A 222,203-nucleotide genomic window follows, 5' to 3' on the forward strand; every position below is an offset into this window, starting at 1 on the left:
ATTGCTGTCTCTCAGGTGAAAGCAACAAAAGCAGAACATTTTGCAAATTTGACTTTGTCTGTCACTTGGGCATCTCCAGCTGCCCTTTTTCCCAGGTGAACCCCCCCAAAATTGCCCACCCGCTTGCCCCTGTGCCAGCAACCTTCCTGGCAGCCCTGCCTCAGGAGGCTTGCACTGGCTCAGGGTGGGGAGTGGGATGCCCTCATCCACTGCAGCCAAGAGAAGGCAGTGTCAGGATGCAGAGCTGTGCCTCCCAGGAGACACTGCTGCAGTACAAGCACAATTAGATTTTTCCAGTTTTAATCAAAAGCAGGCATTTAAGGAAGGTAAAGAAAAACCAAGAGAGCAGAAAAGAATATACAAGCAATTTCCAAACTCCCCAACATTTTGACGGGAAATATTTACTTATTAATATTTTTATCTAATTCCGTGTGCTGTGGCGGTCAGAGACAGGATGAAAGATCTCCATAACACATCAAGTGTGACATAGAGGCTTTTTCAGGCACACACAAGGTGAAGCACGTGGAAGGTCAGATTCTGGCTGAGGCTGCATCATGGGAACTGTGAAATGAGGCTGGGGATGAGGGGAGAAGCTTCATGCCTCTCCTGGTCTCAGACATCCCTGACGCAGTCTGCCGGTGTGATGCTCCCAGCTCACTGGGTGGAAGCTGCTGGCCAAAGCTGTTGGCCAGGACACTGCTGTGAGAGCTGCTTTCAGATGGGTGCCACCAACAAGCAGAGGGAGGTGGTAAAAATAACCCCCACATGGAGAACCACGATGTACTTACAAGCTGCTAAGAAGGAGGCTGAACCTGATGTGCTGTCCCACTTGAGCAGGCATCAGGCCGAGAGAGAGAGATAGCAAAATGGAAAAAGTGAATCTGCTGGGGTACAGAGACAAGCAGTCTCTGGGCTGTAAATCAGAGCTGAGAGCACAGGGAAGACAGGGGAGAAGCAGGCAGGCAGTGCAAACCCTAAACAGAGTTACAGCTTCCCGTGAAGTCTGTTCGTTTTGGGATGATAGCAAAAAAGAACAGAACGTTGTGCGATGGATGGGGCATACGGCTGCGGGAAGAGGTGCTCAGCTCTCCAGTCTCAGCGCTGCATCTCAGGGCAGGTTATACTCAGCCAGGAACATTAACAAACCAGAGCTTTACAAAACAAAGGGTACTTGGGAAAAGCTGTGCTAAGAATTGTGTCAACCGTATTTGTATTTTGAGGAACACGCAGCTGAAAGAGGTAGTTTTCTGTGGGCTGGACAGAACATACTCCTTTAACAACCCCAGACTGGTGTTTCACAGGGACAGAATTGCAGAAGGTGCAAGAAAATCGTCCCCAAAGATCCTGAGTCTTGTCCTGCTTTCCACACAGCCCTGCCAACGTGCAGGGAATGAACTGGGACAGCCCAGGAGAAGCTTGGCTCACAGATCCCGGTCTGCAGCGAGCCCAGTGAAGCCCAGAGGAGCCAGCTTGCTGCAGTCTGGCCTGGTGGATTTTCCTTACAGACCTCGGGCCCAGCATTGTCTTAAGAGGTTCGCAGAGAACAAGGCAGCATGTTGAAGGCTTCAGGTCACAGAAGCCTGAGTTGGATTCAGTGATCTTGGAGTGTCCCTTCGAGATCAGCATATTCTATTATTCTATGATTCTATAAGCCCTAAGGATGGGCAGGATCCAGAGGACTCCCGAGAGCCTGTGGATGGGCAAGGGAGCTCTGACACATCCTTGCTTTAACAGCATCTGGTGTGTTTAAAACCCAAACAGTATTTTTTTTTAAAAAAAGAAAAGCCTGAAGGCCCTGTCAGAGAAGTGCAAACAGTTCCTGCAGGAAGCCAACAAGACCTCCCAGCTCCAGGGGTTTCCATAAGGAATTCTCCTCCTGCCCCTGGTGCACCAGAGACTGCCGCAAACAGCAGCAGCCTTCCTCTTCAGCCTGCCTCCCACTCAGATGGTCCTGACCCTCTGAGACTGTAAATCTATTCTAAAACGCAAGGAAACCACAGGCACAGGTCTCCTGGGCAAGCTGAGCAAGGACAGGACTTGGAAAGCTCTGAGCAGCAGGGCCCAACAGGTTCAGCAGCACAAGGACCTTCTCCAGATTTTCACTAGCCTGGTTAAGCCTAGCAGATAAGAAGCAGGAAATGCGTCAAGCCAAGCTACAGAGATGAGCCAAGACCTTCACACGTGTATGAGTTTGTTTGTGTAGGAAGCAGGGGCATCACACAGTGATAAGGGCTTTCAGCCCATAGCACATGAGCTAAGAATGCACGTGATAAAAATAGGCACTGCACATTTGGTAACAGCAGGGAAAAGCGTAATCCTGCCTTTTCACGTACAATCCCAGTCTACCTGCTAATATTGTCTAGGCTCCAGCACAAACCCTGAGCCAGATTCTGGGAGGATTTATTCCTCGCTCAGTACCATTCCATTTACTGAGTGGAGTTACTCAGCCATCGCAAAATTTGGCCCAATTATTTTATTTGGACATCTATTTTATTTTTTTAATCTTGCCCCTGAAATGTGAACCCTGCAGCTTATGAAAATAACCATTTTCTCTAGCAGGACCAACATGGCACTTGGAAAAGAACCATATGCTAGCACTCCAATTCTGCTTTATTTAGACACGTTCTGGAGGTGGTGCTGATGCGCACTTGAAGATCAGTCTCCAAGTGCCTACGCAGGAATTAAACACAGGATAGGAGATAAAGCTCATGTCCATAGGGACACAGACATGGCAGAACAAGAACACAAATCTTGGCTTTCCTCTCATAAATCTGAATTTCCAATCACTTGAAAATCTACAAACCTGTCAGCACAAACAGTCAGAAACGCAGGCACTGGGAGCAGAGAGGGGCAGCGCAGGGACGGGCAGCCTCTCACTTCAGCCCACCCATGACTGTGCCCTGCCAGCTGGGGCGTCAGTGAAACCAGTCTTGGAGGGCTCCTAACAAAACCTTTCCCTCAGTTTTGGGTGTAACACAGCATTTGTGCAGCAAACACCAAAGCTGTGAACGCTTCCTTCCATGGCAGGTACCTATAATGCTCCTGGAGGGACCCTGCTGGATCCCTGGAGCCGTGTGGGCAAGGAGCTGCTGCTTCACCACAGCCACGCAAAGTTCCTCAGCCAAGAGTTTTCCAGCGCCCCTGGGGGAGCACTGGCAGGGGATCAGCACCCCTCACCTGCCCTTGCTGTGCCCAGACACACGGCTGCGGTACCACACAGGATGGGCCAGGCAGATGGACATCCCCTGGGGAAGTGCCGGCAGCCAGCACAGCTGGGCAGCAGCTCAGGGGTGTGCAGAGGCTGCTGCCATTTGGGTAAAAGTCCCTCATCCCAGCTGTAGCTGTGGTCACGTGCAGAGGCTGCAGGGAAGCACTAGAACATCACTTAGGAGTATCCACCTGGCTTTTGGACACCAGTGGTTTGGAGAGCCTCTGTCCCCCATCCCATATGATCACTACTAGCTCTGCAGAAACCTAGGAACCTGCCTAATTGCAGTTTCAGAGGGTTGGTCCTTCTGGCATCTTTGACAGTGAGTTTTGGGATTCTGTTACTCATAGTTCAAAAGAAGTATTTCCTTCTGTTTGTCCTGTTATTTGTTACACACACTCAAAAAAAAATTCCTTTTAATTGTCCTAAACCTACCGTCCAATAATTTATACACTACTCCGGCTTTTGTACTGTCAGAAATTATTAAGAAGCTCCTCACTGATCTTCAAAAATTATTCCTGCATCTCCCTCCTTTCTTCACATTTGTTTTTATTTTGTTTTGTTTCTAAACTAAAAAGTTCTACTGTTAAATTTCTGCTCAACACCAGGAAAGATATATTTTTTTAATTTATTTTTTCTTTTTTAATTACTAGGCCTAAACAGAATATTCACCGTACCACGCCAATGTTATTTTAGATGGTTGCCAGATGAGGATTTTTGCTTTGCTCTTGATTTCCTTCTGTCATGGTTTAACCCCTAAAAGCCACCAAGACCCACATACACACTCACTCACTCCCCACCAGCAGGCTTGCAGAGAGAACTGAAAGGGTAAAAGCTGGAAAACTCGTGAGTTGAGACAAAGACAGTTGAATAGAGAGAGCAAAATCCATAGACACAAACAAAGCAAGGACTTAATTCACTGTTTCCTGTGGACAAATGGTGTTCAGCCATCTCCAGGAGAGTGGGGCCTTATCATGTGTAATTGTTAACTTAGGAAGACAAATACCATTGCTCCAAACATCCCCCTCTTCCTCCTTCTTCCCCCCTTTATATACTCAGCCATATGGTCTGGAATATCCCTTTGGTCAGCTGGGATCACCTGTCTTGGCTGTGTCTCCTCCCACCCTCCCAGGCACCCCCAGCTTCCTCACCACCGTGGCAGCATGGAAAGCAGAAAAAGCCTTGGCTCTGTGTGAGCCCTGCTCAGCAGTGACAAAAACATCTCTATTATCAGCCCTGTGCTCAGCACAAACCCAAACCACAGCCCCATACCAGCCTCTGTGAAGAAAGTCACCTCTACCCCAGCCAAAAGCAGCACACTTTCCTCGCACTTGTCAACGTTCTTATCACTCGGTCGTTGCTGAGCAGCAAGTTGACTTCAGACTACCCACAATGACTCCAGCTTTTTTTTTTTTTTTTTTTGCCATCAATAATTGCTCTTTTAGATTACTTTGTATTGAATATATAGTTAAATGTGCCTAATTTACAGTGTTCCAGGGAACAGAGCTAGATTTTATGATATGGTCTTATTCTCCTTGAGTGTTCACTTTAGTCTCCGTTCAGCCAGGGGTCCAAAGACTTTCTAATGAGCATAGAATATATCTCCTTCAATATGTTTGCAAAAGTTTATAGCAGAAAATTCTAGCCTTTTACAAGCAATCCTTCAAAATCTTTTTTTAAGCACGTCTCTTTATGAATTCACATTTAACATCCCAGTATATAGGATCCTTTCTGTTTTCCCCCTTTGGACATGACTTACGCTTTTTGTAGGATATATTTTTACTTCTAATAATATTCTTTCATCTACTCTTTAACTATGCTAGCTAATTTTATTCTTTTTGAAAAGTAGTTTATCCATTTATCATGGACTCCTAATATCCAGAGCCTGGATATCCTCAAGCTTTTTTTACTCTTTTGGGTTCTTTTAATTTTCATCCTTGAAGCTAAAGGTTTCATGTAGAGGATGGGGGGGAGGAAGTTTCACCCTACAGAGTTAAAAATTTGAATGCTTGATTATCTCTATTGCAAAGTGCCTCTTCATTGCATCTGTACATTCACTGAGCAAAATCAAGAGCTCACTGCAGCTCAGGCTCGTAGCTCTGGGAAGCACTGCTTAAAACAGTACAAAACCAGCACCACTATCATGCCCTTTTTGTATATTTACTCAGTCTGTGTCAAGTTAAGTGAAACCTCGTGTTACTGCTTTGTTGGCTACCTTTGCACACTGTCTTTCTGTCAGAATAGCTCATTCACTGCAGCATCCCCACTGGGGGCTCACTTTTGGAGTCTGGCCCTATACAGATACTATGGAGGCAGGACATCTCTGCCTGTAAGGGTCTGTGTTACTTGCTGGCACTGTGAACTCAGGTTTTCCTTCACTGGTTGATCTGGTCAGCCACCATGCATTTTTGGTGTCCAGCTGGTCAGTTCAGTTCCTTTAAGCCCCTGCAGCAACCACATTTCAGCTCAGGCACGATGCTGCTCTCTTCCCTCAGATGTTCACAGGAAGCCCTCCTTCCTCCCTGATTCAGACTCACATCCACACTGTCAGGTGCTTTCCCCGAGATTCAGGTGGTTTTAGAGTCTTTTGCCCTCTGCAAAGCTCTGAGCCAAATGCAAAAAAAAGAGACAGAGTTGCATGCTTTGTTTATTTTTTCTTATCTTACAATTTTCTCTGTGCCCCACAAAGGTCTGTGCAGCTGCTCGGGCATCTGGTGACTCCTCGACTCCGACTCCTCCTGAGCTGGGCAGTCGTTATCTTTTATACTAATTGTTATGTATTCTTTATTTATCATTACTTGCCAATATCTATCATTTATACTAAACAGGTCACCCCTACTTTGACCCAATCTCTTTAAACTACTTTGTGCCACCGTCACTGCTGAAAATGGAGTGAGGGAAGAAGAAAGAAGAAGCAGGAGACAACGCCCCAAATCCTCCATCTTGCCCCCATTCACTTCAATGCTAAAAACCCAAACCTACTGTTTTCTCACCCTGTGATAAGCTAAACTACAATCTTTCACACTCTTGTGGCTTGCAATCCCTCCTGCAGTGCAGGAAGCCTTTCCCATGGACTGAAATCAAAGCCAGTGTCCCTCTGAGCTCTGGGCCGGGGTCCCAGACCCCCCTGTCCAGGTTTCTGACCCTCCAGGGCAGCCAAAGGAATGCCCTGGACTCCAACACCACACCAACAAAACAGGCCCTTTTCTAGTGTAGAGACGCCAAGGGATCCCTGCATGGCAGAAGGAGGAAAGGCACCGACCTCGGGTTCCTGAGCAAGGGACACCTGAGAAGGCCACGTGCAATCCCAGTAACGTGTAAATACCATTCACCGGCTTCCTCAGCCCGAAATCCAGCTCACCAGCAGTGGCAGAACACTGCTTTCTCCCAGTTCCTCTAAATACCTGCTGAGCAGCCAAAAGTATGTTTGTGTCCCCAGTGAGCAAGTGCCTTTGGCCAGCAAGGGGCTGCACACAGCCTCTGACAGGTGACACGGGAAATGGTTTTAAATCGAAAAGCTCAGGTTTAGGTTGGATATTAGAAAGAAATTATTTACTGTGAGGGTGGGGGAAGCCTGGAACTGGTTGCCCAGAGGAGTTGTGGATCCCCCACACCTGAAAGTGTTGAAGGCCAAGTGGAATGGGGCAGGCTGGGCTAGTGGAAGATGTCCCTGTCCAAGGCAGAGCAGCTGGAACTGATGATCTTGAAGGTCTCTTCCAAACCAAGCTATTCCTTGACTCTAAGCCTGCTTCCTTGGCACAGGTGATCTCCCCAAATAGCTGGGGCTTTATAAACCCTGACATCACATTGCTGGGCATTTGTCTTCTGAATAAATCCACGTCCTTCCCATTTGCCAACCAAACATATCTGCCATGGCTGTAAACCGAAAGATCTCCATCTGCATGGGTTAATGAACCAAGCCTCATAAATTTCCAGCTCTCCTGCAGGAAAACTGAGGTCCAGAGAGAAGCAGTTTTCTCAGGGTCAGGCAGTGCATCACTAGCAAGATCAGGAACAGCACTCTCATCCCTGACCCATCTCCCTTTATCTGTCCCTGCAAGCACAGGACCATATTCTGTCCCTGAACAAGAAGTAAGCCCCGGGAGGCCCAGCTGTCAGCACCCTTGCTCCGAGACATGGAGCACCTTGGCATCTAAAACTAAGCAGGAATCCCTGCAATCCTGCCACCTTCCCTGTTTTGCCTACTTGCTTCATCTGTATGGTAAAAATATATAGGGACGTGATATCTGTGAGTAAACACAGAGATACAGTCACAAAATTCATGACTAAACTCATAAAACTAACGGATTTGTTGTTTTGGCTTGATTTTCTGGGAAAAGGAGGAGTTGGTAGATAACTCCATCATTCCTGCATTTATTTCAGGAAAAAGAACCAAAAATATCACGGGAAAATATCAACATGCTTCAGAACTTGTAAAAGCAGGCAAAACTTCATTCTTCAGTTCATTTCATTGGATACCAAGGGTGCATAAACTGTGGGGTACTGCTAACAGGAGCTGATTAAAAACAGGCTCTTCTTCGCTGTCCTAGGCAGGCAGGCCACATAAAATTTTGCTCTGAGTTTGAGTGGTTTTGTCTTCACTCCTCTCCTCAAATGACAGAGCTGGGTCCTTCCAGTTTTCTGTGCCAGAGCATCTTTCTGCCCCTTCGAAACCCAGCCACCAATCTGCCTCTAAAGCACAGAGAACCTCACAGCATTCTTTGCTGGCCAATAAATGCCAGCCACTTACAGCTGAAACACATCCAGCTTCTCTTAACAGCAAATGTTTAACAGTAAGCACGAGTGATAACCTATGTGTCCAACGCTGCTTTCCTTCTGTTTGCTTTTACATACTGAACAGTGAAAAAACCATCTTACCTTGCTGAATTTCCCCTGAGACATTTGAGTCATCAGATTGCAGACTCCCTCAGACATTAGAGAAATGTTGTGTAAAGAGCCTGAAATGTATCTTTAACCATCACGGTCAGGACCTCCAAATATTTCTCCAAGGGAAAACTCACTTGCAAGAATCCAAGATTAAAAGTAACAAGCACATAAACATCCTTCACATGGTTCTGTATTAGCCAAGAGCTGTTTCACAAGCAAGCTATGCTGCCTCTCTCCCTTCTCACCCGTCCCCTTCCCTCTTGCCCAAGAAAGGTCATTTTCTTCACAAAGAAGGGAAAAAAAAAAAACAAAAACACTTCTACAACAGTGTTTTAAATCACATTAAAGAAGAAAACTTCCCTTTCAGCAGTTCCTAATAAATAACTTCAACCTCTTCAATGCAAGTATTTCCAAACAAAGAGTCTCTGTTTAGGACAGAGTAATAAATTACTGAGGTAGATCTTGTTTTATTGGAAATCGGATCCAGGTGAACCTCAGCTTGGTTACAAAATGAGTCTTCTGCAGTCTCATACTAGTATGGATGGACAGAGGAGACAAAGGAAAGCCTCCCTTCCCCTCTTGCTCCAGCTCCCCCAGCTTTTCACCATTGCTGCTGTTGGCTCCCACTCCCTGTGGGTGAAGGGAACAGAGTCCCAGCCAAGTGCACATACATCATTCACACTGCTTCCAAAACACAAGGATGGTTAAAGTTGTGCAAGGTTGTCTGAAACCTCAGAAGATCCTGGGCATGATGGAGCAGGGGAGAAGTGTATTGGACATTTCAAGCCGGTCCAGAAACATGATCAGAAACATCAGCAAATGCTATGAATGCAACAAGGAGCAAATCCAGATTGACTCCTGAGTACAGCTGAACCACAACCAATCTGACACCTGTGCAGCCCAAATCAGGATCTGTCCCTAAGCTATTTGTAACATACCATGACATTTACTAACACAGGAGTCACAAATGCATAATTACCAAGTGTACACCTTTAATAGCCTTAAAGCTAATGCTTTGGAACGAGAAACCATTACATGACTGATTTCACAGCTCTTGGTTTTCCAGGAAGTATTTCCTTCTCCCCTGCTCCCAGTTAAGTAATTGCACTGCCAATTAAATATCTGGAAGTGCTTTGTTGTACAGTCAAAGGTTGGTCTGCTCTGCTACGAGCAGCACTCACTCCAGACTACACAGACCAGGCACAGGGACACACACACAGACATACATGTGGCAAGATACTGCTTGAGAATTAATTCATTTCCACAGTTAATTAATTCTTCTAAAGTCAGTCACCTGACTTCAGGCTACGCAAGGGGAAGACCACGTACTACTTGATAAAGCCCTCAGGGCTGACCTGGTGACCTCCCTGTACACTGGCCTCCTGCTTCAGGAGAAGGGAAATTCTCTTGCTGTGTTGTTACTGGACACCTGATTATTTTCTGCTCAGCATGAAATCTTGCATCTTTGCAGCTTAAAAAAGTGCCCTGAAATTAGGAGCCAGCCTTGCTGAAACGCTGCTAGCAGCTTGCACACTCTATTTAAAACTGCTGTGAAAAGACAAACTGTAAATCCAGGGCACCATCACTGCACAAACTGTCTGAGCTCTGCTCAGGGATTTTGAGTTTATCTGCACCTCCCCAGGGTTTTTTCCCCTGAAATGCAAGCCCAATGTACAAAAGACAGCCCAGGCTGAGCCGTGCCATGGGAGCTGAGGCTCAGACAAGGTTTGATTCAGCCTGGAGGACCGTGCTGGTCTCTCTGGTGATGGCTCAAAAGCCTAAGACCAGGGGCCTTGAAGGCTGAGGTCCACACACGCTGCCAGGGAGCCAAACCTCATGGAAGGCAGCCAGCAAACTGCTGGCACTGCTGACATTTGAGAAACCACAGCAACCAGATTTGCTAGAGCCCACTCATCGGCCTCTCGTGCACTGCAATTTATTTGCTGTCAGCCTGACAATTAAATAAATGCCTCGGTTTGTTCTCTGTCCCATAGCCCTGCTGTCACTTTGGAGATTAGAAAACAACAGTGTGGTGCTTCTTACCAACAGCAGTGTCCCAGTCTGTCCACTGTGCTCCTGCAGGGTCAGGTCCCCAGCACTTGTAAGGTTCATCGTTAACCAGGTCCTAAAGAAAATTCATTTTCAGGATCCCAGCACAAAAACCTGCAGGAATTGCAAGCACCTTTTCATACATGTTCCTGATAACAGCTCCACTCTGAAGTGCTGCCAGTGGATTATTGGAAACCCAAGGGTGAGAGAAGTTATACAAGAGCAGAACTGGGACATACACAGCTAGGAGAGGAGATTGTCCTCAGCACCTTAAGGTGGACACTAAATTGCACCCAGAAATGCTCCATTAACTACTGAGCAAACTTAGCTAAAGCATTTGCAAAAAGAACAGAAAAACCTTTCTCATAAGATGAACAGAGAGGATTTTTTTTCCTGATTCCAGTAGAGCAATGGCACTGCACTGTTCACAGATCCCCTCTACACTGATCAGGCCAAAATAAGGCGTGGAGGGGCAGATCCACCACACCAACCTGATGAGCTTTACAATAACACAGCATTTAAAAACAAGCACAGGGGAGAAATGCTGACAGGCATGGACATGAAACAGAAAGAGAATAAAAGATTTGCTTTCAAGTTCAAGTTTTTACTGACCAGATGAACCTCTTGACACAAGGACAGAGTGATTTACACATAAAGTGATATGAGAATAACAGGCAATCCCATTAAAGACAATTTCCTGTCCCGTGCAATTTCCTGTAATTTGGAAAAACAGTGTAGAAGACACTCCTGGGGTGCTCAGTCTCACCTCTGCCCCGAGCCACGTCCTGCTGCACCATGAGCATTTGACTTCCATCTCCTTCCTGCGCAGGCATGGAATGCTCATGCCTACTCACTGCCGCGCCAAGCATCATTGTAAGTGGCATCTGTTGGAAGCTTTTAAGCTGTGAATTACTGAAAGGAAATGTACAACCCACAGCTCAAGCCTAGGGAGCAGATGACAGACTCAATCCGCTTTGGTACAGCCATTACCCTCACTAAAGTGAATATGATTAGACTTCCTGCAATCCTTACAGGACAGATAGACACGACAGTCATGATGCTAAAAAGTACTGCACAAGAAACCTTCAAAATTAGCAGCACAGGAAGACTGGGAGGGAGGTTTATTTTTCCAGCTGCATTCAGGAAGGCCTCTCCAGGACATAGCTAGATCACCCTGGCTTTTCACCCTTTTGCCTTGATTGCAACTGTTTGGAAGATAAACACTAGCCTATCTTTAGCATTGGCATCTCCCATGTTATTCACCCTGAAATGGAACAGAAAAATGTCAACAAAGAACAGCGAAGTGAAACTCATTTATTCAGCCTAACCACTGGAATATGACATTTTCCTCAAACACACTAGCACGGATTTTCAAATACTCTTTGTAGATGCGTTAACATTTACATTTCTCTCTTGAAACAGAGAAGGGAACACAGCTGTTCTCACCCTTCCAGAAAGTGAGTGTCCAATGCTGCGCTGCTGGCTGGTGCAGCCCAGCCTCCTGCATGCTGGCAGCACAGCTGCACGCTGAAGGAGGGATGGCAACAGCCACGGTAAAGGGCCCGCTAGCAACCCCAGCTGCTAAATGAAAATTAGGAGTGGGGACAAAGATAATGCACTCACAGTCTCTTGGAGCTACCCCACACTTTGTGTACCACAGGGATTTGCACCAGACCTGAAAGCAAAGGGAAACTGAAAAGTATCCTAAAACCTGCAGTATGGGAAGGATGCTTGTACCATCTCTGGGAATCTTATGGAGCTTATCAGCTTTATGCTAATAAACTATGCATACTTACATTATGCGACATACAGGCATGTGGCTACAGAATTCCCACAGGATGTTTGGGAAAGGGCTTGCAGATGTTGCAAACCCTTTCCCAAACCCAGAACTCCTAGAATTGAAGCACTGATAGGAATTTGTAGAGGAAAATTAGCCCTGCTGCTGGTAGCTGATTATGTCTTACTGATTCCAGTTTGCCTGCCAGACTGAAAGTTGTTCTGGAGGTCGAGTTGCTCTGCTTGGTGCATAGATGTTACGTATGTGTGTAGCATGCAGAGAAAGCAGCCATGAGGGTCTAACTGCAAAGAGAGAAAAGCTGTTTCACAGGCTGCATGCAGGGAGACACACGGGATCATTTAACTGCTTTTTTATGAGGAGGCTGGGTCAGAGTGCAGATGCGTTTCCTTACCTGCTGAATCACTTGCACAACCTTCCCCTGGTGCTGGAGGTCAGCTGGAGGTGCTGGTGCTGCAAGGGAGTTGTGAAGGTTCTGTCCCAAAACAAGCTGCAGCCCATGCCCCCCGGATTTTCCTCAGCTTTAAGCTAGAAAGAGACAAGTTTCAGTTTTGCTGTAGGCGAGAGCCACGGGTCATCTGCTGAACTTCAGTGCCCTGAGGGTAGAAGTCTGGTTCCCAGTCCTATCAAGACATCCTGTTCACCAGCACCATGTCTGCCCTCTTCCTCTGCCCCAGCCCTTACTTCTCCATACTGATCGGTATGATTGCACCTCAAACCACGGCATCAGAAACAGGGTAAGTCCCCTGAAAATTATACCAGAGAAATATTAGCTACAGCTCAGTATCAGCTAATACCTTCTGATTGGGAAGTTTTAATTGCCAGAGGCTTGCCTTGAAGGATGGCCCTACCGCAGGATTACACTGTTAGCACAGGAATGCTTCAAGAAAATGGAGAAAACACAAGCAGAACATTCCCAGTCCAGGAATTTGGTTTCCACTCTGCAGAGAGCTTCAGATGCTCCTCAGCATATGCTCCACAGACAGAGAAAATCTTACATGCACCTGCACACACACACATGCAGCAGCGCAACAGAAGCCTCACTCTTACAAATCTACCATCATGAAAATCCCCTTATTTCAAACTCTAAGAGAAGCACGTCCACATAGCACCAATTGCTCTAGTACATAAAACTGCTTTCTAACCAATTACCAAAACTATCTGCAGCACTAAACAATTTACGGGGCAGGAGAGAAAAGACAAAACCTTGGATGAAAATAGAAATGATATTTGTATTTTTGTGAATGCAAGAGGCTTGCCCAGTTGCATTAAAGTTCTTGGGCACCAGTCACAAAGGTTCTTTTAACCTCAATTCAGGTTAATACAAAAATCTCAAAGAAGTAAATAAAGTAGTTTAAAATCGATCTAACTCGACTTTTGTCTCATTAGTTTATACTTGACAGTACAGCCTGCAAAACCTCTCTGAGCAGCATCCCCGGGAAAAAGCATTGCTGGCTCTGCACTTGCTACTGACAGCTTTTAAATCCCTGAACAAGAGCTGAACAAGGACAGGTAGATCCCTGAAATAAGGACAGCCCAGTAAGTACTGTGCAAATATATCAGATTTATTACTCTTTTATGGAAACAATAACAGACATCCAGGTAGAAACATATTAAATTAATGCAGTCAACAGTTTAAATGCAAAAATAAATATAAAGTCCAGCAGCTCAATGCATCTAAAACAGCTCATATCTTCTAACGAATAGAAAAGATTTTTTTTTTTTTTTTCTTTTAAATGGTGAGTTTCATACAATCAAATAGAAACGAAGGTACAAGCGCTTTCTTAGAAAACATCCCGACCCGGCTGCCCGTCCGGGCGCTCCTGCGCCGGCGGCGGCGCGGCTCCCCGCGGCTCAGTCCGTGCCGCCGCTGCCGGGCCGGGTCCGGCCGGGTCCCGCCGCCCTCAGAGGGCCGAGTCCGAGTCGCTGGAGTCGAGGCTGTTGCGGAGGCGGCAGCTGCCCAGGCGGTCCCGCTGGAGGCAGAGGTTCTGGGTGCTCCGCCGCAGGCACTCCAGCGACTGCAGGAAGGACTTCTTGGCCTTCTCTTCCTCCATGGGGGACACCCCCTCCTCCTCCACCTCCTGGATCTCGTCGAAAGTCACCGGCTGCGTCTTGAAGCGCGACTGCCGCGGCCGCCGCAGCTTGCCCTTGGGGGTCTTGGCGGGGCGGGCGGGCGGCGGGAACTCCTCGGCCACGCAGACGAAGTGCGGCATCACCGCCTGGTAGCTGGAGCAGATGCCCATCAGCTCGGCCGGCTTCGCGGCCATCCTGCCGCCCGCGGGAGAGCCCTCCGCGGGGGCCGGGGCCGGCGGAGCGGGGCGCGCTGCCTCGGCCGTGCCGGGTGCCGAGGCTCCGGCGGGCGGCGGGGCAGGGACGGGCCCCGCGGGGCGCTGCGGTACCGCGGGGAGCAGTGCGGACCGCCGCCGGCCGGAGAGACGAGCGGTGCGGAGCGGAGCGCGGTGCGGAGCGGAGCGCGGTGCGGTTCGCGATGCGGCTCGGAGCGCGGTGCGGTACCGTGCGGAGCGGAGCGGTGCAGAGAGGCGCAGTACGGCGAAGAGCGGAGCGCGGTGCGCACGGCGCTCCCCCGCCGCCTCAGCAGAGCCGCTGCCCCGGCGCCCCGGCCCCGTTATATATGCCGGCGGAGCCCCGCGGGAGCATGCTCAGACGGCAGCGCACTCGGGCCGCAGCGGAGCCCACTCGCGGCCGGCCGGGCTCTCCTTTCGCATGACGTGTCCCCGCACCGCCGCCCCCGCCCCCCTCGGAGCGGGGGGGTCGGGCAGAGCCCGGGCCGGGGGAGCCATCGCGCTCGGTCCCGTCGCCCCCTCCCTCCTCCTCTCCCCTTACTCTCCAGGGCATCCCTCTCCCGCCCCGCGGCACCCAGCGGAGCTTCAGGCGGGTCCCGGACTGCCACAGCGGTGCTTCAGCTTCCCGCGACTCACCGCGCTGCTTTATTTCCCGATACCCTGATTTCCATAGCTATGAGAGAGTACCGACAGACCCTCGCATCAGCTTTCAGCTGATCGCTACCCGTCAGAGTAACAAAGCCGCGGTTAAAGGAAGCTCCAGGGCAAGCCCCAATCCGCATACCCTAATGTTACAGTGACCCAGACCTAAACTGCAGCGATCACACGGAATGGACCCAGGCAAGAGCCATCAGCAACAGAGAGCTAAGCAGGACTCTGGGATCTTGTTCCCAAGTCTGCCACCTCTAACGAAGCTTAAATACCTCCTTCAGTGTGACTCCATTTTTTTCCTTTCAGAAGGGTTCCTAAAATTTTCCATTCCCCTGTGGGCTCTGTAGTGCTTCTTCAATACGATGCAGAATCAGATCCTTGGTATACAAGTATCACTGAGCTGAAACAAAAGCCTGCAAATTAGTGACGGCTGGAACCACGCTGTAAAGCTCTGCGTGACAAGCACTCTCACTGATGGAAAAACCCAACAGCATAAGAAAAACTTACGATAGGAATAGGAAAGGAGCTAGAGGGAGGAGGACTGGAAAAGCATGAGGGAGGAAGGGCCTGAAATGGTTAGTCTGGCCCCTCTTCAGGGCTATTGCTAGATGATTCCCATAAAGACACTCTCTAGTACAGCTTCACCCACTCGAGGATATTTCGGAAGCTTGGTTAGGACCCAGGAAGGAAGCAAAAGCTTAGCAACAGTGCCAGGAATTCTGCTCTGTGATGCTAAGGGGACAAGGACAATGCACTCAGTACCCCCGTGCTCAGCACAGCAAGGCAGAGGCGCCCAGGGCACTGCCAGCACAGACTGTCAGTTCCACAGTGCAATCTACACTCACCCCAGCAGCCCTGGGTCTGTGCCCGAGCTGGAGCACCTGCAGCCAGTGCGAGTTTATTGTGCTTTGCCATAAAACACGTTATTTGTGCAGAAGACGACAAATGCTCAGGGGGACAAACCCCAGAAGCTTACATACACAATATGCATCTTGTGCCATAGTCCAGCACACAGAAATGGCCTTGTTTCTGTGAGTCCACCACCACAAACTCTCAACTTTGTCTTTGGGTAAGTCTTAGGACTGCTCCCTCTCACTTTCAAATTGTCTTAGCAGCGGCAAGGTTTCAGGACCTGCACTGGAAACAAACCATTTTAATTACAGCCCTGTCTCAAAGAGGATAAAATTGAACAAGAACACAGTTTTAGGAGAGAGGGGACCAGGGGCACTTGCTTGTGTCTTTCCAGAGGGCTGGCTGTTTTGCTCCTTGCCAGTGTAAAAACAACATCAAGGGCCTTGGCTTTATGGAACACCTGGCTGCAATCTCTTGGCTTCTTGGCTCCCTAAGGTGTCTTTAGGGCCAGAGTCAGTTTGAAGCCTTTTTGTTGGGAGATACTATTAGCTAATAAGGGAACAATTTTATATTTGGTCAAATTGAATCATTCCAGCTTGCAGAAGGCTGTGTTTTTTACTGTTTATTTTACTGGCTAAATTTAGCCCATACATCCCTGCTGCAGTGCAACAACTTTCTCTCCAAAAGCTCCGTTTACAACCACTTAAATTCCTGACAACTTCATTCTACAGCACAGCAAAAGCTGAACTCTGTTTCCTCAGTACAGCCCTCTAAGAAGACAAGCCTGACAACCAGCTTGGATTTCTGGGGCTGAGCTTGTCCCTCATGCAGAAACGAAATGACACAGGAGCCCTGTTCTGGAAGTGCAGAAAAGCACAGCACATTTATTCGAAGCAAGGTAATTTTAATCTGCTCTAGCCCAAAACTATCCAAGGTCCTGTCAAAAAAAGTTTGGCTGACTTAATACCTGAACTTCAACACACATTCCAGTACAAACTGCCTGTCTGGTTTCCTACAGAAAGTTCAGTATGAAGGCAAACTCAGGTATATTTAATACCCTCACAAATAAGATTATAAAATGCTTTGGGAAATTTCAATGCCGAGTTGGAGCAAGATCACCATGGTAATAACTGAGAGGCCTTGAAGATATTATTTGAGAAAATTTAGAAAATATATCCTGTGACATAATCTCCAGAGCTAGATCTCCAAGGTGCTAACATAAAAAAAATATTTACTCACGTAGTTTAAATAATGGCCCTAATTTCACTTGCTCCCAGCATTATTTAATGAAAGGAAATGAAATCTTGTGATTTCAATGAGTAACATTTTAGCAGGTTTCAGTCCATTTCACTGCACTTCGTGTCAACCCACTCAATTTAATTCTTTTCATTTAATTTCAGACATTTCTCTCTTTTTTTTTTTTTTTGATTGCACTTCATTTTATCATAATTCCTCTCCTGTGTGTTTGGCTCACTTTGCTCCCTGATATGGAAAATTCAATGGGTATCATTTAGAAAAGCTTTGGAAAACACACACACAGCTTTTTGCTGGCTATCAGATCTCATGCCGTAGAAGGGAAAGGTTAAGAAGAGGATGTAGAGAGATACCCACATCTTCCTGCAGGAAAAGAAACTTTTGAAGGGCCAGGGCCTGTAGCTGGGCAGTCACAGTGAACACCACAGTTCATGCCCCAAAACAAAGCGGTTACAGCGCTGTCTGTCAGAGCTGATGGGGTCCCCTGAGAGCCAGCAGGATAAGCTACTTCCCAGCAAGACGCCTTCATCCATACCCAGCACGTAAGTATCAAATATCCTCCCAAAACACACTCAGGAGGAAAAGCTGCCTCTTGCTGTCCTGGCAGGTGGCATTTCCAGCCACCCCACAGTGCCTCACTGTGTACATCTCCACTCAGCATCCTGGCCTGAGTTACACATTTTTATCAGGAAAGAGGAAGGAGATGCCGTTCCAAGAATTCGTATCTTGAAACAACCATTTTCAAAATCGCAATAAAAACATTCAACCGACTGCAACCTTACAGCTACTGCTTACAAACTGGAGATGACACTCCAATAAACAGGCAGCAAATAGAAACTACCTCCAAAAGCAGAAGTCTCTGTGTCTCTTTCTCTGCACGCACATCTGATTTCAATTTGAAAGTGTGTCTTTGTGATGGGGGAACTCAAGTTACCCAACAAGACCCAGCTGAAACTCACTGCCTGGAGAAAAACAAGCTGTTGTTTCTTTCTAGCTATCAGAACAAAACTGCAGGACACAGAATGCAGCTTACCTGGGCAGCCAGGCCTCTCTCCAGCACATGTGAATGCATTTACACCAGGGAATTAACTGGCCAACAACTTGCAAGAGCTCTGCACTCAGGGTTCTCCTATCCCTTTCCTTATGCATTTGGTTGGCTATCCTTTACCTTCCTTTTCACTGTTTTGACTTCAGTAGCCTTTTACCATTTTTCTCCCTTTGAAGTAATTAGATTAAAGCCAAGCCAGCCCAGGAGCTGACTGCCTGAGGGTAATCCTGCAGTAAGGACCACACCCTCACGCCCACAGTCGGGCAGCCAGCATTTGAAATGCTTGATGTGTCCCTCGAAGTGTTTTTCTAAATCCCTCACATTATGCCAAGGGGCATCCTGCCTGCCATCATTTGGGGGCAGCCATGGAGAGCCCTGCAGCCAAGGGCACGGGTGAGGAAGAAGCACACCTCCCCTCTGCAGCAGGCAGGTATTGGCTGTGCCTCAGCTGCAGGACTGGAAATCTCCAGAGGCAGGAGAAGATTTGGCTTCTTCTGCAGCAAACTCTGCTTCCAGCCTCCCGCAGGCTGGGGGTCTCCTTCACACCCTGAGCACCAGGATTTCTGTTCCCCACAGCAGGAGATGAGAGAGGAACCTCAGGTAATGAAGCATGAGGAGAATTCCCTAACAGCACTTCCTACGTACTGGAGGGCAGCCACCTGCAGCAAGGCACCTGTGAGTAGCAGCAGGAGGCTCAGGCTGCTGCTGGGATCTTTGCAGGCACCTTACGAAAACTTATTTCTACTTAAGCCACTTCCATGAGAAAGCTCTTCCCAACATAGCAGGGAGTTGCTAGGATGGGCAAGTTCTCAGAGGGATGTTCCAAACTGGATCTGTCCAGTGCACAGATTACAGGAGCACAGGAGGATTTTTACATCTCACCAGGCAATCTGCCACAGAAATGGTGCCCTCTTGACACTTACTGAAGTTTCAAGGTAATTTTTAGATAAAATAGCATTTTAAGAGAAAAGGGTTGTCACATTTGTTTATGTCTCATTTTTATATATAACTTGGCGCCATTTTTGCTGAAAAATTTTCATTCCAAGTCTCCCTAAAGTAATGAGCGGGAAATTCAGCCAGGTTATTGATTCCTGACTTGTTCTTTTTTACGGAGAGCTCCATGGTACGATCCTCCTCAGCCCATCCCTGAAGCCCAGCTTCTCTTTCCCGCTATTCCCTCTTCCTCGGTCCCAGACCCGACAGTTTGACAGGCCCCATGTGAGCCCATGCCCAACAGCTCAGCAAGGTTTATTGGCCCAGGGACACCGTGGGGTTCAGCATCCCCAGGGGTGCCTCTCCCTAGCTGGGAACTGACCCGGCAGCAGACGTGGCAGCGCGACCGCTTCCCTCCAGCGCTGCGAGGACGCACCCACGGCACGGGCAGCGACGTGACAAACACTTGTCAGCACTTGTGGGGCGCTCATGATCCCACACAGTTAATACAAAATGTGTGTTCAAAGCTCCTTTGCCCTCAGATTTGGTCCTGCCTGCCTTTTTACGAGCTGCAATAAATCCCATAAACCTTCTGCCCCGTGCCATAAGTAGAAGGTACAGAGTAAAATGTTTGAATGTATGAATGCTTCTCACAGAAATGTATTATTTTATTCTCTACATGGAATTGTTTAAATTGTAAAGTGACAGCTGAAGTGAAAAGTCAGTGTTTCAGTTGCACTTCACAAGTTAACAGCATTTGGCTGTCATCACACCACTAATAATAAATGTAGTAATAAAACTCTGTTTTGAAAGAGAGCTGCAAAGTGTTTCCTGACAAAAAAAAAACCTGCTACGTAAAATTTCCCTTGTTTGGCCTCACAGGCATCAGAAGGGATGGCAGCTTTTTCCAGCACTGTTATTGATGCATCAGGACACAGTGATATGAGGACATAAGAAAAAAGTGTGGTTCCAATGACCGAAGACAAGTGACTGCAGAAAACTCAGCTCTTTAAAGAATGAAACTATAAACTAATTCAGATACTGACTGCTTTGAATATTCCTCCTGGTACAAGTTGCTGCCACATGAAGTAAAACCTCTAACCTCCCAGGGCTTTACCTGTCAAGGTATTACCATGGCCAGTTGTTACTGGGACCCTATCAAGTAAGCAGCACAGAAATTAGGATCTCGAGTTCAGTTCATTCTGTCTCAGGTTCAAAATCTGGAAGAAATATTTTGCCCCACAAGATTATTAAAAATGTCTAGGAAGAAAAAAGACTTTCAGTATGCAGGGAAGAGCTTTGCTGATGTATCCTGGGAATTTCCAACTCTCCACACTGAGCTGGTGGCTGGGAAGGTGCTGATAGCCATGCATTCTGTGCTGCCTCCTGGGACACGAGTCAGCTGAAGAGCACAAATGCAGATTCTCCTGCTCCTTGCCAGGGAAACCCAGAGTAACCCAGAGCTGTCAGCACAGAGCATTTGTCTTGGTTTCTCTTCTGTACCCAACTGCTGAGCTTCACGAGAGCTTAACTGAATTATTTCTGAGACCTCCTATCCGCTCTAATTTGGACAAAACTGACCACACACCTCAAATGTAACAAGGAAGGCCTGACCAGCAGAGAGCACGGCCACAAAGGGTCTGGCTGCTTTGGAGGTCAGACAAAAGGAAAATCTTTTCTATTTGAGTGAAGATTAAAACTCTTAAGTTGGTGCCACAAATCAGATCTTAACACTTCTGATAGATTTTTTTCTTCCATTTTCTTCTGCAGCTAAAAGCACAGAAGCAGAAGTAGAGCATCCACTTATTTCAGCAGAATAAATTTCATTTTTTCTTCTCTTTATAAGTCTATTTGTAAGCAATCAAGAAAGATATCAACTGTGGTCTAGAGATTAAACAGAAATTTCTTGACAATAGAACTATCAGGCTTCAATTAACCTAATCCTTGAGACATTTGTGTTCAATCTCTAAACATTTCTTTAGACAAAAATTGTAACAACTAAAGTAGTAAATTGTTGAGTGATGGTTCAGCAACTGAAGCCCTGCCTTGCAAAGAGGAGCCAGAGTGGTGCTAATGTGGACAAGCAGAAAGAAAAAAAGCATAACCCCATCCCCGTCAGATGAAAGCCCATAGTGCCCAAAGCTGAGGAATGATCTTTTCTAAGGTAAAATAGAGCCACTTGAACCTCTGCAAGGGAAGTAAAGCCAGGAGATAATTGGACAGGTCACCATGAAAAAATGGCCAGTGTAAAATACAGGGATGTTATAGAGAAGCAGCCAATGCTCAGGACATTTTTGCTACTTGCGGCTGCTGCAGCACCAAGATGCTCTGTCCTGTGTCTACCCTGCCCTGCCTCACTCAGTTGGTCTCCTTGCCTTGAGGCCTGGGAGGATTTCTTCAGGCTGGCTTGTCAGCTTATTGCAGGGTAACAATCTCTTCTCTGGCATGAACTGTCACGGCTCCATCAATGCTCTGAAAGTGCAGGTATTGGCAAATTTTGCACTATGTACAGTTTGTCAGACACTATCTCACTGATGTGACCACCACTTCCCCCTCCCTTTCCCTCCCACTGCTTCCCAACAGAACACACCACCAGACAAATTTTAATCCCTCTTCTGCCACTTGCCCTTGGTTCTCCCAAAAACTTGGGGAGCCTGCACCTTGTGGCCCCTCCTCTCCAAGCTTCCTCAGGTATCTCAAGCTAAAGGCATGCCATGTCAGTTGGACAGACTGCCTCCTCCCTGGCACAGATCTGCCCCCAAAAAGCAGGAGGAGGGGAAAGGAAACTGGGAACCATGTAGATTCTGCACCCTGACAAACCAGCTGGGGAGTGCGGGTTGGGTATCTAGATGAGTACACCCTCTGGCAACTCACAGCTCCGCTCACTCCTGCTTTACCTTTTGCTCTCTGCATCGGAAGCTCTTCAGGGTGAGAAGCCCTCCCTAAAGATGATGAGGACACAATGATAAGTCTGTGGTACATCACAGCCACAAATCCCATCCCATCCCATCCAATACTGAGGCTCTTTCTAGTCCATGTGTTCTCACAGCTGCATGGCAGCCTGCCTTGGCACAAGGGTGTTGCTGGAAACACATGCCTGAGGCAGAGGGCTGGCACTGGCATTTCAGAGATCAGCTGTAATGTCAACCCATCCTTCAGCACGGATCTCCCTCCGCAACAGGAGCAGAGCAACAGAACAAGTAACACCCTCTGTGACCAGCAGAGCAGCTGCACACACAAGTTTAGATGGAAACAACTTTCAGCTGAGCACCACTCTGATGCAGTGAGCACTGTCTGTCAGGATGATCCCATTGTGAAGACTTTGCTCTAAGTCTTGCTCAGCCAGCAAAATCTCCTGTGTGAATAGAACAAAGTTTTTATTTCTGCTGGGAAACCTGAATCAAACAATGGATTTAGGGCCATGGAACAGACCTCTCCTTTGCTCCTTATTCTGATTAAAGTTCTTCAACACAGCACCCACTTCCTTTACTTCAAACAAGGCCTCCCAAGCTCCCTCGAGCAGGTGCTTTCCCAACGTGAGCCACCAAGGACCTCCAGCTTCAAGGGAGCTGGCAATAACTCCACAAGGCTGTACTGAACACCACACAGAAGAAGGAGGTAAATCAAACAGGACAACAGGGGAGAAAGTGCACATCTGTCACCTTGAGGAGTCGGTGACTCTTTGGGAAGGGCCAGCGCTGTCATGGTCAACCATCACCAGTCACCCCAAGTGCGAGTCACGAGGAGATGATACCTGCAAGATCTCAGCAGAACTTAGGTGCAGACAGGACGGGCCAGGATGTGCCAATTAAAACAAATTACCCAGGTTGCTATGGAAACCTCAAGGATGGAAAAGAACCACTTTGAAAACAAACCATAGTGAGGCAGATTTCCTATCCACTCCAGAAAGGTTTATGACCAGAATAGGCAAAGTGGGTGTTAAATGCTTTTGAGCTAAAGCAATAGTAGCAGCACTTGAGGAGGAGGCCTTATGGATTCACAGCACCCATAAAACATGCATCTTTTATCCCTGTCCCCAGGAGAACCGTCCTCTGTGTTTTGCCAACACTACAGCATGAAATTCTGACTTCTTAACCCCTTCCTGGCACCCTGTCTTCTTCTCCATTACTACTACAGCTATAAATTACTATATGTAGCTATAAATTGCTACATATAGCTATATTAACACTGTAAGTGATGACAAACAGAAAAGACACAGTTAGAATCCATCTGATACAGATGAAGTAAAATAATTATCCATGGCTTTAAAGCTAATCAAAACGGAATATCCTGAAGAGTTCTTTTTCACAAAAAAAAAAAAAAAAAAAAAAAAAAAAAAAAAAAAAAAAAAAAAAGAAAGAAGAAGAAAAAAAGAAACAACCCCCCCCAAAAAACAAACAAAAAAACCAACCAACCAAAAAAACCCACAAAAATACAAACCCACACAAACAAACAAAAAATCCACAAAGAAACAAAAAAACCCACAAAAAAAAAAAAAAAAAAAAAAAAAAAAAAAAAAAAAAAAACCAGAGCAGAGAAACGACAGAACTTTGCTATTGATTTCAAGTGGTGTGTGCTCAGATCAACTCACTGTGGCACAAAAGTGCAGCATTGAATCAGATATACTCCAACCTCACCAAGAGCTTGTGCTTGAATATCCAAGTATGCTGTGACAAAATGATTACAAGTAGCATGGGGACAGAGTGATGTCTGACACCAGTGTGGTTAATTAATGTTATTGCTTATATAGCTGTTAAATAAATGAATGGTTACATATGGACCCAGTTGTGGCTTTTTTTCAGAACAGCTCCATCCTGCATGTTCCCTGAGGAAGGCAGGCTACTGCCCATCCTTACCCAACACAACTTCCATTCATCTTCTCCTTATAATCAGATCTGAGGGCCATTAAGTTTTGGAAAAGGTGATGGCTGTTTTGGAGAAGGGAATCTTACCTGGGGTTACTAGTAGACTGCACCTGTTTGAAAGCCAGAGGTGAACAGTTTGGAAGAATGCAATTTTTGAGCATTTTTTGAAACAGATACATACTCTGCTGAAATCCTCAAGGACCCTTCCAACCCAAACCATTCTGTATTTCAAAGAAAAGGAAAAAAGTAAACCCACAGTTTGTATCTTCCACATAAAAATAATGACACAGAGCTGTTCTGTAAGCAAAGCAGCTCTCAGCAGCCGGTGCAGCCCCTCAGATGGACAGAATCTGGTACCAACCACAAAAACAAAACTCTCAGGCCAGTCCCCTGCCCTCAAATCCTCTGTGAACATATAAACAGTGTATTTTACTTTACCTCAGTGTACACTCTGAGTTTAAATCATTTTTCAAAAAGCTTTTGGCTGAGAATACTACAACAGTCCTGAGAAGGATGAAAACAAGTTTTATAACTGGAAAGTAATTCTTTTGGATGACATTTTTAGAAATACTGTTTTCAAACTCATGTAACTAGGGGAAAGGTTCTTCCACCTATCTTTAAGTTAAAGAATGGAACCTAACTCCATATTTACCATTCTAAACATGCTGCCCTTTGCACCTGACTGCAACAGCAGAAGCAGCTGAACAGCAGTACCAGAAATGTGCAAGTTGCCCAGATTCTAGTGAAAAATCTTTAGGTGCCATGGGAACACCACCAGCTCAAGGACTCTCAAATCTCACTTTTGTGCACACCCATTTTGAGGACGCAGCAGGAGTGCAGTAGCATCCAGGAACAAATTTCAACCGACAGGAAAGATGTCCCTGCAGAAAGGCCTCCCGAGGAGCTCTGGGCTGGAATCTCCTCCGCTCAAAGCCATTTCCTGCTGCCTTGGCAGGCAGGAGGCTGCAATTCGCTGCTACCTGGCTAGCTGACTTTTTGGCGAGGAGGTGGGGGAAGGAAGGAAGGACCCACAAGCTCCCAGCTCACAAAGAAACTTGACCTCTGAGGCCAACTGTTCCCCCTGCAGCCAGTACACAGAGAGGCTGGGGAACGATGCCATATGCCTTCTCCTCACTGTCAGATGCGGATGCAGTGAAGCTGACACGTGAGAGAAAGCAGAATGCAGTAGTCTCCAGCAACAAAAGGAGCGCTGGAGGATAGAACATTTTTCCTATAAATCATTTCATTTCTGTGGAGGAAAACTTGGTCTTTTCCCAAATCAAAGGAAGTAAAGAAAGTAAACCAAAATTTGCTAACATTACAAACTGAAACCACGAAAAGGAAGTGAAAAACTGCTCTTCCTCTGCAGTATCAGCCTCCAGGGTCCTGCCATTAGTTATGTGCCACAGATTCACTGAATTCAAATGAGTTGCAATTTCTACAGGCTGAGGTTTTGGGGTTTAAAAGTTTCCAACTCATCCCCCATCTTCTTCTTGCAGCCTGGCTGCTCTTAACACAGTGAAAGCAAATGGAGCTTGTATGAACTGATACAGGCAAAAGTCTTGCCTTCTCAGAACAGCCTGAGAAATTAGCACTGTCCCTTGGTTAATAAAAACCACTCTCTGTCAGGACTGCCAAACCTGGACACACATACAGGGATGTGCACTAAGCTCCAATGACACAAAGAAAGTATATCTGAAAGTGTCAGCCTCCTCCGACTCTGATTCCCACGAAATACATCATAGAGCCTAGAAAAAAGATTCAAATGCAAGGAAATAACGTTAAAAATACTCCAAAAACTTTTCTGTACAAATTGGCATGAAAGTGAAGACACCATTAGATAACAAAGTTAAGTTTTCTGGAACATTCATTCATTTTAGAAGAATAATGCATGGTGGTTTAGGTAGAGAAGCTGTTGCTAGGAAATGATTCTGCCCAATTTCAGACCAGAGAGAGTGACATGGCTCAACCTTTATGTCCTTTATGTCATCAATAACATTAAAACACACGCATAACTGAGTATTAGTAACTTGACTGTTCTCACCAAGTAAGAACTTAAACCACAACAAATGCTGGCTAAGACAAGACAGATATTTTCTCCACACCAGTTTATTCTTACAGTGAAGAGGGACATTAGCTGGCTTAACAAAGCTAACATGTCACAAGGCATAGGGTATTTACCTGTGCTTAGATCCTACTGCAGGCAGACAGTGAAGACGGACCAAACCTATGATCTGATCCAGTACAGTGATGATACTTAGCTGCAGTAAAAGCTTTATCACACAGGCAGCACTCCTGACTTAACATCTGGACTGCAGCCATCAGCCCACTGTGTCTCAGCAGGCAAACTTGAAGGATTCCAGCAAGTCAGCCTGGAATCTGGTCTGAGGTGCTGACTGCTGATCTGTGACAGCAGAGGCTCAAGAGATAACCCTCTGAGTGACATTCTTTAATGCAATATGCACTGACCCAGAAGCAGGGTTGTCAGGTATCTCTGCTGCTTGCCTTTGCTTTGTCCTGTCTACATGGATAAACAGTTAGGATAAAGTCTAACCACAGAGTGCATGGCAGACAAGAGCCTTGACCCTCTGTTCCACTAGACACCAGTGTAATTCAAGTAGTTATTTAAGTTATGAAACTGATTGCTTAATTGGAAAAGACCCTGCAACCTTCAGATAAAAAGCAGTGCACCACCCTTTGGTGAAATGAGTAATACCCAGAGATCACCAAGTGCAGCTTTCTCATTTCTGTACAGACACACAGAGGTGGCTTTACATCAAAGAATCCCATCTTGTCATTACTTCCAACAGCGATCACAACTTGGGATCAACAAGATAAGGTGCAAACTATCTTCTCACAGAATCTGTCTGCTTCAGTTGGGACCTCTCAAATCTTTCATGTGTTTTGCGCTTTTTTTAAGAATAATCACTGCTCACAAACTTAAAGCCTGTGATTTGGCATCATCTAAAAATATATTAATTTCTGTTCACATAGCACAGGCAGCTTCTGATTGCCAAAGATCTTCATAATATCATGACTTTTCCCCACGACTTCAAGGAACTCTGTTCCTGTAAGGCTTCCTTTAAATCTGTAGCAATCTAAGGCTCTAGATCTGCTGTGGGTGTATATCCAACAACGTCCAAAGCAGCTCTTCATTTCCAAACTCCATCAGGTTCTGGATAAATGATCCTAAATGTCAAGTTTATCCGTTCCTCTCTGGAATGGTACTCCTTAGGCACTCGATGCTGTAAGTGACATTAGGGGCAAAAAAAAACCAGCATGAGCTTGTGCATTTAAAATACAGGTAATCAAACAAAGATTAAAACCTTTATTTCCTGTGATGGCTTTTTATTCATATTTCCAAACACTTAGGTAACATGAAAAAAATCAGGTTCTGACTAGTCAGGGCCACTGAACACAAAACATCTTCGTATATTACTGTAGAATTCTCAAGTTACAACTTTTTAATATTCCAAGTTCCTATACTGATTTTGCTCTTTTCATTGCAGGCTGCAACCTTCGTTGCTGAACTTTAATGCTGGAACATCTGAACTGATTCCTACTGCATCACTTGGCACACGAAAGCAAACCCATTGTTTCTGTGGGTGCTTTCAGATGCTGAGGCAGAAAGCCATACCAATGCCTTGGAAAAGAATTGTGCCACTGGAAGCAGAGTGTTCCATACCTTCATGGGAGTGCCTCGGTATATGTGGAAATTGCAAGTACAGCACATCAACAGTGTCAAGGAGTTCTTACCTGCCAATCCTCCTGGGTGGCTCCTTCCATCACCAACAGAGTCCCGTGATCAAGTGGGATTCTAAGTCTGTCTACGTAAGTATAGTCTCCATTCTCTTCCTAAAAAGAAACATTAGACACTGAAGAAGCAGGCATGTGCATTTGGTAGAAAGCTAGTCCTTTACAGCAGAGCTTAAAAAGCCCATGAGGGAGGAGGAGGAGGCTCTTCCAAGATCAAGAAATCTAAGTAAACCTCTCTGTATCTGTATTTCATATAAAGTCCAGGAGCTGAGCATCTGAATGATGAAAAGAAGCCATTGCATCCTGGATGCCACAGGTAAAGTTCAAAAACCAATTCCTGTATTTAGTACAAAATTCTGGAGTGAGGCTGCAAGCCTTATGGAAACATCTTACACAGTTCAGTGTGGAAACATTCTGCAATAGCTACCCTAGATTCCAAGTTAACTACTTCATCAAAAGTAACATCTTCCTGCTATTCTGAAATTCTCTTACAGCATTACATGCTGCTATGGCCCTAGCTGCTGGAAGAAGAGCTTTTCTTACGGAAAAAAAAAAAAAAATCTTCTTTTCCTATAATACCCTATAAAACAAGTCGTCTTAATCGCCACTAAGCAAAACAGAATGCTAGACTAAAAGACAAAAAAATTGCAAACTTTTGTTAAGCCTTTAGATTATGTTCAACTATTTTAAAACTCAAATATAACAACCAGACACAGTGACACATCCCAGCAGTGCTCTCACACATGCCACATGAGTGGAACAGCAACTCTCTATTGCTTGGCACTATCCTTTCCAACTTCAAATCAGATTCATACACTGCTAAGTCAAGTGTGTCGTAGTCCAACTTGAAGGAGGGTTGTCCTTTTAAAGTTCATAGCTTGCTGAAAAGCTCAAAATAATGAGGTAGAGTAACAAATACTGGGAAAATTATGTCCTAAACTAAAACAGTTTGATTTTCAAAAAACCAACTGGGAGTATATGTGTGTTTATAAATAAGATGCAAATAGAAAGATAACTGCACTTCCTAAAATGCAAAAGAGCTTAGTTGGTATCAAGTCAGTATTAAGAAACATTTTCTTATCTTCAGTTGCAACAAGGGAAAAAAATTCAAAAAATAGGTATTATAAACACGACTGCTGAGGAAAAGCAGAGAAATATCACTGCACACATACTTTCTATTTCAGAGGATTACATCATTTCACTTGGTGATGGACAACAGTGAGCTTATTTTTATCTCTTGCTCATCTTAATTAAAAAGGAATTTTGCTAAGATAAATGATTTAGGAGAAAACTCCCTTTTGGCTTAGAAAAGTCAGTATGTAAAAATAGCAAGTACTTTCTGGTTTAAATGGGACATCTCTGAACTCCATCGTACTTAGAAAAAGAGATTTCTATGTCAATTTGCTTTGCAAAGCCAGTGAAGTTAAACAAAAAGTTTTTACTTTCTTACATGCCATTACTGTTGACCAAAGTGCATTTCAGAACTTTTCTTCCTAGAGCTCACGTCAGACACACAGAAAACTAACTTGACTTTCAGAGGTCAAGAAGTTTATAAAAGGAATTTATTTTTGACATCTAAGCTGGAAAAGATTTCTGGTAGTAAACATGGAAATAAGTGTGTCAGCTGACTTCTTTATTTTCACTTTGTAACTCTGTGTGTGCACCACAAAACCACCTGCTTACAAAAACAGGTAAAGCAACTGTTCTGCTTTTTAATATATTGGAAGTTTCAAAATCTTGAATTACACACTTAATGCAATCCAAGCTTTACACTATCCAAGTATATACTGGCTAAATCTTTTTAAAAAATCCTTAATTGCAGTAACTACTGTTAATAAGTAAGGAAAGCTCAGTGTGAGTCGATGGGAAGCTGTGAATACAAAGTCTGTAAGAATTCCTGGACTCTATCAAGGTTGTTTTCTTGAAATGCTATCAAAATCAAAAAGAGAATAGATCTAGTATAAATCATCCAAGTTTGCTTCTTAAGTCTCAGGAAAGTTTTTTGCTATAGCGGTAGGAAATGGTTTCTGAACAATGTAGAGGAATCTTCTATTATAAGGAAAAGTAAATGGAAACATGCTGCAGGAGAATGCATAAATAATAATGCAGTTATACACGCAAATGATGCAAAATCATTTTCAATTGCAAAAGTCAGCATCTTTCATGGAGAATACTGTCTCTCTAGTCTTCTGCTTCACCTATTTACCTATTACCAAGAGAATTATCCAAGTTCAAATTTTGTATTTTTCAGATTTCATCTTGATTGTATCTCTCTTTTCCAGTTTACGTCTCTAGCAGCAGCTGTGCAAACACCCTCCTTCACAACAAAGTAGTCTCACCTATCAATACTTCTGCCTTTAACGTGTTTATTTTCACTGCCTCTGACAAAATCCTCACTGCAGTTCTTTTCTCTACAGATTCAGCAATGATGGAAATCAGTTCTACTGCCCTTTCCTCACTGGCCTGCCTTTAAACTCCCTCAGTCCTTCTGCAGCTGAGCACTCCCTTCTTCCTCTCTGCTTCTCTACAGCTTCTCAAGCCCTGCCAATACTGGTGGACAACACCTCCTCCCCCTCTGCAGCCACTGCTGTCTGAGTCTCTTCCATGCCAATCTAAAAGTTCAACCTGCTTCATCTTGATCTGAATCTCTGCTTCTACCTTCATTCATCTTCAATAAGGTCTGTTAATACACAAAGGGTTATTTTTCTGCTCTTTCCAGAAGTGCTAGATCTTTACCTTCTGCTAGGAAAACAGGACTGTGCTTCAGGGATTCGTTTGAAGGACACACCCATCTGAAGGCTGCTTCTTTGAACTGCACCAACGTCCCGCTATTTTATCTAACAGGTGTGGAGCTCCCTCCCTTCCCAGCAGCCAGCGGTTTCCTTGGTTATAGATGGAAGAAGAGCAAGGTGACAGCTGGCTTTCTAACTCCTTCCCCAGTTCACAGGGCCATTTGCTGGACAAACACCCAGCTGGTCCCTATGGCACCCACCCCTCTGCCACAGGACACCTCCCAGTGGAATGTGGGACCTTAGGGGGACACCAGGTGTCACCCTTCCCCCCCGTACTCACTTCCCCACTCAGCTTCCAGGAGGACACAATCGGGTAACTGGCACTGTCTCAGAGCTGGGCAGCGAACAAGCCATAGGAAAAAATGGTGGTGAGGCTGTATCAGGAACAGCCACCCCATAGAGTGAAATCAATTCCTCTCCACTAGGAGGATGAAGTCATGTCCCAGGGGGCCTTGAGGCTGTGTGGGGAATGGGAGGAGGTCACGGTGACACCCAGGCTGCAGGCAAGCACAGGAGAACTGATTGACTCAACCAATAGCTGTGTGAACTGTGTATGAATCACAGCTCAAAAGCAAAGCGTTTGTCTCCTGATTTCGGTGTAGGCAGGAGCTACAATGATGGGGGCAGGGGGAACAAGGAAGCAGGAGCAAGGTTAAAGTAATTTTCTGGAACTGGAAGAAAATAAAAGTCTACAGTGATGTGTTTCTTCTAACTCTGAAGTAGGCATCCAAAAAACCCTAGAAACCATTAAAAGCAAAGGACAAACACCAGCTGCTATCGTGTAACTGGTCCAAATAAACAGATAAGACTGTATTTAGAAAAAAGAATGCTTAAAAAGAAAAGTTCCAGCAGGCAAAATAAAACAGTTTCTGAAGTCATGTTAATTCCCATGAAGTCTCCTTATTCCAATGAGAAATTTGCATCTGAAATGTATCTGCAGCTTTTTTTTACATGCACTGACTGGGCTGAAATCCTGGTAAGAATTATTTCTACCTATTCACAAAGGATGCTTGTTTAAGAAGGTAAGAATAATCTACGCATGCCTCTACACTCCTTTACCCTCTATTATATGATAAAGACTTACCCAGTACAGTGCTCACCAAAAAGAAAAACAAGAATGAACCTTTCCTTACCCTCATCCTAGAACAATTTTCAGCGTAATAAAAAAAACCACGTAAACCTAAGTAACTTTTTCATTTTTGCCAAGTGAAAAAAGATTTCAGATTGTGTGATTCTTTCAGAGTGACTTACATAAACATTACCAAATTACTCAAGGACAATTGTCAAAATTCACATGAACGTGCACAGAAAATACAACCCATCAACACTACTGGTCATCTTTTCAGTTAGAGAAACAGGATTTTATTCACTATCAGGTTCATCCACATTTCAAGATATAACCTAGAAAATATTTGTACAGATACCAACACGAACTGAAGTCTCCGAAGGCTCTGATCTAGTACTCCTCAACTGCCCTTCAAGCTGTGATCTCACTTGTGGTACATACTTGTTTTGTACTCAGAACATGATCCCACGCAGGAAACCATATTTTTTCCTAGTACTATTTATCCACAGCGATGTTCTACCATGGTATTTTTCATCTTGTATGTTCATTATATCTTTCATCTCAAAATACTTAAAAGCATTTACAAGAAGAGAGGAAAATGAAGGCCTTTGAAGCCCTAGAATCTGAAATAGCACAATGTTGGCCTTCAAAGAGGTTTAATTTTGGGAGGAAAAGGATTTACTTTCTATTTCCCTCCTCAATGAAGACTAATTCTGGAAAATCCAGTGTACTGATACTGGCTGATACTGAAACCAGAGAGAGTCTGAATGCCCGTGATGAGGTTAATCTGAATTCTTTTTCCCTAGATTACATTCCTCTTCCTGTAACTTGCTTCTTAACAAAGGAATGATCAAACTTCAAAGATCTACAATCAGATTTAACTTTCTCTTAATGGAAGAGAGAATGCTACAGTACAATAGAGTATGAAGATTACTTCTTCAGTGGTACAGCCTGAAAGGTTGTAATTTCCATCAGAGCCTCTTGTAACTCCCACTTGGCAAAGCATTTATTGTCATAGGATGCTCTCAGGAAACTTCAGGCTTTGGGAATGTGCAAAGAATATGTAATGTGTGTCATGTAATCATTAAATATGAGTTCCCTTAGGCACAGGACACACTTAATAGCAACTGTTTCAAAGATCTGCACATGGAGATTCTACCTCAAAAAAGAAGGTATGTCACACTTGCAAAAGGAATACACTTCACAGCTAGCAAGACTCAGCTAGTCAGAAATATCATGTCAAAGGTGCTAAAAAAAATGAGGAGAGCTTGAGGATACATCTATAGAAAACCATCCATCTCTGGAAGAAAAGAGAAGAAATTGTACAGTACAGATCAAACAAGGCGGCCAAGTACGAATGGCACAGACTGAATTTCCTCTTTGCTAATAGTGGGTGTCTTTTCAGAAAATCCATAAAAAAGGCATCTTACTCAAGAACTAGGACTGATTTTTAAGGCAGAACCTGCCAAGTTTATACTGAAGTTTAAGCGTATTTTATTCTGATTCATTGATGGTAACACAGGCATTTCTAAAATTAATCCAAGCACCATTTACAGTTTTCTAGAGGAATAAACTTTCAGCTGATATTTTATTATCAACACAGCATCAGGAATACTTACTCATGCTATGCCCACTGACATAATAGACTGGTTATGTGATCTCATGCTCAGGGACCAAGATTAAATTCACTTCAGGCAACAAATTGGAGAACTGGTGAAAACTACCAATGACTTGTTTCCTGGTTCAATTTCTGACCTTTGCTGTTCAGGCACAGGTGACGCTTGATGGGCAGGTTTCACTATGTCAGCACTGAGTTTTCCTGTAGGCTGGTAATTATCACCTCTGCTTTCTGTACTACCTACTCAGAATGAACAGCAACACAAGCAGATAGCAAATTTCTTTCCAAAGTTGTCAAAGACTGCACAAGCAGAAAATTCATCTGAAACATGACACCCTAAAATATGGCCTGTATTCTCAACACCTGTGAATCCCTTACTTGGATAAATACAAACTGCAAAGGTTAAGCTGGCTTATAAACTAAGCATTCCCAAGCACAGCACTTTATCTAAAAAGAGTACTCACTACTGTATCACCAATTAACTCCCAAAAGGATATTCCACACTCCTTATTCTCCTTAGCAAAGCAGAGGATCTCTGTTTAGCCTGTGAGTATGATGTGACACCTTCCAGGGCATTTTATGGAAAAGAAATGAGCTTCTTCCCTTTGTTCACTGCCCCTCAATCTGAATACACACATGTCAAAATGCAAACACCATTAAGAGGATTGTTACTTAAAAGAGCAGTCAGAACTACTCTTCACCCCAAGTACACTCTGCATTACATAACATTGGCCTGAGTTTAAGAAAATGGTAGCAACTCTTTGATTCATTTGCACAGTTCAAGACCACTTTCAGCATCGCTGATCTCATTTTAAGTAGCAGGAAGGGCCCTTACTTGGGCAGAGGATTGCCCAGGTTCCAATTTCACTGCAGCACTACTCTAGACTGCTGCACATTATTAGGGTGCATTCCCATCCTCAGGATGTCATGGCCCATGCGAGAGATTTCTTGATCCCTGCACTTATTCCACAGGACTTCCCAAGCTGCGCTTTCATTAACTTTGAAATGTTACAGTAATTAAGTTCACTTAAATGGGGAAAACAATAAACATAGTAGTAGTAGCTGTAAGACTCTCTCAGTGTGATATGAACACTCACAGGGGAAGGTTTTTTCCTCATCTCAAAGGTCCGAGTAGCACCAAAGCTGAGTGAGGCAATGACAGGATTTTTTCCCAGTGACGCCTCATCATCACTGTGCCAGTCCACGCTGTCCTTCTCACTTCGGTAGAGGTTGCAGAGGAGAGAGTTGAAGGTGTAGCCAGTGAACTCCTCAATGCGCTCCTTCAGCATGGTCAGCAGAGGATGCCACTGCAATCAGCGCACAGGGGAATGTAAATGCCATGAACGCAGGCCGGGGCAGGTAATGGAAGACAGAAGGCAAAAACTACTAAGAAACGAAATATACTGCACTTTAATCATAATAAACTTAAAATAAAACAAATGACTCACAGCAATTCTGATGATATTTTTAGCAGAGCAGAGGAATGGGCTGGGCTTTCTACAAAATATGCGTGTTACCCATCACTAAATACTAAATCATCTCTTTAAACTCTGAAGCCAGGCTGCCTTTCACACTAATGGAGGCAATCAGTGACTAAATGACACTGCTCTCAATTGCCTGCAGCTGTTGACAGAGAACAAGAGGAAATGGTTGGCATAACACAGCCCTCTGCCCCACTCTGCTAGCACAGCTTGTTGAGCTCAACTCATCACCTCTTGGGATTTTGACTTCGACATTGTAACTCTTCTGTGGATCACAAAACCCATGTCACTGGCCCTTTACAAACAACACGCTGAGCCCACAGCCCAGGGAAGCTCTGCACATTCCATTACAACTCAGTCCAGTTATTTAATGTTAGAAACTTACATCATGACTTTCATCTGTGCTTTTAAGGATTACACAAATATATAAAGGAAAAAAAAAAAAAAAAAAAGCCGAAGCAATGTAGGCCAGAATTCTTGCCCATTATATAAACAGAAAGAGAGATCAAGAGAGGGTAAGAAACTGATTGCAATACCTTCTTTCCCCAAGTTTCCCCAAGCTTCCCCAAGTTTAACAGATATTTAACTCATTGGTTACACGGCAGGAACTTCAACGTGCCATCTTCTCTAATGGGGTATTTCTAATTAAGTCATGCCTTTAACAATTAAGCATCATGTAAATAATTAATTCTAGATAAATACACCTTGCAGCTATCGAGCATGTTGGGAAAGCAATAATACCACCCCCTCCCGCCCCCCCAAAAAAAAGTTTGCTAGCAACTGGGCTGTCTCAATGTACAGAAAAGTCCAACAAGAATTACCAGGACTAGATTTCTTCAACTCCCATCACAGATGTATTACCATAATGGTGAATTTTACAATGTAATTGAAAGCCCACTACAAACCTGCAGCAGTGGAAGTAGTTTTGTTGAAACAACTCTACCACTGCTTACAGAGTAACATTTTCTAATAGCAAAATCCATTTAGGCACAAAAACTGGATTATATCTAGAAGTACTGCAATCACATCAATTCTTACAAAAAAAAAAAGGAGGGGTCCAAAGCTAATCACTCCTACAGATCAAGTGTTTAAGGGAGTAATCAGTTTTAGCTAAGCTGTGCACTAAATTACACATTTTTGTGACAGAAACCCTATTCTACAGGTAGGGACTGTTCTCTTCACACCATCCCCTACTTCTAAGCTGCAGGTACTCCCATCTGCAAAGCGTGTGAAATGGCAGAGTGCCCATGGGCAGTGTACCCACAGATCTGCCTACGGGCAGCTTCCAGCCGGGGGAGGGCTGGCTTCCAGCTATACAACTTCTCCAGTGCACCTCACTTTCTGCTTGAGTTCCTTTCTCTCAGTAAAAAGCAGAAATATCCAGGAAAAAAAGACAGAACCGGCCTGAGGACTCATTTAGGCCTTGTACCTTTTGGATGAGAGAAAGAAGCCAGTGGCCCAATGAGTGCTAACTCAGAACTTGATGCAAATGGAAATGAAACCTTGAATTGAAGGTGTGTGGGCTCTATCCAATCTCTGATCAGCAATGGGTTTCACAACAGGCAGTTCTGAACAGGATTTAAATCATTAGTGTACAACAGAATGATTTTGTGAGGGCACTTCCAATCCCTAAAGCCATTCAGCTTTCAGAAAAAGCCCATTTAAAATAGTATTTCACAAATGAGTACCAAAGAAATGCCTGTTTTTCTACCACAAGTTCCAGAGGTCAGAGAATTTTTAACTACAATATTTTTGAAACTACAAAATCTTCACAACTCATTATGTTAAATAACGCCTTTCCAACTCTTCCCAAACATCCCACTTTGGCAGCAGTTCTGGGACTCGGGACATTTTTCTCTCATGCTATCCAGCTTTCAACAGTGACACCTAATTACTGCCATGGAAATTTTAAATAAAGCAATACCAAGAGACAGGCTGATGGGACAACAGGCTGAGAAAGAGAGAGGAAGAGAAAACATGAACAAAACATCACTGAGTCACTCAGAAGGTTTTTAACTCTTCCAAAACAGTGTGGGAAATTATATGCTACAATCTGGAGTTGCTGAGCAGATGAGCTGCACGTGTGAATTTCACAGCATCCACATAAGAATCAAAATATGCCTAAACTTTCATTTAAGCAGTATTGAACCTAAGTGTTTCTGAAAGTAACTATTTCAGTAATTGGTATTACTGTATCTTTACAACAAAAAAATCAGTAGGACTGTGTGCAGTACAATCTCCCATACAAAGACGCTTGGAGTTAAGTCACACAGAGCAACTCAGTTTTGTTCAAAGCTACAGTGACCCAAAGCAAAACTTTACACTCTAGAGTAGTAACTTCCTTTTGGCAATATTTGGCAACTAAATCACACTGCTTTCAGTCAACTCACTCATAAAGTGTATTTTATAAACCTGACCACATGCCAGTAGAATCTGCTGCTGACCACAAATGAAATGCTAACAGATTCTCTAGATAACTAGAATAGAGGATAGAGGGAATTTTTGTCTCTTGATCTGTGCAAAGGATTTCTCTGTAGACAATAATAAAACACAAGCAAACACATACATACGTTTGGATTTGGCTGCATTGTTATCCTGGAATATGTGTAAGGAAGTTCCCCATACCAGGATGTAAGCCGTGGTTCCTCAAAAGACACTTCTGAAAAAAACAGGGAGACTTTCTCAGTTTCCTTACCAAAGGATTTGAAAACAGAAAGATGATGCAATTCTGCCAAGAAACTTGACCAAAAAGAGCCTGTCCGTTCACCTAAAGCTAAAAAGCAGCCCCTTAAAAACCTCAGCTTTACATAATGAACTCAAATGAAGGAATGAAATTATTCAAAATCAGGTGTGCCTCTGCAGGAGGAATTACCTTGCCAAAATCTCAAAAACATATCCATTTTCTTACCCTAATATGCCAGACAGAGCAGGGACTGGATGAGTTAAAGATAGCAAATGAAACTGAAATTTTATCTTGTTTTACGTTCACCTGGTTCTGGTGCCCAGTATGCTGGCATAAGCTGCAACATGCAGATGGATCACTGGAAAGAGTGAAGTAGAAAGGACTGTAGCATCCTTGGGACATACAAAAACAAAACGTAGCAAGGCTGGACACAATATTTTGTCAAATAAGTGTGTGCTCTGTGGTATAACATAAACATCAGGTTAAAAATACTTTAGGCTTATGAAAAGACTATCTTGGCAACTATTTCTCATGCTTGACAGGTGCCAATTCTCCATCACACTGTCCCTTTATTGCCAGCCAAGAAACACACATGTTGAAAACATCTTCCAGCCCTGTCCAGTAACTACTCTGATACATTATCTTACATCAGTTCCTGACTGAAAGTGAAATTTCGCTAGAACAGGTGCCCCTTAGTGAACAAATCCAGAATAGCAGCCTCTTCTCCTACTGCATACTGGAACTAATAACTAAAGCTAAAGGAAAAGGAACATGCTCTGCTGGGAGCTGCATATAATTTCAGCAATTTCAGCATGCTGCTGACTTTCAGTAAAAGAGGCAAAAAATATACCTCGTGAAAGAAACCTCCAAGAACAGTTTTTGCAGCATTGCTGGGAGACTGTATGATGGTTACCAGACAATCTTAAGAAATGAGTGAAAGAAAGAACCAGAGATGACAGAAGAGAGTAAAATTCCAAGACTTTTAAGACAGGCAATTTTAATTTGGAAAGATCCCATTTAGTTGGCAATAGCAACATGGCATTAGGGGTTGAAAAGTAAGCTGCAGTAGTCTTCAGATACGCACAGAAAACCCACACGGAAACTTGAGGAAGTGGTAACGTTGAAAATGAAAACCAATTCTAAACAATGATTAGATTCTAAACAACAACTCAAAACACAGATCCTGTTATGGAATTGACCTGTGAATGACCTGAAAAAGTGGTCTACACACTCCTCACCCTGTCTGATGTGAGTTCGCTGACCCCAGGGTATGTCTTGGAGGAGTTGCTCAAACATCCAGTCCGCTTGTTCTGAGTCAATAAAGCCAGGAATCAAATGAATCCTAAGGATGAAAAAGAAAAATGGAAGGAATATACATTTCTGTACTTGCTTTGGGAAAACATTTTCATTTCCAGGATTTGCAGAGGAATTAAAAATGGCTGTAATGCATCATAACAAAAGTCAAAGCCCAGTGTCCTGTTTCTGACCGCAGCCAAAAGCAGGTGTGAAGGAAAGAACAGAAGGGCTCCTGTTGAGTCTTAACCCTCACCAAATGTATGCATATTCTTTCCAAAACTTATGAAAACATATGACAACCAACAACATACCATGAATTCCACAATCAGCCATATGCTATGAAAAAATGGCATCCTTCTGCTTGTTATCAATTTCACATCTGATAAATAAGACAGACCTGACTATAGTAATACAATCAACATTCAGTAAATAATTACCCTTTATTCACCATCTCCACATCACTTAGAATCTGACAGCCCTTTATCTCTACTGCCATTCCTACTGTCTTTTTCAGAGCATAAGGGAAAGTATTTAGCATAAGGACAGCATTTAATGTCTCCTATTTTTTCATTTCCTTATGTACATCTAGTATTTTTATTGGATTAAGAGTCATCCAAGAATTAGAGCCACTAATGGTGGTGGGCTGCAGAGTAAGCATGCTGCTAACAGCATTTACTCTCACAAGTATTCCGTGCCCCAAAGATCTCACTGTAACAGTATATAATGAAGGTGTTAAAAAAAAATGTAAATCTGATTATTAACTTTCTAGAAATGCATATGTTCCATCAGTGTATTATGAAAACAAACTCCAGAAAATGCAGGATAATCCAGCTGACTATGTATCTTGTGTCTTCCCAACTGGTCAAAGCTTTTACTTTTCAAAATGCTTTAAAAATGTATTTGCATCTTTAGAAGAAACTAAGATGAAGCCACAAAAATTAAAAAACACAATAAACCGAAGAAATTAAATAAATGCACAAAAAATTACTAGGTCCTTGGCATTTTTTCCACTATTAATAAAAATCTATCAAATTCAAAGAAGAGGATTAATATGGTATTACAGCTAAGTCAGCAAGGTAAAATGTATTTTAGTTAGTAGGAACCACAGAACAAGTAGGTATTTGCTTTGAAGTGACCTAAAGCTGAAATAATTAAGGCATGGCATATAAGCAGAAGGGACAATCCTGAGGTTACCACAATTGCCTAAAGTTAAATGCTTTTATTAGATTTATTTAAACCAACTCCAGTTTACAGCTACAAGTTTTGGGCCACTCTTAACTGTACAGCACAGACATCACACACTTGCTAATACAGGAATACTGATCTAAATTTGCACCAGCAACTTCCTGTGAATCATGACACAAATGGACACAGCCCCTTGTCTCTATTCTGGAAAGAGCACCAGATGCAGTACACACCAGGTGTCAAGAGGTTTCTTTTTCTTCTCTTCAGTGATGCTCAGAACCATCTCAGTCCCTGTTACCTGTCACTCAAAAGTATCTCCAGAAGTACTCTAAAGAGATGATGCACAGGAAGTGCAGTGTGCAGCTGCTGAAGTCAAAACCCTCTACAGAGACGGGACTTCAGAAAGCTGAGTATCACCACCCCGCGCTGCAAAAGCAAATAACATTTCATCCACTTACCTAGAAATACCAGTTGGGCCCTTGCTGAGCTCATACACACCAGGCTTGCTAAGGATGTAGAAAGGAAAGAGCCATCAGAAAGACAAACAAGAAATTATCTTAGACTGAGCAGCACAGACTAGAATAGCTGTAGGCCTGGACAAGAGAAGTTTACTTTAAAAAAGACAAGAAAGTTAGAAAAGGGAAGAAATAATGTCCTGGACATAAAGGTCAGAGTAAGGTAGCAAGGTGTGCTGCAGAACCAAATGAGTTTGCATGTACTTCCTGTCCCTCCTTCCACCAAAGGCTCAGTACGGTTTTAGGGCTTTTAGGAAAAAAAAAAAAGAGAGATGTCACAGGGAACCTAAAGGAGTCAACCACACATGACTACACTCAGATCACGATGTTTGCATCTACAGGTATACTGAGAAAGAAAATTCTACCAAGACAGCCAAACTGAACCAAGCTGGATTTTCAGTATCTCTAACTCCATCATGCACCACCACACTTTGTCACACTTCATGCCAAAGTTATCCTGAGAAGACGCCCAAGAGGTAAGTGACATACAAATACCCAGCTTCACTATGAAACTTACTATCAGCTACTTCTCTGAGCCCTGAAAGAAGCTGCCATAACAGCTGGTATATTCCAGAGTAAGTAATTTCTAGCATAGTTTACACTGGGACTGTTCCATCAAAATGAACACTGCTAACTAAAGGAGACATACTGGCAATTGTGCTGAACCAGAATGTCCAACTTATCATGATTACTGGCTTCCCAGATATACCAAAGGCATAAAAACCAGTTAACAGACTTGGGCTCTCCTGGTAATACATTCAGCTCATGATAAAAGGGTTAAAAGTCCACAATTTCTACTCTTACCAACCATGATGACAGAAAAAGCACACAGAGAAGTCAGCGGGGTACTCACTCTATCACACCTGCCTCAGGAACTCTGCGCTCCACCTGAAAGGGAACGAGACAGCACACAGTGAATATTAAAGTATCTGGCACTCTCCAGTCAAACAGAACTCACATTCATCTCTAGTGACTCTGTGTAGCCACACACTGATAAGCCAGTGAGAAAAACACACCTCAGGGCAAGGGAGAAGTAGTAACAGCTCAGCCACTCCCTCCTCGACCCAGAAACTCTCAAATGCAGCTTCCTCTGCAGGCTGGTTTTTAGCCATCAACTGCCCCCTAAAGGACACTGGTTTCTAAATTATCTGGATTTCCACAATACTTGCTATTTATCAACTGCAATCGAGAAAGTTCTTATCTTTATATTTATAAAAATATCCTTATGTAAGGAAAAATTCAGAGCAACCCTCTAAGGAGCACAAACAAACTGCAGGCCTCAGTCAAATGAGTAAAACACAAAAGATCAGACATAGCAGGAGCTTACATTGTAAAGCTGCCTACACAGCTGAGACAGCTGTATTCTGTTAAAGGACAGAGTAGTTTAATCCAGCCTTGGCTATCATTCTGGTCATCTCAGGGATTTATGCTTCTCTTCCCCAAGCTCAGTGGAGTTCTGATTTGCAAGGAGTTACTGCATTGATATAGCAATGATATAGTGCAAAATATAGCACTATATAGTTAGCAGGTCTCTGCCACAGGGGAAAGAGAATCTCCCCAGGCCATCTTCCATGCATCCAAGCCAAGATGACAGCCTTTCAAATAAGTCTAGCTTAGTGCTCATGATTATTTTTTTCCCCAAGCAAGGAAGTGCCCACACTCTGCATAGAGTACAATATCCTTCATCAGCTGATGGGACATAAAGCCCATAAAACAAATCCCACGCTCTTCCCTTGTAACAAGTTAAGACAGATACTCCACCTGAGGAAAATAAGAAGGGCTCAAACCATGCTTAGGACATTGCACACTGGATAGTCAGTATAACATATTCTTTTGGGTCTCTAAAAAAAGAGTAGTTATGAACAGGCTAAATAGAGGGAATGTAACTTTCTGTTTGCTGTATATGCAAAACTGTTACCAACTCTGCTTAATAAAAGCTCAAAGTTCAGCTCAGATTTTAAACAATGGACTATATTCTCAAATAATTTTACCTATTATTTGAAGTTTAATAACAGATGAGATTCTGCTAGCTAGCCTGCAATTTTTACCTCTGATGGCTTTTCAAAGACAAATTGCTTTTGAGTGTGAGGCTGATCTTTCTGTCTCCATGCTGGTCTGGCACCTACAAGGGCAAGGCTGCCGGCCACAGGTGCCTTAGGTGCTAAAAGAAAGAGAGAAAGAAGAAAAGATCACACGAATTGAATGTCACTATACTACACTATACTAAAAAATATAGTTAGGAAAAACTTATGGAATCATTCCTTGGAATATTCTCCTATGCTTAGCAGAGACTTCAGGAAATTGCCAAACCTAAGAGTTTAAATTGCACAGGAACTGAAATTTATATTTATATATATATAATATATTTGTTATGCATGGACAAACAAAACTGAAAACATACTTTATCAGAAAGGTTAACATCTATAACTTTTCAATTCTGCAACAAACACCTATCATGCATCAGCAGAAAATGCTTCATGCAGCTAAGCTGCTTCCCTCTGTATTCCTTTTCTTAGGGGAAAAACAAAAACAAACAAACAAAAAACCAAACCAAAACAAAACACCACCCAAACATCCCACTTATTATTAGAACAGGATTTTAAACCAGGGAGAAAGTGGAAGAGCAACTTTGACACACCACTTCAGGTGTTTTATTGCCACATGGAAACAAGATTTAAAATGGGCCTAAAATACAGATAAAGTCTCTACTCGGCATAATTCAAACAATGGGAAAGATATTTTTTTGATCCCCTTAGGATCAGGAGCAATGAAATGCACCTGTGACAGAAAATTTGGAGGCCACATGCACAACTCAAAACAGTTGGCTATTCTTTTTCATGACTAAAAAAAAAAAAAAAAATCAGCTTGCCTAGGATGCTCAGTCTAAAGAGATATGGGAGCTTTATAGAAACTGTAATCAGGTGAGTGGAACATGTTTTGAGCACGTTCACAAAAACAAACCAGTCCCTCCTGCAAGACTGGAAACCTCCTAAGTGCTCCTCTGCCTTTATACTCTTTGCTTTCAACGTTTGCCAAAAAACCCGCGACGTTAACTGCATCCCTTTCTGCCACTTGTCTTTATTCTATGATCTTTTCACTGTGAAAAGCTAAACGAAGGCACACAACGCGTTTTATGAATAAGAAGTGACTGTTCTTAGCCAAGTCAGCTCCACCAAACACTATTCGTCTCATTCGAGCTGCCCAGAGACGCGGACGACGCGCTCACCTCCAAGTGCGCGTTCAGCAACAAACACATCCGCGCCCTGCGCTCTGCACCCGGAATCGCCTCACCTGCGGCACACGCGCACATTTCACCTAAAACCGCGTTCGAACACCCGCAGCTCAGTTACCGACGGGGACGGGGCAAACGGGGCCGCGCAAGGCGGCCGGAGAGCGCGGCCCGAGACCGGTCCCGCTGCCTGGTGCTCGCCCCGTGCGCCCAGGATGGCGGCGGAGCAATCGCGGCCGTCGGGAAGGAAGGGAAAGGCAGCTGCGGGCGCTCCTTACCTGCGGGCCGCCCCGCCGCGGCCCCGGCCCAGCCGCCCTGCACCCGGGCCTGGCGCCGCCTGTCCGCCATGCCGGGCCCCGGGCCCCGCCCGCCGCTCCGCCCGCAGGGGCAGAGCTCCGGTTAAAGGCGCTCCGAGCCCGGGCAGCCAGCGCCCGCCCCCATCCTGCCAGCCCCATTCCAACAAGGGAGACAAACTGCGCTCCCGGTCTTGCACGGCGCCGGTAACAAACGCATTCTTGGAACCACCAAAGGACGGGATTGATGGCACCAGAACCCCCCTCCTATCTTCTGACAGGCGCGCACGGTAGTCCCAAGGACGTGGACAGCTATTAAATAGACATTACCTCCATCACCGAGGTGAAGAGACATTCAATTTTGAGGTGATTTAGGTTAAAGTATAAGTAAAATTTAGGTAAACAATTAGGCTAGCGATTCCCTGCTGCAGCTTGGAAAACAGAAGACCTCAGAGGGCATGAGAGTGGGAACCCAACCTGCAGCCTGCCACCACATGGAGGGGCACCAGGGGCTCTAGAACCTCCTTACCTGGGCACCGCTCCCTCCGTGCCAGCCAGATGTGCACACTATTCCCTCTGCCATACCTTTCTGAGCACCTTCAATTGTTAGAAAATTGTTATTTGGAAATAATTATTTATTAATGGCTTAACAGTTCTAATAAAATTTGTGTTCTGATGATTTTAAAGTATCAGCACTGTAAAATCATATCATATCCTGAGTTGTAAGGGATCCATTAAGATCATCTTAAGTTCAAGTCCCAGCCTTGAACAGGACAGCCCCAAAAATCATACTATGTGCTTTTTTGAGAGTGTTGGCCAAACACTCCCAGAACTCTGTCAGGCTTGGTGCCATGCTTACCTCCCTGGGGAGCCTGTTCCAGTGCCCCAAACATCCTCTGGAGGAAGAACTTGATCCCAATATCCAACCCAAACCTCCCCTGACTCAGCTTCATGCTGTTCCCTTGGTTCCTGTCACTGGTCACCACAGAGATCCGTGTCTGCCACCTCACTTCCCCTTGAGAAGAAGCTGTAGACCACCATGAGGTCTCCTGTCAGTCTCCTCCAGGCTGACCAGACCAAGTCACCTTAACTGCTCTTCATAGGGCTTCTTCTCCTCCAGGCCCTTCACCATCTTCGTAGTCGTCCCCTGGACACTCTTCAACAGTTTATATCTTTCTTATATTTTGGCACTCAAAATATTCAAGGTGAGGCCACACTAGTGCAGAGCCGAGCAGGAGAGTCACCTACCCAACTGGCCAGAGATGCTGTGCCTAAAGCACCCCCAGACAGGGGGTAGATGATAGCCAGGAAAACAGATTAATATAAGCATTGGTTTTGGCATGTAAAAGTACAGTAATTTCCACTGTTCTTACTCACAATAAAGGACAATCAGACACTTGAATATATCTACAAACATTTTTACGAGAAAAAACTACCACATTAAAGACTCAAGAGTAATTTCCATTTTATTTGTTTTACAAAGTCAAAAACACACGGATTTTTTAGTCCAATGCTTTCACATCAGATCCAGAGCAAACCAAATCACGTGCTCTTCGTGAACTAATACCAGCAACTTCACCATCCCTGTTCCAAAAAATTAAGAAAACTATGGGATAGGATCTGCATCTCAGATTTGATCAGCACCATTGCATCGGTATTCAGGTTTTTTCAATGTACAGAAATGTTAGCCCCAAATCATATCTCAGTGCAACACATCTTACTTCAAAATCAGAGCTTGAAATTATTCTTTGAAGGACAGAAAATAAACATCCCCTCTTCAACCACAGGAAGTCACCACAGAATACAGTGGTAGCTACTTGCAATTTCATTTGCCTTGCAAGTTTTATACATTTTATGTTTATAAAAAGGAATGTTAGAGAGCAAAATCTTTAATAAAGATTAGGTAAATACAGACAACAGCAGTGCAGATTTCTCATGTACTCTGATCCCTGTGTCCAGGAGTTAGGTAACTTGAGCCTCATTGGAGCATTCCATTTTGGAACAGAACCATGAAACAAATCAGTTAACTTTAATGCAATTAAATTAAAACTGTTCTTCTCATTATGATATTTCCTGGTTCTCATTTTTAAAGCTGTCTAAATATTTAGGAGTCATATTTCAAAGGACATCAGCAGAAAGACTCATACATAACTTCAGAAAGAACTTAACTGCGGTTGCTAACAAGGAGAAGAACTCATTTCAAGCTCTGCATTTAAAGTACCCATAATCTGTTACATAGCAACCAGCACGTAACATGTAACTTGTGACATTTATCTACATTGTATTATCACCAGCTATTACAAAGAGCAGGCACTGAACTTTTAAAAATGTTATTACAAATCATGAAGATTACATATTACTGAAAAGTTAGAATCCATATTCAAGACCCAACATTTTAAATGCTTTCTGCAATGTTACTTTATGTATATATTTATAGATGAGCTATTACACTTTTTTTTTTTTTGGCCCATTTCCCTCAAGCTCATAACCGAAAAATCACACTGGACCATGTAAGCAGGGGAGCACTCTTGAGCTGGCTGATAGTGCAGAATCCTTGCAAGTATCCAAAACCTGAGATTCAAGAGGGCAATACTCTGGAAATAGTGCTAGGTTACCTTTTAAAATAATTATGCTCCCCTTCCTCTCCTGCCCACCTATCCGGGAATATACGAGAACTACTTTTTTTTCCGCCCTTCACCCATAAGCATGATAATAGATATGATGGACACTATATAACCAAGATGTTCCTCAACAGCGTGATGTCTGATCAAGGCCATGAAAGTATTTCATAAAGCACAATGCAATTTTAGTTCAAAGCACTTCCCCTCTCATAATATCTATAAACAAATAAAGCCTATTTTTCAATCAATATTAGAAGTCAGTCGTCTTGTTTCATCTGTATCCTCAAAACAAGACTGTTCTCTTGTTAGAAAGTACACCTGCGATTGGAGATGTTTAAAACATTAGGTCTACTTGACGTTGCAGCATGGTATGGAGCCTGCAGGAGTCCCAGGTTCCCACTTACTTCTCCTTCATTTTCTTAAAATAACGAGCCCGTATTTGTTTGTTTGTTTTCATTATTAAGTTTATGGCAGTAGATGTAGGTAGAAGAGAGATGACCCATCCCTAAAAAAAAAAGCAACAAAAACACAACAAAAAAACAAACTCAATTAAAAAAAGAGGAGGAGTTGAGGTCTCAGCATTTTAAAACCTGTACTAATTACTCTTTTTTTCCATAGTAAGCACAAAGGACATTTCAGATCCTTACATTTTGCAAGGTGACTCACCATGAGCGCATGAGGTAGGTACCCATTGGTCTGGGACTGCAGGCCCACTGTGCCCAAGGCAGCTCTGACGTACGTTTCAGGACTGGGCTTATCGAGAGTTGGCTTGCGGATTTTGGACATTTTCGTTGCCACATAATATGGCAGAACACTCTGCACACAGGAAAACTCATGTTAAACAGGGAACGCTTTCAAGATTAATTTACAGATCCATCAAGGATCGAAAGTAACTGGAAATCAGATAATCCGTACACTGAATTCTTGCTTAGGCCAGCCTTATTTTCAGTTCTGAGATCACAATGGAATCCTAACCTAAGATCAAAAAAATTTTAATCAGATTATCCATGGGTCATATTTGGGCATAGTTCAGTTGTCTCCTGACAGTTAACATCACCAGCTGGAGCCCTAGAAAAACCACTCTTGCAAGCGTAGGGTTGAAAAGCCATTCTTAAAATTTGCCTTTTAAGTACAAACCTTCATTCCAGTTGTTTATTTGAAAATGCTGTAACTGTTGCTTCTTTGTAGTAAACCCCAAATGTTTGCTTGAGAAGGAGGTGCAAAACCCAAGACAGGAATTTTATAGTAAAAGCTCCTCAGTTTGGCACCTGTAGGAAGGCAGGAGGAGGAAGGAGAAAAGAATGTCCGGAGACTCAAAACGTGGAATTTGTAGCTCCACAGCAGGGCTCAGAGGACAGAGGAGATTATCAGTACCGGAGTGGAAGGACAGAAGGAAGGATCAAGAAACAGGGCACAGCTAATGAGCTTTTATAGCAGTGTTTGGAAGCAAAATTGAAAAGTGATGCTGTGCCTCAGAACTGTCTGTAGAGGAGAAGCAAGAGGAAGCAGCATAGGTATATGTTGATGGAAGGATGCTGATCACACAAAGGCATGTCCATCGTAGGGCAAATTAGACCTGAAGGATCCAAAATCTCATTCCACCTATCCCAATCTCACGCTGCTGGAGAAGGAAAAGGAAATGCACATATACTTGTACAGTAGGAAGCAATGCTCTTTCCTCATGGTAATGGTTTTGGCAATGCTTATAACTTGTCCTCAATTTTTGCCTCTAAAAAAGTAATCAAAAAAGCCCTGGTCTACAGCCCTTAAACAGATATTAAACATACTATATCTCAACACGCCTAGAGAGGTTGGAACTTTATCACCACTTTGAAAAGCACCTCCTAAGACACTGTCAGTGCCTCTACCAGTGATTCAATACATCCACCTACTACTGCCCATCTAGCAAGTCTCTGACTGCTGTACCTTTACAGCAAGTACCTGAGAAGTGTGCGTCTATTTCTGCTCTACTAATTCATCTCCAAATGAGAATACCATCTCAAAAACCAGTATATATCTGGGCAAGTTACAGTTTGTAAACCTGTTTCCCCATGTTAGTCCCTTAAAGAAACGCCACACCTGCCTGACTTCAGAAACATCTGCTGTTCCTCTCAGCAGCACAGTTCTCACTGAGTGTGCATCCATGCCATAGCTGTGCACATTTCAACAGAAATTTTATCACCACAAACAGGAAACATTGGCATGTCTGCTCATTCCTTCACCTGAGAACATGAAAACTTTAAACAGAAGTCTATAAATAGGACTTTCAATTATATACTCGTGAGTCCACTTTCAAATGGGAAGGAAAACATGGAGACCTAAACTTCAGAAGTGAAAGCAGCTACCATTGCTTTTAAAGTCATCAAGAGCTACAAATGCTTGGATAAGAAAACTACTCATTCTGCTACCATAGCAGCATAGGTAACTCATTTCAGCTCCAGAATGTGAACCACATCTATTTTTCAAATTACATTTCTAAGGTGAAATTCTAGTTTGATGCTTTAAAAAGTTAATTTTAAGCTTCTTATTCACCACCAAATTATATCTGCAACATCCCCACCAAGAAAGGTGCAATAGATACGATTTATTCTCTTTCTCTGCTCAAACAGACTTCAAAAGTGAACTGCTTTACCCAGTTACACCACTGGATAGCATGAAGGGGCGAACAATTGTTCATGAGGATACTTGAAAAAGCAAGCATATGGCAGTATTCCTGGACTGATCCGCAGACTTCAAGGCACATAGGAACATGGGATTACACTCCAACATTTTTCTTCTCCCAGATGCACCCCAGAAAACAAAAAGGTACTTAATTTCACATTCATTAGATTAACCAACTTTGTATTAACTGGACCTTATTTTAATAGATATCAAGAGACCTGCTGAATCTATCTAGCTTTCTCCCCTTCATCCTTCCCACAAGGAATTCAGAGATTCACGAACTAGATCTAAAACACACATAACAAATTGAAAAAAAAAAATAAAAAAATCACTGCTTAAAGCCTTTCAGCATTTTACATTCAGAAAGATATAACCCACACTACCCAGGAAAATAACTCTCCTTATTCAGGGAAAGCTTAGCCTGCACTACAACTTCAAAACATGCCTTAAAAGTAGCTTATGTCAGTACAATGTGTCTTGCTCACTTAAAACATTTGCTTCTTCTTATAGATCTGATGCTTATTAAAATCAGCTCACTCTCAAAACTGGGTTCTTGAATATTATTTAGAAGTAAGAAGTCAGATCTCAAGTCCTGAATAGTCAAGTCATAAGTCCTCCGAAGTCAGAACACCTGGTTTACACAATTTTATCACTTTTTTACCTTACTTTTTAAAAAGTAAGAAGACCTGAAATCTTTTTACTTCAGACCTGAATGTTGCCAAATAAGTTTCCTTTCCTTTCCAATGTGGGAAAAAGGAGAGTGGGGAACATAAAAGGGAAAAGGAAGAGTCACATCAACCAAAGCTGACCTGTATAAAAAGCTAAACAACAAAGCTAAAAGGCTTTGGAGGAAGGAAGGTAATGCCTTTAGACATCAGTTCAATGACAGCATGCTTTTGTGAAGAATACATGGAGATAGAGATGGGCCTCTTCAGTGTTGTGAAAAGGAAGTTAGTGGTGACATCTTACATAAAATTATTTCAATGGTAGCTATGAAGATAAGAGCCAAACTCTTCTTGGTAATGCCTGACTGAATGACAAGAGGGACAACTGTCAATTTTGGCGGTAGACTGTCAGACTGGACATTGGGGAGAAAGCCTTTTTACTAGGAGAGCAATATAAAATCAAAACAGACTGTCCAGAGAGCTCACAGAACCCCCGGCCTTGAAGATTTCCAAGAACTGGCTGGATAAAGCCACAATTAACCCATGACCTAGTGCCAGCAGCAATCCCACTGCTAATTGCTAAGCAATCCAGCTGCTGGGAGGGCAGGAGGTTAGGGTGGAAAACTTTCTAGTAATCCTTTTAAATGAACATTTTCATTAATTTGTGGCCTGGTATTTTATGTAGTGAATACAGTAAAAGAAAAACAGTGCAAGTTTCTACCACTATACTTTTGCTATACATAGTAACAAAGTATAGAGAGACAATGCCAATAACTAACTGAAGTTGAAAAACAGAATAAAAGAAAGGGTCAAAGAACCAAGCAATATTTCTAGACATATTAAAAGAGCAAAAATTTCATAAGAGTCTGCAGAAATCTTTCAAGGAGAGATCTTTCCAAAAGTCTTGAGAAAAGTCTGTCATCTTCTTCCTCTTTTGCTTCTTTTCCCCATGTAAACACACACAAAGTTTTAACCTATGCTATTACTGTGCTGCTTCTGAAAAAAATAAGCAGACCTGTCAGCCAGAAGAGTATATTTTTAATCCAAAGATGGCTACACTGCAACAAAAGCATTATCAAAACTGAGCTTCCACAGATGGTAATCCACTTGAACAAGACACATACTTGAGGCTGATATGAAGAAACAGGTAAAATCCCACCAGCACTTTGTTTGTTTTTCACACAGTGGTACCCTGCAGGTATTGCATGGCAAAAGTTAACTGGTTTCAATGATGATGATCTAGCTGGAAGGGCAAGTCTGGAATTAGAAGTGGAATGCTTCTGGAGGTCATAGAGATGTACTGCAAAAAAACCTAAGAGGGGTGCAATCTTCCTTAGGGATTGAAGGAGATAGGTCAGCTAGTCTTCAGAGGAAGGTACTTGTAATATTCATTAGTGGCTTAAAGTGACTTAGGCTGAAACAAGAGGACAAGGACATGGACTGCAACAAAATTAGCATAAAAAATGGAAGCTGTGACAGCTATTGATAATCAGACCCACATAACTCAATGGCAATTCATTATCTACATTTAAGGGATAAAAAGCAGTGCTGTCAAGAATTCAGCTTGCTAAGCCAACACTAGAGTCACAAAAAGACAGTTTACCAAAACCTGTGAAGCTTTGTACAGGAAAACATAACTGCAGATACAGAAAAAGTTAGACTGGATTCTTCATTTGTTTATAATATAAACCTAAAAACCTAAGACACCAAAAACCCTTTTCCTAGCTTTTCTATACCCAAAAGCCAGATATTCTTATACTATGTACATTCACATTGTGCTTAATGCCTTTAGCCAAGCATGAGTTACCAGGTTATTTACCTTGTCAGTCTCAACAGGTACTCCATAGTCATAAACAAACAACTCTTGCTCCTCCTTCATTCTCCTCTCAAACTCCTAAGAGTACTATTTAGACAAAATCTGGGGAGGAGGAAAAAGCTGCACATAGAAACAACACATCTCAAAGATGTAACACTCCCTTCTCCTGCAAGCATCTGTCCCTAAGCACCCTCACACTGAAGTAACTTACGAGCAGCTTTGCCTAAGAGAACACCAGAAAACAGAGGTTAGACGTGGTAACACAACACAGGCCCAGAAAAATTCACATCATCTTTATTGTCAGTGAAGCTGGGTGTTGAAGGGGCCTGTGGCTCAGTTTGTAGACAGACTTCAGCAGAAAAGAAGTCCACACAGAAGACTTGATATAATTGACATAGGAAAGGGCAATACTCTACCAGGTCCTTGAGATTCATTGTGAGACTGTGATCACAGACTGAGAGAGGGCCCCATTGCATGGAGATGAAAATTATTGAAGAACAGCTGTCTGACAGCAGAACTAAATCTGCTAGTAATATAAGTTGAAAGACAGTGAGGAGGTAGAAATAATCAAGAAGGATAGAAGTGAAGGGAAAGCTTTAAGGAACATGCCACGTGGTAAACATTGACCCATTGCAGGACATCTTAGAGCTAAAGCCCTGTGAGAAGAGAAAGTAACAAGGAGACATGAAACAATGAAAGCTACTCCAGCTAAATCCACTCCAAGAACTGAGAGCACACAAAATGACCCTGTATGCTGAACCTGTACCAGTTCAGAATGCTACCTTTTTAGGAATCCTTCATTGCTGCACATTGGTTTAGCTCTACATCCCAGAGTACTAGGGCACAGAATCAAACATCCAGGGGAGAAGTCAAGCTTTTGGAGCAGAACTCCAAGTTATAATGCTACCAGTGTAAAACCGAAGTCAAGCAGTTGGAATGCTTTCCGGGTCCACCTTCACTAGCTTCCTCTCCAACAGATCCCAAAATATACAGCAACCCTTCAGATCTCTAATATAAAGTTTAAATCTAGGTTTACAGGAGGTTCCCATTAAAGGGTTGGTGACTGCATGGGAATAGTTCACTCAACAACTGTCTTTTTCTTAATGCAATCCATTCTCAGGAAATGTGACAGGATATTTTCTGGTGAGAAGTTCTTGTCTTGCTAAATATATTTAAAAGGAAAAAAACAATCTAGCATATCAAAAGGGTAACATAGCTGTAATCTGGTAACAGCTTCCCTGCATTATTTGCCAGTAATAAGAGTTGTGCTCTTTTGTATGATGATTACACATTCAAAGCAGGCAACTTTGTGCCTTACCTTGCATAAAGCTTTTGAAGTTCAAATGGCTTTGAGAACCACCACACAGAACAGAGGACTGAGATGCAAGGACATAGCTAACCCTGTTTTTAAGATCCCTACTAAACTCCAAAAAGAGATACCATTGTCTTCACAATACAGGTAAGATCTCATACCACCTTTATTAAACTGATTCTTGCTCTTGAGAAGTTTAATCAGCAATGGAAGGTTCACTTTTTGTGACTGAAGCTAGAAATTCCCACTTTGGAAGCAAACACTAAGAGTATGTGAGAGGTGATATTAAAGCCAAATCCTAAAAAGCCGTAAGAAACTGGCTTGGCTTGCTTTTGTGCCACACCAAAAAGAATTAAAATCAAGGAAGGTAAACAAATGGGGAAGAGGCAAGGAGGGGTATGAAGCAAGACTCCTTAGCAATACAGAAAATTACATCAGCCAGTTACACCGAGGGATCTTTGATGCTTTTGTTCATTCTTCAACTATGCTTAGATTAGCAGTTGATTCACTGACACTGCAGGGATTCTACAATTCCAGTCATTCGAGCTGTTACCCATGGAACGCCTGTACAAATGCATTCCACAAGTGTATTCCAGTAGATGAAGCTTCATAAAGATGCATTCTACAGCATTGTGCAGTTCTATGGAATACTTTATCCAAAAAGGTTCAATTAGTGTGGTGTCACACAGAACCAAACCATGTCTTTTGTTGCTTCAAGACCCATGGTTTCAGAGTAATTTAAGAAAGCCGCTAATGGGATCAAAGGAAATCCTTATCCTTAATCTGTGTCACACACTCATGAATAAGAGAATATGCTGATTCCTTTTTGTTGCCAAGACACCAGTGTTGCTGTGGTAACCACACTTACATGAAACAAACTACTCACCTGCACAATGATGCCCTTGCTCTTGTATTCTGCATGGAGGCCTCGGGAGAAGTAATCCACAAAAGCCTGGAGAGAGAAGAAGGGAAACATGCAGCATGCTACATGTTACAATGGAAATTCTAGTTTAACAGTTTTGTGTAAGAATATGAATTACTATTTGGAGTTCCTGTTTTCAAAGTGAAAATCCTGGATTTTCAATCAAACTTTGCATACAAGAGCAATGCCATTCAAATAGAAACTCTATGCTTATGAAGTATTTTTACAGAAGCAAGGCTCAATCTAAACAAATAAACCCCTTTTTAATTTAGAAGAAAATGGAACTACATTTGTTAAAGAAAGCCTAGTTAGAAGAGGAAAAGACAACTCCATGTTCATATTGTTCACTACTTATGTCATCTTCTTAGATATTTTTAAGAGTGATTTAATTGGGTTCCTCTTGTGCATGGTTTTTAGAACATAGTGTTTAAACACTTAGTCTTCTGCCTTTACACTTCTAAAAAATGCCACCCTATGGTGACACTTCTTCCTAATCCTCAAGTCCACCTCCACAGATTCTCTTCCAAAATTCTGGAAGTTTTAGAAATTGCAAGACTGAAAGTTCAAAGAAAGAAGTTAAAGGGCTTAGAAGTTGGATGTTAGTACCTGCCTTCCAGATGCTCTTAAAGCTGATACAGCCACCTCCTTAACACTACCAGGAAATATTGTCCTAAGAATCAAAGGCTACTCAGCGGTTTCAAACCAGCACAGATTCCCACTTCCCAAATTCTCTAAACCACTTTCCACCTCATCCTGCTGTCCAGTGACACAAAATATCAAGGCCTGCTATGGTTTCCTGTTTCAGTGAAGTGATACAACCAAGTAGGATGAATAGAGTACGTTACAGTGAATGAACTAAACCATCCCATCCGTGCTTGATGACAAAATAAATACTATATTACTTCAAGTATTTAAGAAGCAGATGCTTCACACCAGATTCAAACCAAGCAGCAAAGCCCAAGTGCTGCACCTCCTTTACAGTCTTCCTTTGGTCACCATGTCCCCAGTGGTTTAACACAAGTCCTAACTGAAACCAGCACTTAAAGTTGGCACTAGCCGTGTTTTTCCTATCAAGGCCATCCCACTGAATTCCATGCCAGCCTATACAAAAAGCAATAGAAACACTCCAGCACTACTGGACTATTTCTATAGACACTCTTTTGAGCATACTTAGAAGATCCGAAATAAAACTGGATTTTGCTGTGTAGCAGGTAGGTCCTTTTTACTCTTCTTTTTCAAGTTGCATGTATAGGCTAGCAGGAGGCCCCTTAAACCAAAAAAGCTTATCTGCTGTTCACCTACTCTTCCTTTCTCCCACTCCCCTGGGTATAAGTTCATAACAAAATTCAACATGAGCATGACAAAGTCTGGCCTAGCAGCAACCATTCAAGTGAATTCTCTGACCATCCTCTTGCAGCAGTAAGGTACCTGCATGGAAATACCAAATAGTTTGGTGCAGTTTCTGAACACAGCGGGCAGGCGCATGTGTAACAGCACAGAGTAGCCATTAAAAATAACTATATTATGCTAATGAAAGTGCTTTAATCGTTCAAATGTCTAACTACTCCTCCATGATGAAGGTCCTGATGTTAGCTACTGCTCCAGATATAGAGACGAAGTATAAAAGACTGTCTCCTCTACTGGTTGCAAAGAGCTTGCTATAAAGAAAACATTCATTTTATATGAGAAGAAAAAGCAGCTTCCAGTATACAAATAAGCTTTGGAGTTTTTCTTCTTGAAAATTTTATTTCAAGACAAATTGAGTTTTCTACCTCCACAAGCTCAAGTCCCCCAACAACCTTGAACCTGAAAATCTTAAGAATGCTAAATAAACATTCCCTGAATAAGCAGATAAGCATTGCACGTTGGAATTTTTTTTCTCCTTGGATATCTAAATATCCAGTAACAAATCCAAACAGTAAAAAAGCATGGGGGTGCGGTGGGAAATGATATAATTATATTTCACTTCTCATTAGCATCAACGCAGGTAGGCAAACCTGTCAAAATACAGCACCCTGATTCCTTTAAAAGAGACTCATTTCAGTGTAAACTAGGGAATTCTCCACAGGAAGGTTAAAGAGTTAGACCACATTCGTTCCTGATAATTAGTCAAAGTCAGTGACTTACACCTGAAGGGTATTATGCTTTAAATCCCCTTTAAATGGATGAAGGGAAAAAAAAAAAACAACCTAGAAACTGCAGATACAGTCTTTCTATAGTTACATTAGGGGAGTCACTTTCATGCTTACTAATCTTGCTGTAGGAGAAGATGGGCAGTGCTGAGAATAGGCAGATTATTCAACCTGTAACTTAGTTTTTTAAGGGGAGCGGAAGAAATATTTCAGATTCCCACTGCAGAAAAGACTAACCAAAGCCGTGTAAGGTATATTGTCACTAAAATCAGAAGCTCAATTGATTCCATAAAGCTGAAAGCACTGCCACAACAAAAATGACCATTTGTATTAAAACAAAGAACTGTCTTCTCATGAAACAGCTATTTCAAGGGGAAATTTTATCAGCTAAAGCTACTTCAGGCTTCTAAACTTAAATATCCCCTCCTTTAGTATGAATAAAATAGTGTGCATCAACTCCCTTCTGGGAATATGAAGATGTTACTGAGAGTCTAAAGGAAATGTGAGTCTGCTCTGACATGAATGACACTACTGAACGTTTCTTCATCCTGTCAAGGTTCTGCTTAGATACTGAGATGCTTGAAATATTCAAGGTAATTTCCAGGAATGCCTGAAAAAGCTGTAGTGCCATACTGCTTTAATAGCACTGTAAATGTCTCTTGCATTCTGTTTTATCACATATACCTCAGTTCCATGCTGTGTACCCATATTCTGTCTTTACAGCGTTCACTGGAGACATTTTAGGGCCACATTTTAGAATCCCCTGAAAGTATCTTTGGGGAAAAAACATAAGACCAGCTGCAAAAAAAAGATGAAACTGTCCCAGGGACACAAAGAGACACCAGAGCAGATGAACTTAAGATGAAATATAGATCACAGAATCATCACAGAATTTAGGGAAAAAAGTTTCAAAACCAAAATAGGAAAGTGTGTTAAACTTAAGTCAATGTCCTTTCTCCACTTTACGCTAAACTTGCTGGATACACTACTATCCTTTTCCACGTAAAAATGGAATGCATGAGGAAATACATAAAATAGTCATTGCCATGACAGTAAACCCTTGCACTCAGTTTTCTCTCAACCTTCCAGCTTCCACTATTGGAAAAACTCAAGACAGAAACTCTGTACTTTTAGTTCATGAAAGCACCACTAGATGGACACCAAAACATTTATTCCTGTAAGCGTTGCCTTATATTTGACACTTGATTTCAGCGTGGAAAGGAATACTCACCTTGGTTGCAGAGTAAAGAGTCAGCAGTGGAGTTGGACACATCCCTGAAGCTGATGCAATATTCAGGATTATCCCTTTTGATCTGAAATGAAACAAAGATATATTATCATGAAATAAAGGAAAGACTTTTCATGTTTCAAAAATCACAGCAAGCCTAAAAAACCCCTTTAGAATGCAACTGAGATTAAGATCCACTTAAAAATCCCAACCAAATCCTGAATTGAAATTCACTTTATGCCCAGTTAGAAGTATCCAAGCATCTGGCATAAATCACTCCAAGGTCAATACATCAAGAGAATCAAAGTTGTATTTAAATACACATAAACGTACACACACAATGAACTAAACTATGCAAAACCATTGAGTCAGGCTCGCACAAGCTCAAGAGGAGCTTCTAAATCTTGGGATAGGATGGCAGAAATGGCAACAGTTTTGTTGTATGATTTACACTTTAATAATTCCTTTCGTCTTCTAAATATTACTTCATAATGGATCTTCAAGATAGCAAGCAGCTGAATCTACTGCTCAAATATAGAAGTGTTTTAATAAATATGAAAGATATTCAGTGGATGAACGCAGAAAATGAAAGTTGTCTTACAGCTGTGTTACACCTGAAGGTATTCATCAACAGTAATTGTAACACTGAAGGTATTCATCAATAGTATTTTGGTAAAGATACCCAAAATTAGTGACCATCTGCTCTGTCAAGCTGTTCTAAAGCATGTGCAGGTAGGACAGGAAGGCTCCTGACCTCCCAATACAGACTGATTTGAGACATATCTATTCCTGAGACTAATTCCACCTACAAAACCAGACATATTAAGTGCTAGGTAGAAAAAAGAATTTATTTTAAAAGCTGCATGCAAATTAGGGCAATTACTCTGTTAGAAGGTGCTGTGAGACAGTACAACATAGTGAAAGATAAATCACTACTTCTCCTTACCCTGTTGGAAATTCAAGCCAGTTTACTTGAACTTTGCACAAGTATGCCATGCTCAGTGCAGTGAGAACACTCATGCAGGCAGACATCACTCAGCTCAACTCCTGCAGATTCACACGAGTTTCCATCATATTTGTTCAGCCAGATATACCCTACACCACTGCTGCTACAATCATTTAAGCAACCATCTTAAAAACAAACAGTAATTTAAGTCACTGTTGAAAATGAAAACAATATAAATGCTCTGGAAATCATGACAATAAGAGTCAAACCGGCATGGCTTGTGCCATGATACAAGTGTGAATTAAACTGTGACTGATTAGTCACGAGAAATGAGATGGCAAATGTGGCAGAAAAGAATAATTTCAATCATTCAGGATTTCAGGCACCCTTGCCAAAGTTCGTTGCGTTTTTGAGGACTTCCCAGAAAGGCCTGGTTGATGAAATAAAGCAGTAAAATGGATCAAAATACATGGCATAGAAAGCACAAGATCACAAATTAATCAGGAATTTTCCATACAGCAAAAGGTTAACAGTGGATGCTAGAAGTTTTCCCTATCAAGACAGGTGGTAACTGTGATATTTATTCATGAGCTCAAATGGAGATTAGCAGTGAAATGAGTATTTATGCATTTTTGAAGAGACTATCAGATTGGATAACACTGTAAGGAACTTTTTAAAAAGCTCAGGCTGCTATGCGAACAGACTGCAGAATGGCAGATGAAAAATCAATATTAAGGCTGCATCAATAACCAACAACACATACTAAAGAAAAAATTGTGAATTAATCACAAACCTTGCAGGACTCTAAATCAACTGTCCCCTCCATGCAAAACCTGAACAAGGAGTTCTCTTTTGTGCAGCAATCACCAAAACCAGCCAAACAACAGGATGCTGGGAATGGCAGGGACAGAACCTCCTCCACCACCAAAATCTTCTATTACAGTCTACAAACCATCTTTATCCCTCCAAATACAGAACAGAAATATTAAGAAACTAATGATTTAAGAAAGGGGATGGAAGAAAAAAATCCACCCTGATACATCTATTTAGTTATTTAAGAGACTATTAAGAGCAGCCACGATAAGAGTACACAAACTAACAAATGAAAAAGATCAAGATCTTGATTTATCTTCTCAGAATACAAAAGAAAGATGACATTTATTTAAATGAAAGACTGAAATTTAGATCTGATAAAAGAAAGTGCTCTTCTCATATTCAGACCAGGGGAGTACTTGCCACAAAACTTAACTGAGGACAAAAGCTTAACAGGATTCAAAGAAGGATAAGCATTGATACGGATAAACACGAGCCTCACGCTTTTAAAGCAAACCGAAGCTTTAAAAGAGAGGCTGACATTCAGGCTGCCAGCACAGGTCTCGCAGCGTCTGGCTACGCTGCAACTTTCTAGCAGGAGTCGTGACCACCACCTAGATGGAGTGAATTAATGGTTTGACCCAATGAAGGAAGCCCTCTTGGAAATACAAAACACTAATGGCAACCCCTCGCAGGAGCTCTGTGTATTGGTCTCTTTGAAGCAGTGCCACTGAGGGTTTCGTGGTTTGTATTTTTAAGTTTTAAAGAAAACGGTCCTAGCCTTAAAAGCTCGTAACTTAAAACCTCCAGATAAAATGAAACTGAGAAGCATGTGAGTAGGGGGAACACTTTCAATTACTCCAATTACAATTCTGCTTCTTAGAGGAACTGCAGAATAAATGTTTTTAGGGACGGATCTGAAGAATTACTCAAGCACCAGTGTGGTGAAAAGAAATTTTGGCTACAACTAATTTGACTTTTTTAATGGGAAAAAAAAAAAAAACAAAACAAAACCCACAACCAAAAAACCCCACAAACCAGAAAAAGAAACCAACCCAAAACAAAACCAAACAAAAAAGTTGGTTAAGGTGAAGAGAGCCAGGCCCACACCCTCACACCTCCCGGTCATTCTACCTTAAGTGGTCCAGCACCAGGGAAGCTATATTTAGCCATCTCCCTGTTGCTGTGGCAACCAGCGCCTGCTCCAGCTGCATGCCAAGTGGAAAGAGCAAGCTTCTTCTGTAATGTAATTATGCACTTGCTACTTTCCTGGCAATAAATACCATAGTTTGGTATTTGTCTAGCAACAGCCAACTGATTTTCGGTGGCGGTGGCTTTTTTTTGTTGTTGTTGTTCCCAAAGACATCAAGCCTTGATTTTCAGTTCTATGAGTTCCCCATCTCAGACAGTAGCCTGTGTATTTATACAGGAACTGCTCATTTAAGTGTAATAGGAAGCTTCAGATAATAAATTGTCATTTTAAGTGTTCAGAGCACAGGAGAGAAGTCACAGCAGAGAATCTAAACGCCATTACCAGAAGCAGCATTCATCTAATGCTGCCGTGTTTATCATAAATAAAAAGTAAAAGGCACACAGAGATGGAGCTTTGTTTTCTCTTATCACACCTGGACGTAAAGCATGCTCAATTTTTGTATTTTTCTTGCAATACATTGTCATAAAACCAACATTCAAATACGCAAAAGTACACTCTAGAGCAAGATGCTCTAACACGCTATGTCACATCTATCTACTCAACATGCTCTCCTCCTTGAACAAGGGAGGAATGACAATGAGATTCTCAGTCTAGCCTTATTCTTAGAGCCTGGAGCCCTTTTTCTAGCCTGTGGTCCCATGTGAGAAATATATGGCTGACCTAAAGAGCAGCTGAGTCCAGCTCCAATTCATTCGTGCCCTTGGATTTGCTGGACATCCATGTCCTTCTGTGCTTACAGACTCCTAGTGGTATTAATGGCTTGTGAGCTATGACTGCAGGAGCTGGCAGCTGCAGGCATTGCTTCTACGTAAACCCAACCAACTTCACAAAAATCAAACAGAAAATGGAAGCTTTTTCAAATATTTTTCCCTGAGACACAAACCAAGGCTGCCATGCAAATAAAGCAGTCTTTTAAAGTGGTTCTTTACATTCAGGAGAAAGTTCAAGATGTGTACTTAATTTTTTTCAACCACTGTTAACCTTTTCTTTCCAGGCTTCCTGAACATTTATCCCTGGAATCCCTGAGGTAGTCACGCAGTTAGAGAAGTAAGAGGAAAGACAATGTGTGCTCAAGGGCAGTCAGAACCACCAGTCAGTGGGATCCTGGTTTTCTGCCTTTCATTCAAATCATCTTACCTGGGTGGATATGCAACAGAAGAACCTATACAGGATATTCTGTAACTAGAGTATACATCACTCTGTCCTGAGAAGCTGAAGAGATAATTCTGCCAAACAGATAGCTACAATATTTCTTTTAACAAAGAAGAAATGGAGGCAAGAAACTGTTAAGAGTTTTTAAATTCCAAAACCTAATAGTGAAAACCTTAAATCACATCAAAAGCATAAAGGTTTGGGTCCTGTTGGCACCTTCAGAGAACAGTGGTTTCACAAAAAACAAGTCCCTTTATTTTCCAATAATAGGATAAGGAGCTGCTTCTGACCTACAAGCCCTGAGTACGTATCATCCCTGTACTAAAATCCTCACCTTCTTCTCCAGCTTCATTGGGAAATACTACACTCCTGCCCCAGAGCTTAGTCCTGAGTCTTTATTTCTAATTCAAATCTCTTTACATGAAATAAACTTATTCATATCTCCTGATTGGCTAAGTAAAAACCTTAGCTCACCATCAACCCTGATGTGCTAGACACCGACTCCCATACTGACCACTAGCTCTGACAGTTTGCACCCAGGAAGAAGCCTTGCTTTAAAAGTGAAACATCTGTACATCTGTGCACCACTTGAATAACTCAATTCTGGTCTGCAGCGAAGACTCTCAGACAGTGGGATGACGCAGGCTTTTTTTTCCCCATCATCTTTGCTCGCTGTGGAGGCTTGTCCCATATACGGGCTCCTCCTGCCTTATTCGTTCTCGTGGTTCTACAGAGTTTTCCGCAGTATTGCGAACACAGCTCAAGCCTGATCCAGGGCAACCCCCAGCAAAGCAGGGTTGGCACCCCAAGAGAGATGGCAAACAGCCAACAAAGCCAACATCAGCTGGGAAACAGCCTGGGGGGACAAAATGGAAATGGTGAACCCTTTGGTTTTACCTGGGAGCTAGCTGGGATGTCAGTACATGTCTTCCCTGTCGACAGTGGTGTGTTATTCTAAAGAGCTGGTCTCCAATTCTACTTTTCCAACTGATCACAGCCTTTCCTCAATGTACCTCCTACTGTATAATGAGAACATATTCTTTGCATCCATTTTACTTACAATGACTTAGAGAAATAGCCTTAAGAAGGTTATTCCCAGGAACTGTAACCACCCCCTCAGAATAGCAGGTTGTTGAGTTAGTGCTGATGAGTCAGACGGGCTTTTTAATTCTGTTCTAAAAGGAATCACCACAACAGTGGAGAAGGGAGAGGAAAAATAAAAAGGGAATCGAGTGGAAAAGGCTTCCACCGTCTGATGATTCATGCACCATCAGCGTGACTCACCCAGCATTACTCTGCCATTAAAACATGGAGACTAGGCTGATTAGTCACAGTAATGAATTTTTCAAGAAAGGATTCTCCCCTATAAATAATGATGACTTTGTCTGGATAGTGTTAGTGTGACTCACCTTTCCAGCATGCCGGGCAGCACCAGTCGTGTCATCTGCAAAAGGAAAACATTCGTGATGGCTGAGAATGCAGACACCAGACAGCCAGAGACCCAGGGAAGCCTCCCTTCCTCCCAGGAGCAGCTGCCACCCCCTCCACCCCAAGCACGGCTCAGGGAAGCAGAGACCATACTTTGCGTGGGCAGTTTATTTTTATTCTACCTGGATAACTTGGCTCTGTCAAGTAGTGTGTGCACTGAATCTGGTGAACCCATCCAGCTAGTAGCACAAGAGTAAATAAAACAAATGTCTTCCCCACCCTGCAGCATCCACGGCCTCTAAAGAACATTAAAACAGCAGGGTACTACAGTACGTGTACCATCTTTCTCTCCCTGCAAAAAACACCTGTCTTCCTCAAGACTGACTAAATTTACCACCTATGCCAAGACTCAAAATATTAACTAATAGATTTTAGGTAGGCTTATTGAACTGCTGAGTTTAAGCTAAAAAAAAAATTATGGAGCAGCAAGAGCACCGACAGAACTAGTGAACTTAAGTTTCCTACGTTACTACTTGCAGAAAAAAAATTAAGACTCCAAAATATTTTTTGCTGATTACAGAGATGTTTTCACACTGAAAAAACTACACCCCCAAGAGAAATGTCACCTGGCAAACCTCCTCACTGCTCTGGAAACTCCTGCCTTTATTATGACTCTGAGCAATCCCATCTACAAGCTGACTGAAGGATTCTCCAGAGCAGTAATCCTAAAACGAGATACCCAGTTGCAGACAGAGCATCTCTGACAAGGGAGACAAATTAAGCATTGATCCAAACTTGGACAAAACTTTAATTAGTGTAAAATACTTAATTTTCCCACTACTAATTACTACCATCCTAAAATACAATTTAAATCCAAAACTTCTGCCTTCCTGAAATAGCATCAAATTTCTGCTCGTGCCAAATTCTGCCCTGCCCCAACGAACCCAACTAACTAATAACTGTCACTAGACACCAAAGACAGATCACACAAGAAATATAAACTCCTACCACTTTTGACATCTAAAAGGTGTTCCAACAAAGTTTTTGAAAATATGGGAGGTGAGTAATAAAATACTAAAACCAGCACATACCAAAAATGTAATGATACTCCCACTGATCCCAAATTACACCTTCATAGCTTAAAATAAAACACTGAATATTTGAATAGTATGGAGAAAAAAACGCACACAAAAGAAATCAGCATATACAGGCACACAAAACACCTGTAAGCACTTCCATTACAAAGAAACAAATTTTATTGTAGGAAGCTACTCATTTTATTATCACCACTGCATTAGCCCTTACATATGACTCAATCTGGGTTTGAGGTTTTATTGTTTGTTTTTATTTTTTAATTATAAAACATACCCTTTTCAGGAATAAAGGAGAAAAAAACCGCAAAAGAAAACAATCTCAGCTGATTGTAGCTGACACAAAGAAAATGCTAGAGAAGGGCTGTGTTTTGCATTTTATTGGCATTTCACCCTTAGAATCGACTCTGCCATCAGCCACACTGCATGACAGTTTTGATAAGGGACTGCTCAGGCAGGAGCTGAACAGGCCTTCCTTTCATGAAGTCAGCTGTTGACACACTTAGCTGTCAGCACTGCCCCAGAAGTCAAACTAAGTATTCAGAGCTGATAAGCATCAACAAGCTAAACAGATCTGATGCAGCTTCAAAAAACCCTCTAGTATTAAGTTTAAGCACACATGAGCTTTTTCATACACTAATGCTTCAAAAGAGATGTAGAAACAACTATTTATTTTAATCTTAAAGGATAAAGAATGATTTGGGCTGATTTTAAGACTAGTTCAAGACTGGAAGAGCTTTTATCTGATCCAAGTTTTATGATCTCTTCCACAGCTCCCTTGGCAAAAAGCAGCATACTGCTCCTTGCCTCCCAGGGTAGTGCAATGCTGCATATCATCTCCACAGATTGGCACACGGACATGGACTGGAATTGGCTTCCTTTAGGCAACCCATAAATGATCTGAAAAACCAGCAGACAATTTCATGCTGCAGTGTAGAGGAGACCCCACATTTGAAACTTTGTCATAAATCCTCACAAATGCATTCATGGTCTAGGTCCAAATTGCAACCCACCATGCAGCTCTAACAGTTTATCTTGAACCTGCTGGCTACTAAAATATGCTACAATAATTGGCGGACTTACATAAACTAAAAAACTATGAAGCCGTTGACGGCTTAAATACAGCAATAGGTACGCAATTTGGAGAGAAATCGAGAAGTCTCTCACTACCAACTGTGTTAAATGGTTTGTTTCAGAAGTTCAGCTGGACTGGCAATCAATTTTTTTCCCTTCCACAGAAAAATATTGATGGCAAAACTGTATTTCATACTCAACATCACTTCCATTTCTTTTACTAAAATTCTTATTTTGAATGAGTTTCAAAATTCTGTGAAATAAGGCAAAAATTTCTATCAGTATTTTTACACCTTGTGATGTGTAAAAAATTATATATTTATGACTATTCAGTATCTTGATGTAAAAATACCGTTATTTTTAAAGAGCAAGATAACAGAAGGCAGTGCTCTGAGTCAGACTCACCTGACCCAGCCAACTGCACGCTCAAAGTGCATGATTGGAAAAATGCTGGCAGGGTATTATTCTGCAGCCATACTCAAGTCTGGCAATTTTATACACCGTACACACATGTAAAATATTTTCAGCATTAATTCAAATTAAAAAAATCTAATAGCAGAAATGTAGTTGTATCACTAATAATGGTGTCAGTGGTGTCCACCCCTGCTTGCATTGTATGGTCCTTATCCAAAACAAGCCAAACTGGTTAACACTCGTTTTCAATAGCTGTAATCTCAGATATGCCATCATGAAAAATGACAGTTCAAAACCAAAAGATCTAGAACTGAATAAATATCTCCCAGATTAAAAAAAAAAAAATCCAAATTTTAGCTAGGTCTTGTCTAGAGATGGTTGGTTCTGTAATGGCATGTATTTCATAAATGGCAAAGCCTTGCGAGTCAATCCATAGGGATTTGCATGCAGAGTTTGTTTCTTTGAAGGCAATTTCACACAGGTAGAAGGAAGTGTCAGGAAGCCTAAAGGACAGATTGGGAGCTACCCCAAAAAGAGTGCCTTCAGCTGCTGATTACTGAACATGGTTAGGCTTCCTTTACGTAACCTTTTTTCGGAAGGAATACTACTTTCCACAGAAATATTACTGCTACAGTTGAAAATACGAATGTTCCCCAAGACTCTGAAGACTCAGGTAATTCCAGATAAGTAGTTAGGCTAGATGAAAACTGCCAGCTCATCCAAACAAAGCATTTTTAATTTCTGAAAATTTGCATTAATGCAGAGTGAGCATGTGAATCTGACATTTATTCAGGACAGACTACTCAACATCAGAAGTGGTTTGGTATTTTTGGTATTATACAGAGTCTGGCTAAAAGTTATGTTTAGCACACAACCATGAAGAGTGGTTGCTGCACTACTTTTTTGTGTGTTTTCCAATTATTTCACATACACACATAATGCTACCATACAGTCTGGGGTATAGCTCCTTTGGCTTGGAGGATTGTTTTGTTTTTAAGTCAACTTCTTTCATACCTAACCATCCAGACCTCAAGTTCCAGGGTGTTCAGGGCAGATGACTAACTTAAGGTAGAGGTTGATTACAGACCAGTTCAATAATCTTTTACAGGCAGCTATCATTTCTTGAGGTCTTTTTATCTGCAACAGTGTTTATTATATTCCTGGCAAGAACTGGTTGCATTGTCCACTCTTCCTCACCAAACCTGTCCTCTACCTTCCAGGTATGGAAAAAGTAACATCACTTTTACCCTAACAAGGCAAAGATTCCTACTTGCAAACACAAGAATGCACAAACTTATGGCTAGATTTATGTTCTAAAGCAGGCACTACAATTAAAAGCTGCTATTAGAGGACTAACAAATATAGTTGGAAGTTATAACCATGGATTTCCAGTGATTTTTCTTCAGAAGAAAGCCTCCCGTTCTTAGTTTTCACTGTGTTGTCATCTTTTCTCAATCTGTCCAAGCAATAACTCAGAAGTAGAGCCTTTTGGAAAGAATAATATGCAAAATTTTGAATAACTTTTAAGTGATGTTACTCAGACTACTAAAACACAGCAGGAAAAGGTGAGGTAATTACACAAAGTCATCCTTCAGACCTTATGGACCCCACAATTATTACACAACACCAGAAATCTAATACCACAGCTGTATACTTAGAGACAAATCATTTTATGTTACAACTGCAAGTCATCCTCCCCACTTTGAAAGGGTGTGATGATACCTCTTCTCTAACTAGGGCTATACAAACGCAACAAAGGGTGAGGCTCGAGAATTTGGACAAGTCTGCTACAGTGTTGTGCAGCTAAGCTTCCCTTATTCACAAACCTGGGGTCAAATTTGAACAACTCAGAGCAACATCACTAAAGATCAGGAATTCCCTACAGCGCACCCACTCATGTACAGAAATATCATTGCTGCCATGAGACAACTCAAGAGTGTCTGGGCAGAGGAGGATTCACACAAGTTCACAAATGCAGCAGCTGTTTAACAAAGTTAACTGGCACCCTCGCCTGCGGACAGTACACTGAAAAACGAAGGAACTGTTCTCATGCAGTGGTCGTTAAATTGATTGTGAGGCCTATTCTCAGCATCTACAAAGTTTTTTAATGTGCCTCTCTTGAAACAGTAACTTCTTAATGCAGCTCGTACCCCAAGCCAAACAAGAATTATTTCTATTTGTAAAAACTAGCAAGTAAACCTGATGTCAGCTCAACTCACACAGTAACTAACCCATGTGGCCATTTCAGGGGCACCAGACATAAAAAGGGAACTATGGAAATAACAAGCCCTGCTCATTTTCAGTGACTTCCCCCTGAGCAACAGTTTTGGAACAAAGTTTTCCCTATTTAGAGCCACAAACTTTTAGAGTCAAGTTAAAAACCAAAAGCTGTCAAAATAACCGTACTTCTCCTCTTGCCCTTTACACAAGACAAAGACTGCTCAAATAATAAGGCTGAACTTGCTCTTTTTGAGAGGCAAGATACATGTTTGTGTCAACCCCAAATCTACAGAAAGCCGCAGAACTCTAGGATTTCCTGACCTTCCCTAAGTTACCTGTACTTTAAACAAAACTCCTCTGTGCTTCTCTATTGCTTAAAACTATTTATCACAGCTACATTTCCCTTGATCCAGCTTTCTAGGTATCACACTCTCAGGTTCAAGGTCAGTAAGGTGGGAAATACAGCACTGAATTTCTCCCTCTGGACCATCTGAATGATATTCATGACCACCTTCACAGGATGCTTACTCCTTTTCCAACACTGGCAACTGTCCCACTGTTTTAAACTTGTATTATGTACTTAACAAAATCATCAACCCCTTCTTTCATTATGACTTTGAATATAAATGTAAAAAAATCTGACTGGAATACACACACACACACAGAGTGATCTCCTCTTACAAGTTAGTGTTACCACTGTCTTCAGAATTATGTTCTACTTACTGTGACCCTTTCCACAGCAAATACAAAAATTCACATAGGGAACAAGCAACTACCACCTGATTTCTGGTAAGGTACCTTTACATAAGTGGTGTCAGGCTGCACTAGCCCAACTGAACACACATTGGAGAGAGAGAGGTCATTTCCTACTGTCTTTTCAGGATTGCTGCTCCCCTGCCCTTTCCTCTTTCTATAGGTCTGCATAAGAATACTTCTCCCCTCTTTCTCAAATACACTAACTTCCACTCCTCCTTTTAACTTCATATTGGTTGTGGGTTCTGTTGTTGCTTTCCTGCCTTAACTCACAGTTTCAGACTTAGTAGTAGCTATCCTCATGTCCTGCCTGGGATTCACAACCTGGTGGAATTCACCTCTCACTACTCCTCCATTGCAGTGCAGCTGACACCAGATCTCTCAGTTCAACATAAAGTATTTACGTATTTTAAAGTCTTGAGAAAATTAAAAGCATCTCAAATATGACAACAAAAATCCTTGATACTGTACAGCCTATTAGCCTTTTGTATTGACACTCAGTACAGAACATGAGTAAAGTCAATGTGAAGACTACCACAGACCCAAGGAATACACATGTACATAATTTACTCTCCCACTTCATCTGTTAATGCCAATTTCCAAGTGAAGCCTGGCCTACAAACCTAAAATTTGCATCCCCCCACAATATAATAGCCTGCAAACCAATTCAGCTCCTTGCTTAACCAACTGCTAAGCCAGCACTCCCTCAACTATTTAGTCCTCATTTTTCAAGAGAACATGAGTTTATGCCTCACTCCCAATGCAATCAACATATTGTGATGCTGCAAAAGAAATAAACTTGCAGTTCCTTCCATACCAAGTAACTCTTGCAGCCTTCAAAGGAGAAACAAGGGCTCCCTGAAGCATTTGAAGATATTCTCTGTGCTCATTACCTACCCACGTTTTCACCGGACAGTCATTCTAGCATCCTTGGCTTTCAGGACATTAAACCAATAGCCAAATCAAGTTTGTTTTCTGAAGTGAAACTAAAGGCTGTAAAATACAAAGATGAACCGACTCAAGAAGATGTCGTTAATACAAAGGAACTATGATTAGAACTATACAGAACAACTCTAATTTTGATTTCTCAACGCTTGCTGATTAATGAAAAAAACCCAGGGATTTTGACCTGATATTTCATTCAATGCCACTAATATTTGTGTCTCAAAATGCCACAAGATATCCAAAAGTTTTAATACAAATCCACATTACTTGAACTGCTACCAACAATCATTAAAGTTCTGCTATTTAAATCCCTCCAGGAGCTTGAGATGAGATTATGACAAGAACCACAAAACTACATATACTACCCCATCATCTTCCTCATTTATTTGTCAATTCAATCCTTGCATATGACTATATTAAGTCTCAAGCTCTCCTGAGAAAATAACACAAATGAAAAATCTTCATTCTATTTATGGCAACAAGACCCATAACACTTTTTTTTTTTTATATTATACGAAGACAGAGTAACTCCTGCACTGCACATCACCATAAAAATGTGATATTGCCCAGACTGCTTAAAAAGCATCTACTTTGCCTAGGGGACAGGACAGCATTTTGTCAATTTTTTTTTTAACCAGTATTTTAAAAGATGTGAGATTTCCACCATGTTTTAAACAGTTTTGTGTGGCTTATCTTCAGTGATGTACAGGGTGCTTCAAAGGCACATCACAGTAATCAACACTTCATGCCAGACTGAGTGAACCTCCAAATTGCATGACTGTGTTCATGGGTGAGCTAATCCAACAGTGCTCTAAGGACATGCTGGAAACAGGCAGGGCAGCATGGAATAGGATTTGGGAAAGACACGGGTTTTAAAAGCTCTGACAGGAAACAAGTTCTCAAAACACCTGCCAAAATTCCACAGTAGTAGATACTTTGTAGCTGGGAACAATCCTAAACAGCAAGACCACCTTGGCGAAAAATGTCCTGAGAGGCGAAGATGTCTTCTCTCTCAATGTACCTCTTCTTACACACTGCATATCCCCTAGGAAATCCAATGAGCTGACTAATGAAGAAAAAGATGGATCAAAAAGTTAAGGGATGAGCATTATGCTTCAAAACTGCCTATACTTATGACAATAAAACAGATTTCAACATTTCTGCAGAATCAATCTGTGCTAATTATCCTGACTTTCCCACTTCAAGTCCAAGAGGTGTTTCAGCCAGAACTGGAGTTACTTGACATGCACAGTTGTGCTGTCCAAAAGGTGCTGCTGGTGGCACACAGTGCAGGTTACTGAGAGGACAGGGGATATAATCACTTTTTAGGCTCTGAGAAAGGCTGGTCCAAAAGGCAAGGAAGTGGATGCCAATGCTCTAGAACATAACAGCATGGGTGACATGACACCTGTGACGAAGTTCTGGAGATATTGTGGCCACAGCCTGAACAGGGAGTAGCTCTGCCTCTCCTGTACTTTCACATTTCAGCAGACCTTTAGCTTCTTGCCTTTGTGCTCTCTTCCATCACAAACTTCATGTTTTTAGTCAGGCAAGAAGGGAGAATATTCTTATTTATGTTTTCTAAAACACACATATATGTATGCGTGCGTGTATATATACACACACGTATATATAAGAAACGGTATCAATCTCAAAAGCAGAACTAAATATTCACAGGATTACATCCTAAAAGTCTAAGTGAAAAGATATACAAACTTTTCCTATTTCTTTTTTCTAACATCGTGATTCTCTAGTTCTATGGGTTCTCCTGAAAAAGTGTCTTACAGATGGCACACATCTCTAATGTGCTCTTCTCCCCAAAACAGTAAGCATCTGGCATGCCTACTGTTAATTACAGAACACACTCATGCAGGAGAAAACATTTTCAAGCTTGGAATCTTATGCTCAAAATCTGATTGAATGCAGTAGCAGGAGTTGTTCACAGTTAAGAAAAAAGCTTTCAAACAGAAGCAAAAACACTATTAACACACAAGCAGATTTTCAGTGAGTTCCTATATATGCAAAAAATAACCATTTTAGAATGTGAAGAGGTTGAGAGGATGCAAATTTTACGAGAAGTTGCATGACAATTTCGTCAAATTGTTGATGAACACTGAAACTACAACTGAAGCATTAGTTTACTTAGGAAAACAACACAGTCTAGCTGCATCTCTGGAACTTTAGGTGTACGCTGAGTTAAACAATTACTCCACCTTCCCATCTTTAGAAATACATACTGCAGTAGTTAATCTGTAACTTTCCTACTCTAACAAAATGCTCCCAGGAAGACTGACACCCCAAATTCTTCTATCACTGAATAGTGCACTCCCTCTGCTGGCACAGCACAGACCTCACAGCTCAGCAGAGGTCTGCGCATGACACTTCTTCAGATGTACACCTGATGCAGCCCTGTTAACTTAAATGACTTCCTTATGAGAAACTTTCCTTAAGAGAAAACTCATTAATAACTGACTTCTCTGATTAAATCTTGCAGGGGAACAAGACACCATGGGTTGTCCTTCCCAGTGAACTAGAAAACCTGTACTTGCCAAGCTCACATCCTTTTCCAGGTAAAAGACTTCTGAAGACTCACTGTTACAGCATTTCTAACTTTACAACAAGTAGTTCTGAGATGTCAAATAATACACACACAGAAGTAAGAGCTTGCAGCAGTAAGCTGACGTTACCAACCCCCACTCAGTCATGCAATGGCTGCATTTGAACTGTTTGTCTGTTTTAACAAAGTGTGAGACTCCTATTAAAGCATTGTTTTAAGAGGTGCTGAGCCTCCTCACATGGAAACCAAAGCTTACACTCCCCAAAAAAATTGTACTAGATTAATTTAGTACTCGACCTAACCAGAAGAGCTGCAAAAAAGCCAAATCTTTCCAGCCATCTTTGAAACTTCTAATATTTTAGCTTTGAGGAAGAAGGTTAACCCTCAGCTAATAGAGATGCACTGTTATGCATAAGAAGGTTTAGCAGTGAATAGTCACAAGGAGTTTCATCAGCACACACTGGTAATACACTAACAGTGTCCCTGTGATGTGTAAGCAGCTATTCCCTCTGTCCTTTTTAAGCTTTGATATACTAAAATGAAAACCTCATTTTTGAATGCACCTCATGTTAATCAACAAGAGAACAGCCACATGTTTTAGCCTGAAGTCATGCTGATTTCTTCTCAATAAAACCTTCAATTTAAATATCAAAAAGTGAAGGTAACTTCTGAAGCAAAGTTAATGCATGGTTCTGTGAGTTTGGTTTTTCTTCTTGCTCATATATTTTGCAGAAAATATTTAAGTGCCTTCTCACTACAGTGTACAAAAACCTTAGGCATGAAGAGATAAGGTCTGCCCACCCCAAGAAACACAGATGCAGGGGGAGAAGAATGAAGCATTTGTAAGGACTAGAAGAACAATTGTGAAGAAGCATTAACTGCTGTTTTATGTACTCACCTTGCTCCTTTCAAATAGCTAATAGGCATCTTTACAACAAATTACATTTCACACAAAAATCAGAACAGTCCAATAGGGCAATCAGAACCCCTGGGTTTCTCCAAGACAAAAAGTGAACCTGCAGTCTAACAGTCAAAGTAATTCCCCCAGACATCAGAGTCCTGTTTTCTGGTTTTGAATGACCAAGAAGTGTTGATAACTTACCTTACAAACAGACATGATGTTAATGTTAACCATTTTGTCGATCGTCTGCAAGAACACAAAGTTTCAGGGTTTACTCATTTTAAGTTATTTGAACAGTATTTTTACATCCTCTGGGTTTAAGTACTGAGATAATTTATCTGCCTTTTCTCCTTGCCTACCTGCTTAAGTTTCAGGAACAGTGACTTTTCAAAGCAAAGTCTGAATTGCTCTTGGTCTGGTCTCATCTTTGATTAGGGACTTGCATTAATACAGAACAACACAGGTGTATCACACTGACACTATTTTCTAACACTATCTGCAATACTTAGAAACTTTAATAAACTTGTATATTTTACATGTTTTAAAATTAACTACTGTATTTTAATCTTTACCATTTTAGTGACTTTAAGTTTATTCAGCAGGTTAAAAACCGGGGTTTTTTTGTTTTGTTTTTTTTTCTAAACATTATGAAGTTTATTTGAAGGTGAACCAAACACCAGATGTTATTTAACAACACTTAAGCAGAAAACACAAAACCACAGTGGACCCAGTGAGCTACAGGGGTTTCAGAAAGAAAATCATGCCCCAGTGAAATTGTTTGGAATCAGTTTTTGATGTATCCAATACAACCAAGATCGTCCCTACGTTATGAACTGCCTAAAATGGTCATATTTAGGTTTTGTAAGTGTTGTGGACTATACAGCTTTCATCCATGAAATTGCTTCCTCCCCTTCAGTCTCAAAAGAAGCCCCCCAGCACAAGCTAAAGCAGGCTCATAAAAAACAACCAGATGAGACCAGGGACAGGAAGAAGAAGAGAAAAGTAAGTAAAGAACACCACCAAAAAGTGAGACTGCCATCATCAGCATTGTGTTATGCTGCTTATGGAAATCTCCAAGCTTTTGAACGCTTAACTCTGATCTGAAAACCTCATTATGTGGGTTCCTTAACCGAACCTAAACACTTCTGTAATATTTGCTAACCACAGTAGAACACTAGAAGGTACCACAAAAGCACTTACCTTCTCCAGCTCTGGAATATCAATAAAATATTCAGGATAACCATAGGACATTCCCACATTGTTGACTGAAAGAAAAGGATGAATCAGATCACTCTGGTGCCCCCAGATTAGTAACACTTTTCAAGCAATGAAACGCTTAAAATGTTGCATTAAAGACATTCTAAGTGCTTTGGCCAAGTTTCCTTAGCTGGAAGTCTCCCCGCGCACACGCAGCGGGATGCAAACGGGAGCACACGGACGGGCCATTTTAATGTGGAAGCGTTAATTCTCCCATTATTTACACGCCGCCGTATTGAGCACCCCGCACCCACAGGGGTGGAGGGGGGGGGGGGGGCAGGACGCTGCCTCTGCCACCCCCGGGGCTGTGTGCGGGGTGTCGGGCCAGAGAGCAGCTGCCCGGCGGGACAGCAGGCGAAGCCGCCTCGCCCCGTTCTTCCCGACGGATAAACAGACCGAGCGTGCCGAGAGCCGGGCGCCCCCCCCGCGGAGGGAGCGGCGGGCGCGGTGCGCGGCGCGGCCGGCAGGTGGCAGCAGAGGCCAGCGCGGCCGGGCGGGCGCGTCCCGCGCCCCCGCCCCGAGCGCCGCCGCGCCCCGCGGGGGAGCCGCCGCCAGCGGGACCCAGCGGCGCGGCCCGGCCTCCCCGCACGGAGATCCCCCGCGGGAACACCCTGCCCCCCTCACTCCCACCTCCCCCGCATCGGGTTACTTCAACGCCCTAGATTTGGGGTTTTTTCAATACTTTTCACTGGCACGGTTTTGTTCTCGGACGTGAAATCGATACCCATTCTCTAAATCCCAGGCCCAACAGGAGAAAACTTCTAATTCTGTTCGAAAACGGTGCTGCTCCGCAGCCTCCAGCTCCATGGAGCACGTTGATACGGAGAGAAAAAGCAGCAACCAAAAGGGATCTCCGCTTCCTAAGTATCTGTTGTTCATCTTACGCAAGTGAATCGCGTGACATGCGGTTGCTGTGGCAACATTTTACATTTATATAGTGTCTTACACCCCAGAGAATCCCGAAGCGCTATGTATGCTCAGCAGCACTGCGCACCTCCAGGCAGGAGTCTGCACGGGGACAAGAAACGTCGTCAAAAAAGCACTGATGCCTTTTTTCAAAAAATAAAAAAGTAGCCCCTCCATCCGTGCCAAAAGCTATCGTTTTAAGACCCCGCCTGAAAGATAATTTAAGTATCAAGAGGGATGCAGGATGTGCAAGAAACAAGGAGGAAGAGATTCTGGCAAAGTGCGCCAACTTCATTCGGAATTCCCTCAAGCTCTTTTAGTCCAGATCTTAGTGTATTTATGGAAGTTCATTAGTCATGCCGTGTGTTTCAAATTTTTAACTTTTAGATAACCTTTAAAAATTGAGGTGAGGAATTGAGGGGAACAGGGAGTCGGCAAATTCCCAGCAGACATTTGCTATAATTAGAAAGAGCAAAAAGTTTTTAAAAGGAAGAAGATCCAGTCTTGCTACTGCCAGAGTGAACCATTTTTTTTTCTTCCTTTCATCCAAAAATAAACTATTTTTCATTCCATCTCTCTGGAAAGGATTTTGGCTATGAATTGTGGCAAGGTTATGGGACTAACCTTGGTAATTCTCTCCAAATTTAGAATGCTTGTATGATTCATGCCACAGAGACAGTCACACGGAATTCACACCCCTTACTGCAAACCAGGTCCCAGATATGCACCTTTCCACTTCCTGCGCTCAGCTCTGTTGCAAGGTTGTGACAGACCCTTAAAAAAAATCAGGGTTTGGGTCATATCACCATATTTTAACTAGAAAAAAATGGATAGCAACAGGGTAAGATACTGTCCAGCACAAACCCCTTTCAAGAATCAGAGCTATTTAAGAATGGCAAAAGGAAGATTTCCCACCTCTGCTTGTTTAACATATTGCTGTAGCTAGCACATGTTCGAAGTCACTGACAGACGCTGTTTTGAACACACAGCAAAACATTATGCAAACTCTTTTAGCCTTCCTACGTGGGTGAGGAGAAGCTTCCAAATAAGTTTACAAGGATTTCAATCTGTAAGTACTTTAGTTAGACTGTGCAACTCCATAATTAGAAGCTTGTTCTTGGGCAGTACGTGTGGAGACTCCTATGTCGCCAAGCCTAAAGTTAAAAAATAATCAGCATCGATCACTGGCAACTGTGCTGTGCTACCAATGCTTCTCATACCTACTGTTCCAGATGAGACCTGAAAGAAGAAAATATGCTGGAACCTGAGAACTCAACCCTTGTGACTGTTCTCATTTAAGTCTATGTTTTTCCTCACACAAACATGAAAAACACAGCTCAACAAAAGCAACGTTCTGGAATGCAACAAATATTACAGAATTTAAAATATAAGGCACTAAAGCATGAGATTAAGTACCATAAAAAACTAAAATACTATCCTTCTGGGGTAGCCATCATCTGCGTGGAAAAACTACACTGGCAAATGGTTTCTATTAATACAGCTGTATCTGGGGGAAAGAAAATACCTACGTATCATGTAATCTGATGAGCTTGAGCACAAGATCTACTAAAACTACTAGTGATTAGTTAAGAGGAGAGGTTTTTGTAAACCTGCACTGACAAAGACTGCAAGAAAAAAAAAAAAAAAAAAAAGCAGAGGAACTCAGCTAGAGAATACACAGCTCTAGAGCATTTAGTTGCTATTTTTACCATGTTTTTAGCCAAGGTGCTCACACAAATAAAAACAAGAAGCAGGCTCTGTTTAAGGAACGTGCTTTGTTTTCCTGTAATGAGCTCACACAAAAATTGATACACATATACTGCTTTAGTGCCCAGTTTGTGCAAGGCTATAAGAAGTCAGATTTTCATGATTTTGTAAATCACTATAACCTCATCACAGCCTAAGAAATAATAAAACCCCTTCTACTGTGGATACGTACCTTGCACAGTAAAAGGTTTGCTGGTGCTTTGAGATGTTTAAACTATCTACCATTCTGCAGCAATTGCTACGTGACAGGCAGCTTGCAAGCCTTACACACCCTGAGTGGATTTTGACAGGACAGATTAGAATGTACATTAATTTTACTCTTCAAAGTTTCTTTGGAACTTATATCCTTCAGAAACAAGAAACAAAGCCTTCACAGCTGTGTCACAACTACTCTTTCACACAAAACACATCCTTGGCAGTTGAAGTTACTCCAATGGCTTTGAATTTTTATAGCAATTAAATACTGGATGCCATGAGTTGTACATACTCAAGTCTGTTAAATGTAGTAGGGAGCATTCTGGGATTTATCATTTAAAGTTATTTTTAAATTCCATTTTTATACACACTGCTTTCTTGAGCATTATTTTCAAGCATTGTACAAGATTCATCTATTAGCAACAAAGTTCATACAGTATATTATCATGTAGATAACAATGGTTTTTTTTTTTAAATACACCTAAAATACCCTGCAGCTGCACTTCAGCTTAGTAAAATAAGTCTTGTAGTGAGGAGTGCTTTATCAGATGACAGGTACTAGTAGATGTCTGAGGCACATGATTTTTTTCATGTGTTTAACCATCATAGGTTCTCATCCCTATATTGACTAACCATTGAAATATAGGATATACACAGACATATGTGTTTCCAAGGGGGAAAAAAACCAGCAAAACAAAACAAACAAAAAAACCCCAAATTCAACAAACAAACAACCCAAACAGAAAACAAACAAAAAATATAAAACCAATAAGCAATTACAATTGCCTGCACCACACCGTTCAAAAGAGATTCAGGTAAACTGTTGTTATGTTGAAACTCTTCTTAGCTTGTGATAAAACATCTATATGAAATCATCTCAGTTCTACATTAGACAAAGTAAGAGGAGGGATCACCTTGTCTTTCCAAGGACTCCCACACCACCTACACTCCTGTGATGCAGCAAACCATACTCAGGCATATTGCACTCCTATCAGCAAAAGGAACACAGCCTACCAACATGGCCAGAAAAGGCTTAAGACTTTTGAAGCAGGGGACAGTTACTTGATGTTCTATTGTAATGACTGAATTTCAACAGCTCTGTAATTAAAAGCTCACGGTTCTCCCATGGGCTCCACTCCTAAACTGAGTGTCTCCCAAGCTCAGTAGGTAAAGCTTGCTTAGGATCTAAGATGGCATTAGGTCATAGAATCATTGAATAGTTTGGGTGAAAAGGGACATTTAAAGGTAATTTAGTCCAATCCCTGTGACATCTTCAGCCAGGTCAGGTTGCTCAGAGCCCCATTTAACCTGGCCTTGAGTGTTCCTAGAGATGGGGCATCCTCCACCTCTCTGGGCAACCTGCTCTAATGTTTCAATACCTTTTCTTCTTTATTCCTAATCTAAACCTACGCTCTTTTAGCTTAAAGCCATTGCTCCCTCCCAACAGTCCTACTACACAGGCCCTGTTAAAAAGTGCCCCCTTCCTTACAAGCCTCCTTTTAAGTACTGAACGGCCACAACAAGGTGTCCCTGGACAGAGAACTCCTCCAGGCTCAACTACCCCAAGTGTGCACGTCACGGCATGTGCAGTCACAAGCTGCAGTCAAAGGCCTCTAACCATCACAAAATAACACACTGAACACAATCAATAAACATCACAAATTCCTAGGAAACAGGCACACATGCAAGCACCCTCTCATGTAGTGTATCAACAGCAACCTAGAAAACATCTCGAGCATGCAGCAACATAGCCTTAGTCAGACAAATAATAGTTTTTGTGAATTAGTTTCAATAAACTTCAATATGGGAAGAAGTTAGTAGGCATGTCAAGACAAAACATCACAATGAAAGATTAAGAAAGATCAGATACAAACCTAAAACACCAATTTCCAGGCCTTCTAATCCTGCTTTGATTCCATTGTAAATATCTTCTCTCTCTCCAAAGTCTGCCACAATGACTTTTGTTTCCACTTTGTACTTCTCCCCTAGAAAAAAAACCAACCAGTTTTGAGAAATTTAAATTCGAAATAATTTACCATTCAGATATTAAGACCGTATCAGTTATTAGGTTTTACGAAACATTTTAAGTAGCTAGCATTACATGTGAACATTTCCACCTCTGCAACGGGAATCCTTGAATTTTAACATTAACTGCGCAGAAGTTTGTGACATTAAGCTACTTTTGGTGAGAACATAAATTCTCAAATGATTCAGCACATTCTGTTTGTAAGGGACAAGAAAGGTGGCAAGGTAGCAAATTATACACCTTTGCATAGAACAGCAAAAAGGGAGAAATCTGGAAGCACATGTACACAACAGTGCTCACGTACAGCTTGACAAGAACACTTTTTTCAACTTCAGTCAAATGGCAAAATAGTTGCTTCAGACCAAGCAAAACAATTCTTTATTGCCCTCCATTTCCATTCTCACTTCTGGTCCCATAAAACTTTCTGTATCTTTATTTTTTTGAACGTGTAACAAAAAAGGAACGTGGGGGTGAACAGGAAGAGCAGAACTTCAAATTTGATCATTTCAAAGCCCTTCTGTTGTGCTGTCATCTCCAACCTTACTTGAACAGGAAAAATACATGTAGGCAACTACATTTTGCAAGGGAAGAAGGCGAGTAGTAAAAATACTTCATGTAAAAAGCAACTCTGCTTTCATCAAGCTAAATTATATTGAATTAAAAGCAGCACAATGTCCTCTCAGACATCAAAAGAGCAGGGTAGTAGCTTAACATCGCAGCATCTCTGCTCTGCTGCACCCGACTTCCACCCTAGCATTCCTTAAGGGACCCGTATACAGCTCGAGAAGGATTTTGCAGCACTTTGCCCCCAGAGCCATTCATAAAAACCAGTGCCATGTTAAAGGAAAAGAATCATTCACAAAAAAGATTAGAAGCAGCCAGATTCCCATGATGCTCCTTCCCATTCAAGGGAAAGCCGTGATTCCCATGATCCTGCCATCCATTCATGCAGAATCATGAATCTACTGAACTCACTGGTTAGCTGGCTGCCTCCCCTCCCCCCGCCAATATCCCTAATGGCAGATGAAATTATTTCTGCTCCTTTTCCCATCCTCAACCTCTTCATCTCTTCTGAACAGCTGCATTGTTTAAAAATCCCCTGAGAGATGTTGCTATGTCAAATGACGACGTAAATAGCATTAAGCCCCTACTGCAGCAGCAGTCTTGTGATCGCGTCAGAAGAAAATCAAGTTCAACACTGGAGGGGGGGCATAGAAAGGGTCTATTTTTGAACACAGCTGTTCTAATGTTTAGCACACACATTTGTTTTTTTACAGGACACAGATTTAAGGGCAACATTAGAGGCTCAGCTCCTATGTGCAAATGGACCGGATGGGCAAAGCCCAAGTCACACACTTTACACACGTGTCATTTTTAACTGTTTTGTGGGATCTGCAGCTGTCTTCACTGCCACTCAGATGCTTTGTGAAATGCAAGGTGTTTAAAGGACCCAAACACCATTCTCACAAACTTGCTCAATTGGTACTGCCCTTTTTATACTAAAAACTCTTCATCAGGATTGTTACCAAGCCATCTTCAAAACTTCCTCAAATCACTACAGAGATACTAAGAGGAAAAGATAAAGACAAATCTGAATACTGTAAATAGAAATAATACTATAAATTATATACATATTACACTACCTAGTACTATAAACAGAAAACAAAAATAAAAAGTGCTCACACTACTATTCACACAAGACCCTTCTTTGAGCCTTTAGAAAATTAGCCAAGAGCCATTACACTTAATCTCGTTAAGCAATACACCTATAAAAAGCTGCAGCACCCTTTGTAGGCAGAGGGTGCACAGTACAACATACAAAAACACGTGAAAAATAGAAGACTGCCCACTGGCATAGCCAGAGGACAAGGTCTTTGCGCAGTTGCTCACGCAAACACGCAAGGCTGTCCTGCCCCAGCAGATACCACCAGCTGACCAAACCCTCCCTCCCCATTTCACTACAGCTTTCAGGTATCCTGTAACTTCTGCATATCCTGTGCTCTGTCCCAGAACCTGCAGTAAGTGGGATGATCCCCTACCTCAGAGAAAAGACTACGAGATACACCTGAAAAAACAGTTCTATGTCAAATGACAATGCAAAGAGCATTCAGTCACTTCTGTGCAAACTTGGTCTAGTAGTCAGAGCACAAGGTGCAGAGGAGAGCAGGTGCGTTCTGCTCTGCATGAAAAAATGGAAAAGGGAATTTCCTTGATCTTAAGGATTAAGATGTTCTCAAACAGATGGGCTAGAAGAGAGAGTAGAGCACATTCCTATTTTATCTGCAAAAAAGACACTGAGATGTGGAATAATAGAGAAAAAAGCAAATAGGCTATGTCCTTACCCAGGGTATCTAGGAGTGTCTGGGTTACTGCTGTCCAAGAGAAAATCTGAAACTCCTTAATGGAGCTTTCAGCTTGAGGACCAGAAGGCACTTGAGAGCCACGGGGAGTGAAAGGAGGGTATAAGCAAGTTCTTGCAGACACAGCTAGAGGACCTGAAAGAGCTATTACCTGCCAGCATGTCCAACATTCCCGATGATATTTTGAAAACTGAATCTGATGTCTTGTCTTGGGAACTGGTATTTCAAATGCTCCTTAGCAGGAGACTAAATATTGCACCACCATGTTATTAATAGTTGTGCAGCAGTCAGACACCACCTACCCACAGGACGGAAAAGGGAATTGAGCAGATCTTCTCCACAATTCCCAATTCTGACACACAAGTGTCCCAATCATCTCATTTACTAAAAAACTTAGGTGAGATCAGTATTGAGCCTACAAATAAGTTTTAACCTAAACTTTCACATGCCCAGTTAATTTACAGGGTCCATATTACCTTAGCCAAGACAGCTGATAATTTAGCAAGATACCAGCTGTGCTCAACAGTATCCTGGTAAACCAATAAAAGCAGACATGATCTTCTGCAATCACAGCATGATTTGAGAAATAAGCTGTTAACAATGAACAAATTTTCACCGCTGTGGAAAGGCTGAATGAACCAACAGTCCCAATAGTGATAGAGCAAGCTACTATAAACACTGTACAAGACAAAAAGATGAAGTGAACATTTGTAGAAGATACTGGGATGTATTCTTCCCAAGATCCAGAGAGCAACCCAAGAACACACACTCCATAGGCAGAGGCACAGCACCATCTGATACAGTGCTCATGCAAAGAAAAGCAGTATGTAAGATACACAAAGGGCAACAAAGATAACTGAAAAAAGTGCCTATTTTTGCGGTGGTAAAAGAACTACTGACTTCCTGAGGCATGTTCCCATTGTGCATTTCTGCACAATACAGGATGAGACAGTCTGGAAACAAATACACTAACTACATTTTTCATACCATCACAAGTACCAACATTTTCACATATAAGCCCTTGAAGGACACACTACCTTCAGTATCCTCAGAAAAAAAACTCCAAATAATGCCTGAAACCTTGTCTAGGGTGTTACTTTTTCAAAAGAAGCATAAAAAAATATTACAACCGTCCTGAGGAACAGCCAACAGGACAACACTTGCCTGATTTCTCATCTGAGAGAGTCAGTTACGACATCAGTAGGTGAAGCAAATGCTTAATTAATTCCAAAGGCCAGATACGTCTGACTTACAGGAAACATATCCAGCCTTGCTATGCAAGGAAAATGCTAATCTTAAATATCACACTTTGTCTACTAAAAAGATTCATTTGCAAAATAACACCACATCACCTAGAAAACCAGGGAAAAAAGGATCACACTGTAATTTAAAAAAATAAAGCAGAACGCTAGAAACTATATTGAGCTACACCCTAAATAATAGCAAAGAACTGTAAAATAGTTAGGAGGAAAGCAATTTTATTTTTTTAAATTTGTTTTAAAATTTTTTTAAGCTTGCAAATAATTCAAATCAGCAGCCCCTCTAAACTGAAATCTTGGCTGACAGGCCATGAAAATGCTAAAGAAGTTTTCAGGTGCAGATAAACTGGGCTTGAAAGAAGGTTCCCCAATACGAGCAAGCTTGTACTTCGATGCAACAGCAGACACCAGGTTGATGGTGAGGAGAAGCAGCTCAGTTTACCAGAAAGAACCAGCGCTGTGGTGTCTGTCATACAAAGACTTGCTGGGACAGAGGAAAACTACATCCCTAATAAAATAACATTAGTTCATGAATCACCTGTTTCAAAGCAGTTTGCTACAGCAGCTTGAATTTGCACCAAGAGCATTGATACAAATCCAGTCAACTTTGCAACAGAGAGGTTCAGGATACAAGGCCCACACTGTAAACACGTAATGGGGATGGTTCTTTCAAGATCAGGGAAAGGACATTAAAAATAAAATCTCTTGCTGGAACTGAAGCATCTCACCACTTTACATTCAAAACCACATATAAATATTGCCATCACAGTGATACAGTATAATGCAAGTGCTTGCAGAAACACAAAAAGTCTCACTTGGTCTTTAGCTTCAGGATGGTCGGGGATCCTAAGCAGCAGAAAAAGAGCTCTCCATTTTTCATCATACAGGAGAGGACAGATTTGTTCAAGTAGGGAGAATCAACTACATCCACAAATAAAGATGCCATCTTTCCAGTATCACTGCTGTAGGAAAACTCATCCAGCACCCAGTCTCCAAAAACATTTGTAACATTTCAATATCGGTTAAGAAGCTTGAGAGATGAAAGCAAAGCATTAAAACCTCCTGCTTTTTAGTACTCTATCTATCAGGACAGAGATGAAGAATTTAAGACTGTAGAGCGGCTCCTGAGAGCTCTGCAAAGTATTTGGTTGGTTTTAAGGGAGAACCATTCATTTTGGGAATGTATCCAATTTAGGACTTTCAGAGTTGACAGAAGTAACTCACAGTATCATGAATGGATGGAATCTGTTTTCCAGAAGCACCAAGTACTTCCAAACTGGTGATAATAGACTGTTATTATGCAGTGATACACACTCCATGTAGAAGCATATTAAAATCAGCTGAGTACAACAAAAGCTAGTTTTTTCTGAATATTTTGAAGGGTGTGAATTTCTGAAGCCGACCACTGATAACCTAAGAAATTGCTAAAAGGAAGCTCTGGTGCACCTGTTGCAAAGGAAGGCTATGCTGTTCCTGCATAGCTTAAGATGCCTGCCTACAGTCTAACAGTACTCGCTATGTTTCCATAAGTTTTTTAAGGATGTATGTATGAACACTTGGTCAAGCACCTAGGAATAGGTTCCAGCTCCTTTCATTCAAGAACACATGCAGGACTTCCAGGGAACTCCTTACGTACTGCAATAGTTGCACATGTAATCTCATAGAAACAGCTTCCTTTAAAAGAGTGAATACTTTTAAGAATCCAAGCACACAGAACTGTAGAGTGGGTAAAAAAATGACACACCTTAATTAAAATGTTCTATTAACTTTAAGTTTCAATATACACAGACATATAAAAGTCAGCTCCTCACTTCTCAGCTTTCACAGATCGGCTTGGAGAGCTGAAGTCAAGTCCAGAAACCATCGAGCCATTGGGGCGTGTAAATTTTTTATGCGTATGTACAATACCACTAAACAGAATGAAAACATACTTCATTAACAGTTGCCTCCGTTTGCTCTCCTCTGACTTCCATTACATCAAAATATATTACGATCTCTAAGACACGCTAACCACGTCAGAAACACATTCTGAGCAACACAGGATCAATCAATAAGGCCATTCACCCAAATATTACGCTCAGCATCGTAAGCGTCTCTAAACGAAGCTCGTTCTAATTACCGAGCTAACTAAAACCACAGAATCAAGCAGCCTGCGCCAAACGGCTGCGGAGGCTGACAGCCAGGGAGGCCGCGCACCCGAGCGCCGGCGGCGTCCGCGGATGCGCCGCGCCCCACGCGCGCCCCCTCGTCACCCCGGGGCGCCGGGCGCGAGAGGCTCCCAGGCGCCGCACGTGCGGCCGCCCTCGCGCCTCTGGAGTCGTGATTCCCGGAATAGCGCTCCTCACCGCAACCCCAAAATATCACCTCTGCCTGAAGCCGCACGGGGAGTCGCTTAGGGCACAATCCCAAGCCGTTTCGGGGGGAAGCGCAATGTGACCGCGCAGCAAGGTTGCTATCGTGCGGCAGGCAGCATCTCCAACTCTCCTTGTGTCTCTCCTCCTTCCCCAACGCTATTTTCAACCCCACCCGCCCCCCCCAAGATTTATTTTTTTTTAATATTCATTGATGTATTTGTTTTTACTAAGCATGAAGAGAGCTGTTTTTAATTTACTTAGTAATTTTAGGAAGGGCATATGGATTGTTTCCCATACTTCCTGTAACATTTCCTTTCCCTTAATGTCATTATTATTGTCTGTGACAATGGGTATACCTGATATGTGCATTCACGTAAACATGAATTTTGCATCGCTTTTTGCAAAATGAGGTCTAAATTCTTCAGCCATATACTTACTGTAACAGTAATTATTAAAAGAAAACCTAACTTTTTTTCAGATTTAGGCTCAACAGAATGAATTTCACAAAGACCAGAAAAAACACATTGTAAGAAGAATTTAGTGTCACTTATAGAGACTGAAAGGTGTCATACCATGGATTAACAAAAAAAAAAAAGTGCTCTTGCTCTCAAGTCAATTTCAAGACATTTAAGTCAGTCACTCTACTTGAATTCAAGAAAATTTAAAAAGAGAAAAGAAAAAGTTTCTAAGCTAATTCAGCATTATATTTCATACCTCCAATTCAGCATCCATACTAAAATGTTCGCTGTATCCCAAAGCCAGGCACTTAAAAGCACTAGTAGATGTCTGAGCCACATGATTTTTTTTCATGTATTTAACCATCATAGGTTCTCATCCCCATATTGACTAACCATTGAAATAAAGGATGTACACAGACATATGTGTTTCCAAGGGGAAAAGAAAAAATAAAAGAAAAGGGGGAAAAAAACCCCAAAACAAAAAAACAACAACAAAAAAACCCCTAACCATAAAACAAATACGCAGTTGCATTTTTAGGGTTCTCCAAAGTATTACTTGTAAGAGAAAATACACTGTTAATTAGTCCACATCTACTGCTCAAAGAAACAGAGCACCCAGCCCCAGCACTGGAAGTGTGGCACACGCCTAAGGAGCTACAGCAGGCACACTTCTATCCAGTAGCTACACGATTTTTAAAACCATTTATTTCTCATATTCAAGGAATTGTTTTTTAAGAATTTGTTGTGCAGAACAAATCAACCGAGTTTCCTTTCTCTATGAAGAGTTACTAGCCAACATTTTTTTTTTCCTCACCACAACATATTCCTGAATAAACACAGAAGTGATTATCACCACTTCCTCAGCAGAGAAGTCTATCAGGGATTTTTACAGCTTTGACAGATAAAAAGGACTTGATGTAATGGAACTTAACCTGCTAAAAAAGTGACATAAGACTAAAATACACATCCATAGAAGGAAATTGCAGAAGGAAGACAGCACTGTTTGAACCACACAGTCCTTTCTTGTGCCAGAGAGAGACTATTCCCTGCAGAGACACTTAAAAGGCCTAATTTCAAGTCACTTGAATATAGAGCTTCCACCAATTGGCTAAAACCAGATTTGCAAATCAAACTTTCACCCAGTCCAATGTGAAAGCCATCCAATACTTATCTTTTCATGAGATGTTCAGCTTATTTTACACTGAACGTGATAAGCAACAGACTGCAGATTACAGGTTAACAAAAGGTGTTTAATGGCCCAGAGACCAGCGTAAGGGCTCTTGTTCTGGCATCCCTGAAGGCTTATGTTACAAATAGGTTGTTAGCAGAGACAGGCATTAAGTTTCTGAGTATTACAGAAAATGCAGTGTAGCCCCCACACAACTACTGCCAGGCAGAGGCAGCAGCGACCCCGAACGTTCGCAGGGAGAACAATTCCTGGCTGTTCAAGTCTGGGCTTCAAAAGTACCGAGAAAGTCACCTGCTCATTGATCCAATTACCCAACAAGTAAAACTTAAAGATTCAAGGAACCATTAGGTTCCAGGGTTAGCCCTGATCCAACAGGCACAATATAGAGAGCATGTGAGGAGAGGAAGAAGCTACTTCAGCTGTGTTTACATTCAGACAAGGAAACCCAAAGTACCTCATTCACACTTAAACAGCCTTCACACATATCTTTCCCCCAGACTTTCTGGGTGTACAAACCATTATAAATACTCCATAGAAACACACCGGCAGTGAGGTTCCCAGCAAGCACCTTCATTCTGGAAGAAGCTCACTCAGTCCTGCCAGGTGTGAAAACATCTCCTAGAGCTTGCCAGCTCACCTACTGCTTTGTGGGACCCGTAACAGTGACCAATAACCTTCCTGGTTTTCATCCTTAAAACCACATGTGACACGTGGTCTGTTACTCCATATACTGACAGATGATATGGAAACAAAGTTCTTCTGCAAGGATATCACTAATCACCTGTAGAACATTTTACTTGTGGCTTGTCCTACCAGATTGCTGCCTTAAAACTCCTAAGAGGTGAAGTACTGCTAGGACTGCATTGTGTAGCTTGCAGGACATCTGTCAAGTGTTCCTCTCTAAGTATTCTGCTCATTTTCTTTAAATGAATCCAGGCACTGAGAAAATTCAAGAGAAGATGATAAAAAAGAAGGACTAAAGGGAAAAAAAAAAAAAAAAAAAAAAAAACCAGCCAAAACCACAGAAGCAGAATTCTTCTTAGAGAAGAAAAAAAAAAAAAAAACTAAAAATAAGCTCCCTTTCCAACTGCCCTATCTTTTACATCAGGATTCATCTATTTAATTTATTAACAAATTAATAAAAATTAATTCAGTTTGAATCCTCTGTCCGCTCTTTACAGTGCCTGCCAACTGCTCCTTTAGTAAGTGGCTCACACAAGGCAAAACCAAGAGAACTTCTTTCACTTCAACCAAGGGAAACTTTCTTCAGAAATTAAATCCCAAGACCTCATTTTGAATCAGACCCTCACATTACAACCTTACGTGAAAGGTGACTTCAGGGCATCAAAACAAGTTAAAATATTTGAAGCCATTTTGTCAAGTTCAAGAAATATACAGGGATTTCAAGTATGCCAAGCTGAACCTGGCCCAGATGATAGGCTGCAAACACATTCATTTACCTTAAAATAGATCATAAAAGGTCAGAATAACTGCTGGATTCACTTAGTCTCCAAGTTAAGCTCAGACAAGTAAACCTTGTCATTTCTGTGCAGGAAAAGTAAAAAGATGACCCCTTCCTCCCAGAGCTTGCCTACATTTCAACCTCCTGTTAAACACAAATATTCCTACTTCCAACTCCAAAACGTGAGAAGGATTTACCGGAGTGAAGCAGGGAGGAAATCCAAGTGACAGGGCAGAGATGAAGGAGCCAAGTGCTCCAAGGGAGGTGCAGGTGAGCATCTGCAGGGGTCACATCTGTCATGGGGGCATGGCCCATGTGTTGCAGTGGGTCATGGTAAGGGATGGGGCACTAGCACGGGGGTCAGCATCAGGTCAGCTTCAGAATGCTGCCCACAACCTGGTTACCGAGAAAGCAGAAGAAAACTGTAAAACCCATCTGCCTAGGGAAGAAACATTTCGGGGTTTGGCACCACATCCCATTTTTGTACTCAAAAATCACGCCAAAGAGTAAGAACACAACAGATTCTGAATACAAGCATGGCAGCTTGTATCAGTTTACAATACCCCAGACCTTAGGGTTAGAGAGTAGTTCAAGATGAAACTACCATGACCAAGCAACTTATATACACTACACACTGGGCTGAGGAAATGTATTGGAATGAAACAGCTACATAGATTTTAATTGCAAAAAAATCTGTACTTATTGATAGAAGAAACCTGTATTTTCTTTTAGACATGTAGCAGAATCAAAGTTTTGGACATTAGTTCCCAAACACTGAACAGCTTACGGTGTATTCCAATTAATTTGTGAGAATACATTGGAAAAACGATTGATTTCTCTCAATTGAAATAATTTAATTGAAGCCAATTCTATCACCTGTGTATACGTAACACTAAAGCACCAACTTTAAAGCAGTAATTAGGAATTTCCTTTCATTATATAGTAACTGATGACAAACTCAAAATCTGCCCATGTTGCTTTTATATACACTCACCTACAAGTAAGTCAGAGTTGTAAGTAGAAACACCAACAAGCAATAACAGTTTTTTCCTGGCTCTTGCAGCTCATGCTCAACTCCACAACCTGTCCTGTGAAACTATCAGCTAAAAGTGGACACCAACACCAAATTCTTTTGACAATTTCCCTATAGACAAACTGAAGTTTTTTTCCTTGCTTATCTGGTCTGTACTACATTCTCCATATTGCAGCCCCTAGGTAATAAATTTCTACAGCAGAGTAGTTCTCAATTCTCCTCAGAACAAACCTATCCAATGCAGTAATGGAAGCTTTTCTGCCTGCAAAATCTATGGTTTGAGAACCAACTGCTGGCAGAGCACCTGAGATGTCTTACACCATGCTCATTATTAAATACAGCAAATCAAGGAACAGACTCATTATGTGGCACTCAAACAACTGTCTCCATTCACAGAGGAATTTTCTTTCTGATCCTCCCTGAACCTTCGGAAGTGTTTAACAATGCAATGCAACAGACACTTCAGAAAAGTGGTGGAACAGTGAAGCAGCATGAACTAAACTAGACAAGCATTTTTTATAGTGACCTTAATAGTCTGTGCTTGTGCACGACAACTTGATTAAAATATCAAATATATCTCTATAAAACTTATACAGTTCCTCATAAAGGTTGTCCATGACGACTAAAGAGAAATCTAAATTTTTTCTTCAGTCGGTGGGCGATAATCTATTTCTCAGGGAACAGAAAGCTGAATTCCTTTTCCATGGCAAATCCTACAACACCTAAAAAAAAAAAGCTTTAAAACATGCTTGAAAACACAATGAAAAGTCTTCTAAAGTCCTTAACGACTTGCAATTATCCCACTAATGTTTGTTGCTCAAACTGAGCTGCACATTCAGAACATCTGGCATTCCTGTAACATCAGTTCAGCCACTTTAATGTGCATATGCACATAAAAAAATCAGCTTCAGGTCAGTTGGCATTAAACATGTAGAAAGACATATCAGTATTTCCCTTATGATGGTGGTTATACAACTTGCATTTTGTAAATAGATGTCACTCCTAGTAGAAGTGTACACTATAAGCAGAAGACTCTTCTGAAACAGAATGAACACACCTGAGCCTCAAAAGCCCTCTCAATATTTGTGGCAGAGTGCATCTATCCATGCAGTAGGACAAGCATGAGACTGATTAGTGAAAAGGAGGAGGAAACCGAGAACATGCACAGAATCACACAACTCACCTGGAATTAGTTAAATAGTCATTCTTCCTTAAAGAAGAATAGCAAGCTCATGCCAATTTGAAGAACAATGAACCACCACAAAGAAGTTTAAAGCTACCTTAGAAGCCTGCAAGGAAATCACTCGAGTAATTACAGCCTTAGCATCAAAAAAGTCACCCACCTTATATATGACAACATTTGAGCACACTGCAGAGACCACATGAGACTGAATACAAGACAATTCTGTCCAGCTAAAACCTAAAATCTGAAAGTGCGACTCAGGCTTGCTTCATCATGCAGACTACCCTAATCCTTCAGTGTATGCCACAATGAACAAGGTAGACTTTTCCGTAGCTCAGTGTTGTCAAAAGAAGTGTTCTGAAAACCCAGCGTGAGTCACCTCATTTCAGAATGGTTTAGGAAAGGAAGCAGAAAAATGTTTGGGTGAGGCCTAACAGTAATTATGGATTACAGCCTGCTCCACATAGGTACAGGTACCTATTTTTTTTAATCTGAGAACCTCCTCCAGCAGCTATCATGTAAGTGCTGAAGCTCAAAGCAGTAGATTTATCTGTCTTATCAGCATCATGCTTAATTCCCAGGGAGAAGAGATACCCAGGCTGTTACAGAAAGGGTTATGACCACTTTCAGGAAGCGTGTCACTTCATGCACAGGTGTTTGATTCCAGAACAAGACTATTTGTAGAAACTTCTTTCTGTTACAGTTTGACTTAGCAAAATAACTTTATGTAACATTGCTAGAAACATGACTGCACAAGCCCACGCACACGCAGCAAACTATCATCCAGCTGCTGCAGTGAACCACCAAAACCCACCACCTTGCTGTAGCTTCTTTCTGTATTGGCAGCAAGCATCAGCAGTCACACAGCTTACCCGGGCAGTGACACCTATTCTGCTGCATTCACACTGTCACTGGATTGATCAGAGCACCACAGATAGGTCCAGACACTGCAGTGACACCCTTAAACGCAGGATACTAATGAACAACAACAAATACTTCCAAATCAGTGAAGACAGAACTTGATGACTGCTTTGGTCTAAGAATAAATGCTCTCTATAACTTAAACATACACATAGAAAAAAATCATTTTCTGTCTAGAAAACAGTTTCATATGCCATCTTATGTTGGACAGGAAAAATCAGAAATAGTGACATTGATATCAATAGAACTGCACGCCCCGACTTTCCCAGATCTAGTACAGCAGCTACTGCTGAGCAAGTTGAAGTCCTTGAGTTCTTCAGTCATCCTTACTTTCACTCAGCAGTCCCTCACAAGTTAGTACAGGACAGTGTGTGGACAATTGACTTAGGGGATTATGCTTTATAGTAAAGCAATGCCACTAACAAATTCACGGAAATTTTTAGTGAACTTAAGCCAAAATTATACATTTATGACCTTGGAAAGAAAGCAGTTCTTACCATTACCTACAAACCATTTTAGAAAGCCTAAGCAAGACAAGGGAGAGTAACACAAAAGTATCATCCTAAAGGTTTCTCTGCCCAACATGATTATGCTGAGAAACCTGCTTTATACTATACAGCTCCTACTCCTGCTTATCAAAACCTTTTCACATGGTTACATTTCTCACTTTATCTTGACATACTCTGCACAAACTAATAACCTTCTGTGAAATATGCCTTAATAAAAGAGATATAGATTAGAAGAGGAGTTGTTGTGGGTTAGATTATACTTTGCTCTGATTGGAAAATCATTTGTCAGCATGAGACTTGAGGAAGCTTTTTCCTAACTGATCCTGTACAAACATCCATTTGTGATTGAAACACTAAAGTTTTTCCCTTGTTTTTCCATTACAGCCATTTACTTCACACTTACTGAAGAAACTATCCCTAATACAGGTTCTTATACACATAAATTCATTCCATATATTCTTATGACAGTGGACTCTCATCACCTCAAAAGGTCTTACAGGCCTCTAATCTAATCTTTGAGTAGTTTATTCAAACAAAACAAAAAAGAGGGAGGAGGGGCAAGCTACACACAATAAATTTGTACACTTGGTAAGACAACAAGTAACATAAGGAAAAGGCTTTGAACAGCTTCTAGTTGCAAAGAAGCCATCCTTATGGATGGAGCCCATGAAATCGAACTTGTTCAAACTGAGGGAACATTCAGATGGAGAAATGACTGCATATTTCTTGCCTTATTATGATTTTAGACAGCTACTACTATGTGAATAGGTGATATTTCAGTCTGGTCTCGTAAGCTGTTCTTATGGAAGACTAACAGTTTTAGGAATACTTATTTGAGAACTAAGCCCTATTGTTCTCAGAAGTTAAATATGAACAGCTGTGAAATTGATCTGCAAGGCCTTTACCACTTATATCTGTAACATTTGCACTGTGCACAAGAGCAAACCATTTTCAAAATCAGAGCCGTACATATTAGCATGTATGAAATTCATGTGCAACTGCATTTATTTATAAGCATGCCAGTGAAGTTTAGGGAAGTAGTTTTAACTCACTTATTTCAGTAGAAACCTGGTCCAGTTTTTCTTTTGACCTACTGATTAGAACCACCTTCATTCCACGCCTTGCTAACTGCAAGAAAACGAAATAGGAGAGATTAGAATAGCCATAAATCACTTCCAAGTTAGTATCCTAATATAAGGAATTGCAAAATTCATCAAACATCACAACAATATACGACCAGCAAGTCTGAAAAAAATACAGTTTTAAATAGAGGCAAAGGGGAAAACCAGGACAAATACTTCCATATTATTTCTTACTTAATTCCCTTCACACCACATTATCTTCTCAGTCAAGTTTTATAGGTGGATAGGCACACTTATAAAATAGAAAACAAATAGATATTTTGAAAAACTATTACACTAGCTCTGCAAGTCAGAGCAAAGACATTAATTACCCATAATGAAGTTTAACATGTCAAGTTAAGATACCCACTTGAACACCTGTTTTGCGACTTAGTACTTCCTCCCTATAGTAAGGCTCCACTCTGACTCTGTACTACTCATAGGTATTAAGAATGATTTACTTCTGAAACACTTTTAGGGAAGCTATCGGTAGAACTTAAGCTGTGGCCAGGGCATACCCTGGTCATCAAATCAGAGCTGCCACTGCAGGTTTCAAATGGGCTCTAACAACTCAATTGAAAAGTGTCAACAGGAAGAGTTACATATCTGAATGATTCTAAAATGAAAATTATGTTTGTGACTACTGTAAGTAGAAACAATATATCTATCCTCAGTTCAAAGTGGCAGCGCCACTCACCTAAGACCTACATATAAAAACATGCATGTTGTCATTGCTCCAACAAAACTCCTTCACTGCCTTCAGAAGCTGATGGACATGGGTCTTCAATGGAATTTTAAAAAAACACAACAAAAAAACCCCCAAACCAACCAACAAAACACACAGACCCGAAAACCTCAAAACACCACACACAGCAACAAGCAGAAGCGGCTTCATGGCATCTACTTTTCTAGCAGGAGTATGCAAAGCAGTGGTGCTTCTGTCAGAGAGGTGCGCCAGAGCTCATCCCTGAACCCCGTACTTTACTCCCAGGCGTGATCTCTAAGCAGTAGAAACCTCATGCTGGATCTCATGAGCATAGAGTGAGGTGCGGTGAAACCAAAGGAATCACGAGCAAACAGCTGCCAGGTTCAGGCTTACAGGCAACTTACGCCTTCTGCTCGAGGAGATGACGTGGTGTTATAAGAATTACTGTCTAAAAGGCATGAACACATCCAGCCACCTGCAGATAAGCACTTGGCACACTGGAACACACTTTATATGAAGCTCACAGTAGGCTTGGAAGGCACCAGGAAGAAGGGAATAGCACTCTTATTCCACAGGATTGAGGCAGTGAAGGCCTTGATTACCTAACCTGCTAGGACAATCTGACAGTAAACTACTCAGAATCCAAAAGGATCTGAGGCAAAAAAGCCCCAGAGATCTTCCTCATAGATACAAAGCTTCAGAACATTTTGCTCTCTTTCAGCAGTCATGACCTGTGGGCTCTCAGACTCCTTCAGTAGGTACCTGGGCTTAATGGAAAAGTATTCAGCTACACATGTTTCAAAAGCCAAGGAAGTGAAGTGATGCCAATACATCCAGTCAGTGACATCCGGTCAGTGGAACCTCACCATTTAGAGAACTTCCACCACAAGGGCGAGCTTGAGAGAAACCTCTGCTATGTTCACACTGAAGAGATGCATTCTGAGAAGTACATCGGAAATTGGAAAACCCTTTTGCAAGTGAAGTTCTAAATAGAGAGCACATAAAACAGCCAACACAAGACTCTGTAACTAGGAACAAACATCACCAAGAGAAGTAATCAGACTTGGAAAAGACACAGCACTTAAGAGCAAGTTCAAGTCTGATGACCACTCTGCCACCACTGGTAGAGACCTAGTTTGTTGAAAAGAACCACAATCATCCAGAGAGATACAATAATCCCTGAGATCCCAGTTACTAATTACATTTTTATATAGGAATCAAAGACGACCCAGTTGCTTTGTAGATAACATGTTGTTACACTCGTCCCTTTGGCCAATATGCTTAGGGTCCTGAAACAGCTGAATGACAAGACCTTAAAACTTAACACAAACTCACCCAGAGTACCATATGTTGAGAGGACACCCTTGTAGCCTAAGGATTGATGCAGGCAAGGGTCACTATTCTAACAGAGCTGATGAATGGAGGTGTTTGATTTCCTTAAATACCATGTAGTGACTACCACATTTTCCACTCCAGCAGCAAAACACAGCTGTTGTTTAAGCCCTTTTCTCCAGGATGGAAAATAATGACAACAGCCAGCCAAAGCAAGGTTAAAGCTCTTGTTAGAGTAGACATAGCCAGAGATTCTAAAAATGCTATACTAAACAGATGTGCATAGTAGAGTACTGCAGAGTACGTAATGGGATCACAACCTCAAGTTTATCACTAGCACACAAATACAGCTAAGATTGAATTCATATTAAAGATTTTCAAAAGCAAACAGAAGATAATGATAGAGGGGCAACAAATACTGACTCCTGACCATATCCTCAAAACATGAAACCTTTCACAAAGGGGTGATCTAGCAATGGTAAGGATATCAGTACTAGGTAATTATTAAAGGTCTTAATACTGAAAGAGTAATGTAAAAACAGTTCTTTGCTTGGAAAAAGAAAATAACCAACAGAGCAGAGTATAACCCAAGATTACACACACTCATAAAGCTCGTCCATCACTTTCCAGAGAGACGATACCAAACTTTCAAAGAGGCAATTCTCAACACACAGTTACAATTCTCACAAATTCCTACAAGGAAAAGGAAGCATAATCACAGCCATCAGGGCCCAAGCAGCCATATGCCAGTGGAATTTATAGTAGCCAGAAGGGAATTTTTAGTAGAAAATCAAGTCTCTGCTGGCAGCCTTCTGAAGTTATCTCTAGAGTTAAAGACTGAGACATCTCTTCAGGTATTCCACATTTCGCTCTACATCCACACTTTATTAAGTATTCTTCCTCCATCTAAGCTGCCAAAGGATGGATTTGAGTTTCATTCTACATAAATGTGTAAGTAACAATAATAAATACAATGCATGAACAGTGTGTTTTATTCTGTACCCCAAGAATGGGTTTCTGTACCCTTTGAGGTGCTTTTGGGCTGCTCTGTGTTTACAGCAACCACTGCAAGGCAGCTGTAATAGACATGGTTTTCCAACAGTATCTCGTACCCATGATGGCTTTCCTAATGGGGGCTTGAATGCAGGAAATCAGCCAGCAGCAGACATTCATGCTCAAAAGCAGACTAGTTTTTGGAGACATTACAGAATATAAAGCAAGCTGGAGTTTTATTCACCCAGTATCTTAACATATAGATCCTGAAACTAACCTCCCACCATGTTCAGGGAGTGTTTTCCAAACTAGAGGACTTCCTCCTGAGAATGCTCTGCTGTGGACACAGTGGCCTCCTTCCACTTGCTCTTGACAGCTAAAATTCTAAAATTAAGTGTTGCATCATTTGCTTCGGGGCCATGTAACTGGGATATCTGGCACATAGGAGCTGTGAGCAATATGCCAGGATCAGGTGCTGCTGGCACCAGGCTTAATTCCTTTTGCAGCCAACTCCACTTTCTTGAACCAATACTATGAGGTATTACTTCCTGCAAAGCAGAAAGGAATTTGGGGACTGGGGTGCAGGTGGCAGGGCAAGGCACATCAGGATGACAGGAAATCTGAAGGACAAGGACTACCCATGAAAAGGAATGCCATTTTCCCTGTGGGCTTTGCAAAACAAGAAACCCATCAAGGAAAAGGGAATCTCTCACAGCTGATCTCACACAAAATCATGCTGGTATTTCAGAGAACACAAAAACGAGCATAGACAGGCTCCCTTTGATACTAATGCTGAGTTTAGAGTTATTTTTGCTATAAATTGTAGTCAGCACTATTTGTCATTATGTTCTCTGGGCTTATAGGCTAAATTACACTATACTAACAGGCACTTTCTGTCTTAAGCAATACATTCCAGTTTATGAAATATATTTGGAGCTCACATATCCATCAAGAGCAAAAGTACAGTAAAAGAGATACAGGTAAAACCCAGCTTCAGAAGCTTCATGAGCTAGAGGAAATAATTGGAACATACTGCTGGCAGCTGTAAATGCCATTTAGTCAGTGCCTGGAAGTACCAAAAGGAAATACCAAGGGCTGAGAAAGTTAAAATTCTTTTTAAAACTAAAAAAGTTAAAAATAAAAACTGACAGACAAAGTAAGAGCTGAAAATATAGTTCACAAATAAAAGAAGCTAACAAGAAACTAACAAAAAGAGGTACAACTTTTGACTGGTTACCAGAGGGAGGCAAGGTAGGAGACCTCTTTCTCCAGAGCTGTGTTAAGGTGAGGCGATATCACATGCAGCTTGACATATTGCCAAGAATCAAGACAGACCTCCAAGTGGTAAAAATTCTTACCTCTTCTGCATAGGCTTTTCCAATCCCATCTGTAGCTCCTGTGACCACTGCAAGAACAACAACAAAAAGACAAGTCTACATTAGTTGCTTCACAGAAGTAACTGCAATGGGCATATTCATCCCTCGGCTATTCATGTACTCATTCGAGACAGAAACACATCCAAGTCTCTGGAAGAGGTGCACAACTTTCACGAAATCACTTAAACTCACACTAAAACCTTTCCATAGATAAGAACGGAGAGAAAGATGGAGTTAACCTGTTTCAAGAATCAGGTTCAACACCCCTGCTCAAGCCAGTCCTAATACACTTCTTCAGAGGCTTTGTGGACTAAGATTTCCAAACCATTTTTCTAAAAAAAGCTAATTTATGACTATTAAACCAGCTGCCAACTTAGTTTTAAGTATACAGTAGACCACTAGAAAATGGTATCTCCAATACTCTAAGCATCCAAGAAAACAGATTTTAGGGCAACAGCTCTCTGTTAGTGTTTCACCAGCAGATTTCAGATCCCTATGACCATTGAGCTCACCAGCAGCAAGTAGAAGTGACTGATCCAGGCATCAGCTGCAAGCTGGGCTTCTACAATTTAAACTTTCTCACCTGTGGGTGACTGGATCTGTGTCAAGCTTCAACTCTTTCTAGGATTCTTTTCCACAAGCTGAGAAGCTGTGAGTGACTCAACATGCCATTAGTTTGACAGATTATTCCAGGGTTCTCGCTGCACTAGTAGCTGATCATCTCAGTAAATAGCAGTTCCTCCATACAGAAACTGCTTTTCCAACCACTTTTAGCGCAAGTACATTCAGCACCACTTCTTTTCTCTCTCAGCTTTTTCTTCTCACCAAATCCAATGCCTACAGCTCAACATCCTTACATTTTTAGCTCTCCTGTCTAACCTCATTTACCTGTCTCTGCTCTCACTCGCCAAGCAGTCACAGAACATACCGGAATTTTTTCTGTCTGTGCTTTTATCAGATCAGAACAGCTTGGTTTGTGCTTCCACTGCTTATCGCTGAATGTAACCATGGCCAAATAACTGTACTTGTTTGATGTTTCAGAACAGTGAACAGGGAGTGTTGGTTCAACTCTCAGGTCAACCTCTACCTGAATGAAACTCAGAGCAGAGAGAGGTGTTGTCTGGCACTGGGATTCAGCAATAACTTCCCTTCGGAGCACTGGAAGGAGATGTGTTTGCAGATGATTTGATTAGTTACAGCTTGCAGATCCCCTCTAACAGTTGTCACACAAACTGCAGTCAGAATATTTCTGTTTGAGTAAGAACAGCTAGGAAATGCTGTAACTCTCTCAGTCTTGGTGCTTGCTATCTATAAAATAAGTGGATGCAATAACAAAAGATGAAACTGTTAGCAAAGGTCCTATTTGAGCTGGAATGGTCCAGCAACAATTCAGTAACAGGCCAGAAGGAAAGATCCAGTCATATCCCTGATTTAAGTGAAATTCACAGATGGCCACAAATGAAGGTACATGCATATATGTTTACTCCCTCCCTGGTTTTAGGGTTTATTTGCAAGATGCCATAACTCCAGCATGATAAGGATATGCATACTGCACATGTGGGATGCTCCAGCTACTAAACAGAGTTCTGGCTGCTGCACTGTCAGTGCCAAGGAATTTTATTGAGAAAAATCAAGTGTCTGTGTCACTGCTTTGCCACTTCCTATCCAGCCACCATTATGGAAGTGTGAGTGACAGTTCTGGTACAGAAACAAAGCCATGTAATGAAAGGTGAAGCAAGGGTCCAAATGACCAATAAAAATCAGACTTTAGGGAATAAATCAAGAATACATTCCCAGGAGCCCGTTTCCTGCAACCCAACTTGTACCAATGTCATACCCACTCAGCCAGACACACCACGGTTCTGCAGAACAGCACGATCCCTTTAGTTCAAGGACTAACAAGCTTCAGTTTCAGCCTTGCTGACCTGAGATTCACATTATGTATTATCACACAGTTGTTGCTGCTCCAGCAAAACAAAGAAGCAAATAGGAGTACAGTGAAAACAGCACCAGAACCCCTCCCCGTAAGGATCACAACAGTAGCTGGACAAGTTCTAAGCTGACCCAATGTGGAAAACATTCAACTTCTGTGACTCGGCGAAAAGGGTTGTTTCTTTCGCTGCAGTTAGTGAGGCATCTAAAGAAGAGCCATTCCCTGTAACACTTGGATTGTTTCTTCTCCTTCCAACTCAGAATTTATGGACTTAATGGCTTTATTTCCAGGTAACCAGCTCAGCATTTTAAAATACTGTTTTTTGACACTGTAAGTTATTCCACTTCTGGCAGCTGCAGCCAAAAATGCATGCTCCACCAGGCAAGGACTCCAAAAAGCACCTATAGCCCTTTAAAGACTTAGTAAAGCAGAAGTAGTTTCAGTCAAGGATATTTACTCATTTATTGAATCCATTGCTTAGGTAAATGGTAATGGAATCAGCTGGAGCACGAGATGTAAGCTGAAGATTAGGGATTGCTAACTGAAGTGTGAGTAACAGAATTCTTTTTTTTTTTTCATTTATAGGCACTATTAAAATAACATGTAGTCCAGAGGTTAAAGCACCCTCAGAACAGAATGCAAGAAACTTAAATAAATCTGATGTGCATAAAAATTACAAAATCCCATCAGGAAAAAAGTGCTTGAGCCATCACCTACAGAAACAGACTTCTGGTTGATACACATCCCTGTTTTGCTTCTGCTGCAGGAAAAGGCATAGACATCAGGATAAAGTATGCAGCTAGTTTTTCTTAGCAGTGAGGGAACTCCTCACAAGATGATACTGAGCCCATCATTTAATTAGTGGTTCCATGTGGAGGAGGTTAGCTGTCTTCTGCTCCATGCTCCCACACCATCTTGAAGAACAAACACAGTACAAGGACTGCTTTCCAACATCTAACCTAAATGCCATTTTTTTCAGGCCACACTTCTCTTCCCAAGGCCCTCTGAGAGAAGCCACCCAGCTCAGTTTCCTCCCACTCAAAGCAAATGGATTTCCCATCTAGAGCTGCACTGGTGGGGAGACCATCAAGGTCAGCACCCACGGACTGCAATGGAAACACGCACTAACACTCACCTGGCCTGCTACTGACCAGCAGCACCCAGCTGAGCCAGCTCTGGGTAATGCCCATTTACTGGAGCCCAGTGAGCGGTGTGGAGGGTCAGACAGCCTACCCTGAGAGCAATCTGCCAGAGCAGAAAGCAAAACTTAGACCCTACATTGTAAAGGCAGGGAGAAGAGGCGGGGTAAAGGCAATTGATAGGACCAACATCACAGAAGTCAAGATTCAGCCACCTTATATTCCTTCACATTTTGGATTACCTAAAGCTTGTACATTAGAAAGTGGCTCACAACTTTCCTATCAATTACATTCATCTCAAGCTTTCATACTGGAGAAAAATGTGGTAGTTTCAACCACGCCAAAGCAGTGTCAGTTTAACTAAATTTCTACTATCAACTTCATGTGCCCAAGCTAGTTTGACTCCAAGTGTGGATTAAGCTTTTGAATTCTGTTCCTTCTACAGACTGCCTTCCAACAAAAGTTACAAACTACTGCAGTTGGCAGAGCTTAAAGAAGGCAAAGCAAGTAGGAGAGAAATAAGTTATTGTCTACACAGGAAAGCTGCACCAGCCCCTAAGTGTGATTATACACATTTATTCAGTAGTCAGACTAACTGTAGTAGCTTCCCACTTCAGCCATCTGCTGTCTCCAGAGAGAAGCAAGAAGAGCGCCCAGGCAACTTGTGTGTGAGCCCACCAAGTAAATGTTTGCCTGAATGAAAGCTTGTATTGCAGCATTAGCTAATTTTAGACAAAGAAGTCAACACCCATCTCTGCCTTTTCCCCTAAAGCCCTAAAAGTCAGGGGACAAAAAAAGTAAGGGAAGGTATCCAGTAACACGACATACTCTGAGAGCAGCTCACTCTTAATAAACCAACACATGCACCCGCATTGCAATGGCTGGAGAAGTTCCCACTGGCCAGACCTTTGGATACACAGTATTTCACAAATTAGTCCTCACCTGGAACAGATTTCCATCTCACGAACTCTTTTTGAAACCAGTATATGCATAACTAGAGAGCTGACATATACATAACCTTTTTTAAGTTCCAAAAAAGCCTGTCTAAAAAATTCCCGTTCTGAGTCAGAGTCCACAAACCCTGGCCTCAGTGAGCCCAGCATTCTGAAAGAAACATCTCTTGCTCTTCTAGGAAATGACATTTTGGGTAAGACTGGCATAATCATTGTTATGACAGATGTATATATGGTCTCATCCTCTAGTTCTGGCTTTCATTTCAGTTTTGCATCAACAGTCTTATATTCCAAACCCTACACTGTTTGAAGAGGTAGACAAGAAGGTAGAAAGCTGATAAAACTAAAATCACTGTTCATGCTAGCCACCGGTGTACCCAACACTAAAATAAATGACTGTGACCCTGCCCATGCTTTGGATGCAGTCAAAGGTTGCAAAAAGAAACTGCTAGCGTAGTACCAAGGTTTCCAAACAATGGAGCAGTATGGGGCATCATCTGCTCACACTGCTGGAGGAGGTTATGCCATATGTAGGCTGCAGATATTTTAACTACCATTGTACATATACAAGACATCAGCACGAGATTGCAAATCAGCAGTTAATATTTTTTTTTACAGTATTACCTTAATATATCTTGCAATCATTTCCCTAAGTCACCAAAATCTTCATTTCAGGACAGTATAGCATCACTGCCCTAACGGCTGTGCCAAGATTTTTGCTTCCTATGTGGTTGTGGGGAGAGAAGAAAGGAAACAAAACCAAAAACCCACACCTCCCCCCACAGACTTTTCAACTCCCACTTGGAGTTCAATTGCACATCTTTGACCTCTTACAGTAATCTCTTTAATTAAAGATATAGCTACACAGGCACCCACCACAGCCTCTACCACTTGAACAGTTATTGACAGACAACTCACTAATTCTCTACACCTTAATACCATCTAGCCAACTTACTTCCTAATGCTTCATAGCTTTTGTCACATGTACATGTACAACAGGTAAGATGTAGCTCATAAGCATTGGTAACATTTCCTGGCCAGTACCAAACTCAGGGCAACCCTTGACAAAGTTTGAAAACCCCACCAGTCAGTGAGATGTGCCATCTTTCACTAAAAGGGAACAGCTTTCCTGTTATTGAAAAAGCCATAGACCAAGCCTGTGGAACACATACAATCAGACAGTGACTTTAGTCTAGAAGGTTAAAATGACCAGTAGTATTTGAGGGGATAAAAATGTAGACACGCCTCCAAAAGCCTTACATAGGGATAATAAATACACAAATGTTCCCAGTATCACCTGCATCCTTCAGAAATCCCACAGCCCGTGGCTAAATAGGAGAGATAAAGTGCCACCAGCAGTGTGGGGAACTCGTGGGTTTTTTCTGCTTATAAGAAGTAACAGCCGCTGTGTGCCAAGTAAGAGGTCATCAAAAAACATCCACCACCTCCTAAGAGGTATAATAGAGGTGTATTCCTCGCTCATAAAAAAGGGACTACCATTCCAGAGCCGGGCAAAAACAGCACCCAGCAGCCATTGGCAGTCTATTTTCTGACTGAAGTGAGTATTCAAGGCTCAGGAAGAACATTTTTACTTGCTTCTCATGCAGCCAGGACATCTTAAAACAAAAGCAAAGAGTGGTGCAGTAAAGCATGAGGCAGGCATGTAGAAATCATCTCATCTCACGATGGGAGCAAGGACCAGCATTGACACAGGGAGAGGGAGCAACAGCAAGCATAGAAAATTCTACTGCAGTTCTGCAGAGCAATCACGCTGAAACAAGATTATAGATTCGTGACTCCCCAACTCAAGGTTAGACTACAGTGAAAAAAAAAAAGCTTAAAGAGATCAAGCCTGCCTTCAGATACAAACACACGTTTTCCACAGCAAAATTAACTTTTGAGATGCTTAATGGACATAAAGCACAGAATGCTTTTATCCATATTGCCTCTAGCAAATAGCACCATGGTCGCTGCAGTGCTTTGACTACCTGCACAATGAAGATAGCAACTGTTGGGCATGTTCTCTACTAGTCTCTTCAAACTGTGAATGCATTTTGGTTCAGCCATTTTCCTGTCTTCATTCAGAAAAGCATGAGGTTTTGGGCAATCTTTCAGAGTACTGCAGATGCACTCATGCATGTCGTTACCTAGGAGGGAGAACTCAGGCCACCAGCAATGTTATTCTCCCTAGACAGATGTGGGTCCAGCAGTTTGGGAATACCTACACCTTTCCTGTCAAAAAACTAAGCAAACTAACGGCTTTCAAGGAGGGTCATTTAGCTACATCTCTGATCCCCTATGAGAAGTGTTCGTATTTGTTGTCAAAATGGTCACTGCAGAGCTAGTCTGTCTGCAACACCCTCCATTCACACAGAAGAGCCATCCCTGTCCTGGAAGACCGAACCCAGATACGAGTGAGGGTCTGTCACAGCACAGTACCCAGCTGCAGCACGTATCAACATAAACTAGGGCCCTCTGTGTACTGCTAAAGCAATGCAGTTGAGAGAAACTTCACAGCACAACTAACCTCAGCATAGGTTTAAAGTACAGCCCATAAATAACTGAAGACTCGAGATGCTTCTGCTACGACACACAGAGGCTATATTAAGAATATGACAGCTCCTGGGGAAAACAAAAGCTGGCAAGGGGAGAAAAGACTATCCCTGCTTGGCATCAAGCAGTGCTTCATTTATTACAGATTTATATAAATCACTGGCATTTGACCAATACCAAGCTTCTAGATTATCTCCAGCCAACAAAAGTACTTCAGTCTGTGCTGGTTAAAAATATTCTACTTTTTGTCCTCAGCTTGCTAGGAACGGCTATTTTTAGTAAGACTCCAATCAACCTTATCAAAATCCAGCATCAAAAATAGACTGGAGAAACACTGGAAGCATATACTATTTTTAGCTGCTCCATCTATCCCTGCGTTATCCACGAATTCTGACTGCACAGACCATGCATGAGTGCTCAGTTATTCCAGGCAGATCTTAGTCGTGACCCTTTTTTTTCCCTGAACACCTGAATGCAGAAAACACTCGATTGATTAAAGATTAATACAGCCGCAAACCATGACAGCTGCCTTTCGTCTGAGTGCTTTTGGGGAGGGGGAGAATACAGGATGACAGAGAGCTTACATCAGTATTCCTCTCGGGGATCCATTACATGGGAAGAAAATTGCTATTTCAATTCCTTTTTGTTGCTAAAAATAGCAGCCCAAATTGATTCAAGCAAACAGGGCACCGGCTTAGCAATGCCAAATTTAGAAACCACTGAAGTCCCAAAGAGTGAACGCTAACGCAGTCTAACACATGCCAGCTCATATTTGACAAAGAACAAAGAAGATAAGCATGCCGACTGCAAGTTAATAAGACAGCAGCAACTCCCCGCATTTTTATTAAATAAAAACAGAAAACTGTGCAAAAAAATAAGAAACTTCGCATCTATTCTCAATTTAACTGCTGAAATAGGAAGCCTCATCAGAAAGATCTGTACCCAAGCTGGAATCCTAGAAGTTCTGTAAATCCCCTTTTTTTTTTTTTTTTCCTGCACAGAGGAGCTAACACCTAATGGTGAGGCTTTGAAAAGACAGGCTACAGAAAAAGGTTCAGTTCCCAAAACCAAACACTTACTTGGTAACAGCTTGTGTCTAGGAGTTAGCATTGTGGGTAGAAAAATATTCTATAAATACTGCAGCACTGACAAGTTCCCATTTCACCCAGAACTACAGCAAGAAAGGGTTTTGGGCAGTGCACTCTGATGATTCTTTAGATTTAAGTACTAGAAGCAATCTGGAAATTCCTACAAGAAAAGCATATTGAAGAATTCATGAAAGTCACACTCAATGCTTAAGCAATTCCAGTTCCAAGTGCCTCTATGGGAGCTCTCCCAGTTCAGGCTGGTTGTCTTCAATGCACTCAAACTCCAATCTTGGCTGTGAGATCTTTTTTCCCCTGTTAGTCAAGGGCTGCTGCATTATAGACACAGGAGTGTGGGAGGAGAGGGGAAATTCTGCTGTCCTGTTCAGAAGTCCCCACCCCATCCTTTGCTGCTTTCAAGCCTTTTGATCCAGAAAATGTCAGATGAAACCAAGATTGCCCTGAATTAAACTTCCTGCAGTAGCAAGTAAGTTGTTCAGATCACCTGCTCAAGCCAGTTCAAGTTGAGTTAAGCATTTCAAAGGCTACAGCTGCCTTGTGCTCTGGAGGACACTACAGTAAGAGTTACTGCATAGCATTAATATTCAGCAAAAACAACCTCTCGTTTGTTCATCGTTGTGAAAGACGTGACAGATGCTGACTGTCACGGCAAGCACGACCAGGCCAAAAAAAAAAAGCACATGCATAGAGGTCATTCAAATTACAATTTCTGGTTCTTCCTGCCTCTAGGAGGGGGCGAATACAACACGAACGTTTTAAAGATCAGATAGCTCAGGACTGGAACCATCTGAAGCTTTCAGTCTGTTTGCCACTGGAAATACACATAGACAAGTCACTTTTCTGAGAAGAAACTAAGCAGCCAGAAGAATGGCCTCTGGGTTTAGAGTCTGCAATGCTGAAAGACCCTACATCAGAAGTCACTAAAAGAAATTTGAGATTTTTTTTTCCCCTCTTTCACTAAATATTTGTAGCAGGTCGAAAAACAAATCCCACTCAGTGATCTGGCAACAAAGAATGAACATTTCCAAGTAGAAGAGGATAACAAGTGATCCTGGCAAACTGTGGGCATTTTCGTTTCAAGTCAAAGCTATGCAAGGTGTCAGAATAATTGTGAGCATAGAAAAAGTGGAGACTGGTATAAAATGCAGTACTAGATCCATTTTTAATCAAAAGGCAAACTGTGTCAAACTTCTAAAAGGCATGATCAGTTTAGACAAGAATAATGCTCCAGACCTATGAGGCAAGAGAAAATAATTTTATATGATGAAACATAAGACTCTTAGAAGTATCACCAGGGGCTGCCCTGGGAGGCAGCTACAATGGTTCAGACCAAAACCAGAATTTTATCAGGTTAAAATCAAATGTCTAGTTACACTCCTCAGGGACTGATCTCAGCACAAATCCTGTTCAGCGCTGTTACTAGTGACCACCATACAAAGAAGGAAATGCTTTATGAAATTCACAGACAACCTAGCTCCTCAAAGAATCACAGTGTCACACTGCAAAGAACTACATGGGTCTACAGACCACAGGAATAAAACATAATATTGCCAAATATTACACAGTGACATGGAGATACCAAGAGATGTCAAGATACACACTTGAGACTAACTTTGTTTAGAGGTGAGGTGACCATTGTAAGGAATGGAAAAAAGGTACCTGGTCTTTCTATCTGATATAAGGTATATCAGTGTCTGCATATGAAAATATCTGTAAATTATCCTTCTGGTGCAGCTATAAGGACAACTTATATAACCACTGAGGTGCTTTCTATAGTAACAAAAAACAATAATACATTAAGTAATTTAAATGGAAACAGCTGCAAAAATAATTTTTAAAAGGGGCTGCTATGATAATTTAGAGTTAGCTGTTCTGGGAGTTTGAAAGGGTTTTGTTTGCTCTTCATAAGCTCCCATTGGGTAATCACCAGAAAAGAAAAAGTTCAGGCTAACATTGGGAAGACAATGTAAGTTGGTTGGTTGTGACCAACTGGAAACCACTATATCTCAAAGAAGGAAAAACCCCTATTTCTGACTCTGAAGAGCAGAATAAGGGTAAGGAACCTGACCTGCTGGAAGAGATCTGAGATGTGGGTCAAGCCAGAGATACCTCTGGAAACAGAGCTACAAACTTGCAACAAGAATCTGTTCACTACTATCCATTTAATGGATCAGACAGAAAATGGGAAACAAAACATGGCTGACTATAATTTATTTATTGTTTTTGATACATTCTTGATCAAGATATCATCATTTGATACATTGTTTTGATACATGATACATGTAGACTGCATGGTTCTACACTTCCTCAGATTGTCAGATAGCATCACAGAAATCATCTCTTCTCCCCCACCATCTCAACACACTATTTGACTTCCAGAGGATGTCTGCTCATCTCTTCATGAGAAAGAGGCTAGGTGAAGCTGGCAGTACAAAACAAAAACAGTACGTGAATCAATTGCACAGTGGTCCTAAGAGAGCAGAGACTGGTTCCTTGAAGCACCGGAACTAGGAAGGGATTCCCTCTTGAACCCCTTATCCTGCTGGCAATAACTCAAATCACCTTACTCAAGCACATTCACAGTGAGGACACCAGTCTCCATTTGGGGCATGAAAAAAAACCACCACCACCACCTTGTAATGGCTATTTAAAGATCAGACCGTGGGCATGAAATTGGTGCAGCGCTAAGCACAACCTTTTCTCTGCACCTTTGAAACACTGTTTGACCTTTCACAGCTTCATGACTAGGACCTGAACTATTTGCAGTTACAAAACACAGTCTTGAAGAAATCTTTAAATGAAGGTTGGGGTATATTTCAAGCATAATGCATCATTCTGTATGAACCTGGCACATCTAATGCATCAGGTCATTAGGAAAAAAAAACCACGTTAGCATTCACCTGTTCCTTTGCCTTTGCACACAGCCAAGCATTTGTACTGGAAGCAAAGGGGAAAAAAAACCAAGACAGTGTAGACAAGCTTTCTCAGAGTATAACCATTTTATCCCAAGAGTAGATCTTCCAGCTCAGAACAGAGATCCAGCTAACTCAAGACTTGGTCTCTGGTAGTGATCAGGAAGAGGCACTGAGGGGAGATTTTGAGAAGCCAAGTATAATGATACCTCTCCAGAATGCTCTTTCTGTCTCCTGCCTGCAGCTCTGCTATTTAGGGGACTACAGCTGGTGATTTTGGACAAATACACAAGACAAATATATTAAGGCATTTTAGAATAACTTTCTTTTTAACCCATGTAAAGCTTTAGCATATAATACAGACTGCAACAAGAAGCCACCCAGCTGAACTACATCCTACATGGGACAGTATTAGCACCAGCTCTTTTTGAAACTCATCTGCTACTTTGGGATTTGATGCTTTCTCCACTACCTCTTGATCATGGCAAGCAATGACACTGGTCACTTTGCTTAACTTTCTCTTTGTCCTTTAAATTGATGTTGTGGGTTTTCAAGTTTTTTTAATATATTACTAAATAGGTAAATCTAACCGATATAACAAAATTTATAAGATTAGATATTTAGGAAACCTTTTGATGGGGGCCTCTATCAGAATCTCCTTGAACTACAGGTTTGCAAATAGCAAATTAAATTTTAAAAATTAATTATATTCCAAATACCAAACTAACCATATTCCACGTATTAGAAAAAATGTGTTCCTTCCCTAATATCAGAATTAAGATCTTCATTTCAAATGTAAGTTACAGCGCAGAATTTCACTGCATCAACAACACACCAAAAACAGACAAACTGGGAAGCACAGAAAGACCATGGAGACTCCCAGGAATATATTCTCACAACACAGCTTGCCAGCTTTCAGCAGAGGAACTCTAACCAGACCTGAGTAACTCCCCAGAACCACTGGATGCCTCCATATGGAGCCTTCTGAACTCCTGAAAAGCTAAGGACTGCCTTGGAGCCATACATTCATCCAGCCTTGCTCTCACCCAACAAATCTCGTAGCACAGCCCCTGAGAAGGAAAGCCAAGAGCTGCTGCCTCGCCTCTTCTTCCTGTAACACTCCTTCAACCTGGATATCACTACTCTTTATGATATTTTAGGCCTAGTCGCCAATCCTTAACCAATTATTTACAAGGTAGTTTCAAACCCATCACAGTTAAAACAGATGTAGGAAATCAAATGCATGGGCTACTTAATTTCTTCTGGAATACCACCTACGATTTTACTTTCCACAAAGCCACTTCCTTGGGGCTTCCAAATTCTGACTTGCAAAAATTAAAATTTTCCATATTTAGGGAGGGATGAGAGGCAAACCCAAGTTTTAACCCTGAGAAAGTTACAAGTCACACCACAAGCTCAGTATGTCATCTTCCCATAGACAAATGTGCACATTGTACCCAAGAACCTTCCTTAGCTATAATATGATCAAAATCCTATCCATTTTCTCCCCCTTAAAACAGCTTTAGCATGTGTGGATATATAGTTTAGGCATACTAAATCTCCACTTCTAACTCCGAAACTATCAGTAACCAACCATCCTAAAGACTTTATTGCTCTTACATTTGGGAATCCTTTTACTACTTATCATAAGGTTGGTCCTGCCACAACAAGCCATCTTGTGTACCAGTATTCCAAAGCCTTCAAACCTTTTAAAATTGTAAATAAAACTAATCAGGACAGAATTGGCTTAGACCTTCAGTCACTAATAGAGTATATTCACCCCTTTCTCTTGTTTCTCTCAGTTCCCTTGGAGCATCTGAGATCACATGATTCAGGCAAAGTCTTAGTAAGCAGCCAGAGCACTATGAAACCCATTACCCTCACAGGTGAGGTGTCCTTGGACCTCATGTGTTAACTCCGCTCCAGCAGCAAGTTGTTCCTGGCTTCCACCTCCCACAAGCAACAGCTCTTCAACACCACCAAAAGCAGTGAAGAGCCACTCGAAAACAAGCTCCTGTCACCGCTGCTGAAAGACTTCCATGTTTGGGTTCAGGGGAAAAAGTGAGGGGCCATTAGCTGCACCAATTGCTCTGATGACAACAGCTCCCTGTCAGCCTAGAGGCTCTTCAAGGACAAAGAGCAGTTCTTTAAGAAATCCTTGGGTTTTCTTCACATAAACAGGACAGCTGCACTATGGAGGTTCTGAAGTCCAGACCCTAGAAAGCGACTGCAAAGCGGCACTCCTGCCACGGAGTTTGTGCTGAACATTCACACACAGTGAGTTACTGCCTCACCATCCAAAAACTGTGTGGCTTTGAGTCCCTCCTGCCAGCCACTAAACAATTCTCAGTATTCCACACCAAAAGAGATCTCCCATCTTCTATTGTTAGAAGTCAGCTGGCCCATATACATTTATTGCAAAGAGACCCTGAATAGCTTCTCCAGGAAGTAATTTTATACCTGACCAGCACCCCAAAACCATACATGAAACTATTCCTCCGCAGCACTGCCACATGGAGGTATTTTGGGGCAAGCAGAGAGGGCAGCTGAGGTGACCAGACCAGCAGGAGGCTGGTTTTGCCCATCCCATGCCTTTGCTGCTTGCACCAGAGCAGTTCACCCTCTGCAGACAATAAGCAAAGCTGCGTAAGCAGCCGAGCACAGAAGATGAATGAACCGTGTGACGCTAAAGATCCGTGAATTGAAAAATCTAATGCATGAATTAAAATCTGTACCCTCGTTCCCCCTCTCCCTTTCCCCCCAAAGAAGAAGGGTATATAGCAGAACATAAAAGGAGGAATGCAGAGAGGTGGAAAAATGTGGTCTGACACATTTAAAAAAATTGATGGCCTGTCACCCAGACGCTGATGAATATTTTTTACAGGATAAAAATGGCAACCTAGAGTCTAAAAATAAAATGCTGTGCTGCAGACCTGTCTGGTTCAGCAACACCACTGGAACACAAACATCCTCCTTTGCTGGTGATTCTTGACTAAGATTTCAAAATAAAAGAAGGGGGGAAAAAGCACTGTACAACATATATTCTATTTTCAAGAGAAGGGTTTTGGGGTTTGTGGGGTGGTTTTTTTAGTAAGAATTCAGATTAGCACTATATTTCACTTGCATTGTGTAACTGCCATTGAAAAAAACAAAACCCCGGGTAAATTTTAAGTGATTGATAAGACGAGCAGAATACCTCATGCTGCACAAAACAATTTTTTCTTCCCCTCCCCTGACAATTACAATGTAAGAATATATTTATCAGAGCATTTAAACTGTAATTTCAGTAAGCTTAAAAATGTATTTTTAGAATCATGCTGCAGACAGAACTGTGGACAATGCTTTTGAAACTCACCCCACCCTCAAAGACAGAAAATAAAACCTTTTGCTTGATTCTTTATCACAGTTTAGATTAGAAACGTGCTTAGCTGAGAAGCAAAAATGACTGAACATCATTCACAAGAAGCACTAAATTCTCAAGACTCTCCACACTGCAGACAGGCTGCCTTATGCAGTATAGATGCTATTTTTAGCAAGTGATGCAATAGCTGCAAGGGCTCTCCCAGAACCTTTAATTTAAGAGCCCAAGCCATACTAAAACGTGTTTCAAGATATCCCTGCACCATTACCTTCCCGTTCTCTGCACCAGCCTCCTACCCACACAAGTCACTCTTTTCAAGTTTCATCTTCCAAGAAAGAGACAGATTCTACATGTGAAGATAAAATCTGTATCTATACATTTGTCAGCAAACACACCTGCCCTGCAGTGTACGTGACAAGAAAGTTACACAACAGTGTACAAAGATTTTCTGACCTCTTGGTTTTCTATTGAAATATGAAGGAGCTTGGCTTCCTTGCTGAATTTTTTGTGAAGACTTTGAAAAGCCCACAAAGCTAATACATCTAATCCTTCTTCAAGCTGTTTCCATTCTTGGAGATCTTTTTAGAAGTTCCTGTGTCTAACAGACAACTGTTAAGACACATTTCAGCTAAGTGACTGTTTCAACACCAAAAAAATTCTAAAACACAAGAGGAGTACCTGAAATGCTAGGGCTTTTTAAAATTGGTTTTAAAATAGAATAGGGATTTTTCCAGCCCTTTGGATCTATCGATCCTTTATGTCCTGCAATAGCTACGTGAACCTCCATGTAACAGAGTCAAGCTTACTGGTAAGTTTTGCACTGACCCCTTTTAAATTCCAGTTCCATCTGCTCCCTTCCAAAATCCCCAGAGTTAATCCCAAAATCAGAACTATCCAAGAAACTACTTTTGTTTTACTTCTTACCTCCAGGGGCCCATGGGAGGGGACACCATCCCACAGTTCTAAAAAAGCCTTTATGTTTTGAATGTGTGGTCATGGACAAAATATATTTTGTGTGTGTTATAAAAATCCATGGGCCAAACTTGCTGCCCTGCAGAGTTTGAGTCCTTTACTGATTAATAGGCAGAGGACATATAAGAGGTCTCACGTCCTATTTCATACCATCTATTTATCAGTCATGGCCAGCATTTAGGGCTCAGGAGAAGTTCCTATATGTGCATCATGTTCCCAAGTTTTACACCCCAGCTCCCAGAGTGCACTAACAGGTTGTGAGAGAGCAGGTATAAAGATGTGTCTGGGCACAGCAGAAGCATTTGTTTTATGTAAGGATAGCTCCAAGATCTTCCCTCTTCATGAGTTCTCATCAGGCCACGTACCACGCAAGAAAGACAGAAGTAGGAAAGCTTGCCAAAACTTCTTGTTTGAAGCAGTAAAGGTCTGCCTCCCCAGCACCTACACAACGTATTCACTTCCTCCTCCATCAACACAAGCATGGGGAAGCCTGCGTCAGCAGAATTTGTAAGATCTCCAGGCTACCTGGGAAAAAGGAATCCAACAAGGCAAGACTTGGAGGGATTTCATTCAGAAGCTCCCACTCTCTGAGGTCCTGACTGCTCAAAAGTAGAACAGAAATTGAGCAGGAAGACACCCAGTGATATTTTATTAATTTTGGCTAGAAGCAACATTAAAACAAGCTGTACACTGAGAAGGTAGCATTAGCCCCAGGGACACAGAAGTATGAAATTAAGGATTCTACAGAACAGCTGATGTGGCAACAAAACTCATGTCAAAACGTGTAACCTGCTCAAAAGTAAGGAAGTTGAAGCTCAGAGACTTCCATATCTAACATCCCTAAAGAGCAGGATGGGAAGCATCACAGTGGGAATTTTGCAAGGCCTTGGGAAGGTATCAGGAGGATAACAAGTGCAGAATGCAAGTTCAGGCCCTTCAATGGATGCACACACAGCAGAAAACAAGTGTACAAACATAGATCAGCTCCACTCCAGCACAGCAGGAGCAATGACAAGCCAGAAGGACACACCAGTTTCCACAGCCAGGTCCTCGTGGTTTTACTGAGACTAAGGAAGAGCACAGCAGCCACATAACATGCGTCACATTAGACACAGAAGTAAGAAACATTAGTGTCATAAGAGGCTGAAAAGCTGCTCCCATTTCACCCAGCCCACTGCTCCTCACTTGAGGCTGCAGAACTGTGGGACTGCAGGACATTCCCAATCCTTACTACATCCGTAGGCAGCCTGTCTAGGATAAATGGAGACAAACTAATGCGACCACTACAGGTGAAAGTCTCCAGCACTTAAAAAAGGATAATAAAATGGAAGGGTTTAGAATAAGAAGCTACCTGACCAAATTAGCAAAGTAGTTCACCTTCAGCAAGAACTCAAATCATATTGTTCAGAGACAATATTGGATCTTTTAGTAGAACCTTATGCCTGTGCTCTCATCACTGGAAACATCCAAAATTTCAGGTCACCCAAACCACCAGCTCCCAAGGACAAAAAAAGGTGGACTGGACCATTCAAGCCGCCTGTTGCTATCCAAGACACAAACTATCATCAAATACAACCCTTCCTTCCTTCTCCCTTGCTACTTTGGAATGAAGAATGTGTGCAATCTTACTGGAATCAACCGCTAAAGTGGCTCTTTTGAGGAGAGAGGAAAACACCCCTCAGGGTGTCCCCTTTCACAGGTTCAAGCACAACTGCACATACATCAAGAGCCACAAGAAGCTTGTAAGCATGTTTATGCTATGCTAGGAATGGCTCTAAATCTTTTATAGCCCCACACTCTAAATAACACCTTTATTTCTGTTAAAAAGAGGAACCACCTAAGATATACTTGAAATAGTTTCTCATGGCTTGTTAGAGGCAAAGATGGCTTCAGGATCATATTTAGTAAATACTGTTCTGTTAAAAAGATGCAAAGACAAGCACATATAAAAGATGCCATAGCCGGCAAGCCTTTGTTCAGCTGTCGAGATCCTATAAAGGTAAGTCTTAAAAATGTAGAGAAGTAGCACTAGAAGAATTTAAATTTCTACTATCTTTGAAAGTTACCTAAGTATGATAAGAAACCATCTACCGAAATAGACGGTTCACGCACACAACAACAACCCCCAGAAATTAAAGCTGTTGAAAAGCCAATAAACTTATCTTCCAAAGACACCCTGCCTAGAACAAGTGCGAGGCACTCCGCAGTACGTCGCTTCTCGAGCCCACGTTCTGCCCTCTAGCCTTTGCGCTGGAAGGGGCCCGAGAAGGGCGGTTTCGTTGGAAGCGGCAGCGACCCGCGGAGCCCAGCCCGAGCGGCGCCGCGCCGAGCGCCCTCTGCCCGCCGCCGGCGAGCGCACCCGGCCCCACCATTCATAAAAAAGGGGTCGCGCAGCGCTGAAAGGCCGCCGCGCGCTGCTGGAAACCCAGCCAATCTGAACACCACTCCGTATTTTTTGACCCTAAAATATATATACAGTTTTAGCTAAAATGAGCATATTTGGTAATTATTGCTCCACAGAGGTCCCTTCCATCCCACGCTCTTAATTACGTTCGCTTTAATTAAGCATTTCTATCCATCGGCGGGGGGGAAGGAGATGAATAATGTTAACACGCCCAAGTTAATCAACTTGGAAGGCAACAGTTGTCTCATGAGAAATGCCCTCGATAAATTACCATAAAGCACTAGGGAGACTCTTACGTTAAAGCGCTCTAGAAATCCTTGACTGTTTTATTTGTAACGGCACTGCTTTGCAATAGGTGTTCGCCTTAAAGATTTAAGGAAGAACTCGGGCAACACTGCCTTTGCTTTCCCGTTTCTAAAAAAAGAAACGCCCACCGATGCCTTCTATATTTCATTCCAAGCCCTTGAAAACTTGCAGTATTTTCCCCCGGCGGAAAACTCCCCAGATTTTCCCATGGAAACGAGGCTCCCATCAAGCCTCCTTAAATGTTTCAGCAACGATTGATTCGGTGCACTTTCTTCTCCCTGGCAGAGCAGGGAGGCAGAGGAAGCGCCTGCGGGCACCGCATGGGCTGGCGCAGGCTGCCCCGGCCCCCCCGGCCGCACGTGGACGAGCCAGTGTCCCTGGCAGTATCCCTGTCACGCGAGGCGGCCGCGCATCCCCGGCCCCGGGATGGCGGCTCCCAAGGAGCGGCGGTGAACGGCGGCCCCGCCGATGCCCCGCCCGCCCGGGAAACCTCGGTGGGGGGGACGCAGGGAGCGCTCCCCCGCCGCCGCCCGGCTCTCGGACGGGGCAGCCCGCTGTCCCTCGGGGCGGGAAGCCAGGGCGCACCGGGAGGAGCGGCAATGCGGGCGGAGGAAGCCATGCGCTCCGGCAGGGCTCACACTGGCTGGCCCCACCACCGCCCCGCAGGGTCTGCCAGCCGGCCCCCGTGACGGCCCCAGGCGCTTCTTAAGCGGAGCGGAGGGAGCGCGTTATGTCACCGGTTAGGTAACGGCGCGGGAGCCGCCGCAGTGACGGCACCGCTCCTCCTCCTCCGCCCCCTCCCGCCGCGGCCGGGGCGGCTGAGGTGAGGCGGCATTAACCCTTGGCGGGGCCGGCCCTTCCCCGCGGGCAGCGGCTCCCCTGGGAGCGGGGCGGGCTTCCCTCGCCGCCCAGGGCAGGCAGCGGGGAGCGGGGCCGGTCCCGCCGGGAGAGCGGCCCCGAGCGCCCGCACCTCCGGCGCGCCGTGCGGGCCGGCAGGGGGCGCTGCTGCGCCGCGGCGGGCGGGCGGGGGCGGACAGACGGACGGACGGCTCGGGGGCGCCGGCGCCCTGCAGCCGCGGCTCCGCGCCCACGCGTGAGGCCCGCCGTGCCAGGAGCGCGTCCTATTCCCGGACACGGATCCCAGCCCGCCCGCGGCACGGCGCAGGATGCGATCAGCTCCTGGCACTAAGCACGCACGATCTCGGGGCGCTGGATGCTCGCTCCCGGCCAGCAGCCCGCGCTGCCCGAGCGCCTGGCTTCCAACAGGACCGGCGCGGAGCCACCAGCGCGCCCAGCCCGGGCCAAGCTCAGCCGAGAGCACTCCCCACCCGCCCCGCGCGTCTCCGCAGCCGGCCCGCACACACGGGGATTCACCCGCAGCAGAGAACAAGCCCTTAGCTCGTTGGCCAGCCCTGAGTGCCCCTGTCCCAAACACAAGGCAGCAGGGTCAGCCCACACCACGCATGGATTCCAGGTCCCACAGAGCCCCGGCTCCAGCAGGGAACGCTGGCACGGGCACAGCACTATCCACCTCGCCTCTGACAAAGTGGAGACTTCTGTGGAGAGTTAGACCGAAAATGCAGCACTCCCCTGTCAAGGTCCATCACAACCTCCTTCCAAGGTCTTCATTGACATCTCCCCAATGCCCTTTTCATTTACAAAAATGAAAAGGGCATTGGGGACATTTCAATGAAGCAAGTGGTGACAGCTTGGGACTCTTCAGCTTGTCCCAAGCAAGCAAATCAGCAGCCATGACTCGGAAAAAAAAAAAGTAGCTCAGAGGAATTTTCAGCAACATCCCCTATCCACAGATGCAATGCTATAAAGGGAGAAAGGCCTTCACCAGTTGCCAGGATGCTCTGAAAAGCAGCGTGCTCAATGGGTTGTACCCCTCTGGTTCCCGGTTTGACTTCAGGTACCTCCTACCCCATGTCTCTTCTACTTGCTGCTATCCTTCCTTTTTTGACATCCCAATTCTTGCAGCCCTCCTATTCCTAACTCCTAGCTCTCCTAACTTCTCAAGGACTCAGATTTAGACAACTTTATAGGCACCACAGCAGAAAAGGTTTTCACTAGTGCTTCCCCAGCTCCACAGAGTGGGACTAAGGGCCAACTGAACTTCTCTCTCTGGTCCAAGAGAAAAGCCTCCTTTAGAAGTCAGGCACCAGAAAAAGCAATGGAGGTTGTTCCTACCACATCTGTATAGACTGATCTTCTAGCCCCTCTCTCAAAAGACCCCTCAAAATTGAACAACAGACCAACAGACCCATTCCAGCATTTCTGCTGCTCTCTTTCAGGTCTTGTAAACCCTTCTTAGCACCCACTCAGCCAGCCAGTACCACCTCACAAAAGCACTGCTGTCCGAGGACACATGCACAGGACAAACACAGGCCAGCTGGGGCACAGCAGAGCCTGGTTAGAGGCCAAGCAGCCCACTGCTCATGTAAACTGTCACTGCAGTGAATTTAAGTGCATCATTCCTGCTGAAAATTATCATCGTGGATGAAGTAGCTTGCATCTAAGGAACTAAGACACCTCAAGGAAGGGAAGGAGAGAGGGGAAAAAAAGGCTTGTTAAGAACAGGATCACTGCTCCAAGATTTAGGAATAACAGCAAATTTCAGACTGCAGAAAATCCACAGACAGTGAGAATATGTGCATATAGTACCACACTGGGCATTAGAAGTTTTAATCAGCATCCCTTACTTACATGCATCCCATAGCACTAATTCCCCGCAAAGTAAAGCTTTAAAATGAAAATATAAACCAACTTCTACAATAACAGCTACTTTAAAACAATATGCATTTGTGTTAAAAAATCTCATTACTCAAATCTGCTTCCTCACTTAGTAAAGAATTTCTGCTTTAAGTCAGTTTAAGGAGACTAATTCTAGGTTAGTGCACAAGAAATAGAGTTTCAATCCAAAGCTTACTAATGGTGACTGAAATAAACTAGTCTGTGCTGGAACATCACACATTTTTCTGAACAAATGCATGACTTTCATATGTTGCCACAGCAATGTTTTACATCAGAAATTCTGCACTCCGATTTAACCACAACCAACAACAGCAACTAAGTGACAAATCCAGCTGGGATGAGATGCTACTAAAATTCTGCATAGCTGGCAGATTGAAAATCTACCTCTTTCATTGTACTAAAATTTCTTAGCTTACAAAGACTTCCAGATAAACAGATTCCCACCCCGCCATTTTCAAACACTAAAACGTCAAGAATTTGGTTACCAGAGTAAGAGTTTGAAACACAGCCAAGCACAACCAGCCTGTCCCCAAGGACAAGGTCACAGGAAGAACAATACCATAAACTATTGGAGAAGGAATGACAAGGAGATTTATTTCTTAATATTAATAAATCCTAGCTATCAAACCAACACATCACCATTATCCTAGTCTTTGAAAAGGAGCTAGTTAAAACCTGTTAGCAGAGACTTCCAAAATCATACTCTGCAACTCATAAACAATCCTCTCAAACACACAAGAGGCACATGCTACCCCATCTTGACCCACAAACCACCAAGCAAAACAAGAATTTGGAACAGCCCATCAAGATACCAAGCAACAGAACCGACAACAGGCTTCTCCTGCAGTTTTAGGCTCATTTTCAGCCAGCTTAACTGCAGGACATCATCCATGGACTGCACACCCCATGTCTACCTGCTTCCTCAGAATCTGATTGCCAACTGCTTTTCAGGCAGCCAACCCAGCTGACTGCAGCTGCTGTTCCTTGCAGAGTTAGAGGTCAGCCACACAAGCAGACTCACCAACACCACCACCACACATCGACTGAGGAAATGTAAGGGAAGCAGCAAGAGCTCCCAGCCAGTGACCAGAGCAGCTGCAATTCTTTTGGCAGTAGCCTGGTCTCAGAACAACTCAAGCTGACCACTGGGCTCAACTGTATCTTCAACATACATTTCCATAACACTCCCAAGTTTCTCTTCTGTTGCACTAGCACTGGAATTCGGATGACCAAAGCAGTAAGTATAATGGCCCCAAGGGACTAATTTTCTGCAGGGCACACTCCTTAACCAGATCACTGCACAAACAGACCAACCTCAGTGCCAGCATAAGGAGAAAAATGGCAAGATAAAAGCTCTCCATCCACTTTCTCTCTTCACACCAAACTTTTACATCAGACTGCCATGATGTAAAAACACACATTCACTCTTGTGACCAAAGGCATCTCATTTATAAGCTGAGAGTGCCATGTGAGAGTGTCAGCAAACTGATTCCAGTACAAAGCAACATGAACAAGGCTCTGGAGGTTAGAGTGAATACCCAAGATGAGGAACCAGTCCACCAAATGGAGTGTTCTAGATTAAAATCTAGGAACAAACACAAAGTTGAAGAGTGGAACAAAACCCAAAAGTTTTGCCATAGATCTGGGTCTACCAGGACAAAAAGACTGAGGTAAAGAGTTTGTATCAGGATAGGTAACTTGCCTTTAAGCACATTTGTAAGTTGACAGGAATACACATCCCTTTCTGCCATGCCATACAAACACTGGGTTGGATACTCAGGATAACTAAAGGCAGGAACAAACTGCAAGACATCCTTATTCTAATCCCTCAAGCAACTACAGACAGGGTAGCAACTTCTTCCAGCAGTGCAGTGATCCTTCACTGCCCTACCCTTGCTGCTTCTCCCTTCTGTTAGAGATCAGACTCGTAAGCCATACCGAATCCACACTCTGGGGATGGAGAGCTCTTTTGCAGACAAGACCGAGACAGCAGGAATAGTGGGCTTATACACCTCTCTCAAGAAAAAAATATTTATGCAAAATTATTGAGAATAACAAGTTTATAGATAAAACACCTTTGCTGGCAGGATAAGAATCATAAGGGGAAGGGAGCAGAGGGGCAGAAGCCTATGGCAAACTGGTCTTCCAGAGAATTCAGAACAGTGGAAGAGTTTTGGAGAAACAGATCAGCCAGCCACAGACAAGGAATGTGAAAGCAGGACTTGCTGGAAGAAGGATCCAGTGGTGAAGTAGAGTGCGAGGAAGAGCCGCATGCAAGCATAAGCAAGTGTTGGTTGGGTAGCAGCAGCTGCAGAAATAGAAATAGTTCTCTGCTTTCTGTATCCTCACACACACCTGCAAACCTCTCCATCTAAAAGCAGGGACTAGATACCTTGTAAGGAGACCACACTCTTGGGGTCTGCACAACAGTTTCCTTCCATCAGGAACAAAAGCCTTTGTCCCATTGAGCTTATCACCTCCCATTCCCTTTCTCTCACTACAGCTTTTCTCCCTTTCTGCTTCTCTGGTAACCTTCTAACATACATGGGAAAAATTGTTGCGATTAACAGCCCTAGAGCTGAGCTCCTCAAATCCGCTCTTCTTCGTCTAGTAAGTATAGAGCTCCTCGAGAAGTGGAGACATGACTGATGGAACACACCCTTCAAGAACATGTGGTTCACAATTGCTTAAGAAGTAGAAGGGGGGTGTGAAAAACAGTAAAAACCAACCAAACCAAAATCAAATCTGTGCAGCCAACCAGACAGTAAGTTCTGTACATACACAGACCGTGCCTGAACCTGAGCCACGCAGCTGTCTCCCACAACTGAATCATGAGAGAAACACAAGAGAACCCTCAGGACAGAAAGAGCAGGGAGAGTAATAAAAAAAATGGGAAAATAAGTAGAAGAAACAATGGGACAGGCACTATTTTCCCTGAGGCTCAGCTTCTTGACATCTCAACTCCAGTTTTAAGAACTGCTAAACAAGAGGCTTCTTTCAAAACCCACAACCCAGCCTTTAGGTGTCACCATCTGCTGCTGAGGGCAATGAAGTGAATTAGAAGCTCAGTAGGAAATTTTGCATATAGCTCTCTTCCCATGCTAGCTGAAGACACTTACTTTGTGGAACAGGATTTCAGCACAGCTAATGACTCACCCAGTGGGTGATGGTGCACTGCTCTAGACTTTAATTCCAGGAATCTAGGAACTTGCATAGATTTGAAAAACAATATATTATTTTAAGCTTAAGTCAGGAGTCAAAAAATAGCAGATTTAAGGTAGACTTTTTTCGTGCAATTAAATGTATTACAGGGGAAGGAACTTGAATTGCCCTAATTCTAGCATTTTCAGATATTAATGTACTCAGTCTAAAAAAAATCTTTTGCTTTTCTCTAAGAACCCAGGTTTTCCAGAACTTATCACTAAGTGAGCACCAGAAGTCATCTGAAGCTAGAAGCAGCAACTTAGGTAAGTGATGAAAGCGTGCAAGCCCAACCCATGGGGTTTTTACCTACTAGTTGCAGTGTTTATCCCACATTTGTGTTCACATACAGGCCTGAAGAATCACATTTGGCATTTCCATTAGGATAAACAGGAAAGATACTTTCTTGCTGTTATCCCTTCCATAGCAGAGATGGTCATCCACACCCTATGGATTAGGAATTAATATATCCACGAGACCAATAACGTGTTTCACCCACCTACCAAAAAACAATTCCCAGGTGAACTACTGCAGTTTTCCCCAAAGGACACTCTCAGCTCTGCCCTCAGACCCTCCAGGCCTACTGCCAGCTTACTTGTTCCTTACACAGGAGTGCATTTACCCAGCTGGCACTAACCACCCAGCACAATTCCAGTTGGGACTTCCTTGCTCAAGACATCTGTGTGCTCACCACTTCTATGTAATGCTTTTGCTTGCTATCACCAGGGCACCTCATAGGTAATCTTCCCAAAGTGAGGGAAGCACACTGGCCAAAAAAGCAAAATATTAATCTAGATTACATTCTTGTATAAATTCTCTAGTTTTAAGTAACCAATTTCCATTACAGATATTCCTACCTTAAAATACACAGAAGACTGGGAGAATGAATGAGCTAGCTTAAAATAATACAGCTATTCATGTCCAGGCCAATAAATTGTCAAGCATTTCCCTCTCAGGTGGTTTATCTTCTTTTCACCTTAATGAAAACATCTATCCCTCCACTCACCATTAGCTGTTTTTTGGGGGTTTTGGGGGTTTTTTTTGAAGGTGGGGAAACCATACTACAGCATTTAACCCTCATCCATATACACTTCTCTGCTTCTGCAGCTAAACGTGGCAAAGTCAGTTCATATTCCAAATCAAACTGCAGAGATGTAGATTATGAGCTTGGTTGATGCTGAGGCTGGTGGTACCCCCACACACACATTTGGTGTGCTGGCATGAGCCAGAAGGGAAGGGCTGAAGTCCATCAGCAAGGACACAGCAGAACTGGGACTCCAGACATCTGGGCTCTGGACAGGTGCTCTTCCTCTACTCTTCTGACCAAAGAGTGCAAAAAGGAACACTAAATGCAGTAAGTGTTGAGCAATCCTATTAAGCAGAAGTTTTAAACAGTCAGTAACACCATGTGCTAATGAACACACCTGAAAGAAGTAAGCAAGCACCACAAAAGAGAAAAAATGTAGAAAACAGAATGGTTCATTACTTCATACTGTCTAGGAAGCAGGATTGATTTTAGGGAATGTTAATAGCAGTAGCCTATGTAAAAAAAAAATGGAGAGCCTCCCTGACTCACCAGGAGCTGCAAGGTCTCTGAAGGAGTTACAGCCCCCTCAAACAGCACACAGCACGAGCTGCCGAGTCTAGAGAAACAGGGTCAGAGATCCCCCTTGTCCTGGACTGCTCTGGAAGAGCATCATTCCTTTAGTCCAACAAAGCACAGGCTGAAGGGATACACTGACAGAGTTCTTCAAAATTACAAACTATGAGCAGGACTGATGACTGAAGGCAGACAGCTAAACTTTTACTAGAGAACATTTAGGATGAATGCTTGGAAACACTGCCTGGCAAATAGGAAAAGACAAAGCCATACATGCTGGAGTACAGTACTCCTGGGAAGTACAGACAGGATTAGGACACTTGCATCAGACTGTTCTCTGAGCCACTCTTCAGTGCAGTAACTCTTCAGAAGCAGTTTGCAATAGCCATACAAGAAAACAAAACACAGTCTGAGTTCAGTCTGCACGTTTCACTTAAGCTGTCACGACCACAAATTAGTTTACACATATTCTAACACTTTCTTAACAATACTTTTCAGGTTAACAAGTGCCATGCTTTATTTTGTATGAGGTAGTAGCAGAATTGAGAACAAGGCCAGAAAACCTTCACCATGGATCTGAAGTGCTGAAGATGATAAATCCTTGAATAAGTGACTCAGCTAAGAAACAAGAGATAACCAAAAGCTCCCCCAGAAGATCCTGCACACACCAGCCAAGCACTCATGCACAGGGAAAATGGGGAACTGGGCAGAGCCTCCCCTCTTACATCCTGAAACTCCCTACCCCTCCATTTTCCTACTAACTACATCCTCACCACACATTGCTTCAGGGTGGCCGTTTAAATCTGCAACAGTGACTTGTGACACGGTCTGTCAACTACTTATCACTGCACATTGTGAAACACCCGCAAAGCAAGACTGCACTTGCTTGTGCAGTCGGGACTGAAATTTGCTTGCAGAAAACTAAGAAGCTTTAAGGTAACAACTGTTCCACTCCACGCTAAGGAGTTTGAAAAATGACACTGATTGTGAAAGCTGCTCAAAGTCATTGACAAGTGAGCACCAGATCAGCAGTGAAGTGAATGTCCTCTGTATGGAATTCTTAAATTGTAACTAAAATACTTAACCATCTGACTTATTCCATTAAGGATACCCCAAGAACTTGATAAGAATCAGGGTCTGTTTCATAAGACCGTTTCTAGGAACTGCAGAAAGCATTACCTTTCAGATGGAATTTAACTCAAACCATTTACAAACAAAAAAATCCAGCTAGTCCTCTTCTCAGGCTTCTTTCTCATGACATAAATATCACATCTTATTAATTTAATAACATTATTGATAAGGTCTGATTTACAGAGCTTGTTATTATCTCAACTTACTAGTCAACCAGATTTTGTGAATTGCCCCCGTATTCTTAGCTTTTAGAAGACCTGATCGTACAGACACAAAGAAGTATCTCCTCCACTGCTCATGTACCCAGTTACTATATTTTTCATGTCTCCCTCATTGGCCCTAGCACACAGGTTGCCATGTTTAGATACCAGACTAGGCATAGCCTTTGTTAAGTAAAAGAAGCCAACAAGACAGAATCACCCAACTTTGCTGCTGCCCAAGTAAGTTTTTGTTAAATATTTACACAGGAAAAGAACAGTTTAAGACTGAATAAGGGGATTTTGTCTAAAATCAAATTGCAGAAAGTTAGAGGCAGTTGAGAGCACCATCCTGATAAACGATCTCGCACAAATTCTTTTTTAAGAAACCTAGAGCAACTTCTCCATATTTAGTTAATTTTGTATCTTAGTGAATAAACTCCAAGAAGCTTAATTAAGGCGAGCTCATCTTTGCAAACGTTTGTTGGCCCAAATACAACTGTACAGCTGTATTCACCACATGAGAAAGCATCACCACTATCAGACATCTTGTATCCACTAAATGTACAATTATTCAACCATTACTCTATCAAAGGCACTGGGGTAAGAAGTGGATGCTTTTCTAAGCCACTGTGAGGCTTGAAAGAAAGAAAGACTTTTCAAGCGTCATACGGCAAATCACACAATCAAAATAAACTTTGTTTCCAGCTAACACATTGCTTCAGCTACAAAAAATTGGGGGGGGAACGACAACCAACATTTATCATCAAAATATTTGCAATGTTGAGACAGGGGAAAAAGAAAAAGTTTAAGTATCCATGCAACCATGTACTGACACAACCAAGACATTAGATGCTTTAGAGCACCAGGTCAATCCAACTTGCACTGACAGTGCTTTTTGAATATACAAAGTTGATTATCTGCATATACTGAATTGGTCTGATTACACAGCTGACCCTGCTCCAAACAGGAGGTTGGACTACAAGCCTCCTGACATCCCTCTCAGTCTAAATTATCATAGGATTTTGAATTCATTTCACCAAAGTTACTGAAGGGAAGGAGCAGAAAAAACTATTTCATGTTTTCCTGAAAAAGAGGCAGCTTCCTAAAATAGAAGACATGGCAACTCTCCAAATGGAAGCTATAACAGCAGCAGACAGCTCCCTGCTCCAGACACTCTGTACTCCAGAATACACCCAATTTTCAATGGCAGAGAAGCAAGGTGGCTGCCTGCCACTACCATCAATGGGAGAAGACTAGGACTCTCATCCAACCTAAGGAAATACCACTATGGATCACAACAATCAGCACTACCAACAGATGTGTCTGCCTAGAGGAAGGCAGGAGAACAGCCACATCTTTGCTGTGTTGTTGGTGAATTCTGAATGACTCCTTGGCACTCCGGTCCTGTTGAGTGCATGGTTTATTTAGCTACATTGTTTCTCAATCACAGGAGCTGATATTCTTATCCTCTTTCACCAACTTCTGAGGCACATGAAAGATAGAACATTCAACCCAGGAGTTTTCACTGTATAGTCTCTCTAGATGCACCCAGAAATCTCACATTCAGACATCCACCCAACTTCCATACTGTACTTCATTGTGCAGTAGCCAAAGTCCAAGCCAGACACAAGGTATATGGAGAGAAAAAACAGAAAAATTGCACACAAACCTTCACACATAATTGCGACTGTAGAAAAACTAACTTTTGACAAAAAGAGGTGCCATTTCAAGTAGTAAAAACCTAATTTTCCCAGGGTACATTACCAGTTTACGTCGTTGTTTCTCCTCCTCACACCCCCTCCCTTCTAAATACCAGTAAATTAGACCAAGCATAGACAGAAGCAATCCAAAAATAAAAACCTCTGAGAAAACAAGGAAAGAATTTGCAACCCAATCTTGGACACGCAGAAGAGTTAAAGGGCAGTAAGAAGTCCTTCCAAAAGGACTTGTGGTTCAGGGTTTTTATAAAGCTGCTCTCTAGTTGTGCACTAGAAAGAATACATTGACACAGTAACTACAGCAGCTAATTAGCATCCAAACCACTGGTTTTTAAAATATCAGGGAAAAAAAAGGAAACGCACTTCTCCCTACAGTATAACTTTAGTAATTTGCTAATTCTCAAGGTGACCCAACATGTCTGCAGCTGTGCCTCCATCCTCCTTTCCATGAGAGAAAACAGAGAGCCTGCCCAGCCAAAATGTACTTCAGGGCAAACCACCTCATTACTTAATCAGACTGAGACAACCTCTCCTCGTTACAGCTGGAGACTACAGCAGCTGTCCCAATAAAGCAGCACCTCACCTGCACCAGCTGCACACAGAGGACACACAACAGCTAACTCATGATGGCCACATGTCTTCCTACAGTGACAGTGGGCATCATCACCCTATTTTCCATTCTCCTTGACACTGGAGCAATGCTCCCACTTTAAAGCAGAACAATAAACATGGAATTTAGCTATGCTGCCAGTGCTCCTCTCCTCCCTGCCTTGAAGATCACAATCTTGGCAGAGAAAGAACAATTTCTGTGAGCCACTATTGGCCATACACAGTGGCCCGCTGCTGCCTGCACTTGTACAAAACAGAGACAGAGGACATTGCACTGCAGTTCTCTGGATGTTTGAGGCTGTGACTGTGGGAAGATCTGCTGTTTACAGTAGATAAGCTGGCATTTGGCTCAAGCACTGCAAACATCCACGTTTGAAACAATGCAAAACAAACTCAAGCGGCCAGCAAGACTTCTGGGATGCACCACAAGTCAATAGGCAACTGATATTAGAAAGCCAAGGAAGGTTTGGGTGTCCTGTGCCAGCCATGTCTTTAACTGGCATAATGTCTCTCCAGCTGAAAGGGAGACCTGAGCCTTAATTATTTGTATGGAAAGCTGTAACTTTCCGTAACTCCAAGGCATGGCTGCTGCACTTCAAGCCCCTACACACCAGACTCATGACATGCTCTGGCATTACGTATGCTGCCAGTAGCAGTGCTGGTTTACTTGTGTCTCACACATGCAGCCATTCAACCAGCCATATGCTCACACACAAGTTCTGTGTTGGCTGCAGCAGAGGTTATGGGGGAGCACAGCCACAAGCACAGCAATCAACCAGCTTGTTGCAGGGCTGCTCTGCCTACAGGTCTGACACCTGGAAGCAGCTGCAGCAGCTGAGCACTTGATGTCCTCCTAGTCCCCTTGAGGGATGGAAGTACCTTTTGAAGCCTTTTAAACTGTCATCTCATCTTAAACTCACACCTCTTACACGCTACAATTATTTTTTCCAAGAAAAGTCATTTTTTGAAAAGTCTTTTGTTACACCAGCAGAGAAGCCGTTTCTATCGCCTCGTCATTACTTAAAGGCCACGGTGGCAGTGGCACACTCAGATGGAAGAAAATGCCTTTCCCCAGCGTGGCTCCTATGACCAGGAATCAAAGTACTGAGAAAAGTTAGAGCAGCGTAGCACTGAAAATACCCTGCTAACAGCCTCTGCTGTACTTGCACAGCGCTCCTGTATCTCGGGGATTCCAGCTAACTGCTGCCGCCACCCCCACCCGGCCACCGCTGCTGTCACTCCCTCCCCAGCGAGGGCCACTCGTGCTTCAGCCCCGTCCTGAGCGCGGCCCCGGACCCGGGAGGGGCCGAGCTGCACGAGCAGGCGGCGCCGGCACAAGTTTCGAGCCGCTCCGCCGCTCGCCCGCCGCTCTCGGCGGGGCTCTTCGCTCGCCCCCCAGCACGGCTCCCCTCCCGGGGCACCCGCGGCTGCCGCCGTTCGCCCTCGGGACAGCTCCGCTGCTCGCGGTGCCGGGCAGGGCCCGCGCGGTCCCCGGCTCCGCGGCGCCGGGAGCGGCCGCTCCTCCGGGGGCGGCGGGGACGGGGCGGGCCTGACGTCAGCGATGAGGCGCGAGGCCGGCGCGGAGGGGGCGGCGCGCACCGACCGGCCGCGCTGGGAACTGCGGAGCGGCCCCGGCTGCGCGGGCCCCGAGCCGCGCTGCGCGCCCGGCCGCCCCGGAGACACCAAGTTAAACGCGCCGTGCCCGCCCGCAAGTCCCGATAATCGGCGCTTCTCTCAGGACCGACCCGACCGGCGCGCTCTTGCCCTGCACGTTTTGGGGGGAGGCTGAGAGCGGCTCCCGGCTCGGCGAGGGCCCACGCGGCAGAGTAGTGGAACCCGCCGGCCCCTCAGGCGCTGCCCCAGACCGGCCCGCCCCGGAGCCGGCCGTCGCCCCACGGTCATTCCACCGGAGTTGCCCCCGTCCCCCCGAGTGCCGGTCCCCGCCGCCCGCGTACCCTCCCCGCCAGGCCGAGGCCGCTGCCCCGCGAGGTTCCTGCCCCGGCCCGGGGGGGGCACCAGAGAAAGAGCCGCGGCGGGGGCGGCCGGGACGCGCACTCACCTGCCCAGGCGCCCACCGCCGGCCCTACGGCGGCCGCGCCGCTACCAAGCACCCAGACGCGGAGCCCGACCAGCAGGCGGTACGAGGCCAGCGCCGCCGCGTAGAGAGCGCCCAGCGCGCCCACCCAGTAGAAGAGGCCGGCGGCCGGGAGCGCGGCGGGAGCCACCATGCTGCGGAGGCTGCCGCGGCCGGACTGAGCCCTCCCGGCCACCGCCGCCCCGAAGCCGTCACGGCGCCCGCCCCCGCCCCGCCGCGATTGGCGGAGGGGCCTCTCAGCCACGGGGTAACCCGGCAACGCGGCCGGGCCCGCCCGGCCCCGCCGCGCCGGGAAGGGGGGGGGCAGGCAGCGAGCGGCCACACGCCCCCGTACTACTTGCGGCCTGCGCCCCACGTGGTCGGCACCGCTCTCTTGTCGCCATTGGCCGGCGAGAGTGGCCGTCACTCCGCCGCCGCGCTTCGATTGGCCCCACTGCCCGGGAACCTCGCAGGACTGGTGGAAGACGGGGGCTCTGCTCCCGCCCCTACTGACGTCATATGAGCCCATTCATAAAATGCTCAGGCTCCGCCTCGCACTCGAATGTGTCCCTCGGCTCCCCTCCCCCAGCCCCGCACTGCGCTCGCCCACGGAGCCGCGCTGCGATCGCCACGGCACGGGCCCGCAGGGACCCCTGGGCACGGGGAACCCGCACCGGGGAAAGTCCATCCCGGGGAAAGCGGGGCTGGGCATCACAGCCCAGCTGCCGCTGCCCCCCACGCACCGCGGGGCTGGCAGAGCTGTTCCGTCTGACCGGCCTCGATCTGTCCTCCCCGACAAGATCCAGGGTCAACGGAGGCTCCCTGAAATATTTCTCCTGAGCTGTGCCATGCCCGGACTTGCTGTGCCCCGTCGCCCTTCACCTGCCCGTTTGACGCGACCTTTGTCCCAGAGCCCCACACACGATGGGTTAGGAACGCCTGGACTTGGGAGGAGTGTGGGAGACTCCTGTGAAATGACACACGCACCCCACGTCCGTGCCCCATCGTGGTGAAGGGCACAAAGCTCCACTGCCTTCTGTCCCACCTGCAGCCATTTGCTAGGGCCATGCTGCCGGTACCTCGCTGAGGGGCCCGGGTTTTTCTCTCCCTCCCAGGAGGGAGCCTGGGGCAGGGAAGACGTGGGACGGTGTAGGCTGTGGGAGGCTGAAGCCCTGAAATAGCTCGTGGTTGAGATATATTGCTTCAACAGGGTGAAAGGGCAGAAGAGGCTGAGGAACATGGAAAATCAGTGGCAATTTGGTGTACGGTGTGGGTCAATTAAAATGTCAGAGAAGACCAGCTGATGTATAGAGGACTGCTGTTTTTAAAGGGCGACTCTTGCAACTTTCAGTGCCAACATTTTTCTTCTAGAAAACAAGCATTTTATACCACTTATTTGACAATGACTTTAGTTCAAACCTTCTCTAGGTCAGGATATTTGGAGATCCACATCCGAGTTATTAACAAGTAGCATAGCGAGTAGTGTTAATGTCGCCTTTCCTTTCTTTGCTGGGCTGGCAAATAGGTCCTACCCAAATCCTGAAGACCTCCCAGCTGTACCAGCTACCAGCTGTTCCCCTCATCCTCTCCTTTGTGCTACTTGCCACACACCATATGGATGGCAGGGGCAGCCTCCAGGAGCCCAATCTGTCAAATCCTGGCTCGCCTCAGGCCTGGCTTCCCTTTGCAGATCCACTCCTGCAGACCACCCATTGTAAACTCAATGGATTTTCAAGTGTTCTGCAATTTCTCTTTCCTCACACTCCACATTTCCTCACCTTTGCCTGCTTCAGAGTTTGGAAAGAGCTCATGTAAAGTGCCACCTTAACTGTAGCAGGTAAGCAGCACCCTGCGTGTTGCACCTTGAGGCCACAGCCTGACCATGGTGCCATGTGAATGCAGTTACAAGCACTACAGCCACTTCAAAGCTCTCATTTAGAAACAAGACGCGCTTGTATGGCATCAGCTACCTGATGCAAAGAGCTGTGCAACCTGAGATACCTGAGGTATGTGAAGGGAAAAAAGACCAAAGAAATTAAAATTTGCTGTGATAGGTTTATCCCTTTTATTAGTTAAAAAAAAAATAAAAGTTTGCTACATTTCCTGTTATTAAATATATATATAGACACAAAATAGCTTTTCACTCAAAAATACATAATTAAGAGAAATCAAAGGCTTCTGTTCATAATCTATTTGTAGAAAACAAATTCATAGTGGGATTCAAATTTCATTGGATTCAACAACACACTGTCTGCACTGACGTCAATTAAAGGCATGAAAGTATCATACACTTTGCAATGAAAAATTAGTCAAGTCACTGTCTTACTGGCTGACCTATAGCTTTACAGCTGATTTTTAGAAATTAATCTTTATCATAAGCAGTGGTATCAGACCTAATAGGAGGGAACATGTCACAGGATTTTGTCCTATTCCACAACAGGAAGCATCCTTCCTCCCATCCCCATGGTGAATTAGTTAACTTTTTTGCTGGTTTTGGTTGGTTGGTTGGTTGGTCAGCCAGTCATGAGAGGTTACACTGCAGAGGATCCAGCTCTCACCAAGTTTTCTTCCTGCATTTCTGCATTTTTCCCAAGAGAGCCCACCTATTGCTTACTGGACACCACTTTTACAGTAATGTGATATGCTAGGGCTAGCTCCTGCAGTCATTACACAAGGAAAATCCTCCTAGGCCTCACCTATGTGAGTGTACTCACACAAGTGTGTAGTTAACATAACACCCTCTAAAGACAAGACTTTGACTACAAAAAAGTGCCAAATGCTGGGATAATTTCCCTCTTGTTCCATACCAGACTTTCCTTAATTTGTAAACCTATTTTAATCTGCATTAGAGAATCTTGGCATTTTTACATAAACACTTGTGTGTTGGAAAGAAATTATATTGTTACAGCAAAAGAAAAGAACACAGGTAATCAGAGGGAGGTTGAGTGCCACTCCTCGTTGGGATCATAGTGCAATTGTTAGATAGAACATGTGCCTGCTGTGGCCATATCACACTATTTTCTTCTATTGGCTGTCAAGGCAGTTCTCATCTGTTCAGTTTTTGCAGAATAAATGACACACTGCTGATGCTCACTGTTTTGTCTTCCAGAGGACAGGTGGATATGGCACAAGCATCTGGAGAGAGAAAAGGTAGAAAAGACATCTACTACAAGTCATAGAAAATATAAGAGCTGAAGCAAAGGATGGAAGGTAACAGAGGTCACCAGAGTCGCCAGGTGTTGAGGCCAGAAGTGGACTGGGCAGCTGGACAGTGCATGTAGAGGCTGAAGAAAAGGAGATGAGCATTGGACAACCTGCTCAAGAGAGCAGGCAACTTCCTACTGGACATTCATGTAAGCTGTGCTGCAGTTACCAAGGGGATGCTGCCAATTACAAATGGGTCAGAAATAGGGAAGGAAGCACGTGGGTGCTATGAAAAAAATGTTGGTCTCTGTCAGAGTCTACCCATCTTTTATTATAACATCTTCTGCCCGTCACTGCACTGCAGTTGTGCTGCTCCTGAGACCTCTTGTCTGGACAACCTTCTCGTTGCAGGTCAGGACAGAACCTGCCCCGCTGTTCTCTCAGGGTGACTGATAAACCCCTTGACAGAGAAGCATAGACACAGCAAGGCAATCCTCTAGATTTTTGTATTAAAAAAAGTTATACTGGTTATTCAAAAGTGTTGCTATTTTTTATGCTACCCTGCTTGGAGAGAAAGGCAGTCCTCTGAGAGGCTTACAGTCTACATTTAGAAGAAGATGAGTCACAGGCGGGGAAAGGGACTTGGTGGAAAGGAAAGAATTATACAAAGGTCAAATGTGGGGGTTTGCATCTCTTGCTTATGGGCATCACACATTCCTGAGCAACAGGCATATTCCCCTTGCCAGGGTTAATCCCAGTATTCTCATGAGCTTTGCGGGTCTCTTCCCATTTGCTATAAACTGCAGCAAATCCCAAAGGAGCACCCAGTCGGCTGAGCTGATGGAACAGACAGGCATTTTGAGTGCACTCACACACCAACATGCATACACATAAGAGGATACCTTGCCAAGGCCCCAGAGATCCACATTTCCACAGCCTCTTTCATCAGTTCAGGCGTGTAGTCAGTTCCAGATGACTGCAGATGCAATCTGGGTCAGGGCAGTGATGCAAGCCTCGGTCAACCCACAGCTCAGCTACATTGCTCCTTCATATGCATCGTGGCCAAGCTGAACAGCAGATCACAACAGAGACAAGAGAGAAGTCTTTAGGAAAGCTAAAGGAGTAGTGAGATGCATGACTAAAAAATGCAACAATAAGGAAAAAAAATAAGGATGTAGAACTACATAGACGACAACATCAAAAGGAGACAAAGAAAACAAAAATATTGCACAGGAGCAATAAAGCACAATGAATAGGGGATAAAAGAGCACCCAATAAGAAGAAGCATTCAATTTTTACTACAAAGTTTTTCTGTGGCATTACTGCCACAAATACCTCACAAGCAATACACATCTCAGGGAGACCACATTCCTATGTCTCCCTCCCCGCTCTCTCGGTACCTGAGGAAAACATTTCTCACTACAAGCCCACAGGTGAGAACCCAAGACAGTCACTCACTGTCTCCACAGTGGACCTGTGGCTCGGGGGTCTCAGCACTCAGGAAGCCTCGGCACTGGGATCCACTTCTCATCCCAGCCTGCCCAGTGCTGCCAGAGATGCTGTCTGCTCTGCAGCATCCTTGAGACAGGGAAGGGGGACTGCTGGTTATCTGTCACGTGTCACGTTTTCTCCTGCCACTGAGCAGTGTAGTAATTTGTTTCATTAAATGGCGTTCTTGTACCCAGCACTAATTCCATCCCTTTACAAATATGTTTTTCACTCTAGCGACTCAAGAGCACCTCTCCCCCCGTGTACAGTCATTCTGCTCTCATGCCTCTCTTACCATTACTCACACTTACTGCAGTGAGGCCAGATTCAATAAAGGGCCTGGCTGCTGCGGTGCTGAGCACTGCCGTGTGTCTTTGCCTAAATCCACAGCCCAGAATTAAGACACCCTGCCCCAGTGCACACTGAAGGCAAAAATTAGAATACCTAAGAATATAATTTTCATAGTCCATTCTGTTAAGATCTCTACAAGGACCATTAAGACACACCGACAAATCTCTCAGTACCCCTCATCAACTGCTGAGTCCATTGTAATGATGGGGTGAAGCAAGATACCTTGGATACCTGTGGAATTCTAGATCTCAGCCTTTCCTGAGGCACCTACTCCTTGCAGGGGTCACGGTACCCCTCCAAGTCTGTACACTATTTAATACTCACCCAGAAATTCAGGTTTCTCTCCTCTGCCCAAAAGGGCAGAAAAGTGCTTTAACAGCATGGCACACATGTGTGATTTTGGTTGAAGCTGTTGCACAGCACACAGAATGACAGAATCATCATAGCATAGAACGGCCTGGGTTGGAAGGGACCTTAAAGATCATCTACTTTCAACTCTCTTGCCATGGGCAAGGATGTCTTTCACAAGGCCAGGGTTCTTAGAGCCCCATCAAAGATGGTTTTGGACATGCACAGGGATAGAGCATCCACAACTTCTCTGGGCAACCTATTCCAGCGCCTCACCACCCTCAGCAAAGAATTTATTCTCAGTAACTGTTTTCTTTTCAGCTGTAATGATGGGAGAGAAAGCCAGTGGGACTGGAGGGGCTGGGACAGACATTCTCAGCCCCATCCTGTGCATACATCTTCAGCATATGTTGAAGGTGGTGTATTTGGGCAACCCTAGAAGCAGGTATTTATGTAACCCTCCTCCCTCCTGGCATGCTACACATGAAGCAGGTGCTGGGGGACCCATGGTTCAGACTTGGGCTTTGCCAGCTGGCTCTCGCTGTCAGCTCCTTCAGTACAGGACTCCTGTGGACCTAACACAAGGCACCTTGAGCTGATTGGCCCTGCTCTGCAGAGCTTGCAGGAAACAAGGTAGGCAGAGAACAGCAGGTTGAGAGAATGGGATGGAATTGGTAACATTAAGTGCCATAATAAATAACCAACTAAGAACAAATTTTGATTGATGTGTTGCTCACCTGCGATTGCACAATTTGGGGTATCGTTTCTATGAGAAGGGCAGAAACTTACAAGTACAAGGCAGTTGCAAAACACAAGTCTCAGCATTGAAACTGAGCAGTCAGGCATTTTAGATTACCACACTGTGTAACAGCTGTACACTCCTTGCTTCTCAAATAAACTTTGGGCATTAGCTACCTGGCCTGCTTCAGGGAATAAAGTCCCAAATTTCTCAACAACAAAACACTCCAGGCAAATGTAGCAATAGAAGACAAACAGAACCTAAAGCCAAACAGCAGCTGGCATATTAACTAGTTGAGTCTATGGATTGCAAATTAACGTGCCATGCAGATGTACACTGCTCTTTATGGGAAGGTCTGTTCCGTTTTCCTTGCAAACAGGAAACGATACAAATGGTACTACAGACTTCTAGTACTTGACACATGGGATTTTTCACTTTTACCTACTACAGATTGACAAATACGTCTCCTGTTAAAACTCAAAATTCCTCTTTTTGTTGCCATTCCCCATTTAGAGTTCTCAGACGTGGTTGCAATGAGGAGATCCAGATCCTTTTATTGTGCAAATCAAAGAAAGTCTTAGTAGGGCATGTATATAAAGCAGGGGTTGGGTTTTATAATCACCAGCAATATTGGAAATCAAGTACTACTACAAAATAAAAAATCTAATAGTTGTGCATGCTGCAAATCCAAGTACAGCATATGTTTACTGGAGACATATATATGGCCATGGCAACAGATTACTCTTTTTCAATATATTGGAATTATATTGAAATATATTGATTTTGAGCTGAAAATATCATCTGTAGAAATGAAATGCTGTGTGCTCATTGTTTAATCCTTGATATCTCTTCTACCTAGTTTTTTAACTGCAGATAAGTGATACAGATACTTGTTCACATAAAATGAACAAAGTTCAGGAATGCATGGCACCCACACCACTGCCAACACTCAGCGTCAACTTGCATGATACATTCACTTTCAGACCAGATGATAGAATACATTTGGAAATTAATCTCTGTCTTCTCATCTTTTTTAAAAAAATCTGTACTCCTCAAGTGTCTCCTTAAAGATCCACACGCCACATAGTTCTAGTGATCCCAACAAAACCCAATACTTATAGAAGACTTTGTCTTGGCTACTCCCAGTATTTCACAAACATGAATTCCACTTTGAATGCCTGTTAAACACAATGTATCATTCCTAGAGGAAATGTGAGGACAGAAAGTTCAACTAGGACCCTACCAGGGACAGATGCTGCAAGCGAGAAAAGTATCTCAGATTGCTATCTATCTTTAAATCCCAATTATGCGTATTTTTCATCAAATTCTCCATATTTCTTTACAATGTTTGGCTTCCAGGCTTCCTAAAGGCTTTTACCATTGCAGTTTTAACCATTGAAACTGGCATTTCAAGACCACCATTGTTTAAACACAATGTAGGACTAAAGACACCATAATAATGTTTCCACCCAGAAGACCATCTATTCAAGGTGTGTAAAATGCTATCCCTCTCTAGAGAATTCAGTGGAAATCTGAAGATTTACAGCAGCAATAGCCTGGCTCCAAAGTATTCCTACAAACAATAATTTAAACCAAACAATGAGCCATTAAAATAAATAAATAAATAAATAAATGCTGCCACAGGCTGTAGTGAACCCTCCCTTTCGGAGTCTACTGCTACCAAACCAAGCCCTGACATACTCTGATTTGGTCAGCGTGTAGGTTCCCAGTATTTCTATAAATTGATTCCCTGTTACTTCTACTCATCAGCCAGCACCTGCAGCAAAGCAGGTATACATTTATATATACGTGTGTGTGAGCATACACGTGTACACATTCCCCCCCCCCAGACATGGTTACATAAAACCAGCCAAAGAATGGATTTGGCCTGCTCTTAGCGACAGCAGAACAGATTATTTTTGTTTAATACTAAGATATGAGCTGTTTTGCTTTTGTTATTGGGTCACATAAATGTCATCATCAGCCTTATCACATGAATGCCGCTCACCTCCATGACTTTGCTCCCCCAATCAGTGTTATTTCAAGAGGCATATACAGCACAAGAGGACTAGAAACAGGTGACACCAGTGGAAGTGCCTATTTTAATGGCAGAAAGCCTTGGAGGGTGACACAGGCAAATCAGGTCAGAAATATTTTCTTTGCTGAAGGCCTAACACAGTGTTCCTAACATTTCAATGGGAAGTCCACGACTTCCTTCCAATTCAAAAAGGTTAAGAAAAGAACAAGAGAAAGAACCTGCTATGAATAGGAATTATTTTCTTTAGAGAATCAGACTCGTGATGGAAGAGAAAAATAAAAACTTTCAGGAATCAGGGTTAAGTAACAACCAAGCATGTTTCATTCCACATTCATACCATCACTCTGTGGTCACACCTCTGCCCTGTAAGGTAAGTGTTTGTAGCTCAAATTCCACTTTACAGAAAAAAAGTACAAGAAACCATTTAGAAATAATATTTTTCTTTTGTTTTTTTTTTCTTATCTTTCATACTGTCTCATACCAAATGAACCATTTTCATGAGTTGTTCACCTCTAGGCATATGAAGGATGTTTAATTCTTATAATCAATTCACTCCTTTGCTTCAGCAGCTACTGAAAGTGCCAGTGGTAGCACTTAATGCATAAATTGATGATTGGATTGATTCTATCACTTAGTTTTCTATTGACCACTGAACAGGAAGTTACCTCCTTAAAACATATTATTTCTCTTTGGATAACCTGCTACAGCTCTGGACTGAAAAATAAAATTAAAATGGATGACTGAGCAATGATTACTTAACTCCCAATGATTGCCCTGTGGAGATTTCCCAAAAGCCAAAATGCCAAGTAAAAATCTAAACTGTCTGCCTAGAGGACAGCAGCCTTGCTGAAAAACAATTTTCTTTAATCTTTAGGTTCTTCTGTTAATTCCTCAGTACTGCACTAAGTGCTGTATGTAAAAACTATACAATCCAAAAGGCAGGGAAAAAAAAAAAAGACACAAGGTCTCAGGTAACATCCCAAGGAAGCTGATTATACATACATTTTAGAATGCAACATTGTCTTGGCTTAGATGCCTAAAAACTTACCTAAAAATTGTTCCATTTAGATGACTACAAGCAACCTATCCACGCACAAGAAGTCAGGTGGCACTGGATGAATTCAACCATAGTGCTCAAACCAAACACACAGTTCAGAGCAAACATAACCAAACCACTCTGCTGCTATTAAGAGGCATAAAAGGAAATTAATATGACAAAAATCATCAGCAGTTTCAAAACAGACCCACCGTAAATTAACATATCCACCTCAGAATCCATTGATACACAAGAATGTGGTATTATGGGAGGGTATATCCACGATTCCTGAGTCAAATTCCCAACCACTTTGCAGAACCCAACACTGATGTTCTTTTCTGGATATATCAAACATCCTTCTAAAAGAAATTTAAACTTGTTGCTCATTTGAAACAACTCTAGAATATAGTTAGTATGATAGTTAGAGCTCTTCCTGTGATTTCCAGCAAGTCTACCCATTAGCCTTTTTACACACATTTGTTTTGCTTTATTCTAATCTTGACCTCATATAATTATTTTCCTTCCTTACATAACAGTGTAATTGTCACTTCTGTGTCTTTCTGCTAAGCCTCTCTATTCCTCTTAAAATCCATGTGGTCCTTTTCTGCATCTGCTCCATCCATCTGTTCGAACCCATTTATCTGAATGTGGGTGATAGTTGGGCTCCAGATAAGGTCTTACTAATGCCATATACTTTGACAGTAATATTTTCTATACATACAGGAAATCCATCCCTTAACACTTTCTAGGATACTAGTTGTTTGGTTTTTTTTGTTTTTTTTTTTTTTTTTTTTTTTTTTAATTATTATTTTCTCAGCCATGTCACAGGGTATCATCACGCTGCTGACCATTACACCAACTACCTGCCACTGAAGTGATGAGCCCTTGTAGAATAAATTGTGATCAGTTTCTATTTGCATCACTAAATCTCATCCAATTCTATTAATCACAGTTTTGATTCATCTTGTCAGCACATGGATATTTCAATCCTCCTCTCTATCAATATAGTCAACCAGTTTTGTGTTGTAAGATTTTATCATTATTGTACTTTTTCACTAGTGTCACTAAGGAAAGAATTCCAATAGTTCTCAATAACACCAGTTTGCAGTCTTCTTTCCATCAGTATAGACTCCTTCCATCTACTATCTGTCAGTTCATTCCAAAGTCACCTTACAGTGCAATTAATCCAAATTTTCTCTATTTTACGTAATTTCCTCACATCGTACAGCACCAAAGTTTCCTCACAATGAAACATAAGGTAATAAGGTAGTCTGGTACAGTCTTTTTTTTGCCAAAAAAGCTATACTTCATCTCACCTTTAATTTCTCTGTGATCTTATTTTGCCCTTTAAAAATCGTCCTACAGCTAAGAGTACAGTGGCTGCCAGATTAGATCACCTCTATTACTAATCTTGTCTTTCCTTTCGCTACCCTTAAGTATTTGACGCCCTTTGCATGTAGCTTCCACTGCTCATACAGTACAGTATTTGCAGGTAGATGATACATTTTTGGAAAGGGGATATATTGTATTTATTGTGCTAAAGCACAACTGCAGTGCTAATGCATTGCCTCTGAATGAAGGAAACAGAATCCAGGAAAACCTACTATTGCAAAACTGGAAAAGCAATAGTTAGAATGGGAACAAAGTAGGCCATACACTAACAAGTTTACTTTACAATAGATTAATCATATTTCCCTTGCCTTGATCTTTTCTGCTTTCTTTTGGACTTGCTGATTTCTATCTCAAGCCATCTTCACCAGCTTCACCCTGCAAGTCCAAACCACCGGAATTGTAACGCTGGCATTGAAGGCACTTATCCCTTTTCTGTGGCTACTCAACAATTCCTTTTATAAGTAAAACAACTTTTTTTCCTCCACTAGAACAATACCTTCCCTTGGAAAAAAAACCCCATATATTTCACTTCTTTATTTTCTTTCTTCTGAGAACACATATGTATTTCAGGTGGTATCATTGGCAAAATCTGATGTGCTTTCTGACACAAAAATGTTTGTAGTTTCTCATATATGTCTTGCAGAAACTGAGCAATAGAAAACATACCTACTGTGGCATATTTCTTTTTTTGTTGTTGTTCGAGCTCAACTGTGTAATTTTCTTTGCACTTTATTTATTAGTTAACAAATAAATTAGTCTTCTTCTGAATCTCGAGAGGATTACTATTAGCAAGGAAAATAACAAGAATCTTTTCAATCCCAAGAGAAGTTTAAGCATGCTCAGCCCCAAGTTCAGCTGACTGCGGACGCATGACACCACTGTCTTTCAAGATCTGCTCCCAAAACGTAAGGAAGAAAACAAAAATACACAAACAAAATGCACTAAATTAATTTCCACCTGATTTATTATTTGTCATTCCTTTGATACATAGAGTAAGTTATCTCTAGTTAATTAACAAGTTATGTTAAAACATCAGAAAGTTTAAGAAGAACTGACTTTGCACTATTGGTATAATTAACAGGTATAATTAGCGTTAATTGCCTCCTTTTTCTTCCCTTCCTGCTTTGTCCGGAGAGAAAATACCCCTCTATCAGGTAAACTACGAAGTTCTGTTTGCTTCCTGGGTTTGTCCCGTAACTTTAACGCACTTCAGCACCTTCATGCACCGTCATTTTTGTATTTCACATTTCAAAAACTCAAAGAAAAAAAACCCCAACTTGCAGATGAAAGCATTCGGTCCCCTCTTGCCACCTGCCAGCCTTTGCTATCGGCGCAAGCTGAGCGGCGGAGGAGGCCGCACGACGGCATCCATCTGCTCTCGGGCTCGGAGCTCAGCGCGAAGTGGAAGCAAAGGTCCGCACACGCAGTGAGCCCGTGAGCCGGAGCCTCTCCGGGGCCCCGAGCAGCCACAGCTGCGGGGGTCGGCAGGAGCCCCAGCGCCAGCGCGGACGAGCCGCCCGTGTGGTTTAACCAAAGCAAATCCCTCTCGGGAGGACGCGGCTCCGGGCGAGCTCCGCCGGACCGGGCTGATGCCCCACAGCCCGGCCCGAGCGCGGAGCCGCGGGCAGCGAGAAGCACCGAGAGGCACCGAGAGGCGCCGGCTCCGCCGACACCGGGGCTGGCCAGGGCTGGCCGGGCACCCCAGCACCACCGGCTCCGGGTCAAAGCCGCCACTGACCCGCCAGCGCTCGAGGCGCACCCCCGGCCGGGCCGCGCCCCGAGGCCGCTGCTCAGGGCGCGGGGATAACGCCGGCGCTCGCCGAGACACCCGGCCGGGCACGGGCCGGCCCAGCGGCGGCTGAGAGCGGACGGACCGGGCCGGAACTCCGGCCCGACGGGACAGCTGCGGGCCCCCCACACCAGAGCGGGCGGGCGCCGTCACGGCCGCTGCCGGCGAATCCCGGCCGCTCGCGGCACTTCCCGTCATGCCGCGGCGCCTACAACTCCCGCCGGCCCCCGCGGCCCCGCCGCCGTTAACCCTCTGCGGCTCCGAGGCGCCTCCGCCGGCCCGCCCGCCCGCCGCCCCCTCGCCGCTGCCCGCTGGCTCCTGCCCGGGACCCCGGCCCGGCGCCTCCGCGGCCCCCGAGGAACAGCCACCCCGGCCCGGCTCGCCGGCGGAGCTCGCTCCGAGCGACCCGGCCCGGCCCGGCCCAGCGGCGGGCCCCGGGCCGCCGACATAGTGGCGAGTTTCTGCACTCCCGCAGTGTGGTTTCTGGTCCCAGCCACAGTTTGTTACTGGCATTAACTGCACGCTCCCTGCGAGTTAGTGAAAAGGAGATGAAATACCTTATTCTAGCTGGTGGGGCTTTAAAGAGAATTATTTATTTACGTTTGAGGAGGTAAATTGTATTAGGCAAATTAACTCAAAAATAGCTTTACAACCCCCAGAAAACTTTGGGACAAAGTTACTAGGAAATGCTGGGCCATCCTGTAGTGAAACAAATGTGAAAGTCAGTCGCACACTCGTGTTGTGCCCTCCTTCCCATACACTCTTCATACAGGTGTTCAGTATACGTGTGACTAACACACACAGCACTTTTTCAGATCCCCTCTTAAAATAAGTAGCAATGTGCATGCAACTATACCCTGCTGGGAACTAAAAAAATATCCCGGAGAGTCAGAATCAATTTATTAAGTCACTGAGGGACGGGGCAGATAGCACAAGTTCAGGCAAAAGCAGGACCTCAGAGTAAAACCCTCTGGGTCTCACCTGGCCCCGCTCCACAGCTCGTCATCACACCCCGAAACAGCCCCCAGACACATGCAGAGCTCATCCCCGATTCTTCTGTTTTATTTGCCTTTTTTTTTTTTTTTTTTTTTTTTTTTTTTAATGAAAGCCTCATGCAACAAATAAAAGTCAAACAGCTCTAATTTGAAATGCTACAGAATGTAACATGCTCAGACGTGTAACTGCCTGACAGACTGCACAGAAATCTGGCTTAGGCTCTAACCTCTGAAACAAAGGCAAATACCCAGAAACGTTCTGCTATTTCTCCAATATTAAATTATAAGTAAAACAAACCTACTGCCAGATTTTTCAGACAAATACATATTTAAAAAAAAAATAAAAAAATCACTACAAATTTATTATTTATTTCAAACTATAAACAATACAGAGGAAAGAATCACATATACCTTTTCCTTTTTATTAACTCCCCCCCCCAACTTATCTATGAGAAAAGCACACACATAGCTCCTTTTTCTTAAGTTCATTTTTTAATAAATCTGCCCCTGAAATCAGCCTACAAGCCCATAGATTTATCTAGAGAAAACACAATTGGAAAACCTTTTTATGTTGCACTGTTTTTGGACACTTGCAGGAGGTTTTTAAAAACAATTCACAGCCACGCTATTTCAAACAGTATGAATACAATTATTTAGAATTTATTCTTACTGTAGCAATTTTTTACTTTGGTATATTTTTCAGAATTTCCTGGGAAAACACAATCAGTCCCCATCTAGCTTAGCGCGCCTATACTGTTAGCTCTTTCTCTACATTTTTCCTTTACAAATCAGCCACAAACATTTTATAAGTGTTTACATATACATAATAAAGTAAGAAGAAGGACAATACCACAAGAGAAATGCTCAAAACCAAACTGAAGGTGTAAATGACCTCCTGCCATGTTCCAGACGTACCTACAAAATCCCTGCTCACTGGTACAGGATTATACATTCCAAGTTCAGCCTTTTAATATTTTGTACTATTTTAACACCCTAAATTTATAGATTTTTAAAACTGACATGTTAAAAGGGCTTTATTTAAGAATTTCAATGAAAATAGTGTTATGTTTTGTTATATTACCATAATCCTTCTTTTTAAATCACTTAGAATTTCAGTATAACCTAATTAAGTAATTTTAAGTAAGTCTTAACCCAAATACATAGATCTAATAAAAATGTATTTTGCAAACAGAGAAAATAGACTTCTAAAATGGATTCCTCAGGTATGAACAAAGATGCTGAAACATTTCCTCCCCACAAACTTTGAGATCTGAACTATTTCACAGCACTTACATTTAAAACCAAAATACTTATAAGAAAACAAATTTCACCAAATATCTAGCATAATGTTTCATTCCAATTGTATTTATTTATTCCTTTTATATTTGAAAGAAATCCTTCTATTTTCCTTGAGCAGGGAGAACAGGGGAAGAAAAATACTTAAAAATCCTAACTACCTATCTGCACATACTATTTATTTCTAAACTCTTCTAACAGCAGTTTATACTTTATTTTAGATAATATATATTATTTTGCCTGTAGAAATATTATTATTTAGAATTTTGCATTTTCAAAGGCTACAGAACAACATTATAGATTTTAGAGACTTCTAATCATTTTTATTCTCCCACTTTTTTCAATGCTACAAACATCCTTTTTGTTAAATGGAATTTACATTTCTCTCTTGTCTTAATTATCAGAGTTGAATCAACAATTCAAACCAGGAAGAGCAAGTGACGTACCGAAACACAATAGCAACTCCAGCACTTTAACACAGCTCCTCTATCTATTGGTGTATAAAAAGCTTACACAAAGTATAAAATACTTCAGAAATACAGACTCCTTCCTGATGAGAAAATTTTACTTATTGATTAATTTGAGCTCAAGCAACTGCATTTTTCTCAAAAAGCATCCTATCTAGAGCTTTATGCCATTTACTGACTCTTGTTTAATTAACCAGCATGCTTTAAAACCAAGTCTCGGCCCTTCAACCTAATCAAAACAGACTCCTTGTAATTGCAACCACATCAAATATATTTGTCAACGCAATAAAACCACATACAATTAGAAAGAACTATTTTTTCTAGCCCTGTCTTTGACCAACCGGAGATTGTAGCATCTACTTCCAATTTATTAGCTATTCTAATACGAAGCAAACTGAAACACACAGCACAGTTCAAAAATACATTGATCTTTCTGTAATGTCCTATCATTTGCATCTTTAAATGGGAAAATCCAGCATACCACTGTCACCACTACTGCTCTCCTGCAACCGATCGGACATCAGAAGGACTTGGCATTAACTTCCCTCCCTCACAACACTTTGCCTCCTCACCTCTCTCAAAAATAAAACAGAAGTATCTATGTTTCTCTCAAATGTCAATAAACACAAAAATCTAAAAGGCCAAAAGGTCAGGTATTATTTAATCTGAACAGAAAAGTTATTTTTTCTCTCTCAAGCCATTAGTGAGAGCGTGTTACCTGAGAAGAGATGCCCATGTCCCTCGGATGTCCGTCCTTCTGTCCCAGAACAGGGGCTGTGCCATGCTTTCTGTAACATAAGAGGGAATAGATTAAAATTATTGTATATCTAGACACATTTTTGCACATTAAAATTATCTGGTCCTCAAAAAGCTTTATATCTTTTGGGCTGAAAAGCATATTAAAAACTCTTATTACATTCTAAACAGTCCACAAATTTTGTTTTGATAAGTCAGGTACATGTCAAAAATGAGTTCCATACATTGTCAATTGAAGTACCAGATTCCCCAGGCCTGGTTTTCAGGTCTTAGAGGCCTCTATATCACTGCATGCTCCATCTCATTAGCAGCATTTAATTTGCAAGTGGTATGATCTTATATATTAAAAAAAAAAATTAAAAATACATACATTGAAAAATTTTTAAAGCCATTTACATGAGGGACAAAGTCCTGAGATATTTATTCTGACAGCAAGTTTTCCCTCCTCTGCTTTAAAAGTTGAATACATTCCCAGATAAATACGGTCTTGGCTTTACCCATTTTTCTGTGATTTGTATAATTTTTTACTTACTTCTGATGCTGCAGAATTTACATAGGCCTGTAGTTTTGAGACTTCTATCTCCCCCCTCCACCTGTGAGGTTGATATCAGCTAAAATCACTGTCTATACCCCATTTGCCACCCCCCCCCCTTTCCCCTCTAAACTTTTCCAAACAAATGTGACCGGGAAAAATGTTTAAGATAATGAGTACAAATTCAGTGTGCTAAATTAAAAAAAACAAACCCAAACCCTAAAAAAAAAAGCCCCCAAAAAACCAAACAAAAAAACCACCAAACCTTGCTTCAGTTTGTCATTTCATAAGCATTATCAGCATAAATCATGGTCAGAAAGCCTCAGCACTGTAGGGTGTAGTATTTGTGACTAAACTGCCTTAAAAAAAAAATCTGTCATCTCTTACCCTTTTCTTTCCACATATTCACCCTCCTCAGACTGCTTAGATCTCCAGCAGACTGTTGCCACACATGTATTTTTACACACAATTTCCCAGACACTGACAAATGTGAACGAAGGAAGAACTTTGCACAAAGTTAACTTATCTAAACCACTTATTTCCTCCGTTCTGTCTTTTTGTCTACGGCATCCAATGCTTTTTTTTACCCTATGCTGTTGTTTTGTTTGGTAGTTCCCCACTTTCCTGTACATTTGTCTCCTGCTGATCCTACTACATTGGGCAGGAAGAACTGAATGTCTGTCTCTCCCCATTGCTACACTGCCTCTCATTTTTCGGTGTTTTATCAATTAAACACATTTGACCATCATTTTCATGTCTTTTTAAAGACTTTTTCTTTCCCTTCTCCAGAAACTTGCTAATTACAGTTACCAATACTTTTGTAAAGCAAGGTCAATTTTGTCGTGCTCCAGAACATACTTCTGTCAGAATATTAAGGGTACGTGACTTAAAAGTCTGTGATGCAACACATGCAAAAGGAAAATGCATTAGAAAGAAAATGAGGGTAATGCCCCTAAATGTTATAAAGAAAAAAAAAAATTACATTTATAATTGGTTCTGACTTTTTCAAGAGATACCATCATGAGAAAACACCTATCTTAGGGGAAATCTTTGTCCAGATCACTAGCAACACTTTTACACACAAATAAAAGTAAAGAAAATTTTAAATTTCTTTACTGTTAAGCATCAGCACTTTAGGATTTCTGCATTTCATTCAGCCTGGGAAGGGAGAGTTGCCTGTTGGTTTCACTTTTGTTCTCAGCTAGTTTCACTTTCATGCACTGCCAGAATCTTTTATGTTTTTGGTTCAGCAATGTTAAAGACAACATTTACATCCTGAAACAATCCTCATTACACTTTTAATACGAACAATTTGTGTCCATCTACTTCCCAGGACACTAAGAAAAAGTAATTTGGGAGCCTAATATAATGGGTAGCATGCTTCTAAAGGAGCAGCTTTCACCTGTCTCATGTTGGGTTGTAGTCTGCTCTCTCTTTCCCTGAAATCAATAGGAAATGTGCCATTCACTTCAGTGATAGCAGGATCAGGCCACTGGGTCTGTAACTTGCAACAAAAGAATGCCATATGCAGACCAATATATTCCTTATAACATACAATCTTTACCTTTAATTATTTTCCTATGCAAACTCAAGGGGAAAAAAATGGTCCCTGCCTTTACCTTTCTGTATGCTTTTTAATTAGCAATAAATACTCTTCTTAACATTGGCCATAGGAAATTAGAGGGAATATGTTCACTTTAGTTTGCATAGGGAAGGAAACACTGTCTCCCTGCTACCAACTGCGGTAACTCTTTCTCCTCCTTGTGCCAAGTGCAATCTATAAAAAAGACTCCAGCCCGGACAAAACCTCTCCTGTCTTGTACCAGGACCTTGTCTAACTAAAGTTTCCAAAGAATACACTTGTGTAGCCCTCATTTTTTCAGGATAAACCACAGTGCTCTAAGCAGCTAAACAATCAACAAAACCTGCCTTGTCTTTATATTATCCAAACCTGTATATTCCCTTTTATATTACCTTCTCTGTCTATGGTAGAGACTCCAAAACACAGCTGTGAACTCCCACACGTGGAGGCAAGCACATATACATACAATGGAATCTTCCTGTAGCTACCAAAGCACTGCAGTTCCTGCCTTTGTAGACGTAAGGGCTTCTGAGACATTGAGATTTAATGGAAAGACTTAGGGGTTTATAGTGCAACAATCGCTTTTCAACTTCTTTCATAGACATTTTGTATCCCACAAGCACACACAGAAATTGTCACTAGCTGCTTACAGAAATTGTCATGTTTACATGCCAAAAGTCAAATACTAAAAGCTCACATATGCAACTCCTTTGAGAATACTTATATCATAGTTTTATTTACACTACTGTTTATTTCACCATATGAAATGTGAATTAAAATGTAGAATTGCATTGTGAACATGTACTCATCTTCTTCACATTCACACACTTTTCTATCCCAGTAATGTGTGGGATTATGTATAAGTATAAGTCAGAATTATCTGACTTATATTGTCATGTTACACATCTAGACACAAGCAGCACAATGCAGCACACATTCCTGCCTTCTCTTTTCCTGAATATTACTACACAGAAGATGAGTAACTGCTCTCTCAAAGAATTTGCCTTTGCGTTCTTTCTCAACCACAACGTCTCCTCTCCTTTCCCCAGAAGATATCCTTTTTGTTTCCAAGGCCAGTTCAACATGAGACTCACACTAAATTTCAAGCATACAAATATACCCCATGTTCTGTGGGGTTATTTACTCACTTAGGTAAACCACACCTTAAGGTGCCTCAGTGCCATACAAAAACAGACCCCTGTGACCTGAGTCACAGGAAACTTATTTTACTGGAAGGAATGATCACAACACCGACTTTCACATATTCACAACACGCTACCTTTGCGTCCCAGGGTATCCATCCACATTTCTCATAATGGCCAAAATTCACTCTTTCCTAACATCAACATCTAAGACTTGTTTGTCCCTAATTTCCTGATGTCCAACCATGCTGTTGATAGAGTGTTTTTGAGGGAGTTAGCTATTACACAGATTTTACATCAGGCTTTCACCCACGGCTGCATCTGCCCCAGTAATAGTGTCCTGGGAGAAAGACTTTGCTACCGCCACCTTTCCTTGCATTAGCTTTTAGGGCAAAACCCCTGAATTGTATCAATTGCTTTAATATAGGATGAAGCTTAAGTGAACACTCATGAACTAGTAAATATCTATCAATTAATATTGGTGGTATCAGATAAATAATTACAGAAAAGACAATAGCCTGTTTCAAAATGGTTCCTTTAAATGATGTGCATTGTAACTTAGCCTTGTTCTTAAATGCTATTCTTGGTGCACTCATAAAAATTATTTCCTTCTGGAGCATTCTAGCCTGTATTTTACCTGAATTTTATATAAATATTTCCTGTACATTTTTGCGTTTCTAAAACTAGAACAACCAGATAATTTTAGCCGTGTGACTGCCATTTATCTTTTGTCTTCCAACAACAAGGATATTAAAGCCTCACAGCAAGCATTTCAATGACCCCTTCGAAGTACTGTGAGAGTGGTAGAGAGGCCAAAGACAGTTATACAGATGATGGAAAGAGGTTTGGTGTTACTTCAAAGATACTTAATGTTATTACTAATTCCTGAAGTGCAAAGAAGGGAACTCTCCATGAGATGCCTTTCCTAGCCAAGCCAGCAGTTTTGAAGGGCTCAGCAGTCTCTCCTTGGGGTTCCTAATGGTTTGCAGCCCTCTTCTGACAGGTTCTGCTGCAGTACAAGAGGTTATCACAAGGACAGTCTGCTCCTCTCTCCTTTTCCCTTCTGGAAACAAGGAGCAGAGCAACTGTTAACAAATACTTGCTTGTGTATTTGTCTTGGAAGGCACCAGGTGTAACACCTGGTGCTATGTAATAGTCACATTATTCATAATCCTGGCAAGTGGAGAGAAACTGTCATGACAGGTAGGTTAAACGGAGGAACAGAGATGTGAACAGGTCAAACAGTGTCTGTAACAGGTCAGGATCGCTGACTTTTCACCTCTCTTTCACTCTAGTTCACTCACATACACCAGACTTCAGCTGTCTTTCCCTTTTTCTGATCTTTAAGCAGTGCCCTGATCCAAACTCTATTGGGCACTCACATAGGAGACACTAAGATGAGCATAGCAATAACCAGGCTAGCTCGGAGGATGGGGATCCATGGAGAGAATCCCACTAGTGTTGGAAGCCCTCCTGGTAATTGAACAGCATCTTCCTGTTTGTGCAACAGGGTCATCTCATAGATACAGTGACTATTACAACACATGGATTATAAATGCTATTTGGCCCTATTTTAAACAACCAAGGTAACACAACCTCACAGATTTCTAACAGTCTTTTGCAACTTCTAACTGAAGACAGGCTGATCAAGAGATCTAAAGCAACAGACACACAACACAGGGAAAACATAATTTCATTCTTTTCCTAAATTTAAAGTAAATATACTGACATCAAAATCTCTTCTATGGCCCATATCCCTTACCAAGAATAATTTTGTTTGTAGAGAAACATGAGAGAAAGGTAGCTGTAACTCAGGTTATCACAGAGACTTTCTACTGTTGTGGAATTATGCAGGTCCTCTGCCACTGTCAGCAGACTTTCTCTGAATCCAGGTTAAATAAACTTGCTTTCTGTCACTCTCAAAAACTGTGCTGTTGGGGAATTCATCACTCGATGGGAACTTCACCTCTGCTAAACAATTGTTTCTGAAACCATGGGTTGCCAGAGGACAATGATACTCGCAGCGTTAAAAAAACCCAAAGTTTGTCAGGAGTACCTCAGTTTTGACAGCTGTGGACTGAGAAGCTCCTGCAAGTATCTAGGGTAGCCACTGATCTACCAACTACCTTGGCTTGCTGTCAGTAAGTCCAGTCCCTGAAAAAGTGATTTTTCAGGCAGCAATTACAAAAATCTATCATCAAAAAAGGGAAGAATTCATGATAGTGACAGGGAAAGAGGTGAATCAAAAGGAAGTCACAGATTCAGAAAGTTCAGTAAACACTGTACTAAAGGGTGCAATGACATTGCATATAGTAGATTGCAAAATAAAGAAGTGCATATGCTGCCTGCTAACAGGAAAAGGAACTGCACCTCAGGTTACCTCCCGATGAGATTTTAAAAAAGATACATAAAACTTTCCCTGATGATGGGCTGACTGGTAGCAGATTTATCAGACTTGGTCAATTAACGGCACATCATTTAGTGTCTAACTTTTTGCTACATATTCAGTATCCTACAATTAAAAAGTAGGGCATGATTCTCACAGTCTGAAAATAATGGTCTTTCTGAATCAGATATTAGTGGATGAATGGGAAGGGACTACACACCATTCAGCTTAGCTGGAGGAAGTGTAAAAATCCTGAAGACTTCACCTGTCTCAAAATGCATTATGACCTTGGTACCTTTTGGGTTGTATGCAGACTGTTGATGAGCTTGCTGTATTTCCCTTTGCCATTTGAAGAGCTTCAGCCATAAAAACAACTTATCAGTCCTTCTTTGTTCTTGTTCTTAGACCAGCTTTGTACACACCCAAGTCCTTTCCCAACTGTTTCTGGGAGAAAATAGTGGGTGATTTCTCCCACAGCAAATCTTAAATAATTTCTTTTACTTCATATTCTACACGTTCATACATATATTCCACATAGAAATATATTCCTACATCTTATTTGACATTCCAGGGCACCTAGGCAAATGGTGTTCAACTCAGTTAATATTAAACTTCTTGCAAAAAGTAAAAGACCCCTTCCTTCTCCCACTCTCTTAACAAAATAATACCCTCTGGACAACAAAAGTTTGGCTAGCATAATGAAGATCAGAAACCATCTACTAATAGGAGACTAACAGAACATCCATTTTCATCCGCAGGAGGACCATCCAAAACCATACAATGTCTAGTCCTCAAGAATGCACATTCGTGGGTTGTAAACCAAGCTGTGCCCAACTAATCTTGGATATATGGTACACCCATCCCTTTCCTGGGAACCAAGTCAAGTCATTCTCAAGTATCAAAACACACTCATTAGCACTAAGCGAGTTGCTTTTCAACAGTGCAGTTATGACCATGATATAACAATATAAATTAAAAGAAAATGCAGTGTTCGGTTTCAGAAATATCACAGATGTGACTTTGATATTTTCCTATTAACAAAAAAAAATAATGAAGTGCTGTATAAAAATTACATTAATGATCCTACGGATTTTTATGAAAAATTAAGCCCTGTCAGTCTTTTCCATGGACATTTCTTACTGTCCTGTATGATTTTTGCAGCACCTCAATTTTAATGGTGTTTTACAGTATTTGTGGAAATACTGTAGGACTTCCGGTCACAGCTAATAGCAAAATATTCCTCTCCGGCTACCTGACCATAGTTAAAAGAATCAGAAATCAGAAAAGGGGAGAGAAGAAGAAAAACTTGGCCTGATAGTTATCCACGTGATAACAGATTACAGACCTATCTGTAAACAGTGGCTGTGGGCCCAAGTACATATTCCCGATCAAAGCAGTAGGAAGTGGACACTTCACGTAGGTTAAGGTCAGCTATTTCTGCTCAGGTTTTCTGTCTCTCATGTGAATGGAACTGAAGCTGGTCTTACTGTGTTTTGTAAAGGGACCCAGCGAGCTGCCAGAGTATAAACTGAAGAAAAAGAGAAGGTTGGGCAGATTAATTCAAACTACACACTGTTGAACTTCTCAAATAAACTAAGCGTGGAAAGAACACTGTTAATTGACACAGCCTAGCTGAGATTTTTTTCCCCCCTTTTGAACTTTCAGAGCTTGTATGCCATGCAGTTGAAGAATATGACCCATACTTCACTACTATTGCACATCTTTGTGTGACCAGTGAACTCTGAAATTTCAGAAAATGTATACAGGAAAAATTCTGAATTTTAATTAAATTAGGAAAATGAGACACAGGTGAAACTCCCACAAATGGTAAATAATTCTGTCAGCATCCGCTTGATTTTTACCAGTTTAAGGCAGCCATTAATACCTTCTTGCTTCATGTTACCTCATATGCATGAGGAATAAATACACCAGCAGCTAGGTGACATATTCTCTATACAGAGTCTGTCCTATAGACAATATTTTTTCTTTAGTAAAGAAATAATTCCTCTCTATTCCTAAAGTTTCTGTTTCTTTTAAGCAAGCAGCTAAAATAATCAGGACCTCCAAGCCATAAATACAGAATATTGTACACAAAAATTCTGATAAATACAACCTAATTGAAACAGACCACACTGTGCACTAGAATGTACCCAAATAATTTTTACCAAAACAGGCCTGACCCTTTATTTCTTGAGGAATTGGGTACCACAGACATGGAATGGTGCCCATCCAAGAGCTGGGCTGCTCTGAGGATGAGCAGGCTTGTGTTCCAGCTGTGAAGCTTAGCCTGTACCTCTACCTCATCCACATTTCAACGCTGGACTCCATTTCAGGATGGAGTTAGGCTGCAGTACAACAAGTCACTGCCATCACATGAGCCCACTAATCACTGACTAGCTCTTGGCTGGATTTATATACATCACACAGTCTGTATAATTTCACATCTTCACACCTATGATGCTATATGAATAGAAATTGCATATCTTTAGTTCAGCAATTTACAAAGAAGTTTGGTGCTAACCCACTTAAATCCAGATATCCTTGTATTCTGACTGCTTTCCTTTTTGTTCCAATTAGATACTCTTGTGCACATAGTACCATCTCATCTTAAATCCCTATGTCATGAAATACAGATTTGCTGCATTATTATAGCAGAACAGTGGTGAAGATGACTTGAATGGTTGTTTTAAATCCTAAAAGCATGAGGCCTGACTGTTTAAATAGCATTCTATATGATAAGTATAATGACCATTAAAACTAAGATTTAATAACTAAAATTCCAATTTGCAACTCTGATAAATATTGAGGCAAATTAACCAGATTTTTTTAGTGAATTAAATTTAATGAATGGTAAATTTTAGGTTAACAAATTCATGCTAGTAGCAGCATGCCATTATTACCCCAAGAATTTGTCTTCCATAAACGGAGGATTTGATATTAGTTAGGAAATAACAGAAACACAGAATAGTTTGATTTGGAAGGGACCTTGAAGATCAACTAGTTCCAACCCCCCTGCCAGGGCAGATAAAATTACACTAATCTGAGTTCTATTTTTGCCCTTCACCAAATTAACCAGGGAGAAAAAGGGAAAGAGAAAACTTAAATTTAATTAAAGCTGTATTAATTAATACTCATCCTGACAGGATGGATTTTTAGAGACCAGAGACCAAGAAATTGGGTCTTCTTATTTGAAATACCCTAACTATAAAAACTGCAGAAAAAATATTAGTCTTAGTAAATAGAATAGAAATCTAGATAACTTAGTAGAAGAAAAGTATTCAATTTGGAACCTCTAATATAGATATTCCTATAGTTATAAGATTACAGTCAGAAATGGGGAAACTGCATTCCAAATTCTGCCTTGCCTAATCTTATTCTATTATCGGCTGGAGTTTTGAAAGTAGGACTTTGTTTTATATTTATGGTAGCCTACAGAAAAAAAAAAAAAATCAATATTGTAAAGAGTTTACTAGAATAAAAATTTATAGCTGAATCTTCATCATTTGAAAAAAAAATTAATTAATTACATCGAATCATCTTTCACATATGGCTTATTGTAATGTGAAATACAGAAATATTTGAAAACTTTTTTGGGGAACTTGGACTGGTAATATTTTGGCCCTTTCAGCAACTTTGGCATAATTTCTGGAGAGCAAAAGGATAACATAATTAATGTCATAATTAATGACATGAGAACAAAACATTTTCAAAAAGTAATGGAGTTATATACATTTATGAATTTGTTTCGGAGAATTTACTATTCACCTCTAAAATGGTTCTTTTAAAAATAAAGAACAAAGCATATTATTAACACATCAGTTCTGTTTTTCATTTTTGAGTTACATTATGACTTAGAGAGCTCTAATTAATGAAACAGTTAATAAGATAATCTTCTTTAAGCTTGTTAATACATGTTTTAAAAGCCCATGATTTCACTGAAGCACATACAAGTCACAGATTCAAATTTCAGGTGGTATCTCTGTGGAAACTGTAGCCAAAGAAGTTGAACTTTGTTCCTGACATTTATGTACTTCTGCTACACTGAGGCAACTCTGAGCTCCCTCCCACTTCAGATCATACTGTAGCTACTTTCCATTTAGCTGGTAAAATCTACCTTATCTAACTGATTAGAGCACTAATATGGCCAAAACCAAATGCCCATTGATTTAAATTTTACATGGAAAGAATTCTTTTCCTTTGAAAAAATCACTTTTGTGGTGTTCCTCTCTCCATAGATCAGATATATGTAGTTATTCTTTTCCAAGGTAAACATTTAGGTTTCCTTAGTACATGAAAACATAGTTTTTAATGTAGACTCAATTAAATTTAAGGAGCTGTCCAGACATTTGAAAAGCTAAGTTCTGTGGTAGAACTCTCATAATGAATTTTAATGTTATTATTTGAATTTTAATGCAGCGTCAAAGGAAAAAAAAATGCTGTTTCCCCTCTAAAAAAATTTGCAGCAGACATTTAGAAATATTTTTATTCAAATGTGGGAGGGATGGAGGGTCCTTCGTTTGCTTTTGTTCTTTTAACTCCTTCCCTGCAAAGACTTTAAAACTTCATAAAATTACTTGTGCAAAATTGCTGCATATTTCCTTCTGTCAGTAATTTCTCTTGATGTAAAAACAAAATCAATATTTATTCTTTATTGTAAATTTCAAAAGCAACAGGGATATTGTGTTTATTATTCTGAAAGCCATAAATGGAAAAAACTCCAAGAATATTAAGAAGAAACTGAACAGAGAGCTTCCAGATACACAATCAATAGGGGAGTTTTAACATACAATAATTATTAAAAGTGCTATTATTTGGATAAAAATTCGTGTAGGATATTTATCTAGCTCATTTTTCTATTAAATAAGTCTCAGTTAAACTTACAAACAAATATCATGCAGCCCTGTCTGCTCAGTCATGAACTATAGATATGAACTATCCATAAATAAAAATATTTTATTCCAAAAAGTATTTATAAATAACCTATACATTATAGGCAAAAGAATATCAAATCACATTTAAAGGTTTAGAAACATTTTTCAGGTTTTAAGGAAGATTTGAAACAGATTCTTTTAATCTCAATTTGTTTTCACAGATAACTACTTGAGAGCCTTAAAAAAGAACAAACTCCCCACAAAGATTCAACAATGCAAATTAATATTCCTAATAATTTTAACTATATCTACATCCACATGTTTTGTTAATTATTATGTACAGTATTAAATTTGAAAAAAAGGCTGTATTCTAGCTGCAGTCAGTTATAAGATAATATTATAACTTTCAAAAAGCTTTTTACATAATTTAACTTTAAAAAAAATGTTCAAATAATTTCCTATTAGCAATTTCAGAGTAAAAAATCTGTGTCAATAGAAGGAATATTTGTGAATGATGAACGAATTTACTTTTTTTTTTCTGCTTGTCTACAGAAAAATCAAGAACAATTTTTGAAAGAGGAAAAACATAACTTTTTAAGAGAAATATATTCAGTAAGGATGAGTAACAATTCTAACAATTTTGTCTTAAAGATATATGAATTACTATGATATAAAGGAATTCATGGGATAGTGATGAACCCCAAACTGACTTATGCTTACTGTTTACCCTTATCAAAGTATTTTCTTTTTGTACAAACTTTAAGTTTTAATCCTACCAAATATTTCTCTTCAAAGGTTGTCTCTGCCTACTATTTAAACAATGTATTTACTAAACTATAAATTTAAACTCATAAATACAAATCTTTTTTTTATGCCTGAAGGACCAAATTTGTATATTGTTATAAGAAGTTATTTTTTGATGCAAAGACATCTCTATTTTATTTTCTAATGCTGAAATTAAAATGTCAATTCTTAGGTAACTAAATTTTAGATTCAGCAGCTAGATTTAATTGTTTTAATTGTCAAATCATATTTCTACCTTTATTCTTCAAGGGCAGGGCTTTATTTCTTTTGCATCTTGTATATGTTAATGAAGAATCTAAAACGTCTAAGTCCTAAAAACTACTTAAAAACAGTAGATAAATAACACTGAATACTTTTTATAAAATTATCAGCCAATAGGCTACCAATAGCTATCTCCCAAAAGCTTTTTTTAACAGTATTTGCTGGTCCTTGTTTGCTTAGATTTTAATCTAAAATTTTTGTTACTTTGATTTTAAACAAACAGTGAAGTTTCATTATTTAGTATAATACTGAAGAGTTAATAAATTCTATTTATAAAACTGACATGAAATTCAGCTTCTTTTGAAGGCAAATGGAATTTTACCACTCATTTCAGGAGAGCAGAATCAGTCCAGAAGGATTTTAAATCCAATTGTCTCCTAACTTTTACCATATGAATTCAGTAAAAATTAGGAATGCTTATTCTCTGGACATATTTGATAATTTGTATACTTTTTATTACTTTTAGGAAATAAGTCCAGCAAAAGGGAAAAAAAAAATTAGCTGTTTTTAAGCTAATGTATACAATATTCCCACTTCAGCTTTTTTGTCTCTATATTAAGGTATAAAACACTGCTCTAAATAGATTTCACAAATACTTGTATTTATATCTATATTAGATAACTGAGCTTAATTTGTTTTATATTTAGCTGCATGCTATGTACTACTTTGGTTATTATAAGTCTAATTTCCCAGGATATAAGAAAATATCTTCCCTGAAAATTATTTCTGAACTGGATGCCACTTAGTATAAATATTCACTTTTTAAAAACCCTGCCCACTGAAATTATCTGTCTGGTGCCTGCAGTTCTAAAATGTTTCCCCTAACTTTTAATCTTTTCTAATTTTTAATTTCCTTCAAGTCTAAATTCTTGACAGTTAAGAGGACGTGTCTCTCTATGTCAATATTTTACAATATGTAATATATTTTAAAAAAAGCTGTATAAAGCTCAAGATTGTTTTTCCCCTGAAAGAAGTAATTTCAGGCAATATATTTAAAGGTAGTAGATATTTTACCTAAATTAACTGTGGCGGTCAAGAGACTTGTATGAAATTTCTCTTCATATGAAAGTATGGATTTATGATTCTGTGAAAATTATGTTTGTGGTAGACAGTGTGTTACCAAAGCAGCTTTGAAAGCTTACATAGTTACCTTCTCTGAATGTTCTGGCTACTTCTGGTCCTCCCTCATCTGGAAGAAAAAAGCTGGTTCCAAAGTTAAATTTGTAAAGTTATTGTTACAAATCAAATCACCAATTTCTTTACTTTAAAAACTCTAGTACTGTGCAAAATTTCCCTTATTTAGTTAAAGATTCAAGCTGCTTGTCTTGGAGATTTTAATTTTTGCAGAACTGATTATAGTGGATCCCAAACATACAAGAAAAGAAACTCAAACAAAACTACAGCTAAAGGCTTCTTTACTTGTTTTTTAATTAATTTGGAATACTTCAGGTTGTTTGATATATAATGCACTTGGAAACATGCGATTAAAAGTTTTAACCTTTACTTTTGATTTACAGCTTTCAAAACTTAGCTGTAAAAGCCAGGTACCAAAGGAGGAAGCATTGCAGCATTATCAACCAGAGATTTTGCTGGGGCCATATTATGTTATCCAGCACTCCTGGGAATAATTCTGATCCACAGAAATGTTCCTATTGAGTTCTTTGATACTATTTTCATGAATATGCCTAAGTATCACTAGAGGATGTAGGACTCAGCCTCTAAACAGCCAGCAGAAATTCCTTACTTTTTTCAGTAAGGAACAGAAAACATGTTTAGTCCTGATGTTGATCAAAGCTACTTTACAGGACAAAACTATTTTGGAACTAATTGTTTCGATCTAGCTCCCAGGATTTATAAACTCCTTCAGTAAGCAGTGCAGTTTAGTCTCATGTAAAGCTGCCTCTGAGCAGCAGCAGAGCGTGGTGCAGAACAGAGCAGGAGATTTGGGAGCCCCCAGGCTGGTGTGGTCAGGCACACAGCTCCTGCATGCTCAGGACTCAGGGCACCAGTAACAGCTGGGATGAAAGTTGGCTCCCAATCCACAAACCTACAGGTGTCAAATAGCGAGGGCAATGGAAAAGCATGGGAGGCTGGTCAAGATCAGGCCTTCGTGACGCACGCTCTACAACTAGTATTTCTGGAAAAATTAGTAGTTCTACCTATTTTACCTGTGACCTTGATGCCTCTAGTCTATTTGCTGTTAAGTCATAGGCTTCGCCTCTCCTCCCACAAAAAAGCAAGCTGGTAAGAAATTTTCCCAGCAAATACAGAAAGTGTGAACCAGGAGCAGAGAGGGAGAATTGGTGAAAACTCCTTTATATTATCCAAAATCAGGAGCTAAATCAAGATGCTCTGTTAAAGAGTTAGCAAATCAACCAGCAAAGCTCTCCACCGCTAGTTCTTTGAATTGCTGGAGTTGAAGCAAGTCTTTGAGAAGGTGCTGGGCAGGGAAGGGTTAACGTATTTTTTTGGAATGGTGTGACACTGATGGCTCTATTTGTGGTGACAAAGATAGTTATGGGCCCGATCAAAAAAAAAATCGTGAGCACTTAAAGCAGAGCAAGGGCTTGAAACTACACAAGACACAGCAGACTACACCTCGTGTCGTTTTGAAAAGCTGTTGCCAAAAATAAAGCTTTGATAACTTTTCCATTCAGAATTACCCCTTTTTGAGCCAAAAACTGTCTCACTAAATTAAAACAGAACATCTAAAATTTCAGTCTAGATGTGTAACAAACTTTTACTTAAGCGAGATGTGAAACTATTTAAAATGTAATTTGTAAGCCGTCCTATTTTAAACTTCTAAAAAGAATTTTAAAATGCATTGCTGGTAAATACAAATTAGGACTATTCAGGTGATTTTGAATATTTCCTTAATAGTAAATAAGGCAAGTTCAAGTTCACAGCCCATTAATCATTAATAAGGACAATTATTTAAACTAGAAAATGTACTTTTATACAGGTAAGGTAACTATTACAAGGTATGAAAAGAGTTAGTCCACTTAAGAAAAAGTACCTGCTCCACAGGTATTTTGAGCCATAGAGTTGCTGATTTTACCCTTTATCAGCCCTTTCACAGTAGATCATGTTAATTTAGTGCTTTTCTAGAAAAACTTCCCCCCACCCCCCTTTATAAGTACTTGCTTCCAAAGGGTTAACCAAACACCTTAATTCCAGGTTTTGATTTTTTAAAAAGTCTGTGACTGAACTGGAATCTAATGGTCACAGTTCGGTCTGTTGCCAGTGGCAGGGCTCTTCTGTGTATTCTGTGTGGCTCTCCCACTGACTGCAGTCTCAGGTACATCGTCTTTGCCGTGCTCTTGCACCCTCAGCTGCACAACCCAGCTATGAAAGTGACCAACCCAAGGGACCAGATGGGTGAGCAAAGACTAAGAGCTATCTTCTGAGAAATTAAAACATTCTGCATTAGGCAGAAAAGAACATTTTTATTACACTTTTTTTCACTAAAGACAACAGCCACTAACCAATTTTCAAAAACCAACAACTGAAACCTCAACACACACGTGATTTGTGCAAGGGGGTCTGATCACAAAATCTGCTTGGGGCATGGTCTGACAAAATCCCCTGAGGTCAGCAAGTGTTCTGTGATTAGCCCCCAGTGGCATTAACTCTTTACAGCAGGTTTATGGCACACATCTTACAGAGAAGTGACTGCAGAACACTCCCCACTCCTAGCACATGCATTCAGTTCCCTACACATAAATGTACCCTGTGAAACTGGAGTTAGGTGGTACACAGCACTGGCCCATGGTAGAAAACTTCCAAACATTTTGAGAGGAAAGGTCTCCACATTTTACTAAAGCCAAAGTTACCAATACGAACATCTGCAGTTGCAATGGGTTTAGCAATTTCTCTCATGTGTGCCAGTAAGAATTCAGATTCACTGCATGTACTTTTGTCAGTGACATGCTGGCTATTCCACTGTATGACTTACAGAGTAGGAATTCAGTCTGCCTGGGAAAGCATCATGACCTCCTAGGACTGGAGTGCAGAAATCTGACATAAATACTATGAGAGGCAGTAAGATGGAGCTTTATTTTTAGATTTTGGGGGCTGAAATATAGGTTTAAAATGTTTAAACTTTAGTTTAACTAACCGTTTAAAATGTTATCACCTAACACTGTGAAGTCACTCTGTGCCAAGGGCCAACATGACCTACACAGAGTCCCAGTCCAAGCCAGTGGATTGTTGTCTGTCTGCACTCTGCAGAAAAATCAATTTTCCCCTGGTTGCAATGAACTACAGATGTATGCAAAATCTTGTAAAGTTTTTTTTTTTACATTACTGCACTCAAATATCTTTTTATTAAACTTATCTCAAATAGGTTTTTTCATACACACTCTTTCCTTCAAGAAATGCAAAAAAAGGTTTTGCATGTACAATGTATTTTCTCTACTTTTTTTTTATATTAGGAAAGAGGAGATTTTATTAGCAGAAATTTTTCATATTATTTACTTTTTAGTCAGCATCTTGATACCAGTGCTTAAGGAAATGCTTAGCTATCAAATTACATGCAATTTAGGTATTTATTTACAAAAGCTGTATCACAAAACCTGCACTTTTCCCCTTTCTAGCAGAATTCCGCCAGAGCCAGCCCCTCTGAACCACCCCCCCCCCCAAAACTCCATCAACTTCACTGGCTGCAGGGGTACCACACTTTGCATCTGTTGTTAAGGAGGTGGGGGGGAAGCATGACAATGTCTTGTCATTAAAGCTATACAGAGAAGACCTGCTTACCTCAGTCTCAGTCCCCACTGATGGAACACATGGTTTTCTCTCATGGTAAAAGAAAACCTATCTTTTAAAATAGATCTGACAGGTAGTTTTACATTGCTTTTCCCAAAAAAGCAATGCTAAGGTAAATACTTTGGTTAAAGTATATGTTTTAAATAGGTTCCTTACCTTTGTTACTACTAGCACACGAACTGCTGAAGAAGAAGTTTTTACAAGTTCACTTGCATCTCACAGCCTGAAATATCTCAGTGTTGGTGTACTTTGGTCATGTTGAACACTGAAGCTGGACTGGCCAGCTTACTCCTCTGCCTCCCTGAGTTCCCAGGCTTCACACAGCCCAGGGCAGCAAACTCCAAGTCACTAAAATGGCCTTCTGATACTACTTTTTACAAATCATTGAAACAGTTCTAACTAATCTTCACTGCAAATTTAAAAATTTAATCTGCTGTAATCAAGAGAGTTGGATCTATTTTTAATAATTTTGTTGTTGTCTACCATGATCTATTTCACCCTGTTTGTTCTTAATCAAACATCCCTTCCAAATATTAACAAATGCTAAGCCTACAGTGAGATGTGGTCCTATGGATTTTAATGCACATATTGGAAACACTGCACCAGGTTTGTAAGTTCAAAAACAAAAAAATGGTCTTCTTTGACAGAGACTGTGTTAAGTGAGCTAAACACCAAAATACTGCTCAGTCTGAAAGAAAAACATATTTCCTACTGCAGTTAGGAGATATATGTTAAGGCTGCGTTATTTTAAAAGTGATAAAAGGGTTTCAAAGAGAAAGATGTTCCTTCCTCTTTTCTGTCAGTTTAAGTCTTGAATGATTCCAGTGAAGTGACTGAGGTTACTCAGTCTTTATATCTCTGTAACCGAAGGTCACTTACCAATACATCTCCTGGATAGTTTAATTGACAGACACGTCTTCTACTATTTGGTTCAAAGTTTCTGTACCTCTGTGGTAGCCAAAAATATATTAATTGGGAACAAAATGCCTCCAAATTGGTCAAAGTCCTTCTGTCCCACAAAGCAATGAATAGCTATATCAATGATTCACTATATCCTTCCCGTAAGTATTGATAATTATCTCCTTCCCAGCTCCCCAGATAAATACAGTGGATGGGATGTCCTGTGTTCATGAGTAAAGCCATCTTATTTTGGACAACCTTGCTATCTAAACCCTTTCACTAATTAATCAAAATCCATAGCTAATTTGCTTGCATGTTTCCACCGCTCCTGTGAGAAAAATTTTCCAGAAGCCTACACCTGTCTTGACTAAAGCCCTCCCCTCATTTTGAGCTTACATATTAGGATCACAAATTGAAATACAAATTAGGGAAAATCTCCAAAATAAAGATGTATCCTTCTGTCTCAGGACATTATTAATGGGCAACTAAGTAAAATTACGTTGTGAGGAATGACTGCAGAAATGCCCCTTGCTCCAGCATACATTTCCTACTTTGATGTTTTCCAAGCAACACTGATGTCATCCACCTGGAGTCCTGCCTAGACTGACACACAAGAGTTTTTACTGTAGTCATTGAGAATTCCCATCATGTATCAGGGCCTCTGTACAGCCCTGTACTTCTGATACTGCCAGTATGGCGCAGTCAGGGTGCCACTGGAAGTATGGGCACACTTCTTGTTGCCTGGTATGTGCCAGAACTCTCTTCTGACTCTAGAGCTGGGATATTTGGGGATGGGATTCAAAGAGGGGACAAATCTCCAAACACCTGCACTGTAGATGACATGTTGATACCACTGCAGAGTTAATCTTAGAAGTGCAGGAGGAAATTTTGTATTGAAGAAACTGAACAAATGTATTGGGGTGCTCCAAAAGGACTGTAACTTTCTCCAAGTAATAGCTATTTATCACATAGCCAGTAATGCTTTTTTCTTACAAAATTCTTTTTTTATATCTATCTATCTATCTATCTATCTATCTATCTATCTATCTCCAGGCCTCACTACAGAAATCCAAAGGCATTGGCATGAACACTGCGATAAAAAAAGGGAAGAAAAAAAGCTCTGGTATGTCCTTACACTGTATTATTTTCTGCACACAGAAAAGTAGTATGGCTCTTTGTAGTGCTGGTAGGAAATGTATAAGCCTTGATCCATTTCAATCAATTAGATAAATGTATCTATCTCTTGCTATACCAACCAGAATATACAAACCTTTCTGACATAGATCAGGGACATCAGTGACAAGGAACAAGCCATACCATTCAGAAATCAGATATTTAATGGCCACTAATCCTATCATAATAATTACAAAATAAAGTAATGATGAGCCAGAGTAAACAAAATATATAAACAAAAATGGCAAGGAAAAAATGCAATTAGAGTCTTGGGCTTGCTCCAACTCCCTTTTGCTGTGGGAGTTCTGATAGACTATTACCCCTATGTAATTAGAGGTTTAGGCTTAATCCAGTTCCCATTTCCTTTGGGGGAATTGGGATAGGCCCCTATGCCCTAATTTTCTGCTGTCTTGCCCCTTGTATACTTAGCTCTGTATAAGCACCTGTTTCATGTGCTGGTAACTCTGCATCATATTAGGGAATCACATTTCAAGACTCAGGTAAGAAAATAGTTCAAAACAGATCATCAATACCTCTTTTGCACTCACTTTGCATTAGCCTAAATTATTAAATGAAGCAATAAAAAAACCCAAGTCTTTATTTTTATTCAAGGTGCTGGAGACTGAAATATTTTTATTTCTGTTGCCATTAAAAAAAAAAAAAAAAAATCCTGGTTCTTTGAAAAACTATGTGAAATGCTCCCACTTCAGGAAGGTTATTTCACTTAACAAATTAAGTAGACAGAACAACTGATGAATATAATCTCTCACTTTGGCTCACCAGACAGCTCAAAGTGCCTGTAAAACATTTAGTAGGGATGCAATTTCCAAACTTGGCATCAGAAATTTAATGGTTTGTATTTCTAAGCATAAGGCAAAAGCAAACAAACAAACAAAAAAACTCTCTTAAACCAGTCTTGGCCATATTCTGTATTCCCCTAAGAAACAAAGGCCACCTTTCTCAGTGTTGTAATTTTGCTTTGTGTCTGTGTGAATGAGAGAGAATAGAACCGGTTTTGTGCAAGAATATGGACATTATTAAATTAAAATATCTTTAACGTTGGCAATCGTTACTAACCCCAATGCTGTCACAAGCACTCAGTGGTCAGCATTCTGTACACCAAGAATATGCTAAATGTCTGCAAACTAGTAAAAATGAACTTCCCTTGTATACACCCTTCTGCCCAGAGTTATTCACCTCTCCAGATCAGACCAAAGCCAGTTAACCACATCTTCATGAATGCATGCATACATATATTATGGACAAGCACAGGTCCTGACTAGGACATGTGGAACTCAAATGAACTCAACTATGTGCATTGACAAACACAGCTAAATGAGTGTTGTTATGACTTACACTGCCTTGGGTGAACTGGTAAAATGGATTGGATGCATGTCCAGACAGAAACACAGAAAAATAAATAGGAAACACTTCATCAACACACAGACACACATGCAGAGGACACACAGTTACGTATAGAGAGCATATACATTATGCAGGGATTTGCATCCTGGCTACATATCCCCGCATTACTGTTTGTCTGACCAAATCAGCCTGGACATTTATTTGAGCGTGAATCGTCCTTCTTCTCTTTCCTTTTTTTTTTTTTTTCATAGAGAGACCATGTACATATAATGTTTCAAAGCTACTGATTCCAATAAATGCATGCACACTTCAGTGTGTACATACCAGCACTTACACACACTCCAGAGAGAAATCCCTATTTTCCAGGAAAAAATCAGCTATTTTCCCCTGTCAGGCTCTTTCTCTCTATAAGCTGCTGGTGCTCAGCAGTAAGTGGGAAGGGAGAAGCAAAAATATCAGGTATTAAATAATAACTACTTGGATTACATTTATAGAGATCATTTATCCCCACTTTACTTCTTAAAAGTTTTATTTCAAAGTATGTCTTTCCATCTACAGCCTTGTCATGAAAGATCTGACTTGGAAATCTAAGCATGGAAGAGCAGAAATAATGAATCCTGTGGTTAGTACACATAAATTTGACTTCAAGGAACTGTGCTAATATCTTTCCTCTTGTTACTGATACAGTGCCACACATGCATATATCTCAATACAGATAAAAATATTTTAAAACATTGGTTCCTGAGAAGCTAATATGCTCCCCAGGAACTAATCCCAAACATACCTTAGAGGGCATGAAGAAAAGGGAGGAATAGAGTAGAGGTTCTTGAGAAGTGCAAAGGTTTTCTACAAGAAGACAACCAGTAGTTGCTGCTTGGTTCCACATAATCCTTGCCATTTTATTTTATCATCCTTTTCAATCTGTTATTGTGGACATTTCACTGGTAGATCTCCTTTGAAAATACTTGCAGAAGAAAACTGTCCTGAGGAATCTGCAGAAAAAGACAGTACCTGAATAGCAACATTAACTGGGAGTTGGTGTAATAATTTTGAGAATAGAGGCATCCTGGGAGTCAGTGCAGAGAAGAGCAGAATGAAAGGAGAGGACAAAGCAAGGGAAACAAGTTAGAGGAGCTAAGTTACATTCTTTAGAAGGCAAGACATATGGTAAAGACTGAGGTTAACAGTGCCCCTTCTCCTCATGCTGGTATAGAGGCCACATCAACATATTTTTCTCTGAAAAACACTGGAGCACCTATTGAAGGTCTCCTATGAAAAGATTTTGTAATAATAGACTGGTACCACTGAGGAGGTTATAAGTATTGCTGTCGCTCTCATAATTACTACAACACTACAACTGTTGTGGATGCTCTTGGAAAACCACAGTTAGTCTCACTGTGGTAGGATTGTACAGTCCCACAACAACTGGTGCCTCTACTCCAAAAGCAAACTGAAGGATAAGCCCAGTCAGAGAAAAGAGCTTGATAGGTGTAGTTAGGGTACTCAGTTTTGACAACAGGTATTAACTCAGGGCTCACCATAAGTTATTGACAAAGCCACATCATAGAACTCTTTGGTGGTTTCTCATTTGCTAAACAGGGAAAAAAAATATAGGTTTTTGTTGGAGCTTTTTTATTACTTTTTCATTTTCCCCATTTAAATGGGATTATTCCTCAATTAACCTTGGTAAAATGTTCAGGGATCTCCAAGCTAGCAGCACTACATAAGTAACAAGAAACAGGCAGCAGGTGCTTTAGTATTATAAAAGATAAATGCTCACACACAATTCACTGTCTAGCTCACAGTTTATACTAGTAAGTCTGTGTATGGGCTGGTATTCAGAGCTGTCAGTCAGTATCAGTAGCCAATATAGATGTATACTGTCCTATCTTAGTATAGATGTATATTGTCCTCTAAGATGTATAAGCCAAATTTCTACTCTAACTCCCTTTACCATCAGTTATTAAAACCTGGTGCTTAAAGGAAAATGGTTAAAAACAGAACAGTTTTAAGGATGTAAATGATAAATCAACATTTTAATTGTATGCATGGGGATTAAAATACATGTACATGTGTAAATAAAAAGAAAATCTTAGTGGATCATACTGACTGTCAATGAACAAGGTTGTTGATAGTTTTTGAAATTTTAATAGAGCCAGAGCCTTTAAATATTAGTCTTTTCCAGCAGGATGCACTGGTCTGATGTACTGTCTGATGTGCCCTTGGCCAGAATTATCCTTACAGACATGCAGTTCACACACATTATGCAGTGTGCTATAAGCTAATTATTTTCTTGGCTGCAGCCCACCCTCTAAGCCTGGGCATTTCAGTGTAGAAGGAATTCCTGTACATATGTCATTTGGAAAGAATCGCGAGGTCCTTTGGGTTGAATGTGCATTGATAGCTGTACACAAAAGGAGAAATAGATAATAGAAGGGTTATATTTCTGTAGCATTTGATTAGCTAAAAGGTGCTAATCTCAGAGACAGACTTTAGTCTTCTTGAGCTGTAAAGCAATTGTATGTACGGATGTGTGGTAGTACACTTTGCAACAGTTTTAGTTTTGCTGTTGGAACTCCCTCACAAAATTTACAGGTAAAATTATAAAGAAGATATATGATGGAATGGATTGTAAAGCATAATTGTTATAGTGCTTGGTTTGGGGAGTCTTTGAAATCCCCTAAAGAAAACAGGGAGACAGCTGGGCAGGATGCTGTTCTCGGGAAGGGATCAACACAATCCTGAGGAATCACTGAAGATGCAAAGAGTTTTTCAGTCTTGGTCATGGCATTTAAAAAACAGATGAGCTAAACAAGTCAAGGAAGCATGTTTCTGTTAAAACTGAAGTCTTTCTAAGGTCCCTAAATTGTAGTTATATATTTTTGATGCTTCTTGAAAATATATACATGCTTCTAATTTCAATCCTATTAACTTAGCAGTAAGGACATTTGCATCAATATCTTCCTGTCTAGGTAATTTAATTCCCTGTTTAAAAATAAATTCAAATTAGCAACAATAAAATAAAACACAAAAACTCCGTTGAACTCAAGCAGTTACAATAAACAACTCCCCCAGACCAATCAGGCATTGTGCAAAGTTATTGTTTCTTGAGGAAAGGAATCCTGAGAAAGGGGGCCAGCCCCTGTTCTCAGAAAAACCTCTGCTCTAATTCCCATTGGCCGAAAGGAGAATGGGGCAGAAAAAGGGGATAACAGGGCAAGGTGGATAACACCTGCCATGTGGGGAGAAGACAAAAGGTGGAATATTCCAGGCCAGCAGCACTGATGTTACCAGAGTTGCTGGGAATGCTTTATTCAATCTCATCACTGAACACTTTTAAAAAGAAGCAGAATTGAATCGTGACAGGCTTAAAGACACATGACTGCCTCAAAGCACAAATTTCTTAACAATTTCAGTAATCATTTTGCAATAAGTTTTGTCACTCTTTTCAGTCTCTCTGACTATCCGGTCATCATCTGCTTTCTGCATTGCAGTACAGGTCACCAATCTACAAGAAACAAAACTAATTTTCTAGTACTTGTTAGTTCTCTTTTTTTTTAATTACTGTGTACTAGAAAAGCCCTGATCTTGTTTTGGATAGCAAATCATTCAGAGGAAAGCTGAAATCCAAAAATATAAACAAAAACATTATCTGTTTCAGGAAGAAGTTCAATGAAATATCTCTACTTCAGTTGTTTTATTTCTAAAGAAAATCTTAAACCATCAAATGATAATGGAGGGTACTCTTTTGACTATGCTAAGGTAGTCATTGTATACTTGAGAACCAGAAGAAATTTTAGTAACGTATGAAACTATTGTAGTAATATAGTGCTTTAGGAACTCAATCTTAATTAGAAAATTGTAAAAAATAAACAATTGTGTCAATCGTTAATATAACTTCCCCCACCCACAACCCCCCAAACCAGAAAACAAACACATAAAGAGCTCTGTGCCTATACATGCTGGGATCTGTTGTCCAGCCACTACTGAAAGGAGGTTGAAATTGCACAAATAACCTTGTAAGTAAGACATTTGAAGTAGCTATGCCAGCTAAGCTACCAATCTGAAATCAGTCCATGCACATATGGACCGCAAGTTGTAAGCACTCTTTATGTATCCTGCACAAAATGAATCTGTCTGTAGATTTAGACAATCGTGTCCCATGTCAACATCACAAACCTCTTAAATAAATACCCTTAAAAATCACTTTTTTTTTCTTGTGAGTTTCAGCAAAGACATAAAAGGAAAAAGGAGACACAGGAAACAAACATCCTTTGAACCTCTAAGGCATGTCATAGAGGAGCAGCATGGTAGAACTGATTCTCAGGGCCCATGAGAAAGGAATGATGCAGGAATGGGCATTCATAAATCTTGTAACTACAGCAGATCATAAATCATGAGCTATAAGCTATTCTGCATCTACCTGTGGCCTGCAGAGGACTTTAACGACTGCCAATAACTGCATTTTCAAATGTGTACTAATCCCTAATGCTCATGCGTAACAGCCTTCAGAAGTGAATTTTGGTTCAAAGTTCAATTTGCAATCCTATTTTTTTTTTAACATATCCATGCATAAAAAAATTAAATTTTGTTTAAAAAACCCCATCCAGCTGCAAATTTCAGATCAGGACCAAGCCACTCATATAGATTTGGGGTTTTATTCAAATTGTGTCACAACTCTGGGGTTACATTTCTGCTGTTTGGGTATCTGGGGGGGTCTGTACATCTAGACAGACTGCTTCCAATGAGAAATATTAGAAGTTCAGAAATATCAATCAGAAGGTGGCTAAATATTTGTAGAGTGGAGTTGGCTGTTTTGGGTTGTTAGCTGGCAAGGTATTTTCCCGCAATGCATTTAAGAGCTATATGTTCTTTTTTTTCAAAATGTCAATGAGCAGATACATTTTTCACAAATTATTGAGTGAGTAATTGCCAACATACTTCTTCCCATGAGATTGCTCACAAGCTACTCACTAAAATGACTCTTGTGTATTTTAGGAATTCACCACGCATAGATTAGTATTTACAGGGTGTTGTTGGTCACCCCAATCACCTGACATCTTTTTTTTACTCTTGGTTGATAAACTTATAACCCATCAAAGGCTTCCCTAAGAGCTGCACGCAGACTTCCAGTTCAGGCATTCACAGGGATAGAGAAATGCATCATTGCATGTGACAGTTTTCCTACAGAATATCATCTAATGAATGTTTGTGGAAAGTGAAGGAATTGCCTCAATTACCATCAAAACAAATAGTTATATTCAAACAAAAGTTCACATTTTTTTTTCAACAGTCATCAGTTTTTATGCACTAACCTCCATTGACAGAATACATTTCCAGATTTTACAGATGAATACAACATTTGTTAAAACTACTCTAAAATTCTTAGTTTAGAACATAGTAATTCCAGTGCTGTATATCCACAGAAGCCCTAAATATACAGCATAAGAAATAACCATGAATATTACCTAATACCATTTAAAATGTATCAGAATTTGGGTTAATCGCCCCCCTTCGAGGGTGTGTTTGTTAACCTTACAACATTGCAAACTCAATGCCGTACCTTCTAACCTCCCCACAGGTTTCCCATTGATTTAATCATATAGTGACATCCAGACTAGAGAAGGATCCTCCATAAAAATATAGCACAGCTTTCTGAATAGTTTCCAAACAACAAAATCCAGTTCATTTTGCTAACTCATTGAAATAAGCAGACTAGCTCCCATGAGTTAAGCAGACGGCATTTGTCCCACAGAATATTTTACTCAACTATCAGTCTAACAGAAAGCCTCAGAACAGCAAAAATACCCGAGATATTTTGTTTACTTATTCAAGATAACTCTAGGAATTGATACACTCATTTGAGAATGTAGACACAATTTTAATATACTACGATGAATCTTCATGGCCCTGTATCGTCACTGGTTTGCCCAGGATATATCAGCATTTAATTAAAATATTGTCTTTTAGTTCAGATTTTGATCTGTAGATTTGTAAAATATTATTAACAAGAAATTTAAAGTCTTCTCAGTTAACAAAATAATCACCAGAAAGACACCTCTTCTCCTTGGCTAACAGCGAGGCTCCTAGACCACAGCCAACAAATGGTCTGACTCAGCGAGCAGAAGCTTGGTTAACACGCCTGGCCAAATTCAAGCAGAGCCTGCATCAGGCTACAGAAGAAGTTCATAATGAAGATGTACCTTGAAAGATTATACTGGCATAAAATAATTCTGGTGAAATTCTGAAGAGCCTACAAGGGATCAAAATAATCTGAATGTTCAAATCAAAAACTTTTGACCAAGTGCATCCTTTCAGTAGGACCCGAATTAGAGAGTCTCTGTGGATCATGGCAGCAAACTACGAGTCATAAGAAAAATACCTGAGAAGGTACTAAGCAATTAATTGTCTGCCTTCAATACCTTGGGGCTTTAGCAAGGGTTTTATAATAGATAATGTCCTTTGTGGTGGCACTAAAGTTTCTGGGAACAGTGGCCCAGGGACTATGGTGAATGTGACACAGGAATAAAAAAAGTAATGCCTTTCTGGCCTTACTGGTCACTCTCCCAATGCACATCTGTGCTGCCCCACTACATTACAAAGGAAGCTGACATTTGTTAATTAAAACAAATAATATTTATAGAATCCCTTTCCCTATCTTTGGGGAAATACAAATTTAAACACAGACAAATACAATCACAACAGCAAACTATTAAACAGCTGAAAATAGTAAGCTATTCCAGCATTCATCAGAATAAAATCTCAGGTTTGAGTGAAAAGACAAAGGGATTGACAAAGAGAAGGAACAGCAGCCCTTGTGAAAAGGATCAACCATTCCATCTTGTTGCTGTGGCAAAGTCACTCACAATTCACCTGCAAGTCTGCTGGCTGCACCTTCTCTGAAACATTAAATGGTGCCAGGGACACTACTGTTGGCACCTCCTCCAGTTTCTCGAAGAACCCTGGCATGGCTAAGGCCAGGACCGAACAGCACTCTCCCAAACAGATCCTGGGTGAGGACTGAAAGCTACCGTGAGCCAGTGACTGTGTTCTAGAAACATTTAGCATATGGCTGTCCTGTCTTGGGAGATCAAGACAGCATGGATACTAGATGTTTTGTGCCAGTTGACCTCGGTGCCAGACAATGGTCCAGGATGCATATTATTTACTAGCATGGACACAGCCAGTGATGTGAGCCTTCAAGATACATGGTGCCAGGTCTGAGGTGCCTCTCGGTGAGCTGCCAATTTCCTTTTCTTTAAGGATTTTAAAGCTATATGCCTAGGATTTGAAAGAATGTAGGGCGATAGGTGTATGCTCTGTGGCAACTTTAATCTCCTAGATGGCTTTTGAAAATAACTGTATTCTAGTAGTTCCTTTCTCTGCTGACCTGATAACATCAGCACACCTCCCAGACTGCAAATGTTTCATGGCTTGGCACCATGAGCAGCTAAAACTCTGTGTATACAACTAGTAAAGACAGCAATACAGTTCTGGGGAAACTGGGGATGGGGTGGTAAAAGAGAGTTTCAGAAAATGCCCTTGTTGGCAGCCAGAAGTGCTCCAAGTTTTACAATTTCCCACCATTACTCTAGCAGGATTCTTCCCTCTCCTCAATAAATCCTTGATGCTGAGAAGAGCCTTTGTGCCTAGAAGGCTGAACAAAACTGAGGGGGCTAGAGGCCGTTGTTGAGTGACTTTGGGTACTCTATTTCTGCAGCACTGACTAAGCCAGGGAAAGAAGATGTAGAAATGCGGATAGGATCGGGGTGAGCTCTGTACCACTGGGACTTACTGATCGTCACTGCAAACCATTAATAAACAATATATACATTTAAGATATAATTGTCATCCAGTGGAGCAAAAAAGCATCTAGACAGGACAAGAGGAAATATTTCCCAAGGCTGAAATTTCTCTGATTTTACTGAAGAACAGAACCTCTGTATGAGCAAGTACATGTGAAAGCACAGAAAATCACAAGCAAGACACAAGCCTTCCCGGCCATGGCGACAGGTCACCAAAACCAAGTAAGTGTCCAGTTTCTGTATTTCTAAAACAGTATATGGAAAATAGGACGTTTGATTCATTCGGATTTATTCACAATAAAACACATCCAAATAACCGTGCCCATTTGTAGGCACCTTATTTGAACATTTACATGAGCTAAAGAGATCCATACTGTGCTTTATTATTAACTAAGCTGTTTTACACATGTATATCCAGATGGGTTCCTGTTCCTTACAGCTTGTACTTTTTAAGTGTATTTGATAGAAAAAGATGGAAGAGAACGGAACAATGCATGTTGAAAAGACAAACACGTCTCTGTGTTGGTCAAAAAAGTGACGCTTTGCTGCTCTGCCAGGGAGGACAAAGAAAGAAGAGTTATCTATGAAGAGTTACCAAAAGTATGGCTTTCATGTCCCTTTATGGAGAGACATGGTATACATCAGACCTACTGCCCAGGAAAGTACCTCTGTATTAGAGCGGTTTAGTCATAACACAGTATAAATATTTATTCTAAGGCAAAGATGACAGTGGTTGAGTTAGTTCTAACCAGACTAGTGATTTCTGTAGTATTTAACCACTGATGAACCTGCTTTGGGTTTTTGGAATATCTTTTCTTCCTGTGATGCCGCTACCTTTTTCAAGGTGGGCAAAACTCTACAGTGATATCAAAGTGATTATGGGACACATTCTCAACAACAAGCAGGGGACCAGAAGGAAACTGCAAGCCAAAGCATTAAGTATGACTGCAAAATCTTGTAGAGACTGACTAGAGAGTGAGGTAAGGCCTGACAAAGATGGCAGCCAGACAAACTCCATGATGGACACCACCATGTCCTGCAGTGTAAAACTAGCAGGCAGCAAGTATGATTTCCATTCCAAACCCACATCTAATCTAATGAATAACAAAAGCCTGTGCTAGGAGTTTTTAAGAAGGAACAGGAAAAGAAAAACAATGAGCTCATGCCTTCTGACCTTGCTTGGTTTTAGTTTGGTTTCCTATGGCAACAAGGCTTATGATCATGCTGTGTGTGTGCATGTGTGTGTACGTGTACATGGACAAGACAGACAGAACGTGACCATAAGGGTGGTTAATACCTGCTGAATGCACTGGTACTTTATAGTCAGTCCTGGCACTTAAATACAGGTGTCAATGATAATTGAGTTCCTGCAGGTTTTGTGGAAACAAGTGGACAGCAAGACTTACAGAGACATGTAAATGTTCCAGGTTGGACGAAAAGGCTGCACTGTGACTGCATGCCTTATTAGGCACTGGAGAATCCACACAGGAGATGGCAGCTATGAATGGCTCAACTGCAGGAAAAGCATCCATCAAAATTTACAGCAAGGCATGAAACAATGCCAGGAAATCAGCTTTTTCATGTCTGGAGCTATTGTACCTAAGACATTCAGGGAACATTCCTTTTCCTATTTTCCCTGATGAAAGATACAGGCACGTGCCCATTGCTGGTCTTCAGGAACCTGATCCTGATTAACAACAAATAGACAAGAATTTTTAATTTGGAATTTTCTTAAAGACTGTGGAACGTCAATAGCCTCATAAATAAAATGTCTTGTGGGACGAGTAAGAATCAAAGATCTGATGACCGCTTTCTAAAAAAAAGGGCCAAGAAACATCATAGGCAGCTTAGCTGGGTCCTTTAAAGACTTCTGAGAAAAAACACAAGTGTTGACTCTTGTTGATATTGTTAAGTGTCTTCCAGATAAATGACAGTTAATTTCTGGTCAGTGTGGTTTGGGAAGACCCACCAGAGGCTTTCCACTTATCCTTGTATACAGCCCTCTGACACAACAGGCTGCCTTCTTTCTTCTCAAGAATTTAAAAAAATGGAGAGACCAAATCACTGTTCCAGACAGGACGCTTCAGAAACTATCAGAAAGCAAGATATCAGATGGTATCACCAAGATACACTCATAAAAGAAGTGAAGAAGAATAAATGTCTGTATGCCAATCTCCCAGAACTGGTAACCAGCTGCCTAGGATCAGTCTACCCAAAACTGTGCTAGCTTGTTTGAAGCCTCCATTTTGCTGAAATATGTTTCACGTAAATACTACATACCATTTGAAAAAGAGATGTCTGTCCAGGTTTATACTGGACAGCTGCGGGACCCTGGAGGAGGACCTGGACGTCCTGCTTACTAATGCTCTATTTGAATCACAGAACCTAGCAATTCATTTGGGTTAGTCATATTTACAGGACAGAGGAGCAAAGCCATTACATAGCAGTTTGAAAAGGGAATGATGGCCAATATTACTGTCACTCATTTCATCAGACAGTCTTCTGTACTATGAAGTTCTGCATGTGAGTAAAATCCTGTAAAAGCCAAAATTGCCATTGTCATTGCTATGTACTATTCAATAGCTATCGTGTTTAACTCCAAAGAGACTGCTGTCTACGCCTGATGAAATCATCTCTCTATACATTGGCAGATCAATTTGGGATCCTCTGATCTGGAAGTCACTCCAGAGTCATCTGAAAATAGTCTTTTTGGTTTGGTTCCAAGTCAGATGTGAGATGTTAAAATCTTCCCTCTCAATGCCGTCACGCAATATATGAGTATATCTAAGGGCAGAATTTGACTCTCACAGTTTTTCTTAATTTCACTACTGTAAAAACAGTATTTCTTTTTAACTTGATTATCATTTCCCAGGTAGATATATTTGTCATATTTGCAAACATGGCTTCTAAAACACTGATTTTCTTGCTTCCTTATTTATCATTGACTATATCCTCAGATCCCTTTTCTCTCATTGCAGAAGCTTCTGATTACATTATAAATATTCTCCAAGTTGTGAAATACTCTTTTTATGTACCTCAGTCCTTCTGCTTTTACACCATACTCCTCACGTCTAAAACTGATACTGATTGCATTAAATTAAGTACGAGCAGTATCAAGAACCAAGCAACTAGCTTTTTCTTAGTTAGTTTTTAATTTGTGGCTGCAGTTTGGAAGGGGTGTGGTGAAGGGGGAAAAAAGGCCTAAGTAATCAAAACAAATTTCTTAGTGAAAAAACACAGCAGTCGTAACAACTCTATATAAAACCCAAAAGGCTGATAATTTGATAGCATCTTTAAAAATCCTTTTGATCCCCACAAATTTTAGAAATTGATTCTTTTTTTTTTTTTTTGCAATTTTGTCAACCAGGTTTCATAAGATGGGAAGATTTTTAGATGTTTGAATGTTACCTAAAATTTAACTAAATCAGGAACAAAAGTTTCAACAATCACAATGATTAGATTTGATTAAGATATCAGGTATTTAGGTTAACTTTATCATATGGCATCAAATGAGGCAAACAGCTTCATTTGTGTTACCTGTTCCAAATAGTCCATCTCGTGAAATACACTGTCATATTTCTGGATGATCCTGGCAGGCATGTGTAATTAAAAATAAAACTTGGTATCTGTAGCCCTTCCCTATCATCTCCTCCATCCAAATATCTGCAGGTCCCAAGCCTGCAAACACATACTTGTTTGAGGAGCCCTGCTGGCTTAGACTACTCACAAAATTAGACTTACTCATACGTACAGAAGTGTTTATAGCCTCAGACCTGAACTCCCAAGCTTGCAGGAAAGACTAACCCAAATACTGACTGCTCAAAACAAGATAACTTCAGTACAGAGTATTTAGTGTTTTGGATAATCAAGGTAAAGTTACAGAGGGGAAATTCTTATTTGAAAGGTAAGATATTTGGAAGGAAAATAGTAGTACTACGTGTAGAAATAGAGGATTAGAATACTACAGAAATGAAAATCTATTTCATATACTGTCCAGAAAAAAACAGCAAATAAAATACCAAATAAAAAGCAATAATTGGGATGGTCAGCAATAAGTGACAAGTAAATAAATTGTTAATTGGTAGTTTAAATGGAGGGGAGAATAAAAATCCAGCCTTTGCTCTCAAAAGCAAAATGTTTTTATATTTTTAATTTCAGAATTAAAGAGAAAAATATAACTGCTACCATGGAGTAAATATCAAAAGAGGATTAACATTTATTTTTAATATTCAGATTCATTTAATAACATGTATATTAACCGGTGAGAGTGATAAAATGGCAGTATGCTGCTCTGACTTTTTTTTTTTTTTTTTTCCCCCCCTGATTCATGCTTGTTTAACATTTAGTTTCCACTACTACTGCAATGGAATTATTTTCTTTCCTATTTGGGGGTCACATTCATATTAAAAAAAACCCCAAAACATCCTAAACCTGCTTTTTTAGTTATAAATATGCAGGGGAACTTCTGTTTGGACATGACTGAGCCAAAACCTGCTTCCTTTCTGTATCTGAATTGTCCACATAAAACCAATGGGCTAGGTCCTGCTTACATGTCTAAGCAGAAAATTCATTGGACAGAGCAATATGGATTTGACTGTTACCTAAACATGCAATTAGTTTCTGTTTTACTAGCTGTAGCAGTCATTATGCTCTTTATATATCAATAGCTCCCTGACTAGCTGTAGAAAGAATAACAGAGTAAAGGTTTAAATTTTTTTTGTTTCTTTGTTTGTTTATTCTCAGCTTCATTATAAATTTGGATTTTTAAATTTTTTTTTTTTTCCAAGAATGCAAAGGAATAATACTCCTGGATGCAAAGGAATAATACTCAAGGCTAATTTTCAATGTGAGTTTCTGCTCCAGCCACTCAGATAAATCCTTTCATTTACTGGAAACAAGACCATGGTATATGTATAAAAAGTGAGTTACATTTAGCCTTGACACATATGGGATTGGAAACTGTACCGTGACTAAAAGACACACTTATCTTTCACCCCCTACAAAAAACATTGTCTTGCCTCCATGGTGGACCCTTAACTAAACAGATACCAAGTAAAACTTTCATTACAGCTTACTTATACTAAGCAAATGGGCTTCTAAAGCAACTACTTGGAGACATCTTTAAGGTCTCCATTACAACACTACCTAACTTTAGAATAAATGAAACAAAGCTGCTAAAATATTCCTTCAAATAAGAAGTCAAGCCTGCATTTATCATGCATCCAGAACTTTTAATTTCAAAAAGAGCCCCCAAGTACTTTTGCTATTTTTTTGATGTTTAACTTTTCTTTTTAGCATATCGTTTGCTTCCTTTTTGTTCATCCTCATTAGACAGATTAGCTCAGTCCTTGACACAGCAGGCACTGAGGCCAGCTGCTGGCTCAGCTGAGCAGTACTGGCCACCAGAGCTCCAAGGGACATCACACATTACACACCTGCCTGTTTACCAGACTAAAACCCTCTAAAGTTAAAGACTATTTGGGACAAAAGATCAGGCCCAAATATATTGCATTTTTCATTTGACCCAGATTTTCTAACAGGCTGAGCTACTGTTGTTGCAGGGCAGTGGGTAGGGCAGCAGAGCATTGTCTGGTAGCAGAGCCACAGGTGGCCCCAGCAGAATGGTGCACATCCCCTCTCCTGCCCCCTCACCCAGTCTGACACGCTGCCACAGCCTCACGTGTCTGCTGGACTAAGACAGTGAGGGACTGGCTTCACATATGGGTTTCACCCTGGTTTGATGCGTAGATGACCAAATGCTCACATTTCATCATGCTCTACTAGCACTATTTGCATTGTTCAGAATGCCCTTAGATCCAAAATCTTCTATTCACTCTACTGAGTTTCTGTTTCTCAAATTCCATGCTGTTCAGGGCTGCTAGAAATTACAGAGGACAAGTTGACTTGTTTCCTTCTTCACGCCTTTTCTCAAAACTCCATTAGACCTAACTGTGGTTACCTTTTGGATACCAGAAAGCAGTACCTCATTTATTCTTAGAGTTGGTAAAGAAAGAAGTGCTGTATAGTTTGGGGACCATCTATATGGTTAGAAAACAATTGCCTGAAATTTCAAACTTGCTTGTCGGAGGTTAGGCTCCTAAACTAGGCAGCAGGAAAGGCAAGTCAATTAAAAAAAAAAAAAAATTGTAAATCAAAGAACAATTATTTACTGTAATACATTACACACAGATACTACAGCAACCTATGAAAGAAAACATTCTTTTAAACTCTGTAATTAAGCAAGGGGACTTGAGTAAGAAAATGTGGATAATGAAGTTAGCAGGTATTGGCCGATATTTGCTTTACCACATGGAGTGGGGCAAAAAGAAAAAAAAAAAAAAAAATCTCTTCTGATTTGTTAGACACTTTAGATATGTGCTCTTAACTTCTCAGTCCCTGTGCCAGAGACATCACGGTCTGCTTCCAAATAAAAATCGTCACATGAAGTGATCACCAAATAATTTTGACCTTCAAGAACAAATTAAAATGGAAAAAACCAGCAAAAATTAATCTGCCATTTCCCCCCATGAAGGTTAGATGATGGCTATCCCCTAGATATTAAAAAAAAAACCCGAAAAAACACCCCAAAAACCCCACGTGTGCACAAGGAGGAGACCACTGCAACACAACTCCTCCCATGTGCTACCTCAGGGACATGTGCCTACCTAATACATGCACAAAGCCACAGTAAAACTACACAAAACATGGGGTTTTCTATAGGATGATACATGAATAAAATTTACACGGCTACACATGCACACACATACACACAAATCCTAATGGCTGTTACCCTCAAATAAACAAGGCCACTGAAGGGACTGATACAATTCTTATTCAGTTAGAAAACAGCCCTTAATTTCAGTGGGATTTGGATCAGATTTGGTTAAACTTGGTCAGGACTAGGTATGCATTTTATGGATAGTTATGATCAAACACATTTTCAAAGCAACTGTTCATGAAATCCTTCTCCAGCATAGCTGTTTCCCTGTATAGGAGAACTATGCTGTAGTTTCATGAACAAATTAAGATTCTATGATTCTGTCCAAATACCTTAAAAACAAATTACTTAAGAACAGATTAATTTGATTCAATTTGTTATTTTGAGTTGCTGTATTTTTCCTGTATTTTTAATGCACATATGCCTACATATATGCACATATACCTGGTCCTCCACATATAGAGTTCTACTCTGTCAGTTCAAATCAATACAAGAAATTCCTCTAAAAGGAATGAACCAAGAGACTGATTTAGTTAATAAGAGTGAATGACCATTACTTAACTGAGAAAATGCTAGCTAAAATTTCCCCTATGGAGTATGGGGAGTACAGGGGGACATGCTTATGTGGTACCAGTGACTTACATGGGTGTTAGACAATGTGGGGCAGGGAACGGACAGACTGTGGATTTTTATACATCAGAACACCCAAATTACTCTGAGAAGAAAAAATAAAGATTAAATGCAATGTTACTTATGCAGAGCAATGTTTTCTTCCATTTCAGCCTCATCTGAATTTTCTGATTTTTTTCCAAGATTGTTTTTCTTGCATGTAATACCTGCTTAAATTTGGGGAGAATTAAAATACCTAAACCATGAGGTTTTGCTGTATAGAAATATATATCAACTGAAAAAAATAAAGGGATGAATATGCCTCAAAAAAAGAAGCCAAATAACTTCAGAATAAGAGATTATCACTCTTGAAAAAATACTTTTTGTATACAAGTCTAAAGGAGTTTTACTAATGGCCTCACTGTAGGAGCAAAACTGCCTCCATAATCTCACAAACCATATGGGAAAGTAAATGAAGGTATTATGAAAAAAGATATAGTATAGCAGGTTACAAGGGCTTCTGCACTCGTGTTCATTTGGGAATCTTTAAACCTATTGGTATGACAGTACTTGGTAACATTTTGTTTACTGAATGTTAAACTGCAGGATCTCCATTCTCAATTTGGGAGCTGCATTATACATATATTTTTAAAGCCCATTACATTGAGAAAGGCTTAGTATGACTATGAATAATCAGAGAAGAAAAAAAGCAAGGTAGAAATAGTTTGTGTGATACAAGTTTGGAAGGTCTCTGTTCAGTTGCCAGGCAATAATTGTTAGTGGTATTTAAAAAAAAAAAAAAAAAAATTTAAAAAAAATACCCCTACTCTTTTATTTTGACAACCTAATCAGAAAAGACCTAGAAACCCATATATTCCTCTTAGGCTTTGAATAGTCCCTCTGCCCTGAAGCAGATGTAGCATGGAGCAGTGAATTAATAAAGCCAGACTATCTATTGCTAATAGGTTTACTAAGCATGGGAACAGATAGCCAATCACACAATGCCAGAACTGCATCCTATGGAAATTGTTCGAACTGACAAAAAATAGACATTCACAGAGACCAGGCTTCTTTGCCTGGGCTGCAAGGTCTTTATCCCACTTCTGTAACTGGACAATTAAAAGTAAAGCACAATTCAACAAGAGCTTGATTTTCAACACAAGCCAGATATTTTTACCCATTGTGAAAAGGAAAAGAAAAAAAATCTCAGATGCAGTAGTGCAAAACAAAAGGCCTTTCCCTGCAAGCATCTGCATCTCTTTGCAGCATTCACTGCTGTGAGGAACCCTGTTGTGGTCAGGCTAAGTCCTGTTAGAAGTCTGCTTGGAGGAGGGAAGCCCTTGCTGGATCAGGATGTAGTCACTTTTCTCAAGAAACAGCTGCTGGGTTTGCAAGCTACATACCAAGCTTTGAAGTGCAACAGACTACTGGTAAATGCAAACAGCCAGAAAATATTTTCTTGACTAAATAGTTAAAATTGGTGTTTAAAATAACACCTGAATGGAAGTTGCAGGAATGCAGTCAGTCACTTGTCGATAACCATTATTTTTTTAAATGTCCTTGACTTCAAAAACTGTGATATAATAAAATAGTCTGCCCTGGACTTCAACATAATTAATACTGAATAGGCCTTTAAAAAGTTAGTAAATATTTATGAAATGAACTATCATTTTCATAGTGTACATTAAAACCTCTGGATCAGTAAGCCATCTTCTATTTTTGCACAACTTATACCTATCAAGAAAAGGATCTCATTTTGCCTTTAGTACTTCTGCTATGGATTTGCATGTACCTGTATTTGAGGATATGTCCACATGTACACGTACACATCTATCCATGCATATAGAAAGACTTACATATTCATAAGTATTGGGTAAGAAAAACTAAAGAAGAGAAAAAAGCACCATCTATAATTGTTACAATAAGTTAAAACTATTGTGTGAATTTAAAATTGTTATGTAAAAAATGTCATGGTTTCTGATACTTTTTTTTTTTTTCAGAGCAAAACCAGAAAGCACTTGGAGAAATGAAAAAAACAAACAAACAAGGGGAAATCCTGATTTCCCCTTTTATACTCTCTTTATTGAGCATTTCATTCAGTTTGGCCAATTAAAAAAAAAAAAATCTACAAGATCAATTGTTTACCTTTCTTCTTTCTGTCCTAGCCATATAGACTCCTTGCTGTCATGTACTAATAAAAATCAGTTGCCTTTGGTTTTTAACGTTAACTATGAAATGTTTTAATTTAACTGAAACACAAAAGATAGTTGGAGGGTTTTTTTCTTTTCTTTTTCACAAACATACTTCTAATTTTTTTTAAAGAAAACATGGGACTTTAAACAGTCATTGCCATAGGTCCTTCAAGATTATTTTGAGGGTCAGTCTTCAATATAATATCCGTTATACTGCAAGCCTGATGAACAGAGCTCCCAAATATTTCAGCTGCGTGACTTGGCACCCTGTTTTTTTAAGTCACGCCATACACAAGTCCTTCAACCTCTTAATAAAGCCTTGAGATGAAGGTGTGGGAGGCCTGCCAGTATATGGACTGAAACAGTTCCGAGTAGAAATCAGTATTGTATAGCTGGGGTTTTTCTATTGTTCCTGTTTTTCTTAATTTGGTTCGGTTAGGTTTGCTTTTTGCTACAACTGCAAGATAAAAACATATGCACGTGAACATATACACACACAGTTAATTACAAAACTCTACACAAAAATGTGTAATACATGCCAGTAAATCCTATTTTTGCATAATGGATCCTTCCTTCCCATTCTTTCTGGTCTCAGCTTGTCATAAAGCAGGGAGCATGTGCTCCCCTGTGTGCCTTGTAAATTCCATCATCATCTGCAACATACTGCAGATGGATAATCCATTTCTAAACTGCTTGCTAAGTCCACATCAGCCTGATGCAACAGGCACAGAAACACACACCTCTCTAATTTACCTACAGAGCAATTAAGGTGAAGAACTCTAACACCAAACTCAGCAGGTGAAGGGAAGATTTCTCACACTTACATTGACAGGCCCTGATGTCTGCCCACTCTGCATCCGTGATGAGCATTGTAAACATCCAAGGGCCCAAAAACAGAGGCCAAGCCAGCTACTGATCATGCCTGTTAAACTGGCTACTCAGGCTCACTCCTCTACCTTCTGCCCTCCCTCCCAATTTTCACCTCCTGTGTTCACCAGGAGCACTCATCTTGTGTTCACTGTAGGAAACAAGTTGGGAAGAGCAGTGTAATTGGCTGAGGGTCCTTTCCAGGAACAGGTGTCCATGGAGGTGAATGAAAATCTGGGAGACACAATGGAAGGAAAACAGAGAGACAATGTGCATCTGCCTGAGGTGGGGACAAAGAAGAAGGAACAACAAAATAAAAATAAGGGAAATCCAGGAAATTTTTTAAAAAAAGAAAAATTAAAAAAAAAAAAAAAAAAAAAAAAAAGGAGGGAGGATTGAAAGAGGAAAAATAGGAACTGTCTTGCCATGTTCCCATCATAAGCTGCATTTAGTCATTTCTCTACCTGAGCCATATCATGCTTTCCAGCAGATGTTCCTGTGAGGGTAAGGAAAGTGACTGAGAAGTGTTGCTTTGACGAGGGTGAGTCTGGGAACCAACAGTGGACAGATTTTTTTAAAAGCCTACCTGTCATTCTGCTAAATTATTTCTTTTTTGGCTTCACAGATCCTGATTTGGAAGGAAAAGAGAGTTACCAAATGTATTGTCAAAAAACAGCACCCCCAAAAGTCATGTCATCTGTCCCTCTCTTTCCACGTCTTTGAGAAGAAATCCAATTTCTTTCCCAACCAGGAACTGTGCCTGGCCTTACACTTGGAACACATGGGCTGGAGACTCTCTGAGGAGTGAGAGGCCACAGCAGCAGATCTATGACAAAGGCTGAGAACTGTGCCCAGGCAGGGAACCCCTCACTGCACCATCCTTGCACTGGAGATAGATCAACAAACAGCAAATTAGCAATGAGTATATGTTCACATCAAAACTGGCAAACGTATTGGCACGGCCAGGAGCTTCTAACAGGTATGTCAAGATTTTTCACATCCTCTTAGTAGACAAATAGGTCTTCTCTTAAATCACTGGTCATTTTTAATGTAACAAAACAGAGCATATGAACACATGCTGAAAAAATGACTAAAATATAACAATATAATGAAAGAGATTTATAAAGGACACCAGAAAGTGATAGAGACCTGGCATCAGCTTGTCACTAAGGACAAAGGTAGCTACACCAGACGTGCAGAATTTTACTGAGGAACCCAGCCAGACCTTCCAGAAAGAGAAAGACAAAGGCATTGAGATGTTTCTGTGTTGGCTTTTGCGTATTTCTCTGGGTGCTTTCAGCCCACAGTACTTCTGTTAAATTAACACTGCAGACTATGTATTCTATATACTGAGGTTAAACAACTGATTGTGTCATGGCTGCTGGCCACTTCTTCCCAGCCCGTCTCCTAATTACCTGGCCTTTTCTGTCTTTACTCCTCTCCCAGGAAATGCTGATGTTTTTTCTGGAGTGGACACTATGTGCCATCCACTCAGTCCAAGACCAAATGCCCTCTCTTCTACGCCACTTCCTCCTTTCCCTCCTGTTTGCAGTGCGGGTGGACGCCTGCATGGGCTGACTTACGTCTGTACAGCTGGGACTGTGCTGTGACGAGCTGAACAACAGTACATACTTTCCCAGTGCTTGTCCCAATTCCTCTGTTGCAAAATAACCTTATTTCCTTCAGTAGACCTATAAACTCAGGGGTGTGGTGGGCCTTGATTTGGCAGTGCTTTCTGCCTCCCACACCTCTCATAAAAACATTCACATGAGGGCAGATAATTTGAAGAGAACAAAAATGGAAGAATCACATTCTGTAAAAAGGATGTAATTTCTCCATGGCAGTGTCCCACTGCTTTCCATTTTTTTTTCCTTCAACCGTGGAGTCATTTTGAAAAGGCATCATTTAATACAATCAAATTCTCTGAAGTTTTTTTTTTTTTTTTTTTTTTTGCAACTCCCCTTTTCAGAGAGGTTTACACACAAATTGAGAATTTTCAGGTTTCCCAGGCAGATGAACCTTGTCCGCTTGGGCAGAGGCCCATGATAACTTACGTTATTTAGCATAGCATTATTTCTTGCTGTTTACTTACAGCTTGCTGAAAATAAGGAATGGTGGAACACCTTTTCCAGGGCACACCCTGAATTTATTCGTAGTAAATTGTTTACTATGTTCTTGGCCTAGAAACTCACAATCCTCTGAGCCCTTTTTAAAAAACCACTTGCCCATTCTCAGCTGTGGGGAGAAGGTGACAATAACCCCTTCAGTACCTCCACTGGCAAGCAAAGGGGTTGACTTCAGAAGACAGCCTGGCCACCTCTTGGGGACAGAGCTGCTGCAATGGGAGAGCACGGATTTGTCAAATTCAGAGAATGAGCTTTGGGGATGAAGGAATCCTCTAATAAAACAAACAGAAAAATAAATTCACCTCCCTTTTCCTCTCACGTCTCCCATGGATGCTTGCCTGGAAGAGAACAACGTGATGCCTAGACATTAGCACTAAAAACACCACAACTCATTGACAAACACAAGGGGTCACATCTCTTCTCTGGCTCGACTCGAGAGAATCATCTCTTTTCTCCTGCAGAAGTTAATGCTGCATCCTGGTGACCAGCACAGGCACCATCAGTGCCTAAATGCGTGTCCTTGTCACGACACTTACAGCTCAGCCCATGACTACCTGCACACAGACAGGAACGCGGCTCACGGGAAGCACTTGAGCTGCGCTGGAGTTTGGACTGTGTCCACGTCAAGTAGATGGTGTCTACTAACCCCAGAGAGGTTCTGCAGAGACTAAAGACGTATTGGAAATGAGACTCACGTCACGCTGCTACCATGATGCATTTCTCCATGTGCACATAGAAAAATAAATAGAGTAACTTCTATCATCCTTCCAAACCCACCTGAACAACAGCACCAAATATGCTATAAAACACAGGTAGTGCTTCTTAATTTACGTGGAAACTTTGAATTTCACGGGGACTACTTTTGTAACTCTCTTCTACAAATTAAGAAGCTTGGCAATCAAGAATTAAAACAAAGTGCTAGAAAAAAATCCGTTTTATATTCACATGCATATGTATTTTTTGTGCATGCATGCAGGCAATCCTGTGCCTGTGTGTGCTGTGTTCTGAACAGTACTTGGTCACTTACACAGAAAACTGAATGTATTTAAATAAGGCGCAGCTTCTCCCTCCTCCAAACAAAGTCCATCCACAATGTTGCTTTTTTCTGTTTGTATTTACAAATGGAAATTGATTATATTTACAAACAGAAACAGCATTGTGTCATTTCAGACTAAGTTTGGCTGCTGCAGTGCTCCTCTCTGAACTTTGGTAAGTCTACATCCTGCATTTTCCCCCAGACTACATATCACGTCTGCAGTACCATAAATCTGCCAACCTTTCCTACCATTTCTACTGCTAATTAGGCTTCATTGGGGCTTCACTTTCCCACTCCCTATGTTAGATAAACGCTGTTAGTGTCAGCTAAGCATGCTGCAAGCACTACTACCTGCATAACTGGTAATCGGGGCGCTTCCACCGGTCCACTAAACCAGCAATGACAACACGGGGAAGATTTTGACAAAACACGCTTCTGTGGACACTACCAGTGAGTCAACAAACCCTATTTAGTATTCCATAATTAGTTCCCATAAAATATTTCATAAAAAGAAAGATATATATTAATTTTTTAGGTCTTTTTTTGGAGGGAGAAGGGGGATGGGCGGGTGGGCAACAACGTGACACCAATCAAATTAACCTACCCTGTAGTAGAAAAGCTGGAAGACATTTATTTTGATTTATAGGGAAAGCCCCTTCAGACACATATTTAGAAACATCTCATTTTTCAGCAAGGCCTGATAGTTACTGAAAGTTACACGAAAAACAATCACTACACAACTTGTCTGAAAATATAATAATACAAATAAAAAAGTAATTTACATGAGTCCTTTATAAGAGCAATCTCTATATCCAGAAATGAGATGGCAGCATACTACAGCTAATGCAAATATTATAGCTAAATATATTTGTGGTAACACGTCTGAAAGAGAAAGAATGAGAACTGATGTGCAGATGATCTGTGAAAGACTCAAATACTAATAAAAACTGGGGGAGAAGAAGGGTGGGGTAAGAGGGTTAAATCATTATTTCATGAGGCCCATATTCACAAGGCATTTTTTTACAGATGGTTGGAGGTATTTCTCAGCCCTTAACTGAAAGGAATACAGCAGGCTCAGAGGCCTTAAGCAGCAATTCTATTCATAGGCCCTTAGCCTTTATATAATTGTATTAGGTGCAGTAACAGACATAAATTAACATGCACTGACCCCCCGCTCCTAGCAATGTATGCCTTGACCTTTTAAGAAACCTCAAGAGCAGTACTAGTTTAGTATTTGATACATCCTCTTTTGGGGAGATTAAATACCGGTCTAGGAGTTGCATGTACTCGAGGCTCTAGCAGGCCTTACCCATCTTTGGCTATGAGAAGCTGCTTTTCTTTTGTATCTTTAAGTAAGCAGAGTTTGTCTACTTTGGTTGCAAACAAGCTGACACCAGTAAAGCACTGCTAAGCTTTATGGGCGCTAACGGAGTGTTTGACGTAAGGCAGGGGGCAGGTTAGGAGCTCCTAACCTCTGAAGACATCTGCCCATAATGGCAGCTTTCTGAAGGAAGATACTTTTGTTGTTTTACAGCAAGTCATCCACTGAGATTTGTGGGCAGATAACGTCCATCTAGAAATCAGATGCTAAAATAAAAAGGAGAAAAATGGACTTCTTGCAAAAATCCTTCCTGTGTATTTCATTTACTCATAAATTGAATTCAAAATTTAAAATATGAAAAATTAATTTAAAATTCAAAATGTAAAAAGACTTTTCTGTAGTTACTTATCTGTAAACTTTTCATTTTGTAACTGGAACGTACTTCATCTTTCTCTAAAATTGCCACATCTGGAAACAGAGCAGGGGACAGTGGCTAAATCTGACTGAAACAAGGATTGCTTGTTTTACTGGGAGGGGGTTTTTTTGCTTTTAAAACATGTACTATCAATTAATTTGCCTCTCAATTTTCTACCTCACGACTGTAGTGGTAGACAGTAATTTGTACTAGCTGTCTCAAAGATGGTGGATTAAAAAAAAAAAAAAAAAAAAAAGAAATCTGCCAGACAAAAACTACGAGAACTGCAAATGTCGGACAATGCATTTAACCATGAAGTGGAAGAGTGTTAACTAGTGAATAAAGAAGGAAAGATGAGGGAAGTAAGGAGACTTTAGGCAATGCTCACTAACTTTTTTTCCTTCCCCACGTTCTTAAGACGACAGGTTTCACTAGAAATCAACGCAAGGGTCTGTTTACATATAATTTGTATCAACTCTACGTGGATTTGCCCCCCTGTTTCAATGCCCTGACCTCCCTTCCAGCATTCTGGGCTTTCTCCCATGTGGGATGAGGCTGTGGCCTGTGCAGGTGCTGCCTGGGGCCCTGTCGGTGCCGGGGGTCCGGGGGCAGCTGTGGCCTAGGGCTGTGTTAGGCCAAGCACGGCTGTAACCGGTGCCGGGGTCTGAGGGAACGGCAGCAGCCGGGAACCCGGACGGTTCCTCGGCTTTCGGGAGGAATCCCCGGGGGTGTGGGGAAAGCCCGTCGCTTCTCTCACCTGCCTGCGGCCCTCGCTGCTCCCGCGGCGCCTCCGGCCTCGACGGCGCGGCCGCACCTGCGGGGAAAGGCAGAGGGAGAGCAGGGTTAATCGCGCCGGCGTGGCTCCCGCAGGGGTCTGCGCTCCTCCCCGACTCACCTGGCTGCGGTTTGCCCTGAGGCGTCGAGGGGAGCGGAGACTGACCCACGGCCCCACCCAGACGTCCCTATCACCCGTGGGGATACACACACACACACACACACAGAGTACCAGAGAGAGTGGAGCCCCACCAGCTCCCTCGGGCCCAGACCCGGCACAGCACGTCGGGGGAGGCGAGGCCAGCCTGGGGCGCGCCTCGGCAGGGCCGGGCAAGAGCCCGACGGCCAGAGGAGAGGGCCGGGGCTTCCCCGGGGCAGCCCGGCGGGAAGGTGCCCGGTGAGGTGCGGCAGGCGCGGCAGCGGCCCAGACCGCCCGACGTGTCCAAGTGTCCTGCAGCGGACAGGAACCTGCGAGGAGCCAGGGCAGGGAGAGGGGCAGGGCAGGGAGCGGGGCAGGGCGGCTGCCGAGAGGCGCCCTGTGGAGCTGTGGCGGCCGCGGAGCCGGGCCAGGGGCAGCCCCCGAGCAGAAGGGAGCGGCTCCCGCTCCGCCCGCAGCAGCCGCAGCCCTGAGCATGGCAGCAACAGTTGGCTGGCAAGGTAAAGAAACGGGGAGCTGCACCACCGTGGCTCGGGTTTCCCCTCGCCCCTGAGCTGCCCCCCCCCAAATCACTCCTGGTTTCCATCCTCTTGAGGGACCACAGTAGGCAGGGAACAGAGAGGATATTTTTTTAGCCTTAGCTTGGCTGGTCCCTCTTATCGCATCTCTCTTCTTTTTCTTCCAAGTTCCCTCTACCTTGTCTCTCCCTTTAGAATATGCTCACATGAATAAAACCCCAGTAAAGATGTTTGCTGGCGACCAGAAAGTACAAACGTCTTCTTTTTTCTTTCTTTTCTTTTCCTTTTTTTTTTTTTTTCCCCTCTCTCTAAATAGAAGAGGATAAATAATTATGAAAATGCTGGTCTACTTAAAAGATATTGTGACCCTTCCACCTTTGTTTCCATCAAGAGAGCTAGTGCTCAAGCTACGTGTCCTGAGCAAGAAGAAAAGGAGGGAAGGGAGCAATGAGGTGCTTTTGCTTTGCTTTCTTTCCTTGCTTGTCCCTTAGCCGGCCTTTTACTCTTTTCTAAAGTGCGAGCAGGTCTTCAAAATATCTTTTATCTCTCGAGAAATATTAACTCTTAGACTGTGGTCCTCACCCGATCTCTCCAATGCAGGCTTCCCTGAAATGCAAGATCAGCCCTTTCTCAGCCGGATCGCTCTCCGTGCCGCTGTCGGGGGTGGGGGGGAGGGGGCAGATGGGAGAGCCCTTGTATTTTCTAACTGCTCAGACATTAGATCGCACCCCCACCTCCTTTTTATTTTACCATAGGCCCCTGTGTTGCGTCAAGCGGCCACTCTGCTACCAACTTGCTGCTTAGATCTTGTCTCTTTCACGAGGCTGATCTGCACGGACAGATCTGCGTTTAATCGCTCCTTCTTTTGGGGGGCGGCAGGGAGGGAGGATTTCTCTTTGCTATTTATTTCTTGCCTACGGAATCTGGGCTGGGAATTACTGCAAAGAGGGAAAATGCAGCTTCCCCAACTCCTGCCTGAGATGCTCTCAGTGCTGTGTGCATGCACAAGGCAGTTTCAGAACCACAGAGCTGGTGCTGATGCTGCTTTGCTCGCTTGCAATCACCTCGTCCAAAAGCATCGCCTCGGCTGGGTTTTCCCTCGGATTCTGCCTTTTTTACCCTTTCGGGGGGCACTACTTTTTGCGGAAAGAGTGATTGGAGATATCACCGGACTGCAAGTTGCTTAAAATCAGGTTGGAAGTGGGCAGGGGGGAGGGAGGCGCCTTTGGCAAGCGCTTCCATGGTGCATCTCCTGCTAACTGGGGTGTCCCCCAAACCGCGGCAGCTCCGTGCACCTCCCCCTCCTCCTCCCTCCCTATTATTTATGGGGTGATCCCAGTAAATCCCACCCTCCCCACCTCGAAATAAACCGAGGCTCACGATCACAGAGCATTTAATGAATCGCTCCGAATATTTTTTTTTTAATGAATTAATCTCGATCAACTAGGACACCCATATTTTCAAACACGGCTATGCCCTGGAAGGAGGAGGGTGGGGGGGTGGCGGGGGGGAGGGAGAGAAGGTGAGGATAGGAGAACTTTTAGGAAGTTTTATTCTATTTTTATTTTTCCATTAATGAAATAAAAAACACCATACAGTTATCCGAATAAACGTGTGTTTTGCTCCTTTAGGCAAAAGTCGATTAAAAAGTTAGGCTACTAGGCGACGGGGAATATTTGGACGTCTAGGGAACCAAGCCGAGTAGGAAAAGGGGAAAAGGGGGGAAAGGGTGTTTACTTCTCTCACTACATATATATCTAGAGATACATATATACACTCACAGCGGGAGGGGGGTTGGGGGGGGTGGGTTGGACGAAGGAAAGGGAAAGGTGCCAGGAATTAATAATAGAAGCCCACAGAGTCTAGATAAGTCCAAGGCTCGGCGATCGCAGCTGCTGCTCCTTCGGCGAATGCGCCCTCCGCGAATGCTTTTTGGGGTAAGGGCTTCCCGGGTAGGTAGTTATGTACAGCAAGCCCAGACCGCAAAAAGATTCGCGAAGGACAAAGTCTCCCGCGGCTTCCTACATCCATCCATCCGGCTGCCACCATAACATCCACAGGACCCACGGGCGATCGGCTCCGCCGTCCCCCGCCACGCCGGGTCCCCACCCCCCATCCCCGCCGAGTCCCGTTCCGAAACCCAGGACCCCGCCGGGGCGAGGCGGCGCTGGGAGGGGAGGGGGGCTGTCCCGCCACCCCCCCTCCCCCCCGCGGCGGGGCCGGCGGCGCGGGGCCGCGGGAGCGTGGCGGAGCGCGGCGTGTCCGCGGCCCCGCTCCGCGCGGAGGCTCCGGCGCTGGGCACGGGCGCTGCGTAAAGAGAAAACTCTCCCCCCTGAGCGCTAAATAAATAGAGAGCAGGCGGGCCTCTCATTGGTGCGGGCTAAAATCGTCACCCACCAATCAGCGGGCGCCTCACACTGCCTCGCTCGGGTTTTTTGTTTTTTGTTTTTTTTGTGTTTGTTTTTTTTTTTTTTTTTTTTTTTTTTTTTCCTTTTTTTTCCTTTTTTTCCCGAAATGGGGAGAGGAGAGGAGAGAAGAGCGGGAGGGAAGGATGGATGGATAGAAGGAAGGAAGGGGGAAGGAAAAAAAAAAAAAAAGGAAAAAAAGGCCCTCTCTGTGTTCAATTAGTCACCAAATCCGCGACAAGAGCACGTCCAAGAGCGCGGCTGGGCCAGCCCGGATCCCTTCTCACTTCTGCCGCTCCCCGAGTCCCTCTCCGGGAATCCTCTGCCAAAGGGGCGCCGTTAAGCTAAGGACCAGCCCCGCCGCGGGCTACCCCGGGCGCAGAGCCGCCGGTCCCCCCGGCGGGGGCGCCCCAGGCCGCCCGCCACCTCGCGGCGGGCAGCCGGGGACACGGGAACCCGCCGCTGCCTTCTCTCCTATCCCCCCGCCTCAGCGCGGGGAACCGGCCAGACCCGAGGGGCGACCCTTTCCGGGTCGGCAGGGGAAGCGGGACATTCCCTCCCCTCCGCTCTTAAGCGCCGTCCCGGGCGCTGAGCCACCCGCCTCCGGCGAGGACGCCCGCTTGCTAAAAGTTTCCAGGACGTGCCACTGAACTCCAGAGGTCTTCTCCTGGAAGCCGGCGGGGAACCAGAGGCCCCGCCAGCGCCCGGCGGCAACGGGAGCAAGGCAAACGCACCTCCGCTTCGAGGTCCGCCCGCCCGCCGGGATCCCCAAGGAGCTGGGGCAGAGACCCGCGGGGGACCGAGGGAACTCGCGTCCCGGCGCGAACTCCAGAACTTGCAGTCCCGCCACTGCCCCGCGGCGCCAAAGGGTCCCGCGCGAGTCGCACGGGAAACCCACGCGTGACGCCCCCGCTCGCGTCCCACCCCGTACGGCCGCAGCTCCCTCCCGACGCTCCTGCCCGCCGACAGGCACGACCCCCCGCGCCTCCCGAGCCCCCGGCGAGACCAGCGGCAGCGGCGCGACGGAGCGGAGCGGAGCGGAGCGCAGGCAGGGCGGCCGGGCAGCGCAGGCAGCAGAAGTTTGAAAACCTCCAGCACTTACCTGGCGGGGCGCGTCCCTGGCCGCTCCGGGGAGTCCCGCGCGGGATGCAACCATCACCAACAGAGTTTTGGTGGGTTTTGGTGGGGTTTTTTGGTTGGGGTTTGGAATTTTTTTTTCGGTTGGTTGGTTTCTTTTTTTTTTTTTTTTTTTTTTTGGAAAGCCCAAAAGCAAAGCGTCCCTTCCTTCAGGTGTGTATATAAGTTACTGTACTGTGTGGGAGGGTCACGATCTCACTAGGTGTAGAAGATTCCCCGGGATTAACCCCTCCTCTCCCTACCCCTTCTGCAACTTGTTGAGGATTTTATACACACACGCGCGCAGGCACGGGCACACGGGCACACACACGCACACACACACACGGACGGGAGAGCAAGGAGAAAGCGAGCTCCGCGGAGTCCGGCTGCCCCCCGACGCCGTTGTGATTGGATGGTCTTTTCATGGAGAGGGGACGTCTCAAGTCGAAGTCACGATTTCTCCTCAGTTTGGAACCATCTGTGACTGGAGCCATGACGCAGCCAGAGCACATTACTCACTTTTACAGTCACGACTTGGAAATCCGTGCAGTTTCCAACCAAAATTACACCGCCACCATTGAATTATTTAATAGGATCCAGTTAAGGGTAATCTTATGCATTGTGTCAAGTGAGGCAACGATCTAGGAGGGGAGGGCTGGGAAGGCGAGGGAGGGGGCGAGGAAGGAGGGCATTTCTTGTTTTTAATGCCTGTTTTGTAGAGATATATTAAGAGTTGCAACGATTGGCTACACGTGTTGTAAGGGGATTTTTTTTTTTCTTGCTTTAAAAAGCAACCAAAAAAATAGATATCTGGTCCGCTTGTAAATACGACCACGCAAGCTCGGGGAAGGGACGGTTTAGACATTTGGAGGAGCCGTGGGTGGAGTACCGTGCTGTGAAATCAGGCGCTGTTGTTTGATTAATTGCAAGAAATTGTGTCTTTTGTATGCATAGATCAGAGCCATTGCATGCGGTCTTGGCCAGGAGGTGCTCTCACCCTAGCCCAGTGTACTGTGCTATACTGATGTTCATGGCTGCATCATGCCATTGTCTGCAGGATCCGCAATTGTTGCTGGGCTTTGTGTGGTAGGTGCACCATTTTCTAAGCTTGCTTTTACTGCAAGGCTGTGGCTAAACGTGCTCCGGGGGCTCCTTCCTTGGCTATTGTCTGCCTCGTGCGTTTTCCATCCTTTGCAGGTCTGAGTCTGCGGCTAAGCCCCCTTCCACGGCGGTTTCGGAGGGGATACCATTGTCCGGGATACCGCGGTGGTGCATGTGAGTGCCAGACGGTGTTTCCTTGTCTCGTTTAATGCAATCTGATGACATGCCTTTGCTAGCCGGAATGCCTGCGAACCTGCATGCCCGCAGCCTAGCGAGAACTTCCCCGGCTCTCAGAAGCGGCGATGGGGTGACGGGTGGTTGCAGCACCGAGGTAACCCTACACAGCTACTCCGTACACACCACAACAATCCCCCACTACTTCGCCTCTAATTCAGTCATTCCACCAACTCCTCTGGTGAGGGTATGACTAAGGACGCGAAGGACGGGCAATAATAAAAACAGACGCTCGCACACACACGATCTGCAGAAAGTGTGAGCACTTAGAGGGGGAAAACGAGGTGGGAGGAGAAGGGGTGAGTCCAAATAAAGCAACCTATAGCCTCTTATTTTGCGGAGCACCATCATCAGGTACAGGCTCTTTCAAACGCACGGGCGGGAAGGGCAGGCGGCGCCGGGCGGAGGAGCGGCGGCGGGGAAGCCTCCGCGGGAGCGGCGCTGCGGGCGGCGCAGCGCGGCCCCCGCCCGGCGGGCCCCGGGGCCGGGACCGATCCCCGCCCGTGGCGGCGGCGGCGGCGGAGCGGCGGCCCCGCGGGTTCAGCACCGGGGCGCGGACAGCTCCCGGCGGCCGCCCTGCGGGGAGCGCCCGGCCCGCGCCCCCGGCCCCGCCGCCGGCTCTGCCTCTCCCCCCGCGGAGGGCGAAAATAGAGGGGGGGGCGGGCAGGGAGAGGGGCTCAACAGCGCCGACAGAGAGAGAGAGAGAGTTGCAGCTCGCTATTGATTCAGAGATTTACCGACAGGGTGATTCCCCTTTCTGCAAGAATTCCCCGTGTCTGAGCTCCGGGCATGCACCAAATTCATTATGTAGACGAGTATACCCCTCTCGCTTTAGAGAAGAAGTAGAAAGGAAGGAAAAAATAATCCGGGCATGCATAAAATACAGACAAGACTCACAGCCACTCTCTGCATCATGCACAGGAAAGATCACTACTTACCCAAACGGGATCTCCTCGGTTAGGGGAGGGCGGGGGAGGAGGGGGAAAGGGGGGGGGGTGGGGGGGGGGAAGAGAGGGGGAGGGGGGGGGGAGAATCCAACAATTAATTTCCAGACAGGAGTTGGAAAAAAAATACTGCGGTGATGTCCAGGTTTTCTTCCACCCGCGCTGGCTTTTTATACAAGTGCAACCCTCTGTCTATTTCTGGAACGCGATCAAAACCCTGATGCTATTTTTAGCAGGTACTGGGGAAAAAAATCCACACACAAAGGCATTTTGCTGGAACGCTACGTCCAAAACATTAAATGTGCATATAGTCTGCCCCCCTACAACACAACAACCCCCAACCATGCACCCCCTTACCCCAGCTTATTTCTGCAACACCATCTAAATTTGCATTAGGTGCATCATTGCAGAGAAAAAAAAAAAAAAAAAAAACAAAAAAAACCCCAAAACAACCAAAAAACAAACCACCCAACAAAAACAAACAAACAAAAAAACCCCACACCAGACCACCCAAACAGACCGCCTTCCATGCTGTCCTATTGCACAAACCCCTAATCCACAGTTGTATTGAGTCTGTCTCTGTGCCTCTCTGCCTGTTGCCTTGCAAGCATTATTGTGTCTGTCTTCCTCCGGAGTCTTTACAAAGTGGGCTTTGGAAAAAACACAACCACCATGCACCAGTTTGTCATCATGCACAAATGTGGATTTCAGGCAGGGATGCTTGGTTTACCGAGACAGAGATGGTTTCATGTACTGAACTGCACACAGCACCAAGAAGGGTTGTTTTTTAAAAAAATCCTCCCCTCCCCACCCACTGCCTCTTCCCCCTTTAAAAAAATCCTTTGTTTGGAGAATAAAGGATCTATAAATACATATATATGAAAAAAGGGGTGTGTGTGTTTGCGTTCTAGTAATTCACTACGAGGGGGGACTGGGGAAAAAAATAGAATCATTAGGGCTTGCAGGCTGCAAGGAGCCAGCCTGAGACTCCTTTGCAAGGCTGCGTCAGTTATCAGCTATTGACGTCACGTTCAGATTCTCCTCTTCAGAGGCTCTAGTTCATCATAAAAGATGTCTGTGCTTGGAGCTTTGTGCTTGCAGTAAGGCACTTCAATTCGAGGAAAAGAGTTAATTAGCAAGCCCCATATTTTGTGTAGTGCAGTTCTCTGTACAGTTGCACAAAAATCCTGAGGGGGCTGGGGCGGGGGGGGCGGGGAGGGGGGCGGAATATGGGCTGGAGACAGGGAGATATTTCTTAAAAACCACACACATATCCCATGCAGGAGCACAGGCAGGAAGAGCAATCTGCATAGCCAGACCTTGCAAGAACATTAGCCCCCCCCCTCGCCCCCCCGCCCCTTCAGCCCCCTTCTCGTGATTACCAGTTTTAACGAAAAGCAATTTGGAAACATAAGCCTGTTTTCTGAATATTTGTAAGGCAAACAGCATGGGGGTTGCTGAGTATATTTTAGCATCCTTACTTTCTCTCTTTCCCTGTCACCCCCCCGCGTGCCCCCCCCCCCCCCCCCATACCAACAACACCAACAGCAAGTCCCCCTACCACTTCACACTTGTATTTGGCTACTGTAGCAAAAGACAGATATTGATAAAACCAGGATTAATTCTGTATATTTGTCAGGCAAACAGCCCCGTCTCCTAGAATGACGCAAATAACAGATTCTATGGCTCTGGCTTTCTATATTCTGCACCCACGCACTCTGCTTGGTCTCCCACGGAATCAGCTACAGAGAGCAATGATCCAGATTATACAGAGAGAGGGGTGGGGGAAAGGGAGAGAATATCAAATGAAATTGCAATTAAAAATTATAATGCTGCTATTGTCTGTACGCAAATGGCTAAACCTGAGCTTGCACAGTGGTACACACAGATACACACTCGCACCCCCGAGCCCCCGCCCCACCCCCCCCCACCTCAAACCCAGGCATCAATAGCAACCAGACAAAAGAGAATTGTCTTGCTGACAAATGCGGGGTTTATCTGGCCAAGAGAGGGATTTTCTTTAAGCACCACACCTTTCCCTGCTCCCATTGAGCAAAACACATCTCTGAAACGACCTCTCTTGCCACTAAGTGTGTGAAGAGGGGTCAATTAACAAATGCAGCCGGGGAGGGGAGGGCGCCGGGAGCCCTTCCACGGTCCCAGAGGAGCTAATGAGGACCTTGAAGAGCAGATCGCCTTCCCTGTCTCCCAGTCAAAGGGATGCAGCTGTTTCTTAAAATGCCTAAAAAAAGGCAAGCGCAATGGGCTGTTGCTATTTTTAAACACATCTCTCATTTGTTGGAAAATGGCACTAAAAGCATTAAACAACCTCCCCGCACTGGGGACAGGCTCAGGCACACACTCCAGCACCCGGGGGAAAGCCAAGGTTTATGGACCATCTCTTCACCAGGTAAGAATATCCTACCATGCCCTGCCCACCATCAGTCCTTTTCACACCTTGTATGAAGGGAGAAGCAAAATGCTGGGGCAATCAAGAAGCCAGTAAGCTATTTACTGTCTAATCTGTACACACACATTCCTTATTTATTAACTCACTTAATTATTACCAACTTCTTCTGCAGACAATGAATTTCCTAATGTCAATAAATTGCAATCAATGAGGTAAGGCTGTCTCCTCCTCTGTCTCTTAGCCAGACAATGCCATTGCAAACTGTGGTAGTGATATAGCAGCACGCAGGGAGGGGGACATCACACACCTACATGAGATCACATCATAAGCACTGTTAGGCTTGGGGAGACAGATTAAGCATTTTAAAATGACTACACACACTCTCTGGCAGAAGTGAGCAGATCTATTTTCATTCACACATCTCTGGCATGCCAGCCACAAATCCATCTTCCCAGGACTGGGACAGATGTTGTGCTTCAGACCTAGGAGAAAAGCCCAACCTAAACCATGTGTTCACCACATACACCTGGGAAGGTGGCCTTTATAGCAGTATCAGCCCAGAAGCCAGACAGATGCAGAGAAATACCATTGCAGGGAAAGACCTTATACCAGGGACAGATCAAGGCACCTCAAGAGCCCAGACAGAGTGCCAGACACACAACATACCTTCTTTGAGGAGCTGCAACAAAGCTCATCCTGGGCTAATAAAAACACTAAGCAACACAGGAGTTAGAGGATGGAGGAGTGCACACCTAAACTATCTTCGGTCACTCAGACCCAAAAGCTTTCAGATGACCCATGGCCAACTGTGGAAGGAGGGGAGATCATCTACTCTATTCCCTCACACACACCCCCCAAGAGCTTTGCATTTCCCTGTAGCGTTCACCTCTCTGCATATAAACAGAGGAAAGCTGTTCAGCTTTAGTTCGTCACAGAGACAAGGATATCGACGTGGTTGTGTACCAAGGATGATCTCTGAGGCAGGTCAGGAGTGGGCATACTGGCAAGCCTTGCAGCTCCTGGACCTTGGGCCTTCTCCAGCCATAAAGATGCCTGAAATTCTCTCCCTGCTTCACATCCTGAGCAGCTCCTTGCAGTCACATGTGTGGGTTATTTAGGTTTGGTTTTGGTTGTTTGTTTGTGTTAGGAGAGGGGGGAGGTGTTTTTGTGTGGGGGCTTTTTTTTTTTTTTTTGATTTTTTTTAGTTTGTTTCTTTCCCCTAAGCTCTGTAGTCTTAGTGAAAGAAAGAGATCTTCTTATCGATGGGTCTAACATGTTCTCACAGAAGCTACAGTGCCATCTTTCAGCTTTATTTTCATAAAACCAGCCTGCCGCCTTCTTTGCTGTCCCCTGCTTCTCCAGCCCAATGCATCATCTCCATCGCAGCAGAACCATCTCCTGTCTTCCCTGCCTGCTGCTAAAGGCTTGGTTGAAGTGAGGTCCAGTGCCCAGAGAATCCCTCTCATGAAAAAAAAAGAAATGGAAGCTATCCAAACTGAAAAGAATGTTTGGCAGGTGACCATGTACCAAACAGCAATTCCCATTTCTCCATTTCTTCTGATCCTTAGAAGCACTAAAAAGAAAATCTACCTTCTATCTCGATATTTTAGTTACTAGCCATCTCATTTTTGAACAATTAAGCCTCCCTGCCAAAGAAGTCTTAATGAAAGCAATGGATCCTGTATTTTTTCTGCCACCGTAAAGTGATTCTTGACAGGGACTGAAGCAGCAGAGTCCCTATCAGCTGCAGGTATGTGGCCTTTCACCTATAGCTACTGAAGATGCCAAAGGGGCAGCTCAGTTTCTAACACATAGGCTCCACATGTCGAACTGTCCTCACTCTTGGAAATTTCCCTTTCGGACTCTGCACAGATGGATAATGCCCCCAGACTGGGATACTACTATTATTAATAATAATAAAACATCAGTGTGCACAAAGTTGCTGCTCAGAACCAACTATGATCTGACACTTAAAAAGTAGTAGGCTTTGAAAATAAAACTATTTTAGTGGTATTCATAATTTGTTTGGGGTTTTGATCCAGGAGATTCAAGACACCACTTCCTTCTCAGTTTGGTTTTGTGTAGTTTGACAGTTACCTCCTCAGAGCCTTGGGGTTCTGCTTACCTGCGAGCCATTCAATAACATAATTGCTATAAAATATTCTCTTAACCCAGTCTTACTCCCAATAACATCTCAAGCCTGTTCTTGGCCTAGTTCACCCAAGCAGCTGAAAGACACGTGATATGTTCCAAACATAGGGAGAACAGAAGAGAAACAGAAACAGAGTGAAGTGCCACCAGGATGTACTAGGATCTCACAAACTCACCTCATCTTTTTGAATAAAATTTACCTTACATCAGGTCAATCAGTAACTTACGCTAGTAAACTCTTGTTACAGGAAAATGTAGAACAAAGAAGAAAGAGCAATCACATTAAAATGGAAATAAATTAGAGCAACATCTATTCAACAATTTGCTGGGTTTTATAGGTGGTAGAGTATATGCTGGTGAAAGGACTGAAAAGTAATTTCTAGTTAAAGCAGAGAATTAGAATCTAGATATTCCTCTTCCAATCACAAATTTGCTACAACAAGTGTTGATCTGAAATTTCTGATGGAAAGGCTTTTTCCTTGAATAATTTTGAGGTCCTCTTCAAATTTTAGATGAAATGCCAATCACTTCAGGAGTGGCATATCTACTCATGAAATGAAGACAATATTCACTTACCTAAGCAGGATGTTCTTGAAGATATCTATAGCATTGAGATAATCAATAAAAGTCATCAGTAAGAAGACAACAATATTATAGATAATCAGAGATCAGAGCATGCAAGGAAGCAAAAGGAGGAAAGGAACACTTTACCTCCAGCATCAGAATGAGAAACTGCAGTACCTTAGTAAAGAAAATCTCACCTGTGTCAGAAGATCAAGGGCTTATAAAGACTTCAATTTATGGAACATTTTGAGAACCTGAATGCATATACCAGGACACCAATAAAATAGACAACTTGTGCAAGTATCATCTCACGCAGATTGTATTAATAAACACTTTGAACAGTTTGGGGTTGAAATGTCAGTATACGTGGGTTGCTTTGTCATCATTAGCTTTTCTGTTTACATTATAGATATATATCATTACTATAACATGTAAAAGGATAGAAACTGGATTTTCCTCCAATGGCTGCAAAGTCAGGCCCTGGAGACATACTTCTGCATAACAGGGATGAAAAGAAGAAAAGCATTAGCATAATGAAGCTGGTGGAAAAGAATACTAAAGTCTCAATATTGAGGATGATATCAAAAGAAAATCATATCACTCCTCAATAAAAGTTAAACCTATGGAAGAAATACAGTGACTAGACATCATACTTCAGATACAAGGAGCATAACCTTTGAGGAATCCTGCTACAGATTTGATGAGCCTTTACACTAAGACTTGATTTTCGTTAGCCTTTAAAATGGAACTTGTCTCGAACAAGACCCATGACCTTTAACATAATATGCATACATCTCTGGCAACCATCTTAAAGAAAGAGTTATAAACAAGACCATAAAGATAAGACAACACTTCAAGGTAAATTATACAGGAACTTGAACAGGTAGAAAATAAGGGAAACCTGTGATGAAGAAATGCCAAAAATCTGTGTCCGTCTTTATCTCAAGCTATCCAGTATTACAGTCAGTGTGAGAGAATGGGATATGGATAGGGTGATATTGAAGTTATTTAGGAAGAATTTATTTACTGAGATAATAAAACATGAAGCCAAAGGATCCATCAAAGAAAAAAAAAGAAAAAAAAGTCAAGTTCTCTCAAGGCAGAAGACATTGGGGTGGGAAAAAAGAAAATACATTAATTTAGCTTCCTTTCTTAGATGGCAAGGTGGAAGAAAAGGTGAGATGCCTAGGATTATGAAGACACGGCCTTGTGAGCTCTTATCCTGACCTATGGTGCTCCTGTAACACTGTTTTTTCCTAATTTTTTTCTTCTGATTTGTTCTTCCTTTTAATGCAGTTCAATGTGGCTATCAAAAATGGCAACAAAAAACTGCTACTCAGCTAGAAAATGTAGCACATATTCAAATAAGGACAGGATGGTGATTTCATCAGTTACTCCTCTACTTACCTTTTGGGGTAACAAAAAGTCTCAAATTCACACTGTTCAGTAGTCCTGGAATTCCTACCTCTCTAGACCCCCGAATTCCAGAAATCCACATTCATTAAATCAGAAAGATCTGACAGTTTCCAACAGCAGGAAGGAAAATTAAAACACAAATGGATCAAAAGATCTAGATAACATATGACTTTTTGTCTGGACATCTATTTTTATCCTCAGTTAACATTTATGCACTGTGTGCTAATAGGAAGTTCAACCCTATAAATGGCACCGAGATCCAAGTGGTGTTTTCCATGCACAGTTTACAAATGAAGCCACAGGTTCCTTGACTGTGACTGGCAAACCATCAGTGTGTACGGAACTTGTTGAAGTCCCAGGAGGACCAGCTGGGCAAGCACCAATGGCTTTTACTTTCCCAGATGCTGAATCTTCTCAATAGAAACACGCTAGACTTCACATTCTTTTACTTCGCCAAATAAATGACTATGTCTATTAGTACATGGTGTTCTTTGGTCATGAATTGGGAGGAGGTAATTCATGTGACTGGGCATAGGAGTGGAAACATCTACAAGGTTTTACTGTTAAGACATGCCTGAGCTCCCCTAGGGGAAACTGACAGCTGCTGGACTAACAGCTATCACTGAGAAGAGAAGACATGCCATGAAATTCACAGGAAGAAACACACACTTCATTGCTTGGAAGAGTATCGGCCCTTTAGAAAGACCTCAGAAACACCAGTGCATTGCACACACCTGATCAAACCACTACCACCAGCCAATAAATGGCCAAATGCAGGTAGGGGAACTACAGTTGTTGTCTTCACTTTGTCCCTCCGAAGCACAGGATGGGCAGCAGCCCTGTCTCTGGTCCTTGCTGTGGCTGTGTGTACATCCTTTCAATGACAAGAGACGTGTATTAATACTTACCCAGCTCATGATGTGAACTGGATGGAGAAGCATCGTACATAACTTACTGAATATTAGTAGAATATCTGGAGATCCATGGGTGAGCAACTGAGAAGTGCAGGCTGTTATCATATTGCTATAAATGCCTGGTGCAGAGCCAGGGGTTGAAACCCATATACTTATGCAAATGCCTCACAGATCACTGTTTTGTGCTGCTTTTGCAGTAATTGCAATTATTATAGGACTATATGATCAGAGATACAAAGTCTGAATTACATTCCATGTAATGATTTTATGAGTAGTTCAAGGTTTGCATGTAAAAGCTATTCTGAGTTGTTGTTCAAGACCGACAATGAGTATTTAGCTAAATTTAGAAATGTGTTAATTTTTGTTAACGTTAATATTTTATCAGCTGATTGCTCCTTACATTAGCAATGCGTCACAAGTTAAACTTTCAAACGTGAGCTTCATTATCATATGCCGGCAATCTCAGAGCAAGCTCCCATCCTATTGCGTGCCGTGTAAACCCAGAAGCAAAAAGTAACAATGTGGAACATTCTAGCTGGGAGCCAACACTTGAAAATAGATTGAAGCATTAAAACAAAGCTGGATCCTTATTCAGGGGGGACAAAAAGTAAAACTAATGACAGATGATGTCATTGTTACCTGCCCACCTGTGATGTGACAGGTACTGGACAAAAGAATGAACAAGATTCAATATCTGCCCCATGAGATTACAATTCAAATGCGAGGGCACAGAACAGAGTCTCATGAAAAACAGAGGAAAATTACTTGTGTCCCAGCATGGTTTTGTATTTTGGAATAGCTATGTTTTGCAGAGATATTATTGTTACATTATAAATTATATTATGAAGTTAGCATATTATTTATATGATAGAGTATTTATATTACAAACTATATTGTGCAGATAATTTTGATAGGATCACAGTAAGTGACAGACAAGTTCATAGGCAGGAGATCTTGGGTAGTACAAAGAGAAGTGGAAAGTAAGCAAGCAGTAAGAGCAAGATACAGGGCCTCATACGCACAGTGGGAGTTGATGGGAAGCTGGTGGCTAAGCCTGAAAAGCAGGAGGAACTGAAGCTTCTACGCAACAAGAATCTGCAAGAATTTGTTGCAACTGAGCAAATATGGGGGCTGAGACAATCTTTGAACCCTATTCATGATCCTGGTGTTTCAAGAGGAAAAATGTCATAGAATATCGAAAATACTCCAATGAGTATGAGTGGAGCCACTCATCTTGGATGGATACTAGGTTTTCAGTTGAGAAAGCAGAGGTGAACTAACTGAGCAGTGGGACTGTACATAGGTGTCACTGAATTTTGGAGTGTCTTTCAGAGAGGTCTGCAGTGGAATTGAGAGAGGGAAGTTCTTCTGCCAGACAATTTGTGGACTTGTGTCCTCTTGCTCATTTTTCTATAAACTAAAAAGGAATCCAAGCAATAAAATATTTTGCTCTACCTCACTACCACTGACCTTTTGTCCAGTCCTTCTACAGAATGCATAGTTTAGTAGGAGAAAGAGTTTTGTTTCTTGTGCCCAGAGTTTATAAGGTGGTGTGGGATTGCCTCTCTGAAGGCTGTTCATAAGAAAGTGGTACTTCCATTGGCCATTTGCTATGAAGAAGACTGTATCTAGATCTCCAGAGGTACTTCTCCAGAGGCATTTCTCAGTAAGACCATTCAGAGAAGTACTGTGAGAAGAAATACAGGATTTTTATCGATAAGGCTGTCCACCTGACACGTAATATGTTGTATGGTGACATAAATGACCACCATCTTAAATAAAACCTTCACTTGAGAATTAGCTTAGGCAGTCTCCTTGAGATAAGTTGCATCACAGGACATTGTTTAACATGGGAACATCAGGAGTAGCAGAAGAACCTACAAATCAGAAGGAGTCTTAATAAGGGATATCCCTCTGCACAAGCATCTAAACCAATATAAGCATTTTCAGGGTAAGATCCTGTGTTGATGCAGTCCTATTCACTGTTGGACTAGGAAGAGATGGTAGTAGAGAGAAAAGACAGGGCAGAAAAAGAGGTAGTGGTTAGCTCTTTCAACACAGAGAATCCTTCTAAACCTGACATGAAATGACACAGCATCTGGAAAGCTGCAGGAGGGTAGATGAGCAGTGTGCAAGCTGGAGAATTCCCTCTATTGCACAAGCTATGCAAATGTAATTGTAGGCTAGAAAGTGCAGTGACTCATAGGTGAAGTGGATGTGAGAATATCTGGGTTAAAGAGAGTTTGTACAGAGAAGACCATGTGTAGGACCTCAGAAGTTCCCAGAGAGGAGGAAGTGAAAGGAGTTAATGAAAACCCATTACCAAGAGTCATCCTGCCACAGACTGCTTTCTTGAAGTGTCAGAGGAAGAGCTCCTGAAGCTGTTTAAACCTGGTGGCATTTCAAAACATTCAGATACCCAGATCGGTCAAAGATTTGGGGGTTGGGATAAGGAGCAGAGGAAAGAAAAGATGAAGCATAAACCTCAGTAAACAAGGGTTGGAAGTACTTGTTGTTTTGGTAGAAGATGATAGAGATCAATGAACCAAAAATCAGAGGTGTTAATGCAGATTATGAGGGCACATGTTGGACCCATAACAGCACCCTGAGGTGACACACTTCAGCTGCTGTTACATGGAGGAAACAAGAGAGTGGCACTGCCTGCGGTGTTCCACCTTTCGCAGTCTCACTAGTCAGATGACCCCAGTGACACATGCATCAAGACTCACAGGAATAAAACATGGGATTTCAGCTGGACAGGCAAATGAGAGATGAGGGGTCAACAGATGGCAGTAGAGGTGATTCAAGTCCAAGTTAACTTGAGATCTCAGTATTTCTGTAAGGGAGGTGGACCAATGATGCATCAGGCATCAGAAGAATTAAGTATTGGATGTGTTCAAGACCAGGTTGCATAGGGCCTTAAACAACACGGTCAAGTGGACAGTCCCTGGGGATTGGAACTAGATGACCTTTAAGGTCCCTTCCAACCCAAATCATTCTATTACTGCATGATTAAGAAATATGTGCTTTGTAACCAGCAGTCCATTCTTGACAGATTTGTCCTTCGTGACAAGGGGTGAAAATAGTGTATGAACAAGTGTGAAGGGAAAATGCTGCCTCCTAAACACCTCACCTCTGACTGTCTGCACAACCTGCCATGACTTTGACTTCCACTGCCACCTGACCCTTCTGAGGCACTTGGTCATCACCCTGCAGTTGCATGTTGTGTCCTTTGTGAGGTCAGGCTGCTTCATTGCTCTGCTGAGCGCCCTGAGATTCCTCAGAAGAAAAGGCACTGCCCAAGGTGTGACACATTACTCACATTGTGCCCTGTGTCGGTTGTCACAAGGTATTACTCTTCTAGTCAGAACTTGAGAGCAGGGACCTCTGAAGGGAAAACCCCTTTCCACTGGTTAGTGCAGTTGGTACCTACAGCTGCTTTGGAAACCGTCCCCTCAGGCAGTGAAGTCCATCCAACTTTTTCCAATTAAAAAACCTGCTTGAAATTAGTAATAAATCAAACCCACTTTTCTCAGGCACGACATCTCTTGATAACCACGTTGAGTGCGGCAGCAGTTAAGAAAACCAGGATGTGCACCACCGATGGCTGCAGCCAAGGTGGAGATAAAGAATCAGTAGCTGCTAAACCCCCATTTTTCTTGAACTAACAGTATCTGCAATTTGCAAGCCACCAAGAATTAATCGTGAATCTTGGCATCTCGGCTTGCACATTGCAGAGCAGCAAAGTTTGGAACATGCAATTCTCTTTAGTTTCTCTATAGATCAGCTATCAGAAATTACTATGTATAAAGATTTCCCTCTACAGGTGGTTTGAGCTTGTAACAGCCTCTCACTTTCCTGCATCACTTTAATTAGTGTTTTGCCTCATCATTTACTTTGTTATTATTTTACCTATTTCCCCCCCTCCTCCACTATGGACCTACAGTCTATTCCCAGTGGTAGCAAATTCCCTATGCAAGAAATGTCAACTCCCTTCCATCCTCCTTAAGCTTTAACGCTGCTGACTTTGACTCTTTCTGCGATTGAAATTTCATTTGCAAGCTCATTTCCCGAGTGGCTCGACGCCTTTCTTCTCCCCCCACCCCAAAATGTGACAAAATGGAAGTTGCAGCCTCTACAAAAAGTGTGTGTGGGTCTTAAATGCATAGCTCCCTGCCTGCAGTTTGAGCTCGCAAACTAGCAGGCTTTCCTGCAGGAACATCAAATGCACAGGACACACGACACGACAGCCTAGAGAACTCTTCACAAGGAGGAGGAATGCAACGCTGTCCAGTCTTTTCCAAGGCAGGCAGCAGAACAAATCAGAAAAGTCTACTTTTTGTAACAGCATCTAGCAACTGAAATCAGGAAACTTTGCAAAAAGCAAAACACCTGCACACACACACGCACACATGCACGCACAGAGAAACCTACCTTGCAAAATCTTCTTCACTTATTTTTGTATGCAAAGAAAAAAAAAAAAAACAAACAAAGCAAAACAATCCCCAAACAAAACAAAAATAAATAACTCCCTCCCCTCCAAAACCGCTTTCTCCTCTTCCCCACGCCTTAGCTGGATTTCTAGGGAATTTGGGGACGGGTGGGAAGAGCCGAGGGTGGAGGGGCTATATAAATAAACTAGAGCGTTTCGAGCTGTGTATCGCGAAATGCTGTGGGTTTCGCGTAATGTGTGTGCCTGCACTCTTCCAGGAGAAAGGCAAAAAAAAAAAAAAAAAAAATAAAGAGGGGAAAAAAAAAAAAAAGAAAAACACGCCAGTTCGTGTTCAGAGCCTGACTTGGAGACAGGGAGAAGCGGCAGCCCCCTCCTCCCGTCCCCCGCCGCCCCCCCGCCCCGCCGCCCACGCACCACCCCCGCACCGCCGAGCCCGGCACCTCCTGGGCGAGTGCGCGGGACGGAATCGCTCAGCCCCCGCCGCCCCGCGCCCCCGCCGCTATTTATAGCCCGCGGTCCCGGCCGGCCGGGCGGGCACACGCGTGTCCCTGCCTGCCTCCCTCCCTCCGTGTGCGTGCACCGCCACGGTAACGCTGCCTTTCACAGGCAGCGAGGGTGGGCTGCTTTTCCACCACGCTGCCGCTCACCGCAGGTTTTTTTTTTTTTTTTTTTTAATTTTTTTTTTTGGGGGGGGGGGCGTGGGGGTGACTGCAAACAGTGCCCGAGGTGCGGGGAGGGGCGGGGTGGGCAGGGAGGCGGCGGGGGTGCGTGTGCGGGAGCCGCGGAGCTGGAGCGGGCTCCCAGCCCTTGGCTCCCGGTAGCACAGTCAGTTCCTCCAGTGTGTGCTATTGACCTGCATTGACGTCATTGCGTCATTAGGTCTCCCTTAGAAACACTGACTTTCAAAAATAGTATCAAATTAATTCAACTGGCAGAGAGAAGCCACTAGCTGGAATGAGCCATAAAACTCCAGAATCTTCAGCCCGGCTTTGCTGTGCCAGCCCACCCCCCTCCCCCAGCCCCCCCAGCCAAGCGGGCAGAAATCAGATTGTATGGAAAATACCACCGATGGAATAAAAAAAGAGAGAAAGGGAAAAAAAAAAAAAAAAAAAGAAGAAAAAAAAAAAAAAAAAGGAGGGGGGAAGAGGGAGCCAAAATTAGATTGCAAACCCTAGACCAGCCTCTCTCCCTCTCTTTCCTTTCTCTCTCCCTCTCCCCTCCTTTCCCTTTTCTGATCTAAAAATATCCCCCTTGCTTGAGCTGACTGCGGTATCTTTTGTGTTGCATCTTTCTGTTTTTAGCCTTTGCATGAGCCATTGAAGGGTGGCCCGCGAGAGATCAGAAGCACAAGATATTGATCTATTGATACCCTCTGGGGCCAAGAATTAATTTTAAATGAAAGAGCTGCACCTTGATTTTGGCAGTGGGTGGGTGGGCAGATGACAGAGGTTATTTTAGGATACCATTCACATTCTATGAAGCTGCAGCTTCCACTTTCTCCCTCTAGATTCATTTTAAAAATATCTTTCCTTCCTCACCCCACCTCTCTCACGTGGACCTGTGGGCAAGCACATGTCACCCCCATTCATACAAACACAATGCAACGGAGCAGCGGTAATTTGCAGAGATGGTACATTCACAAACAGCAACCCAGTCGCTTTAATGCAGGTTGATTTCACAGAAAGGACACCGCAGCCCAGAGGAATTTGATTAGACTGGTGACTTAAATTTGCAAGCAAGCTGCTTATTGGGTTCCTTATTGTCTTCATCCTAAGTTAGCAAAACTAACTGATTTAATGTCTCTCTCTCTTCCTTTTTTTTTTTTTTTAGCAGAAAAATTCCATGTACGCTGGTAGATGGTAGACCTAAATCTCAGAACCTGTGGTAAAGGACAGTAAAAAACATTGACGGTAATCAGCTTTTGAGTGCTTTGCATCAAGGCACACACCCATGGCCAGATACAGCTATATCTATGCACGACCTACGCGGTGCAGAGCGGTACCTATGTACCAAACAGCAGATTTAATCCCGCAACGTTCACAGTTCAGGAGAGTGAGGAATTTTTTTTTTTTTTTTTTCTTTTGCATTGGTGAAAATATTCAGAAACAGAGGCACAGTGCTAGACAGTAATAATTTGCAAGATCAGGCCATAAATAGGGCTCTAGCCCTGCAAACATTTCTTCACGTGCCAAGTGTTAAGACTGTGACTAATCTAATTTGAAATCAAGGGGATTACTCATAGTAGTAACATTAAACTCATGCATGTTTGCAGGATCAGGGCCTAAATGATTAATTACCACTGCAGCTAGGCACTTTTGGGTACACCATTTATTACTTACAATACTTCAGCACTGTACACACTCAGATCCCATCCTGAAGAGTGTGCATTGCTCTGCTGTAGTGAAGAATGAGCACCATATTCTGCTGAATGAGGAAGTGTGCAACACACCCCAATATTCGCATGCTCGATCTGATTTTTGCAATACTGATGAACTTCCCAGAGGCCTTGACTAAAACCACTTGGGGCAAATTTGGAGTCATTTGAGCAAGAAGTTGCAGATGCTCAGCCTGCCTGAGATGGGCATCTCACATGTCATTTGTGTACACAGAGGCTCCACTCTTAGTTCTGAGGGAGAAATAGAGAAAGACTGAAAGCATGGCCACTGTATGAATCATTCATTCACGCATTCATTCTTTGTATTACTACTGATATTATTATTACTACTGCTACTATTATTAATGTTGTCATCATCATCCTCATCATCATTTCGCAAAAGAAGTTTTGGCCCTGTTCAGACTGGTCTGATCTTAGATATTCATTTCTGCTGGTGCTCAGCACCAGTGATGACACTCTGCTGCAAAAGTGATTGACCTTTGACCTCAGGTCCCCACATGAGCTTGTGGCAAGCTATCGAGTCAAAGAAAGTGAGATGCACGTGAGAAGGAAGACATGCTGAGGCAAGAAGGTTTCCAGGCAGCCTGCTGGGAAAATAACTAAGTGATCCACGTGGATCACGAGGTGCTGTGGGCTGTTGGCTAAACCTGAGCAGCACCTGTGCACTGTGCAGGTGACTTCTCTCGACAGCTTTTGGGAACAGAGTGATACACATGCTTCTCATGTTTTACAAGAGCTCTTTTTGTCCAACCCCCACTATCTCTGGTTTAAACCAACGTTTGTGAGTTCTCTAAAATAAACAGTCCACTGTTGTTTTAGAAACATAAGTAGTCAGGAAAAATCAGTAATGACTTACTGAGGGAAGATAGAAGACAGTTGAAAACAACAGGATTAGGTTACCTGGAGCAAGGAAAGTGAATGCAGTCAAAGAAAAACAAGCAATTTGGTCACCTACTCCAATAAGTCACTGACAAAAAATCCCTTTAGCACAAACTATTCTGAAGTTTCTGAATTTTTTACATTCTGGGGTAGGTAGACAGAGGGAAGGCTTTGGGGCATGTGCACGGGCTGAAGAGGGGCAGGGTGGGTTGGCTGGGTGCAGAAGGAAGAAGGGTCTAGAGGAGAGTGCAGGAAGGGGAGGATAGGATTCTGGAGGCACAAAAGCACTTAGAGCAAGGGGGTTAGAAGACAATAGGAAAAAAAGCAGGGGAGTAGAGCTGGGGCTCAGAAATGTGGTGAAAGGCCTGCTGCAGAATGAAAGCTAGGTAGGCAGTTAAGAGGACGAATTAGAAACACCTCCTATTCCCCTCTGTGTAAGCACAGCAGAGGGGAATTCTGTTGGGCACCAAGCCTGTCTCTGGCCAGAGCCACCTGGTGATGTGCAGACATTGTTTTCCTCCATGTGGCACTTTTGTTTGACCAAGAATGAGTTTCTGAATTTCCAGAGCTGTCAACCCCTTTCCCAATGCACCAGGAGCAGCCTGGGGCTGGCCCGTGTCCCTTGTCCTGCTACTCTGCACATGGTACACTCACACCTCAAAGCACTGCCACACTCTTACTTGCCCACAGATACGTCAAATAGCCTCCAAGTGTGATGTGGGAAGCAAAAGGGTAAAGCTGGGATGGACATGTGGGAGGACACAAGGGGGGAGAGCTGTAAACAGAGCTGCATGGAAAGGAAGGAGAAGGTATCAGAAGATATGGAGGTACATACATACAAGTGTGGGTGCAATGAAAGAGATTTCCAAGGAACCTGAATCTCTGTAGGAAGTAAAAAGAGCCCAAAGGATTATGGCAGATGAAAGCAGCGAAAAAAAATGGGAAAAGCTGATCAACTTCAGAACCAACACCCATACCTCAGAGGGCTTTGAGGCACTTCGTTTCGTGTATCCTGCTTGTCTCATGTGCTCCCTTCACATTTGTCCTCTCCACCTTCCAAAGTGTAGTCAGTGGCCCAGGCTACTCCACATTCCTTCCCTAGCTCCTCTTCGGAGCTTCTTGCTGGTACCTGCAAACACAGGAGCATAAAGAGGAAAGTAGAGTGTAGGACCGCGAACTAGATCCAGTGTGAGGACCTGGGCTCTCAACATGGAAAAGGTTACATTTTTCTAGGAGTGTGGATGTTTTATGTGAACTGAAGAAGACTTGGTATGACTAGGTATCCCAAATCTTTGCTTAGAGGGAATTAAATTTCCTTCACTTCCTTTCAGGAAATAAAGAAGCAGAGAGTGGTTGAAAACAAGCAAGGAAACTGAAGAGACCCAGAACAGTGTTACACACATTGCTGTCTGCAGTGTGACCTCAACTCTGCCCTCTGGGCACTGTGCCACAGCAGTGCCCTCACCTGCCATTGCATGCACACTAGAAATGAGTATGGAGGACTCCTGGGCAGAGTCTAATATCTCCCTTGCTGTGGCAGAACACAAGGCAAGGTCACACAAGAAAACAGGTGCGAGCTAGGCTTGGCCTCTGCCCCAGTGCTGAGCCTACATACATCACATAAAAAGATGTACTGACTTTTCTCTTTCTATACAGATTCCTTCCATATAATGGCTCAGCTCCCCTCTCCCCATGACCAGGAGATCACACCACTGGGCTGTGGACAGTTCCTGCAGACACACTGGCCGAACCTCTGCCAGGGAACCAAATAACCCACACGCCATCTCTCAACATAGAGCTTGCAGTGTATCACGATATCAGCTTTCCCAGGCTACCTTGACAGTCAATCGATACAGCTACAGCCAACACAGTTAATACGCTCAGAATAGATGCAGATAAATGCTGGATTTCCAATTTGTTGTCTGTGATTCTAATAATAGCACACCCAAAGAGAGTGTCTCAGGTCTATTTATTAGGCTCCTCAGCTTTTGCCATGCTATTTCCAGGACCTAATTCTAGCACCTCACAGTTAAGATCATATTGGGAAGGGATATTTCCTCCAGCATTTCATTTTTGACTTCTTAGGCATTGCAGTCCTATGAGTATTGGAATTTTCTAGAAGAGCAGGGAGTTACCACACCACCTGTGCAGCAGCAAATGTTGTAAGCACTAAATAACAGTGAAAGGAGGCAGTTCAGTGCACACAGTGCTGTATAGCTCAGTATAAAGAGAGCGTGCTGTACACAAGGAGATTGCAGTCTAAATGAGAAACTGTACAAAGAAGAACAATTAGAAGAGAGGAAGAAGGATGGACAAAGTAAGTTACCAAATTTCACTGCGGGTAGGACAGACACACCTTGCTATTTTCAGCTTTTAAATCAAATTGGCATCCTGTATTTAAAGACTATTAAGAATTACTGCAGGACCTTCAGTCCTGGAAGAAGAACCAGGAGATTTTCGGTCAGGATAAGCTTCGTGGCACATGGCTTTAGGGGTATTAGAGGCCACAGACTACAGACAGCACACGAGCAAGTGGCCGTTTCTAGCCTCAAGTCAAAGGAAGAGGTCTTTTTTCCCATGCGCAGGAGGGTTACCCTTGGAACTTGATGTCCAAAGGGAAATTTCTGGTCTGTACAAAGTGCAAGGAGTCTGATGGATGGAGAATTTATCTGGAATTTAGCAAAAGCAAAATGTACTACCAAAGGTTTGACGAACTGGTAACACTCTGAGAAGTGACTGTCCTGCATCTCACCTAACCAAACCTGTCCCAAAGACAAGCTAGACTTCCCAAGGCTTTGCCCATGCCACACCACAAATGTTGAATGGTGTGGTGTTGCTGTCAGCATCATGAATTAGCTTCTGAAAGAAGACTCTTATGCAGCAGCCTTGGATATGATGTCCCAGGCTTTAGCATACTTCAGGCTGAGTATGTTTCTGCTGATTTCTCCAAGAAATGTTATCGTACACACATTACACAGTTTTGTCAGAGCATCTTACATGACAGAAAGCCCTTTGCAGGTTTATTTCTACCTCTGTTGCGCTGTACTCAAAATTTTCAGGCATGCAATTTTGGAAAACTCATTCAAGACATTAATCTGTTTCAGACTACAGGTAAATCCAGCCTGCTTCCCCTCCTCTCTTTATGCAAAAAAACCTTGCAGTACCTGTGTCTTGCTTGTCCCTGTGCAGAGGCAGAGATGGACAGAGAGAGTAACATTACCTTCTGACCTGCATGATGAGGGCATTCCCTGCCTTTTTAAAATGAAATGGAGGGACTTGCAGACTGAATTATTGAAGTTAAACAATGGTGGCTGTAGGCCTGGCCCTCCCATGCCTGGTTAATTGAGGAGGCATTCCCCGTGACACTCCAGTTTGTCACTGTGGGATAATCCAGAATCTCCCCTCTGCATGCTGTAGGGACAGCACTGGTACTTCTCCTTACTGCCTGGCTTTCCCCCTTCCTCCTCCCCATCAAAGAAAGGAAAGGGAAGCAGGAAATAATCCAGGGAGCAGGGAAAGACTCACTGTCTGCAACCCTGCCCCTTATCTCAGTGCGGTCTCTAATGACTGCGGAAGAGCCCTTGACTGTGCTGGGTAGTCACAGGCCGTGGTGGGTGACGGTCTGACAGCATTGCCCAGACACTTGGAGGGGAAGGGCTGCAGAAGAAGAGCATGGGCTCACAGGGCAGGCAGGATGAGGGCTACCTCCCTGATCCTGATATCGCTTAGGACCATCTTGAGCAATTCTCTTTTGACAAATTCATCCCTGGCTGAACTCCATACCCTGGAAAGTTATAAACTGACTCCCAGCACATCTGGCTCCATTTTGGATTGAGAATATAGGGCTCTAAAAAGCCAATAAACCAAATATTTACTGTGAGATCCTCAGACAGAAAAGCTCCTGCTTATCTCATATTTTCTTTTATCCATTTCATTGGGAAATTTGTTTGAAAGCAAGACTTTAAAGTGGTCTCTAGCAGTTCCTGGTGCTCTAATTCATCAGAGTACCCACTCATGCCTGAGACCACAGAAGGGCTGGGCTAAAGCATTCCCAGGGGTCCAAGCTTCCTGTTCATTGCTCAGCCCCTCTCTCTTCCTTCTGCAATGGTTGCCCTTTGGTGAAACCACCTAAGCCCCAACACAGTGCTGTAGGGGAGGAAGAAACAGCAAAAGGTGGGGAACTTACCGTGGTGAGGATGGATTCGGCCACAACAGGCTGGGAGGTGGAGGGGGATGCCAAGTTTGCTTAGAAACATATATTCTGCTTGTAAATATTCTTCTTAGCTATTAGTCTCCTCTACTGTCACCTAGTGAAGGAATTAAAAATGTTTGGCAGCTGAGAGCATTTGCTACAAAACCTTAAAAAAACCACAACAAGGCATCCCCAGAGCCAGCTCGAGCCTGTGACTATTATTAAGATCTTCCTGGCTTTAGAATTGCCACTGCCATTACTTTCAGTGGAATCTGGGAGCAGAACTAGGCTCTCTGACTCTCCCCTCACCAGAGCTCCCTGCTTCAGCAGGAGAGAGGCACGGAGACCCCAGGTGCCCTTTAGGTCCCCACCACTCCTCCCCATCTCTCTGTTTCCCTGGGCACAAGCCCCCGTGCCAAAGCTCCCCCGTCACTACCCGTGTGCTCTCCAGCACCATTAACTTATGCACACACCATTCACCAATTGTTCAGCTTTTTTTTGTCAATGAAGGCACATTTTATGAATTAGAAGAGCACATGCCCCCTTGTGGCTTGACTTCGCTCCCTGCTCCGCACCGCCACCCCCCTCCGCACCCCGGCGGGGGGACTCGGGCGCGGGGAGGCTTCGCTCGAACCTGCGCAGAGGTTAAAAATAGCCCACGGCACCCGAAGAGATGGCCGGGGTGTTTGAAGGATGAGCTGAAACGACAGCACGCAAAGAAACACAAAAAAGAAAAAGATTTTTTTTTTTTTTTAAATAAGGAAAAAAAAAAAAAAAGGCAGCAGTAGCTTGAGCAATAGAGGGCTATATATTTTTACAAGGTTTTAAGAAGGGTTTAGCTAATTGAACCAAACTGAAAAGTAAGGCAGCTGACACATATGCAAAGTGCAGTCCTCTGCTCATCCATGGAGCAGGTACAGCACAGCAAATGGCTTCTGCCTGACCTATATGGCTCAGACACTCGAAAAAGAGCGTGAGTGGAGCTGATTCTTCACAGCCTTTTCTCTCCTCACCCCTTCCAGTCCCTAACACAGGATTTTCTGGGGTCGACTATGGTAGCAGTTTAATCACAAGAATCAGTTTTTCTGAGAACTGAAATGAATCCCATGACCTAATCCACGAGGGACTCCTGAGAGGATCCAGGTAAAACACTTTGATTTTGGAAATACAAGATTAAAGACCAGAGGAGAAGAAGCAAGATCAACAGTACACAACCCACCCATGGACCTCATTTACAGTCAGGGTCACATCCTGCAGTTGTTATTCATGGCAAAATTCAAGGAGCCAGAAGCCAGAACAAACCTCCAAAAGCCAGCAACAGCCCTGGCATCACAGCTTGTGGGTTTACTGTTTCTGGGATTGTGTCTTGGGTTGGGAACAAGGAATGCCAGAGATCCAATTCCAGCTATCATATCACTCCTTTCCTAGGCAAGTCTCTGTAAAATGAAGATTTAGTTCTCCACCTCCTGGGGGCTATGTGGCTGAATTATAGATGGTAGAAGGTGAAACACAATAAACAAGAAATCAACCAAATTGCTAGCATAAGGGAAGACCAGGTATTAATATAATTATGAAAAATAAAATCTTTGTTTCTGCAAGGGAAGGATTGCTGTCTCATTGTTACTGGAGAAAGGGAGAGGCAGGACTCCAGGACTCCAATGCTGGCATGTGTGTGGCAGCACATTAGGCTCAAACTAAGCACTCAGGGCAGTTTGGTCCTTACTTGCAGTTGCACATTCTTTGGTCAAGGATTTCTTTGTTATTTTTGGGGGGAGCATCTAGTACTGTGGTGCCATGAGGAGACAGGATGCTAGACATAAACCACACAGACACACTTATGCATGTGCATGTTTGCAACCCTTTTCAGTGTAACAGTCTGCCTACATCATCAAAAACATTTCTGGGTTGGTATCTTACCTTTAAATCTGTACACACAAAGACCTCAATCATGATTAGGGCTTCTGAGAATGGACATAATAAAAGTTTAAAAATACAAACAGTGGTGGGTGTTATGAATGACCTTTGTTTCTTCTGCCTTAGACAGAAAGCCTTGTTTTTCAGTAAGCCTTACACAGTCTTATATAGCTTGTGGGATGTTTTAGTTCATGTGACTGTCAGTTTAAAATACTTATGTGGAATATTTCACTTGAATGCTTTCCACCTTCTTTCGTACTTTGCATGAACCAAGACAAATTTCTTCTTCTTAGTGAGCAGAGTGTCTCTAATACAAGCAATGGCAGCTAAACCTGAAATTGCTGTGTATTCTCCTTCCTAGGTCTTGGTTCAAAATATTCAGTCTAGAAAATAAAGCCCCTCCACACGTGGGGAGAGCTAAGCCAGTAAACTAGATCTCTCTTTCCTCCTCAGAAATGCAGGAGAAAGGAGCTTCTCAACTTATCTTTCTTGGGGGAAGGGGCCAGCTCCTTTGGCTCCCAAAACTGGAAGGGGACTCAACACTTGGTGAAAAAATTGTCACCACCACCTGTTCACAGGAGCAAATTACCAGGACTGCATCCCAAACTTCTCCAGTATGCTTTTCAAAGGTAAAGCACACAAGGTTCTGCCCAGGAGAGGGCAAAGATGCTTTTGTCTAGCTAGATTTGGAGCTCCTCTTAGAAATGTCTGGAGGGTTAGTCCAGTTAGCAAAGACATCCAAAGGATACAATACAACCCAAAATACCCTTGGTTCTCTGTGCTACAAAGACATCAGCTCTGCTGAATTCATTGTGTCATGCCCAAGGAGCCCCTACCAAACTGACCTGACACAAGGGGAGCTGGGGGTGATCAGGGCTGACTCCAAAGGGCACTGGGAGCCCCCACCATCACCGGTTGTTTGTTGGGAGAGGTCCAGTCCTGCTGGTCCTCCACCACCACTCCCAAGTGCAGTGCAGAGGGTGCTCGTTCTTGCTGACCACATTTGCTCTGCTGTGGTCCGGGGACGTTGTCCCCTGTTCAGCTCGTCTGGGGTGGCTGAGATGAGAGTCCTTGCCCACCCCTGCTGGGGAGGCTCTGAAGAGGAAAATTGCTTTCCCTTGCCCATGTCTCTGGCACACCTGATGGTGCCTGAGAGGGTGAAGCTCTTCGGGTCTTTGCATCGATGCAGCCTTAAACAGAGAGTGGGAGGAAGATGGCTGGTGATGGGCTGCAGAGCTCTTTGTACTGATGTTATTTCTGCACGATAGAAATTATGAATCCAGGTGGTTCATTCCTTTTGGACCCAGCGTTGGAAGAGTGGACGGTAAGAAAGCACTGCATAAACCAAGCAAAGGTACAGGTACAGAGGATAAAACTGTCCTATCCGTCACCCTGGTGTAAACCCTTGTGGGGTCAGAGCAGTCATATTGCCAGAGTTACTTGAGCCCACTGCAGCCACAGCTGTATTTGCTATTTCACCTTCCCTCCTTTTCAGCTCCTTGTGACAGTGGGGATGTGACTGAGACAGTCAGGGCAGGCAGCCTGCCGTGGCTTGGGAATGGAGGTGGGCAGGGGCACGAAGCGCCGGGGCCGGCGGTGGGGGAGCGGGCTGCGGCGGGGAGCATATCCTGCCCCTCGGCCGGGTAGCTACATTTACCTTGGGGATGTCCGGGTTCCTAACGGGGTCGTTTGGAGTTTTTCCGCCCCCCAGCAAGCAGGGCTTACGTGCCCGTGCCTAAAAATAGAGCGGCGCTCGGCAGGCCCCCGGCGCGGAAGGGAGGCAGGGGCTGATGCGCCCCGGCGCGGCGGTGCCGCAGGGGCGCGGAGGGGAGCGTGCGGCTGATGTAACCGCGTGTGTCCCGGCCAGGGCCGTGCGCTGCCTCCGTGCGCGGGGCTCACGTGGAGCCACTCCCGCAAGGTGGTGGTGTGGGGCTGCGTGGGGGCATCAGGAGGCGGGGGGGGCTGCCGGCGAGGCCACCCGGGCTCGGCCCCCCCGGAGAGAGCGCGGGGCGGGGGTGCGGCTAAGCTGCGCTGAATCCCCTTTAAAAATCTGCAGATTGGTGCCTTACTGGGTTTTATTTCTCTCTCCTGTTCCTCTCTCGCCCTGGAGTTCTGTAGTAGCCCTGAATTAGCATGTCACGTGTATGGCATGTGGAAATGAATCAGGGGCATGTGAGGAGGAGGAGGACGCCTGTGTCTGTGTTTGCATCCAAGGATCTCCTCTCACTCTGTGTTTGCGTAGGTGTCTAGCTCCCTTCTCCCTCCTCCCATCCCTGCCTGCCTCTCTCTCTCTCCCTGCCTCCCTCTCATCCCTCCATCTGGCCAGCCCAGCTCTCCCTGCCAGCTCAAGCAGTACCTCAAGCAGAAACTGCAGCTTTTCCCCTGCACCCCGTTAGAAAAATGGGGTGGCCCTAGGCTCTGGACATGTGCTCAGGGGAGAGAATGCACGCACACACGCTCCCAAATCAAGCCCTCTTTCCCGCTCTCTACCATCCCTGGATTTTTGCTCCTTAGTCAGCACCTCAAGCCCTGCAGACTGCACCAAGGGCAAGCTTATTAATGCTAACAACAAGAGAACACAGCCGCAAACCAAGCCCCAGAGCCGCCTCTGTCAGTGGGTACACTGCCCTCACCCCCTTCTAGGGAACTGCCACCAGCACACGTCTGCATATAAAACCAGGCATGAATCAAATCCACCCACAAACAGGGAAGGGAAAACGTCCCCAGTGGGACACGGGAAAGAGCAGGATCCCCGGGAAGGGAGGCCGGGCATGGCAGAGGGAGCAAAGGCTCAGTGACGGCTGAGGAAGCTGACGAGGACCCTCTTGGGGGGTGCCATGCACATGCCATGGTTCTGCCTGTTTGCTCCAGCCAAGGTCAGAGCTTGGCACCCCCAAAAAGGGATGATGTCAGGGAAGGGTTGGGGAGCACACTGCAGTCAGTCCCCTGGGTCAACAGGCCACATAAGCCCAGAGTTCCCAGCCCCATTTATGACTCTCACTGAACTTGCAGCCCCCTCCCCTTGGGGCAAACTCCTCTTTTTTTAGATTCTCCTGCTCTACTGGGTGAGATGGGATGTTTCTGCATCCCCCCAAAAAGGTAGGTCTCTCTCTGACCAGCTCCCAAGTACTCCCCCAGGCAAAGTTTGTCTCAATAGGATTTCATTCAAAGCCCCCATAGTAACCAGGAAATAGCTACCTAATCTCTTCCAGAACAGCTTCTGTCCCCTGTCAAGCGCTGGAGACAGCTCTCGTGGTCCACACGCCCCCAGCTCCTCTCCGCCTTACATGCCATGGTCACCCACTCCACGCACCTCCTCTGCTCTGCTCCCTGCCCCTCGTTGCCTTCCAGGCTTTCCCCTGCCTTCCTCTCCTTGCCCGGGTCCCTGTGCCCTGCCCTGTCCCGTCCCCCCCGGGGGCTGCTGCTGCTGCTGCTGGCAAGGTGCAGCCTAGTGTGGCGAGAGGCTATAAATAGCTCCGTAAGCTCCACTCTCACTGACACCGTTTGGACAGAGGACGGAAAAATAAACAAAGGAAACTCCAGGCTCCAAGCAGCAGCTACATTCCTCATGCTAAATAATGTCAGATTTTCCTCCAAGGTGTGGGTAATAAACAGATCGGCACTGGGGGGTGGCGGGGGGGGGGGGGGGTGGTGGGGGGTGAGGAGCAGGAATCAAAACAAATTATACACACCCCGTGCATGTCAATATTTTGGTCCCTCTCATTCTGCCCTGTAGTAGTTAAGCACACACAGATTGCCTATATTTAGAAAAGGGTATATTTTTAAATACTCTGAGATGGAGATTGTTTCCATTAATAATGATGGAGCACATTGGAGGAGGCAGACCTGGCGAGGAGCTGTCGAATGTTGCTTTAGTGACATATAGAGGCCTGAGAGATAAAGGACAGGGCAGCAGCAGAACAAATATTTTGAAATCAGGCAGTGATTACCCTGAAGTTTGCAGTTGTGTTGCTATTTTTACACAGGGGGCTGTTTGCACTGGGAAATTGTTCACAGTTCCCTGGTGCAGAGACTCAGACAGTGGAAGAGGAATTATATTATCAGGGGTTTATTTTATTTTGTGGGGTTTTTTCCTTTTTTTTTTTTTTTTTAATTGAGGACAGAACATACACTGCAGCAGAAAGGTTCAGCTCAGAATGGATGAAAGAAGGGATGGACACAGAAAAAAAAGTAGCATTTACTGCCCAATTTTAGGATTCTAACTCAGCCTCACTCAGGAAGGGCAATGACTGCAGTTTAACAAAATCCTTTTTTTTCCCCCCTCCATCCTGTCATTCTCAAAATAGCCTCTCCCAATCTCAGTATTCCTACAAGGATATGCGAATAGTGATTTTTCATTTATGTTATGGGAGGAAGTAAACAACCGAATAAGATCTGCACCATAACATGTGAGGAGCCAGACATGCGAGGTATTAAGAGGCTGCCCAAGGAGCTCAGTATGTGAAAAGAGAAAGAAAAAAAAAAAGAAAATAATAAAGACAAAAGGAGGAAGCCCTTTGCACTTTATAGATGAGTAAATGGAAGTTGAGTGACTTACCCAAGACTGTAGATATGGTCTGTGGCATTGCTGGGACACAAAGCCAGTTTTCCTGTCATGGGGCCACACCCTTCATATGATCAAGAAGATGCTCCCAATTTTTTTCTCCTAGATGTTTCTGCTTAGCTACCCCACAGGCAGGACCATTTACAAAATCACAAATCCCAGTAATCTTCCTATTACTCTCTCATGGAGGGACATGTACTAGTCAGAGCTGCCCTCCCCATCTGGCATCCAGCGTGGTGCGGGGGAGGCAGCCCCAGCAGCCTCCAAGGCCCTTCCATGCTGCAGTCACTCCTGTGCTCAGTCTGGCTGTGGTGAGTGGGCACCTGGGGCTTGGGCTGGCAGCTGCCTGTGGTCACCGTGCTGCCGCTCAACCCTGGTGCTGGTAGCGCTGCCCGGGGGGTGTCCTTGTTCTTGTCCCCTGCTGAGTCAGCCCTAGCCCAAAGCTTCCCTTTTCTGGGGAGGAGAGGCCAAAGGAGGCTCCAGCATAGCTCTTCAGATACCTAGTGCAGGGAGCTTTAGCTCTTCTCCCAGAGTGCTGTCCTGGTGACACTGGGGAAATCCACTCCTGAAGGGCCATGACCTGTCTCTTATCCTCCATCTCCTGGTCAGGGCTCAGCCCCTCTCCCCAGTCCCACCACATGGGGAAGGTCAGCTTCCTCTGTAGCCTCCTAGGACGGAGCTGGTCCTCACCAGCTATGGCAGTTATCTAATTTATCAGATCTGCACATACAATAAACTCCCAGAATCCTGGGAAAACCCATTAATGCACCAAATTTTCCCCAAACTTGCATGCAGAGAGAACAGATGTGATCTGACAGGTAGGAAAGCACTGGGACCAGATGTTCCTCAGGTTTCTCTTGCTTCTGTGGTGGCCTGACCTGGGTAAGTCAAGCTCCCTTACCCAGCAGCATAGAGCAGGAGTAGCTGGGGGAGTTAAAGGGTGACATCAACCAGTGACTTGTAAACACTTCTAAACTCAGAAAAACTGAAAGTTAGGTGATGGAAGATGCTGAAAAGTTTGAGAATGTGGGAGAGCTCCCAACCAGAGTATTTTTTAACCTGCCTTGCACACACACACACGCATGACACTGCTGGGAAAGGACAAAGCCCTTCCCCAACTGGTCCTCACCAACATCAGGGTGAACCACAAGCTGTCAGATGGCTTAAGAGGATCATGGTGGTTTTTTGGCTTTGTTATTTTTTATCTTGGAGTGTTCAGCCCACATATTTGAGCTTTTCTCTCACAACTTTCTTACAAACAGATGTAGTGAAAGGCAACAAACTGATCTGCCTCGTTTCTCCAGAGGGAGAGGGGTGGATAGAGGTGGGCATTTCAGGCTAAGCCTACTATACTTGCTGAAAAAACTTCCTTTGAAATATACATGTGGAGTTCAAATCTATCTTCAGCTAAACCTTTGAATGAAAAATAAGTCGACAGCCTCATTCTGCCCATCTGATGCACAGGCGGCACACCCCACACACAGGAGCTTGGGAATTGGGGGAGAAGCAGTGGAGGGATTCCCATTAAGGAAACCCTGCTCACTGTCTGCTCTGGTAAAAGATGCGGGGGAGGGCTCCTCTCCTTCTCATCGATATGAACATGAGATCAGTTGCCTCATCGTTACGTAATGCCCTCACTCATTTGGGAATTCATGTGTTGTTCCCATTCAGAGCCTGTAAGATGAAACCCCTTCTTTTAGGGATTAGAGGCTAAGGACTGCTGCTGAGCAATGTCACTGGGCTAGTGCTCCCAACTGTTCATCTTGAGCCTCATGGAAACTCTTCCCTCTTCCAGGTTTCCTCTCCAAGGGAAATAGCTGCTTCACCTGGGGCCAGAGGCGGGAGTGAGTTAGCCGAAATAGCTAACTACGTGTGCTGTGTGACTCCCTGGGGGAACCGGGTGCCACAACATGGGAACTGAATGGATGTGACCTTTTAGCACAGCGCGGCTGCAATGTCAGCACACCGGTAAAGAGTGACGTAGCACAGAAGACCAGCCACTTCTGTAAAACTCATCTTGCCCTTACAACCTCCCTCTAGTCTGCTCCTTGGCAACAGAGGAGGAGATGGACCCTGGTTTTAAACTATGGCAGGTTACCAACTTCTGCAGTTGCGCTACAGCTGTATCTACTCTATCAGAAGTTTGGAAGTACGCTAATTTACTACGAGCTCTCGTCCCAAACCAAAATAGGCTCTTGCCTTCTCTTTATGTTTTGGTTGTGATGGCTCATCGAGCTAATGGTGGCACAGACTGCTCTCAGGGGGTTGTCACACAGTAGCAGAGCTAGAGGGCACCTGGGTTGCTTTATCTAATCTATCCATCTAGCTGGAGCGGAGTCAGCTGTAACCAACGTCATTCCCGGCAGATGCCAGTTCAACCTCTTTGAAGGCTTTGCCGATACCCTTTGCACACAATCTCCTTTCCACAGAGG

At 42.7% G+C, this 222,203-nt stretch overlaps 3 protein-coding genes and 2 long non-coding RNA genes across 5 annotated transcripts; 1 reads left to right on the forward strand and 4 right to left on the reverse strand.

The window, feature by feature from the left end:
- Window positions 1–13,489: 13,489 nt before the first annotated feature.
- Window positions 13,490–14,527, reverse strand: C6H11orf96 (chromosome 6 C11orf96 homolog). The gene has a single exon (XM_040067872.2). It carries the CDS (start codon window positions 14,204–14,206, stop codon window positions 13,844–13,846), a length of 363 nt encoding a protein of 120 aa, XP_039923806.1. The 5' UTR covers window positions 14,207–14,527; the 3' UTR covers window positions 13,490–13,843.
- Window positions 14,528–25,936: 11,409 nt separating this feature from the next.
- On the reverse strand, window positions 25,937–43,824 carry ALKBH3 (alkB homolog 3, alpha-ketoglutarate dependent dioxygenase). The gene is made up of 9 exons (XM_040068481.2): window positions 43,745–43,824; window positions 42,286–42,398; window positions 41,091–41,125; window positions 40,181–40,228; window positions 38,480–38,583; window positions 37,129–37,217; window positions 34,175–34,384; window positions 27,602–27,700; window positions 25,937–27,090 (listed from the first exon to the last, which is right to left on the reverse strand). Exons 1-9 carry the CDS (start codon window positions 43,812–43,814, stop codon window positions 26,998–27,000), a joined length of 861 nt encoding a protein of 286 aa, XP_039924415.1. The 5' UTR covers window positions 43,815–43,824; the 3' UTR covers window positions 25,937–26,997.
- Window positions 43,825–45,207: 1,383 nt separating this feature from the next.
- On the reverse strand, window positions 45,208–128,363 carry HSD17B12 (hydroxysteroid 17-beta dehydrogenase 12). Its single transcript, XM_040067901.1, is given in 13 exon segments — window positions 45,208–46,885; window positions 47,047–47,196; window positions 53,721–53,786; window positions 57,120–57,201; window positions 62,650–62,684; window positions 72,825–72,869; window positions 73,824–73,888; window positions 78,623–78,733; window positions 92,555–92,630; window positions 97,013–97,059; window positions 127,945–128,118; window positions 128,121–128,270; window positions 128,273–128,363. Coding segments are annotated over 13 exon segments (1,197 nt in total). The 3' UTR covers window positions 45,208–46,780.
- Window positions 128,364–130,058: 1,695 nt separating this feature from the next.
- LOC120754309 (uncharacterized) lies at window positions 130,059–187,452 on the reverse strand. The gene is made up of 5 exons (XR_005701378.2): window positions 187,428–187,452; window positions 164,366–164,573; window positions 143,761–143,830; window positions 132,006–132,170; window positions 130,059–131,094 (listed from the first exon to the last, which is right to left on the reverse strand). It is a non-coding gene; the product is annotated as an uncharacterized LOC120754309 (long non-coding RNA).
- Window positions 187,453–192,063: 4,611 nt separating this feature from the next.
- On the forward strand, window positions 192,064–193,311 carry LOC120754310 (uncharacterized). Its single transcript, XR_005701379.2, has 3 exons — window positions 192,064–192,246; window positions 192,595–192,726; window positions 192,838–193,311. It is a non-coding gene; the product is annotated as an uncharacterized LOC120754310 (long non-coding RNA).
- The last annotated feature ends 28,892 nt before the right edge of the window (window positions 193,312–222,203 follow it).

Source organism: Hirundo rustica, chromosome 6 (genome assembly GCF_015227805.2).
Source record: "Hirundo rustica isolate bHirRus1 chromosome 6, bHirRus1.pri.v3, whole genome shotgun sequence".
In the NCBI taxonomy this organism is placed as follows: Eukaryota; Metazoa; Chordata; class Aves; order Passeriformes; family Hirundinidae; genus Hirundo; species Hirundo rustica.

Bases quoted from the DNA above. Each gene is read 5' to 3' on its own strand.
- C6H11orf96 (XM_040067872.2), bottom strand. From the start codon at position 14,206: ATGGCCGCGAAGCCGGCCGAGCTGATGGGCATCTGCTCCAGCTACCAG.
- ALKBH3 (XM_040068481.2), bottom strand. From the start codon at position 43,814: ATGGCGGACAGGCGGCGCCAGGCCCGGGTGCAGGGCGGCTGGGCCGGG. The intron at 41,126-42,285 runs GTAAAAATTGCA...GTTCCCTTTCAG, and splicing joins TCTTTGAAAAGCCATCAGAG to GTGGAGCGCAGAGTTCCTGA. The intron at 27,701-34,174 runs GTGAGTGTTCAT...GTTTCTTTTTAG, and splicing joins TGAGGAAAAAACCTTCCCCT to GAAGAGAATGGAGACTATAC.